The following is a 286,606-nucleotide window of genomic DNA, read 5'->3' as shown; positions in this document are numbered from 1 at the left end:
GTGGCCGGCGAGGCGACGATCCCCCTCCACACACTGCTAATCCAGAGCTTCACGAGATTACATAGAATAGTTATTGCTGCACATTTACAACGACAACACATATACTGTAAAATGTTACACTGCGCACTGAAAAGTAGTCCAACAGCTACAACATGCGTGGAAATATTACAAAAATGTGACAGAAATAATCATATAAAACACTAGACATATAGACTATATGATTCTGCATATGTATATTTGCGTTTCAATGTAAGCGAGCGCGCATTTGTGGACTATGTATAAAAGCGTGTGTGCGCGCGTGTGCATGTGAGAGAGAGAGAGAGAGAGAGAGAGAGAGAGAGAGAGAGAGAGAGAGAGAGAGAGAGAGAGAGAGAGAGAGAGAGAGAGAGAGAGAGATTTTATTGTAATGCACAGAACGACCTGCCCTCTTTTGAAAAAAGGCGAGAACGCGCAGCCATGCTTTGCAGAGGCTACCGCGTCGCTCTCATTCAGCATCAGCTTCTCGCCAAACGGAGTCTTTGCTTGTCCGCCTCCACTCCGAAAGGAACCGGGAATACAAGCGACCTCCTCCGCGACGTAAAGATCTGCAGTGAGGTATTAATGGTAAAGTGAAGTGAAAACACAGCAGAGCACGGATACATATTAGCAGAGCGCAGTGTTCTGGGATCCACCATATGGCGTGAATATCATGGTGAGTATCTGATTCTTGCGTTCGCTTTATGCTCGACCCTTTTGATCAAATATGTGTAAGATGAATGTGTAGTCTGTCTTTATTCGTAGAACATGCTTTCCAGCAGTTCAAGTGAGAATACTGATCATTTTGTGTCTGCACAGATATGTTTGTTCTGTACGCTTCCACATGCACGTTGCACTTGCCATTGTTATTCCGGGCTTTGGGGAATCAACCACTTTAGGAAGAGAGTTAACAAAAAAAAAGAAGGCATTAGAAAAACATCTCAGAAGCCAAGCAGGGTGGACAGACCGTTTTATGTCGACGGTTGCATAATCAATAAGAAGGGCAAAGCGGACGGTGGATTTCTGAGACACATCGTTTGTTCGCTGCGCGGTGTTTGAGGACAATAGGGGTCGTGTTCCTGTCGGTGCATGCAGTTACATAGAGGGACCCGAAATATGGAGATGTGCTGACGAGCCGTGATGAGGCTCCATACGATGGTCCATACGAGAGATGACGGATTTTCATGCGGATGGGGACGTTTCCGTCTAAAATGGCGTTTCCCTTTGTTTCTGCATCCCTCTCATCTCTGTTATAGCGAGTGGGTAATGCATTGCAATTACCATAACTGAGAGCCTGCACCCCTTCATTTCCACCACACTGCTTCACACGCAGGGGATTTTGCTCTTTAATGGCAAAACATGGGCTGTCAGATGTGAAACGAGTCCCCAGTATGATGAGCTCATAGGCTCCGGCAAGCTCAGATATAGGAAAGCAGGAATATGGTTCGTAATTATGGTTAGACAGCACCTTGAATTTCAGCAGTTTTGAGCCTGCAATCGTAGATATGCAAATCAATAGGTTCTCTGCCTTTATCAGTGCAGATTACACTGGATTATGATGGCATGGATCTCGTATCTGTGCCAGCCCACATACAGTAACGTAATTATTATGAAAGTATTTATCCTTTAATGAGCATCTCAAGTATAAAACGTATCACTCGTTTGCTTCACACTCGAGTTAATGTCATTTTAAAAACGTATTTCAAGCACTAAAAATCAATTGCAGCTCATCGCATCAAACAGCGGGCTCAGGATGACACAAGCATCCCTCCCTCATCCCAGTGTGTGTGTGTGAGTCTAAGAAAACGAGTGCACGTGCGCATGCCCGTGCATGAGTGCGAGTCTGCTGCGTGTTTGTGCGTACACGCGTGTTCTCTTCTCTTTTTTTAATAGTGCAATGTTGCATAACCGTTCACAACCAATGCCAGATTCAGGGCATCACAATTTGCGGGGCCATTGTTGGCATTTCCTCTGCTGGCCCGTACACTCACACACACACACACACACACACACGCGCGCGCGCGCGCGCAAACAAGTTCACAAACCAACTGCAGGACTATTAACACATTTCGGTGATAAACGTTAATACTCTGAATAGGAAGTCGTCAATTTCCCTCCTAGTTTCAAGGACACCGGGTAGTCATGAGGAGGACGATGGGTAATATAGAGTAACATCTGTTTGCCCGGTGACGTCAACACCCCCCTCTTACACCCTCCACCCCACCCAACCCCCCCCCCCCCCCCTCTTTTCCCAATCCTCTTGTGCTGAAGGCAGATGCCTCATTTGTTTGGCTGGAGCACCATTAATCCCAAAGTCAGAGGAAAAGACCGGACGGAGAGAGATCAGTCCTATTTAGGCGGTGTCAGTCCGGGCTCGCGCTGCACTGCTCGGTCTCTCCGGCAGCTTGCTGCTGGGAGAAGCGCGTGCTGGGGCGCATACACGTCGAGCACTGCTGTGTTCAGGACAACCGCAGTTACCACGGCTCTTCAGCTGCCCCGTTTGCGGCAGTTTTAACGTGTGACTCGCAAGAGGCTGCATGCGTGTGTGTGTGTGTGTGTGTGTGTGTGTGTGTGTGTGTGTGTGTGTGTGTGTGTGTGTGTGTGTGTGTGTGTGTGTGTGTGTGTGTGTTTTATGTGACTAGGAAAATCAATATTTTGGACGTGGACATTGACTTTTTTCTGATTAATGGACGCCAACTGATTTTTTTAACAGGTCAATGGGGAATATTAGATTTTTGTCATCTGCAGTTCTTTATGAAGTTCATGACGCATTTTGTGTTTTCTTTTTTTTGCAGGTGCACTGTGGGATAATGGAGGACTTTTAATCTTTCTGCAGTTTTGGACAAAGCAGTGGACGGGGGGAAAAAAGCATCAAACGGAGGAGTCCTTTTCCGCCTGCAAAAGCGGCCTGGGACTTATAATCACTTTGGCAAAAAAAATCTACCTGCAGGCTGTCTTGCGTTTCAGTTATTCCTGTTAACTATAAACTCAATTTGAATGTTGTGTTTTCGTGTGTGTACATAATACGGTAGACCTGCACAACAACCAGGAGAGGATTTGATCTCTTTGGACCCGTACTTGGGATTTTCTTTTTTTTCTTCATTTTTGACGAAGCTTGACATCTTGATACAGTTTTTAGTCCCACAACACGGGCCTCAAAGGCTGCACAATTACGTGATTTCTATTTGTTATAACAGGGTTGACAGAAAGGTGCAGAGCGAATGCAGTTGGACACACAGGACACATTCACATGCACGAGCATGCACACACACACACACATGCACGCGCACACACACACACACACACACAGTCGAGCGGGATGTGTCTCTCCGTGTTCACAGCGGACCTTGATTTAATGTCTTACAATTAAGGCACGCGGTGAATGCCAAGAGATGATTCTTCTTTCTTCGGATGTCTGCAGAGCCAAGAAACACATCACATCATTGAACTAATTACATTTTCAGTAGACAGTAGACCATCGGTGTTGCTCTCTCAGAAAAGGTTTTCTTCTGGCGTTTCAAAGTGTAACGCATTGCTCATGTACTGTCTCTCGTTCAACAATAAAGTAATTACACACAACCATTTTAAAGCTCTATTTTCTTTATGTGAGTGTGCATATGCGCGCGCGCGCGTGCGTGTGCGTGTGCGTGTGTGTGTGTGTGTGTGTGTGTGTGTGTGTGTGTGTGTGTGTGTGTGTGTGTGTGTCGGTGGGAGCTGTCCATCCTCATACAGGCTTCGCGAGAGCGCTGTCCACCTTCTGTGGTGCTGAAATCTGCGCACCACCGATCTGCCTTTTGTTTCACTCGCCTGTCAGTGCAAAGGCGGAAATGCCTCAACTAGTTTACTGTAGTGGAGGAATGCAACCCGTACCCGGCAGCATATAAACTGCGGCAGCATATAAACTACACACATAAACACAAGTCGGCGACACAAGCGAGGATATTGGAGGTTATGTCGAAGACTTCTCTTAAATCATAAAGGAATAAATATGCCAACGGTGTGGCAGTGGTGTAGCTGATGTCTACGGCGGTTTGTACAATAATACCTAAATAAAAACACCACCGAATTTACTGTCGCTTATTTCGAGGAAATTGTTGAGCAGATCTGCAGTGGAAAGAAGTGAACATCCTGTTCTAGCGACACCTTCTTCTCCCACTTGCTTTAAGAAAGAAAAAAAAAACAGATAAAATTAGTAGGTCGAGTTCCGCCAGCCTTCAATGACATATAACAGCTTTGCATGACAAGTATATTGCACTTGTATATAGATATATTTGAACTGCATACTAATTTCCATAGCAGGTGCCAGTGTGGAATGTAAATGAGGAAGTGGGCTCAGGACCTCTGCAGATACCAACTCAAATGTCTGATCAGACTCATATTAGGAGGTTTGGAAACAAACCTTTGGACAGAGCCGATGAACGCAGTAGCTGGAGAGTCTTATGGCACGTTTGCCGGTTAAAATAACGTCCTCCAATCTTATTGTGTCGCCTAGCGGCGGTCAAGGGCACTGCAGTCTGTTATATTAAACCAGGATAGAGGAAAATGGTCTTTACAGAATTTAAAATTTTACATACAACCGGAATTATGCTAAGATGGAGCTCCACTTCACAACATATAAGTTCTGTAGAAAGTTATTGCATGTGTTGACGTTATCACCCAAAACAGTCCATGTTTTAAGTGCACATTTGACAGCAGACAATAATCAGATCTTGATGAATGCACATCATCACCGAGAAAGGCAAAAGGTGTGATGGATGGAGGAAGAGCATGGTGAGGGGGGAATCAATCAATACACCAAATAAGAAATGCATGGTAAAAACAATCAACGCTCGGGCGAGAGGAGTTTTCATCTATATTCAAAAATAATTAAATGAGGAGAGATTTACAGCGAGTCCTAAAATACAACAAAGTAGAGTAAAAGAGCATCGATCTACAATGCATGTGATCAGGTGCTCCAGTCTCAAAAATGACAGTTGATATCAATGTCTCAGGCAGCTGCAACATTTACCTGATCGGGGAGTGTGTGTGGGGCTGAACAGTAAATTAAACTGCAACTTGGCCGCCTCCAGAATAAATACAGCAGCCTACATGTCATGTCGTGAATATGGTTCACTGGTGGGTCTTGATGTAGAGCATCGAATGACAAAATTGAACTTTCATATCAGGTCCCTACAGCCTGAGAGTCTGGCTTCCACTGATAACCAAAATCTTCAAAGTTGAATAAAATCCACAAGGCTGCCATAAAGCATGTTCATCAAGCTCGCCCTCAGAATCTCCAGCGTTGAACCGCTTTCCCCATTGCAGGTCATAGCCTGCCCTCTTGTGGTAAAAATGGAAAAGAAACGCTTCATTTGGATCCAATTTAAATGGGCAATCAAAAAATAGATTTAATTAATTACACTGTGATTAATTATAATCAGTCTGAACTTGACAAACCTGAAAAATGGACTGTAAAAGTCTCATGAATTAAACATTTTAAATGCATCTAGTACATTCAATACTTTAGTAATGCGCCCAATAAAAAGATCTGGATCTATATTTGTAGTTTTTCTGGGCTATCTGCACGTATGGCACACACACACACACACACACACACACACACACACACACACACACCATCGATCCTGTTGTCTGTTTGGAGGTTTCATTAATGGTTTGAACACTTCCTGTCATGCTCCTGTGTCTAAACTTCTCTTTTGTTCCAATCTAAATTGATGCTTGTTCTCTTTTCTAACAGTTTTGCCTTCAACGGCCTCTTCATTACCAAAGTGCTGACAGACTGTGGCTGTAATGGCTGTGGCACCGTCCTGGCCCATCTTGTCTCATTAGCCGGACCTGATTGGCCATGAAGGTGTTCTCTTGCTGTCTCAGGATAAAGTGGCTGTCTCTGCCACTCGTTAGATCATAACTCCTCAAGTATTCTGCCCTGATGGCCTCTGTTGGAGCCTCAGCAGAGTGACTGAACAAACGTTAATTGAAATATGCTGAAAAAGGGGTAAAGCACTGACCTTGAATGTGTTAAGCACGTATCAGCCAATTGTGTCCGAGCATCAGCTGCAAAGAATTTCTTTGACATGAACATTGTGCTCCGCCATGCTGAAAATATAACAGCAATTCAACAGGAAAACACATATTTCTTTGCTGTCTTGGTATTCAAATGAAGTAAAACCACCCATTTGGTCGCAGTTACTTGATATTTTACTTATCAGTATGTAGAATACTTAGAGAAAACATAAGATCCAACATTTATTTCAGCAAACATCATGCCACGGCTTATGTAGGTCAGCTCCATCTAACCGCTGAGATGCTTCCAAGTGCTATTTCTTAAATGATAATAATGTATCACTTTTTTTTCCTGTCAAAATATTATTACATTGAATGTGAAAAGGTTGTGCCAAGAGACAGATAATTGATAACAGACCTGTGCAACTGTAGAAATAAATGTATGTGGGCGTAGAGATTTAATTACAAACTCCTTTTAATTATGTTTCCTGATGTTTTCACTTGAATAATGTGTCTGTGCCTTGGGAGTTGACTAAAAAAAAGTGTTTCTTATTGAAGATGTTCCACTGATTCAAAAGTCAAGAACTCTTAATCAAAAGTGAAAGAACGCCTCATGAGCACGGGCTGAAATTGGAAGAAAAACAAATCTCCAAACTGAGTAAATACTGTAGCGTTTTACATAAAAAATATCTCAGAATTCTCTTCTGTTCCTTTTTTCATTATCACTGGTTATTAATAATAAAGGACGTATGGATTATTCTCCGCTTCTTTAGTGTGAGACATACTGAAGGAGGCGGAGCAGCCTTTTGTCTTCAACAATATGTAGCTGCTAAGGTACCGACTCAGAGGGAGCAAACATCCACACCATATTCACTGGTTTAAATTGGCAGGGGTCAACTGATACCCCTGCTATACCTTTCACATGGACAGCACACATTCATCCATGGCAACTTGGAAGTGGAGGAAGATCGTTGTCCTTTAATGCATTGTAGCTGGTATCTAGAAATGGCTCCTCGAGAGTAATTACTGAATAGCTTCATGTAAGAGGTGAAGAATGTGTCCTCTGTGCCAGCAGTTACACAGTCGGTCACATTGAATCTTCAGGAGCTTTGGGATCCCGTGGCTACGGGCCTGATGCCAATATGTTGTTGAAGTATTTTTCATTCCTGATATTTTTTGTGTCTTTTATGCGCCTTTGTGTAGCTGCTGTGCCAAGTAAATTCCCCCTTGGGGATGAATAAAGTCTATCTATCTATCTATCTATCTATCTATCTATCTATCTATCTATCTATCTATCTATCTATCTATCTATCTATCTATCTATCTATCTATCTATCTATCTATCTATCTATCTATCTATCTATCTATCTGTCTATCTATCTATCCATCGTCCCCCCTAAAGTCTTGAAGCCTGAACCATTAAACATTTAACAAGTGACGTCAGTGTTAGAGACTATAAGAGCCTAAAATGGTGTAAATAGTAATGACACAGCCCTTTTCTGCCACATATTACATATGTATCATAATTGTGGGTATTTATTTCATGGTTTTTACTGCCTGGTTTTACTGTCTTTCAGTTTGATTGTTCCTGTGTAAATGTTATATGCCAGACTCAACACCCATGTGCCATCTTTTTTGTTTCCCTTTTCTTTTCTTTTTTTTACGTCTCCAGCTTCCACACTTCTCGTGGTAACCCTTGAACGTACCTCAAAGTCGGTCTGTGTGGAGATTGGGATTAGGCCACGGTGAATTTAGGAGATACCTGTGGAGTTTGTGTACGACCTCTTTGGAATAGAGAGGAGCCGAGGTGTAAACTATTGATCTATCAGTGTGAAGCGCCCGCTGTGGTAGTGCAATTAACTCTGACGAGAAAGATCTAGCTGCAGAATGTTTATAATGAATTTAAAAGAAGTATCCAGACATAGTTTTTTTAATGGTCAAAGTAATCCAGCAGAGTTCAACAATTTCTATAATACAACGTTAGTGTCTTTAACTAGACCCCTCTGGTCTAAACTTCAGGCCCCCAGTTTGTAATGCAATATCTCCGTAGTAAATCTGATGTCTCAATCTGAGGTGACACGTGATGCCACAAATCTCCAGATTAGAAGACACGGTACTACTGTTTTCACAGCGTGAGTATCACCCCCTCTGCAATGAGTAAACTGATCTTTATGTTGAAATCAGTGCCGCGGCACTTTAACATGTGTTCAAGTTAGAGATGACTGTTGTTCCACCAGTGTGGTGAACCTTTATTATGCTTATATTCAGATATGTTTTCAACAATTGTTTAAGGTTGCCTCCTTACTTAAAATGGAAGATGTAGATGTTTTAGATATATAATTCACCTTAGAATGATTAGAAGTATTATTCAAAATCTTAAGAGGTTGAAAAGATTCATTTTAAAGCCATAAAATATATGTTGGTAATGATGTCTGTGGGATTAAAAGAAAGCTGAATAAAGGTTAGTTGTTGATCCTGATGACGTTTGACTTTCCATTGCGTGTGCTACACGACACAACCAGGAGATGGCAGTATGACCACAAGTAACTCCTCGTAAGAGCGCGTCTGTCCTGGGAAGATGAACCACAATAGTGACACACAGGAACCCTCGTTCATTTTGGGGGACTTGAACTACTGCTCGTGTTTTTGATAACAATACATCATCAATGCGACTCAAGTCTGCTGCAGAGCGACCTGTCAAGTTTGTTTGCAAAGTTCTGTCTCTGAACTCAAGTGTTTGAGTGCACACTAAGCAAATAGTGACAAAAGACACAACACAAAACCAAGTCTACATGATTTGGATGCAGACTGAAGTTATATTTAATAAACACACGGCTCTAAAAACAAACAAGAGACTGTTACCAATGCAAAACACTGAAGCAGGTCCTTTTATGCTCAAATGGAATATATTGAGCCATAAACACACGCACACACAAAGGGAGAGGGAGAGCGCACGCGGTATTGTTTGTCATCGTTTAAATGCCATTAATTAAAACGTTAACCTGATTGGGTGGAGAGTGAGAGGGGAGAGGGTGTCTCTATCCCAATAGGCGAATCCCATTTAATAACCCGCCTCGAGATAATGATGTAAAAAGACTCAGGCGTCTCGTGCGTAACGAGGATCATCGTGGAGATCCGGTGAAGGTGAATCAGACACACAGAACGAGAGAGAGAGAGAGAGAGAGAGAGAGAGAGAGAGAGAGAGAGAGAGAGAGAGAGAGAGAGAGAGAGAGAGAAGTAAGGAGAGAGTAGCACTTATTACACGAGTCTCCTCCTCGTCTCCACACCTCAGCTGACAAGCCGAGCGAGCCTGCAACTTCGCCACTGACACACAACTAAAGTCGTAAAGGACAACCAGAGGAAGGAACTCATAGAGGCGCGCGAAGAGTTTCCAGCAGCGACCGTTGCCTGCACCAGAATCCACCAGACTATGGACAGAAGGATGAACTTGAACGGCAGCGCAGGGGACATTTTTCACAAAACTCTCAGCGCCGTGTCCACTAAAAAAATGGACCCGTTCAGGTCGTCGGTCGGCATTGAACTACCAGCCAGAGACCGCCAGTCACCGATCAGCTGCTTTGACCAGACCGATCAAGACTCGATTCAGCCGGGAGGACTGGCAGGAGGTAGAGGGGGGCCACTTGGTCTGCCGACCGGATCTTTGTGCGTCAATTTCGGTGAGAGCGCCAACAGGACCTCGGCGGCGGAGAGCAGCGGCGGCGAGAGTCCCGATGATGACAGTGACGGCAGGTGTGACATGGTCCTTCTGACCGACGGGCGGTCAGTGTCCGTGGGGAAAGAAGGAGGAGGTAAGAAAAATAAAGAGCAGAAATCACTGAGGCTGAACATCAATGCCAGAGAAAGACGACGGATGCACGATCTGAACGACGCGCTGGACGAGCTCAGAGGGGTGATCCCTTACGCGCACAGCCCGTCGGTGCGTAAACTCTCCAAAATTGCCACTTTGCTGCTCGCCAAAAACTACATCCTCATGCAGGCGCAGGCACTGGAAGAGATGAGGAGGCTAGTGGCGTATCTCAACCAGGGCCAAGCCATCTCTGCTGCCTCGATACCGGCCAACACTGCCCTCGCAGCTCCGGGCTTGGGCGCGTACGAACAGCCGCCTGGATATCCCTTCCCCAGCGGGGTCGCTGCTTCCTCCTGCCCCGATAAATGTTCCCTATTCAGCAACGCCACCTCCAGCCTCTGCAAACATTGCACTGACAAGCCTTAACTGCGTCTGGCAAAGACTCAGAGAAGCACAGGGGATACCAGACACCACTTTTAAGAACACTTTTGGAGAGGGAAACCTGTGAGGCTACTGTTGTTGAAGTCAGTAGGATAGAGACAAAGAAGAAATGCCGATGAATACTTTTATAATATTTACTAAATGCATTCAAAACGCGCTTTTTTGTTTGAACAATACTTGATTATGTATATAAATCATCCTTAAAGTGCTGGTATGAATGACAGTGAAGACCAAACACGAGTACAGGCCTGTAAGAGTGGCTTCAAGTGTTGAGTGAGTTGTTGATCACTTGCCCTGTTGTGGAACCTTTTGGAGATTTGGGAGACCTGACAACCTGCGACTTTTTTTTATAACTTAAATAGATGGACACCTTCCTGGAGCGTTAGTCCAACTTTCTGCTGCTTCCTTATTTATTTTGCGGTTTTTCTTTCATTCACCTCAGAGACATTTGCTGTTTGCTTACTGGTTCAAGGCCTGTTTTCATGAACTTTTCTATCGAGCACGAATGTCATGAACAAGGAAAAGTTAAATGAAATAGATGATATAGAAGTTAAGTCGTTTAATCAGTCAGATATTTATGTGCCAATCCAGACACTTGTTAATAGTTGCGCACGCCTATTACAATTCATTTTTTGGGGGGGGCACTGTGATATAATAAAATTTCAGAAAAATGTAGAAAACCTGATTCAAGGTGTTTCAGGTGTTTCGGTGTGTCTTTTGTAATTTATTAATTTGGATAGTTATATTGGATAATTTGCTTGCATTGCACATTGTAGTGTTGATCTTATTTGTATATTTTGCGTTTTCTCTTCTCACACAAGATAATTGAGGTTTCAGATGAATCGCGTTGTCAGGTCAAGATGTGAATTATTGTAGATACTTTAGTTATTATATGAGCAAAGAGGGCCATTTGTATGTATTTCAGTGTTGAAAAGCTTTATTAAAAATATTTTGAACAACATACATACTTCTGATTATTCATCTGATGTGAAGTTTAGTGTCAGTGGAATCACAGCAAGCTGCCTTTACCTTTTATTGTGCATTTAATGAACACACACAGACATCGTTAACATGCATTTTACATTTTTATTATGTTTTAAATTGCCAAACTCAAGTTTTTCATCTGCTTATTATACAATTAGACCGTCGTTTCTGGGGGTGACGTAGTCCTTATTTATCCGTCTCAGACTCTCGCGAGTTGTCAAACACTGAGAACGAATTGTTCAATAATTTTCTGCTCCATCAAAACCGATAACTTTTCTTTTTTTTGAGCTGCAAAGTGACGCCACGTCTTGGGAGCGAAGGCCAGACGTGGTGGGCGAATATTGCCTGAAGGCGGAGAAAAAATAGGTTTCTGCTCTTCGAACAAAAAAACAAACAACTAACTCTAGCGACCTTTATCGTGATGATTAAAACAATTAGCATGACGCTGTGTGATAATACGTTAATTCGAAAACAAGTGTGTATGAAAACTGTCGACTGTAATACCTGGCTTCACATAATGAAACACATCGTTAAGGCAATTAGACCTCCAGAATGTGATTAAGGAATGTAATTACGACGCTGTTCATTGCCGTAATTTGGTGTCTTTAATCACAACGCAGCCATCAGCTGCACTCCCATCCACTCACCCTTTGTCCTCCTCGGTGCTCTGTCCACATCCAAACATTACGATGAGGGTCAAACAGCAAAAGTGTGACCAATATTCATGAAATATAGGAGATAATCTCAATCCCAAAACCTGTCACTCTGCGCGGATATTAATCTTCAAAAAAGTAGACAGGAAGTGAAGTTGTGACTTGAGACGCTTAATAAGCCTTCACACTTTTTTTTATTCAATTATGCTTAAAGGCAGGAGAACAACGTATAAAAGACATGATCTCAATACTATTATGAAATTTAAAACACTGCATTTTCACTGAAGTGTTACTTACTAATACTTAATACTTTGTCACACACAGTGAGGTTAGTGTGTAGGACTTCAGCACCATGGACAGAAGCAGCTGATTTTAAAAAGAAAACATACAGTCCAACTATTTTTGTCTCCCACAGATTAATTCATGTCCAGTTATTTTTTGTTATTCTGGGGGTTTTAACCATTAATTGTTTCCTGTCAAACTAACATCTTGGATAATATTGTCAGACCTGCAGAGATTCACCGCTTTATGGGAACAATCATAATTCAATGTGAAGATTTTAAAATAAACTGTGAACAAAACCCATCTAAATAGGTTTTGGAGATGCATATTGTATATTTTCAAAATCAAAAGGATTATCAGCTACTGTGATATTTGCGTAACATTTAGTTTTTGTTAAAATATGGAAACATGAGTCTGTCGCTTTATTACTCAAAAAATTAAACAAAACATATCCAAATATCATTTGATTGAATAACTCACTTTAAGATGACACAAATAGGAACAAATAAAATGAAAATAAGATCAATGTTTAATCATTTTTACAAAAAAAAAGCAAATTCTTTATCTCTCTTTCCCTTATTAGCGTGAACAATCATGACATTGTTTTCCCAGTTTACCAGACTGGGTTTGTGGTTTTTCAGTCTCCGATCTCAGCTTTGTGTCCGTATGATGAGCCACTCCGACAACAGGGTCATTACAGTGTCCCATTTAATCCCGTCACACTCCCGAATGCCTTGCATCTTCACAGAACAGCACTTAATTAATCAAGAACAGAAATAATCAGGAGACATCAAAACAGCTCTGGCATAGAAATCCTGTCAGCAGTTCCTGTTGGGCATCGTCTCTTTTCGGGACGCAGATATTTTACATTTTGACACAGAAATGCTTGTTTTCCCTGCACTTCCATTCGGTAACTGAGACTTTACAAAAAACATTAATTATGCAATATGCATTAATGCACAAATGACTGGAGCATTTAACCCATACTAATATTCACATTAGCCCAGAAGAGGACATTCCCTAGGGGTGAGACGGAGCCATATGCGTGTGGAGAACAGCACACAGCATTCACATGAAAACAGACCACAGCACAAAAAAATATCAGTTCAAAGGCAGAAATCATTTTACTACCAAGAGGACGAACAAGCGTCGCGTGATTTAAGGGAGACGTTCATCAATCGAAAGCAATCATATTCCTCTTGATGTGGGAACTGCTTGACACTCATGTGTTTCAGCCTTCCAGCTGGTGAAATGTCATGCACACGCATGGCTCTCTGAGATGTGATGTTGGTGGGTTGGACTGTGGCACTCAGACGTCTCATGGAAAGAGAAGTTTTCTTCGGTGGGCACCAACCACAGCAGGTCATAACAGGCAACATCGCTTTTATTCATGAGTCTAATAAAGCTGAATCTGTCTTAAAGGCATTTACAGCGAGATTCAGGGCTCATGAATAAAAGTGAAAGATAAAAAAACACCCCTTTTCATAAACCATAAAACGTCCAATTTACCATATCGAGGGCCAGCAGGGCGCCTATTCATAATGTGGTTGTGATATCTGCTAAGGATGATAAACATGAAAGTCAAAATATACATAAGAGCGTTGAATTGAAATGTCCCCTTCATATCAGTAACAGGCTAAACTCTGGCAATGTATTCGTCCATGCTGTGTCATACACTGTGGAGAAAGATATATGTGCTGCGCTGGCTGAGGCACCAAATCAACTGCTGGGAGGTAATTCACTTTTGTCAGGCTGCTGATAGCAACGCACAATGTTGTGTTGGTGTTGTGCACACAACAGGCAGGTTAACACAACTGCAACTAAAGGGGTCGATTCAGCTTGTGTTTAGTATATGCAGATTATTCATGTGAACTATTTAACTTCATTATGAGCAATGGTACGTAAAGCATTAAGTCGTTCGTCATAAATGGAACTTTTGAGCGGCCACATTCAATTTCTTCAACTTTGTGGATTTATTAAATATATACAGTTGATATAAGAAAGACACGTGTTTTCTTCTTCAGCCAGATAAGTCATATCTAAACTGTTAGGAGTTTACCAACTTGAGCAATGAGAAAACGTTCCAGAAGAAGAGCTTCAATTTGTACTAAACCGCCTGATGCAGTTTAAGTTTCTCACAAGTGAAATTTACTAAAATGCATCTAAAGTGCGTCCCTCTCGACACCTCCTTTGCTTGTATGTTTTGGCAATTTCTTTAATTATCCAACTTTTGGAGTTCTATTTTTAAAACTCCTGATACAACCGGATCTTCCGATCCAGATCTCAGGCAAGAATGGCAGCTTAACCGGAGCCAAACACACGGCTGTGACCTTTGTTATGCGACACTCCCTTCAACTGCACACTCCTCCTTTTGCACTTCATCCATGCATCTTCTTTTGTTTTGTTTAATTTGAAAAATATTCATTACATAATGTGATTTTATATCTGTGTGTTTAGAGCTGCGGGGCTGTGACATGCAACACAATTTTACAGCTTGACTGACTAATATAGTTCAAGATTTCTCTAAACTTCCAACAAATTATTCAAAGTATATCAAGTTCATTCAGGTCATCTTGAAATACCAACAAAGTTCAATACAAATATATTGTACATTTCTTGTATTTTTATATGTTTTCCTGCCTCCTAATTCGTTAAAGTGGGACTGTTTTCTCTCTCCGAGGCAACCTTGAGGTCAGATAAACATATGGTAGCGTGTTTAGCCCTGAAAGCTCTAACAGGGTAGAATAAATGACGTAGCAATGTGCGATTATCCTCTCATCTGGAATGCAATTGTTGAGTAACATCTCTAATATTCCAACTGCTTCCATATTAATCAGATTAAAGTCCCAATCCCCTAATCCCTGTTTACCGATGGCTCTGTTTTTGTGCCGTAATCTGATGTTCTTTTATTCCGCGGGGATTAAAGCGTGTCATGGCAGAGCGCAGTAATGTGTGGTGTTGTTTTGGGCCGAGCGGGCGGTCGTTGTACAGGTTGTTTTTTCTCCCAAAACAACAATTCACTCTGGATTTGAGAAAACAAAAACAGGTGCAATGGAGTAAAGTGCTTTCATTGTGCAAACATTTGCACCAAGTAAATCAAATTATGACTGCTGTCGAGAGACAATTCATTTGATTTGTTGACATTTTATGGTGTTATTGCTTCAAAGAAACTTTAAGCTCTGGAGTTTTTGAATTGTAAGCTCTCCTTGAATTTGAACATTGAAAAATTGCTTAAATCAAACAAAGCAAAAATAAATATATATTCTTTAAAAAAAAAAGCAGCTCTTTGTTTCTATCAAAAGAATGTACAATGTATTGTGTTGTGTACACAATGGTTGTGGGAAACTCAACGCTCTCCAGACAGCTGTGAACTTTCCATTTCTGTGACCTTAACATTCAGATAACGTGCCACTGTTTGATGAGAGGATGTAGAGCTCACAGTCGCCTCCCTCGATCATGCGAACTGGCAAAACCAGCACGATACTCAGCAGCACTAAGACACACATCCAGAGCACTGCTACACACTGAGCTTTAAGGTGATGGACAAGATCATCCGTGACTAAAGTTTACATTAAACTAACTTGGGCTCAGTGGAATCTCTGTATCTGGAAGTCTACGCGCACACGGACGTGTGTTCTTGTGCAGTTTGTGTGAGAGCGACGGGGATCACTCGTCCTGATCAAAATGCAGATCCTGACCCTCTCAGGGTTCATTAAAGCTAAGGCGAGGTGCTTTTCATCTCCAGTCTGATATTCATTAACTTACTCATGACTTCCAGATTGAAATAAAGACATGACATAACAGTTTGAATCGCTCAGTGCTCATTTCATACACACACTCTTTCTCTTTGTTTCCCTCACACACACACACACACACACACACACACACACACACATACACGAAAGGTCCGCCTGACAGAGTTGCAGTTAAAGCTAAAGAAGCCGCTGTCTAACAGCCTGAATTGTGTGTGTTGTGATACGGACAGCTACTTGTTTACGTGTTGTTCAAACAACCTCATTTCCAGATTGCTGGACAGGTTTCTGATTGGAGTGTAATGTGAAGATTAAGATGAACTGCAACCAACCTCAACTATATTGTAAACAAAGACATGGGAAAAAAAAACAGAGGATTTGAGTTCATTTACTACATTACAATCGCATCCTTTCTAGGAGTGTGGAATAATAAAGTGCATTTCAATCTAAAATGTGGAATGAGAAAAAACACGATCTGCTCCTCTCTGCTGAAAATCTGTCATGTTACTAGAGCATGAAACCGCGGCCGTTAGTGTAACACTTGCTTGGCTGATCCTCCTGATGTGCTGAGTGCTACTCGAGGCTTCAGTGTATCTGTCTGAGCAGAGGTCTTTAACAGCCATGAATGCCAAGCATGGGGGAGGCAGGCCAGGCCAAGCGTAACCATGGCGGCCCAATGTCCTTGGCTCCTCGGCGGCCTTCACCTCACACTCCCTGCACAGTGAATTTTATGGCTAATTTCCGGCAATTTATCCTGGCACTTTCCGAAGAGAGATTCCTGCGGGAATAATGTGCATAATTTGCATAAATCATCCTGATAGAATGCATATCAGCATGTAACCCCCTGTCTGATGCTGCAGCGTTTACTTTGTAATCAAAACTGACTCTTTTCCACCGGCGGATGCACAAGAGCCATGAGAAGGGGGTCTGAGTTTAGGCGAGTAATTACAAAGGAATGACACACACGCGCGTATATGCACAAAACGCTACCTCAATAGGAATAGCCACACATTTTGGAAAAACAAATTCTAATCTATATAGAATACCTCAATTCAGCGTGACAAATGTTTCAAAATATAAAACAAGTTTGCATGTTTAGATTGACTGTTTTTTAAAGTGGGATACTGATGCACAGAGACAGAAATAGTCTCTTCTCTGGTTCTTAAGTGCCACATTTTCGCATAAAACTCACATGCTGAAGCAGAAACCCTTTGAATCTTGTTATAATCTAAACACTCTTATTTCCTCACAAACTAAGTGCACCTTTTCTGCCCGACTGGGATTTATCTACTTCATCCGAGTCACTAATTTCCCCTGGACATCTTTCTTTGTCCTATGTGTTGTAGCAGTGAGCCATCAACCAGTTCGGTCCACAGGCCTGTTTTTCAAAAGCTCCCTCTGTGTAAGCGACCGATTGTCTGAGGAGAAGAGACGGGGGTCAGCGCGCAGCATTCCCCCACCCCCTCGCTGTGATCTAATTTGACGTACACTGAGAATGTGCATATTCTCTTGGACTGCCTTCGTTACTATAATCAGCCGCGGTCAAATCGACTTTGTTGGTCGAGAAGGTGTGAGATGAAAGACGGAGGACCGTAAAAGGACGAGGTTCTGGATGTTTAGTGCTTTTGGGGACATAAAGCATGCGGCCTGATGGAAATAATACACAACACGCTAGCTGCAGAAGAGGTAGTGGTTTAACTAATCCAAGCAGACAACACAGACAAAACATAGCTGCGTGAGGAAAGAGTGCTGCACTCGTTACAAGCGTTCGATTTCGTGACTGACGGGAAAGAAGTTGAAGTGTGTGTTTGCGCGTGTGCATTTTAGAGACGTAGCCGTCATCAGAGTGAGCGCTTTTGTGTCGCCATACAACCAGGTTCTTCCACTGGCCCTCGTCCCAGAGTCTCAAGATCTCAGATGGTATCACTGGTGACAACAGGACAGTCGTCCGCTGGGTGGACGTTAATCACAATAATACAGGGCAGGCTAATCACGACTCACTGATCAAGCGCTAAATGACATGCCTGCCATACCCACTGTAACCAGCGCACTGCAGAGGGATTCACACACCAAGACTAGCCCGTTTTTTGGGGGGGGGGGGAGGAGTAGGAAGAGGCGGACAGTGGTTATGAGGCTGGTGCACAGCCATCCAGACAATAATTACTCGATGACTGTGGTCACATTAGGGATCAGTCAAAGCAGATTAATTTCGACTGATAGCATTGGTCCCTCTTAAATGCAGATTTTCTTAATAAGAGTGAAATTGTGTCGCTGAGAGGGTTAGCGACTGGGAGGTTTGCTATATGGGCTACTCCAATTACTTACATAGAGCGGCAACGTCTTCTTCTGTGAATGAATCAGACTGTACTTCTGAATGTCAGCGCTAAATTAGCGCACAAATGTGTTTTTCGAGAAGCCTGTTCAGATGTGTGCGATTGTATGCGCAGACTGTATGCACAAGCACAAATGAGGCCGTGTGTGGTACGGTAGGCCTTTCACTAAATACCCAGAGACCCAGAGAATTACCCAGTGCAGAGAGGACAGCATCTGTTTGTGTGCTTGTGCCGAGCAAACAAGGCAATTTAGAGAACACCAAGGGAGCAGCTAATAAACACAACCTTATTCCCCCTTCCTCCTACACCTGGCTCTGAATAATGCAGCGCTACAGTAAGGAAGCCGGTCTTTCTGTTTGTTTGTTTGTGCGTGTAAGATGCTAAAGCCTGGTTGACCCGACCAGTAGGGTTGCCTGTCTATTTTTGCATTTGTGCATGTTTATGTATGTGTGTCATATGTGTGCATGAGCAAATGCGCGGCATGCGTGTGTAACCATTCATCATTCTACAGTGAGAGGCATGCCAGTGCTGCTGGGAAATGGCAGGTCTGTCACACCCTGGCGTCTTTGTCTGTCCTGCCAAAGCTGTGCCAAAATGTCTGCCCTGGATACCTGGCATGGAAACCGTACTTTACTGTACACAAAAGGTGTATGAATACCATGCTGGCAGAGGCTTCTCTCTTTTATGGACGCTACGACGGCCTAATAGCAGTCGTCCTTCACTTTATTACGGGCAGCTAAAATGTATCTTGGGATCTGTTTTTAAAATATTACACTTATGAGAACACTAATGTGAAATTAGACTTTTGATGGCATGACCCCTGTTGGTGTGTTTAAAACAAAACATGGTGGTCTCTCCACTCCCCCTGCAACTGTTGCAGTAAACATACTCTAATGAGACCTGCAGCTTCGCTTGCTGCCACCACTGACTCTGATATGTAGCCAAAGTGACACCCAGAGAAACCATGCATCAGACGAGACACAAAATGGCCGTCCAGTGCCAAACCCCGCCTTGGCTTTCACTTCATATCACACCACAGGGCCTGGCTGAGGACGGACGGCTTTACAGGGCATTTACAGAGAAACTCGGAGCCCCCTGTCTACATCTGTCACCGGTATATGAAGCTTTTCATGTTCTCCTACAGAACACCCATCTTATAACTGCAGACTTAAAAAAAAGAAACATTACATCTCAAACCTATGATTTGTGTTTTTAGTTTGAATTTTTTTGATCAAAGTTCACCGAGTGCAGTCAAATCCACTGATCCAGTTTGCCCTTCATCTACAAGCACTTCAAGGTCTCCTTACCCTTTATGACACATACCTGGCAGGCTCAGAAAAAGGCCACCTTCTATCAGCCTTTGAGTCTTCCAGCCAAGAACATCCTGGAACAAAAGAGTGGGAGAAAATAAGTGCAAAAGGGGAGATTATTCTCAGTTATTACATTGATTAGATTTCCAGAATGCTAATTAAAAGATGTTAGGACATGGGCCCAGCCAAGGATCAGTGGGCGCTAATGAGGACCAATAGGCCTCTGTAATCTGTGCTGTAATGAGATTGGTTTAAATGTTAAATTTGCAGGGAAAAGAATGAGAAGGTGGCCGAACCAATAGAGCTTAGTTAGAGCGACAAACCTGTAAAACCAATCCCATACCGTCATTATAACCAGTTATGGTGAGGATTCACGGCCTCAGCAAAAAGATAGAAATAAAAATAAGATGAGTGAATAGCAGAGAGAAATTCAATTATACTGAAGGGTTTCTGCACAATAAAAACAGTTTATTATTAGACAATTAACAGGATGGTTTAATGGCTGAAGGTCACATACCCCCTTGTCTTGTATTACAACAAGGCCTTTGTAAAGTTACAGGGCACTATATGTTAATGGGAAGCCAGTTATCCCACCCTGCTACTCCCATTCACACAGGATTTATTATTAAAGACTTTCTATCTTCTGTATGAAAAAAAGTGTAAAATTGAGTTCAAATAATTCCGAGTAGCATATAGAATATTTGAAGCAGGCTTCACTTTATCTTCATTATTGTTTAATCAGTCAGAAAATCTTGATTTTATTTCATAACAGATACCGATTAATTTTCTGTCAATTAACTAATACAATAGTCGACTACAGTAATAGTTTCAGCTTCATTCACAAAAGGAGGAGCGACAATACACATGGTTTGAAAGGAAGAATCAATCTGCAGCAAAGGAAAGGAAATGGCAGAATAATACAAATCAGACGGTTAAGAAGTCAACTGAAATTAGAAATGCCGTTACTTATTCAGTGGATGGTCATTATTAGTAAATGAGTCTTACTGACAGGTGCACCCCACTCATTTACAAATTTGAGTATATCACTACAATCAGCCTGCTAATTTATCACAAATAATGAGTTGTGTGGAAAACAGGCTGGGAAATAGTCAATGAGAGTATCACTCTAATGGCTCTCACCATTTATGGCTTCTGGTGCGCATGTTGGAGTGGGTTCAAGTAAATATGATCTAATTATATGCATCTTCACACCTTAGACTGTTTTACCAATTTGGATTTCTTGCCTCATGCTGCCTATGCATCTATGGTAAAAAAAAGTGAACAAATATATTAAATAATTGGTCTGAACAACTGACTGACAGAGGGACAGACACACTGACATTGCCATCACTAACATATCATTGCAATAAACATGTAATGGAACGAATCAGGTCTAACTTTTGAGTGTCGGTTCTCATGGTTAGAGCTTCAATCAGCGTGTCAACTCTATTTACAGGCGATGACACATGACATCCTGAGGTACCAGGTAGAGTTGTGTTTAACTGAGCTTAGGGCCTAACATCCAACACGCGTTATGGTGCAGAAAAAAAGGAGGCTGAAATTACAGCGGGGGTTTGACAATGCTGATAGGCTATAAAACCATGTCATTTAATGTCCCCTCTCACCCCCCTTAGCGTGGCTCTCTGGTCTACTAACCATTAAGCCCATGCATCACCTCTTCAGAGAAGGCCATGAGACAGATCCTGTCTATCAGTCAGTCTCTGTAGGAAGTGGCGACTTGTCTGGTGATCAAGGATTTCCGCCATATTAAACATGGCCGTGAGGCCATCTAAACAATGGCTTCAGAGAGCTGCTCAAAGCAAAATGGCTCTTTATTGAAATAGTGAGTTGGAAAAGCCATGGTAATAATATCACAAATTAAGATATGAAAACGTCGATGTAGCAATAATGTAAGATTTTGTCTGCCACTTGAAGCCAGTTGTTTGATATGTCACTTTTCTAACGACCTCCCGAGAATGGACCCCAGATTTGCATTTTTGGACCGTGCTCCTGTAATGGAAAAAGGTACAGCGGAGCATATTTCACTGGGCCTGTCAAACCCACTCACGCCCCTCTGCAAAGCACTCAGGAACTTCATTCCATCGTCGCCCATTCTCACGGCCGCGCTATGAAATTGACTATGACAAAATTAGCAAACCTAGACTGTTTGGACACATTCCCAATATAGTGGGTTTCACTTTTTTTCAAAATGCAATCAAGCCCTGGAACATCAAACATGAAGTCTCCTTGAAAGTTGTTCGGTCTCTTTGGCGCAATATCCAGAGCGGCTATAGATTTATGTAATCGCAAGCTTGTTAGGGAGATTTCTCAGGCCTATTGACAGTGACGTGCACTCGGGTTTGGCAGAGGTGACATCTGGGAAGCGCAATTCTGCTGCACCACCACGCAAAAGCAATTAGAGATCTATATTCCCAGACAGGTCCGGACTTTGTTCTATGGTGGAGCGATACATGCGGTTTAGTGTCTTTATTAACATGACATGCGTGTCCCTTACACAGTCTTCGAATGACAATCAAAGGGTCATAATGAAAAGGGGGGCAGCAATCAGTTAAATCATGCTCTGCACAGGAGACTGTGTTGACAAGTCCAGACATCATGATACATTTTCCAAGTGAACTGTTCTGGGGACAAAAAAAAAAAGTGTCTCAGAAGATTTAGCAAACATCACACAGGAGATTTCTAAGAAACGGAAAGTAACTGAAATAACACCAGTTGTCAGATAATGTTACGGCTACTGTAAGCACGCAGAGCAGGATTGTTAATTAGAAATGGTGTAGTTTCAGTTGGACACGCTCTGCTCAAACACCCCCAACTCTTCAGCATTAAATTAATCTCTATTGGCTAAAGTAATTAGTTCAGTCTATTAATTACTATAACCACCCATTATCATGTTGGCCTTCATTTAAACAGGTTTCATTCATGTAACGAGCATGTAGCAAAGCAGTTTCTAGGGGATATTCTCTGTTTGAGTGCTAATTATTTTGTAATTAAAAGGATAAGCTTGGCATTAGTCATTATTTTTTACCGTCAACAAATCCCACGAAAAAGACTAAAGCTAATGTGCTAGTTTGTCTCACAATACTTTCAAACTTCAATACATTTCAGAAAGAAGTATCTCTAGTACTACAACACTGCTGACAGCACGTGGACAATGTCATTTTGTCAAATGATTTATTCAGTAAAAAAAGAATATTTATTGTCTTTTGGTAAAATATTTCTCTACAAAAACAGACTAATTACAAATACCAGACATGTCTGTTCACAAAGTCCTTCACATACATGTGTAACAAAGCAAGACAGTGGGACACTATAAAAATGGAAATATTAGGAAAAGCTTTTGCAAAAAAAACAACTGCTCTAATATCTTATTTTGGAGTTTTGCAGGAGCCTTTCATGTTCGCCCTGTATGAGCTGTGAATAAGGATGGGGTCTGAGGAGATGGAGGTGAGGAGTGGTAAACAAGGCGGCCCAGCTCCCCAGCTGTGAAGGTGACACAGAGACGCTACACGCAGAACAAGCCCTTTTGATTAATCACAGGATATTTACTAGCTCAGATCTAATCAAGGACTGCAGGATCACAGGCTACATCATACACGGCCCAGGAATTTACACAGCAGAGTTAACCTGTCACCTGCCACTGTCCTCTTCCTTACATCCATAAACAGTGTGTATAGGTTATCCAGCAGTTACACACCTCAGCCGGGCGCCCAAAACAGCTCCAGAAGTGATTGTTTTATTTCCGCTGAAACAATATAACCTGCGGTCAGATACTCAACACATGTCGTTTGATATAAAACCTTATGGCAGAGGGGAGAAAGAGCCATTTATCTCAAGGTGGCCGTGGTAATGGGATACAAGAACGTGAGCAGTTTTCTCAGAAAGTAAACTACAGCATTGTGTGCAGTAGCCCGTCCTGCCAGCATGTACCAGAGGGATAGTCATTTCCTGAGGCAGTCATACGAGCCAAGGACTAAACCAAGATACAAGCAAGAAGAGACTAAGCAATCTTGATCTCCAAAGGCTTATAATATGACTCTTATATTAGATTCAGCACTTTTAATAAGAAATACAAACATTCTACAGTTTCTTTATTCAGAGTCAAAATGCATGTGTATGTCTCTTTGTGCAGATTAAAGGTACACTGGATTATCAGATCTATAGTCCAGCTCAGAACATGGATATCTATAAGGGGCAGTTACAGAAATACAGACATTTTAATACTTAGTAATTCTGCACATTTTTTTCTAAACAATCAGTATTTGTGAATGTTGGATGTGCTTATGAAACCATTTTTATGACAATGTTTTATTTTGATATTTCTCTGGACATCAAAAGAGAACATTCACCAGTGAAACTAGCAGGCGTACGATAAAATACTAAAATGATCGTGGAAAACTTGGCCCGGACGGTACCACTGACAGCCCATCTCTCCAAGCCTCCCTCCTAAACCACTTCCCCAAGAGTATAGTAAAACAAGAAACATGGCTATTGTTAGCACTCAAATCTGTTAAACTAGCAACTTGTGGAAACCCGAGGTGACGAATATTGAGTGTACGAGTCGGGCGCACGCAGGCGATCTTTACATTCGGGCCAAACCGATTAGTCCTGTTGCAGCTATAGATACCAGGTATTTTTTGTCAGAGAATTACATTTTAACAAAGTTTTTCTGAAGAACATTAGCAACCTTCAACCCACCCGTGCAAACAATACAACTATAAACTATATGTAAAAGTCCTTAAAACCCAACAGTACCTTTAGTAATGGCTAATTGGTAGGATTACTATTGTTTAATTAGTTGTAGCCAACATATACCAACTGTCATACATATTGATTTGTATTTTGCATGTGTCTGGAAGTGCATGAAATCAATAAAGACATAACCTTTAGTGTGACCTGTGCGCTGTCTTTTGGTGTTAATACGTCTCCAGGAAGAGACAGAGACAGCGGTCTAAAATGCTGCAGCCTTTCACTGTTTATGAACGAATGGGACAAAATGTGGATATTGTGTCGCCTGGCAAATGTCACTCCACAGGGGTGGTCGTCTCAGGTCAAACAGGCATAAAGAAAACCCTGACAACCACAGACACTCATCATGACATTCACAAAGAGTGTTAAAAGGACAAAATATGAGGCCGTACAAGACTGTATTGCATTATTCTTCATGCTTCCCTGATTGTACTAAATTGCTTTTGTTCCTCATCCATACAAATGTGATGAAGCCCTCAGCGACAATTTGAGATAAAATACTTTTGTTTGTGTTGAATCACAAGTGATCTGTGGTGTTTAAGCAATTGATCACTTAGCGCTATTGAGCCAGATCCCTGCCGCACGAGCACTGAACAAATAGTTATTCCATTAGATGGGAGCGCTTTTGTCAGAGTCCCCATCTCCGAGATATTTCCTCAGAGTGACGAGTCACATTAGACTCCAGGAGGAAGAGTAATCTCTGTGTCACATCCCTTTAGCCCGGCCTCGCTGACAATCGCCAAGAAGAGGGCGTTCTCACTAAAAATTAATCACATTTGCCTTTTTAATGGCGTCCCACAACCCTCTGCCAAGAATTCACAATCATCTTCCTGCTATTGTGTTACTCCAGCAGCTTGGCATCTCCGGCGGTGACAAAGTGATTTCAAGGAGTGTATCAATACTTACATCACCCCTCTGGCCCTCACTCTGTAGTGTTGACACTGCAGCACTCGGAGCCAGGCCTCACTGGCAGAAGGCCATCCACTTTAGAGATAAACAGACAGAGATATGTAGCGGTGGATTTAAGGCTCAAATACATCATGTTTTTAGAAAATTTGTTGCCAGTGGGCAAAATGTACAGCTTTATATACATCATGATATTTCAGTAATATGATACATAAGCTGTGATAAAAGACTTTATTCATAAACTTCTAGTTCAAACTACAAAATAATTGTAAAAGCATTTCCAACACACGTTTGTACATTCCATGATATTAGTGAGCGTTATTGGTAAAACACAGATACACTACTTTATTTCAGTTGAACCACACAAAAATAATTGGAATCGGGGTACAAATGACATTTGTTTCATTTGGTGGGAAAACCTTGAGTTCCCCGTGAAGCCTCATTCTCTCAGTAATGACAGAAACAGTTACTGCAGCCATCAAATATTCAGACAGATTCCTTGTCAGTGAGAAGCTGTGTAAAAATGACTTGGAAACAAAACACTTGTGGTAAAACAATGTTCTGAGGACATTCTGTCAGATTCCTCTCTTTATTACAGAATTCATCCCTGAGCTGCTGTGGCGTAAATGCTTTAAAACACTTTGACATGACATGCTGCGTCCAGAGACCCAGTGCTCCTGAATAATGAATCTACAGTATGCTCCGAACAGCTGTCTTCATCCGAGAACTTTTTAAGGGTTTTGGTCGCATCTCTCAAGTCCTTTTTGAGAAACTAGCATAGTTTGATATGAATCACCTGGTTCTCGTCACAACAACTGACCAATTAGTGGAACTTTAACTTACAACCGAGCCCTGCGATTGGCCGAGACGCAGAGACAAAGTCACCACTCTTGCTGCCCCCGCTCTTCATATTTAATTCAGAGCTTGTGTATTTCTTTAAGATTGCAACATCTGTTTGCTCCCAGTGCCAGCTTCCTCTGTCAGCCACCCTCTGTTCAATAATTCCTGTCCTGACCCCTCAGAGCCCCTGACATCACAGCACCGGCTGCTGCTCAAACTTCCCCAAGTCCTGACACAAAGGGACAGGTTCCTGCCACAAAATCATCTGGATTACAAACCTGCATCACCTAGTCAGTGTTGTTGTTGTTGTTGTTGTCGTTGTTGTTGTCGTCGTCGTTGTTGTCGCTGCTGCTGGTGGGATGAACCAAGCAAACCCTTTCTGTCTTCATTAAAAAAACTGATAGAGCTATGGATGGTGTCCATGTACAATATAATAATTAAGAATGCAGTACAACACCAATTGAACTGATTTTATTTTGTATTTCTCTTCAAATGAAAATTAAACGCATCTGGATTACAGGGATTAAAATTCTCCTAGACGACAGGTGACACCAACATGTTATTGTAAATATCTTTAATGTGCTTGTATCTCACACACACAGGTTGTGGACAACATAATACATCTCATTGAAATGGACTTTCCATAAAACAGTGAAACATAATTACAAACCCAAATACTATCAATTAGCAGAATTTTACAGCTATTTTGATATGTTAGTTTTCAATAAAACAATAGAGGCCAAGTCACGTGACCTCAAGTTGTCCGAGTATCTAAAAGTTTTGAGGAGGAAATCATGGCAACACATGCCAAAATGGTTTGCAACTAATATGGACTTTAATTTAGTTAATTATGTTTTAGAGTGTGTGCTTTCTGATTATCAATATTTGTATAATTTGAAAAAAAACAATGGCTAACTTCTCTCCCATATGCAGTGGTTTAGTATTGGCTGAGGCCGGTTTACTGACGTCAGATTAACAGCTTGTCAACACTTATGACTAATCAAAGCATTTCGTCCGGTTTTCTCAGCGTGATCCTCGTTGTCAGAGACATTGAAGGTGGTGGGGTCTATAAACAGATGCTACCCACTGACCTTAGAAAACATGGTGGAGGGGCCAGATGTTTGGATGACCTCACAACCTTGGGACCAGCTGATGTGGCAGTGATGGAAATGGGTACTGGCAGAAGAAACTGATCCGGTGGCTTCAAAGGTTTCCATTTTTCCCACTTTTTCCGTGTTGGTCTTAACCCCCGAAACTGGGCAATCCTGGAAGGCAGGGAAAGATGGAGGACAGACGAAGGGAAATATGTAAACACTGAAGAGAACGAGAGACAGAGAGATGGAGGAAAGACTGGTCAGTGGTGCTGACGGTTGTCACAGATGTTGAGTTCAGCACAAAACTCTGCCAGAAGCCATCATGTCAAAGCTAAGTTAGCTGAATGAACAAGAACAACTCCAGGCCCTGCCACTTTAAATTTCGCTCAAAATTCAACAGCTGTTTCTTGAACGAATGCAGATGCAAAATAATGATAATAATGCCTACTTACAGCTCCTGCTTAGAAGTAAACAATCCTTCTTGACCACACCCTTAACACATGGTGCCTCAATAGCTTTGCATTGTTGCTCTTATGGAGATAACATTTTGGAGGCCGCAAGAGCTTTTGGCCGACATTTTCAGACTGGAAAAAAACATTTAAGAAAAGTTTTGTCTTCTGACAATATTGTGAGGAAGCTAATTATGCAACAATTACTGCTTTTAAGCACAAAGATCGTTTGTGTTTTTCCTTTTCAAAGCTACACAACCAACCAGTTTACATAGTTGTCAGAAACGAGCAAAGCATCATTGTAATATGCATCTACATTGTTGCAGTTGCTTCAACATCATTTCTCCTCAAATCAACGCCTGCACTTGTCTATTCTGGCATCTGAAATGCTTAACATTTTGACTGGGTGCATCTTGGCTCCAAGCATCTTCACTCAGCTCAGAGAATGTCTTTGTGCCAAGGCCACAGCCTGTGGCGGTTCTCCTAGTGACAGATGAGCATGTCAACATGTTTGTGTGCGTGTGTGTGTGTGTGTGGTGAAACAATAGGTCCAGTAAGCTGTGAACTGTGCTATTATGGACAGAACTGCCAGGTTATCCAGTAACTAATACACCAAGAAATTGATCGCAACCTTCACACAACTCAGTAAATATTAACACTAAACAAAATGAAATGCACGTATGCATGTGGCAACACTGACACACAGAATAAGTGTAATGACTTTTTTTTTACAGACTTTGGGACACACTACTTGGCTTCACACAAATGACTCGTAACACTCACTTATTGTGATTACTTGCTGAAAATAAGGTATGCAAACAATGACAATTTGTACAGCCAAAGCCACATTTATGAGCGAATATACACAAATATCTTTATTTGTCCTTTTAAAGAACTATAAACAGAATCAACCCAGAAATCATTAAATGGTGAGCTGCACCATAGAGAACTGCGACATGTGGATCTAAATCTGTCCGTCCTGTCTCTAGGCCTGTTGGCAAAGGGCAGCTCAGCTGTAGCAGCCAGATTGTGTGAACAGCGGACGACGAACATCTCTCCACAGGCCATACCAAGGTGTCTAATCCAGGAAACACTGTGAACATACACCCTGTGGGCTCCCACTGTGCACTGCATAGCCTACATCCCAGTGCACACTGCAACAAATCGTCCATCTTAACAAGCCAGTCCGTTTAATGTTGAGTTGTAAAAAAAAATTTAAAAAAAAAAAATCAAATTCAACAATTACCCTGTAAGATAGGATTGTTATATTCATTTCATGATTTTTGAAGGTTGAGTCTGAGACAAAATTATTGTTAAGATTTTGGCACCAAAAATGACAGTATACCCACATATTAGCAGATAGCACCATCATATTAGTAAATAACATAATCATATCTGCAAAACCAGTGATTACGAATGATATGGTCATATCTTTTATCTTTTCTTCACATCCAGTAAAGAGGTGAATGTTTGTAATATCTGTAAGGATATTTATTTAAAAAAAGAAAAGAAAATGCAATGTGATAAATATATAGAAATGTATTTTACACATTTTGGCATTTTACCTTTAGAAATATTGCCAGCTCGCCTAGCAGCGCGTCTGCTGTCCAGCACCTGTCATATCGTCTGAGTGTCACCCACGTCACAGGGTGTCGCAAAATGACAGCTCCCAATGTCTGCAAAGATGAAGCCTCGGGAGGAGAAAAAAAAACAGGACGGATCGAAATTTCATACTACCAAGTATATCAAAGTGACTCCTGTCAGCATTGCATCAAAGCGGAGAAACAGGAACTGTTCATTTTTACAGCTGAGAGTAGGACTGTGGAGGGGGTTTTTGGGGAAACAGACTGGGAAGGTGAGCAGCGTAAATTATGGCGGATGACTTACAGGAAAAATTATGACAATGAAAAGCACCTTGTCAAACATCACCCATTTGGATTCATGACAGCGGAGTCAAAATAAGACTGAAGTTGAAGGGAGACATTTGAGAGCTAGTTTCTTTACGTCAGCCCTCATGTGAACCTCATGTGACACAGAGTCTACTGTTGGTGCTGCCTGCATGGTGCAGCACAGTGGTCATCTTAAGTCATCATACTTTTTTGAGGAAACAACAATTCATCATTTGCTTTTTGCCTTTTTTTGATGAACATAGTCAACGGCTGGTATTTAAAAAAAAAAAAAAGGCTTAATCATTACATTTGAACGTCTTCATGATAAAAATCTAATGAGAATAGACATGGCTGCAAATGTGTTCATCGCATAGTAAAGAAGAAATTATTATCATTCTTGTGGTGAAGATAACATAAAACAAGCAAACACATGATTAGAGTGTTACACAAAACAACATCGACAGTTACCATGGGGCAAGCCTTTTTACCCGAGCAGTCTGGGTAAACAAGTGCATCTTTGCTTGTACAGTCCTACAACATACAGAGATGCAACTTATGCAAAGATGACAAATATTAGAGGCTTGAGGCTAAAAGAATCAAAAGCAACCAAAATCTGTTTTTGTCCCAGGGCCAAACTCTGCACTGGACTGCGGGCAACTTCCGATTTCAGCACTCGCTGGTGTAACGCAACCAGCCATGCATTAGCATTGGCCCTCCAGTTAGAGCAGGCTCTTAGGATCCTGTCACCCGAACTTATCATACACTCTCACACACATACACACACCGCCAGACACAAACATGCAGACATGAAAAAGGCAGCTCGTTTTCTGCAGCGAGTACGCATGCACAGACCGTTATCGGATGCATTGATCTTTTATTATCTCCGTTTTCTTTACTCTCGGAGGCAAAACTAATGCTATACTCAAACACACAGGAACCATAATTCCACATTGTTCAGACCACTGAAACCTCTCCAGAATATCCACGGGTCAAACACACAACATAAAAGACTGAATTTGCCCGTTAAAGCAGCCGGCCCATCTCCCTCACCACTTAGAGGGGGGCCCGAGCTAGCATACAAAGTTCAACAACTGTGAAGAAGGAACTATTAAAGAGGACACACAAAGCAGTGACCTTGACTGACAAGTGCTCTTCATTCTGGCCATAAACAGCAGTGGGGCCTGATAAGTGTTCATCGGTGCGGGGAGTAATGACCTATCCGTCAGCAGCGGTTGGGCTGTGTGAGGTAGTATAAATGGAACATACATAATGTACAGCAATAATACCAGCACGCTCACAGCCTAATGTATTATCATTATTCTTGGGGACCAGGGTTTTCCCCCCCTCCACTAAGCCTGTGTAGTGTGCCTCAGAATGGTGGGTAAATGCCTTCTGGCCACAATAATTTAATTCTAATCTTTGTTCCATATTATAATTTTCATGGTCAGAAATACACCAGGAAGCAACGCCGCGTTTCTATCAAGGGCTAAACAGCACACAGGCCATAACCGGAGGTTTTATGTGACTGTACCAGCCCCGTTCATAGCACCCCACTCAATTTATGATAAGAATGGAGAAAGCTGTAAATATGTGTGTGATGGCTCATCTCAAACAACATCATTACGGCTGTATACTAGAGACCCAGAACATGTTTAAAGAGGATATCAGAAATTTCTATATTCATTACATTAAAATGCAATATTACCTTTGACAACTAAATTGAGCAGTGTATTGAAGATACATAGCATCTATTTAACCAAAATAACATATTCAAATTTAGGGTAGTCAAACTTGCATAGATCATGCCTGTTCTCATGTGTACTGCATAAATCACTAGCTAATTACACTTTAAAGTAATTAATAGCTGAGAAATCAGATTTCTAGTGGATTTTTACAAACAACGTACAATCGATTCCTTAAAGGAATAGTTTGACAGTCCGGAAAACGGGTGTATTTACTTTCTTGTGAGGTGATTTTGGTGGTGCGGCCACAGTCTGCATTGAAGGATCCTGACAGACGGTCCGAACCAGACTCTTTCCTTCTACACAAATCAAAAGTAATAGCAGCCTTAAACTTTAGCCCGAGTTAAAAGGTATAAACCTGTCAGTCAGGAGTCAAACACAAGGGTTGAAATCTCATAGTTCTTCCAAGATTTCATGAAATCTGTTTGGGTTATTTTGTTTCTTGGTGGCTGAATCACAAAAAACAAGACACAATATATCGGAAACTTTCCACACATCTCACTGACACACTGAAAAGGTTTAACGACAAAAAAATAGCACATCCGAAAATACTACCTAGTAAAAGCTAATTCAGTCTGGAATCTACATTGGTTGGTTGTGCTGAGAGTTATCATGTAACACCATTAATTAACAGGCATTTCTGAGGCCTCCCACACACATACTGCATCAAACTCGCAGCCAGTGTCCTTATCCAAAAACTTGTTCTTCTCTACAGAAACAAGGATATGCAGCGCTACTACACAGCCAAACATTCCTGTAACACATACTGCATAGCATAAGAAGGTTTTCTTTTCATTTAAATAATCTCAAGTAAGAATATAAAGATACTACATTGCTGCCTTTCCTGGAAAACTGTTGATTTGCGTGTCAGAAACTAACAGCAAGCATATTTTTATATTTTTCTTTGTGTAGTTTCTAATAATCAGTGATTACATTATTTAAGATAAATTAATATTCAACACCTTATCTTAATGTTGTAAATATTGCGTGCATGCAAATGTTGTTTCTCCCAGGTATCCCCACAGAGCAGAGAAAAAAAAATGAAGGATGCCTCCAAAGCTTGGAGACAGTAATCTCCCCTGTGGAGGTCAAATCTAACATGGCAGGTTAGTGTCTGTGGAGATTGACAGCCTGGAGAAATACTGCTGCCAGGCACCCACAACGCACAGTGACAGTAAACACCTCCCAGGAAAAAGGCTGGTTACCAAGCCTTATAGAGCGACTGTCAGAGGGCGCCAGTCATCAGAGCTGCTGCCGACTCCATACTGACACACTCTGTCAACCTATCTCTATCATATCGAAACCATCTCAATAATGTGGACGTCAAACTCATCCAGGAAGTATACACATTCAACCTGTACACAGGTTTTTCAACGCTTGTTTTAATAAAATATGGACTTTTTTTCCATATATGTTGTAGTGTTGTGGAGATTTTATGTGGAAGGTTAAATCAAATTCATCGTTTTGCTTAAAGATGTACTTGATTGAAGAGCAAAAATGATTAGTAGATTAATTGATTTGTCAAAGGACAGCCTATTAATCACCAAACATTTTGATAGTGGTTTATTGTCAAGAATGTGAACATTTCCAGGTTTTATTGTTTGCGCTTTCTACTGAACAGTGGCATCTTAAAATGTTTGTCTGACCATGTGATGGGATTTTCTGACATTCTTTAAATCAAAATACAAAAACAAAAAAAGTAGTTGAAGCAAAAGGAGAGATTGTTGCAACGGATGTGTCACCATTACACTGTTTTGTATGAATTCTGTGGCGAGTAATTGATGCATAATAGATTATTAAGTCAAGCAGAACAACATTACTTGTTAAAAAAAAAACTCTTGTAGTATTACATAAAAGAAATTGATGAATACATAAAGCTGAAAAACACACTTAAATCAATGTTGTTTATTGTGGTTGTACAGAAATTGTAATGCAGTGCAGCAGACCACTAATTGCATGAAATATGTTATCTTACAGGCTTGTGCTGTCTGCCTTTCATAAACAAAGGCTGACAGATCATGCCCTCAACCAGTGACCCTGCTGTGAGCATATGCACTAATGCAAGGTCACACTGGAGACTGGCCACATGAGGAGAAAACAGCCATCCAATTTGCCTTGTGAGCCCAACACAGACACAAACCACTGATGTAGTCATCATGCCCTACAATAAAATGTCAGTGTGTTAAACGGGCCCCTTTTTTCATTAGCAGCTCTAATAAATGGTGCTTCTACAAAATAGAGAATTCCTGCTATGGAGAAAACGATAAAGGGATATCACTGCCAAAAATCTGTTGTACACTCAATGTCAAGGAGGCTTCGTTGGCTCCCACAGTGCTCAGCTGTGTGCAGAAGCATAGCAGCCCCTGAATTTCACAGTGGCAGGTGGCCATCTTTAAATCAGAGATCTACATACAGTACTAGCCATAAAGCACAGTGGTTGGCACATTTACCAACAACATGCAATAACAGAAAAATGCCGTCATGCCTCAAAAACATACTATGCCCCCTTGCGGTCCAAATATTAACACATTTGAGTTAAACAGTACAGAATAAGTAGCCATGGCATATCATTTCAAGCAAGGAAGTCATATCTTTGGCTCCGATTGGTCTGATTAGGAGAGTGGGTGAGGGGGGTGTTGATGGGAGCGTGCTACGACGGGGTGATGGAGGTTGTGAGGGGGTCGTGGGTGGAGGAGGTAGAAAAGACAGGCAGACAGACAAACCTCATCCCCTGCTTGCCCTTTGTCATGCACCCTCCTCACCTCCAGAGCTGTCACTGGCTTGTCAGAACCAATCACAGGATGCCATGCTGTCTGCCAGCCATGTACCAGTTTGGACAGGATGACATCAAATTTCTGGTGCTACGTGTCAAGGACCATATGAAAACAGATGTCCTCATTACTGGGGCGCCCGTGCTTTAGAAATACTACGTACCCACCTTTTCGCAGATCAGGGGATTAAAAAATGTCACGTGGTATCATTTTTCAGTTTTGTCTCATTTTGGTGTAGATTAGATTGAATATTTAAAAAAAATAAATTAAATTAAATACGTGATTTAGGAGAAAAGAATACTGTTACTCATAAAACTATAGTAAAAACAGACAAACAAATAATGCCATGGATGTTGATAGTATGCAAAAACCTAAGAAAAACAACAAACTAAAGCCCAGTGAAAGCCTGGTCACAGTGTGATAAAACAGTGACATGTCAAAGCCTGGTGTCATGCATATATGAGGCCCTCTGAGATCCAGCATGACAAAAGTAACTTTATTGAATGGGACAGATCGCTGCTTGTCTGACTGACTTAATCTGTTTGATTGAGCAACGGGATGCCTTCGGCTTCACAAGTCCTTCAAAGGCCGCAGATTCTGCAAGTGTGAAAAAAGAGGGAGTGAAAAAGGAAAAGAGAAAAATCCCCCCACACCCTTTCTACTGCAATAGACACACACACACACACACACACACACACACACACACACACACACACACACACACACACACTGTACACTCTCACACACACACACGGAGGGTATATTTATTGGTTTTAAACGTCTTATTCATTGCCCTACCACCCAAGCTCTTTCAGGTCATCAGCCTCTAACAAAGACCGCAGGCCTGGAAAATCTGTCAACTGTCAGTGTCATTGATTAGGAGCAGATCTCTAGGCAAATGAGGAGGCTTCATTGAAGCCAACCGTTGGAGTAATAAAGGGCAGAGTTTGGCATTGACAATAACACTACTGCTGCAATTTCCCTCTAGACTCAAAAGCATGTCGCATTACAGAACCATACATTCATTTGCTCATGCTCCACGATCTTATTATGGGGATCTAACTTTCCACTCCACCCCTTTTTTTCACCATGTCATCCTAACACAAAGCAGACCTCAACTATCATTGTGCTTGATCTGAATTTTATTTAGAGCTCCATATGCTTCTCCAGCCTACTCTCAAAGCCTGGTGTTGATGCTTGGCCTCTCTTGGCCCGTTAACCATTAAAAAAGGGGCCATTCTGTCGCCACACTGCCTATTGTGGGCCTTTGAGGTTACGAGACAAAAGTGTGAGATCATGAATGAGTGCTTGGCAGTCTATTGGAGGTTTCCATCCACACAATTGAAATGAGAATCTGCACCTGATGCAATTCAAGCATCTCGTTTGAAAGAGAAACGACCACTTTGTTTACTGGAGTGGCCCAATTGAATAAAAGGGAGTATGTTTTCACTTTCAAGCAATTGAGACACTGATTTTCAACATCTCTGCAAAGGACTGAGACCCAAGGTGGTGGTTTCTCTGCTACCGTCTTACAGACAATGCAGCTAAATACCTCACCAGACCCCCTGGCAGCTATGAGCACCCAGACATGGTTAGCTACACATGAGGAGCTGGATGAAACCCCTGAGATACTCCACACCTCACAGCAAGGACCAAGCTACCGAATTACCCTCTGGGGGGCCTCCTCTGAACACACATTTTCCCCTACACTTTCTCCCCTCCAAGTAGCCTAAGCTGTGTCTCTCAGTCTCCAGGTCCCCCCTTAGTGACAATTTGTCCACATCAGAGAGCCGTCATCCCTAACGAGATCCGACTCGTGACACACAGATGGGGAGGGGCTGGGCCTGGCAGTGCTGGCGCTGGGTGCCTGGCTGCCCCGGGGCTACAGAAAAACGCCGTGCTCAGACTGCCGTGTGAGAGGACACAACTGCTTTCTGCTAAGCTTTGCTTCACCACCATAAGCTCCACCAGACCACATCGCCGGGCCATTACAAGGGAATGAGGTGCAATAAGAGCAATTAAAAGGAATATTGTTAAATATATATTTGTACACACAAACAACCAAATTAAATGGCATACAGCTTAACAGTACAGGAATTCCAATGAGGAGGGATCTTATTAATCATACCAACATACGGTTTGCCAAAAGTGTTACAATTAAACCAATAAAATACAAACATTGTTTGCCAAACAACCAAAAACTTTCTTACTATCTTACTTACCATCTGCTGGTGCTGATCGTACCGAGTTGTACAAATAATAAAAACCGCAAAGGATAATGTCTGCCACTTCATTAAACCATTCACAGCAAGACACTTTCTTAGCACACAGACACAATAAGCCTGTGACTAAACAGCAAATCATGTGAAATAAGCTTTGCATTGTAACTTAAGAACAGACTTTCAGCGTTCACCTTTCAGCTCCTCTTCTATTCAGCTGTAAAACCACACATACGAAGAGCTGGCCAGCATTTCTTTTGAGCCTTCAGGCAACTTCTGTCACTAACTCTGTCATTGATAATGTCAGGAAGTTTCACAAGTCGGATAGTATATCAGAAATTACATTTCTAAAAAATTGTCGCACATGATGCAATGATTGCGATTGCAATTTCCATTTTTACACAAAAACCTTTATGATAATGATGTTGTTGCCATATGTTTCCTTGTGTCAGGTGATATAAGACACACACACTGCACATCCTCTACCCCCCCACACACGGGTTGACCCTGTATCCTAAAAATCACAGCCTCTCTGTTCCGGTCAAGTGCATCAGCCAGGCAAATGTATGCAATTAGGTCATGCTGGCCAGTGTGATCCACACAGTGGACAACAGTCAGTATGTTAATACAAGCAGAAACCTATCAGGGCACAGGGGGTACACAATTGTCTGAGGGAATCACCTTAATAAACAAGACAACAGATAAATAAAGCAGATAGCACAGGAGTACACTTGTGCATGATAAGAATTAAATTACCCTCCAATATGCTGTGCTTACCCAGTGCTGGCCTTTAATTTGGAAATATAAAAAGGCATGCTGTAGCCAGGAAATTACATTTTAAATGGGCAATAACCTGGAGGCCGCCTCCTTTGAATGCTGGCCCACACAACAAACACTACTTTTTAAAACAGTACTTCCACCGTTTATTTTCTTATCATCGGAACTAAATCTGACTCAAAGTGCCAGAATTTCTCCAGACCACGCATGATTGCCGTAAAATCTAAATAAATCGATTTTTCTTTTTTCAACTCCTTTGTTTCACATCTCTGCTCACATTCTTTTTTTTTCATGCTTCCACTCTCGTCAGACCTGCTGGCTGCTCTCACCTTTCTCTCCTGGCCCTCTGGCCCTCATCCTTGGCTCTGGCTCCTGACAACCTCACCCACTGAGCTACAGATTGGCCAGCACACAATGCCCCAGATCCTCATTCACCAACACAATGCGCTCACCAGCCATACACCTTCCCTTCTCTTTAAATCTCACCGCATCCCTTCTGTCCATTTCCTCATTTTTCTTGCCCCCCCTCCCTTCATTCATTCTCTTCGTTCATGTAATTTCCTCAAGCTCTCTCCAAGTGCATCTCTTGCTTCTCTGACTCTGTCTATCTGGTAATTTGGTGGTGTTTGGTGGGCCGACAACAGAAACCATCTCCCGCCGTATTCCGGCACAGGGCAGCATGAGCAAAACGAGCCAGAGCTCCCAAAGCCACTGCCGAGCGAAACAAAGGTTGTGTGCTCCATCATTCAAACCGGGGCCACTCCGACAGCTGCCTCCGCCACGCTCACACTGACAAACGGCCAGAAAAACAGATGGTTTGTGCATTCATGACCAGTTTAGTGGAAGCCCAGGAGTCACCCCCATTCAAGGGGAGGGTTTTTGTCAGCTATTCCATAATAAAGCTTTTCAGTCTGGTAGAAAATTAGAAATGCATTTTAAAATTGTCGCTTAATTATTGAGGTCATCCCAGCCCCATGGAGGAGCGAGGAAAGAGCTGAGGCTCTGGCTTTGTGACACATGACTGATCTGAAAAGATGGGCTGCCTCATTTCACTTTTTAAATCCTGCCAACACATTAACATACATTTGTCAGTTGCTTCTGAAAAGCAGATGCATTGAATTTCCTCCAAGGAGAGAAAGTTTCATCTTCTCAACATCTGATCTACATCAGCATTCAACTCTGAACCTCACTGAAAATGAATCACATAGAAGATAGTGTATCAATATACTTCACTAATAAAATCAATGATAACTCACTTCTGGGATGTCTTCCAAGCACACATCCTGCAACTGAAATGCATTTGTTCATGCGCGTGCATTCGTGCATTTAGTGAACCGTGCCAGTCTGTTGTTGGGACTCGCACATCATGTCAATCAAAGTGCCACACACATCCAAGCACATCTGCACCATAATCGATAGCAGATGAGTGTGTCCAAGCCTCTGAATCTTTTATCTCTTCTCTTTCAGACCCATATGGTTAAACCATGCCCCACTGAAAGGAGACGCTTGGCTCGTCCTTCCAGGGTGTCGCTCGCACGTTCAGCTCTGTCACACAGTCCCGAAGCCCTTCTTTAAAAGATATACAATATATGCACTGAACACTGTTGCTTTTATGCATTTTAAGCCCCACAGGAGGTCTATCAAATTCAGAACAGGATATGTCAAGAAAATATTTTAATATTTGGTGTTTTTACAAATGTATTCTTTGTGAATGTAAAAATAAGCAAGAAGTAATCAAATACAACATATACAGGTGTATGAGACCAAGTCAAGCACAATAATGGTGCACGTCATATCATTGAGAAGAGCTTAGCAGTTGCTTTGAAGCAGCGAGGCGTGAACCATACTGGGCTTCTGAGCATCATCATCAAGCTCTTGGCAACACATACCAAAAAGTCATTTCCAATTGTGAGAGAAAGCATTCACTATGTTGCACTATATCATACACAATACTGTTTCCACAAATTAGCTGGAGTGCCAGCCAAAGTGACACTGACTAAACTTAGTTTGTTTGTTCCCCCATATTAAATTAGTTGCACATCTCCCAGTGCCCAGAGACAGGGCCTAACAATGCAGGGAGAACGGCTGAGCAGATATGAATTAAAGATAACGCCAAGCCACCGCACGTCTGTCTCTGCTTGGAAACCATCTGGACGTTCAATATTACATCCTTGTCTACACTTTTCACAGTGATCAGGATCAAAGTTTTTTGACAGGTCTTCATGATGCATCACACCCAGATGTGGTTACTGGCTGAACACATTTGTTGAGGTCTCACTCTCATTCTGAGCAGTCATGCAATGGCCTTAAGAGTCGTCTCTTAAGAGAAGCCACAGCTGGAGCCGAGATAAAAGCCACTTACTTTTCACTTTAAATGCGGCAGAGACAGAATGTCAAGCTCTAATTTAAGTCAGAGGTAAAGTTTGCTTCAACAGCAAAAAGAACAATACAAGATTATAATTGTAACCTTGCACAACATTTTAAAGAAACTGGAGGAACTGTCAATTTATTTAACAAAAATTCTACTCTACATATATTCTCACTAGAATATTAACATGAATTATAAAATAGAATAAGCATTTCTGATGTTGGCATGAAGTTTTTAGTGTCAGACAATTGATATAAAGACCGCAAGCATATCTTAACTATCGTGTGATCTAACATGTTGTGATCCTATTAATAATCATGTAGCACAGCGCCATTGCACTGGACTGGTAAAGTCAAATTAACATAATCACTGTCATCATTAGCATAATTTCTGTGCTACTTTGTCCGAGTTACTTACTGTAATGTATAGCACAATAGAGACACCCAACAGCATGTTACACACTGCAGATAATAGCAAACCACACACTCCTTTTGACCAGTGAGAGACCCACACGGCTCTTAGAATATAAACAAGGATACACATGACACCTTCGCATACACACACATGAAGCCGATTGTACCCTGACAGCTTCTGATTTGTTTCCACATAAGCACTGCCCTCCTCTGACTGTCCAAGGAAGTGCATACAACCAGTATGGCAACCAAGCTACACCTCATCACTGCTCCAAGTTATTAGATTCAAGAAAAGATGACTTCAAGATTGGATTTATTTCTTGTCGAGAGTGCACAGTCTGTGGATGGGAGACCCCTCCCCAGCCCCCTAGCCAGTGCCATTTGTTGTTGGACTGCACCCCTTTGGCAACGGATAGGAATCACTTCCTCAGAACATGAAGTGGGAGGTGTTCAAAGATAGACGCTGACAGAAATCTGCTGCCGTTGCCAAAAGTGCTGGCATTTCTACGACACAAGCAGTGACTCGGAGACGGATGTGATTTGATCAAATAAATGTGACAAAGTGTGAATTTGGACAAAAAATAGCAATCGGATTAATAAATATAAAGCTGGAGGTGGGTATAAACAATTTGGAGAAAACGAAATCACAGTATGTTGCTATGTTACAAACAAAATTATCTTTCAAGAGCAAAAATATATTCTTATTGCCAGCATAGCCTTTTGAATCAATTTTATCGGTGTCGCTATAATTTTAAGCTCAACCAGCTGGTAACGAGATGATACTCAAAGTTGTTTTCTATCCCAAAAAGAAAAAACAAGAAACATTTTCCATCTTTTTCAAAGACTTTACAAACTGTTCCTGTGAGACGATAAGCATTACCAGCCACAGCATCTACGCAGAGTAATTAAAACCCCAGTAGACTCTAATCAGCACTCATCAATGGCACCAGCTCTTAATATGATATACAGTGCAGGCCCTGTCAAGGTGATTTCTCAGTGCTTACCAGCTCATCAAACAACTCCCACCATGGCCATCTCGTTCTCACACAGACACAGACACACAGACACAGAGACACACACACACACAAACACACAGCTGCTGTGTGCTGGTCCCTCCCAAATTAATACCCACAAGTGAAACCGTGACCTGCAGAAGGCAGCCCCGACCTGCCGTCCCACAGCCTCTCAGTGGATCCACCCCCCTAGCGCGTGGCTCTGTCTGCCTCCCCCCTCCCGACTGAACAAGGACAAGAGCTTGCATGGGATGAATATGATAATCACTGCCACAGTATGTACAAAAAATATAAATACAAAAATGTGTTTTGTTTGCTTTAGTGAAAATAAATAGACATATTTACATTCAGGTCAACTGATATTGTTTATGACAGAAAAATAAATCACCAGCTGTGAATTTAATGCCAAGTCACTGTTAAAGCAACAGCTTCAAACTAATTATTTTACACATCATTTCATCTTTTTGTCTGGTAGCCGTGAGGGATTGGCCACAGAGCAAAGCAGGAAGTGAAGAGACTCGAGGCCAGAGAGACTAATAATGGACCTTGTCTGTACAGTCACCAAATGGCTACTGCTTGGTTAGCTGTAAGCTCCATTTTGGGACCTTTGGTTCCCATATTTAATTAAAAATCCATTATCACCTCTCAGCGTAGTGAGCAGCACTTTAGCCCATACCACCAAGACCTGCACTCTTAATTAGTCTTAAACGGCTACATTTCTTTTCATGCAATCAGTCTTCCAGTTCTCCAAAAGAAGTTAGGAATGAATTGCAAGTGTTCTAGAGCCGTGTTACAAATGACCCCAACTCATCTGAAAAGTAGTAACCAGTGTTACAAAAAATATTCTCAAACACAAGGGTGTACACACACAAATGCACATCCTTCACCAGACCTTATGGCAGACTTGCTCGAAAACGGTTGTTTAGGTGGTGCATTAATATTCAAAAGGTGATGGTGCCAAAGCACCTTGAGCAGATGCACACTAGCACACGGTGAGTGACGAGCTGCAGAGAAAACGGTACAAGAGAGCAAAGGGTTTACACGAAAAGAAAACAGAGAGCAAGTGAGAGAACATGAAGTTCAAAGATTTAGGTCAGAAAGAAAAATGAGAACGAGAGGTAAAGATTGAATAAAAGAAGAAAAAGAAGCGGATATAGCTGAGCTCTCCTTCACATCCCAGCGACGCTCTCCTTCATTGTTACCTCGACGAGTGCGGCCAGGCCCCAGCTCCCCTGGCAGAAACTAAGTGGCTTGCTGGCATATGGTGTAACCTCCATTTGAGTGCTAAAAGCTGGATATTGTTTTTGTGGAGCAGATGTTGGCGGGCATGGCAAAAGGCACAGCTGACTGGGCTGCACAGCTGGGAACGGTGTGTGTGTGACCCACATACAGGGGGAGCAGTAGTCAACTGAGAGCCACAACCTTAATGGAGAATGGAGAGACATGATATGGAGTTTGTCCCTCTATTGTCTTAACACACATTAGGTAGAAAATGAAGTCTGTTTGGCTTGTATGCTTCTTCAACTGTTGTAACGTTTCAATGACAGAAATAAATATTGTGAGTGGCTCTATGATTGTTGCTTAATCTAGTGATTAATGATACAGATTTTTATCCAACGCCTCATTCACAAAACGTGTCAGACAGAAGCAGATCAGGACACACAACCCCGAAATATTAAGTGAATAATCAGACTCACAAATTGATGAGGTTTTATTTGTATGATCACTTTAATTTGGGGAGTTTTATTTGGGTTACGCACAGTAGGATGGAAAACAACCCGAGTTTTCTGTGTGCCTCCGAACAACACAGAACCATCATGCTTAAATTGGAATCAAATGAGCTTTCATGCCTGGATTTGAGCTAATGAAAACGAAACGAGGACACTTAAGAGTGCTGACCGATTTCCCAAACCCAGAAGTGTCCCAATGCCAAAAGTGGACAAATGAAGATTATGCTGAGATTATAATAAGGATGCCAAAGCCATTATCCAGTCTACTTTGACAAATGTTGTGCCTTTCTGTGAGCAGATGGGACCGAGAGTTTGGGTGGGGAAACAGGCAGAGTATCCTTCACCCAGTTGGCTAGAAAAGACCAGGATAAACGGCAAGCAGGGACACTGTCAAGACTCCCAAATATCACGTGTAATTATTGTTTGAGTGCTTATCTCCGTCAAATACATTCATTTTGCTGTGCTTAACGGAAACCTGTCAACACAAAAAATACACCTGAAATATTATTCAGAGTTATTTATATTAGATCTAAATTCACCGTTTTCCAGGTCTGTTCGCCGTAGTTATCATTCTCATGTGTGCATTAGCATGACCTCAACTGTCCTGCTGCTTGTGTGTCAATCGGCGCCAGCCTATGGCCTCAGATTGGGCAGAACTCTTTGGCTCCGGCTACTTAATTATGAGAGTGTTAAATGCCGTATGTTGTGGGCTGGTGCAAAACAAACTGACCACAGGCTCCAATAAAGACGGTTTCCCCTGGTGAAAAGGGATTAGAATGGCCTGTCACTCAGCAGGGTCATGTAGAGCAGAGGCACTACTTAAAAAGTCATTTAGAGAATTAAGATGCCCCCAGTTGGGCCTGCGATCAGGAAAAAACAACATGCAAAATAAAAACAACAAATAAACACTGAGCACAGCCCTGAAGGGACTACTGTTGACCACTATTTTGTTCTGAAGTTCTGAATCTGCAAGGCTTTGGCATGTTGAATGCTGATCTCTCATGGAGGTCTCATTAATTAACGAGCGGTTTTCTTGACTGCGCACTGATTAAATCCGCCCCTCAGAGGAAAAGGTAAAATGTGGGCAGCGCCTTCATGTGCACTTTCCCAGTGGGAATGAACCTTCCTGTGGCAATGTTTAGTTATATGTACCAAGGGGCTGCTGCCGCTGACCTTAGAAAAACACAAATCTCCCAACAAAAACCTATCTACATTTGAAGTTTGCCCCTGAACAGCTGAAAAATCACCTGCAGCCACATGGGAAGACAGAAGATGAAAACAAGCTTCTCACAAGGTGACCAAGGGACCATGATTTAATTACCACACAATTACCTTTGTTTACTCCTGGATATTGTTTCTACTGCATATGTGATATTTTTACCAGGAGCTGTTGGGACAAAATTTGTGACAAGTACCAGTAAAAATCATTCAAATTGATTTGAGAGATATTGCTTACTGAATCATTGGTTTTGAAATAATGTTGCCCACTGTTTCCTCAAACACCATCCCAACCTCTACCATTCAGAGTAATCCATGATTCATAAATTAAAGGAATCAGATGAGAGAGGGTCCGAGGTTAGGTCTACAGCTAGTGGGGTAGTGTGACTCAGGACCTTTGAGCTTGCCCACAGCATTTTAGGACAAGCAGTGACACTCAAACATTATACCTCTGTGTCTGGTAACAAAGCTGCATAATCAGAGCAGGTTTTCAGGTTTTAGATATTATATCCACGTTACTGAGCACTGCTGCTGGGGGCCAGACTGAATGGCACCGCTTTGACAGAAGTTATGAATACCAATCGGACCTTATAACTGACAGGCCTTACTGATGGACGCCCGGGGCCTCTGGGACTGAGCAGATGATTTGACAGGAAGATATAGAGACCTGCTACTACAGAATAAGTGGACAGTGGACAGGTGAGCACCAGTAAGTGTATGTGTGTCTGTGGGTGTGTAGTTGATATGCAAGCGCCTATGTTTGTTATCATCAGCTCAACAACTTAAGAAGCTCAAGGACTGAACATTAGACTAAGTTACACAGAAAAAAAAGCTTCCACAGAAGGGGTTGACTGATCATCTGCTGTGATATTTATGTGCAGTCCACACAGCTATGTAAACAAAACACAGTTACAGCACACACCGAGGGAGAAGGTCTTCATTCAGCCTTACGGCACTTGTTGCTAAATGAATGCTTTGAATATCGTAAAGAAAACCTTTTTAAATCTTTAGAAGATGCGTTGATCATCCAAATATGTCTCAGTTTGATAGCCGTCTCCTCTGCCGTGTCACCCTGATCGCCTCAGTTCATTCCTCTTTACACATTTTTGGATTAGTCTGCGTCGTCACTGTGTTGTCACAAGATGGCCAGACTCACTGGCTTTGAGCTTCACAGGGGCCCTTTAGACAACTATGGGTGACATCACAGAGACGACACCCATATTTCAGTCATATGTAACCAATATTATATTTTGCACGAAACAGATATCTTCGTTCTTTTACATTTTTTTCATTAATTTGCCTGATATCAAAAAACTGATATACCATTTCTATGATGAAATTATTTTTACAGACGATTGTTGTTTTAGGTACTTCTGCATGGGACACATTTTTGGAAACGTTGCTCTGACTAAACTGTGACACTTTTGTCCTTTATTGTAGTCTTGATAACATTACATATTGCATTAGAATTTGATCTAGAAGTTTCTACAGAGACTCAGCATTGATCCACTGTGGCAGTTTGCTGTGCTGAGAGCGACATGCTGATTCCTAAGCTTCTGTATGAGTCAGTCCCACTTTTCCCTCTCACGAGCAGGCCTCAGCGCTCACGCCTCATATCAGCCCGACTTTGATGGACACATGCTCCCTCCATGCTTGGCAGGACGGTCTTTTCAGGAAACTCAACAAAAACGGCAACAGGGATTGGGCCGACACGCACACGCCCCCAGACCTCAACTTCCAAAAATCCCAGACATGCGCTTATATGGTCAAATACGTAAACACAAGCAAGCACGTACCTTTATTTTGCCAGGCGATGTTCTTTGCGTTGTCGAGACGAGCTCCGGAAAGATGTGTCCACTCCGAAGCCTCTTCACCTTTAAAACATGCAACGAGGCTGGGTCATTGGTAGAGATTGTCTGACAATTTTCTTGGATATTTGTGTAATTGTTGTGTAAGAAGAGGCAACAACTAGCCAACTGTTAAAAGACAGTGAGTGATAAACGAGTAACTCCACTTTTTATATAATCCTACAGTTAACTAATCATATATCCACGGATCCCAAATCCTCCAGTATCATAATTTGAATTACTTACAAAGCTATGTAATTTATGCGACAGAATTATAGGGTTATTCCTTAAGTGTTACAATTAAGTGATCAGCAGACTATAAACACTTGACTTCATAAGAATGGACATTACTTGGATCAATCATGTGCTCGCACTATAAATGCCAGCACATCACCCACAGTGCTAAAACTCTCTATACTCGTTATTCAGCATGGCGGCACACTTGACTGAAGCGAAGTCTACTCCTCTGCCCACAGACAAAGGGAGTCCTGCACAACGTCTGTGTCAGTCTGCTCATCCCATTATATCCACTCTGCTGCTCCCAGTCATCAGCTATGACGAGCCTTCACCTGAGTTGACAGGTGACTGTCCTGAGGCAGCGCAGCACCCAACAGGGGAGCCTTAACCTGCCAACTATCTGTCAGTCCCCCAAAACCAGCTCTGTCATGTCATCTCCTCCATGCCAATCACGGTGACACATCAAGTTTGTGTCAGGAAACAGTGTTGGAGATTACAATCCAATACAACATTGCCTTCAGCCAATGGGGAGAACCAGGCAATTATTATAAGACAGAGATGATAATGTAAATGTTGGCAGGCCACATGCAAATAATTACGAAGACAATATTTTTCCCCCCGAAAGCTTTAGCTTTTGGTGTAATTGCTTGTGCAATAGGAAGGAGGGGCAAGTTCTCAAGAGAAGATGACAGAGTCTCGAGCAACTTAAAAAAGGATTTGATTAAGTCTCATGTAAGGTTGTCCGATCATAACTTCAGTAAGAAAAGAGAACATTGCAATGGTTGTCAGTCTAATTTTAGGTCATTAAACTAAGGCTTGTTACGACCAACAACAAACTCTGAATACATAACATGTCAATCAAATTGACAACTAACTGCAAATCCACTGTATGGAGCGTTTTAGTGTCCTTCAGCTCCTTGTTTTGGTTCCCTCTCCTGCTCTTGTGGCGTCATTGTCAGACGCTGCAGTTTGGATATATGGATGGAAATAGATAGATAGATAGATAGATAGATAGATAGATAGATAGATAGATAGATAGATAGATAGATAGATAGATAGATAGATAGATAGATAGATAGATAGATAGATAGATAGATAGATAGAGGCTCTGAAGGAAAAATAGACAAAGTAAATTACATGATATTTTTTCGTCCCCCATGCTATGTGACGTCCGGTTAAACTGAGGCCTCTTCGAGGAAACAAGAGGCATCTTGATTTATTGTTAGTAAGTATCACACATAGGGAGTCTAAGTTGTATTTCATATCCTTCACGGTTTCTGTGAATGCAGCTTTAAGAAATGCAAGTTAATTTCTTTGTTGTCTCTCCTTTCTGATTAGACTGAGATTCATTTGTGCGATGGTAAAGGTTGCGCTGACCTAGCCCTGTAATCGCACATTTTTTGAATGTTAGGAGGGGGGAAGCAGCCTGTGCCATATGGCTAACGATCACAATAATAAATCAATTTCAGGCACACGGTCATAATTTACCCGAGAAATTATGAATTTTTCCATTCAGTTGTTTCCAGTTAGTTGTCGTGGCATTACGGGACCTCATTTGAAAAGTGGCAACGAGGCAACTAGGCAGAGTTTTCACCAACTGCTGGGATTTTACATGGGACTAATCATGAAGCATTGATTGATTGAAGCTCTGTTATCAGTGGACGCCCCCCCCACCCCCTCTTATCCCCCATCATATGTAAATGAGTAACCTTTAGGAGGGCTCCGAGTGGCAGCAGTGGCAGATGGGCAGTAACTGTAATGGGGTGGAGGTTGGCTGGAATAAATATCCCATCCTTTGAAACTTACCTAGTTTCTACAGCGAGTCCACTACACAACAAAGACTCCAGGGATCAAAGTGATGGAAAGTAGCGATGAAATGAGTCGTTAATTAATCCTTTCGTAAATTGAAAAAAAAAAAAAATTCTTCAACCATTTTAATAACAGATTACGGATTCTAAACGCGACTTGTTTTTTCTTCCTTTTCTATCACGGTCAACTGAATATCTTTGGTTTTAAGACGGAGTTTGTTGGACACAAAAAAAACCTATTGAAATTTGTAAATTTAGAGTTTGAAAGTTTAAACAAACTAATTCATAAAGAAAGAAATCAGTGGATCATTTGATGATGAGTAGCCCAAAAAAATATGTTATTATATAATGTACTGTTACTGAAAAATAAACTATACCAAAAACAAAAAACATGACTGTAAAACAACCTTAACCTTTGTCTCAAACCCAACCGTGATTATTCCAGTCAATTTCCATTGTTTATGTGTGAAAATTTCTGTAATAATTATTGAGCAAACCATTCACTTCAATTTAGGGCTCTGCAATAATTCAAATGTATAATTTATCTAGTTTTTTAATGGAATCTTATTACAATGAAATAATATACCCAGATATAATGATACACAAATTATGTTGCCTAAATTTATATAATAATCTAAGGAATTTGAGTCAGTATGTGCTCGTCTGATCATACTCACTGAATCAAACTGTTCCCATAATCGGACTATGTATTTGTGTGCACACATGTAAACGGTCAGTGAATAGCTATAAATCATTTTTTTCTAAAAAGGGAAACTGCACCATGTGATCATTTCATATGGACTTTTTACTGAATTACTATATTGAGATATCGTTATCAAGATATGAAATTACCTATATCGCGATATAATATGCTGCATGGCACAGCCAGTCTATAACTGCAGACACTTGCAAGTAAATTGCTGCAGCAGTGAAGCCCTTTAATCTATGAAGCCAAACTACAGGGAATACCCCCAGACAAAGGCATCATTGGCGTCTAATTGAAATCCTTCAGAGAGTGAAGAGGGAGAGGAGCTATGAGACGAATGAGAGATGGTAATCAACAACAGACAGAGGTGGGGCTGTTGGAATAGACACTAATGTAAGGAAAACCTGTAGAAAACAGTTGGGTCACCCTGGTATTGATCTGGGAAAGTGGCAGCACACAGAGAAAATGAAAGCGGGGCAGCCCAGACTCCGGCCCGACTGTGAGGCAGAGGTGGAAACGTCCATATTCCCCCGCAGCCTTAAATTAACATGACAGCCAGTAGCTTCTTGCTACCGCAAAAGTGAGTGATTAGTATTATCGTTTAAATTGTAATTTGGCAGTTAATTAAAGTGACCTTGGTTTCTATTGCTGCATCTGTAAACGGGCAACTAGAGTGCCGTTCTGTCTCTCAACCGTCTGTGAGGCCGCTGTCACAGGGGCCCGTTACAGGATTAAGTCACCCCGGTGACAAAACCAAATTAAGCAGCTGTCACCACCTACCTGCAGCTCAGAGCTTAAGATGATCAACTTATGACCGGTCGGGGAGCAGAGCATTTTTTTTCCCCCTCTCCCTCCTCCCATTATCATTTGTAATTTACGATTAGTTTTAATGTTGTTTTTTTTTTGTTCAGAGCGCCATTAAAAGCGAGATGTTAAGAGCGAACTGCATGAAATCATTGGTACCACGCATTAATGTTTGATGAAAAGTCTGTGACAACATCTTTAAAACCCAGTGGAGTGCATTTAACAATTAGTTGTGTAGTTCTGAGTGTGGAAAATTGTTGGCTGCATTCTCTGACACAGATTAAAGCGTGCAAAATTAATAATTTAACAGAAATGTTTGAGATTCCTGGTGGATAACATTCTCTAAACATTCTCATCCTGAGGGAGAAATCTGATGTTACGGAGGTAAACCACATCACGATGGTATGATACATATTTAATATTGTGAAGTGACATATAAAGTAAAAATGTACGTACGCAGGATACGAATTATACACGTGTGCTCATCATCCGCAGAAAAGAAAAACGGCTCACATTGTTTGAATTGCTATAATGGGAGCGCTTCATTCAAGCACATCATAGGGTAATATGGCCAAAATCTTCTATCCTGATTTCATATCTTGATAACAATATATAAAGTGTTCTCAAACCTATCCTATATACTCTGTTTTGAATTAACTTGAGTATTTTCTCATTTAATTAAGAGTTCAAGTGCAAAATTAACAGTTTCAAGTGTCTATATATCTCTAAATATGATTAATCAAAATTTGATTTGATTGAAATCAAATTCATACATTATATTGAATTACTGGCGAGCTGTAGTGCAACATCATAAAAATGCTCCCAAAGACTTTTTGAAAAGTACAGATTTTAATCTAGAAGGAGCGCTTTTAAAAAAAAGTGATAGTTATTGGAAAATTGTATTATTACACATAAGTTTTACTACTATGACAAGTAAAAATGTTAGCTCTGAAAAGGGCCACAATTCACAGTATAGATTCACCAACCTACAACGGCATGGGTCTTATCAGCTGAATAACAAAAAAACAAAACATCCATTTAAGTTTACGAGGCCTTTTTCTCATGAGGGGAGGGATTACCACAACATTGTTCTTCAGGTATTTGCTCACTCCTACTGTCCTAACAAAACACAAATCAGCTGTTCTCTGGGTGTGACACTGTGATGATGAGCGCTGTCTATAGCATGACAAGTCAGTAAAAGAACTGACCTCAGACTAACTTCACTACAGATGGATAACTCTATATCAGAAAATGAAGTACTGCTACTAACAAACTCATATCTCTTTTCAAACATATCAGCTGAGGTTGAAACAGGTGGCAGGAGATGTGAAGAGAAGGGGGGAAGCACTCGTGGAAAAACACGCCTATACAGGCTGACAGCAGGTAAATTATATGTCAGAAAGGTCTGCATTTCAATCCTTGCATATTTTCAATAGGCAGCATTGAAAAGCCTGCATCTCTGCCTGCAAACAGACTGATTCAGTGTTAACTGTTTTTGATTAAAAATGTCAGTAAGGCTGTGAGTTCCTTTCATTTTTTGGGCCCCAAGCTGTCTGTCTCCTTGCCCCCACCCCCCATGAGTGGGGTCCGGCTTGTGTCACGGAGGACCATTTATCTACTCGGAGGATCGTGTCATGTAATAAGCTCCGTCTCCAGAGAGCATTTAGCCTGATCGGAAAAGCTGATTGGGACAAAAGGCTACAGAATCTCATTCTAGCTCCCGCAGTGGCAGGTGACTGCCGAGGTAAACACATTTCTCTGGAGACGAAGAGGGAGGCGCGAGGAGAGATGGAGTAAAAGAAGCAAGCAAATGTGTGTTTCATCGTCAGCATGACAGCCTCTGCTGAAGTCGTGCTCCACTGTAAAAGAAACAAATGCCCAAGAGTGCCATTTGTTATTACCAGAGGATACACTAGTGGGAACTAAAATTCTGCCGAGGAGAGCTGATTCATTGTCTCAGTGTTCCACAAATAAAAACAAACTGATAAAAAGAAGAAACTTTCCGCAGGGGGAACATCATAAGAGGTAGATGAATGTTACCCTAGACAAAGGCTATGAAGTGGTGTCATCGAAAACTGGGCCTGTAGAGTGTAACACTTACCAAAAACAGGCACACGAGGCTGCTGTCTTGTTTGGTTTTGTTTGTTTGAGCCTTGAAAAAAAAAGAGAGGAGAAGGCAGGATGGTCAGAGCGAGCGGCAGCTGTATCCACAGATGCTCATGTAAAAACATCCTTATTCACATGTTCCCCTCCACTTGTTTGTTTCCTGGTAATTTAGCCCTTCAGCACAGGAAAAAAAGGCTGCTTTGTTTTCATACTAACAAGGCAATTAGCAATCATTACACATTTCTACTCTGGGTTGCCTTCAGGTGGATATTGGTAATGATGTAACCAACTGATCTGTGCATGTGTGTGTGTGTGTGTGTGTCTGTGCGAGTGCATGTGCATCCGTGCCCTCGTTTACCATTTAAAAGAGAGCACGGCTCACAAGATCACTATAAAAAATTTTTTTACCAACATTCACTCTGACCCATCAGCCTCTCTATAATAAATGTGCACGTCTTGAGCAGGGACATGTGGGAAGTACAGTAGAGAGGTGGAAATTGGAGCAGACAGGAGGCATTGACAACAAAAGAGTTGTAAACGGGGCTCCTGGCTCCCCGAGGACAGCGGTCTGTCACGCTGTGATCACCAGAAATGCCGCCAGGGGAGCGAGACCAGAGGCGGGGGAGAGGAAGGGAGGAGGGAAAAGAAAAAGAACGAACATGACTACACCTAAAAAACCCTCAGGGACTAAGATCCAAAGTGTGGGCATGGTGTGGACACAGCATTTAATTGCAAACAGACAAAAATAGCAGGAGGCTCAGGAAATATAGTGGGTTGTGAAGGTAGCAACAGAGGTCAACAACAGCAGAAGTAAAGTTGTTATTTTTACAGTTTCAAACGCTTCACTGTCATTAACCTCTGTCAATGCTTTAGAGCTATTATAAAAACAAATACAATCATTGATAACACCTTTTCATCTTGAGCAAACTATGCTGCAACAATGATCTAAAAATCAAATTAGCCTTTTCTAACGAGCACACAGTCGATGTATATACTCTCCTTTCCTCCAGGTTCATGGTCCCCAGCTCTCGTAGCCTCATTTCATATGCAGGTTCATCTGGCTCAGGACAGTGTGGCCATCACTGCCGAGTGGCCAAACAGAGTCCCCAGGGCCAGGCCCTCTGTTCAAGGTCCCAAGGGGCCAACCCCCTGCCCTGCTTACCTGCTTCGGTTCATACGAGCAGCTATGGCCACCATATGTGAAGCTGTTGGAAAGCAGATGCTGTTTTTCCATTTGTGAAATCAAGTTTTTGGAAAGCACTCAGCATTTTGATGGCCAGAGTCGATTAAGTCAGTGAGTGTAAAGGGCAGAGGGCAGTGAGGAGGCAGCGGGCTCAGTTGTATGCTAACACTGCAACATCTGATCATCACTGTGAGGATATGCTGATCTCGCAAAGCGGTGGCATGGCATTATCTCATGTGTTAACACTCGCGTAAGCCACTCAAGCGCATGCAGCACAAAGACACACACGCAGACTTGATGTGGACCTGTCTGTGGCTGAGCAGTTCCTTTGTCAGTCATCTGCTGATGCTGATAGACAATACGGGGGTGAGGATGCGTGTCAGAAAGAGAAAAGCCTGAATGAAATGACAGACTCTCTCGCCGTCCCTCTCCTCCATCTCTCCCTGTCCCTGCACATCTAAACCACAGCAGCCTGGGAAGCTGTGACAAGTCTGACACCTGTCAATCATAAACTCACAGACAGGACGGAGAGGACAGCAGCATACACAGCTCCACATGCTACTGCAGCACAGCACTGGACTCAATTTAACATCACACACGGCAGGTATAGTAGTGTGGCTGCATGCTCACACTGCTGATGTGACCCATGTAAACCAAATTGGTTTTAATCCACGCTTGTGTAACATAAATAGCAGTGGGAGACAATGTTAAAAATAATTAAATAAAACTAACACAATTAATAATTGATCAACAGTCTGAAAGCTATAATCCATTAAGACACCCAATGAATTATGTTTTGATGGGGAGAATAACAATATTACAATTAAAGTAGTGCTGACTTGAAGTTTGAAAGGTTAAAATTTCACACAATTGTGTTGAGGTGCTGAACGACCGCAGCCATCGACTCCCTCCTGGCGACAAATTTCATTAACAAACCTGATGTATACAGCGCACGCAGACACAGTTCAAATGGAGGACATAAATTTCAGCCTGTGGGGTACTGCGGTCACATTACAACTAATCAACCGCTCTCCTGTATACCCTTCCGGAAAAATCTTCTTCTGTTCAGATGGGTGGGGGGGAGATAAAGGAAAATATGATGCTTTACTTCTAATCAGCATAAATTACCAGCATCCATCAGGTGAGGCTCAAATTAAAACCCTCATCTGACAAAGCAATGGGAACGGTGTAAGCTTACTCGTGAATCAGTGTGATTTAATCCAATCATTTTACACCCCAAAGCCAAAATCTTCCACTCAGGATCAACTCAACTGCCCTTCTTCACATTTTCTTCATTACGGTTTTAAGGGGAACATTTGGTTTTAGAGGGTCAACCCAGTTCAAGTTTGCAACACGTTTTCTTTTCTCACAACAGTGTGACCAACCAAAGAATTATAAAGAGGCCAAAGAAACCAAACATTGCATCATGTCATTCAACCAGAACATCTTGTCTAAATCATTCTGAAGAACCAATCTTACCGGCTATAAAAAGAAAATGCTTATGCCATTAAGTAAACACTATTAGTTACTGCTTACACTTGCTCCACAGGGGTAAGGCAACTTATTATTAATAGTGCAACGTTTCAAGGACAGACTAAATGAAAAAGTTGTATTCCCGAGAAACTTTTACAGAACATACCAATTGCCTTATGTGTCTATTCTCTGAAAAGTGCGTCTGCAGTTACCAGTGTCCCAAATGGACAATACAATAGCAGCATCAGGTGATACAGCTGCAGAATGAAACTCCACTGTCTGATAAGATAGTGTAAACCTACTCAAAACAAAGAGACGAATATGTTAAGTCTGACCAAATGATATCAATTGATCCTGCAATGGCCATTTAGCAAGGTTTTGACATTGTAATGAAGAAATCGTCGGATTAATACAACAAATAATAAGTAGTTGCAGTTTAGGCTGATATAACATCTTGCAGTCTGAAATTAATAATCCTTCTACTGCAAGAGTGCTGAAATGAGTTACGTGTGGAAGTAAAACAGCTAATGCAGTTTATAGTCATTTTAGCTAGCGCACTTTTTTTAACAGTTACAACTCCACACTTTCTCAGACTAATTGTTCACAGCTGCTATAACATGTCAGTTATCTGTCATTAGTGTTACGAAACATAGCCTGTGTGCGCGTGTGCTTTTATGGCATTATAGCTACAACAAAGGAGATTAGAAAGAGAAACACTGCAGGTTGTCGGGAGCTTCACGTTACCTGAAGTTTAAGTTTAAAAAGCTTCATCGGTCGACGTGTCTGCACGCGCTCTATCATGTTGATATAGTTCGTTATAAATCAAGCTGAGCGGTTTTCAACCAAGGACAGGTCGACAATTAAGGTAGCGGCTCCAAAATTCAATCCAAACAGCCTTCTCCAAACTTCGCAACGTCTTCACTCACCTGTCAGTGAAGCAGGTAATTGACAAACCACGCCCACTACCTGGCACTCAAAATGATACCGGAAGCGGAAAGGCCCCTTTTCCTCCTGCTCTCAATGAACGTTAATGTTTGTATTAATTTACTGGAATACTATCTGGGAATTAGTCATTTAATTGTAGAACATTTATTTAAGAATTTGCACCATGAAAGCATGATTTTAGCTGAAAAAATAAATGTTTATATAATGGTACCTTTGAGGGAAGATGTGACCCACCATCATATCAATTGTTTTTTTTAATTCATTTTCTTTCTTTAAAAATCCATAGACCAGCTCATAAATGAAAACTAAATTGCCTTTGTCTTCTTAACAGAATGTCTGTCTAAGACCTAAGAATTATGTGGTTTAACCAAGCAGCTTTATACCGTGTGTGTGAATATGAAGTAGTAAATTAAAAACCTAACTAATGTTTAAAAAAGCCCTTATAAGATACAGTTCAAGAGCAGTCATCTTACAGCACATATATTTCTTGGCAAAATAAGACCAATTCAATTTGGGTGGATTTTTAAGTACTGTTATTTTAACCTTAAGTGGGATGGCCAGGGCCTTAATGTCCTTGCAGTACATTTGGTCACAGATTTAAGACTAGAGTCAAAAAGACACCACACTATAGATATGAAACCTAAAAGCCCCTTTACTGTTTCCAATTCAACTTATGATAGTAATTAGTGTAATTGATCTAATTATTAGTTAAAGTGCACATATTTAACATTTGTAAAAATGTTTAAAAGTGGATGATGAAGAGTACTCCAGGACACCCCGATAAAACATGGGAGGTAAAGAGAGAGTACAATGGAACTTGTCCAATTAATTAAATAAGTGCAGCAATTAACTAAGTGAGTGTATAAGGGCTGCAGCGGAAGAGAGGACAATTGATTTTCTCTGAAAGTACTTACAGCCCCTCATTTCATTAGAACTAAAGAGTGAAGGTGGTTAAGAGACTGAATTCAGATATACAGTGTACAATAAAAGTGCCTCTAGATTAATTATTAGCAAAGAGGAACTGTGGACATAGAATAATGTTAAATATAATGAAAGGCATTGGAATTATACAAAACTATAATTATTTTTAACTTGTGGACTCAACATCAATTTCTTTTGCAAATGACAATGTCTTGAGTCGATGTGGCAGGGGGTTCAAATACAAGAAACACATCCAATCAGGACAGCCTTGGAACTGGCTCTCCCTGCCTAGATTAGTTTTATTGAACAGATGGCGTTTCAATTTTGAACTTTTGCACTGGTGCAAAAAAAAGCTTGGAGAGTCAGGCTGTTTTTCTCACATCACTGACAGAAGCTGCGCATCAGATGAAGGGGATGTGTGAAATAGCATTCCCAAGCATTTCTATCTCCATGCTCAGGACACAAACACTCAGATACAGACACGGTGCGGAGGCTGGACCATGCTGCTCCATCAGATGTTAAAACAAAAAAATATGAAAGGGTAGGAAATCAACATGAGCTTCCTGCTGAATGTACAGCTATTTTATGGCGATGAGTTGTATTATATACTGCAGAATGATGTCGTTTTGTGAGTGTGCGAGTGTTTGTGTGTGAGTGTGTGTAATTAAATAAACAAAGAGAGCCAAATCACGGGGGTCCTGTCATGTCAAAAATAGAGTACCAGTCGGTTATTTAATGTCTCTCTGCCACCATCCGCTCCTATTGCCCCACATTAGCAGCATCATGTTCTCAATTTCCCCCCAGTAGCATTGCGAGTGCTGGCAGCCAGCTCGCCCACGCCGGCATGAGTCGAGAGGACAACTGGAGAAAGATCACAGTTCAGGCTCAGTCAGACGGAAAATATGGAAATCAGGCGGTGGACGGACGGACCGCTGTGTGTTCCCCCTGTTTCAGCAAGCTGCCACAGTTTGACTGACAAACTGACTTTTTGAGGGTTCTGTGCCCATTCCAGTCAGAGTTTATTGAAGGTGATTTTGATCTCCTCCATGAGGCCACAGCAGTGGTGCTGCCATCTGTCACCTTGATTGCATGGCGGCCTCTCTAGGGGGAGCGCCATGGCTCCTGATCGTTTACAGATTGTGCTGCTTTCGCCTCCATAAGGGCCACATGCACAGGGCCAGATGGTGAGCATACACGCTTATTATGAGTCTTTATCTCTGTGCAGGAAGGAGTGGAACCATTAGGCCTCCCTCAGGATCTCCACTCCTCTCTGCAGCCATGCTGTTCCTCCACAAATACAGTCCTCTTCTTCAGCTGTCACTGGCCTACGACAACACACACACACACACACACACACACACACACACACACACACACACACACACACACACACACACACACACACACACACACACGCAGGACCACTTGTCAAAAAAACAAACACAGATCTACTCAGGGCATGTGATGGTTGTGTTAATGCATCTGCATACACACACAGATACACACTAACACCTGTTTCTAATCCTGAATAATGGGAAAATATGGCATGTGGCAAAACGTTAGGTAAGGGTGTTGGTGAACATGCTGTTATGTTCTAGACATTGTGATTTAATGTATGACATCGAGGATTATTTACATATATCACACGTCACACCTTCACATCATATACTGACAGTGTCCTGTGGGATTATGGCAAAGGCCTTGTGACCACATGGGCCTATTGATCAACACTAATAACTGCTTTTAAACAGGCACTAGTGTGTGTCTTGTCATAATAAAATAATCAGAGAACTATGCTGTGCAACAGAGTCTATGTGCACAAATATGCATCCATGCATGAGTCTGATTCTAACAGATTCAGCCTGGTATGAAACGTTGGCGGGAGGCTTTTGTCCCGAACCCTGACATATGTACTGTATGACCAGGAGGGTTAAAAGTATGTTCAGGATTAAAAACTGACATGTGTAACGTCCCCACAAATTTGTCATGCTCCTTTAGAGTCCTAAAGTTCATTCACTTTAATGCCGCTCACTGTTTGGTAAACTGTGTGATTTTATATGGAGGCAAAATGGAAATCATAATTATTCAGGCATTTACGGTGTAATGCCTTAATGAGCATTTACTAAGCTCTTCATGAGAGGTAATATCCCACTTGATCAGAGATTAACAAAGAGCATTTCTGTGCACGCTTTAATGCAAAGGCTTAACTGCTTGAAGCATGGCTTCATTTCTCTCAATTACATCTAATCTAATGTTTGGATTCCCTCAGCAAAGATGCACTATTGAAGCGCATAGCTGACCTAATGAGTGAAGAAACACTCGCTTGCATAAATAATCTCTCATAATCTCCACTGTAGCATATCCATTGAAAAATAAATTAACATAATTCTGTTTTGTGAGTACTATAAACGCTCTAAATCGCTGCCTGTTCGTTGAAAGAGTGATTTGATAGCATGCACTCTATTGTCCTTTGCTGTCCCTGATTTGTTGTCCCGGGGCGATACGGCAATGTGCTGCACTTTTAGGACAACAGCCGGTTATCTGCGAGGGTGAGCCCCCTCGTCAGTCTCCAGCACGGTGCACAAACTGACATACTCACTAGCCTGTGGTCACATTTCAGCTCAGGGCAAACGCTTCATGACCACAGTCTGCTGCATCACTTTTGTCAAATTGAGGGAAGGCAACCTGAAAAAACTATTGTAAACACATTTTAATATCCAATCATTTAGAAAGAAAATGTCATGTTTGACCTAGAAATCTCTCACTTGTCTATTGAACCACATTAATACTCCTCAAAAAAAAAAGCACGGCTACCATTACTGCCACAAGTTCGTCACACAGACAGTGTCTCTGACTAGCAGGATGACCACGCGGCACTGTAATGTCACCACACTAGATATGAAAATGATCGCTCAGTAAAGAAGGTCAACAGGGCCTTTAGGGGGTGTGCTCTACTGAGCAGCACCTGAACTGGACCCAAGCACAGATCGGTGGGGTATCATGGAAAGTGCCACAAGCACCCAGCACTTGCAGGCCTGTCACAGACTGAAGGTGTCATCCAGACAACAGCAGTTGAATTAACCTCGATGGGATCCAACCAAACATAGCCTGCAGCGTGCCAGCACAGTCCAACCAAGCCCTTTTCATTCTATGCCCGGTCCGCTGAAGCCTTGGTGAAGCAATGCTGGGATGATATGAGGGGAGAGTGAAGTGAGCGTGATACAATATCAATCAGGAAATATCTTAATTGATCACAAGGCTTTGCTTTGGGAGGCCGGTTCTGCGGCCAAATGCATTTTAAAAAAGGGCTGTATGGGACTGATTAGCATTTGGTCTTCTGTTTTCATATTAAGCACAGTTAATGTCTCTCTATACAAGACAAACGTATTGGAGCACAAGTCAGTAGTGTATTGTATACACAGGCTGCTGCAGGTCACCGTCCAATAATGGTGCAGCCTTTCCAACCTCCATGGCCCTGATGAGGTGTACATTCTGACAAAAAGAAGATCCGATAACAGCCAAAGTCAAATGAATGAGATGTGAAAATGATCAAATTTACATTCCTCACAATGCATCAACTATCTATTTCGGATGGGATTTGGTGGCCAAACTTCCATATAATTGAAGAGGCTATGCCAGAGCCCACTGGAGACGTACCATCGGAGCACACCAGAGCTGAGTTACTTAGAGGAAGCTTCCTCTTGTTTGCCTTGGAATTAGCTCTGAGAGCACATACACACATACACACCCATTACAGCACACACATACACTCACTCAGCCTTTTTCACCCTTCTGCATCAATCTGTTCCCAAGCTGTTCCCACATTTTGGTGAATTTCCCAGGCTTATTCCTTGGCACAAGTGGATACTGGGGCTGATTACTTTAGCGTGAACCCATCAAGTCTGTCCAGTGCCTGCGAAGCGTGCACACTCAAAAACCGACTACCTTCCCCTTCTTGCAGTGAATGAATCTAAATGTTGTGTGTGCGAGGCTGCAAGATACAGCATTAACAATAGTTGAGTGAACATTTACATAAACTGCACACACACATAAGCAATAAAGGTCTCCTCCCAGATGTACAAGATACCACAGCATCCACAATTGATAAGAAACAACCAGCAGCGACAAATCCAAACCTCATTATAGAATATAAATTCTAAATCTAGTCTGGCACTCAATCCAGTGCAGATTTTCTCCTTCTTTCTGTCTCATAAATTACAGTTCTGGTGCACTGTGCAAATATTACCAAGCTGTAAGACAGCTGTGCCCCATTAAAATGTGTTATGGTTGCTGATTTCCTACAGCACATGGTCATCTTGCCAAATCTACAGCCAGTAATTAGCGGAGATGAAATGTTTAATTGTGCCTTAATTTTGATAAAAGTTATCTGTCACCCATCCTATAATCAGGCATTACGCTCACAAATCAACGTCAGCAGATTTAAGTAGGGAGACATCCACTAACCTGACAGACATGTTGAGATGCCACCGCCCTGCTCTCCCTGCTTAGAGCCCAGGAAACAGGACGATATGTTAATACTGATGAGAGCACTGAAAGGGGGAGACACAGGGTTTGATGGTACTGCACAGAATAGACATAATAGTCTGATTATCCATCTGTATGTGTGTGCAAATGTGTGACAGAATGATGATTTTCAGTTCACTACTTGTGTAGCCAACAATGTCCGTGTGTGCAGTTTGTCTCCCTGTGAACGGACAACAAGACGGGAGCATGTGGGTGATCTTGTCAGAATCACAGGACAACAGGAAGAAAGTGTTCTCCGACAGATGGATGACAGGAGCGCAGGAGTGGGAGAAGGTCAATATGGGAGAGACACAAAGCCTTCCACCCTGACTGGGAAAGAGTGTGCGATTTCTCAGGGTGCTAAACCGTGTCGTCCTGCCAAGGCACGGCCCAGGCAAGCTGAGTGGGGCTGCTTGTGGCTCTCATGGGGGATACCGAGACTTGAGATAAGGCAATGGAGAAGGCCACTTATTGGGTGTGACAGCAAGAGGACGACTGAGGCTGAGAGCACATGCACACATGCGCGCCCATTACAGCACACACATACACTCGGTAACGGTAATATTATTAATGGATTATTGGGTAAATGTTAAACTGCTCAACCAAGTAAACATTCTTATTTGCTTGAGCGTTGTTAAGTCTGTGCATTCTTGTGTGCAACGCTCTGATTTCCAGTAATGCAAAATTTGTTACACTGAGTCTCATTTGCTGTCAATTAATCGACTTCTAGGAATGACTATATCTTTTCAAATTATGTATTTTTAACTATATAGTGGGAGCAACCTTGAACCGAAACAAAGCGTGCTGTGAAATAGCATGCAGTTAGGACAGCAGCCGTTTTGCATATTTATGACTAATGTTGCCCTGAGAGAGGCCGCCCCCTCCCTAGGGGCATTATGGGTGATTATTGTCATCTCAGTGCAGCCAGTTATTCACCAACATGCACCGCATAAAACACATGATTGCAAAGGGCCGCGACAGGAAATGAGACTTAGGGCAGGGCTCCAGGAGCAGCCCTTTCTAATCACAATGGCCAACTGTCACGCTCGGCATCCGCTCGTCTGCCACAGCTTTAAGCAGTGTGGAAGGATTTCACTGCAAACTTTCAAGTGGATCTGCAGTGGTAGGACATCCTGCATAACATGTGGCACCCATGATAATTACGGCAGAATTAACACAGGCGGGTTTATGGCCCTTCTGCCGCCAGGAGACGGCTGCCAGATAGACACAGGCCTCGTGTTTGAGCAGCATACTTGGGTCCAGACGCCCACCCGTCTCTAACACTTCTCACTACAACAACTGTTCTGGAGGAGAGGACCACTTTCAGCAGAGCTGCCTGTCACAAACCCTCTCATTCTCACAGCAGAGTCTGAATAAATTGAGGACAGTCCTAGGGAACTGGCAAATTACAAACACAGAGTAGCCAAATGAGTATTGTTAGTGATAGACTTATAGTCCACATTTTAACTCGAAATTGAACCGTAAAGGCGACGAGGAAGCAATTCTGTGAAGTTCTTTGTCACAGCGCCAAAGCACATCAAGAGATATGATTTAAAAGAAACACAAAATGATCAGACTTGAAACACATCTTTGACACATTTTATGTTGGGATTAGACACAACCTGTTAGATAACCTGGAAACTGAATCTCTGCAGAATGACCAGAGGGGTTTCTGCAACAGATCCGCATGGCTATATGGTGACTGAACTTGATAACCCAGCCCATCAAAGCTTTTATGTTCTCCCATAAGGAAACTCCATCTATGAAGCGCCGCTACAAGGGAGGCGACATCAATAAAGAAAAGCCAGCCACCCTCGCGTCCTTGATTTCTTGGGTTTTTGTTCTTGGATTAAAGAACAACGTTTGTGATTTGCATTTTAAAACATCATGATCAAAAACAATTACCTCCTCCTTCTGTATTTTTCTCACAACAAATGAATCAGATTACAGGCCTTGGTGAGCACTGGCTTCTTATGGCCTTGTTGCTCTGACAATATTTGAAGTTTCCTGCGGTAACTTCATTAAGCATATTTTGTCCAGAATTAGTGGAGCGTGCTGAAAATTGCTAATGACAGATGTTTCTCCACACTGTCACACTCCTTGTATCATTTGATTTGGAAAGCAACATACGGTGTTCTGCTCCATCAGTATGTCACAGACTGTCTGCAAACAGCTGGTCATAACTCAGTTCAGTGAAAACCATTACTTTCCAATGAAGTGCTGGACACGTTCCAAATTGGGTTTTGGCATGGCCTCAGCTGCACCCATGATGCAGTGCAGCTCAGTGTTGCAGGTACACATGGAGGAGAGGAGGAGGGGTGAAAGGAGCAGGTGAAGAGGTTGCCTATGAGCCCTCTGTCTCTCGCTCTCTAGCTGGGCAGAGCTCTCTGATAGCAGGATGATTAGTGGGAGAGCAGATACAAAGCATGAACAAAGAGGAGGCTAAAGCCTAATTATAAGCTAAATGCTGTGAGGTTAGGATATCATGTGCCTTCTTCTTACGATTGCAAAACTCTTGCTGAGCTTATCAAGTTGGCTAAATGAACATATGTGTGATCCAAATTAAAACACATCCAAATGACTTGTGTCAGCTTAGCATAACGAATGGAAATAGGTTGAAGCAGCTAGCTTGGCTCTGTCAAAAGAGAAGAACTCAGCCCCAATTAACACAATCTGTACAAAAAACAAGGTTGAACAACTAATGTTGGTGGTTGTGTGCTGAACAATTTCTCCCGTTCATTATGAGCTGCATTTCAAGTCTTTGTGTTAACTGTCTCCTTCAGCTTCACATTTAACATACAAATATGAGAGGTATCTCTGAAAGAAAGCAAAAAAGCATGCTTCCCAAAACAATTCATCCATCATCTACAGAACTTTGATGCTAAACTCCCAATAATTTAGAAACGATACACAAAAAACATCCAGTCAGAACTGGTATAAAATGTACCACAGACTATATGAGCAATGAATAGTCCTGTAATTAAAAGGTAAAGATTTGGCTACAAAGCTCTGGCCAGGAAGACTGTGCTGTGTGCCAGGACATCTCACAGCTCAGCTGCTGCCTGCATGCAGCAGAAGTGTCATTGACACCTCGTTCCATCGCTAAAGATAAGGCAGTAATGATGTTCTGTATTCCCGGGCCTGTCAAGTCTGGGTGTTAGTCACTATTTGGACCAAATGGTAAAGATCTCAACAGCAAAATAGCATGCTAACAACATATGCTAAATTAATCTAAAATCATTCCATTCAGACTCATCTTCCTATCTATAATAAAAACACTATTTGAAGGTCAAAATAGACATGTTATGTCAAAAAAACACATAAATGTTGGTAACGCTTGGTGTTCCAAATCAATTCCTTCAGCGATCAATCAATTTGTGATTCATTACATTAAATGTCACTATCATCACACTATTAGTGATAAAAGGGTCAAAAGCACCAGCACCCGAGGGACCTTCTGAGAGAACAGGATGGCCGAGCACACGAAGCACCCCTACTGTATGAATGCTGTGACCTCTGGCAATATCTGGTGCTTTTATCTCTCCACTGACTGTATAACTGTGTAAGTGTTTGGTAGCGAACCTGACAAAACAGAACAGAATTGGATTAATGAAGACAAATGTGTGAACTCGGTTGTATGAATGTGGCCTTTCTAGTCCCTTTGGATGGTGTTTTGTGCTCCAAAGGCCTGTTCTCTCAATCATTGCAATAAGGCTGATTCCAGTCAGAGCGCTGACAGCTCAGAGGCGAGGCTGCCCTCGTTCACGGCGCTCAGAGGAGACAAAATGGACTGGACGAACACACACATGAACCACTCACTGGAAACAAGCACTTTTGTCTATTTAATTTAATCTCAGGTACAATGGAAAAGTATGAGATAAACATGAGCAGCAGCATCTATATTGTATTTGTGCTTGTGTTACTTAGACAATGTCTTCTGTTGGTGTATTGTGATGAGTGTGAATGTGTATTTCTGTATTGTCACTATGTATGCTGTGTGAACCCCAAGAAGAATAGCAAAAGCTAATTACATGAATCTACTGATGATTAAAATTGTTGGATTTTGAGTCTTGATATACATGTTTAAATCAGTTTTGATGATAAAAAGTTATACTAAATAAAGAAGAAAGACAATTTTACCAAGTGAAGTGAGAGAGAACAGTGTGTATTATTTGCCTCATCAGAAACACACATCTTCCATATAGTTTCACTGCTGCCCTGATGTACACAACAGTGTGATCTCATTATCTTCACTCACATTGTTATTATTAGACTCTAAGCAGTACAGTGGAAGTACGCACAGAGTATATTTAAGGAACATTGTCCTATTAAGCTGCTCGGACATCTCCCACGAGGATAAAACCTTTTATTTCTTATTAACGTCGGCTTCTGCGAAGTGCAGTAATGTGTTGTTGTTTAGCCACGAAGAAGTGAAAAATGAAACATCATTTGTGTTTTCATGGTTGCATGAGCATTGAACACACTATCCACAGAGCACGTTACATCCCTGCTTTTAATGGGATGTTGTTTATTTGAATTGTAAGGAGACATGTCTAATTGAGCTTTACCTCACATTACACTGTGTGCGGTGCAGATCTACAGTAGTTTCATTGTTTCATAGGTTCGATGTTAATGCAAAATTGACAGCACTAACATAACTAATTACCTTTAATAAACGAGATATTTTAGCGTTTTAGTGTGCCGATCCTCGTCGTCTACTCTCTGACCCAAAACTGACAATTGTGTTAATTGGGTCTGATGAGGTTAGTTGACACAAATTTATGTTTAACTACATTAAAGTGAGGAGGAAGACATCGCCCTTAGAGTCATCGACTCAATCAGCGCTAATGACTCTAATGCTTTTTTGAATTTAATACTCATCGCACACTTAATTGAGGCTCAGAGAAGGAAAGGTGAAGAAGACTGCATGGGCATGTTCTACTCAGCCGTTTTTGTGTTGTTTTACATTTGATTTTTGAGACAGCTTTAGAATAAAGTAGAGGAATAGAAATTGTGAGCACTGGAGAAATAAAATAGTGAGTTCTTTATTAGTTTTGGAGTAAAAGAGGTTGTTTTTTCACCTTTCCATTCTTTTCTCTGCCTCTTTATCTCTTGACCTTCACATTGTCTCAGCTGTTGTCTCTCTCTTTCAGTGATCAGATTTCCATGTAGAGTATCTCTCCAGTCAATCCAGCACGCTCTGAGGCTTTCCTCTCATTTCACCACAAGGATCCTCCGCAAAACAAAAGTCACATTTATCTCTGTAATTGGCCTCAGCGTTTAAGTGGATAATGTGGTTATTACTGCATTCTTTGTTTCATTTCTTCCCCTCCACTGCTCCTTCCTTTCTTCCCCCCTATTCTCTCTTTTTTTCCTCTATTTTTTTATGAAACTGTTGAGCTGGTAAGTTCAATGCAGAGGCACGTATGCACTCTGGAAAGGTAATCTAGAAGCCAGTTGAGCCATGACAAATAGGGACAGCTGGCCTAATTGAATCATTTGAGCTAAGACAGCTCAACTTGGTTATCCCCTCTGCAGCCCACACTGATATTAGTGCGGGAATCATTAGCCATGAAATCATGTCTGCTCTCTCTGACTGCATCCTTTATGACATGACAGCCAGCCCAGCCTGTCTCTTTTACTCTCACACCAAAAAGAGCCCTTCATATAAACAGGCAGAGGTGGAGGCAACCAGGACTGAGAGGGATGTCTTTTACTGGATGCTTGTTCTTCATCAAATACCATGGACACAGGACATGAAAGCGTTACTGTACTGCTGAAGCACAAACATGTCCAGTAGTTTCATCATTTTCTGCCCGATTTGTTATCCTGGTGCTCAAAATAGAGTTTTCCTGTATGTGTCTTCATTTGTTGCTATGGCTCAAGAAAGTGTTGCTTTTAAAGATGTTTTTCTGTCCTCTTTTGCTGAAAAAAAAACAACATTTTCTCAGCGTGTGCTGTCACACTTCATAGACCTTAATGAGACACAATTACATTCATTCCTGAAGATAATTTGCAAATGATGCAATCAGGTGGTCATGATGGGCTCCATCGGAGGATTAGGGGGCGTCTTGGTGGATGAAGAACAGGGTGCCACATGTTGTGAGATCCCTTCTGCCTCGCAGCCTGTTTTCTGTGGTTCCTCTCCGCAGGACACCCCGTTGTCCCAGGAGGTGCCACGGGCATCGACAGAGCCGAGAGACACTGAGACACCGAGCAAGATATTAGTTTTGTATGGGAGGAAAAGGCATCTAAGAATGTGTGCATGATTTGACCAAAACATTTGATTTGAGCAATGACTTGTGTTGTATTCCTGTGGAAAAAGACACGCCATGTATGGACTACAGACCCCGCATTCTCTTCTCTCTCTCTCTCTCTAGCGTATTGATGTTAGACATGAAGCTCAGTAACTACGAGCTAAATGGATGGTCTTTGTGCTCTGCGTAATAATGGACATCCATCCCAGAGTGAGGATGCCTAGCTTAATGGAGCTCAGACCGGGGATACTGTGCAATGTTCAGGCCCATTTCCTTTTGACTCACATTCCACTGGGGTGGCATGACCCCAATGAGACGCCTGCTTTCCCCAGGTGGCAGTGAGCGATGCTCCTCCACAGTGTCGGGGCAGGGGAGCGAGGAGACCCTTCTTTGCCCAATGGGCTGAGCTGAGAAAACAGACGCCCACACATGACTCTTACGCATCTCTTACGCACACATACACTCAGTTTCACCCTACACACCCTCAGGGTCCCCAGCCCACTCTCTAGGAAATTTTGACATGAGCAATTATTGAGGGTTAGGGAGTGACAGGTCTATTCCAGGTTTCAACAGGCGCACATCAGAGAAGCCGACTGACAATTGTCTGGAATTACAGCTCGGGTTGAGGCGGCGTGCTGGACTAAGTGAGCTGCATGTCTGTCTGCCTCTCCTTTCTCCCCTCGGGGCTTTTCAGACAAGCGCTCTGCCTCTCCCTGGATGTTTACACATCATTAAGGTTCCCCTGTCTCATCTCTGCTCAGTCCTTTCAAGAAAAGGGCTGCATTGGTCTGAGGTGGAAGAAAAGACAGTGTCTGTTCAAGCGTGAGAGGAAGAAAGCAGTGCTGCAAAGGAGGCAGCAGAATCCTACGGACAGTGAGAAAACACTTCAGCTCATGTCAAGAGGAGCTGTTTATGGACTTTTTCCGACAAACTTGATGCTCAAAACTTTCAAACAAACTTATTTTTTAGGAAATATTTTGTGCGATACTATTATGCAACCGGAACTTTAGTTTGGGCATCATTGTATCATACTGGGTATATTTCTGGAGCATAAAATGAATCATATACTTTGCATATTTGGCAAATGTGCATATTAGATCAAATTAGACAAATATTATCGGAAGGAGAATAATCAGTGATTGTTTGCATCATCAGCCGAGCTTTAAAAGGAACTTTAGAAATCTGACTTCTGAAAGAAAAAAGCAGGAGCGGGAAAGTCTGGTGTGTGGCAGACACGTTAGACAACACTGGTAATGAAGCATTGGCAGAAAGTGATAATTATTTTAATTAATGATAATGGTTTTAATGATTCAACATTTTGGCTAATTGATTATGATTGATTGCACATTACAAAACAAGGAAAGTGAATCAGGGAGGTAATCAGGGAGATGACAGCACAGGTCAACACTACAGCGTGACGGAACATACACTACACATGCTAATCAGACCCATAGAGACGGAGAGAGGGAGAGGCAGAGCGAGAGAGACGGCAGATGGAGTCAAAACTAGTGAACGTGGTCTCTGAAGAAATGCAGGAGGAGAGAATAAAGAGAGGGAATATATCGTGCAGATGAAAATGGCACAAAAAAGAGGAAGGCATTGTCAAGACAGAACTGGAAAAGCGGAGAAAGAGGGGAAGGCTTGTTTGTAAAAAAAAAAGTATAAATATGCAAATTCAAAATGACTTTCAGCAAATAGCATGCATCTTATCCAGACACTGTTTTGTTTGATGTGAATACGGGATGATTTCTTAACAAGGCAATCATACCGACTGTCGTTGCAGAGAATTTTGCATCCCAGTAACAAGTCGGGTTTTTTTTGTTGTATCTTAAAATGTTTTGTATTTTAATAATATTTTTGCATCAGTTACAGAAACCGGCAGGTTTTAAGATCTTCCTGAAGAGAAAATATCTAGTTTGTTATTTCAAGTCAACTTGTTGTATTGTTCATTGTATGTTGATTTAAGCAATACATTTTTTTTTTTAATTAAAAACATCTGTGATGATTCTAAAAAAACTTGAGTTCTGTTTTAGGAAAGAAACTTTTCTTTGGTTTTCATTTTGTTTTCTCGAGAAACAACTCTTTTTGTGTCTTGTAAATCCATGTTGGCTACATAGGCATTTTTATGTGACACAATGAATTATATAACTCGCTATAAGTCGTTTCTAATTGCCTTTGTTCACCTGGATTTTATCATATTGGTAAAAATCTACAACCTAATTGCAGAGGCAGAGAAATTATATCAAACATGCCCTATGGGGCTGCAATCCAGCCGTGTACAAGCACACGTTTCCTTATCCAAGAGGTATCAATAACACTCGTGTCTCCTCAAAGCCACTTGACGTGTGTTTCTGCATCCTCGTCACACCCTACAGTATCACCTTGTGATCCCGCCGGTGATCCACAGTTAAGTCTTGCTTTCCTCCATCATGCAGACACTTGTCAGAAGGATTCCTCCCTCCACCTCTGTCATCAGTTCCTATTGTCTGGGCCTCGAGACGTAGCCCCGCCCCACCCCGTGCCCATGACATGCAAATCCATCCCCTTGATTTCACTTTGGAGAGACGGTGAGTGGAGTGGTGAAGTGTCCTGCCCTCTGCCACCTTACCCCCCCCCCCCCTCTCTCCCTCTCTCCCTCTTCCTTCATCCTCGTCCTCCTCGCTCTCCTGCTCTTATGGGGCACTCCTCACAGTGGATGGACTGGGTTCGATTTTAATTAATGAAATGTATGATAATGTGATTTCTTTAATAGAATGACATAGTCTAATGGTGTTGTGTGATTATGATTAATATAGTACTTTGGTGGGAGAGAACACCAGCCAAAGGCTAAATGAGGACCTCCTCTCCAGTTCCAGTCCTGGACACATTTCAGCTCTGCCTTGGACCTCTGTGTCTGTCTCTTAGCTTCAATGGTTAGCATTTAATTCTCTAATGAACATGGGTTTCATTTTGCCTCAGTCATTTCTAAAGGAATAGTTTGACATTTAGAGAAATACTCTATATTTGCTACCTTGCCGAGAGTTGGATGAGAAGATCATACCACTGTATGTATTTGGTAAATATGAAGTTGCAGGTGGTTAGTGATTATCTTAGCTTAGCATAAAGTGATTAAACACGGGTAAACAGCTCCCCTTGTTATGTCCAAAGGCTACAGAATCTGCCTAGTGACTAACACGGTTTTAAGTCTTTTGGGGGACAGCAGAAATGAACATATTGTCCCTGCAAACAGCTATTTATTTAAGCATTCAGCGGTTATTTTGGAGTCATGTTTTATGGCCACTGAGCTAACGTAAGTCCAATAGTAACTCCCAGAGTTGGCTTTGGACCATTTCTTGGGGGAAATATTGTATTCTTTATATAACTACAAAATGCTCTACGGTATTCATTTCCCAGAATATCAAATTATTCCATTAAATTATGATGATGCAGCTCCTTTAACTTGATCAATCAACCTCCAAAAGGCCGCTCCTATTGTACTATCTATTTTGTGAACTCTCATGTCGACCTCATATAAACATGCAGAAGATGAATGTCTCAAACTGATCACTCATGGTTCTATATATCTTATATTTGTAGTGATACTATGGGTCAAAGGTCGCTATTTCCTCTTACAGATTTTGACTGAAGTGGCAGTCAAGCGTGAATCATATTATCCTTGAAGAGATTAATGTAGCTGACTGGATGAAGAGGGTAATGATGTGGATAAAGGCCACTTATTTTCCCTTCATAATGGGAGTAACTACTTTGATTTCTGTGAGGTGTTTTCTCCATTTTTCCAAATGTGCGGCCTAATTTTACCATATGGCAAGCAAACTTTTCATTAGGCCTTTTTCTGTGAGGAAGCATGAAACGTCAAAACCCATCAAATTTTGGATTTGAGCATCAGAAGTGAACATCTTTGGCAGCCAGTGGAAGGTCGTGCATCAAGGTGGATGCTTCTCCTTAAAAAACAAAGCCTTCCATCACATCCACCTGTCTGAAGGTTGCTTGAAGGACAGAAGTGAAACCATCGTCTGGAGAAACAGGAGGTTTGAGGGTAGTGCTTCTCCACAACCGTTTGTCACTCTGATATCTAGTAAATGTGATAATTAATACTGTAATTTAACTAAACCCACTCTGCGAGGTCTGTAATTAAAACTGATGTACCTACTTAGCACACCAAGCATCACAGGTGGGCCCAAATTAATCTGCAAATAGAGCTAAATTGCCTGTGCTTAGCGTTTTTGTCAACGTCACTCACTTTGGGGGGAAATATCTGTAATTAATTCTGATATAACAAAGTCATAAATTTGAGGTTAAATGCAGCCTTGACAACAGACGCGGTGACAGCAAGAGACCTCATCTAGTCGTCCCAGATGGGATCCAAGACTCTGCTTTCTCCCGAGAACTTGGCGGAGACTTCCTCTGACAACAGTTTGCTGCCATGAAGACAAGAGGAAATATTCGAAGATAGACTCATCTTTCATGCAGATCCTCTGAGTCTTTTTCCAACTTTGAGTGAATAGAAATGAACTGGAGTGAGGCTGACTTCCATGCTACAGAACAGAAAATGAAGTGATTAGTTCTGGATGGAAGCCAAATGAATTAATGCATTTTTGATTTTGAAGCTGGAGCCGCGCTACGAGTTACAAGCTTGTATAGTCTGAGTTTTTGCTCTTCTCTATCATTTATCTGTGACTGTAGAGACATAAAATAACAGTTTAGTATAGGTTTCATGTATTCAGCATACCCTTTTAGCAGGTCAAATGAGCAGATGCTGCTCATACAGTTTGGTAAGTATCAGCTTTTTCTTTCAGGAAATATGTCAGCAGGGATTTTATTCCCAGATGTGGAGCATTTAAATGACCAAAGTATGTTTAATTCACACCACAATTGACAGTGAACTTGCATTTTACACAATCAATGCCTGAAAGATCATTCTGTTCACAATATAACACCAGCAACTCAAGACCTCAAGGGTTTCAAATCATTAAATTAGCATATGGATAATGTAAGAGGTGTATTGCATTAAAGAATCAGAAAATTAAAAGCCCCACTATGAATGCACAATATTGTTCATTGTTCTCTCCTGGGTTTTTGTTTTGGTTGGTACACACAGCACAAGCTGGCACGTCGCTATTGTTGAGCAAAAATAGTAAATTAAACTGAACGACTTTCAAATCAAAGAAATTATCACATGTTTATGAATATTTAATATGGTCATGGCAAATAAGGCAAGTAATTAGGAGTTTCCATAAATTAGCAAATTGTTATTTTATGTTAATGAGAGATCTTCAGCTTTCGCTCATGAATAATTTATGAATCAACAAAAAAAAAGTTTAGCAGGGAAGAAATGAGTGAAGTCTGACTGCCGTGTTGATCAGACTCGTGCACGTGTGCCGAGACGCACAAACGCACAGCTTTCCTATTGTTCTGTTCAATTTGTCTCTGGGTATTTATTAGGCTGGAGATGGCAGGTTTTTTGTCAGATGAATATACAATGCAGCCGGGTGTGGAGTCGTTTTGGAAGGAGAGGTGATACTGGCATCGCAAGCAGACGCCACAAACGCCACAAACGCCACAAACGCCTGTCCACTTTATTCACAACAGACTACCGTAGCTTCTGTCCCAGAGGTACAGAACAAAGGGATCTTGTGAGGGAGGAAATGCCAAGATGTTGGGGAGTCGTAAGGGGGATATCAGCTGTCAAGCATTCACAAAATGTAGGAGTTTTAAAACCACGGGGCAGAGGAGTTGTAGGAAATATGCGAATGGTTGCACAGTGAGGACGCCGCACACTGGTGAGCAGAGCGGGGTATCTCACTAAAGGGGTTAACGTGGAGGCGGAGGAGAGGAGTGGGTGGGGCAGGAAGGGCAGCGAGTCAGAAAACAAGAGCAAAACAAATCTGTGATCTGGAACTCGGAGAGCAGCCACTCAGGAGGGATTAATGAGAAGTAGGAGGCTGTGAAATTATGTGGCCTTTGAGTGGGGAGAATGGCCCTAGCAGAGCATGGCCCTGAAATGAGGTGAGACAAACTTCACCTGATCCACAATTAACGGCATCATGCGGATGGGTGACACGGGGTCACAGCAGGGGGGGCGAGGGGGGAGTGGGAAGGGGGAGGGAAAAAAAAAATCACAATTCACTTTGTGGCAAATTATCACCCCTCCAAAAAGGGCAGCCATCAGAAAAGCAGGACTCAATGAGGGGAGGAGAGGATTTTACACACCTGTCTTTTTAAAAAAAGGCTGCGACGGGGATGAGAGGAAAGCTTGTTAGAAAGATTTATGCTTAATAGGGACAGACAGTAGCAGGGGATGGAGACAATTAACCGTACGGGAAAAACACAATAAATAAAGAGTGAACGAGTGAGAGACAGAGGAGGAAATGGGGTAGAGTTGATAGCACAGAGGGTGAGGAGCAATAACAGGAGCACAAATGATTAAGTGGTGTTAGGGACTAAGAACACTTGTTTGCAAGGACAATCTTTGTGTGCTTTTGTTGTCTGCTGGCCGCCTTTATCTTTGTGTAATTCTCCTTCTGATGAAATGTGTTTAAAGAGATGAATTGGGATCGGAGGAGCCGTCCTGACATGATTATGAGGGATTCATCTGCAGCCATCTGCCACCGTTATGAAAGGGGGGTGGGGGGGTGGCGGGGCGAGGGAGGGCTAGCAGAGAGATAGAGAGAGAAAGGGAGAGCGATGGAGGGAGGAAGGGAGGGAGGGAAGTGCAGACCTTCTGTTCAGCAGCCCTGCCACACAAACCCACCATTACACAGGCCTCTGGCCTACAGTTTAACATGAAGGCTCGCTTCGCCCCCAGTATGTGAAGGTGAGCTTTGGGTCCAACTAAAGAAGCAGAATCGGGTCATGAAAATTGTGCGCTTCTTATTGTTTTACACGTGTCGATAGCCCATTAAAAACAGTATCTTAACGACAGAAAAGATTGCTTTCACGCCATGTGAAGAGACATGAGAGCTGTTCACCTCCAGAGCATGTTCAGGTACCGTGAGATGAAACTGAATCCTCTTTTTTTGGAATTTTTTCCAGGTACTGGTATTATATTTTCCGACTTGTAAATGGGCACCTACAGACTACATCATGTTCACACACCAGTTGGAGGAGAGGGCACAGCAGATGGGTCCATTGCTCATCACAACGTCCACTTGTTCTAAAGGGGAAAGCGGGGGCCTTCGACAGCATGTCTTAAGTTGTGTAATAGGCTTTTAGTGTCACAAATGAAAGTCACACGTTCATTTTTTTTTTCTCAGGTTGTTTGTTTTTCCTGAAAGATTTGTTCACACAGCGCAACATCACTGTGGATAAAAAAAGGGAGTAAGTAGATTGTATAACATAAACCGACATGATCTGATATAGGAGAACAGGATGTAAGCAAAAACACTCAAATGCACCCTTTTGTTGATATTGATGAGTGTTATTTCACTCTCTAATCTGTCAGCTGTTGCCATGGCAGCTGGCAAACATTTTTTTCTTCCAGTTATAAAATCAAAGTCGGTGTTATTTGCCTCTATGGTTGACTTTTGCATCGACATCTGTCTTCTTTTTATGATCACTTTTTTCCTTCCCAACGTGTGAAAAATCCCCCAGCCCTCCCGTGTTTTAACAAAGCACCTATTTCCTTCTCAGCCACTATACGACTGAGCCATCACTTCATATTACAGGTCAACGTTACGGTGCTTAATTATGTGCCGGCTGCTTGGGGCTCCTAATAACCTGTCATTGAGGGGAATTTGAATGTCACACCATATTGTTGGGCCCTAATGGCAGCGGGCAGATCCACTGATGAGCCGTTTTGGGACAATTACAGCGGATATTCAAATCACAGGTCTAGGTGTATGGGGAACCGCGCCGCACACTATCTGACAGCGGTCGGACGTGCACGCACGCACGCACACACTTGTTGTATCTTGACCCCGCAGCCCAACTCTCTTGACACATAAAGAAGATGCCTCCCCCGCGCCGCTGCTGGAACAGTTTAACTGTAGCCTGATCGCTTTTATTATCCGCCTAATCCAGATATCAGCGATTTCATCAAGCCGGGAAGATATGCATATCATGAATTATTTTGACACCGGGACCTTTTAATTTTCGCCGGCAATATTTCATCCCACCAATCAGTGCCTGGAGTGGTTGTCGGACGTGGCGGTGTCAGAGGACGAGGCTCCCGCCGGCGGATCCAAATCATCCGGGGGACAATAATGAGCTATGGCCACAATTATGAGCTGCCTGTGTGTGCATGCATCTCATCAAGGCCTCCATGCTGCTGCTGCTGCTGCTGCTGCAGGAGGCACACGGATACACATACTGTATACAGACCTATACACCAACACTTTGCCATTCATAATACAAAATATACACAGTCTATAATACAGATTATCTTGTCCCAATGGCCACCAGTATAGGTTACTGTACAATTTACTGTATCTCTGCAGTACCAAGACTACGACGACTTACTATAATCAAAGCATGCCGTAACAGTTTCAATATGAATGTATTTATACAATTTGTATAATCTCTACTGTGTCTGCACAGGAGTACAGTATGACTCATCAAAATGTAAATGCAGTAATGGCAGCGGTAAGCAGTAAATTACTAAAGAAATACTTGACTGTTGGGATCATGGGAACAAGGTAATCAACTCCCAGAATGCATTGCTTTCACAGCAAAATACAGTACAAGCCTAATAGAGCCGGTCACTGTTTTTTTCACAGGAAATGTAAATCAGTGTTACAGTGTGAAGTAAACCTTCGGCTATTTGGAATTGTTAGAATGAACTTCTTGTTAAGTCAGGTGGACAACATTTAACTGTTACATGTCAATACCTTATTCATTATCATTAAGTATTACAAATCAAATTGAATGCCTTTTACGTGCAATGTGTTTTTACGTTGTCTTTTGTACATTACAACAATATTTCTTCCATCACTGCAGATTCATATTGTACGTACAGCTATAAAACAAATGATCGTCTTACGAAATGTGATCCTTTCCTGTAGACAGTACTAGCAGTAGTTAACAGTAACCTTAACCAGCTACATTGTGCTCACATGAATCAGTAACAAAGATTATAATATAGAATAGTCTGACATTATGGGCCCCACTACAATTGAGTACTTTAAGCTAAGTACATTAATGCCGTTGAACTTTATTTAAAAAATATTTACCTTCATAGAGGAATAATAGCTTGTAACCATGGCTGTATTTATTGTTCATAGATATTTTACTTCTGCTTTTTTACTTTTCTTCCTGATCAGTTGGACCATTTACCCGCTTACCACGATAACAAATGCAGACTTGATGATTGACATACTTGAGATTACTGGCCTTTAGAGGAACCATTGAGCATTTATTTCTGGCCTTTAACTGATCTACAAACACTTCTTAAGACATTAGTTACATCTCCTGTAATAAGAGTGCCTTAAAAGTGGTACACACATATATCACCATGGAGACAAATAGAGATGGTTTAGGGTCAAAATACTTTCAGACTCAGCAACGACATTACTTAACATGTCTGCTCCTTTACACACTCACCGGCTATACATGACCTCATGAAGATGCATTATATCCCTCAGCACAGGGCTCCATGTCTGCCTGTGATATGTGGACTGTGTAACTTAATACACTGTGTTTTTGCTCCCTGCAGAGCGGGTATTACGTGAGCAAATTGGATGCTCAAACAGTCAGTCCGTGACCTTCCCTCATCCCGGATGTTGACCCCCGTATAAAGAGAGACATTACATCTCGTTACACAACAACACGGCTCCGGCGCTTCGCTGCAGATAAAGAAAAATGTCTCAATTAAATCTTCACCGGGGCCCCCTCCCCCGCCGGAGAGTTATCGCCGCCCCGGTAGCGCTGATCGCTACACTCACACATCCTCAAAAGTTATTTGACATAAATTGCCGGAGTCACATCATTTCCTGCCACACTCTGAGCGAGATTTACGGCTGATCCCATTGACTGGGAGCTGAACCTCCAATAAAATTCCTCAAGAGCCCAGGGGCCGTGAGACGCACCTATCTCCCCTCCATCAGGCCCTCTCCCCCCTGTGCGCAGATTAACCATGCAAATACGCACAGGTGGGAGGATGATAGTGACAAGACATTTATGCACACATTCTATGCAACTGGGCTGATATGACCATGAGGGGGATGAGGACTGTGCACCACACAGGCTGATTGTGTTTTATCTGATGGGGGTATGACACAGGGGAGAATGGCAAGGTGGTTTCTCCAAAGAACTCAAGGAGCACAAGTGAAATTATCTGTGGCTTTAATTTAAAAATGAGAGGTGAGGGCCACTTTAATGTCCTCTGGAGAAAATCCCCTTAAAAACTTCTCAGATGAGTCATATCGCAAGGCATATGAAGCCTTGAGGAAAATCATTTAAAACTGAAAATTGCTTTCTACATTAGTGTTCAGACATTGTGGAGAAAGGTGCACACTATATGAACTACTAAAAACAACCTTATGGCTGCATTAGTCCACTGATATTACAGTCGGTGGTGAGCGAGGCATGTTAATGGTTGCAGTGTGTTAATGGTTATGATCTAGCTCAAACCGACCAGATGGAAATGCTGTTTCAGCATGGTCCCCGACAGCAGGAGAAGCCTTAGGTCATCTAATTACAAACAAGTGTTTTTATGAGATGTTTTCAGATTATACGCTGGACGCCACACTTCATCATTTATTTTCCTTGTCAGGCTTACTGTCTCTCTCTAGTGGTGATAAGTGAGAACTCTGCGCTCGGAGGCCTCACAGGCCTTTCCTACTGCAAATCTCACACACGCAGGTACATATTGGGGCACTGTTAACGGTATTTGTGCGCACTCTCTCTCTCTCTGGTACTGCACGAGTAAAAGAGATTATGAAATGGAGAAGGTAATGTGTAACACATCTCCATCTTTAACTACATGAGATGAAGTGTGAGATTTGAAACTCAATTTTTATGCCAACGTAGATTAAATCTAAGTCAGAAAATGACCTGACGAAAATCATGTTATGTATATTCTGAAACACTCAGTTATATTGTCATTAAAATGAGATGGTTAACCCGACTAGTAGTTACAGCTCCACTAAACAAATGACCGTTGTCTGTTTTACTTTGATCTGTGCATTGAATGTACACCAGATTTACAAAAGTAAGGATTCATTTGCCAAACTGTGCCAAAGCTGGACTTCCTCACGCATCAAGTCTGCACTTAAAACACGACAGCTTTGCTTGTGCTGCAACTTATATTTCATGTCTGATGTTTCCAGTAAGATGCCTTTTGTGTTTTACTTTGCAGGATGTTGATGTAGAAGAGTGTTCTCTGATAATTTACAATTTAAACAGGCTTGAGCATGTTAAGCTCTCTAGCCACCTTCCATTCAAATAATACAGCAGAGCAGTGAAGGCCTCCCCTCCAGCTTGGCACAGTGTTTCATTGGAGACTCAGCAGCAGCAGCAGCAGCAGCAGCAGCAGCAGCAGCAGCAGCATCAGCATCAGTGGCTCCAGGGCCTGCAGCTGGGGCTGGCTGCTGCCTACCAGTACCGGGCTATGGGAGGTGGTGGGCAGGCCACTGGATCGCCCTGGGGCACCTCACTTATGCCCCAGTAAAGAAAAGTGAATTTCCCATCTCTCTCTCTCGGCTAAGAATGGCTGCTGCCTTCAGCAATTTGATTTGACATAAAGTAAAGTCTGGATCGCTGGTGTGACCACTGCACATGCCATGAAGAGTGTCATGAGGGCATAACACTGGGAAATGGATATAGGTCATCTTATCAAATTCAGTACAACCAGATGAAAAGAAAAAAAGCAGCAGACACATTTTGATTTGAAGTTTATCATCATTTGCATTAACAGTCTATGGGAATCTACATGTTTACAGTATGCATTACATTATTTTACATTTGATGACAGACACATGAAGTCTGCACACATGGAGTTACATTTTTTGAGGACTTTAGTTTGTTTGTTTTTGTTGTCATCATCATCCTTAGAGATGTGGTTAATCTAGGATTTGTGGGAAATTTACACGTAAGAACAGTTCTAAGAAACAATGTTCAAATATTTCTTTGCGGTATGAGCCGACATAAAAAATAAAAAATTAAATTACACGATGCAACTTAGAGATTTCTTCTGTGCAAAATGGACAAATAAAGAAGATATTTTAATACTGATCATAATCCTAACCTTTACCAAATACCTTTCATTCCGAAACATAATTTTGAAGGCTGATGCTGATCTATAACAACTAGATTTAATGCAAAAAATGTTATTGCTTTTGCAGAGAAGAAACACCATCAATTCAGATTATTCAGGTCATTCTGTGCCATTCCACCATCCGCTTTGACCTCAACCAACTCTGACATCTACGCACCATCGGAACAATAAAAGTCGCTTGGTCAGCATTGTATATAATAATTATTAATGACACCCACACAAGTCAGAGGAGATACTAATTAATCCTGGAGGAAGTCATGGGGCTGTAAATGCTAAACAAAAGGAATAAACTCACTCAGAGTGTTAGCATTAGCTGAATAGTCCTATTTTGTAACGTAAAATGCAAATCAGTATTACAAAAAGAGAAAAAGAAAATGTCCTTCACATGTAAAGTTTGAGATTTTAGGAAACCAGGCACCATTTACAAAATGTACATAACAACGCCCTCGTCCCAGTATACCACTGCTGCTCATATTAGCGAGTCCTCTGCATGTGTGTGTGTGAGCGTGCACCAACATGATCTTTGCATTAAGGACACTGCTGGCTAAACTGAAACTGTAACTTAACAGGTGGGGCAACACTATTGTGAAAGTGTGAGTGTGAATGTTTGACAAGCAGGCTGCTAACAGGTTTGTCATCTACATGCTAAGCAAGGGATTTACTAAAACTACAGAAGACGGATGTGAGATAGAGGGCTGAAAGCAGAGGTAGCCTAAAGTCTGTGTAATCAACACGAGGAGCTGCCGTTCAACTCACCACCTGCATCCTGCATTATAGTGTCAGTCCAGAGACGGGCTCCAGAGAGTCCAGCTAGATACAGCGAGGAGTGGTATTTTAATTAGTTGTGCAGTGGGCTACAAACACAAGTATGTGAGCTGTGGTTGAATGGGCTGCGGCCTCTTGCTGGTGTCTAGTTTACCATCACTGCTGAAGAGACGTCCCTCATGAGGCTAAAAGCTGCTGCTGCTGCTGCTAAAGGGCCACCTCGGATGCACAAATATTTAATGCGTGGAAGTTATTTTGAATGACTGATGAAAAAATAGCTTAATTAATATGTTAAAAGTAAAACGTCAAAAAAGGCACACACACACAAAAAAAAAAAATCACAGATCTAGGCAATCAGGCAAGATTGGCACAAAAGACTCAGCATGCTAATAAAACTTAAGGGTAAAGAAGAAAAATAAATGTGCCCAATTCGGAAATTGAAAAAAGAAATATGAAAACAAAATATATAGGAGAGAAGACAACAATTGAGAATAGACACTGGTGGAAAGCAACAAAAGAAATCATGCACAAAAGAAAGGGAACTCCCAATTTTCAACGTATTCAAAATCAGCCTCGGAACATTTAAACACGCCTGCCACATGTCCACTCTGCCAACGCGGCGACACACATTTCCAGAACGCTATTTGGTTTCGGCTGATTTGAAGTCCTCTGGCTATGTCTTGTGAGATACATATCAGCCGCTAGTGTAGAGCTGTGCACAAACAGCCAGCAGTGGCATCGGTAGCTTAATATGTACACAAGTGTTAATGTTATTGCAGGTTCCACTTGGCAGTCCAGCGCTTGTTGCGAACGCGTGGCCGAGTTCTGTGTGCTTAGCAGAGGGAAGTCTAGACTAGAGTGTGGCCGAGAGGCAGGGCTTAGTCCGGGACAAGGCCGAGAGATGCTAAGGCTTCAGCTGGATGACAAAACAGGGAGCAGAGAGAGAAACACAGGAAGTGGTCACCAGTAAAAGGAGCGTGTCAGGAAGTTGGCGGCCGTGTTGAGCCAGCCCATTCCGTCTGTGATGGAGCCGACGCGTGTCACTGCTTTGTCCTGCTCCTCGGATGGACTCTCCTCCTCTGGCAGATAGTCTGGGATGTCTGTGTTCTCCTCTACCTGGACCTCTGAGTCCTCCTGGAATGGCAAGATCAGCTACACAAAGACAGACGTGGGTTTTAATAACAGCAAAGAAAATACATTGTGTTTAATATTACCTAAAAGTATGCAGTTTATCCAAACCCTAGTTCCAGGATTAATGTAAAACACAAACTACAGAGCCAAATGATCATCACCTGAAGTCAGATTACATGATTGAGTCAGGTCTGACCCCTGCTGGCCACTTTTATTCATGACTATTACAAATGTTGACAAATGACAAATGACAAATGTTTCTTATCAATTGAGCAATAATTATCAGCTCTCTTTAAAGATTATTAAACAAAAAAAACGTTGGAATCTTATTCGGCAGTTTCAAATACAGCTTCATTAAATGTATCCTCCAAACGAGTAACAGTGCTGTGAAAAGGTGCAACTGGGACTGGTCATGTGTTTGGCAAAAAGAAACTTGCCCACAGGCTGAGGCAGAGATGTGACTAGCTAATCACGTCAGTGTGAATAAATCTCAGCTGCAGGCAAGGGCGGCTACACTCCCTGTACAGAGATACACACAACATACAGCAGGCACGCTGATCCATCAACTGAAAACGGGTCTCGTGTGCAGAAATTTAAGGCAAACGATACAGATCAGGGAGCTTGTTCGTTTGCTTTTCTAATAGATTTGTGCCTCAGCTGTCCTTACCTCTTCTCCGCCCGCTGTCTTCACCACCTGCTGAGCGATCATTACTTTGGTGGAGTTGATTGCTGTGCCCAACGCCTGTGACGGTAAAAAAAAAAAAAAAAGAAGGAAAAAGAACACTTGTTTTCATTTGATACTTTTTTTGAGACTATTCAACTTAAACATTAATAGAATACTTTTGCTAAATCAAATGTGTGATTTGAGTACATGCTCATACATTACTAATAACTATTACTAAGTTATCAATACCATTAACACAGTTATTATCTTACCTTGATACAGTAATCAATAGGTTACACTGAAATGTGCCAGCCCTTATTTGTAGTCTTTGTGTGTTTTCTATAGTGATTAATGGAACAATGGTGTCGCAATATACTCGTGTTAACTCATCATCATATTCTGTCAATACCCCAGTGCCTCTTAAATTAAGCTTCTGACCAGTTATCGTCACAGACTCTCTTCACCTCCCTGCACCTCCATTTTGAATAATTTGAGACAAAACTCTAAACAAACAAAGTTAAAGATGAATTTGACAGAATTATTCACTATAAGGTAAAATAAGCAAATGGTAATGAGCAAAGTTACAACTGAAAATGTATTGTTAAATGGTGTAACCCAAAGTTCCTGAATGATTTTCTGCACCCGGACACACCCTTACCTCAGCTGTAAGGTCAGAGCGGATCCTGACAACACATCTCTTGACGGCCATCTGGAAGGTGAAGCTGATGACCCCTCGAAGCTTCAGCAGCGCCTCCTCACAAAGGCTCCGTCGAGCCTGACAACCGACAGGAAACGGGCGAAAGGTAGGGGTAGATGTGCGAAACAAGGCAAATGCCATGGGTTAAGGGCACGAGTACATAAAAACTCATTATAAAACATTATATTGCTACGTACAACTTGCTGTGGAGAATTACAGTTTAACTGTCTGCCACAGTGCCGTGTGTTTCTGATGGGGCGATAGCGAGGCAGCCCACCAGAGGCCGTCTGTCTGCTGTAATGTAATCTGGCTAGGTGCAAGCATCCTGCAGAGCAGCATTCAGGTTAAATCTCAACGTCCTGCTGTTCAATGGCTGACATTTACAACCCGACGCCTCCACCCCCCAAAACCTGCGCCAGATAGACACCACTAAGCCGCTCTGACAATCTCGAACACCAATAATCGCCGCAGCAGAAACGAAAGCCCAAAAAATAGATTATTGTGCATCAACAGACGTTGGGTTGTGTCTTGAGCTGGGCGTGACTGATGAGTGTCAGACCTGAAAGCATCCTGTGAACACTCACCGAGTCATCCAGTCCATCAATGTGCAGCACCACAGTTTTGGCTCTCTTGTTGTTGGAGCCAAGGAAGAACTGGGCTTTACGCTGGCAGGAGGCAGCGGCTGCCTCGGCCTGTTCGGCTTCTTCTTTACCGGCTACCTGCAAAATCTCATAGATCTCAGAGGCCAGCAGTTTGGTCTCCCCAGGTGACGTACTCCTTTGATGTATGAGAGACAGAAAGAGACAGAGAGGAAAAGGAAAGACAATCATGAAATGATGACTTCCATCATTGGATTTGTCAAATGTGGTTTATGTACATGCAGGTCAGTACTATATTTTACATTTGTAACAATACTACAGGTTCATTGCACTTGACTGTTAGTGTAATAATTGATGTCAAGAATAGATCAATTGAATCTGGTGCACTTTTAACCGGCCATATTACAGTGCCATAATATTTTTGTTTAAAAGGAAAGATAGAAACGCCGATGCAAAAGCAGACAAATCACGGTGCCTGTATGTATGCCTTTGTGGAAGAGTGTGAATCATACCTAAACTTGAAATTAATTGATTAAGCTCCCATTTAGGAAGCCCAAATCTAACACTGGAACTGTAAAAGTCAGTGACAACCGTTTTACCACCTAACTGTTCAATTAATTTAGAAATACAGTCACTCTTTAAATTAGTAAAGACAGTGTTGTTACCTAACACAACATCCAAATTGTAATCAAGCCCATTATCCCCTTAGTCGGGTTTTCGCTGCCCAATTTGCAACAAAACAACAAACACTGCAGAGAATAATATTCAAGTGGATAGAATATTTCCTTGAAGAAGCCCCATAAGGCCAGTTGCAGTTGTTGATATTTTGCGAGGGATCCTGCAATAAACCTGCGGGCTATACTGATTTATATGTTATCAAGTCCTCACTCCTTCTATAGTAACCACACATGACATCAGCTGTCTGGCGAGGCTGCCCTCTGGGAGCCCCGGTGCTGCACAACACACGCTTACTCCGGCTCAACAGAAGCCATACACCCTCCTCGATTGACGTGCTCATCTAGTCTTCACGTCTACGCATCGGGTGAGAGGAAACGTCTTCCTGAGCTTCAGATCTTCATGTGTTGAAGGAATAAAAATGGTATTCACACCTGTTTGGTGCAACTATGCTGAACGCTCCCCCTCAGCCATGTGTTCCCACTCTGTCCAGCTATGATCGACCTCTACCCAAAGTCAGATTGACTGGACTGCGAGCAGGGAAAGCTTCTGCCGTTACTGCAGGGCTCCTCTTGATGCCATGCCTGACTAGCTGAAGTGACTGGCTAACTCCAGGGCAGGCGAGAGCTTTGCCGCAGGAAGAGAAGGGGGAGGGGAAAGCATAATCATACAGGCTACAGCCGGCCACTTGAGCATAGGTCTATTCCTATCAGGGTGCTGATGAGGACCAGCAGTCACTTAGCAAAACTGCCAAAGACCCTCGAGTGAGACCAGCTATCTGGAGCACGACACCTCCTCAAACCAGACTCGCCGACGACATCAGCGTGTGTGTTTATCATGTTCTTATAGAAAGTTGTGGAATAAATTGTGTGCAGTGCTTTTAGAAAAGCCTACAAATGACACCTTCGGAACAAAGAAATATCATTAATATACCATGTGAGCAAAATGAGCCACCTCTGCAAAATAAACCGCTCACTCCATGACAAAACAAGAGCAAATATAAGCTCACATCAGTAAAAACCTGCAAGTGCACAAGGTGGCGAGATGCATTAAAATCTATAAGATGCAGAAACAGCAGTCCAACTGTTTAGCACCCTGTTCTAATTCAACTTTAATCACATTCATCCGGACATGGCACACAGAAGGGCATCTTCCTGTCTGGAAAATCTGCAGACTGGCACACATTGTCCGTGCAAAACAAAAGAAATCCTAGGTTAAGGTTTTACATAAAGAAAGTGCACAGTGAGCATGTGTGTGCATATGTGTGTGCGTGTGTGATGTGGTAGTGACAGGGACTTGCTTCTGCATGACATTCTGCAAACTCAGCATCATGCCCAGCTCGCCCTTCATCTTCTCCCTGTTGGCTCGACATTCTGCCAGGTAGCGCACGGCCTGCAAGGACAAGGGCAACGGTTATCTATCCAGCGACACTCTTCATGATATCATAAGAGAGAGAGGAGGTTTAAAATGGGTGACATGTGGAATGGTAAAATATTACATAACCAAAATAAATACACATGCACTGACCCCGTGTTTATACTTCACTGGTTACCACGAAGGAGCGATTGTTACATAAAGCCACTTAAATGTGTTCTCGCAATACAAGTCATGTGCTGTACAAAAGGGTGGTGGTGGTGGAGGGGAGAGGTTGCTAAATCAAGACTTTGTGGGTTGTCAACCCAAAACCGGCAGTAGATTTCACCATTGGACAGTGATATTAAATACGTAGCCCACCATGTACCGGCCTGTGACTGGGGCTCAATCCCAATGTACGGCCTTAAAGCCCGAACCCTCAGGGACTTACTAACCTCACTTGTTATGGTTGAGTGTGAGAGACCGTAAGGGCTTGAAATGGTGTGAATACGAATGGCACAGCTCTTTGCTGCGACATATCATGTTATGACAACGTCATATAATGTTATGAAAAATTACGGGTATTTATTTCATATTTTTTACTCCCTGATTTGAACGTCTATCAGGCTTTTATATCATGGGATGAAAGTTATTTGTCAAATAATCTATTTACGCGTTTTTGTCAAAACAGCTTTGATAACAAAATTAAGACATTTTGAATGAGCAAATTAAACCAGCTATATATATATATATATATATATATATATATATATATATATATATATATATATATATATATATATATAGGGTTCGGGCTTTTTATATATATATATATATATATATATATATATATATATATATATATATATATATATATATATATATATATATATATGTTTTTTTACCTTAATGTTTCTGTGTAAAATTAAACATCCATGTGCGATCCTATTTTTTCGCCAACTTCCACTGGAAACCCCCATGATTAACAGTCACATTGCTATGAATTGTGGTAATTCTCTTGGGCAGCGCCTGCAGACTTACGGAAAGTGTTCATAAAGGGCTCAAAATGTCTCAAGAGAGCCCTCAAACACTCTGCAATTTGACAGTGGGACAGCCCTAAACCCTCACAGACTTTGCGGGAACGTTCATCAGAGTCTGAGTGTGGAGGTTGGGATTGGGCCTTTGCCTTTCACAGTGGTGGGGGAAATGGCCTTCAGGGTCACTGAAACCTGCTCTGCCACTTCTGGACAGCAGGGGGGGACAAAATATACCACAAGCAGAAAACACCTATATTACCAAAACCAGTAGGTGAACACAACTCATTGTTCAACCAAGACTAAATGTATTAAACAGCTGCTGTGACTATTTCCACTAGCACCTTTAGATAATTCATTTCCGTCTTTGTATGACGGTACTGAATAATCTTATAGTTCTAAAAAAGTCGCTTTTTGTAAAGAGTGTCATGTGTGAACTCTTAAAGAAAATGAAAAAATATGGATCCCGCTTACCAATAGTGCAGAGTAGACGACCTGTGGATTGGGGTGGTCCAAAAAAAGGATGAGACCTGGCAGACAGCCTTGGTCTTCTACTATGGCTCTTCGGTTCAGGGGGTCTGCAGCAAGATCTCGCAGCTGGTTCACCACAGTGAGTGCATCCAGCTCCGCACTCATGGCGCCTCTTGTCTTGATGCCACGCACATCAAACCAACCCCTTCACTCTACTGGGGAAAGAGACAATGCAAATCAGGGAGCTTACATCGATAATTATTATTAGACCAGTGTTTTCTACATTAATTATTATTAGGTCTACAAAATGTCAGAAAATGTCCATCGAATTTTCCAAAGTCCATCTTTATTTTATTTTATTTAAAACAATACACTTCCAAAGATATAACATGAGCAATGACAAAATAACGAAAAGAAAACAAGCAGTACATTTTCCTATTTGAGAGATTGGAGCCTGAATCTGAATCTTGGCAAACGCTTTTATGTCAATCAACTAATCAATGAATCACCCAATTGTTGCAACACTGAACCAACTACGTGTCATGTGCATACAACAAATAATAATACACTTTGTAAAAAAGTGTCGGTGGCATCCACCAGCTATTAAACTTAACAGTCCCATTGCCTCTGGCTACGTTTCACTGATTTGTTGAGAGTTTCTGAAGCTTTATATCAGCAACAACCTCTGAAATGTGGTGCTCCACAATCTGATTGATTAGTGACGTTAGTAAATACTTTAAGTACTGCATTTAGTGATATGCACCGATAAGGCTGTCGTGGTCACGGGAAAGTAAACACAGCTTAGCATGCTTTGAAAGGCACATGTTTAAGTAGTGTGGTTTAATCACTTGCTCTACTTCCAACACAATCGTGTAATTTTGTAAGAGATTAATACTCTTGTTTTGCCAAAGACACTCTCTACGACCCCCAACCTCACCTCAAAACACGCCCTGTCGTACAGAGGCGACTCAGCAGCTAAGCTAGGCTAGCGAATGTTACTTGACAATCATAGCATACCTTTTTGACAGTTTTCAGTAAAATCATGAGACAACACCAGCTGACTTCAGTTACAAAACATTCAAAAACGACGTAACAAAAACGTCCGATGCCCCCTTAAAAACTACTGTAACAAAATAATGTCCCTAAAACTAGGCCTGCGCCTCTCCCTTCAGTACGCTTCTTTGGCTAGCAGCTGTGACCAGTGTTTGGGTTTTTGTGGCACATCAGCGGGTACAGCTGTTTTGAGAACGAGGACATCCCAGTTTTCCACATTAATCCTAGCAGATCACACCTATCACCTCCCCGCCGGGAAATGTAGGCACATATATCGAACAAACACTCACGTTCTGGAATGTGAGTGGACAAAAGGATTTGACCGATGGAAAAACAAACCAATCATCAGGTTGTTCGCTCATACAGACCAGAAACAGTTGGTGACTTGGTCTGTCAATCAACGTAATTGACCAATAGAGGCATTCCATGGCCACAACCTCCATGTTGTAATCCGTATAATCCAATTGGCTCCTCCCACATAGTAACCACCTTAGAGGTCCGTCGGTTGACAAGGTGGAAAAACGAAAGAAAAGTTGTCTTCTATCGTCAGTTTCGGTAAGTTAGTCTCAAAGTCACACACACGGTCGTGGAATATGATTGTAACGTTGACGGCTGACGGGTGAACAAAGTGTGCTTGTCTTCGACATGTCCTAATAAATGTGGTTGTGAATGTGCTATCCTCGTTAGCATTATGTGGCGTTAGTCACTCTGCCCGCAAAAGTTCATATGAACCGTTTGATTTTCTTTTCCTAAAACTTGGGTGTCACGTGCATGATATCAGTTTACATCTTAACAGAAATGCGACTGATTCACTTTTACATGTTTCTTGAGGTCTTTATGTAGGTTCTGAACTTTCACAATGTACAAACCGCGCCAAAGAGAAACTTGTAAACGTTATAAAACTAGCTGTATAACCATTGTTGAATGTATTTTTTAGTTAATCAAGCATGTATAACAAGCTTTCTTTTTTAAATACATATCAGTATTTAGCGGTACAGACGATATCAATATATCCAATATTATCATTGCTGCCAATGACATATTAAGATAATAACTTATATCTAGTCGGTTTGTACTTTGACAGTTGTATTTCACGCCCCACTTTTTCTAATTGTAATTCCTTAATCGGTTATTGGCAGCAATGATAATATTGGATATATTGATATTGTTTGTACCGCTAAATACTTATATGTATTTGTGTTGCATCTTAGCATTGCAGATCCCTAAAGCTCATCAAGAAGTCATTTTTGGCTTTGAAAGTGGCGATTTAACCTACATTTCTCCCTCTTGCTCTGTGTTTCTTTTAGATGACCGTTTGGTGATGACAGGCTTTAATTTGGGGCATGTGGTCATCTGCCCTTGTGAAAAGCAACAGAAATGAGTAAAGACAATCCACCAATTGAAATGGACCTGGTATGTGACCATTCCTGTGCATGTCCGACTCAATAAGTCTTTGCTAAAATCAACATTTCCAAGCATACAATCAGAACACTATTTCAAAGTCTAACTTAGATGCCGAAACGCCACGTTGTTGTACTTTTGTCTCATCTGAAAGCCCATTGTTGACGTCTCATGTGCAACATCTAAGAACTAGTGAATGTTTCCACTTGAGTGCAGCTTGTGTTGACTCCACGTAGTTTATCAGTAAAGTATTAGTAATTGACAGACTGTGGCATATTGTTGTTTTTTCTTCTTACATTTGTGATGTAAATGATGCGTTTCATCTTTTTGTTTTGCAGGCTCTTGGATCAGCCAAGTCCTACGGGTCCTCGAGGAGTATTGTGAGGAGAATAGCTTCTAATCTTCCTATTAATCCCTGCCCGAGGGTTCATTTTCAGGTGAGGGAAGGTTACCATGATGATAATTGTGATCCTGTTGTCAGGTAATTTAACAGACATACCAGTCTGTAGTATGTATAGCTAGTATTTTAGGAGAATGGCGTGTTTTTGTCCTATTTATTAGAACCCTGTTTCCTTTTCTGGTTTTCTGCCGGTCTCTCCTGACTGTTCACTCATTTTCGTCCAACTTTTGTTTACCTCAGGTTGTCTGTTTATGGTTCATAAAATGAAAACAGTCAGAGTGGGTGAAGTCATTAGGACAGAGATATGTGTGTCCACAATTCATTTTATTGTTTTAACAGTTAACAAGTCAACTTCTGAGGTATTTCTAATCTGTGGCAATGCAATAAAATAAAAAATATACTGAATTGCTTCTCCTTACTTTTCTGTCTCTTTCAACACTGTGCTTTCTCTTTTCTTCCTATTCTTTGTCCCCAGCTACCTTCCCTAGCTTTGAGGAATGCAGTATGTCTGCTTTAGGTCAGTGTGTTCAGCAACCTTCAGTAACTTGAGTGAATTGAATCCCTACTGAGCTACCTTCTAACATACCTGGACATTTCATTAACATCGTATAGATTCCCTCTACCCCTCCTAAGCCGGAACTACCCTTATTTCCTATTTATCCTGAATCACTCCCTCTATTAGTGGTTGAAATGCGGTGATGTTGCGTGCCGTGGCGTGTGCTATTTTTTTTGTCCAAATGTTGATCATGGCTGCTCTTTCTCTCTGACAGCTTTATCCATACAGTGAAGACGCTGGTGTCCTAATTGGCGCCAGAAGGCCGAACAGTTTGGTGGCCTCTCTGGCTGATGTCGCCTGGATCGACAGGGATGATGAAGACGACGACGGTGGCGAAGGCTCTTTTGGCAGACACAGGTGAGAGTGAGATAGTGACCTCTCGGCTTATATCTTCTCTGTGATTATTGTATTTATGTGTAATAATTTACCCTTTTCTGTGAGTAGCATCTATTAAAAGGGGTTTTATCCCTTTGACGCAGGTCAGTGATCCCACAGGGACTCGTGTTCCGAGCCCGCCAGCCTCATCCTCAGAGACGACACTTAACCCGCCAGAATTCACTACCAAGCCTGCATCAGGGGACTCCGGACCCCCAGGGGACTCCGGACCCCCAGGGGCCTACTGTCAACGATGAGGCAATTCAGAAGATCGGTGCACTGGAGACGGAACTCGCCAAACTCAGACTACAGATAGCACAAATTGTACTGGCTCAGGAAAAGAACACACAGTCAGGTATGTCTGACATCTCTTTCTGTTTGGCATAAGTGAATTGAGAGATTTGTTTTCCTTGGTTTGCTCTACTGCAGTAATATAGAATGTCCTCTAGATGGCAGCAGAGCTTCACATGTCGCACAGCTTTAAGATTTTTCTTTCCTTTGTTTCCCCTCAGCTGCTACCACAGGGCCACCTCCCCCTCCACCCTGTGGCACCCTGCCTCCCCCTCCTCCACCACCTCCTCCTCCTCCTCCTCTTCCACCACCCTTAAGTCTTCAGCGGACATTTTCTGCCTTTGACTTGATAAAGGAGCGCAGGGGGAAGAAGACAGACAGCCAAACAGTTTTGGATTCAAAGGCAGCAGAAATTCCCAGCATGCTTGATGTCCTGAAAGACATGAGTAAAATCAAATTGCGATCAGTCAAAAGGTACATAAATACAGAATCAACAAGAAAACATTAGATGCATTCGGAAATGATGATAATAAATATGTATCCCAGCAAATTATAGTTGTTTATGGTATTGTTTTATTCATTACTTTAATGAAGTGTTGTGTTACAGATTCAACCCAAGCTGAGACATCTTTGCCTCGTTTATAGCTCATATCTGAATGCATCTTCACATCAACACATGTAGACTTCTATAGTCTTGAGCAGCTGCTACAGATGGAAAGACATGTCATGTACAACACACATGGTTAAATACCAGTTATTCATAATTGTTCTTGTTAACTGTCCCATAGTCGGCCAGAGGACGGTGAAGACAAAGGGAAGTCCACCCAGCATCTAGATGCTGCAGCTCTCATCGCCGAGGCCCTGAAACGCAAGTTTGCCCATCGCTACCGACACGACAGTGGACAAGGAGACCAGGAGGAATTCAAACTTCCCGTTCCAGAAGTGAAACCTAAAACTGAAACTCCTATGGTGAGAGGTGTTTCTGTATTCATTGCTGTTAAGCCTCCACATAGTCGGCCGTTAATGAATCCTTAGTGGACCAACTGAAGATATTGTTTGGAGAAAACTATCTAATCAGTGTTCTATCTGTTTTTACAGTTTGGGCAGCACATGTTGAAATCAACTGGAAAAAAAAAGTTGCTCTAATCGGCTGATTCTGATCTCAAGGTCCAGATGTGATGCGGAGACTTTGAAGTGCCTTTACCCTCTAAACATGAGCTGTTTCTGTGGAAGAACAAGGGATTCTGCCCGAGGGGATATCAGTCATCTCATATTGTTGCATCCAAGTCATCTTTTTTTTTTTGCACTTTTCTAAATTATAATATTAGCTTTCTCTTTTAAAAACAAGATAATTTTTGTTCAACAGAATGTCTTTATGTTTTTGAGTTGAATAGTTAAAATGTCCTGAGTGACAGACGCAACACTACAGAAGTGATGAGATGAACTCTATTAGTTTTATTGCTCAAAAACTTAAACTTGTTGCACATCGCATATTTGTTCATGTGTGCGTTCCTATTTTAAGGGCTCTGAAAGCTGAAGAGTTCCTCGACCACAGACAAAAGGGAGCACTTTCTTACTTGAGGAATATTGTGCTGTATTGTTTATACATGTATGATAGACTAATTTATGATTGGAATCCTTCTATTTATGTTGTGGTTTAAGTAGATAATTAAGATTTTAACACATAATTATGTCATAGATTTGTCCGTTGTTAATTCTAGGGGGCTTGTAGACAACATTGTACTTTGTCTGGTGAGTCTGTGTCCCAGTTGCCAGTCTTGCCGGGTCGTGTGTCTTTACCCAGTTTTAGTTGAAATTACTTTTCTCTTTAGTACAATCTGTTTAAGAGCCAAAGACATTCCAGTGATGATCTGCGAGATTCTGCCTTTCACTGCCAAATATCTTTTCTTTTCTCACTCCCATTTAAGATGATTCCTTAAATATGGAGGGAAACAGATACTGTAACTGAAGCAAAGTTCATATTTCTTGTTTCTGTTATTGAAGGTACAGGCACATATGCAATGTGTTGTTGCTTTATCTTTTAAAGACACAGTTCAACATAATCAGTAAATAAATACTAGTTTCTATTTAAAAAACATTTAATTATGGGTCCTAACATACCCATTGTTATCAGTATTCAAAAAGGTATAAACTTGCTTTTGTGCCAGTAATCACATTTTCATGCCCGTTTGAAAAAGACAGACCGCTGTGGGCCTTTCTAGGGTTTTTAGTTCTTTGTTCAAAGTGACTGATTGTTCTTTATGCCAGTGTAGTTGCTGCTTCAAGTCAACTCTACTAGTTTCATATTTTTAGGCAACATGGACTTGGTTTGTCAGAAGGATTTTTGTAGAAAAACCGTTAACTTGAACGCTCAAATCTCTAAATAAAAGTTTATCGTCCGTCCTGACTTGTTCTGGTGTAAATCTATCAGTTTCACCCTGATGAAAGTCACCGTCCCTCATATTCAATGGCCTCTAAGCAGTTTAACAGTCAAGAGATCAAAGATCCATTATTGATTTATCATTTCCATATTTCTGCTAATGTTCACTACAGTATTAGACTAAATGCTTTAACTGTGTCCAAGTCAATGAAACAATGTTCAACAACAGGTTTTATTATTCAAATCGAAACTGCAACAGGCATGTATCAAAAAGGTCAATACAGCAAAGCCTTTACAAAATCTGGCTCGACACTGAAGTCTTCCCAAAAATGGCTGTCGCAACAAATTGTAAACAGTTTTATCAACAGTCTTACAGCACTTACAGCAAAAATACAAATCAGCTAAAGTAAGAAAAGCACCTGTTATCTTTCAAAATGTTTAAACACAAGAACACAATTTGTGCCACTATATTGAATCAAAGTAGACAAACCAAACACAAAGAAATGGAATGTTCAAAGTCACTCGACCATTTTGTTTTTCCATACAAAAAGAAAAAAAAGGGACAGCTGGAGTTGTTCCTCACAACAAAAGGCAAAGGGATTGGACAGTGCATTCAAAGACAAGCACACATGCACTTGATGGGAACAGGAGCTGGTTTGGTCACTTAGCATAGTTTGTGCATAGTTATAAGGCATCAATCGAGCAGTCCTTTAGGTTGCATGTGGCTGTGAGAGACATTCTGCGGAGAGGGAGAGTCTCCTTCAGTAGATCCTAGCCAGGAGAGGAAAAACAACCTGGCATCTTCCGCAGTCATCTCCTCCCCCTCTCCCTCTTCATAAGAGACTGGCAAAACCCTGAGCAAGTCAAGTTGCGTGGAGTGGAGTTCCAGGTGAGATGCATGTGCAGTGAGTTACTGATCTCCAGTCTGGGAGGGAAGCTACCCCGAGTTCAACCAGCACTGGAAGATTCGGAAACATCAGGAAAAGACTAACGTCTACAATACCTTCACGGGGTCTCGTGGCGATGTCGTGGAGACGGCGCTGCACATCCAACACCGTCGTTATTTTTGAGAGTGCAAGGACACATTGTAGCACAGGTGGAGTAACTTATGGCATCTGGTGTGTTTGAATAAGGTACTGCTCATGGCTTCAACAGTGGGATGACAGTTCAAACGAGTGGTTCTTCACATCTGTGCGTCGAAGGCAAGCCGTGGAGCCGACATGATTCACTTCAGTTCAAGGGAAAGAAACAACAAACGAGACAATGCGTAAACAGTCTTCGTAGAGGCAGCAAAAGGACTGGGCTTGTCACATTTCTTTTTTTGTTTTACATGAGGAAGAATCTTCAATACAACTGCAACATGGCATTCAGTCTTAGGAGGGTCTCATGTCTGAATACTCCAGTTGTCTCAGAGTTCAGATCAGTCTTCAAACTTTGTTTTCAAATGGCACTTCAAAATACCAGAAAAAATGTCTTCTTCAGCTCTTATACTGCTTTCCCATTAAGGTTCACCAACCAAAAACAAAAGTGGTGTGTTCAGTCAGTAATGCCAAAAAACTATAGTGGACAAATAAATAAAACAAAGCAAATAAAAGAAAATACAGCAGTGGCCAAATGAGGTATCTATGTATTGCTCTATGTCAAAAAAAGAGGAATTAAAAATTAAATAACTTAAATAAAATCAGTGGTTTATCAAGATGGGAGGCAAAAGCAACAAAACAGAAACGGGGCGTCAGGATCAGGTGGGGCAGCAGAAAGGCTGCAGGCCGCTGCGTGTCCCACCGGGCCCCCAGTGTGGCGCGGCCCCCGAGGCCGGGGTCAGGAGGTGGAGATGAAAGGGCACACGAGGAGTGTCAGGATTCTTTGCTTCCCTGAGGTATTTCTTTGGAGCTGGTTCCTTCTGCGGCTGCAGCGGTGACGCCGTCTCTTCGAGCGCCGGCGTCTTCTTTGTCGGCGCCCAGCTCCGCCTCCCTGGAGACGGAGGTTTGTTCCTGCAGGAGGCCGCCCCAGCTGGCCTTGTTTAGCCCCATGTAGCCCAGCATGGTCTGGGACAGACGTGTGTCGGAGAAACGGGTCCACTCGGCAAACAGCGGCTCGGCCACGTACGTCATGAAGCCTGAAGGAAGAGAAGAGGCGGAAGGCACATATTAGGGCAAAATATTAGGTGAGAGGGAGGTTGCTGGGGAAAGCTGAATACAACACATATACAACATAGCTACTTACCTATTTGAATTTTGCCAACAGTGTTGATCTCTCTGTCATAAAGTGGGCTGACTTCAAGTTTGTGCTTCTTCTCAATGTCTCCTAAAAGAGCATCACAAAATAGAATCAATACATGGTCTATTACAGGATGTCATGTGTGTGGCTTTCATAGACAGACTTTGTTACAGAAAATAAACAGAAAAACACAAAGGGAGGAGCTGTATTTGGACTAACTACAAAAGCTAAATGAATAGTTAAAAGGGTGAGGACAAACAATATAACTTCATGCAGTAGGACAGGTGATAACCTTGTTGGAAGAACTCCTCAGTCACTTTCTCGCTCCACTGTTTGCTCAGCTCCCAGGGTCTGCAGGGGTTACAGATGTCTGCACACTTCAGAGCCATCTGGACAGGGCGGGAATGAAAACAAAAAGGCCGTTAACATTCCACAATTCCAACAACTACTGCGTTTTAAATATCCATATAATAGCCATTGAAACAGTTCAAGAGTTGAAATATGTGTTTTATTAAAAGAAGTCAACTGAGTGAACTCTTCGCAGACAAATAGCCCTTCTATTGTGAATTAAATTAGATGTTGCAAACTGGTATGTAATTAGGAATTAAAAATAATTTGTCACTTGTTCTGATTAACTGGCTCAGCAGGTAGAAAGGCCACGTCACCGCAAATACACAGCAAATACACAGCAAATACACAGCAGGGAATCTAGAGACTGACTTTAAAACATGTTAGTTTCAAAAGTAAGCCTTGATATCGGAGTAGTAAAAAAGAATCGTCGCTCATCCCTTTAAAATCGTCAATCGACACAAGCGTTGGCCCCACAATATCAGGCGATATGACATTAATGAATTTCCTTATTTATCTGGCATATTTCTCTTAATTTCATCTGCTGGAAAAAACCACACGGGATGACGGCACAAAGCAGGAACGTCCCAGCTAAAGTCAACCCGGCGGTGGAGGAAGCGGACCTGCAGAATGAAGTGACGGTGGCTGCCGTTGCTCAAGCACAGGTTCTCTTGGTCCAGGTGCCTGCGAAACCTGGACAGGTAGTCATTCTGTCTGCTGATGTCGGTGGCCAGGATCAAGGAGCCCAACTCCCTCTCCATGTTCAGGCTGAGGGCACAAGACAAGATGACCAGATTGTTTAGCACCGCGTGTGGCGCTGATTGATGGCTTTAACTCTGAACTCAGCAGAGAAGTCTTTCGAAAAAAACTTGCAATTCTGAACTATCATTGGGTGCCATCTACTGTGTGTGGTATCTTAGCACAGTTAGCATCATTTCAGTGTCAGACTGACCCGTCTTCAGCAGGCAGATGGGAAAGCAGCCCAGTCTCTCTAAGCAGGCCCACTGCTGACTTCCAGTGGTGGTTTTCCAGAACTGAGGTATTCTGCACATTAAAAAAGGAAATATACATTCATTCAATAAGCCATTTGATGTCATCCACTGCTATTCGTCCTGAAGACAGTCCTGTCAGACTTACCCGATAGAGTGTAGCGAGATAGTGGTCAGTCTTGATGAGGAAAGGCTGGTTGACCCCAGGATGGTCCAGGTCATGTGTGGCGGCTGCCAGGATTCCCAGTAGGAGGTCACAAGAGGTCAGAGATTTGGCAAGCTGCAATGACAACAACCCAAAATGTACGAGGGTTATAATTGCTCGTTGAAAAACCTTCATTGCATACCAATGATATGCCATCATGTCTCACCAATGGTTCCCGCATGTAGCAGTACATGGCCTGTGTGACATCCGCGGCGTGGACAGCGTTGTGGTAGGGGTTGTCGCTGTGATAGTCCTCCTGGACCATAACCAGGAACCGCCAGAGTTTGACAATGTCCAGCTGGAACAGCTCCACCAGGCCGTACTGGTTCAGCAGGTGGAAGGTCAGGGTGATCAGACTGTTTCCTGAAAAAGAGGATTATCAGAGTGAACATTCTGCTTTGACCTTGCTTGTGTAATCCCTTTTCACTTGCAATATATATAAGAGGATGAATTGTTCCAGCAGACGTTGTCGCAGTGTAAAACATGAATATCCGTTACGCTCAGTGGACCGCAGGAGTTGTTTTCCGTCCTGTAATTAATTGTATTTGTGCATCCACTTTCTCTAAACCTGCCTGGATTGCCCCCTCTTCACTTCCCATAGTTACTTGTTATGTAATCTTTTCATATGTTTTCTTCTCAGAGCACTATGCACTTCAGCTTTTACACATCTTTTGCGTTACACGGTAAACATCAAGACAGATGTGGCGAGAAGAAACATACTTGTCTCTCTGCCTGTTCATGTATGGTCTGAGTCATAACCCTTATTCAGATTACAACATTTCTTGCTATTTCTACGTTGTGTCTGACCATGAGTTGCTCTGTCATAGCAGGTGTCAGACTCAAGACCAGAGGAGTGGGAGTGTAAAGTTATTTGTATTTGTGGTTCTTGAGAAAGCTGCAAGCGACAACACCACAGGCCGAGGATTTGACCTCACAGGCATGATTTGAATGGGCAATGCAGGAGTAAATCCTCTGTGTCATCCGACATCCAACAGATGGCACCATTGTTAATACACTGGCTTTAAGGCTGGTTGAATGCTGGATTATCAGTGCTCCATTACATCGGTGTCATGACTTTTAAAAACAACTTCTGAACAGTATTTTTTTTACCGTTCGTCAACTTATCGAAGAGGAAAATGTCAAAATTCCAGTTCCCGACTTTTTCCAGCATGCACTGCAAGCGAGGGAAAAGAGAAGCACAGAATTAGTGACGGGAAGTCTGAACAAAAAGAGACTCATGATGGCATCGTTAAATAAAGAGGTGGGCGTCTTACTCTGGCCTGTCCAGTGTAGTCTTCGTCCAGGATGTGGAGGGGGATCTGCTGGGGGACGCCCCGCAGCAGACGGGACGAGTGCAGGTACCTCTGGAAGCTGAGCAGTCTGTGGACCCTCCTTTCAGGAGCGGTGCTCGCTGACCCATCGTCCAGCCGTGCTGCGCATGAGGACACACACACACACAAACACACACACACACACACACACATAAATTAGCAAAAGATGTAATGTGTAAAATATGTAACAATCTTTTTGGTAAATGTTTATTTTATGAGCTCATTAGGCTCTGGCAATCATTTGGCTTGCACAAACTCGGTGGGGATCTGATACCAACACAGAGATATACAAACAGTCGCTGCTGACGCAGCCGCCCACGCGTAAGCCTTTCGTCTGGGATCACACAGAAGATATGCTTTGTCAGTGGTCTCTCACTCACTCACACACAAGCACTGTGTCTGAATAAACCGTGGCTGCGATCCGGAAACACGTCAGCAAGAAGTCGGATTACTTTTGGGTCACGCGCGCGCACACATAGTTGAAAGTGGTTATCTTATCACTCAGCCATTCACAACGCTTTGATAAAAAGCCTCTCACGTGGGTTAAGCTAAGACACACCTTGGTCTTTATCATCGTGTGAAATACTGCATGAAAGCAGCGCACAAACATCTGTCAATCTTGCTGGAGAGGAACAAACTGTGTGAGCAGTTTGATGTGGTCTCTCGTTGTTTAAGAGGCTGGCGGGTGAAGTTATTGGCCGGCTGTGATTCATACTCACTGTGAAGGGTTCGGAAGTCGATGCACAGGTACGGGTGGGAGATTCTTCGTTCCGGTTCAAATCCAACCTGACTTCTCACTCTCACATCTCCTAGAAGAAATCAACACTTATTTCCTCAAGATTCATGCCGCTTCAAAATAAATGTGCCTGTATGTGCGAGGCAAAGTAGTATTTACTAATATTTATGATTATATACACTGGAATTGATCTCGCTTAAGTGCCACAAGGATGGACTTTACCACAGATCAATGAACAGAGCACTGCAAAAAGATAATTACAAATGTACGTGAAACTACCGTCACAGCTGAAATTTTGCCCCCGTTCTGCCAAACACAGCCGGACAGTAGGATTTCATCACATTGGGCTTCTATCATCAGTACTAAAACGCTCAGACGGATTCTGGCTTTCTGGCGATATCATTAGAATTTACAACTCACTATTATTCCCCTTATTTTAATAATGAACTATATTATTGTATTAACTGTTTTTGCTTATGTTATTTCTGTATTATATATTGTATTTTGTTGCTTTTGAACTGGTGTGAGAGTTTGATATTTTGTGTTAAATGAGTCAATGGGAAAATGTTTTCTAACATTTAATGTGTTAGATGAATACATTAAACAAGTACTTTGTTATTTTGAAGACAAAATAAAATCATTTTGTTGAAATTCGTGTTGGTTTTATTTGTTCTCGCCAACATGCGAGTGGATGTGAAATCACTGGCAGAAAACCTCATCATTTACAAGCTTTTCATACGAAATGAGAAAATATTCTGTCTGTGGTAAAAACCCAGAAGTCTGAAACTCCAAGCAAACTAAAACAAGTAAAAGATGCAATTTTGTAAATACTATTTCGCCCAAGTCTGGTGTAAGATGCACAGTTACGCACAAACACACTCCCACGTCTCAGAAGAGAAAATTCAACGGAAAGAAAAGATCAACAGCTGAGCATGCAATGCCATGTCAGGACAATCTGCTCCACTATTTGTACTCAGACCCACAGAGGGATTCGTAGTATATCCACCGACAGAAAAACAGGACGGGCTCCAGACTTGGACAAAAAAGACGGCGGCCGGGCTGCTTGTAGACTGCAGTCAGCAGCAGTGAGAGTGTAGCGAGGTGACAGGACGGTGCTATGACACTGATGCAGTAAAATGCTTGCGTGTGTGTATGTGTGTGTGTGTGTATGCAGCAAGACACTATATGGCAGTCTCATCATCAAGGTGCTACACAGTGCAATGGTATGCTCCCAGCATGGCACTTCTCACTGTTTCGTATGTGCATTAGAAGTCAAATCAAAGCAGTCACACAGCTGTGTTCACCAACCAGCATGTTACTTACTTGCAAACAGCTGTTTGAATACTACACAAGCTCCTAGCAAAATATCAAAACACTAAGAATTACAATTCACGGCGTAACGATGCTCAACATTATGTTGAAAAGCTGTTTGTTAGGTTGTTCGTATGAATGCAACCCGACCGGTTGCATTTCACATGCAAAACATAAATTAGGACAATAAAAACATGACAATGCATGCGCTCCTTGGTAGTGAGGGAGTGAGTGTCCACATTTACATACATCTGTCACATTCATCTCCATGTGTCGGGGCTTGGCGTACGTGCGTGTGTGTGTGTAGTCGCAGGGTCCATGTTTCCCCTGCGGTGCATTAGTGCTGGAGCTGTGGGGTGGATGTAGGTCATGTCATTATAAAAGCGGCGAAAGCTCGGAGTCCTGCTATTGGAAAGCACATCAACTTTAACTTGGCAGACTGAACCCTGGCCCAGGCAAACACCAGTCTGCCTTAGCGCGCCGCTCCTCGTTTTTAATTTGATATGAAAGCTACAGACACAGATGCGTTATGCCGATGACATACGAGACCGCCATCATACTTGGCAAAGTAAAATGATTAAAAAGCTAAAGCTCCCTCAGTGAGCTCGATAAATTGCTGTCACTGCGAATAGACGCGCGTGGCGGCAGTCAAGACACAGGCATCATCAAGCTGGAGAGGAACAACTTAATGTAATATTACGTGAAAGCTGCAGATTTTCACAAAGACATTCAGTAAGCCCTAAACTTCCCGTACTGTTTAATACTCGCTGCTTCCTCACTAAACTTCACAGCAGCAACCAGATATCTATGAACGACACTGACAGGATAACTCAGTGAGCAAGAATACGTTCTTTCTTTCTGCTCAATACCAGCCAAAAATATATGATTGATGAATAAAAAAAGTGGCAAAAGTTGCACACAAGAGCACATCTGTATGGGCCAAGACTGATGTCAGGGGCCCAGACTCTAATCGCACAATCATCCTCAATAGCCTTATTGATTAGGAAGCCAAGACTCTTCAATGCATTTGACGGCATCTGCCTGGCAGAGCTATGAGTCTTGCATCCTCTCATCCATTTTCTAAACTGCTTATCCTGTTAAGGGTTGCTGAGGGCAGCAATAGGCAAATGCACATGCACACTGAACCCTTAAGTCTCAACACCACAAATACACAACATATATGTCTATTCTGACAGGGATTACCAAGAGGCCAGCATTAAGTGGACATGCACTCCAGTGCGTCCCCATCTCTCCATAATCACTACATCCATTCATTTTGCATCTCCTTGCTTTTTTAAGCAATTGTGTATTAAAAAATGAACACGATCCTGAAGGAGATAAACCTACTGTTGTCTGGTGTGTGTGTGTGTGTGTGTGTGTGTGTGTGTGTGTGTGTGTGTGTGTGTGTGTGTGTGTGCGTGTGTACAAACATAGAAGGGGAAACACTTACCTAGCATACGAATGTACAGTGCTGTCTGGTCGGAGCTGTCATAGGAGATGGCCCCTCGTCTCTGAAAAAAACGAAAAGACACATCATAAACAACTGTACAAGGTTCATACCAATAAAATGTTTCAACTATTTTATGACAAAAATGTAATAAGTAACAGAATTGATGTGGGTGGTATCACAATTACAGCTCTACCAAACACACACCTCCAAAACAAAACAACATAAACAGAGATTGGTAAGTGGAGGGTGGTGAAATGTTGCTACTGTTTGTTCTAATCTGTTGTGCATGTGTGTTTGTGTGTGTGTGTGCGTGCATGTATATAACATGACATGTGTGTTTGTCACATGACTGATAGCAGTGCTGTAGGTGCTGTATCAGGCCGATGATATGAAGCTGGAACATATGTATCAGTGTTGCAGTTTGTACACTTGTGTGTGTGTGTGCGTGCGTGCGTGCACTCAAACACACACACACGCATAAACAGAAATGACTAAATACATATGTCCAAACCGACCCGCTCAGTTTTCTTTAACACTCAAAATACAGTTGAAAATGCACAAACATGTTTGAAATAAAGACTTCCCTGATCTGACCTCAGCAGGTGAATGTGATTTGAATTAATTTGAATTTTATTTCTATTGACTTTTGAGGAACTAATAAGCAGGACAGATGTGTGCCGCCAATCCTTAGCAAGTCATTGGCATTCTTCAATGGCTTGAACATTTAATGAATCATTGAAACTATTTATTCTTGAAAAACCTTCCATATAGTATCTTCAGGTCTCAATTTCTAAACTCACACAGTTCAATTGTCCACCAAGTTAAGTCATCATGTGTAAACCAATTCAGAGGTTTTCTTCCTCCACAATGTGCCAAAAAAACTAAACAAAGAACTGTCCGACTGTGAGGCAAGAGCAGCGTGTCCATCATGGAGAGTGAATGGGAAAGGTTTATAGTTGTAAGTTAATCCGTGGCTCCATTACCTCAAGTCACACTGTAAACCATTTAAACCAATTCATAAATAGTGCCCTTGTGTTTGGATACCAGCAATGCCTTCCAAAACTCCCTTTTCTTATCAGGGAATGCATGAGGAGAGGCACAGAGACCTTTTATTCTACACCAGCTGGTCGTCTTCTTCACCCCAAACTGTTATCGTGCTGCTGAAATACATCATTACAGGTTGGGATCATGGTTCAAGGCACGAAAAAACAGATAAACAAAAATTTGCCAAAAATTATTGAAGTGCAACCCGTCCAAACGGTGTCCAATGTAAACGGTCGCCGAGCACTCTCCTAGCCTGTGTACTAATAGAGACCACTCTTCTCATACTTGTACGTATACGACATCCCTGTCATGGGAACTCACATCGGGTGGTTACACGTGTTGGGGTGCTTTCGGTTGACCCGAGAAGCCCAAACGTTACCAGATATGGATGAAGATCTAACACATAAGCAGACAGGTTGTGTGTTCTATCTTTAATCTGGTGCCAACGGTGTCCCGCAGCAGGAGGCCGCCGCAGCAGAGCAGTGCAGCAGTAGTTGTAGTGGGAAGGACGCTGGCAACTACATATTTGCTCTGTCGATAGACAGCTGCTCCAAGCTACACTAAAGGTGTTGGTTCACCTCTCCATGCACTCCAAAAACCCCTCACTCCCCTCCAGGCCAGCGCCCCGCTCTCCCTTCTGGGGCTGCCTTGGTCTAGGGTTACCCATTCCACAGGGAGCCTGCAGAACTGGCCATTTCATGACATGCAAACCCAGATGTACACGCTTATATAGCAATTACTTCATATCCTTAGGATTACTGTGTGTCTCTTGCACACACACACACATGCACACGCACACATGCACACACGCACACACACAATCTGTCCTCTAAGCTCATGACAGCCGCCAATCCAAAGCTAATATTTTACTGGCTAGCAAACAGCTCGACTCTGGGTGGGTGATCTGCAAAGCTGTATTTTAGTGTCAACAGGCCTCTGTGTTTACACACAGCACTAGTGGTTAGTGTGAATATTATAGATTGTGTGTATAGATGCATGGGCGGATAGTTTGTGTGTGTGTGTGTGTGTGTGTAAGGGGGTTGGTATCAGCTTTAACATGCTTGGTAACTGTGTAAAACTGGTTCTAGGGCTGGGAATGGAAGAGTGACCAGCCTGGCCAACACTTGCCCAAATAGACCTTTTGGCCAGAGCTTGCTACGCGCGCACACGCACGCGCGCACGCGCACACGCACACGCACACACACACACACACACACACACACGGCAAGCCACCAGTTGGCACATGAGTAGATTTTGCTGGCTTTTGATCGCTTGTGAGCTGGTAAGAAGGAGGCGGCAGTACAAACACTTTGTCAATGTCACATTCCCACTGTGAAGGGAGGGGAAAGTCCTGTTTTACCCTTGAAATGACCATCTTACAACACACACCCCTGCCACGCCTCCTAGTGCCAAAACGCACAAAACCCATGCACCCATGGTCAAGTCATGGTGCGAAATGAACTCCAGCCCCTTTGTAAGATCTGTGTTTTTGGCATTTATGCTTCACAGCTGAGGGTGATGGGAAATTAAGGAGAGAGAGACTGGCAGAATGGAAAAGGCTAGACTCCAACTTGATGTCATGGATGGGAAATTAATTTATTCAATTTAGGGTTGGTAGTCTTCTTCAAAGGCATTTTTTTATATTTGTGTTGAAATTCTCTTCACTATTTGACAGAAATCCATTGATCAAATGCTCTGATAAAAAATAAAAAAACAAATCTGCCATCTGTGGCTTATGATTTGCAACCTGACTCTACCTACCTGCCCTTGCTCTGATTGCGCTTCACTGGAATCTGATACATTTACAGCAGTTAGTACTAACAATTGCCATGTTGGTTATTTTCATTCAAAATGATAATTTTGGGGTCGTGGCTTTTGGAGGGAGACCTGACGGTATGCTGGCTGCTAGTGTCACACTGGACTTTTTGAGCTAGTGCTGCCAGCTACTTTCCTTATAAAGGAGTTGTCAACACTCGGCTGGGTTTTTCAGTTGGACCATTTGAAAAAAAATCTCTTGCTATTCGTTTCTCAAGATCACCTTCCCTCGCTTTAATTGGTCCGATTTGTGTCCTTCTTTGCAACGCTTATCCAGCAGTGGTTAATCTCCTTTTTGAAACGCATTCGTATGTTAAAACCGGCCAGCTCAATTTTCATCCTTCACGCAAAAAACTAGAACCTTTAACAGCCACTTCCACAGTCCAGATAGCTACTGCAGGGTTTTAACTAGGAAACAGCTGCGGGAGGTCCTGACAGTTACTGACAATAGTGACTGACTGCTCCTTTGTTTGAGAGAAACCATCACAGGTTGTGATCATTGTTGTTTCCAGCTGTGTCACAGCGAATGTATCCACCCTAATGGAAATCTGCTAGTTGCTCAAAGGCTGAGTGAAGAAAAGAAAAAAAAGAGAAAAAAACATTAGGGACAACATTAAAATGTTAACATTTGGATTTGGGTTTACCTCCAGGGCTTCAGAGTGCGACCATAAAAACTGTAAGGTGCAATTAAACATTTTCATTTGTTGCACCGGCGCTCCTGAAATGTAGCAGGTTTGTCTCGGAGTGTGTCAGTGTGAAACCGTGCCCTGAACCCTTACTAAAACAACTGTCAACATGACAACCAAAAAACAACACACCGCCATTATAAATGAAAAGAACTACTGATCAAGAAAAACAGACCAAACCCAACATCGTCGGAGGAGGTAACCGTACCGCCAGTAGGATGCCAAATCCAATGCAGAGGCACCTGATCCATTTCAGAAGTGGGGAGGGGAAAACCACGTGTGTGACACAGGAGGCTACATTTTATGAACCACAAGACAACTTCCCCCCGCTCCAATGATCACTAAACAGTCGATCTGCAATGAATGCATCTCGCTCGACCCCACTTTGCAATAATGGCTGTTTTCACAGAAAAGTTAATTTAGAAACACAACTTTAATACGAAATACTTGGCTTCGTGTGGCCATTAGAGACATTTCAGCTTTAGAGACTTTTTTTTTTGCTTTGGCTTCACTACTGAGCCATGCTGATTGGCTGTTTGCATGTGACCCACACCCTCTGGCATCAAACAAGGCAGGGACAGGATTAATGACATGATTTATGGCAATTCTTTTTCATTTCAGGCTCATGTAAAACTGGGGTGTGAATGTGACTCACTGTGCTACAAAGGAATGAAGTCATCCTCCATCCACCTCTGGTGAACCCTGGACAGTAACAACTTTTTGAGACATCCAGAAATACAAGAAGGCATTTTGAAAAAACCTCACCATATGTGCCTAGACTTTATTAGGCCTATCCTGAACCAAGCATTCATAGGCCTGCAATACTAACCAAACATAAATGCTGTGTACAACAGAACTTTTCCCCACTATCCTGCAGTCAACGAGTACGACCGGATAGACAACACAAAAACAACATGGCACTCTGCTATTGCAACTCAAGTTGTGGAGGTTTTTGCTGCACTAACACACAACACTGATGACGTTGCCACAGCCAACATTTGCCCGGCAACTCGCGGTCCTTCCGTGTGCGCCTCGGTCCCGACTCATTTTGTCCGGCTGCCCTTCATTCCCCTGTCAGCACGGTTGTCTTTGTTTGCCATGTTTGTGCAGTTAGCACTGTTAGCTTCCAGCTGCCGACTCAGCGTCGCCATGTCACCAACTGAATCATAACCATACTCTGACCTCTTAACTATTAATAGTAAAACAATACAGCATAGTAAACATACTGCAGTTAGTTATTTTGGGTGTTAGGGGTCCTTTTAGTTGGGACACCAGGCCCAAGGAGCCTACTTTGCGCGATGGTAAAGTCTGGCTCTGGTGTTTTTCCTGTGAGGCAGAGGAAAGGCCTATTTCATCTGTGTTTCTGCCCGTAAATTGCAGCAACTTGGGTGTGTGACACAACTCTGTCACGGCAAGTGTATTGCTTAGGATCCATGGAAGTGCAATCTTGAGTGTGAAGCTGTTTGTGTGACAGTTTGTGAGAAAGCTGCAAGCAGCAACGCCACGGGCCAAGCAGTCGGTCTATTCTGAACCAGCTTGTTTTGAAGTTGCACTACTTGTATAATCAAAGTAAGTCGCAGGTGTAACTCACAGATAAATGCTTACACAACGAGCTTATTCTGCCACCTGGATTTTGTAAATGTGTTTGTGTGGGTCAGCAATTAACTGTTTAACAATTTCCCAAATTGGTTACAGGCCACATTACATCTATTTACTTCCATAAAGCTTTACAAAGGCTCATCTTATTTTTGGGAAACATACTTTGGGTGCCTAAAAAGGGAACACCTGGAGTTGCAGCCAGTTGGAGTTTGCTCACCGCAGTCTGAGAGCCCAACTCTGTTTGTTGTTTGGTTTACTGCTAGCCCAACAGTCTGCTCATTGTGTGCCCTGTAATTCCACGTGAGCTCGTTTACATACGGCTCTGTTTCTTATCTCAGCTCAGTCTTGCGGCCCGGGGTCACGGCAGTCAGGTTTCTGAGGTCAGGGGGTCACATGATGCCAAAATGTCTGAATAAAGCCAGGTCTTCAATGTTTGCCCTCTTCCGACTCCTACGGTCAAACAGATGCTGATGTTTGGTCAAAGCAGACCAATTAATATATTGTGTGAGTTTTAATTAAAAAAAAGCCACTGGCTAAGTTGCAAAAACAAAAAAAATAGTTTTTTTCAAACATGCTTCCTTATCATCATTGCATTGTGATGTCAGTAAGTCAGCTGGGGACAAGCAAATGAGGAAGCCAGCAGTATTCCTATAAACGGACATATCAGAAACAAAGCTGTGCACCAAACACACACACACACACACACACAAACACATAAATATCAAAGATACAATCAGCTGGACTCAGCATGGTCCATAAACTGAACGCTTCCCTCTGAGTTATAACCTCATGCAGCACTCTGCTGTGTGGAACGGCACATTCCAGTAACTGAGTGCTGGGCCGTAAATGCAGACAAGTCTGGAGTGAGTAAGTATGCGTGTGTTTGTGTATCAGCCATTGCATACACAAAGCCCTAGATGGAGTCTACCTGTTTTGTAAGTGTTTTAGGAGATCGCCGTCCACTCTGACACACTCCAGCTGCCGTGAGTTGTTGAGAGAGGGCTGCTGGATCGAGGACAGGCCCGGGGTGAATTGGCTCGACGCCGTGGTCGGCGAACGACAGAGGGGTATTGACGTTAAAGAACAAAGCCGCGCGCTTGTCTCGTCGTAACATATCTGGAACCAATGTTGTTTTTTTTACCGGCGGGGAAAGTGTCAATGTTAAAATGATTTAAGCCTTCTTTACACAGAGAGCTTTAAGGGGTCTTGTATAAATGTGCTCTAATAGACACAAGTACAGTGAAGGGGTGGGGGAAGAGAGCAACTCGCTTCATATTCTCCCAAGCCATCTACCCCGCACAGGAATTTCATTCATCTAAAACATCATCCCCAGGCTATAATTGCTTCTCTGGGCCGGCTTAAAGCCCCCCCTCGCGAGTCTTAGCCTTCTGAGGAGAGCAAACAAAACCCAAGTTGTGCACTTTTGGACAACTATCATATGTCTATAGGACCACAGTAAATATGATTAGTATTCAGCCAGAGCAGCTGGCCCATGACATTGTGTCCGTTAGTGTGTTGACGTATGGAGCCACAATCTCACGGCCGATTGCACTCGACACTGCGACACAAAAACAGAATGGTCATGTGATAAGAGGGGCCCCTTACAGAGAGCGACAGACAGGCAGAGAAAAACATAGAGGGACTATGTATAAATGAAGACAGGATGTAAGATTTGATTCCTGTTTATTTATTAAATAGGTTCAAACACATCCTCACTTAGCAACGAGCACCATGCATTTCCAGTCATTCGCGCAAATCTCGCAGAAAAACAAACTTTGGCAGGGAGAGAGTTAAAGATTTTGAGAACTGTTGTGAAACACTTCTCAGTGTCTGAACAGCTCCTTCAGCATTCTTACCACATCCTGAAACTACGTCAATCCGATGGCAATGTTCAGAAGAAGAAAAAAGCTTATCGGTTCAGTTAAAAATCAACAAAGTAACTCCCTCAGAAAGACGCACTGTAAAGTATTATCTTATCATAGCCTGCGCAGAAACACCCATAGTGTGGATGAAACAACCAGAGATATCTCCTAGGCTTACGCACATGCTTATCATCTCCTGTCCCTAAACATCTCAAATCAGCAGGAGTCGATCTAGGGTCAGTGGCCAACACACTCTTGATGATATCTCGCACCCCGACATGATGGACTGGGCTGAAAGCAGATCAGTGGTCACAGTCCAAGTTGCGTTCCTCCCATCATCACCACAAGCCATGAGACTGATCTCATCTATACCGTGTGTCCGTTTATTGATTATTGAATCTCTGCAGGAATGTTTTTGTTTGGTTACAAATGTCGTCAACAACCATGTACATTGTAATCATGACAGCCAGCCAAATGTCAGAAAAACTTAGTTGCAGGGCTGCCATGTGGAGTGCCTCCGAAATGAGTGCAGCAAAGCCAAATTAACTTGCATGTACCAATAAATGTGCGTTTTGTAGTTCAGATGGGAACCACATGACTCTTTGACGCGTCCTACTCCTTGTCCTTTCATTCTGGACCAAACTAATCTATCTCAGTCCTGTGTTTACCCTTCACTCAGGAGCCAGAGGGGACCAGCATGCATCACATATACAAGGAAAATTCTAATCATCGTCCACCTCACTTTTAGGAATGAATCAAAAAGCAACCAACATGTTTTGTAACAAAAAACAATAAAAAAAAAGGCATTGTACGAGATAAATGAGCCCATTTAGTTAAGGCAGTTTTCAACGCCTCTTCTGCAGCATATTTACACCCAACCATAAGCATTCCACGACCACAGTGTGACATATTCTTCAGAGACTCAGTCGTGTCTTCAACCCTACTCTTTTGTCCTCTGTTTACAAGAGGAAATGTCTTCATCTGCGAGGGAAGGGGAGGGAGGATGGGGGGGGGGTGCGTAGAGGAGAAAGAGAGGGAGCTTGTGAGTGAGCGGAACAAGATAGCCGGAGAATGAAAAGAGACTGAGACTCCGGCCATCTGTGAGTCTGGCAGCCAGCCAAACCACTGCCCACAGAGCCCAGGCACATGCCTAACTGCCTCTTGGCAGTAGCAATGGTAGTCCAGAACTGCTTCCACAAACAACAGGCCTGTGGAACCACACACAAAAACACAGCAGCCACCAAGGACAAATGCACCCTTATGGTCAAAGTTAGGGCCTGAAACACAATATTTGTAGAAGTGTAATTGCTCTGTGACAAAGGCTGAGTGACACTGGATGAGTGTACGCGTCACCCAATTCTGCCACAGTCCAGGATGGGGGGAAAAAAAAAGAATAACTATGTCAGCAGGCCTTTATGTTGCAGTCATGTTCCAGCAACAACAACAAAATGTGCAAACCTTGTGCAATTTAACAATGCGTCCACAAAAAAATGACATGTAGATCATTACTGTTTCACAGAAAACTCACTTAACATGACAAAGTGCACTGCTTTTTGCAAATTACACTTTTTTTTCACAACAAAAGGAGCACAATAACAGCACACCTCACAACTGATGATTGAAAATGAACTCTGACTCAGTTGAGAAATCTACTGGTGAACCCGGCCAAGACACACAATAGCTTCACACTTGTGTTTGTATGCGGAGGATGAACAATCAAGCATTATGCTGAGCTGGGTTTTCTCGTGAGGTTCTGGTACCTCTTTCAGGATCCCTGTTTTAGGCTGTGGTCTGAGAGAAAAAGGTTTTTACAAGTCTTCCCAACTAAGAGGGCATTGTGATGGAGCAGTATGGAAGATGACTTCAAAGAGGAAGTAAATTCACAGAAGCATCAATGGATGGACAGAAAAGTCTTGTCCAGCCAACATTTCGTAACATCTGTCAAAAAGGCTAATAAACCTAACAAATAAAGGACCACTGAGGACAAGCAACATTGAGGGCCTTTGAAAGCTCTGGGTATGCATTAGTCTTTGAGGGAGCTGCCACTGACGGTGTGGTAGGTTAAAAGCGGACACACACGGCTGGTTATGTGGAGCAGCGTCTTGCACAAAGCACTAATGGAAGGCCCATTGAAGGGGATGCTCACACAGTCAAAGACAGACTTAATGCTTAGTTAATGTGTTAGGAGATGCCCTGCTACACTGTGGGAGTTTCTGTTCATGACCCACGAGCAGGAAGTACTCCAAAGAAATAAGAATACACCATGCTGCTTTTGTGTGAAGCTACTGAAGCAATAGCAAGGATGTTTTACATTTTTAAAAACTGTAACACATGAGGGGGAAAGTTCACCGACTCGGGACTTGATGTGAAACTTTTCTCTGAGCAGAGGTCGCAGGCACATGTGTGTTACAGTTCGTTAAGCAAGTGTACTGGACGATGCCTAACGTGTGGTACATCATCTTTTTGAGACACAGACCTTTGTTCTTTGTTGAACAACCAGCTAAAGATTATAATACACTTTCAGCACAATTTCAGATTTGGTCATCAACAGACCCAATGCTTGAGTCAAGCAAAACGTGACTCCACAACACAAAGACTGTTGTTGTGGCCTACCTTTTTTTTTGTTTTATTTCACTGCAGGGGAGAAACATAGAGGCATGCTTGCCAGAGGCATATTATCAAGAGTTTGTGACTGGCAAAGCAGGAAGTTCAAGTATGATGAAAAGATTTATGTTTGTTCTGTCAATGTGTCAAGGGATGTTAATATAAATAACACTGTGGGACACTCCTTCTGACAAATGTAACAAAGTCACAGGAGTAAACCAGTATACTTAAGCCACCTCACTATCAATGTTGGCTAAATAAAGTGGGAGCCAAGAGGGCCTTTATCTGTGGGCAACAGGCATGAATGCAAAGCAGTTTCAGTTTGGTGTGTATTTTAGGTGCAAGAGATAAGAAAAGCTTGTGAGCGTCTTTGCAAGTGAGTGTTCACTATGTGAGTGAGGGCCTAGATATCCAACAACCACCTGCAAGATTCCTGTAGATTATTCATATATTTGTTTCTGTGTGTTTTTTTTTAATGTGCTTGTTTAAGGCCTGTGTGATTCCCATATGCATCCCCACCGTGATCAATTGGTTAAACAAATGAAAGAGAGAGTAAGGATGTTTAATGCATTTACCTGTGACAGCTGTCTTGGATCAGGAGCCCCGAAGAGAGAAGAGCTGGAGCTGAAACTAATGGCTCCCCTACGGCTGAGGACATGCTTGGGAACCAGCCTGTCTAGAGGCAAAACCGGCAGCTGATAACATACTTCCATTGAATAGTCAGGGCTGGATCCGGATCGAAAATATATTTTTTGGAAAAGAATGAAAAAAGATAACAAATGCAATGCGAAACTAGATGGTGAATTAGAAAAATCCCTCAAAAAGCGGGAAAATATGTTAATATTGTGGAAACGATCTGCTATCGAGCTGCAAAGTATTTCTGTTCATTAATAAGAGAGACTCAAAACTTGTCCAGATCGTCTTCATTGATGCTGCTGCGTCTTAATCTACCGCCGCCGTTTTACCTCCTTTGGTGTCATTCTGTTGGGGGAAGAAAAATAAATCATGCTGCTGTTGCGTTTGCTCCTTTCCTTCTCATTTTACTCAAATCCGGGCCCACGGACGACGAGACCTTCTTGCCATTTTCTGGGTCTTTATGAAAATGCTTCCTCATTTTCAAAGCAGAAAAAAAAAAGAAAACGTCCGCTCATTTGCGTGGCGTGGCGTTCACTGATCCGCATATCACATATCCCGAAAAGGAAAACAAAAAGGCACGACCACTTCCAAACAAAAAAAATAAAAAAATACCATCAACATATCATGTTGAATGCAACGCGGCGGATGAGCTGAGGCGGCTGCAGGATGTGAGACCTCGGCCCCGGGGAGGTGTTTCTCTCATTCAGAATCACAACCGGTGGCGAAACATAATCAACATGTAGGGCTTTTCCGTCTCGTTTCAGAGGCTGCACGATGAAGGAGCAGTTGTCTTATTCACCGCTGACCGTAAAGCACAAAGTGTCTGGGCTCAAAGAGGGAAACCCCGACGTTTCATCCCGTCCGCCGAGATCCCGGCGAGTTTAAAGGAAACGTAACAGCACGTAACGCAAAACTATCAACACAAAGACGATGAAAAAACACGCTCAGTGGCGTTTATTTCCCTATAACTGCCTAGCTATCGTCCTAAACATTCGCCTACTGTATGGTTTTAAAGCACACACCACCTGCCAGAGATGGTGCTGTTGAAGCAAGCAAAAAAACGCCCTTGTCTAAAATAAGCCAATGGCGTCACAGCTGGTATTATAACCTCCTCGCTGATTGGACGACGCAACTTGAGCCGTATAAACCGACTAATGTGATTGGCCATGCGGTCAGGGCGATCCCAAGACCTATATGAGCAGTCGTTTGCAGACGGCGTGGACTTTCTCAAGGGTATTCCTCCACAACGGGGCTTGCCCTGCAGCGGTCCACATCATTGCCTGTGATTACCTTCCTCTCATGACTCATACTCTTGGGAGCTGAGACACACCGGGAGTTTGAAATATAGCCAAGGAAGTACAGCAAAATGTTGCAGCTTTGTAAGGCTGAAGCAATTTGCTCCTTATGACTAGCGTTACGTGTGGTGGTGACTCAACTCAAGACAAGCTGATTGCATTTGTAAAGCCGGCTTTGAGTTACTCATTCTACTGAGTGCGTGCATTATTTAGGTTTATCTGTTTGCACCAAATGCGCCTGTGGGTTTTTTTTTAAAATTATTTTTGCATGGTACGGTGTTGCTGACCCTATGTACTGTACTGTATCAAATAATTCCCCAAGAAAAACCCTACCGCTCTAACAGACCATAACATGAACATTTTCACTGGGGGTTTCTGTGACATGCCCATGTGCTGGGGGACAATGGATGTGCCATGGCAACAGGCAGGCCCAGTGCCAATGAAGGCGTAATCCCCTCCTCATTTCCATCGGTCTGAAAGCACAACCATACCCCCCACAAAGAGGTCCTGCATCTTTTACAGGCAACTAAGGCAACACAGCAAAACACAACATCAAATGTGTTGTCGCAATAGAATAATTAGAGGTACGCTGTGGTTTGACCTCAGTTGTATTTAAGGTGAGATACATGTTTTTAAAACGACAACTAGCTAATGAGTATTAGTGACAGTGAACAGTTGAAGTTACTCGGCTACATGTGAAGGCAAATGTCGTAATCTGCCTAAACCATTTCAAAATGTATTACCCACGGCCTACACACACCAACAACAACATATGTTTAAGAGATTCAAACCTAAATATCTGTCTTTACTCTTTATATATACAATATAGAGACATATACAATATAAAACATTGTGAAAGTTGAATTACTGAATTAGCGAGCAGTACTAAAAGGTGGAACAGCTTCTCAATAACTACTTTTAATTCATCACTCTCCATTCTGGATAGTGTAACACTTGAGAATATGCAATAAAACCCCTTAGTTTGATCTTAACTGCTACTTTTCCTCAAGTGTTAGTGTAAATGACTAACAAGTCACATCTTGATGTTTATAGGTATTTGCAGCAAACAGAGCAGAGAAGGTCAACCACACATGGGCGGGTCCGTTTTTCCATTCAGTTTAAAAACCTGTTGTTGCCACATAACTGTAGAACTGTTTGATGTGGCGTATGACGATGTCAATGACACAGTGTGTGCGCACAGGACAGCCCATATCGTACACTCACTCCTTTGAGTGTATGAGGGCAATGGGTGTTCTGGTAATTAATTTCTTCCACAGAGCTTTTTTATTGCCACATTCACACATACTCGTGAACTAAAACACACCATGCACATACATGCACACGTCGTTGTAGCGTGCAGGTGTGTTTAACTACTGTAGCATCAGCCTCAGGAGCTTTAGTAAGACGGGTGAACCGCATGCCTGCTGAATCCTCTGGAGGGTACAGGTACGGCATCTGCTTGTGAGCCAAAGCTCCACTCCGCCTGACTATTTCAGCTCAAAGCTCTCTGGAGACGGATTGCCATCCGCCATGCTGTCCCTAATTGATTTACCTGTTACCCTCTGACAACACTGTGGGTGTCACAGGAGTCATTAGCTATTGCTTAATTGCCCACGCAGCAGTTTTTTAAGCCTATAGTTCTTAAGCCTATAGCTCTCTTACATATTTGCAGGGACTGCAGATGTTTTAAAATGTCATACTTCATGTAATTGCGCATCTCCTTCTAATGAATGTCAAATTTTTCTAAACCAATTAATTCCATTTTCATCACAATTGTAATGAAAATGTAACCTAAACTCTCTTTTGTAAATATATATATGATATATATATATATATATATATATATATATATATATATATATATATATATATATATATATATATATATATATATATATATATATACGTACAAACACACACGCACACACACACACACACACACACACACACACACACACACACACACACACACACACACACACATTAGATGCCATTACAAACGCTTCCAAATATTTTGTGTGTATTTAGAGCCACCTTGTGGGGAAAAAGAGCATCTACAAGGACAGTGTGCTTGTAAGACCAAAATTGATTAAAGAAATTGAGTTTAATTAGGGTGTACCTCAACTATACTTTAAAGAAGTAGGTTTCTTGGTTTGTAATCAGAGAGTATTAATTGTATGTTCTCCAATATATATATATATATATATATATATATATATATATATATATATATATATATATATATATATATATATATATATATATATATATATATATATATATATATATACATATATATATGCAGTGGGAATAAGGATGGAGTGCCAGTGTAAAACGTTCAGAAGTGAGAAACCTAACGACTGCGTCCCAGATAACATCAATGAGTTACCTTAATTTGTTATTAATGTTTTATGAAAGTGACAAATTTCTTGTTCCATCCACAAATAAACCATAAAAACTAACAACAAGTACAATGTAAACTCCAATGGGATGTGAGCCAAGTAAACAAGAAAAATGTTTGTATTTTGTGCTCCTAGACGTTAAAATCTGGGCTGTGCTACCTTTTAACTTTTTGGGGCAGTTTCGCGCTCCATTGTGGATCCCCTTGTGACGACTGCAGCAATGTCAATATGCAGTGCAGCTACTGGACAGTCTGTCCTCTTCCTACCACTAGATAGCACTCTTTTACTGTATTAATGGCCAGTGGGCTTCACTGTCACACTCCTCAGCACAAACTACAGTGCAATGGTCCTTTTATTATCATCAACGTTCAGATTGTTTATTGATTGGCATTGTTTATTCAAATAAAATATGGGGGGCAAAATGAAATGAAATGGCAACATTATCTAAACTCTCAAAGATTGATAGACTGGGATGTTAAAGCTCACAAACTGGCACCATGGGTGTCCGGTGAGAGATCAGCTCTTTCACCCCGATCTTGCATTGGTGCTAATTAAATGGCCAAACCTATTTTTAAAAAGTTGACACTACAGTTTAGGTGTCTGGTGAAAATTAATTATTTAATTTTGTTTCTAAGATATGAATGTCTACCACTTATTGTTGAGACATCCAGATTTTAATGGTGAGTAATGTCAGATTAGTTATCATATACACGATTTACAGAACAACTTTAAGATTTCTTGCTTGATTCACACTATCTCTGTACAGAAGGAGGAAACAACAATTGATGATGACTTTGCACTACACCAGTCTGTTTATCTTCTCCTCTTAGGTTCTCAGCCACAAGCTCCATTATTAAATTGCACAAATAAGAAAGTCTCAAAAGTAACTTTAGAGATCCATGAGAGTAAATGCTCTTGGCTTCATAATAGAGCCAGCATTCTGCATGTGTCCTGTACCCTCAGTGTAACCTGTTTCATGCAGACAGGCCCTTGCTGTGTAAACACTCAGCTGCTGGATGTTGTCAAATCACTCTGGTTCACTTCACTTTCAATGTTAGGATGAGACAATGTGGACTACACTCATTGAGGTGCAGAGGGTGTGAGGTTGAAGCCAAGCTGAGGGAAGCACTTGAATGCTGAGCGCCTATTAGCCCATAAGCTGCAGTGGTGACTGTGAAAACAGGCTGACGTCTCTTTTACGTCATCGTATGGGAGAGAGGGTGTTACATAAAACTCTGTGTGGACATCGAGCAGTTTGAGTTCATCTCTCTTATTGTCAAGTGACGACATCACGGAAATGACAAAGGGCATTGATAAAACTGACCATTTCGATCATCGTGCATATCCACTAGCTGTAGCCGTACTTATACTTGCACTGGCTTACCCATACTAAACCGCATCATGACCACTGTAGATATAACTACCAGTTACTCAAGAAGAGTCTGTCCTAAACATGTTGCTGTTTGTTTGGAATAAAGTGTCAAACCTGTAAGAAGTTTCAAGATGGAGGGAGTCCAACCATGGGAACTTTATAAAGATAATACAATATATCTATGTTTTCCTTTAAATGTGTATTATTATTTAGTAATGCTTGGTTCCATTTTCAATACATTTGGGACATTTACCTGGATTATTTAGCAAGAACTGATGAAAGATTAATTGCCGACCTGTTAGATCTGGACAAGAAGCCATTGGGAAGTCTGAAAGGTGCACATGGACATGGAAGACGCTCACCGTCTAAAAATTCCACAACAAAACATTAGATACAAAAGCATCTCTATTTACCAGAGTTTACAGAGTTAACTAACTACCTTTCTTACTGTTAAAGAAGATATTAGTTATGTATTTTTCCCTTTTAAAGTTATTTAACGTGTATGCCGTATTGATTTTGCGTGCGTTGCCCAACATTTATTACAGATATTTATGTAAACTGTCTGTAGTCATTGCAAACTATTTCACCCATAAATTAGTATTTTACTTTTTAATATAATGAATCATAAATATTATGTGAAATACCAAAACATGATTAAAAAAACAGTGTTACATATAAATTACATTTAATTGAGATACTTTTTAACATTTCTTTTTATAATTACCTTCATTTATATATTTGTGAAAATCCCAGCAACATTAAATACTGATAATTTACAATGGTGAGTGGTTGTGTGTTAGTCATTTTAGACAGAGTTAAATCAACAGCAAGGTGACATTAGTTATTTATAAAATGTTGATACTTTGTTTCACCCCAAGTGATGTTTTGAGCTTACGAACGTCATTTCACTCGATCGTTTAAAGGCAAACGTAAAAAAAAAAGAAGCAAAAATAGAGCACCTTACCTGAGAATGCTTACAAAGGCCTTTTTAAATGACAGGCACCGACTGCTTACCATCTGTGTGAATACAATATGACTCCCACCTAACTGAAATATTCAACAGAGCAGATGGCACCCTTTGCTCCGTACCCGGTCCCATGTACACTTTTTTCTTGCTTATGAGGTCACATTTATGTGCCTGGTTGTGTGTGATTTGTTACCCTGGGAGTAGCTGCAGACCCTTTAACTATACCATCATAACACCGTCGACCACCACTGAGTCAAATAGAGGAGCAGGAGGGCCACTCTGAGCTCTTTAAACTGGCAGCTTCTGTCTGACTTTTACATTTCGCCAATGCAATCTTCATCCTGCTCTTAATTGGTCAATCTTCTATCTTCATTGCACTTTTTTCCACTAGACCCGGCCATATTATTAGACAGTAATGGCTCAAAAATTATGAATTCACTTCAATCACAAAGACGTAACCGAGAAGAACATCTTCTTCTTAATGGAGCCATCTAAATGGTGAGCATTTAAGCAATCCTTTGCCCCGCTGTGAATTAATATGTAATCATAGTTCAGACATTTTTAAAGACTACTAATTAAAGCTTATTTAATTACAAAGTATAAAACATTTGTATATACAGTACATATATGAACAGAAAGGAGAAAATCAGGTGAAACACACATGCCTACGCTTATCATATAGAATGGCAAAAGGAAATAAGTTTGCTATTTTACATTTTCAAAGATTCATAAAGCACTAGTCACAGACACGTTTTAGTTGACAGTTGGATATAAAAGTGATTATGTTTTGTTCAGACCTGTGGTTTGTTGTCCTTGGATTGACGCCAACTGAAACAAAGAGAGAAATTAGAGAGGGGGCTTGAGAATGACATCCATTCATTTCCAGTGATAACACATGTCTGAAATGTTTTTATGACTCACTGACATGCTTGTGTGTAAAGTTTGTGAGCATTGCCATTATAAAAGGAATAGAGGTGCAAAGAAGGCAAATGTCATATTGGATGAGTCAGAGGGAAAAAAGTGAGATGAAAATTAACATTAGGGATGCTCATTGGACACAGACTTCTATTATATCTTCAAATTTAACATAATCACCTCAGAAAAAACACTACAATAATGACATTTTATGAAAACACCAATGGGCATTAATGTGCTAGTTTAGAGGGCTTTGCATCCGTTGGAGTTTGATCCCAGACGCCTCCTGTCTACAGGCGTGTTCTCAAGCAAGACACTGAACCCTTAAAGTGCTTCTGACAAAAGTAGCAAAAATATCTAGTTATTTAATTAATGTTAATTTATTAATACGAACCATGTACAATGAAACACCTTCAGAGTTCCTTGTTTTAGTAAGGAAGTATCTTAACTCATTACTGTCACAAGCCACCATGAGGAGAAGTTTTAGCCCGAACACCATTGTAGCAAACAAATATTTAACTTCCCTACTTGGTTTCTTATTTCATTATTCTTATTAACTTATTAATAATTCACTTCATTATGTATCCTTCTGTCTTTCTTGCCTCATTCATACATCATTTTTTAGACTGTGAACTCTGTATATCTGTATAATCATCCAGCCTCTATTATTAGAGAGCACACACATAACTCATGACAGAGATTATGCTAGAAAGACTTAACATTCACAAATAAACTAACACACATGACAACAGAGGGATATAGTATTTGGTTGATAATCTGGGGAACAATGGAGAAAGGAGAAATTGAAAGCTACTATTAACTCTGCAGGTCTGGATTTAGAAGACACAGTGGCCATCCTAATAATTTAAGAAATATGTCCAAATATAACACCTTACTTGAGTATGGCTTCGCTAACTGTATATCCAAAGGTCCTCGATCCTTGACAGGAACATGTCTCTCTAAACCCAAATGCTTACCAAGTGTTGAGAATATGTCAAATATCTCTTAATAACTCATACAAATAGGGGAGTGTCTTATTGTGAATGATAAATGTGAATCAAAAATCTCTGTCGTGAATTTAATTTAGGTAGTTAGCGTACTAATTAATTAAACAAATGAACATTTTATGTTATTATCCTTGTGGATGAAATTCCAAATCCACATCAACGTTTTGGGGGGGATTTTTGGCGTTGAAGGAGGTAGTCGTGTGGCTAGGCAAGCAGAGAATCCTGCCAATTTTTAAAAGATGGAGATTTCGGAAAAGGACCACAGTGATTGACTAAAATCCTTAGCTGTGGTTTGCTGTCAGCACAAAATCCTCCTAAATCCAGGCCTATCAACAAAAAAAAAAGAAAATATATCCTCCTTCGAGCCGGATTTGAACCAGCGACCTAAGGATTCCCATGTAACCACTACAGTCCTCCGCTCTACCAACTGAGCTATCGAAGGGACATGTCTGTGAACTGGTCATTATCGTTTTTGTACGCCACCACATGCTCCTGAATTTCTATACGAGAAGCAGTATTGTATTTTTTTTTACTACGTGAGCTTCAATTGCGTGTGCATTGTTTCATTTTTGTGTACAAAACTGTTGGCCTTTCCGTAGGACACCACATAGTAAAGTTACCGTATGCTCAATCACCACTGTCTTACCTCTTCCGGTGATAGACAACTTAACAGACGTTCTTTTATTTCATTAGGTAGATTGGTTTTATGGCGTTTTGAGCCGTTTTAAATGGCACACTGATTCGTAGACATTTGGTAAGACATTTCAATATAAACACCAGCATTATGTGTTCATCACAGTACAGTCATAGCGTGTAGGTTAGTACACCACGTACTCAAAACGATATTGCGTACAGGCTTTCCGGTTTGTACAAAACCGGAGCTTTCTTGCAACTTGTTTTCAAGGGGAATTAGCTCAAATGGTAGAGCGCTCGCTTAGCATGCGAGAAGTAGCGGGATCGATGCCCGCATTCTCCAGTGGTACTTTTTTTCTTTTATACAAATCTTTTTTGTTGTTCTATTTAAAACTGTTTCTACGAATTAGAATTAGAAATAGACAGTCAAATAGTGTTGGGCCTGGTTGGTTGGCATTGACTTTCTTTCCGAGTAACTTTAATGATGGACAATGGAATAAAATAAAGATTGAATACAAAACTTCATGGGTATAATGCCAACTTTAGCTGTGCAAACCATTAGCTAACTTAGCTAACATTACTGAACAACAACTATTAATTGGAAAGAAGACACCATTATTTAATGCTGTTAAACAAAATGCAGTCCCCTTCCTGGTGGGTGTATTTACGTTATGATACCAAAGTTTTAAGTTGAGTAACCTACCCTTTGATGGACATGGACATCTTCTTTTTGGTGCACAAAGTTGCTGCTTTGACGTTCAATCAGAGTACAACCGTTATGTCCTAGCTTTATTGACCACTTAGGGTATAAAGTTACTTATATAGCCCAGATATATCTTGTTTCCATCTAACGTTATATATTGTTTGAACATAATATTGTGTTTTCAGAACTAATGAATACAATTGATAATCATCTATTGTGCACTCGAGGGCCAAACACATTTAATTATTTTGAGCATGTTGGTGATGCTGCAATTGAAGTAAACCCACATATTCATGGTCGCCTGGACGTCATTCATATCTGATTTATATATGTGATGTAAGCCTCCACCTTCTGTCACCCCCCAAACAACACACTGCACAGTCACCTCTGATAACAGTGTGTAGAGGATGCATGTTAGTGAGTTTGGTAAGCAGCTGTTCAGTACTGCCCCTGCTCAGTTTCAAATATGGGCACGGCAAAAATGGCAACCTTTGACGTGACAGCAATAGCTGCTAAAAACAGAACTGACACCAGCTAGATAGGAGCCCACACCCGCTAGGACGAGAGCTACAGGCCTCGGCTCCAGCCGGACTCGGGCCTACAGGACATAGCTCAAAGAAACGGATTGTTGTTCTCACTTAACCAGCTTGCGTGGTTTTATCTAGGTAGACTTTGCTGTTGTTTTACGTCCTGCTAGAAGCGCTCGTCTACAATGAATACCATGGATAACCTGGAGAAACAGCTGATTTGTCCCATATGCCTGGAAATGTTTACAAAGCCTGTGGTTATCCTGCCCTGCCAGCACAACCTCTGCAGAAAATGTGCCAACGATGTTTTCCAGGTAAGCAACTGAAGAAAAATGCCACTAATCAGTTTAACATTGTGGGAAAAGTATTCATAAACTGCTTTTGGTTTAAAATGAGCATATCCAACTAACAGCCGATGTCACGTGAACCATGGAGATTTCGATAAACTTCCCCTTCATTCAAGGCCAAACCCGTAACTGTTTGGGCAGCAAAGATTGCATGTTTATCTATAATATGTATACTATATTGTATTGTATTAAATTGTACTGTATGTATAGTATTTAAAGCACAAAAGATGCCTTTTTGTGTCACAACTGATCACAATTGAACAAGTAAGGCTGTGTTTACAAACAATATTTAATTATAATTTATAATTTCCAGCATCTGAAAACATTGACAGTTTGGGAAGTTTGAGGTTTAGTTGTTGTTAGGCGTTAATCCCTTCATTAGAACAGCTGTGAACCGGTTTGGGATGATAGCAGGACAGTTCAATGTTTTTATTCTTGGTTTCGAGGCTTCGCTTGTGTATTATGGACTGCTATTTCATCAGATTTACATTGTATTACCATTGGGTGAAATTATTTGACACATTGTTGCAAACTTGATGGACTTATCAGTTAAAACAGTGTCCCATATTGCTAAACATGAGGGGGGTTTTGTACTCATTTACAGGCCTCAAACCCATACCTGCCAACAAGAGGTGGCTCGCTGACGTCCGGCGGCCGCTTCCGATGCCCGTCCTGCAGACACGAGGTGGTTCTGGACAGACACGGTGTTTACGGGCTGCAGAGGAACCTGCTGGTGGAGAACATCATCGACATGTTCAAACAGGAGTCCAGCAGGTGAAACAGATCAGATACACAGATGTGCTCTGTTCAGTTTCTCTTGACAGAAGACCAGAATCTAAGTCACTCGTGATCACGCCACTACAGTTTCACCTCCAGATTTCAGAGAAAAGCTTCGTTGACCAGGCAAAGCGCAGTGAGCAGATGATAGTAGAAGAGAACGAGGATAAACTGATGGCGTGATGGCAAGAAGTGTAGAAGTTGCTGATGTGGCTTCTGAGTCAGACAGCTGGATGACAGGTTTCTGCTTTTAGTTGTCTATCTACAGAGGACTTCCCTGATCTGAGTTGGTTGTATTGCCAAAAGGCTTGTCTGACTTTAGATCCACAACACTCAACAACCTCCCACTGGATCACGAATTTGTGGCATTATTGTAAGCTAAATGTTTCACGGATAATTAACTGATATTTTGAATTGTTTTTATGGGATGAATTGACCTGACAATGTGAGTATGAGTTATGGAGGAAAGATAGACACCCATAGAAATCGAACACAAGGCTATTCAAGTGCCCCCACACCTGTTTTCTACACAGTGTAATGGTGACGTATTGATTCCAGTGCTGACAGCCAATGTGCACGGCAAGGCGGGACTGATGGATCGTCAATAAGCTATCGAGATGTGTACCTGTGACATTATCAAACCGACATTACATGTCACATCAATATGCACTGAAATGTACGGCCTTGACAGGAAGATGACCCGGTTCTCTTTAAACCTCAACAGCAGCAAGCCGGCGCCGGAGAGAAAGGAAGAAACGCCCATGTGTGATGTTCACGAAGAAGAGAAGATCAACATCTACTGTGTGACCCACGGTGTGCCCACATGCTCCATGTGCAAAGTATTTGGAGCGCACAAAGACTGTGAGGTGGCGCCCATCACCAGCATCTACCAGTCAAAGAAGGTGATGCCTGCAATGCGCACGGGGATCATGAATACTGTCCATCATGAGAGGAGCAGAAATATTTAAAGCAATTGTGTCTCACACAAACACCGTTTTTCACCATGAATAACATTCACATGTGGAATAAGTTTGTCCAAAATTTGAATCACACTTACTCTGCCATGTCCTCCTCCCCACCCCCCCTCCCACAGACGGAGCTGAGTGACGGGATCGCCATGATGGTTGGTAACAACGACAGGATGCAAGGCATCATCAGTCAGCTGGAGGAGGCCTGTCGTGCCATAGAGGTCAGCAGCGTCCAACTGGCCGCTCACTCACGCAGCAAGCCTCGCTCTGAGCGCACACTAATGCACCTGCACTCACCTGCACAGACGCACAAACAGACGCACGCACAGATGCGACGAGTCCTTGTTGCCGCCACTCTGTCTGCTTTTATCGGTCTGTAGGTGGAGAGGGGCGACGTTAATGTTTTGGTGCCTGGGTCTGTCTTACACTCTTTTTTTTCACATTCTTTCTACAACATGCACTTAGCAGTGCACTTCGCGCTGCCTCTGGCCCATTGACATTAAAAATGAGCAGTGGAAATTAACAGATGATGGGGGGGCGGGGAGACAGACAGCTTTCTTGTGGTTCATGTGCCGCAGTTGGACATATTAAGGAGGAAACTGGAGTGGCTCCAGTCCCCTATGTGTCACCCTCAGTGGTGTCACTCAGGCCGCACAAGCAGAATGAGCTTCACTGTCCTTTCCTGCATGTAGCTGATGGGCAGAAGACGGCGAACCGGAGATGTTGTGTTTTACAGCACTTTCACAACAGAAAAAGCAACAACTATCACAAACTTTTTATGAATTGTCCTAACTCTGTTTGTACTCTCTAGAGTAACATTTACATACACTTCTCACCCATAAGACTGCCAGAAATGATCGTTATGAATGTGTCTTCTTCTGTCTCGCACTCGTGGATGTAAAGGAGAATGGTCGGAAGCAGAAGACGTTGGTGTGTGAGAGGTTTGACCAGCTCTACTCCATCCTGGAGGGGAAGAAGAGAGAGATGAGTCAGAAGGTGACCGCCGAACAGGACGAGAAGGTGAACTATATCCGGGGCCTGACCCGGAAGTATGGAGACCACCTGGAGGAGAGCTGTAAGGTGGTGGAGTTGGGCATCCAGACTATGGAGGAGCCGGAAATGGCTTTATTTCTACAGGTCAGTCAATACCAAACGGGATTTAAAATGTGTGTGTACTGTCCATTGAAAATAGTAACATTTATCAATATTGATCATACGTATATGTCTCTTTCAGAACACAAAGCCTCTCCTCAAAAAGTGAGTCTCTATGCATCACAGAATACACCAACAATACGGGAAACGTAGAATATAGTTCGTAACATCATATTGACAATCCAAGATTATAATCCTGCTCTTGTGAATGATTCCCCAAATGTGCATCTGCATCTAAACCCCCCGCCAGCAAAGTCACACCTGCTCTCGAGGAGCCGTCGACCGTGATTCTGTGAAATGCTACAAATCGTTATCTTTAGCTGGGGCATCCCGAAATCATTATAGGAACGTGCTAAACATTACAGATGGATTACTGTATATATATATAACAAGTGTTACAATGACTGTCTGAGTGACGGGGCGGGGGTGGGGAGGAGTTGTTTTTTTTTCCACCATAAATAATGCAAATTGCACCTTTTGCACTCAGGCTAGCAGAAGCAGCCAGTACGGCCCACTTGGACAAAGTTGAGCGCGGCTACGAGAATATGGATCATTACACCGTGGACTTCAAGAAAGAGGGCACGGCCCTGCGCAGCCTCGACTTCCTCCAAGGTGAACAAACAGAGTGGGTGGAGGCAGCAATGTATTGCTTACAGATCTGACTTGTAGTAACTCTTTCCTTTTTTTTTCTTTTTCGCATCTACAGACGATGAAGATGAGGACGAAGAGGATGATGACGGAGAAGCAGACTTGGAGGAAGGCGAGGGGACCCAGACGGTTTCGGGAGGCAGTGCTGTTACTGCCGCCTCCGTCCAACCTTCTGCCCCGCAGCAGAGTGGCTCCTCCCCAAGCGCAGCCAAGAGCGCGACCTCGTCCTAGCTGTCAGCCGCCGGCCCCGAAAAGAAAAACAAATTCCAGGAGCGCAATAAGTTTTGCTCCTAGATGTTGATTTCAGGTCAGTTGTGATACTTTTCCCTCAGATTGGGGGAACACGAGACAGATTTAGATCTGTGCCGAAGGGAAACTCTGAGTTGCAGAGGTAGATCTAAAGGAAGCGACAGAAGTTTCAATTCCCTTCTCTCTCCCTTATATTGTGATTATGTTAGCGTACATCACTCCACCCTGACTGATCTCATATTGTTATGTCTGGTTAAACACATTTTGGTGACTTCTTGCTTTTTTGTGACGTACTGAAGGACAAGCAGGCTATGGGTGGTTATTTCCAAAATTGATACATTTTTTTTATGTCGTTGACCTTTTGGGATTCCCTCCGTAAACGACATCATTAGCGAGCATGACAAGAGGGCCTCGGGTTTCCCTTCCGGTCGTACTCTTTTTTTTTTATGGCTGGTATAACTTTATGAGTAGGGTAGCAGAGTAAAAAACTCTCACTGTGACATTTCACTATTTCATACACTCAACCGCTCATATAATGTGTTGTATGCTTTATTGTATAACCTAGCTATACTTTCTTACATGGAAAAAACATCACATTTTGACATGTGACAGTGTATTATATCTTACAATATCATTAAAACGGAATTGTGCAAACACCTAAAGTATGGTGTTTCTCAAATTTGGGATGAACTAAAATATGTGTTACTACTTCAGACCTCCCCCTGGACTGAATCACCAATGATATTTTTTTTATGTAACACCTCTGTGTGTCTGTGTGTGCGCATGTACAAAAAAATACATATTTTTCTCTTTCTCCCGTCCTTTATCTCTTCTTCAATTTCCATGTCAATTATTTTTGGTAAAGGCTATTCACCTAGAGAAGTCATTAGTGCAATTTCTCTAAAGTATGGATGTGTTACCATTCCTGCTACGACCTACTGTACACATCAGACTGCAGCGCGCCTCAAACCTTCAGTTGTCTATTTGATGCCTGGCAATAGTCTCATCTTGCAGTGACTCCACTATTGAGGTAGTCCACCCCTGAGACACATCTAATTGTTGTACAGCGTCTCTCAGTGAGTTGGATCCTTTACAAATGGGCTCAATGCAGCATTAAAACCCCCAAATAGCTAAGTGGGCCAAACAGAATGGGATGACTCACACCCACAGCTCTTGTTTAGTTACACTATGGGTCAAGGATCAGCACAGCATGCATACGCACACACACACACACACACGCACACATCCACACACACGGGTAAGCGCACACACAATGACTTTCACACTCATTAGCTATCAGCGTTGCATCTTTCAGCCGTCAGTGGTTGTCTTTTGCTGCTATATTGAGAATTGCTTCTTGAGGATTAGGGGTTAAGGAGAAAGAATGCTATGTGGATGTTCTTCACCTGCAGGCGTTCTTACAGCACCCTGAGAAACGTCTTTGGTAAATTTGTTGTTATTGCAGCTCTTTATGTGTCAGGGAGGAGGCACCCACGACTTGGCTCCAGAACAATGCCATGGTTACACCATATAGGGTTTTTATATTCAGTTAAAATCAATATTTGTGGAGGCAAGACTCGAGAGGCAGTGGCCATTTTTGCTCTCTCAACCTACGGTCAACTTATATTAAATTTCTCCTTTGTAAGATTACAACTCTATGTGTCCAGAGACGTTAATAAAGTGTATGTTAATTAAATTAGTGATTCAAGTAACTGGTCATATTAATTTACATTGGAGTTATTATTAATTTATATGTAAGGATATCCACAGAGAAGTGTAAGCATTGCTTTTAATCTTTTATTAAAAAATATAGATATAAGATGTTCTCTTGCACAACAGAAAATGACTGGTTGCACATAAGTTTATTAACAAACATAAATATCATAAATACAAGGATTCATAATTTAAAACAAAACGCCACTTTTTTTTCAATGCAGTATTTCATGTCTCAACCAAAAGTATTTCATCTCAAATATGAAGAACGCGTGATTCTACATATTTGACACCAACATTAAAATGGCAAGGTACAATCGGATCATTATAAGTCACGCCCATTTACGCTCCATAGTTTGAAGTTAAAGCTATAAATAATAGAGTAATAAAGCAGCACTATATTGTACAGAGCATGTTTTGTGCTGATGGAAAAAAAAATGCGACAAAAAAAAAGAAAAGAAAAGAAAGCGAAGGGAGATCTTTGGCGGATGGAAGGAGGTCTTCATTTCCCGAAGAGCTCCATCATTCTTCTGTTATTTTGCGCTTGCTGGGCCAGCTGCTCCGCCTTGGACATCTCCATCATCTCCCGCAGCAGGTGGAAGGTCAGGTCCAGGGATATCGGCGGGTCCTCGGACCTCCTTCCCCTCTCCATCGACTCGTCCCCGCGGTCTCCGAAGCCGCTTATGAGCGCCCTGATGTTTCCAACTTTCCCTTGTAAAAGACGCCGTGTCAGCTGGAGCTGCAATGCTCTGTTGTAGATACCGGGTGATCCGCCGGGATACATGGACGACGATGGGAAAGAGTTAGTGTCCCCGCTGCCCAGTCGGATGAAATACTCCTCTCCGAGTCGCTCCAGGATGGGGCCAGACTGCTGCTGCTGGGAGTTTTGGGTTTGGGGAGCTGGGACGCGCAGGGCACCGCCAGGGCTCTCAATAGCCCGACATTCGTAGAGCGGTAAGAAGGCAACAAGCAGAATCACGGTGGTACCAAGTAAATTGAGCTTCATGTCAGGATATCAACAGGAATCTGAGAAGAAAATCAAAAAGCTTTGATTATTTTTTAAGCCCAACTGTGGTGTAAAAGGTGCAGCGTAATGAGGAATTTACGCACATAAACCCGAAATGGCATTAGTGTGACTGTGTTGTAACTACGAATAAAAGTGTTGCTGCTTATTTATGTTTTTTAGGGATTTTGTCATAGACTTAAATCTGCAGTAGTTATACGAAATAGTCTTGGTTAATTGGTCTGGAAAGACAGATTGGTTAGTGATGGATAAACAGAGAAAGTTTCATTATTATTGCCTGCTATCTATACTTGTTTCCAGCTCTATGCATATTATCAAGTTTGAACATATACGGCAATCACGAAGGATAAAACCCATTTGATAAATTAAATTTTGCCGAAAAAATGAGAAAATTCCAAATAATGCGCGCAGAATGAAAGCTCTTCATACCTTCAATCTTTAGAGGTCCAGTACAGCCTTGTAGGTTGCCAGGTAGTTGGCGAGATGCCTCCCTCCGTCACTTCTTTGAAGAAACAAGTATACAGTTACTTAAAGAGTAGACGCTGAATGGACTTATATAGCCACCCTCACTACAAGTGTCGCGCTCCAAACTGAGATTGAGTCTGCGCGTTCGTGCATGGGTGTAACGTGAAGGGACGCCTCTGACAAAGTGCTTTAGTTTAGATGAGATGAGTCATAAGTAAGTGTGCGCGCGCGTGCACCAGCGTCTACTTCTGTGCTTTCAGAATAGGCCTATAGGTGCCACACCTGCTGGCATTTTCACTTGCGACGAGAATGTTCAAAAGTGAGGGGGGAAAAAAGTATCATTTTTCACTCAGTCACATATGTGCAGATTCTGATTTAAATGTGTTTTGCATGACAATAATATTCCTTATGAAACAAAAAAACTACAGTGAGTGCCTTTGATCGACTCTGCAACAGTGGCAGTGTCACACTACTATGATAAATAAGGACAAGACTCAACATATTGGACGTGCACCAAATAGTTTCCGGTACAACAGGTATATTTCGGGGGAATCTATAAGACTGACTTTGTTTCTGCATATTGCATCACACTAATGATTCCACAGCAGGTTCCCAGCTGACCTGTGTGTGCAAACAGCTCAGGCTGAGACAGGGGGCATTGAGTGATTCATTGCGGATGCATGTACGTCACTGCCTCTGCCACTGGGGGCCTCGGACACCTCGCTCCGGAGGAGCCCACCGCCAAGCCACCTTTTCAAGATGGAGAGCTTAATCCCATAGCAGCCATTAGAATCTTAAACAGTTTGATGATCAAAAGTAGCACTCTTTTTTTGTCTGTTTTTCACACACAGTGCAGCTATTGTGCAATACAATAGCATTACTAACACCACTGTCTGTGGAAACTCTTTAAAAGTTGGCCCTTTTCCACTAAAGCATATACTCCATATATTTGATAAGTCACCTTTTACAATGTGGGAAAAAACCTTCCCATTATTCCTTAATAATAAATCCATTTCACCCAGACGTTCAGCCAAGGGGGAAAATGAGTTTCAGACGTACAGTATGTAGGAAGGTCAAAGTAACTTGGCACATACTGTGCGCTCTCAGGAAATAACAATTTAAGAGACAGGAGAGGAGAAAATCTGATTTTGTAAATACTCATAAAGCACAAGGCAGATTTTTCTTCAGCATATGCTATCTTTAAAAATAAATCACATATTATCTTTGGACATTTTAGGTGGTCAGAGTGGGATTTGCAGCTGGCGTGAAAGTGTTTCTCATAGCCTCTCCACTTTGCCACTCTTCATGCGCCTTCAGGGGAGGTGTCAGGTCCCATCATGAGAAACACATGTTGGCTGACACAAATAGAAAACACCGCCAGATGAGAGAGTGACTGCTCGTGGTCAACTCATGTCACCTCATTTTCCAATCACTGTCCCCACACAGACCACTGTGAATGAAATCCTCTCCTGTGACTCCACGCAGGCCGGAAAAGACTGAAGCTTTCATCATTATCTTTTTGTTTCCTCAATTAGGCCGAGTCTCTCAGGGCGATTAGATCAGAAAAAAAAAACTTTAATGAGTCTGTGTCCGCAGGTAGAAACTACACGCCCAAAAAAATGATGAGATGAAAATCTGGACAAGACAGAGTAAAAGTTCATCTCCATATCTGACATTTCAAAGTGCTTCTGAGAAAAGATTTCACACAACCACTGTGAGACAAACAAACTCTCCATGGCAACTGATTCTTTTAATTGATCATTTGCCTTTCTGATTGCGATCTGCTTACGAGGACAAGCGCTCCACAAACTGTACCTAAATAATTGGACAGCTTTCCCCAGCGGATTGAGCCGTGTTTTGCTTAATACTTCGGGTGTTGTGCTCGACTTTGACAAGCTAATTTTGATAAACAAGGTCACCGTCGAACAGGTATTCTGGTCTGCAGAGCCCCGGGGCTCCACACTTGGACCCCCACCTGAGCGCTGTAGCTCAGGTGTCCTTCTGGTTTATAGTCCGCTTATATAACCTGTTATAAAAACACCTCTCTAATAGAAGTGCGGGCTTGGCCTTTTCATCTCAAGAAAAAGAAGATGGGGAAAAATGACAGAAATGTCATTTCTGGTTTTACAATTGACAACAAAACCACACAAAGCTTTCATACAACCGGCCCACTAGATATCAAAATGTATGATAATGTTCAGTCATGGCAGTTTAATTCAGGCTAAACAGACTCATTAATAATGCAGAATGAAAGCTGCTGACCAGGATCCCCTCCGGTTTACTTGATGTTCAAGTATTCTTCAGTGCAACTCAGCTGCTTTTGAAAAAAGGAGCTGTTTTGAATATGTCTTGATGCATTTATCAACCAAGACATTTGAAATGACGAATTAGAACCATCTTCTAAAGCCCTTCCATAAGATGATAACCTTTTGAAATATGAAATGTAAGACAGCTGGCTTTCCGGAGCTTCTCCAAAGGTTTGCATGCTCACCAGTGTGCACGGGGATGACGTGAGAACGTGTGAAGCAAAGCTGTCCATAATGCAGAAAAAAACCCCAGGGGCCGTTCTGGCTATATGAATCTAGCATGTGTAGCTCTGGAGGTATTAACTCAGCGGCTCCCATAATGCTTGCTCACACAATGGATGCCAATTTCCTCACACGGGTCGAGAAAGGAAAATAAATATGTGATCCTTGTCTAAATTACTTTTCTTATTTGTTCACCACTATGGGTGAATTTTCCAGGTCAAATCTATCAATTAGGAGACTTGACAACCAAATCACTTTAATTTACAAAAGCTTATCTTACTTATCAAACTAGTTTTCAATGCATAATGTACCAAATCTTCTTATTTTCAACAAATCCTGTAAAACCCCCCAAACCAACATCTTTCATCACTTTCTGACGTCTCTATTTCGTCTTCAGCTGTCAGCCCCGAGCCTATTTGTTCCTCTGACGCTGTAAATCCTGTAAAACAGGTCAAAACATATAGTTCCATCTTAATAAAAGCCTTTTAAAAAATCAGAGAACAGCTGCGTTTTTTTTTTAACAAAGGTTACTCCAACAAAGGTTGTGTGATAAATGTTGGTGTAAATGTTACATCTTTTCAGGGCCATACGACACAATTTTGGTGTGCTAGTTACCGTTTACAGCACCAGGAAACAAAAAATGCATGTCATTTATATATATATATATATATATATATATATATATATATATATATATATATATATATATATATATATATATATATATATATATATTAGTGTGGAAAAGAAGAAAAGGGACAGGAGGACTATAACATCTTGTGGTAGGCCACATCATCCTCGTCCACATCTGGATTCAAACAACTTCACAGTACAAAGACACAGAGTCTCAGGTGTTTAAAATACAAAATATTTGCTGAACTTTAACTAAAAAATGAATAATCTGCTCCCTTATTCAGCACCGGTGCAGGACGTGTATCTTCCTATTTAGTCCAAATGAAATGTTCTGGGTTGTCGACGACGTTACAACGACTTTGCTCGTTCATAGATTGCATATATAATATAATGCGTATTGAAGATATTTGGTATGCTTGCAACTGTGGAAATAAATGTTCATAAATGAGATATATATATTGAAGCGTTTTAGGAATTACATGGTCTGTGTCTGTGGATGATTTCACGTTATTACAGTAAGTGATGTTTTATTTCAGTGATACGTGACTAGTATCGTTTTATTTAAATGCATGAGGCAGCAGATGTCCACTCTTAGACTATGTAGGTTCGTCTGCTTCATAATGTCACAGAAATTGTCATTTCAAGAAGAATCTAGGGCAAAGTCATTCAGCCAAAATTGAAATCCAGTTTTCTGTGCTCTTTGATAACACACTTTGAACATAATTGTCTCTTCGGGGCCTCTTAATCCAAACAGACAATGTTGATTCTTCCCCGCGTCGTCTCAAGACTAAGGTTTGAATCATTTAAAACTGAAAAGAATCTGTCATTTCTTTATGCACCCGTAAAGTAGAATCAGCTGCGGGACAAGAGAGTAACTCCAGGCCTTAGTATAGAATGATTGACAAACATCATATGCATCAACATTGACAGTTAGCATACAGGTCCTGACAGAAGACAGCCAGAGAAACGTCGTTTTCTGTATTTTAAACTTGGTTTGCCTCTGAGCGTCAAGGGCCCAAAGAAATCTGTTTTTCTTTCAATGCAGCTACCCCTCATTCCATGTACCAATCAGGGGCATAAAGGCAGAAATGGTTGAATAAGTTCCTGTCTATGTGGATGTCTGTCTCTTTGGTCTGTCTTATCCGTTAACCCAGATATAACTCGGCAAGGACTTTTTTTTTTTATCTTGGTTTGGATCCAAAATAAGATCATCAGACCAATTGAAGTTGCCGTTAAAGAGATTGAAATGCTCCTTTTAAAGTAACCAATTTATTCTCTTATTTAATATTCTAAAGTGTATTGCAAAATTGTTCCCAGTGACATGGTTTTTTGAAGAGCAGATAGAGTTTTAGCTCTAATGAGAGGAAATGTGGTCATTTCCTTCTTTCTTCAACCAAGCATGTCTACTGTAACTTTATCTTTTTTTTTAGACAAATGGAGTTATACGGTTGTCACAATAAGTTACAGTTGAGCATGAGGATAGCCGAGACTGCGTCATTATTGAAGCGCACATCTATAGTTTCAACAGCAGTGACCAGTTTAGTCAACACATCATAAAAGCATGTTTGACATCCATCACGTCATTTCACCTTTTGTCTTTTGTCTATAAGAAACATGTTTCCAAGAAAGCCCTGCCCCGGGTCTGAGTGTGTAGAAGCTCCTAAAGCCATGTCAACAGAACCCTCAGAGTCTTCTCAGATGATCGCGCTGGGTATTTGCCCCATGGCACGCATAATGGATGTCGACCACGTTAGACAGGATGCAAGCCAGTGAAGATGCTGTGAAATCAGCTGTGTTTGCACAAGATGAGAAGCATTGTTGTTTTTCAGAGTGCATTTAAAACAGTCTAATGAGGAAAACAATAACTGGGCAGGGCTGTGTTATATATTGTGACGGAGTGGGGTCAAAGAATATCTTGATAGCCCTCGTTCAGAAAAAGGGACGAAGCTGAGCACATAAACATATAGTCTTCATCATATCAGAAGACAATTAGATGAGTGTCTGTCCAATACAAACCAAATAACTGACCTCATTCTCTGTCTATGTTTCCCCCGTGAGTCAATCATCTGACTCATCCTAAAAGTTTCTTTTCTCTGTCTTAGCGGTTAAAATCAGATGATGCTTTTCAATGAGTTCCCAAACGTTCATCTTCTCTAACTAGTTTATGTCTATTTTCTCTCTTTGGTTTCTCTCTGATCATCAGCAGGGAACTCCAGAAACAAATCAGAAATCAAACCATTACACCAGACTGCTGAATGCTCAAAAGCAACTCGTCACAAGAGAAGAAGATATCGCGGAAAGACAGAACAAATACCACGTATGATGCAATACCCCAAATACCACAGCTCAGGAAATGAATAAACTATGTGGGTTTGAGGATCACTGCTGGACTGAATTTTGTTCTCTGTGATTCATTCGATTGAGTATCTGTAATTTAAAAGCTTTCTGAGCTTGGCATTAATCAAGTGAATTAGTGGAATAAAACTAATGTTATGAATCAATCAGCAGAGAAACACACATTAATCAGGAGTGCTCTTCTGTTGGAAGCCTTTCAACACCAGGCTTAAGCCTCCAGAGAGGAGGAAGAGTGTGAATATTCAGTATGGGTGCTTATGATTAGAGATACAGAAAAGACACAGAGACGAGATGAGGAAGAAGTAAGGATGGATGGCAGATAGTCAGACTCGTCTCGTAAATTCATTAAGTTGATTGACAGGAGGACTCAAGAGAGGCATTGTTTCTTGGGATGAACTAAATAGAGAGGCAGCTGTCAGACAGAAGAGAAGCACTGCACACGTCCCCCTCCTTTTTTCATCCAGTGATGATGGGAGGTCATCCAAACATTTAGCATCAGAGGATCTGGTGTAACTGTATCCTTATGGAGGAGGAACCCTCGAGCAAAAGTTTAACTTCTGGTGGAAAAGGAAAACAGTTCTGAAGCTTGCTCTTTAAATTAGTTGTATTTTGTTTGTTAATACAAACAAAAAATGAAAAACTCCAGGCCAGCACCAGGGATGCTCTAATAGTCCGGACAAAAGGGTGAATTAGTGTCATATCAAATTTGATTATTAAAGCTTTTCTCATTTATCTCAGCATATCGGACATTTCTAACATGTGATTTCTTGTGATTCCTACTCATCTGCAGGTTAAAGGCCACAGGCAATATCAACGGACTCCATGCTCACTACACTAATACTGCACACTTTGCCCTCACAGGAGGCAACTGAAAGCTCTGACTTTTCTGCCTGAAACAATTCAGAAACTGAACCAGCAAACAAAATGCTTCCGATGTTATATGATATTAAAGATAATTGCAGGAGCTTTAGAGGACTTGACTTTCTAGCAAGGAAATCACAGCACAGCGATGATATTATACATTTCTATATGATCCTTTGAAGTTTTTATCTCAGTTTTTTACAAGGATTTCTGAAGGATGTCCCATTGTCTAGTCTCTCCGAGTTACCTTAACGTTAGATAAATAAGTCAGAACTCTTTTTCTAAAGTGTCTTCTAGGTAAAAACATTGTTTTCTGTTTGTATGCTCTCAATTGCAGCTGCCAGGCACTTGTTATGCTGCCAAGCATATTGACCTTGTGGAAGACTTTGCATCCTGATATGTTTAAGCACCGCTGTGTCTGAGCCCAGAGGAGACGCCACGTCTTCACACAGCCACGTTGAGGCTGCCCACGATGTAATTTCAAGCATCTCCATCTTCTTTCTTCATGCTGTCTCAGTTCATCCACTGTCTCTGCTTCAGCCGCTCTGGCAGACCTTAAGATGTCGCACTGATGCTTCTGCCAGTTGACTGTTTTCTTTTGTTTCACACAGTGTTGTGTGTCCAGAGCTCAAGACCTTTGCAGCCCTGTTTCCCTCCCCTGTTGTTCTAGCTCTGCATCTAACTAGGTCTGTTTTCACTACTACACGGATTACGTTTGTCCTCTCTTGGCATCAGTTTTTCTTTCTTTTCTATTTGTAACTTCAACCGTTAACACCGACCTCTGCATGTAATAGTGCTCTTCTTTGTTACAAGGTTCACATTGTACCAATGTGTACCTTTGCCATGCCGGGTCTTTTTTCCCACCTTAGAGTTCACGATAACAAATAAATGATGGTGCCTTTTAAAAACTCACTAAGTGCTGTGTAATGGCTCTGGGTTGTTAGACCTGGTTCTGCTGCGGAATACTGTAAATAGAAGAAATGAATTTCATCTCGGGTCATTACATTTAAGTACTTACATTTACATAGCTAATTTTCCCCCATTTACCTCATAATCAGTGTGCGGTGAGCAGGTATTCAATGATCACAGCCAAAAGGTTGTGATCAACAAGTTTTAGACAAACTTTTAATTTGATTACTGATCTGCTCTGTGATCGCTGTTTGCAAGCTGTGTTTTGTAATTACTTTTTGTGTGTGTGTGTGTGTTTTCTCCTCTCAATCCGTCCTGATGTGTCCAGTTCACTGGGCTGTGCATACAACTCCCACACACGACGATGGGCAACTCAGGTGGGCTTCCCCAAGCTCCTTGACCTCTCATCATGGAATCATGAATTACATCAGCCTCAGTTATGTAAACATTAATTAGATGAGGGATTTGGATAATGGCACATCCCCAATCTCTTTCTCAGTATCGAGCAGGAAGCCATCACTCTTCACTGTGCACTCTTTTTTTTTTTTATCCCAGTACTCGTGCATGTGTCCATGAGTATATGTTTCTATCATGCTTACAACAGTGAATACGTTACACTCATAAACCTCCAGCCGAAAGCAAGCTGAGCTGAGGCTGCGTATGTGCAGCCATCTGCCTGAATGAGTTGTGCGTTATAACAATGAGCAACGGGGTGGACGTAGTTTAGTTTAACTTGGGTTGGCAATGACTTTCAAACCGGGCAGAATGAATAGGAGCCTAACTAACCACAAGTAGGGTGTACATAGCCGGAGGTGATTCACACGATTACACTCAAGACGACGCTTTGTTGCACCCCTCCTCCTCGCCTATAACTGCACGAAAAGCATCACAAGATGATCCGGCATCCGTTATCTGCTCTAAATCAGCTATGACACGGAATCATCAGGTTATATTTAAGGTTGAGGCCTTGTGGCTGTCGCTCTGCATTACTTTCTCCTGACACCGTGTACAGAGGCAACGAGCTAATGAAAGTGGAGTGTAAACTGTCCATAAATCTGTGCTCCAGAGAATTCCTGAGAAAAAAATGTGTTTAAAACTTGATAGCTATAGCACACATGACTTGACTTTATTTGATATGGACATTACAGTGCATTAGAATTGTAACATACATCAATGCACAAAAACTAGATGCATTGTGTTGAGTGTTTGTAGCGGAACGCTAACGTACAACACCTGTCCACAGGAGGCTTTTTTTAATTTAAAAAATATATTTAAAAAATTCAAATAGAGAATACACACCAAATACATACATAGAGACATACACAAAGTACAAGTGTGTTTATGGGTGTTATGCGGGTGAACAATGGTGTTTCTCTTCTCGCCATGATTCAATACCTTCATTAAAAACATTAAAATTGTGTTGCCTTTTCAATTCTGTTGGTCGACAGTGCCATAGCTTTGCTCCTTGAACAGACAAGACCGAATGAGGTCCTACACAAAGCAACACGGCAGTTCCCGTTCACTGAGGCCCGTGTGTTCACTCTGTGCTGGTGTCTTTTAACACATTCATCAAGCAGAGAAGGAGCATAGGCATTTAAAAACAAACTTTAAGCTGGAAGAGTTTATAACACTTTCAAAGCTGAACATATTGTGTTTTTTCAAGATCTGACTGTGGTGCCACCTCATTGTTTTTTGTCCATAATTGTGTATGTCTGGTTCTACAGTGATATGATGGGTTGGTTGGTTGTGAGGCATGTGACCAGGTGGTGATGCAATATGATAAGTGTGGGAATATGGCACGCATGTAAAGCTGGGCTGTACTGAAGGGCAGATATACTTTCTGATGAATCTGAAGCATTTGATATTAGATGTAACTTTTTTTGCTAATATCACGCACTTGTTTATCAAACGTTGGATGTGAGTCTAAAAGTACTTCACATTGTCGACCTCACTGATGACCTTTATTTTTACATGGAGATGTTTGTTTCCACCGTGAAGTGCTTGTTGGAGTGTAAAAGTAACGTGTGTGTGTGTGTGTGTGTGTGGTAATCTCGTGACAGACCTTCAGTCATTTCAAGTGACTTCATGTATTGGAAATTCCTCAGAGAATTACAGACTTCTGCCATCTTTGTTACAGCTCATTTTTTACTGCATTCTTCACTGGAAACAGGAATACCACATTTCAAAAAGCCATCACCTCACATCTCAACTCAGAGCCTGAGCTAGTGTGGACGAAAATAACAGAAACACCAAACAATACCAAAGAGGGGAGCAGTATCACACTTTGCTTTGAAAACAGACTCAAACCTTCTTCAGATGCTGTCACGGTCTGAAAGTGTGTTTATTGAATAGAAGAAAATCCCTCTTTGAAGGATGCAGAAGGTAGAAATTTGCTTTGCACGCTGAGATCCCAAACCCTCCATAAAGGTTCATTGATGTTCAGATCTTTTCATTTCTCAGGGGTGCAAGTTTTATGCTCCTTACACAAGGTTTTGCTTCTTTGTGCACAGGCATTAGATAGTTTACAAAGCGGTTTCTGAGAGGCAGCACTTCCATACATTCAAGCTGAGATTTGCAAGTTCACAACCTACAGTTTTAGTCAGACCTTTTGACACTCATTCGGAGTGACATGCAGATGAGGCAGTTCAATTTAGTTTTTATATTGGAAGCTGTTCTTTGGAGGCACTTAACAATCATCCTTCCATTTGTGTCCAGCGCTGCTCTTTGCTGACGCACTTTGTCACATGTTGAGCGCCCACTGTCACGATTTCTGTTCAGGGCCTCATGTTGCCTTGCAAATGCACACTGACACATTCTGCTAATAGGCAATCAACACATGCATAACTCAACTTTGTGTTTGTAATTGTAATGCTGTAAGAATGCCATTTTTCATTAGATTTTCTACTTTCTGTACACCTCTTACTAATGCTCATCAGAGGCTCTTAAGTGCAAATCAGAGAGTTGGCAGTTCATAGTCAAATTAGCTTAAGCCTAAGCATTAAAAAAAATTTCATCACACATTAATCTGAACGTACAGACTAACAACTTGATGCTTTAAGTTCAAGATCTATGTTATTTAAGGAATCTTGGGTGTTTAAGTAGTTTAAACCTGATGCTTTGTGAAATTCTTCTAAATTGTTTCACTTACTCAAACTCTAGGGCACGGATGGGAGGTGGAGGGGGGGAGGGAGCAAGGATTACATTTACATATCAAAGCGAGCATACCGTTGCTTGAGGGTCCCTGCATAGATGTATGTGATCCATATTATTTATAGCTCAGGAATGTCCCCAGGGATTCTGATGCTGTTCGGCATCTGTCATGCTACAAGAGAGGTTGGGTGAATGTACCTTGCAATTAGTGAGTGTTGCATCATGTCAGGCCAAAGGGTTGTGGGGTGCGTGACCGACATACAATCACAGCACTGATCAGACAACCATTTGGAGAACAAACCAAACTGGGCTGACAGGAATCACTTTGAGGGACACAGTCATGAGAGCACGAGAAGCACTGTGTATCACCGTCACCCATCCTCTGCTCCTATGATCGTAGGGATGCTTAGCATGCCAGTGACACACCGACACTCTGTTAGCGATAAGTGACAGTGGCCCTGAAGATGATTGGAGCAAGGTGACTCCTGCCCTTTTGCTAATGAGCACCGCTCCTCTGTCTCATTCAACAGCATTGACTGATACAGGAGGAGTCGCTCCTGTTGAATGGCGCAGGAGCAAAGTCACTATTCCCTGGTGGTCGTCTTGGAATATCATCTTCTTCGGGGGGCAATGCTCTGCACGTACATGTAAATAGTCAGACGGCATCACCTGTTGCAGGTGCTGATGGAAATCAAGTGGAAGTAAGGTCAGAAATGGACTAATGGATTGTCTGGTTAGAGAGGTAGGAAGGGGGAAAAATGTGAAAGGGTCAGAGACACCAGCAGAATAAATGGTAAACGGTGAGCGTCAAAAGAAACCAAAAGAAGACTTGCTCTCTGTGTCACTGATTTGGAACAAACCTTTAAGTTTATATCTTGACTTGCATCTCCTAATCAATACTTTCCAGTTTCCAGACAAAATGTCCACACTGACTCCAAACTCCCCCATGAAACATCAGCAGGGCATGACTTGCAGCCCATGAGGGGAGCGACATGACGTCCTCTGTGTCCTCAGTGCACCCCTGAAATGGTCAATTTGACACTTGACAGAACGCATATTTTGTTGAACAATTTTTATCTGTATTGTTTTTTTTCATACTTTTCATTCTTTCATTCCCCATGGTCCATTGCCATGAAATCAGTCGGCGTCAAGTTGAGTAGCACTTAGTGGCTAAAAGCCCTCTTGTCTTTGATAAAGCATGTGAAGGATACATTATGAGAGTGACTTGTTTTCATTTTATAAGCAACATTGTTACGAAGATTGATCAGTGCTCATTAAATGACATTAAAAGACAGTGCTATTTGCAATACATATGCATCCTGCACAGCGGTTATCTGTATATATGACTTTACAAAAACAGGTTAAAGTCTGATTGACCAAATTCTACATCCTTCCTGCAGTGAACAATTCCTGAGAGGAATTAGAGGCTGTCTGCATTCATTAAGCTCAGTATCAGTCTAATTATGCGCCAATGTGCACCTACGGACTAATTAACGGGGGATCAATAGGGGCCCTAGATGCCCCTCACGTATGGGGCCCCGCACTCAGCCCCCTCATTATTGGAGCTGCACCAAAGCTTCAAAGAGGATTTCTCAGGCTCGACCTGAGATGCTGGATGACACCTGAGGCTGCACAGGTTTGGAAAAAGTTGGTGTTTCTGCTCCTCTCTCTCTTTTTCTGTGTGTATGTCTCGATCCGTTAAATACAAAGCTACCTGCAAAACCATGTGTTGTTTTAACACTTTGCTTTTGTGTGATTCAAACAAACAAGATTTAAAATGTGTGAGCGTTAGAGGTGTATAGCCGGACCAGTTGTTCCCCTTGTATTCAAGCTTTGTGCAAAGCTAAGCTAACCGATTGCTGTCTGTAGTTCCATATTTAGACAGGAGCATGGTATCTATCTCCTAACTTTTATTCATTTCACAATCAAGCAATACTTGTAAACATATTTCTCAAAATATCAAGCTTTTCCTTTGAAACTATTGATTTGGGTGTGTTATGCTAATGGGAGCTAATGCAGCTCCGAGCCGCTAGCCCCAAGGATAGGTGAGGAGCTAGAGAGGTCTGGTAAGCTCAGTCTTACTTTTTCTGTTGGTGGCTATACAGTCATATTACACTGATGGTTGAGTTGAAATAATTATAATATTGATAGAATGCAAAAACATATAGAAACAAGCGCTGGCTGTTTCTAAATGCTTTTGCGGGAGAGAGAGGAATCTTCTAATCATTTCATCATTATTCTCACAAAGTTGTGGGGCAACTCGGTGAAGGCCCCGGCTTATCAGAGTCCAGGGCGTACCCGCTGATGTCACTGCGATAAGCCCTCACAGTGCTGCTGAATACCAAATGGAGGGATGACCTCTGGAAGTTGCCATGACACCAGAAACTAACCAGTTCCGTCTGCTTCCAACATCCAGCATGGAGCCGCTGCAGCGGCATACACACTCGCACAATCATGTACATTGTATGGTGTGTACACACACACACACATGCACACACGCACACACTCACACAGGCATACACAGCCAGTGTGGCTGGAATGATATCTCAAGGACTCATCCCTCTACGCCCTGCTGGTTCTAGGAACCCAGCCAGGTTTTTGGGGCTCATCTAAACTGTTTCACCCGCGTCGCCTGGATGGCCATAGCTGTGTTTCCTGCTCACCTGCAAACAGCACACTAATGTGGCCTGGCTCCTGAGAGATGGGTCATACCTACCAAAGAAGCATGTCATCTTTTGTCACAATTTAAACAGTTTGAAATGAACACAAGTCAAAGTGAAGGCCCCTTTTTGGTGTGCCTATAGCCTGCAGAAAAACTAACAAACAGATAATGCTGTTTATCTTCTGGCGTGTCCTTCTCAAAGTGTGAGATATCACGCGGAGCAGACGGTAGTTTGAGAGCTGCAGGCGGCTGTGAGGCATTGCACAGGGCCAAATGGTGTTCTGCCCCAACCACAGCAGATCAATACAGGCTCTGACCTCAACTGTCATCCACCTAAACTCTGTTTGCCAGGGGACGCTCATTTCCCTTTCGCCATGGAAACAGGAAGTAGTGACTGTAATATACAAAAGTGCCTAAGCCTATCAGCTAACAGCTCAGTCATGTGGATTTTTTGTTTTGCATGAGCAGGTTTATGGTTAACTTGGACAGACAGTCCCTTTTATTGATTCCACTCTGAGAAATCATGTCATGTGAAGCTGTTACCCATGATAGTTACCACAGTGGCATATCTATCTAAAGCCTGCTATATGCCCTGGTGACATGTGTGAAGCTTGAACATCCTCTTCAACATGCTTAGGCACTCATTTTCCCGGAGAAAAAAAAAAGGCAGACTTCACCATGTTATTCTCTTTAGACAACGAACAGAATGCTGTTCCACAAAATCCTGGAGAAAAAAATGTTCCCAAGACAACTTCTCTGTCCTGCAGCCTCCAGTAGGTCTAAGAATTATATGTAATAATGCAGCAACTATAAATACAGCAGCAAACTGTCATCATCTTATCACGTCTGATTTATGCCAGGATGCTGCTGATGAGATTTTTTTTGCCCTCCTTTTATATCTGGCCCTCCGGCGCTCTCACCTCGTCTTTGATGCTAACAGGTCAACTTTTTCTAAAGGAGAAGGAAGTTTCAAGCCTCTGGCTAGTTTTTGCATGAATGAATGTCCTTTCTTTCCCCCTGTGATTCATGGATCGTGGTGGGCACCAGTCAGTAGGTATTTACTAAAAGTGAAGCACACAGATCTCCATGACTAAAACGTTCTCTTGAAGAGATGTCGGATAGAGAGATGCATTTTATATCATTTATATGATTGAAGTTGGGTGAAAAGCTTCAAATGAAGTGGACAAATGCAAACATTGTAACTGCACATGTGCTTGAGTCTATAAATAGACTATAATATGTGGCATCAATGGTCCTCTGAATAACGAACACCACTGATCCTGTTAGAGTTATGGGTTTGTCCCTGCTTAGTGAACCATGCACAAAATGTATTCATTCATAAAACAGTTTTCATTACATCTCAGTTATTTCTGGATCTCTTTGAAGCTGAAGATTGGATGACAATTGTTCACACTTATGTGGTAGTGACTGATAAAATAAATTGCTATTTACATACAAACACTGAGAGGGCATGTTGCAGATGCAGCTGAATTATGGAAATCGTCCAGAAATGTATTGTCCAGTCTGTCCAAAATGAAAGAGATAAAGATTGGAATTGTTGTTTTATTCTGTGTATTCGTCTTTAACATATAACATTACCTCCACCATTAGCAATTACATCATAAATAATTAGTCTTCTGCATGAATGCATCAGTAAGTATAATCCATTAGACTATTATTCAGAAATGAACCATTTTGCAGAGTGACTTCCACTTTTATAATATTAATTTTGATGTCAATACTTTTTTTTTACTGAAGTTAAACTTTGAATATGGATTACTTTTAGTTGCAACCGAGTATTTCTACACAACAGTATTGCTTCTTTTACTTCAGTAAAATCGCTATCTGTGTACACAGTATATTGCAGATTTACCCTCCTCAGTGTCCAAAATGTCAATTTTTCAGGATCTCGGAATAAAAAGAGTCTTTAAGCTCCTTTACCTTAAGGTAACCGATGATAAAAAAAATAAAAAAAACCTGTGAGGAGGGTATCCACATGAAAGCAGCGATGTGTTATGGAATAAACTATTTCTTAATCTTATCCTTTAAGCACTTTTAAGAGCTGTGGAGACACGGACACTGGGAGTGCGAATGGCTTTGCTTCATAGAGGACTTTATCCGGCATGTGCTGTATATTCTTCCATAAAAGAAACACCAGGGAAAGTAATCCCGTTTGGCTGAATTCACGCTGGATCAAAATTCAACAAAACCACTTGAACACTTGTGGAGACAGCGGGTGACACGTGCTGTGACGCCAGCAGCCAACTAGTGGACATGTTTAAATTGGGAGCTTTTAGATGATATACATTCACATCACAGAGGACCTTATAGCCTATTCTAAATCACAACAGGGACTTTGGGCCACTAATTACGCATTTCCAAACATAGCATCACTTGTGACCTTATCTCTGGGCCTGTCAGAGTGTTAGCATTCACATGGCAAGTGTGGCGATGAATGTAATTACTGGAGCCCAAAATAATAACACCATCGTCTTTGAGCCACCAGCAGCGAGTCAATTGTCCTCCCCCTCATCGTCTTCTTCAAATTAGTGGAGACAAGGACAGAAATAGAGTTATTCGAGCCCTGAATCTATGGGAAGAATACATACAGAATATAAGTGAGACAAGGAAGGATATTTATACTTCAGTGAATGTAATATTTCATGGAAACACTTACAGTAATCCGATGTTAAAATGTATTACAACTCCAGAACTTTAAAATGGTGTGCCGCCACTACAAGAGTTACCGCACAGAGAAAACTTTTGCTTATTGTTGTATCACTTATGTGGATTTTGGCTTTTATTTGCATGTCTCATTGAAGTGTCCCTGCACTGCAGGGGTTTACCATTGATGCAATCTTAGTCATTTGAACTGTTGTCAATAGTACAAGAGTGTGAACACCCAAATCTGTCTCAAAAGCTTCAGAACAGGAACCAAGCACAACATTGTGTTATTTGGTACATTTTCTACGCACAAACTCCATATTTGTTAATTTACTTTCAAAGTGAAAAGTAAAAAGTGTCCCTCTCAACTCAGATATTTTTCTTATTGTTAATTAAACAGTAAATGTTTGGGGTTCATTGGGGGACATTTTTTATATGCTCAGCTCGAATCTCAGTTCGAAGCTGCCATTTACAAGATTGCAAGCATGAGGGCAATTCCAATATTAATGCTCTGAATCTCCAATTCAGCACCTTGAAGGCGTGGAGGTACACACAAGATGATTTTGTGATAGTCTAGTTTGAAATCCAGTCATTGGTCCAGTATGCAATCAGCACAAGTGTGAAGACTTGAAACTCCAGTGCATGCACACTTGAAATAATACATATTTTGCATAATATGGATTTATCATTGATGGAGAAGGGAAGGATGTAATGTCCCTGAAACATGTCTGGAGGGGATAGAAAAGATTACTGAAAAAGATGGCCATTTACTTTTCTTTTTTTTAAATATATTTTTTGTCGTTAATTTTGATACAATAATATTTGTATTAGGATTGTTTGTGTTATGTATTTTTTGACAGCTCAGTGCTTTTTGGATTATTTCCTATATAACAGTTACACACTGAATACTTTTTTAAAGACACATTTTAAGAGCCATAGTTGATGACTTTGGCATTATATATATTTTGGATTTACACCTTATTGATATCTTGTTTTTTTTTAAATATTTGCTCTGCTCCCATGTTGCATTGCAACTACTGCACAGCATTTCCCCTCGGGATAAATACAGATAAATGTGTATCTTAGTTAGTATTTCTTATCACAGGACCAACAAAATGGAGCAACCTCCACCTCTTGTGGCTGTAAGTGGTATTGCTCCGCGCGAACTGTGACCCGGATGTGATCGCGTCTGTTTGTATCTGCCGCACGTGCAGCGGTAACGTCACCCAGCACTCTACCAACATGGCCGCGTGCAGCGTGGAAGCGCTGCTGGCTAAAGCTGAGCAAGAAGAGGCAGAGAAACTGAAGAGCATCTCCGTCCACAAAGAGCTGGACCTGGAGTTTGACATCGGTAACCTGCTGGCTTACGACAAAACCCGCATCGAGTCCCGGGACTTCCGGGAGCAGAAGAAAGAGGACTTTCTGCGCTCGCTAGCTCGCGACAACACGCAGCTGCTCGTCAACGAGATCTGGAAACGGCCCTCGGAGAGGATCGAGGAGGCGATCGTGACCAAACTACCGGACCCGACGACCCCGCTGCCCAGAGAGAAACCGCCCCCGAAGCCCAGACCGCCGACAAAATGGGAAGAGTTTGCCAAGCTGAAAGGCATCCAGAAGAAGAAGAAGACCAACTTGGTGTGGGACGAGACGGCGAAGGACTGGAGGCGGCGCTGGGGCTACCAGAGGGCTAAGGACGACACCAAGGAGTGGCTGATCGAGGTGCCGGCCACCGCAGACCCAAATGAGGACCAGTTTGCCAAACGCTCCCATGCCAAGAAGGAGAGGGTGGACAAGAACGAGTACAACCGGCTGAAGAACATAGCCAGGGCGCAGAAGATCAAACTGCCCGGCGTGGGGCTGATCCCCGTGCCCCAGCAGTCCAAGGAAGACCTGGTCCGAGCCGTGAATGTGGCCAAGACCTCCACGGCGTCCGCGGGCCGGTTCCAGGACCGCCTGCCGAAAGAGAAACCACCAAGAAACACAGGCAAGAAGAGGAAGTTTGAACCGCTCATCGGTAACTTCTCCAACGAGAAGCAGAAGCAGCTGGAGCTCCTGAAGCACATGGGCAGCAAGAAGCCCATGATCAACATGGACATGGCCGTCAACAAGCAGCTGAGGGAGGAGAACAGGGAGGAGGCCGCAGCCAGATTCAAGAAGGGGTCAAAGAAGGGACGCAAAGGCAGCATGTCAGGGAAAGGAAAAGGTGGGAAGGGAGGAAAAGGGGGTCCCGGAGGAAAGGGGGGACCAGGAGGAAAAGGAGGTAAAGGGGCTCCTGGAGGAAAAGGGGGTCCAGGAGGTAAAGCTGGAGGGAAGAGGAGAGGCAAACTTGGGAAGCATTGAGGACTTTGTATCCCGCTGTATCTGTTTGTGCCTTGGCATCGAAACATCTGGACTCAAATGATGCAATATGAAAAATGACTCTTTGATTCATGGTCTGTGTGTGAGGGGCGTGGTGTTGTGACTCTTTCGTCTGTAAATATCAGTCCCAGCATTCACAGAGGTCAGCTGATTGTTACGTGTAATATTGATGGAACATTAAAATGAGTAGATTGTTTTTTGTCCCCGTTTTTAATTTAAGAAGTCAGCTATAGCAGGATATTTGTTTTTCACTTTCATTTGACTTGTAGCAGGGAAAGCGTTACAGCAACAACCACTGAATGTGTTCACAATATTTGTAATTGTAAACAGAGCAGACAATGGTCATTTCTTCAAAGATTACACAGATAATTTAAAAGAAACAGTTGTGTAACGTCTTCATAAAAGATTTATTTTCAAGACTAAATATGACAGTTTTATTTGTAAGTTGACAAACATAAAATATACATTTAGAAAGTGCTGTAAAGTATAAGTTACAGTGTAGTAAGTAATCAGTGATTAAGGTGTGATGGTTCCTAGTTTGTAAATTGATCCAAATGCAGATAAATAATTTTTAAGTGTCCCAGTAGGTCATGACAGTGAGATGGGATGCACAATACCAGAACAAAAACTGAATTTCTGCTGTAAAAAAGATTAAATTATTAGCCTGGTTCAATTAAGCTGTGCAGCAACTGAGGACTTAAATATTGACTTGTAAGACAAAAATCAGTAGAAAAAAAGTATGTATTAAACAACATTGTGGCATTCTCTTTTTTGGCTAGTCAAGATATGAATAATTAAATCATAAAAGCTTCAATATCGTTCTAATCTAACCTGCTAAATGCTTTGCAACATTAACCACAATCTGCTGGTTAATGTTGTAAGGCACAAACAGTGAAAGCATCAAAGCCACAAATTAAATACATTATGAACAGAGACACAATGGTAGATGTAGCTAATACAATGTGTCCAGAAAATATTACTTGCATCTCTGCTTTAAAGTAAAACTGATGCACAACAGGTTTTTTGTTGTAAACGTTCATGTACATTTTAAGCACTGCCCTGGTTTTTTCTTAGGATATAAAACCTTGAAGATCTTGAGCTCAGTGCTCATGTGTCTCCTTCCTAGAAGTAAACATCAGCCCGGTCTTCTGAGCGGCTTAGCTGTAATTGTTATGTAAAGGCTTTGTTCTGGCCTTCACGTCTAGACCTGAGGCGACACACTGAATCAGGAGCAGACGTTTAATTCAACCTCTGAAGAGACTCTTCTTATGGCCATAAGGTGGTTCAGGCCAAACAAGTGTTTTACACAGCTGCTGCTGATAAAGATAACGAGGTTAATCAGTTGTCTCATCAAGTTACAGGTGTTTCCACTTTCAGACACAAACACACACTCAAGCGTATGCCTTGCCCTCCTGACAGGATTCCAGCATTGCAATGAGTCGTGAAAATAACATGCATCCATTTTCTAGGTATATATATATATATATATATATATATATATATTTCAATTAATAAAGTCTGCACAGTTAGAGTTGATGACATGTGCATAATGGCTGCAGGTTTGCAGCAAACCTCCACTACTCGGATATGATTGTCTGGCTGAGTGATCTCTCATGTTGTTGATGGATGCTTTTTAATCGCTGACACAAGCTCACAGCCAAGCTCCATCGCACCAGAGCGGGAAAGTGTGTGTGTGTCTGTGGGTGTGTGTGCGTGGGTGTTTGTCTGTGGGTGAGTGTGTGGAGGGTTCAATCACCATCTGTTGAGCAGTCCGCCACCACGTCCCAAGCCCATTCGTCTTTGTCCCTGCTCACCCATGCCACTGGAAATAGGACACAGTCAATAACCATAAATCAATCAAGCACTCTTGACGAGGTGGTATTATTAATTCTCATCCGTGTCAAGGCGAACAGCGGCAGCGGCCTCTAAACTTCCCTCGCATGTCACCAGATGGTCAAAGAACAATAGGCACTGGCATGAAGATGAGGTGGTCAAGCATGATCTCTAAGATGAAGATGGCATTTCATTCCATTTGCTGAGCAAATAAATATTGAAAATAAATCTGGTCAAAATGTAGTCTTTAAAAAATAAGAAAAGCTCAACAATTACTCTAATAATCACACCCTTTTTTTTCAATAAACTAAGATTGTATTTGTGCCTATAGTCTTGTGCTGTGCTGTGCGTGCGTGCGTGTGTGTGTGTGTGTGTGTGTGTGTGTGTGTGTGTGTGTGTGTGTGTGTTTCCCCAAGGAGGACGTGCTGTTGCTCGGGTCCAGCTCAGTCAGTGCTGCAGTGGTTTAGTCAGCTGCATTTAGTGCAGTGAGAGTGAAGGAGCTTCGGTCAGTGTGCAAGTGTCAGATCTTCAAGATGCAGCGCATCTACATGCACAGCAATGAGCACTTTGAAGTCTTCACCACTGTCCTTGCTCCTCAAGGTGAGTGGAATCATATCTGCAGAGGAGAGTGGCTTAGCATGACATCATATTTCATTGTTAGTGAGGACAAGATGTCATGTCAATGTCAGATGATTAATAACTAACGTGATGGATCGTTTGTTTTCTCTCCTGGGGGACTGTTCATTTATTGTATAGAGATACTTATGTACATGCATTCATGGAAAGAAAATCAGATTTGCATATAAAACATATTTTTTGCTGATTCATTTTCTACTCATTGGTTAACAGGGAGACATCGATACAGAGCAGAAGCTGAGACGGCAAGTTAAACATTCTTCCTTCTGATATGCATTGATAAAAATGTATTTTCTATTTTTTTTTTTCGGCTGCAGGTTATTGGTTGGGCTTTATGTGTCGGTCCTAAACAGTAGAATTATAATCCCAAAATGATTATCTATTGTTTTGTAAGTCTTAAATACAATGGGGATTGATTAATATGAGTTTGACATTGATGTTATGTAAAGTCGGTCAATTTCCTCTGGCTCCATTATGTGGTCAATTCATCTAATTCCTCTGACAAACACAGACCATATTTAGGTGGAACAGATTATGACGAGTAGACCCACGTTTAGGGTTTCTATTTCACAGCAGTTCATCGCTAAATCTTGTCACATAATCCTCTTCATTCACTGAGTACAACATAGGCAGTGACTTGAGTTTTTTTTTAATCAATGCAACAGGAAGGAACACGACAAATTGTACCTTAAAGTCATTGTAAAACCACATGTACTCAATCCAAAGTGAAAATGACTTGGCTGCAACTCTCCCTTTGACCGCTAGATGGTAGTGGTGCACAGCTACAAGCCCCACTGGCCCGACGAGCTGGAGCTGTCGCTGGGTGACGTCATCCTGGTGCTGCCCAAGCACGAGGAGGAGCGGTGGTATGGGCGGCTGCAGGGCGGCCAGCAGGGCTACTTCCCCGCCTCCTGTGTGATGGAGCTGAGCCAGGTTGGTCGGCTGCCCGGTGAATGAGCTCAGCAATGCAGCGTTACTGGACTGTGCTGCTGCTGAATGTCACAAGGCAGCCCGCACTTTCTGTTCTGGGCCCTTCAAACACTGCTTCTTCCCATGAACACATGATGTCAGAACGTTTGGTTATTTTTGCCAACTTCATGTAGTTATTAATTGAGATATATGTTATGTCTCAGCTGTGTTGTTGAGTTAGTTGATTGGTCAGTGGTTTCCCTCCACACTTCAATTTTGATTGTTGCATATTTGGTCATGAATATGTAAAATAGTTAATACAATGCCTTCTGTGGCCTTTATACATGCAATATATATATATATATATATATATATATATATATATATATATATATATATATATATATATATATATATATATGTGTATATATATACATATATGTGTATATATATACATATATATATATATATATATATATATATATATATATATATATATATATATATATATATATATATATATATAATGACAATATATCCATGATTATGTCACAGTGATGTCATCATCAAGGTTATCTTTCTTTTGGCTGAAGAAATTCTGTTAAAAAGCCAGCAACACATACTGGTGTGGTAATTAGAGAGCAGGGAGAGTCTAATGATAAGCATTATTGAGTTGCATTATGGAAAGTGTAGTATCCAATATAGGAGTTGGAGCTGTCTATGAGTCTGTAAGGTAACTTGGAAAAAAAGGTAGAAGCATAACAGAAGATACCATAGCAGGCAAAACGTTTATTTATCGGCATCTGTCGGACATTTTAAAATCATGCTCAATGGGTCATATTCACAGGTGAATCTTCTTCCAAAAGCTGTACGAAGGAGTTTACCTCTGAGAAGCTCAGCCGGCAACGATTCAGGTGTACGCAGTAGACATGGGAAGTAAGTGTAAAACTCATACAGGGTACAAAAAGCATGACAACAGGCATAACAACAAACATACACGTCCCCCTCAACAAGTACATGCATAAACATCACGCACACACCCAGCAGCTGTTCACATCCCCCACCCCCAGATCCCATCCCTACTGCTCTCCGCCCAGCGCCCCTGAGCAGGTGGCCCCTCTCGTCCCTCATTAGTTGACAAAGCACACTGATTACAACCCCCCCACAACATACACATACATGGAGGCATGCACACACACCCATGCACACACGCACCCTCTCACTGCACAGCATCTCATTAAAGAGGAGCAGGAGCGGAAAGGAAGACCCTGTAAATTTTTCTGAAATGTTGTGCAAATGTTTGATCGCGCCATCAAAATAATCCATGATGGATGATCAAAAGAAACTAAATAAAGTTGTATCAATGCTGCATTCAGTGTTGCAGCAAAAGTTATTTGATGGGGCGCTGCACCTCTCCTGCAGCTTTTTTGACAGTAGGGGGCTTTTATTTTTGACAGCCTGCTCCTGAACCATGCTCACACACCACCACACAGAGCCCCCTGTACAGCTCCGTGCCTGCCTTGTCTGCTCGCGGTGGAATTTGGGTCATGAGGAATAAACAGGGCCTTTGTGTTTGTTATTTCCTCTTTGTCCCCCAGTGGACACATTCGGCAGGCCCTCAGGAGGGGGAGCAGAGGAGTTGGAGAAGGAGGAGTGGTGCTGGATGGGGGCCAAGGTGAGAACGAGGGCCCCTTCCCAGTGCGGAGGCACCAGATCCCTGTGCCACTGCCCGTGGCCTCCCAACCTCAGACACACAAATCCCCGAGCCTGCTCCACAGGATCTTGTCCAAATGCCGGAAAAAGACTGAATGCCAGGGCTCTACCAACGGGGCCTTCGAGGGCGACTAAGAGGCCCTCCTCTTTGTCCTGGGTGGCTGAACTGTGTTCACTCTAGTGGGGCTGCGTTGGGGGAGTATGTGAGTGAACGGAGGTCTTATATATCCTCATGTGGGCTCTTACGCATTTTCATACCTGGTATTCTTGACTTGGCTGCCTTTCTAGAAGCAAGAAGTCGAATTGTGAGTGTACGAACCTATCGGTGATGTCACAGATTATGTTTTGCCCATTCTAACCGATGCATGCCTATTGTGACATCACTGATTGGGGCGTCTCCACAAGTGCAACATGTTCGAATGTGCAGAACAGCTGCTGTTCTGCCCTAATTTTCAGCATGGCAAGATCAAATGCAGGCTTTGAATATATAATACGTATATTATTACAATCATGGAAACGTTAGCGTTAGCTGCTATCAATGAAGCAACACGATGTTTAACTGATCAAATGTAGCCTTTTTCATGACTTTGATGCTGTTACCTAAGATAAGTATTATTAATATTGTCTGTGCACATCTTGTTTCATCGTGCATTTCCCTGACCACATCTGCTCATTTCTAATCTGTTGATATGTATGTATTTTCTTGCTTATATGTCATCATTTTATAAGTATAAAACCCATAAACCCTTACAGGCTCTCTCATCTTTTTATTTTAGTGAACATGACTCCGTCCGTATATTACCTCATACTTCGGCTACTGTTAATTTTCCTTTGAACACACAGGGCCTCCCTCCTATTTAACAGTGCCAGAGGAAAAAAAACAACTCTCTCAAGCGAAAGGAAGTGTGATTGAGGCCCGAAAGCTGCTGAAAGCGCCGCCGAAGGACCAGGGATTGTACCGGTTGCCCCGGCAACGCTCAAGCAGCCCTCATAAGTTGCACGTCTTCTTCATCGTTGGTGCCTCCCAGCACGTCCCCGGAGCGGGGTCTCAATGGGCTGGGCTGTAGATTACCTCCTTCCCGAGGACACAAACACCAAACCTAATCCCTAACCTTGGCCTTGACCTCGGTGGGGAAACACACTCCTCCTTCCCCCCTCTCCCCCCCCAGCATTTAATATTCACTGTTGTATAATCCTTTGTAATGAAGGCCGTAGGAGGCAGTCACTCTGGGGCCAATGTTTTGGGCGGCATGTCTTGCACAAGGAAGGGTGTAAATGTTACAAAGAGAGACCGCTCCACTGATCCTCTGAGAAAACTGATTCATGAGAATATTTGTGTGGGACGCTGCTGTTACTGTTACCCCTTATCTTGAGTTTACGACTTTCACTTTGACAGAGGGAGGGAGTTTACTTTCATAGTCTGACCTACAATGACCCCGTGAGACAGGATATGAACGATGATAACATGTACCCCCGGCACATACACATTGACTGTATGTGCAGGTTGTATAGAAGGAGAAATGTCACTCATGGGAGGATAAATGGGGGATTGGTATTGAAATGTGGTTAAAAGCAATTTATTAAAATTCACATTAAGTCGCATATTGTGCAGAAATAAATTACCTTCATATTGAAATGAATCATCCACTGTAGCTGTTGCTCCAAAACATGGCAAATGTCCGCTCACAAGGACTGACGTACCTCACACGGTGACACACACACAAGTGGAAACAGTGACCTATATAGGGCGGAAAGGCCAGGGTCCAAATTTGAACACACACACACACACACACACACACACACACACACACACACACACACACACACACACACACACACACACAGTCCCTAAGGGCTGTGGACTCTCCCGCCTAAAAGTGTCCCATCCATGCTGTGTTGTGCTTGGTTTCTTCGGGGGATGGGGGGGAGGAAGGGGAACAGGGTGCCTGCCAGATGACTGCTCTGTCAGCCCAATAATGGGCTGCCATCTGCTGTCTAGCATACACAAAGGCAAACAGTGTATGTGTGCGTAGGCTCGTGTGCGCACTCCTGGGTGTGTGCTCAGAGGAAGAAGGCACGGGAGGTTTGGTCGGACGCCTGCAGGCTCTGTTTCATGTCTTCAGAGCACAAGGAAAACACACAAATGAGCACACACCTCACATTGCCCATGACTGGTTAACCCAGAACTATAGAGGACTTCAGACCGGCACTGGATACTCACAATGGGTGGCACATACTACGCTGTGTCAAGTTTTACAGTATGTAAAGTAAAAGATGAGAAACTCACTTATAATAACTCACAATAACAGCTTTGAATATCCAACGAGGCTCGTCTGCATACAACAGGTGTGTCCAGATGTCAATAACTAAAAGTAAATATAATCTAAGAACTGGCTCCCCTGAATACATACATAAAGCATAAGGTGTGTGTGTGTGTGGGGGGGGGGCTTCTGCCAATAACCAATTAAGTAGCTAAAGGTCCCTGACATCTTTCAACTCTTAGTGCGGGTCAGATAAGAACAAAAGACCCTCTTGTACGAGTTTGAGAGCGGAGGGAGGACAGATTGATTAAGTGGACATGGCGTGCATGCGTAGCCCGTGTGTTGATGTGCACATTGTTTGTATGCATGTGCACTGCTGCTCCTTCAGCATAAGGCAAGTCGTCACGTCCCTTTGCCTCCATCCATTTCAGGGGGCAATTGAGTGAATGGGCCTGTAAAACCAACAGCCCTGAGGACAATGGAGCCCGGGGGCATTAAGTCATGGGTGAGTGGGCCCCTTTAGGGCCAGCAGCTGACCCTGTGGAGAGGCCTCTTGTTCTGGTGGAGGGGGCTCGTGTCCCTGGACCCCAGGCCAAGTTGACAGTATCTCAACATATACATACACACATCAGCTTGAACCACTCAGCTGTCAGCGCCACAAGCAAACAATCCACCTGCACGGTTGTCAACTCCACCTGCGGAAATGCTACAAAATATGAACAACGGTGGCGGTTTGGATGTTCATTTTCCTCACGAAAATGTCCTTCAAGGAATCAGTTTTTGGCCAGAGCTCAAGAGGTTGCCATGCCTGCTGGGAGCATGTCAGAAAAACTAAAGGATCATAGGAAATCTTTATTACGTGGGAAATACCATGTAACCTACACTAATTTGTACAGGGGGCACTTGGCAGAGAGAGGAAGCTCCACTCAAAAAAACAAAAAAAAATGAATGTAGAGACAGAATTGAAAATGCCATTAATGTCATGCAACATATTCATTTATTTTTTCAATTTAAGTACATGGTTACGAAGACGGTTGGCAGGATTTCTATGGTACCTCGGTTATGATTTCAAAGGAAAATTCTACAAAAATACAGAGTGTGTGTTACATCAGAGTGTGTTACATCTGTGATTCACCTCTACAGTCCAGCATCTCGTGTATTGCTCAAGCATAACTACAGTAGTATATAAGAGCTGCTACTATCCTGAATATGTACTTCATTCCCTCAAAACCTATGATGTTACATGGCCAAATGTAGTTCATGTACAAACAAATTAACTTGGACTTAACAAATGGAATGTACAAACACAAGTCAAACCAACAAACAGAACATGTAACAAAAGTATGTACAGATTAGACACATCTCAGTCACCAGATTACAAAACAGTCTTCTGTGGCTGTTAGTTTACTTTCTGTTTAAGTTGTATATACTCCTGATCTTTCACTTGATCTCCCTGACAAGATTCCCTTCTTATTCTCACTCAACTGCCTAATGCAGGATAATCCAGATTATAACTGATACTGGATCTGCTAATGCCGATAATACGAAGAAGACCATTTTGCCGTGATACTTCACCAGATTATAGACGGTTTGTTTCAGGTTGGTTAAACATGACATAAATCAGCCTGTTAACATGGAAGCACAGTGCAGCACATTTCTTCAGAAGCACACCATCATTTGTGCATATTTACATGTCAATTAATAAGCCCTTTCTTTTTTACGCAGTGTCAAATAATAAAGGAGCGGGTATTTTTACTAAGAGCCATCTGTCTAAAAGGTTTCTCGTGAGGCTTCAATGTAGTGTGTTTAAGCACAAAGTTCTGCAGCAGAACAGGAGAAAAGAACATGTTAAAATCAAGCAGCAGGATTGTAATGTCAGCAATCATTACAAAACAGGAAGACAACTGTCTAACAAAGACACACACGCAAACACACACACACAAACGCCCAACATGAAAATAAAATAAGGACAAGAGCTACATCATCAGAATGAAAAAACACTTAAAATTAAATGATGATTAAAAAGTGCAATTTGTCTATGATTAGAGGTCGGAGATGGAGTCCTGCTAGCTAATAGCGAAGAACACGTTTGAATCAAAGGAAGAAAATGTCCTAGCTATTATGTTACAAGATCACAGACACAACTACGTGACGGTTATTTGCTAGATCTCGCCTGGTGAGGAAAATAATTTGACGTATTGAACTAGAGGCAGTGCATGTTCTTCTAACTTGGAGTAGTGAAACTGAATGGTAGCCCAATCCTGATTTTGAAAGAGAGAAAAAAAAATCAATAAAATTCTTCAATAATTTCTCTGAAATGTTTTCTTTTCTTTTTAGAAATAAATAAATTAGTAGACATTAAATAAATAAAACCTACAGCCTTCACATAAAAACAGTAAATCCTTCTCAGCCAAATGCTTGTCGTGGAACACTGACGACATGAAAACTGGTTCATTTTCTGCTACAGAGAACTGTTTTAGAGAAAGTGAGGGTTTTTAGGCTGTTTTGTTAGCAAAGTTAAACTTCTTAAAAACATGGTGTCTGATTTATATTAATATCTAAGCTTTAGAGCTGTCAGATAATAAATAAAAACAAACAGAAATAAACATTAATGTACCCTTCCATTTTGAGGTTTTTACACATTGCAATGAAATACATTCAACCGATGTCTGAACAGACACTATGGCCTTGGAAAGAAAGCGTGTTGTCAGAAAAAGATACCATCACAAGTGCGATCCAGTTTGCCCTTAAAAACACTGCTCCTTTCTCAGCAGCCAAATCAACTCAGTAGTGCAATACTGACAGTTTCTTTTTTTACGTCCTCAAAAACTTCCCATCACCATGGATCGGCATTCAGCAATGTTAACGCCGCTGTCTCAAAAAAACACGTAACCGCATGTCTGTTTCTCTCATTTTAAAACAATGGTTAGCATTATATTTTGAACTGTAGGAGTTGAGTTAAAAACCCATGGTGTGATTTTAAATAGACATGTGTGTCAATAAAAAGCTACACAATATGCACGTACGTGGTTTTTATAAGACAACAGCAATGGGGCAGCAATGGGGCAGTTTAGCTCAACAAGCTGGAGGAGACACACTATGAGTAGCGTTACATTATAAAATGTCTTTCTCATTTAAACAATATATTAACAATATAAAACTCAGAAGCAGCCACTGCTAGTAATAAACACTATTTCTACAGCCTACTGTATGTGCAGGTTGTTTCAACATTACTGACTAGTGCAGGAAGAAATTCTAGCCTTTTCACATCTGTACAAAACTGCTTACGTTGTCCAGGTTTTGTGTACTCAAAGGAAAATACACACCAAAGCTAGAAACAAGAAACTACTTGGGCAGTGAAGTATAAATGTGTTGAAAACAATGCCAGCAGCCATGCATTTAGGTGGACCTCCTTGGAAGTGCATTGCTGCTCCAAAGAAAAATAAAATAATTTGTCTTCACTGGATTGTCTCTTACAGGTTTCAGTGGAGGTTTTAGTTGTTGGACGGGCGTAGTAGTGTTGCATGCTCAGCGAGGGGACGGCTTAAAGCACCAGGGCCCTTGAGGTAGAGCCAGACGACGTGTAGGGGTTCAGGTACTGACGGGCCTGTTCTGTCATGATCAGCTGGTCCTCTGTCTTCCCATAAACCACTGCTTCCCACTCACTCACCTGCAGATAAGGCTATAAATGAGTACCAATGCTTGCCCAAAGTAGCTTTGTGAAGGTCACCTCATTAATGGTTCTGTTTAAAGACTCTTTACGTACCTGTACCGCGGCGTGTTTTGGTGCTTTGTGGAACGCGAGAAGCTTCTTCTTCCGAGGGCTACTTAAGCGATGAGGATGAACAGGAACTAATGAGGGCTCCTCTCGCCCAGCGGTCAACGAATGGCCACACTCTGGGATTTGGTTGACGAGCGAAGAGCTTGTCAGTACACCTTCATCTGGCACCTGCAATGTGAGGTTCAATTAAACAGAGTAGCTCAAACAACAATACAATAAATAATGACGCTGGACCTAATTCATATATAGTAGTATTTTTAAGGGATGTCTATCATTACCAACAAGTCCAAAGGTTGGATATTTAACATTTTATTGATCCAGACGTTGTATATCCATGTATTTGCATAACCACTAAACCACTTATTTTTTTCTCATCTTGCAACTAGATATGAATCAGTGTTTTTCAACCTATCCACAAGTATCATGACTTACTTGTGCGTTGTTGAACTGCTCTTGGAAGAGTTGGATGTTGGGGCAGTCTTTCCCCCAGGGGTCCAGCACGAGAGACTTGCGCACCTTTCTAGCTGGGCCGTCGATCTGAAATCAAAGGAGCAAGAAACAATAAATGCGAGAGTTCTATCTAGAGGAGAGCGATGTAGTTTTGTCCAAGAACCACAATTGAGCTGAGTAAAATTCCAAAGTGAGTGTATCTGGAAGTATTTGTTTTCTTGAATAACAGAGAGCAGGTTCATGTCTTTAAATAATAGAAGAACGTGCTCCACCTACATTATGTTTCCATGCTCTGTAATCTGGCTGGAGGTCCGATCTGTTAAAGATGTCTGCTCCGGTCTCCTGCTTCAAAACTTCTCGAATGTCTTCTTCAAGAAATGCCAACGGCTGTGGCTGAAACACACAAGCACACACATAGAATACAACCACAAGATCACATGTTATCATAAAGAGAGGTAAAAAAAGTGTGAAAACATGCAAGTTAAAATGCACACAGCCACGGTTGACTTCTTACCTCCATCTTTAGCGGCCCATGCATTTTTTCCTGGGCAGCCAAAGCATTTTTGAAAGGAGTCGGTGTCCTCGGGGTTGGAATCATGACAGTTTTGCGAAATTTAGGGGTCCGTGACCTAAAAAGTTGACAGAGAATATAACACACTGAGTACTCTTCTACCAACAATCTGGTAAACTAAAGATTTATTGAGGAAAATTACAACAAACCAGAGCAAGCTTCTGGCTTTCATGCTAGCTCTTGTGGCATGGATACTACTTTATATATTGATTTACCCATCATTCTCTTTCTGGTGCTTAGGTGTGGTATCCTTGTGGAGCGGCGTGTTGAGGAGACATCTTTGGCCACACACAGGCGTTGAGGTGAGGGCGGGGTTATCCAGATTCAGATGCTCCGCCACTAATACGTTGCAGAACTGGGGAAACAGACAGACAAGACATATTAGCCAGATGACTAACACAACCTCAGAACATCAACTCAAGAGGTGAAAATTAAGGCGTGTGAAGAAAGAAAGATTTGATTTACTCGTGACGGGGTGAATGGCAGGGACTTTGTGGGCGTTTTCTTGGGAGAGTTTGAGATATTTTCCAAGAAGGAAGAGCATGTCCTGTCACATGAAGGAGACAGTTCCCCCCTATCTCTCCTTCTCCTTCTCCCAGTGGATGCCTGCGTGGGTTTGGATGAGTTGATGGGAGTCAAGGAGGTGTCACTGCCCAGACCAAATGCAGCACAGTTCTTATCCCGACCACAGATGGCAGGCGGAGGAGTGTTGACTGCAAAGGCCATTGAATTGTCAATCGTCCTTTCTTGCAGGAGCGTGGTGTAGCCGGCTTGGTTGTGCCTGGGCGGCGTCGCTGTCTCTGACAAGTCGAAACTGGCCACGTCGCTCCATGCAGCAGGGTCCTGCAGAGCAAAACACATCTACGGGAGATCTTTAATACATTCACGAGTTTAGTTCAACAAATTAATTGTGAAATGCATTTGGTCTCTGTTCTGTTCCTTCTGTTACTCACTGAATCAATGAGCTCCATGGTTTCTGCAAACTCCGGTATGGTCTGCAGGGTAGAGAGCACAGCGCTGGCCTCTACAGCCAGGAACTTGCTGGGGGAGACAGGAAGCTGTGGTGAAGGTCCTTGGGGGATCTCGGGGCCTCTCCAGGGCCTTCTCTCCGCCTGCTCCTCTATGCTGCTGCTGCTTGTAGTCAACGTGTCATCTGACACACTGTCGGACCAGACCGAGTACTGCTCCACACTCTGAGGGGGCGGGATGAGAGGATACTAGTCAGTTTAGAAACAATCTGTGGCGATGAAAACACTGGTGATTCTACAACACACTGCGCTAATTCACCATTCTATCATTCAGTAGGAAGTCACTGACTGTGAAGAATGGCAAATTGCATGAATGGAGTGAAATAAATGTGAAAACAGTGTCAGTCGGGGAGAGACAGAATAGGAAGAGGAGACACAGAGGAGAGTGCTTGGTTCAAACTGCTGGCTGAGCGTGGACATGGGGGTGAGTACTAGAAGGGATGAAGGAGCTGGTTCATGTTTGGAACAATGGTAATGTGGGGAGGAGGTAGGGCAGCTACCAAGCACAGCTTCAGGCCAGTCTGAATGAGTAGCGAGATGGGGAAGGTAGTCACTATAGCAACACTACAGCAAATCAGGCTACAGACACGCATACATGTGTGCTATTCTTGTTTTCACATGTATACACTGCAAAAAGTCCATTTAGTGTCAAGCCTTAAAATCTTATTTTCCTTAAAGCAAAGAAAAGTCCACTAAGGAGATGGGATTGGAGAATGGTGAATTGAGGCTAAGGTGGAGAAACAACACCTGGTTGAAGAAAATTCATAATATTCTCTCATCATCTCACTTCGATTTGATTTTAAGACTTTTATTAAGATAATTAATTTAATATTTAAAAATGACTTTTTACAGTGTATGTTAGCTACAAACACACACAGGCTATGCTGACTAAGTATGCCAACACACATTCAGAGTGTGTTCTTACACGTGGACCTCTGCACTGCACTTGTCGCTGGACTTCATTCTCTGCTGACATAAGCAGCAGCTCAAGCTCCTTAATTCTTTGCTCTCTGTCAGGATCATCCAGGCAGAACGGCTGAAATAAACAAACGTCAGGGAGGAGAGGTCGAGAGGGCAGGAGGAAAGGAAGAGGTTAAGAAGAACCAGACAACAAAAAACAGATATACACATACAATATTTACGGGAGATTATTTAGATTTTGTTGAATGTTAGGTGAAATAACAGGACATTCAAACGCTTGATTTGAAGTTCAGAGTTAGCGATCGCAAAGATAATTACAGAAAGTCCAGAAAATAAAGAGAGTTTTCCCACCGGCATGCAGAGAAAACACATAAAAACTCACCGATATGAAGCCCGAATTATCAGAAAGACTGTCCATCAAGTGTCTACTGTGAGGATCATAAGGATAGCTCCCCATCTAAAATACAGAGAATCAGACTTAATAAATAAAGACAACAAATAAGGTAAAATTACAAAATAATATGGTGTGTAGCCGAGAGGGGAAGTGGACCTGGTTGGGTCCCGGTATCGGCAGGGGACTGCGGTCACAGTGCTGGAGCTCTGTTGGTGTTGGAGGACACGGTCTGTGGTGGCGTCTCTTCAATCCGGCATGAGAGGAGCTCATTTTGCTGCCATCTTGCAGGTATCCCTCATGCTCCACCTTTCGCCTCATGGTGGAGTTCCAATGGTTCTTGATGGAGTTGTCTGTCCTGTTGAAGAGAAGATCAGTAATATTTTTAGCAAACTTAACAGTTTTCTGAGTTTGAGATCTGCAACGTGTGCAGGAGATTATATTACCGTCCAGGGAGAAGCTTGGAGATCTCAGCCCAGCGGTTGCCAAGTCGTTTGTGGGCGTCGTAGATGATTTTGTCCTCTTCCTGAGTCCATGACGACTTCTTCACCTCTGGGTTCAGGTGGTTGTGCCACCGCTCACGGCACTGCTTTCCAATCCTCCCCTGGAGGTGCTTGGCGATCACTGACCAACGCTTCGGGCCGTACTTGTGTACCAGGTCAATAACCTGCACAAATATCACCAGAGGAGATATTTAGTCATTACAGGTGAATCACATCATTCTACCTTTCTCATTTACAGCCAACGACAGTGGAGGCAGATATTAGAGAGCTTTAATCGTGACAGCAGCAGCATGTTTGAATGTTTTCATCACTCCTGAAAAATGTTGTTATGTCATCGTTGCCCGCACAGGCTGTTATAGATAAGTCTGTGATGTCAAGATTCTGGAGGACTGAAGGATTGTGAACCATTTAAGGAATGCATTGTCATCTTTGAGCTATAGAAGATATCACAGCGTCACTTTGTTATCAAGGGATGTTATTAGGGAAGACCTAGTGGAGCGTTTATTTTCCAAGCTAGGGCAAAGAAAGTTTTTGCGGGAACTATCCTTGTGCTTGCGCTCAGCCCTGTTCGTCGGAAGGTAAAAAAAAAAACATTGCATATTGTTGCATTTGTGTTCTTTCACTTGCCCTCAGCTGCTATCAAAGCTCTCCAAAGCTTACTTCTGTCTCCCCTATCATTCACCAATTTTGTCTTTTTCACTTTATATCCAGTACAGAAAACTCCCAGCTCCGCTTACCTTTTGATCCTCCTCTTTTGTCCATGGTCCTTTCACCAGCTCTGGGTTGAGCACCTTCTGCCAGCGGTGCTGACATTGGCCATCTGTCCTCCCCTGTGAGATAGCCGCACAAAGCACAACACCTCATTACACCACTACCTCACAGTTACACCTACTCCTGACAGCTGCATATAAATCTGCCTCTCCAGTCACTGCAACTGTCACTTTTAAAAACATCCTGTTGAGAAACAATGTTAATTATAAGATTACTAAATGGTTTGGATGGTTGTTACGTGTTAGAATAATTATAGACAGACCAATATCGCATAAAGCAGTAAGAAACTACACTTAATATTCAAATAGTTTGGCCTGGATGCTATTTCTCAATTAGGACACATTACAATCATACTTACAGGGAAAAAGTTAGCTATTAGTTTCCAGGAGTCAGGTCCATGCTGCTCTACAAGTTTTTTCAACTTTTCATCCTGAGGGGAGAAAAAAAGTGAACTTCTGAGGATATTCAATCATCCACAATAACACGCCAACAACTTTCATTGTATTATTGAATAAAATAACAGCAGTGATTATTAAGGTTCTGAGATTAAACATAAATCTTAGTACTAAATCCCCATTTCACTCAATGAACCTACAAAACTCCTTTAAATACAGGCGCCACTTGTGCCTCTGACAAACTTACCTCATCTCGGGACCACTTTACTTTACACAGAGTCTTTTTATCTTTGCTCTTCTCTTTACTCTCTTGGTCTGTAGAGTGTAGCTCTTCATCCTCATCATTGCTAAAAAAAAAAAAAGAAAGAAAGAAGGGAACAACAAGTTGTATTAGTTGTGCCACAATGGATCACAAACTTTTGAAGAAAAGTGAAAAAAGAAAAGTGCAGGAAATTGAACTATTACATAAACTCTTCTTGTTCAAATTTATCTGAGATAACTATGTTGGGTTGTTCCTTTCCGTATTACATGTGCAAAGTAAATGTATTAGCACCAGGAAATTATGATCAAATCAATTCCCAAGTTGTGGTTAAGCGCTACTTTTAATGTCAGAGCCAAAACAAGCAAGACGAGGAGGAAAAAAGAAACACATAAACACTGACAGTAGTTGTAAAAGGCTTTCAGTTATATTAATATTGCATTATATAAATAAACAACCTGATAAATAAATAAATGTGTGATGATGGATTAGTTTGTCCAACTGGTGAGTCTCAATATGAGAAATAAAAACAGAAAAGAGCTTTTACTTTGGAGATTAAAAGGGACACTCCTTTTTGACAAAACTCATCCGAATAAAAAGGAAATAAAGAACTTGTAAGTGTACAGGCTACATACGAGAACACATAATACCTCTTTTCTGGCACAAGAAGTTGGCAGGGAGAACTGTACTTCTGTGTTCCCATAAACTTGCTGCTGAGCAACACTTGCTTTGTGGCGACGGAAAAGAGTTTAATAAATAGAGGCGAAATGAAGGTATCTGTTCCTGACAGATGTTACTGTAAAGGAGACCTTCCCCATCACACGAGCACTTAACACACAAAAGGGTCTTGTAACAGACTGTGTATGAGAGGTCCTTCTTTAGTGTGGAAACTTGGAAAATGGCAATTGAATTTTGTCTTGGCCTGATTCCCTCCCCAGAGCTGAGAGAAGAAGGGAACTGAGTCTGGACCAGGCTGAACAGGAAGGAGCGGAGGAGAGGGCCGATCCTGATCAACAGGCTCTTTCACCTCAAGAGGTGTGTGAGTGTGTGTCATTGAGATGGAAGAGGCGGTGCACTGGGGTGTGGTCTGGGGAATGGTAAAGAGCTAACGGTCCAGTTGTTTCAAAAAATAGGCAGACTGCATAACCTCTTCGTATTTGGAGTAATAAGAGGATCACATTAAAATGTATGTTAAACAAAGGAACAATTGTAATATCAGCTGATATTATCAACATTAATTGTCATAATGGGCTGCATTAGTAATACTTTATCCGTCAAAACTGCTTATGGGATATTGTAACTAACAGCCAGCTCAACCCTGAGCTTTTTTTAATTGTGAGATAATAGAGCTGTTCATACCTCACCAGACGGGACCACAAGCAGGGGACTGGTGTGCGATATAAACAATTAGTTAATTGTTTCATCTTCAAATAGCTTATTTTGCCCATCCAACAATTTATAAGATAAAACTGTGAATTGTCAGTTAATGAGATAGAACCAGCAAATTATTGGCACATTTGTCTGATAAATGACTGAAGTGATCCTTGATTATCAGGATTGGTGGCGATTACTATTATGTTAAACTAATCAATCAATTAACGTAACTGTGTATTATATATATATATATATATATATATATATATATATATATATATATATATATATATATATATATATATATATATATAAACAGGGGCAATATTTTAACTGATGTAGCTTTTTATGTGCTTTGTCTTTTGATTAAAAGAAAACAATATCCTACCACTCATATTTATGTATCTATTATAACTAATCTGACTGAGTTGCCACGTTCAAGTAATGTCTTTCCATAGATGCTGTTGTTATATAACTGCTGTTTAACAATAGATAATGCTATGCACTCTGTACTGTATTATTCCACCAATATTCATAAAAAAAACAACCCCATGTTTTAAAAACGGCATTCACAAGCTATAACTTTCAAATGAAGAGTTGTTTATATTTTACACTATCTACAGTTATATACATATATATATATATATATATATATATATATATATATATATATGTATATATACTCATTTCTTTTGTTGTTGTTATCTGTCTTATGCAAAATGAATTGTATCTAATTTTGTAAAATTTTAAATATTTTATTGGTGGAGGCTTCAAATGAACCCAATTGTCTTTTTGCCTTTTTCTGCACAGTGATATTCATTTATCTCTGTTATGTTTGTTTATTTTATTGTTTGGATTGTGTAATACATAAATAATAGTCAGGCTACTGGGAAATATAAGATTGCGTTATGAACTATTAATTATCATGTGATTATTACTGGTAACGTTACTCTTCATTGTGTATGACTTGCATGCGCCGCATGTTATGCTGTCAGAGATGAAACATGCAGTGTGAACGCCCATCCTCATAGCAGTCAGTATGTACTATAAGGACACTGATACCAACATGTATACTATGTTATCTTCGCCAGAGGCAGTGGTGACTGTGGCAAACAGATAGCAAACTGCATCATGCAGTATCGCCAGCACTCACCTGCGTGGCTTCACGTTGTCCATGACAGTTGGTGGGATGATTGAAGCGTTTCAAAGACGAACCTGTGGCTTGGCAGCTGTCGAAAATCCCTCATTAATAGATGTTCATCCATAGAAATTGCTGTAAGTCATCGCACGTTCCTCCTGAGACGCGGCAGCTTGTAGCTGGCAGTGTTGGGCTAGCTAGTGAGCTAACGTACCGTACAGTCCATAACATTACATTCTCGGTGGGAGAGACTCACTCGCTGGCGATATCATCTTCCAAAAGAAACGCGTCCCGTTGTCTTGTTATTTGTTTCTCAACAATATCGAGACACAAACATGGGCATTAACTAGACGAGACTAACACGTTACTTTTCTTCCCCGGTGTCCCGGTTGTTTCTATCGTACTTGTCTGTACTTTTCTATTTAGCGTTATGATTTTTGTCCATCCCGCCGATTCTCGCGCCCAGCCCTCTGCGCAGGCGGCCTCGCTCCTGATTGGTCAGAACTGGGGCTGTGAAAAGGGGAGTCGGTACTCAAACCTGACTGGACGAAAACAAGGAGAGGCTCGCGTGTGATTGGTTCGGAGTATAAGGAGGGTACGTTTTATTGGTTAAAATAATTAAGGAGGCGGGTGTTAAGTGAGATGACTGTACTGTCACCTTCAACAGCAGAAAGGATCTTTTCATCAAGGCACTGGCAGTGGTGGCTCAAAGTGGGACGCGGGGACTACCAGGGGACCCTCAGGGGGTTTCAGAGGATTACAATCTCTAATTTTACCCCACTGGTCTACAAGATGTTATAATCTGGATATGTTATTTTTTAGTTAATATTCAACAACACATATTCATAGAAGCATATAGCTGTTATTATTATATTTTTACCAGATGGTGCACAACTTGGAGAGCACTGTGCATTGATTATGCCACCTGCTGTTGCTTGGTAAAGCCAATGTATTTCAGTTGACATGGCATCATTGTGAAATGATAAAAAAAAGTATGATGATAATTTACATATTTGCATCATATTTGAGAAGATCAGGGCATTGTGGTTTGAGATTCATATGTATGCCCTTTTCACAGCAGCCAATTTATTTGTAATCTCAGGGTAGGTAAACACATGTGTAATAATAACATGAATTGAGACCCTGTTTCATTTAGGTTGACCATGGTACTGGTATTGTGCATGCTGGTTTACTGGATTGACCTGCTTAATGCAATGGGACCAAAATGTGATTATGTCCTACACCTGTGTACCTTGCTATGACATGTCAAAAAGGTTGCTTTGAAAAGGGCCTATTCAGAACATTCAAACTCTGACATAAATAACACAATAATTTCCTTTTTGCTTTAACAAGCAGCTCTTGTATTATGGACAATACTCAATTAAATTGTGTTCTGCTGACACCTTGTGGACAAATCGTTGGCCTCTGTTCTGTGCTGTTTTATGCACATACAGCCTAAATGAAAATATTTACCACGGATATCACGTTTTGATCAGTTGCTACATATTGTTCATACATTGCTCTATTCTTTTCAAGTCATCACAACACACGAACTTGCAGCGGCTTTCTGCATCACCGACACTTTACAAACAGTCAGCAGAATCACTGCGGTCAAGCCAGCCTTCACTTCGGAAAACACAGTCAAGCCAGTCCGGTACGTGTTTTTTCGGTACTACGCATTGCGAGCGTTTAAGAACTGACTTCAAAATAAGAGCAAATTTCCGGTGAACGTATGAACATGTCACATTCATTAAATCAATACATCTACTGTATAAACAATATGCTTTCTGTACATTTTATTTCCCGACATAAAGGTAAATATTAAAATATATTATTATTTCTCGGCTTTTATTTAATATTTCTTTTGAAAAATGGAAATATGAATGGTCCGGGGCAGCCATGTAGTGTTTATTCCGTCTTCTACTGTTGCCGGTACAAGATAAGTAGTACCGAACTATCCTAATATTTTGGCTAACACCTTGGCTCAGTGAAGGTTAGCTGAACCTGGCACTCCAGAGACCCGAGATCGAAACCCGCGTCTGGCATATTATCAGGTCGTGCGTCAATCGTCTCGTAACCCGCGTCCACGTTGGTACCACAACATCCCTCGTGGCATCCAGCCTGCTAGATGAGCGGCGGTCAATGGGTGTGTCATTGTGTTAGGTGGGTTTACTAGCTACCCTAGTTACGGTAGGGTGCTAGGTTTCCTCCCACAGTAACTCCAAAAACACATTTTCTAAAAAAATACACATAATACAAATGAAATAAAAATTATCCGGCAAATCAGTAAGGCAGGTACGAAAAACAAGAAGATTCAACTATATTTTTGTTGATCAAAAATATGAAGTACTTAATTAAGATATATTATATCAAACTCGTCACTTGAAATTAATGAATTATTCATATTTATATATTCATAGTGTAGTATATTGTAGTTTTAATGGAGTTGTATTATCAATCCAAATATTATATTGTTCATTTTTGTTTTGGAATACTTGGCTCGTACTGTCCTTCTACCTGTAGGTGACACCGTTTACCCGTTTGACTTCTCAAAGTTGTCGTTCCAGGTAACTGTGTTAAGTTAACATAACAAGACCGGAGGTTACTTACTATGCTTCTAAACAATAAAATACAAAACTCATCGTTAGATATGAGAACTATAAAATGCCTTTTAAAAGCAGCACGCAAAGTTAGATAGGAGACATACACATATTAAGTATGGACAATAGCAGAGCGGAACATATTAAATTTAAGTAATTGCATATTACATTATATGCAGTGTATATAAAGCATATACAGTGAATACACTGACGTATTAATCAAAAATTCTATACAATTGTATGACTCAAAATATGTCTACATTAATTTCCCCGAAATGTAATTAGTGGAGCAAATGTGAATAGTTTGGAGTGACCATACTCAATTAAAGTACAAGTACCGACAAATTGTATTGTTGGATTTAAGTAACTGTATACTGTAAACAACTGAACTTTGCTGTATTGGTTAGCTTTATTTTGAACCGCAGTACCGGAAGTGCTCGGTGTATTGTTTCCGGCATGATTAGCGTTGCAGTTGAGAAGTCCCGTGACAAATTTCATTGGAACTTGTTTCTACGGCCAAGCAGGACTGATGTTTCCTGCTTCTCCCACTTTCTTCACTGACGCGAATGGACAGCGAGAACATTCACATTCACTTTGAGGGTTTGGAGTTGTTGTTTTTGACTGAATCAAAACTGGAAACATTGTTCCTTATGCTGGAAGGGTAAGTTAAATAGTGTGGAGCGAGAAAAAAAAAAGCATCGCTGGAACCTACGAAAATAGATGAACACCGCATCAAAATACTGTAAGGTACGTGATGTTCATGTCAACGTTACGTTGTTTTGCTAACGTCGGCTAGCTATGGAGTTATATCTAACATTATCTATAGTTAATCTACGAAGTTTCTAATTTATATATTTGTATATATTTATATATATAAGTAACAAAACGTCGTTTGGGGGTACCGTAGTAGTAGTAAACGGACAACTGTGAGCTATAAAACAACATTAACTTGTTGTATCTGCTCAAACACTAACACACACCAAACAGAAGTTATTAAATGCTAAAGGACACAAGCAAAGCTACCGACGTTACTTTGCTGTATTGTTTACAGTCCGTGTTACATTGTTGTCTCTTCTTGTGACGGTATTTGATCTGCGTGGGTGTTCAGCTCCTCCCTCCGGCTCATTTTGTTCTGACTGAATGCTTTTTCCTATAATACACTTGATATGCGTCGAGGTTAAGAAACAAAAAACCCTCAAAAAGTTACCCGTGTAAGTACACGCGCAGCCTCAGGTGAGAATTTACCAAACGGATCAGACAAAAAGTGGACTAGGCGAGGCCTTTTCAGAGCTGCGTTCAAGGGACTCCTCATGTAATTGTTCCCCGCCTGTAGAAAAGTTGTGTCAGACCTCATAAATTGACAACATGAATCCCCACGTTGGGTTTTGATTCAGCTGTGTGGCATGAACACTGACTCACTGGCATTTTTAAGTTGGTATTCAATATTGACCCAGTTAACATGTGTGTACTGACAAGTAGGATGCTTTTCTTGGTAATCCTTTTTTTCCTTGTTCCCCGTGGACAATATGTCAACTCTGTTTAGTGGAAACCTGTTTATGTTCTGCTTGTAATGGTTTGGAGGGTTACCAACGGGTTTCTTGATGTAACAGGTGTCAATGAAGAACTTGTTTTGTTTTCATAACGAGACAAGTTTGACATTTTTGAAAGAAGGCAAGATGTATTTTATTATTAGAGAGCCCTACATCTGTGTCAACGGTGATGTGGAAGTTTATAAGCAAAACAAAATGTTGTTCATTCTGTGCACATGACATCTATTGCTTCTGTCCATCCAAGAAGATGGATCCTCCTCTGTTGCTTTTTTCCCTTTTTGAAAGGTTTTTTTTGGGGGGGGGATCTTTTCTGATCCGATGTGAGGTCCAGGGACAGGGATGTCGTATGTGTACAGATTGTAAAGCCCTCCAAGGCCAACAAAAAAGGTTTTGTTTTGCTGAATTTACTACAGTTTATGATCCATAAACATTTATTATTGAACAAGCTTTTTCAGAGCTGTTTGTAAACAGAAGTCTTTGCTACAGTCTGCAGACTGTGAGCTGTCTGGACAGTCCGGTCAGGTCAGGAATTCATCCAGATGCTAAGGTCGATTGCACGCATAGAGGTTGACTGAGTTCATGCCCCTCACACTTCTCCAGCTGCACTTCCTCTATCGGAGGTCGGTCTCCGTTGCATTATAATGAGAAACGTCTCAACTAGAATAATGTTCACGCTATTCACTTTCAGCTCACACATTACAGCTTTTCTGTCTCCAAACTATAAAGGTCTTTGGCCAAATGTAACTTCTTTTAACTGAATCCAAACACATTGTTAATTGATGTAATTCTATTAATGAGAAGTTAAATGTAGCTAGTCATAATAAAGGTTATAATTGATAGCTCCTCTGAAATAGGTTGTCTTTGTATCTTTATCACCATCCACCATTTCGGCATGAATCGGTCTGTTTTCCTCTGTTCATCAGTGGATACATGCCCGATAGAGCTATCCTATCTGATTTAACATTGTAGGGTCTTGTTTTTCTTGCTAAAATTGCAGGTCACCCATGATACATCGCCATGCACACAGAAAAAAACATGTTCAACATCCTCATAGGATATCCACAGGCAAGGATGTGTCTTTGAGCTGAGCAGGAAGAAAGCTATTTTTGATCCTGTGTAGTAGTCCGGTGTATTTGTGCCTGTCAGCACAAGTTAATTCATGTTGTCGCAAGAGTGCAGGGCATGCTGGGCTCAAACTGCAGCCAGAGAATGTGCTTAACATTAATCTTGTTCCTTCACATACTCATTATGCTGTTCCAAACTTTGTTTTCATTTTTTATATCCAATTTGGCATTGTCTGTTCGTGGGTGTGGTGAACTGCAGCATTCCATATGAAGGAGAAGCCGTGTCAGCTGAATATGTAAGTCGTACAGTTTATAGGTCTATTCTTCCTTGAACAAAAATATCTCTGGAATGTTAAACAGCGGGTCCTATCCAGTGACGTTCAGAGTTTGTTCCCCTTGAAAACAGGCACAGATGTGTAGCAGCTCAGGGAAATAGCCAATCGTTTTTTTTTGTGTTCCAGCCACAGTCGCATAAAACACGCGCACGCTGTCTCTAATCGCCAGGTTTTAAAAACACTTTCTTTCCCCCACGGAGTGCCTCATGGAGGAGACAAACCTGGTAATAACAGTCAACATTCATCATCTGCATGTTGCTGGTGAGGATTTAGATTTAACAAGAGCTTAAACTATTACTGTCTATTGACAATTTTTTCCCCTCTTTTGTAATTTAGTTTAGTAATTTTCTCAGCATAATATCCAAAACTTTTCAACGTCTCAAATATTAAATGAATATCCTTGGGTTCGACAAACAAAAGAGATGTTTTTAGACGTCAACTTGGGCTCTCAGAAGCTGTGATGAGCTTCCTTTGTGTTTCATAGATAAACAATTTATATATTTAATGAGAAACAAGAAAATTATCACATTTCAAGACAATTGAGATAGAGGAAATTCTGATGTTATTAGTCTGGTTGTGACCGAGAATGAATGTGAAGGAAAGTTAAAAGGAACAAACGAGAAAAAAGAGGCTAGCGATGAAGAGGGCCTGAAGGTCCCTCTGATCGCACACATGCATTTTAAAGAGGGGCGCTCTTTTGCCGTACCCTCACCCCAACGTGAGCAGAATGAGATGTCTCTTCAGGATGTGTTCAAGATCAATATGCAGAAGGACAACGTTGACCCAGAGCAGGCTTTCTGTGCGTTGTGAACAAACTAGTCTGACCTCACCAACAAAACACAATAAACAAGCCAGCGCAGCAGACAAAGAGCGTTGTATTAAAAGATACGGTTACATAACTCATGGTGACGGAAAAGAGAAATGCGTCTGTGTGTAATTTATTCTGACCACACCGTTTAGCCTCCACACTCGTTTTATCATGTCCTCAGGTCAGTTCAATACAGGGGAGATATCTTTTCTAGACTCGTTTGAATAGTAAGGATCTTTACCCTCTTCTGCTCCTTCAGGAAACTGAGGTCTTGACCTTTCGTTAAGACTGTTGTAAGGGGATGGAGTCTATTACAGCTCAGCGATGAGTTTTATTTATCTCTTTCATCGTGGAAGAACAACTCCGGGGGTCTTACTCTTAACCTATTGTGTAACTCCAGCTTCAAAGACCCCATGAAGGTTATTTAAAAATACCTTTCTACTGACCACAGCAAGGGAGAATGTCACAGACCCAGCGTGTGTGTGCGTGTGTGTGCGTGTGTGTGCGTGTGCGTGTGTGTGTGTGTGTGTGTGTGTGTGTGTGTGTGTGCGACGTGTGTGTATATGTGCGAATGAATGGCTTGTACACAATCACATACTGAAGAGTGAAAGGTGTGAAAACAGTCTACAGATACATACTAGTCAATCTCATGTGAAGGGGGTTTGAAAGAAATAAGTGGAGTCATGAACCAGGATGTATGAAAGTGCTTTCTCACACTGAATAATCTAATGAGCGGGAGGAAGGAGTGAGTTAACTGGCGGTTCAGGGGGAGGGGGCCCATCTGCTGTCATGTTGCAGCTCACTGACTCTCCTGTTGTTGGCCGCAAGGCACTTTGGCTACGATCACCTCTCTCACAGGGACGTCAAGATGAAAAATTTGGGAATTGTCAATGAAACATGATTAAAAACATAAATAATAAAACTACGAACTTGTTTGGCGTGAATGGAACGTTGAAAAAACAGGGATTGGAGCAGAGAGACATGCCCACCTTCAATAACGTCAGTGAGCAGCCTGAAGCTACACAAGGGCTCACGCAACTCAGACAAAAGAAAGTTTTAAGACCAACATGTGACATTATAATTAGAAAAGTAAATTCCAAACAGTTGAAACAATTGCAGTTTTGCTGCATGCAGGATGACACTAATCCTAAAGGGGTCTCAGCCGGTGGCCTGTCAATTGATTGATTTACTATTTTTACAAAAACATAACCTGGAGCAGGGGCTTTTCCTAAAGCCAATCAAGATACTTTGCATGCAAGTAACTGGTGGTCACGTGATCTTTTGTACCACAGACAAGCTCAACTTAAAAACAGCAGCTCCTTGTTTCCTCTGGATGACGAGCAAGAAAGTAGAAGCATAGATTGATGGACGAGCAGCTCGTTTCCACGATCAACACGACTTTGTCACGGCGAAGAAGTGCCTTACGAAACATTATTGAACAATGAAACGAATAAATAAAGTTACATTCCGGTATAAACGTTCATCATATCAGGTGTGGACAACATTCACACCGCAGACTGAAACGAGGGGAGAGCAGAAGCACCAGTTTCACTTCCTAAATAACAGCGTGGCGTGTTCCTGTTTCTCCTCTGCAGAATCGAGCCGTGATGGGCCAGTTGTATACCTGAAGTCGTATCCTGAGGAGGACACATTACTCTATGACCTTGCACCCTTTGAACATCGACAGCCCCAAAGATGGAGGAGCAACCCAGCCAACCCAATGTCAGCATACCCTGCCACGACGAGCAGATGGACAAGAAGAAGCGGTACACGGTGCGTACCAAAACTTTGTTCGTTGTTTAATCTGCATGTCTTGAGTAAGGATAGTTCAACAAAGTCATTTCAGTGTCGAGTTGTTCAGTTCATTATGTGAAATTAGTATGAAATTCTAATAATTGCAAGTGTTTACGTGGACTTTCTTTTTCCTTTTTTCAGGTGTACAAAGTAATAGTTAATGTTGGACAACAGGAGTGGTTCATCTTCCGGCGTTATGCAGAGTTTGATAAACTCTACAACACAGTGAGTGGTGGATTCACGTCACATCTAACACATTATCATAATTCTGGTCATGGTCTTAGATCCCTTAGTCTGTTTTCCAGCCCTTGAATAATTTTCCCTGTTGCTCTCTTATATAATGCAGTTAAGGAAACAGTATCCAGCTATGAACTTGAAAATTCCTCCCAAGAGGATATTTGGGGACAATTTTGACCCTGGTAAGTGTTCACACAGGGCAGATGTATGACCTGTGCATCAGGACAAAATCACAATACCTTTTTTTTTTGTTGCTTGATCCATGTTGCTAGTGTTTTAATCCATGAATGCATCGACCCAATAGAGTTCATCAAGCAGAGAAGAGCAGGGCTGCATGAGTTCATCAAGCGAATCGTCTCGAATGCTCTGCTTTGCAACCAGTAAGTGTTTGTGTTCTCAGTCATTCTATTACGTTACGTTACTGAATTTATCAGGATGAATGGGTTCAATCATCTGAATATAAAAAACCTAATGAGATCCAATTTGTCTAGCCATGCTTCACACTTGGCATTAATTAGATGTAATAAGATGAATGTTTCGCTTTGTCGTGCTTTACTTGCTGGTGTTATTTCACTTCTTGGTCCCTCTTGAACTTTACAGGCCAGATGTGAGGACCTTTCTGCTGATGGACAAAATGCAAAACTTTTCCGACGCCTCTGAGGATGAAGATGACAAAGTAAGTAAATTACAACTCATTTTGATGGATCAATATCTGTTTTTTATATCTGCCGACTACATCTTTTCAGTTTATGTTGGATTGTACAGATGTAGTATTTAGGTCTTCTAACGCTGACAGTCTATCGTGACTCAAAATAAATATGGATTGCAAACAAATTTCCCCTATGTTGCTATCGTAGCACAAATAAAGGACTGAATACTCAGACAGAACCCTCCTTGGCCAGTAGTTGCATCTTGATGGCTAATATAAAAAATCTTTACTCAACAGAACAACTCTACCTCCAGAACCATTAACCTGGGACCTTCTGGAAATCCACAGTATGTTCAATTTATTTCTATTTTATTGCATTGTGTATTTTTTGTATTAGCAACTTATTGATATTTGTGTATTGTGTAAATTGTATATGCACTCATATATTTGCTGCACAACAATCTCTCGGATTGTTTTACAGTTTCTCAAATGAACTGTAACACAATCGTATGTTTCAGGCTAACTGGTTGTTTCTATAAATTGCAATTGTGTAATAATGTTTAAATGCACTGTAATTAATGTCCTGTACTTTTTATTTCAGTGCGAAGCCCACAGATTTTGACTTTTTAAAAGTCATAGGAAAGGGGAGTTTTGGGAAGGTATGTGAACAACACAATAATGGAAAGTACAGTTGCTTTCTGTTCATCTTTTACGGATACACACCCAATTCATGATCCATTTGAATTACCTATAGTCTTCTTCAATGTTGTAGTTCAAAAACAAATCCGAAACTTATGCTGACCGATATATTTTAGTTGTACTTAAATTATTACATTAGTTATGTTTATTAATGTGTTTTTTTTATTGGGGTAGCAAATGGCAACTACAACTTTTAGTTCTGCTTGTATTGGAAGAAGTGAGAATCAGATCTGGAATTACTGAGCTTACACTGTTGTTGCAATGTTCAACATGCTTTCACTTTCTTGTGATACAGGTTTTCCTTGCAAAACTAAGACATGATGAAAAGTATTATGCAGTCAAGGTTTTACAGAAAAAGGTCATTCTCAACAGAAAAGAGGTAACTTTCCCATCAAATATGACTATGATTCTTTCCATATTTCAGGCTTGTGTATGTACATGTAATTCTGTGACTTTCCAATCAGCAAAAACACATCATGGCTGAGCGCAACGTGCTGCTGAAGAATGTGAAACACCCTTTCCTGGTTGGGCTTCATTACTCCTTCCAGACCACAGACAAGTTATACTTCGTCTTGGATTTTGTCAATGGAGGAGAAGTGAGTTTCAGTTTTGTGAATAATGTGCTCACACAGAAATGAGTCATAAGTTCGAGAAAAGCTGAGACTGGCAGTATTACAGGAAGATTGTATTACATAGCTTTAAGAGCAACACTGCCGCTTGCTATCACACCTCCATGTGTGAAAATCCCATCTGAGATCGCAACATTGCTGAAGACACTGAGTGCAACTTCCTCTGTACATCACAAGTGTGATCAGCCTTTTTAAATCTGCCATGTGTGACTGACTGACTGTGTGAGAGTGACTCACTACAATCTGCATCCCAGTAAACTGGCCTCTCGCACTTCTTCATTGTGGTGTGTGGCTCTATCAATAACATGTAATTTGTTTCAGTAATCACATCTGGACATTTTTATTTCAGCTTTTTTTCCATCTTCAAAAAGAGCGGACCTTTCCAGAGCCCAGAGCAAAATTCTACATTGCTGAGATGGCAAGTGCACTGGGACACCTCCATTCTCTCAACATTGTTTACAGGTTGGTTTTTTTTTTTTAGATCACATGCACATTATTTAGTGTTTTGAGGATCAAACTGAAAAATGTCAGTTAATGAGAATGTACAATATTGTACTTGCTGTACAATACATATATTTACTGACATTATATCAGACATTGATTGTCCTGAAGTATACAATGTATACATTTGAGTATAAATTGACATATGTGGGTCTTTGTTACGAAAATATTCCCAGCAGAATGTAAAATCAAAAGCATAACATATTTCACATAAAAGCTCAACAACATGCATAAAATAAAATTACAAATGCAAATGTCATCAAACAAGGTATTAATGAGTGTTTTTTTTCAGTGATGGGCGATGTGAATATGTTCAGTGGTCAAAAAGTCCTAAATCCTGTTTTTTTGTATGTGTGTGACACATGCTGGCCTCACTCACATGATGAGTCTTCAAGGCCATAGTTGCCAATTCTTGTTTGTCTTGACAACCTGAAAACTATGTATTTATTTATTTATGTATTTCTCTGGGATAGTAGGTTGCAATGGGGTAATTTTTATCTTTGTGTTTTATTTACTAAAATTCATTCATTTGTGTTCATTTTGTTCAGAGACTTGAAGCCAGAAAACATCCTCCTCGACTACGAAGTGAGTATATATTGTTTAACCAAATTCACTGCTTTGCGATCGAAATGTAATCACTATAGCTGTAATTACTCTGAGTATACCTGGATGACACAGTACCTACATTCTTATGAAGTTTGATATTACGTTGACCATACAACACTCGTTAAAGTTTATGAAACTACTGCCTTCAGATTTAGTACAAATGTAATTCTGTTCCAGTCATATTTGCACCACCAGTGAACACCAGTGTCATTTCCAGTTCCAGCTGGACCGAATGCATGTGATTGGATTAGGTCTCACTAATGATTTTCCTGCCTGACCTTATTGAAAAAGTGAGGGAACGGTGAATGGGACTCACTGAGCTACACTGCTGCCAACATTCCTGGGCAACAATAGAATCCTCAGTCCCCGGGATAATGAGCTGCTTGTGTGGCACATGTTGTCTAAACCGTCTCTGTGTCCTCTCTTTTAAAGGGGCATATCATTTTGACGGACTTTGGCTTGTGCAAGGAAGGCATTTCCCAGGCAGACACCACCACTACATTTTGTGGAACGCCGGAGGTATTGCAGCCTTGATTAACATGTGTAATTACTAACAGTTTGGCACCAGAGCATTCCAAAGAAGTCTCACCTCCTGTGTGAAAAAGTAATAATCATAACAGTTTTTGGCATGTAGCGGGGTTAATGATTTAAGTACGAGTGTTTTCCATCTTGAAGCTATTCTGCTGTCTGTGTAGGATATGAGTCACCCTTTCCAGGGAGGAAAATACGCACCTATGAGCAGTAATAGATTATATACATTTGCTTGGTGTAGTTTAAGGCAGAAGTGAAATGTCTGTGTTATAGTATTATGTGTGCGCTTCTTCTGACCAGTACCTAGCTCCAGAAGTCCTGAGGAAGCAGCCGTACGATAATACAGTGGACTGGTGGTGTCTGGGCTCAGTTCTGTATGAAATGCTCTTTGGACTGGTGAGTTTTTACTTTGAGGACATTTCTGTTCAAATATCCTGATGCATTGCACTTAGTTTTGCAGGATACCACACAATTAAAAGTGATTATTATGTTTTATTTTTTGCTATGTAGCTACTTATGCAGACAGAGCTTTAACATGATCCACTGGGAAACTGCAGCCAAATGTATCATTTTTTTTTAGTGTTTAATGTTAGAGCCCCTCATTGTACTCCTCATGCCTCTACTTTTTTTCACATCCTAGCCGCCGTTCTACAGCAGGGACACGCATGAAATGTATGACAACATCCTCCACAAGCCGTTGGTGATGCGTCCCGGTGCGTCTAGCACAGCCTGGAGTCTCCTCCAGGGCCTGCTGGAGAAAGACGGCACACACAGACTGGGGTCTCGAGATGACTTTGTGAGTGGGCTTGTCCAGCAGAATGTTAGGGCTCCCTCTGGTGGCCAATCTGTGTCCCTCACGTCATTGCTGCTAAAACAGTACAGATTATCAACTTACTTTCTATAAATAAAATAATTATGTTTACGTTTCTTTATGTTTGTATTCTACATTTTCAGCATGAGATCAAAGCACACAGCTTCTTCTCCTCCATCAACTGGGATGACCTTGAACAGAAGAAGATCCCTCCCCCATTCACGCCAAATGTGGTAAATATTTAGTTTCTTGTCCAATAATAAGAAGCATTCATGCATTTTACAGTAACTTGACTTTTTAATGACTGCAGCCCACACCTAAACGATACGTCATAACTCGCTTTGGTTTTGAAAACTATAGATGCATAGAAAGTTAGATTCTATATTGAATTTTGAAATGTTCCTGGTTTAACAAAATTCTTGCTTGAACAACTTTCTGATACTCAACAAAAACAGAACATGACAAATCTCTTTGTGGTCATGTCCTTGCAGGATAAACACAGGTGTACTTAATAACATTAATTATGGCCCAGTTCCATGAATGTGAGTCAGGGCCCTGGTATTGTGCATGCAGGCTTACTGGAATGGCTGTGACACGTTTAACATCAATTAAAGTTCTGTTTACCACGCTATGAAATGGCTGCTGTTAAAATGAACTTTTGTGTTTGATTGCACAGGTGTTTCAAGTTAACAAATTAAGCGCAATCTTTTGAACTACCTCAAAAACATATTTTTATAGACTTTTAATACAATGTTTTGGAGTCTCTTTTAAGTCTTGTTTGTTGATTTTGAGTTGACAACCTTTTTTTTTCCTTTACTTAATTTGAATGACCATGTATTACATATGTTTGGTTCTTAATTGTGTTATTCTATTTTATGTAATTGCTTTATTAAATTATAAGATATAATGCAACAGTACAATTACAAAGGGAACTATATGGTAGCATTACAGCAAATTAAGTTATCACAGAAACAGAAATGACAGAAACCCTTTTAAAGTACTTTGTAAAATCAAATTGTTTCAACTGTTTTGTTATCAAATTAAGTCCCTTTTATGAATATGCATGTGCAATTTGATTTGTATTTATTCCATGAACCCTAATATAAGCCATGTTCTCTTCCCTCTTCCTCTTTTTACAGAGCTCTTACTTCGACATCTCAAACTTTGATCCTGAGTTCACAGATGAGATGGTCCCCAACTCCATCTGCTGGTCAAACGATCATTCCATAGTCAACGCCAGCGTAATGGAGGCCGACGATGCCTTTGTGGGCTTTTCTTATGCCCCAGCTTCTGCTGACTCTTTCCTATGAAACGTTCCTAATGAGGTCTTTGGTTGCCTTAACCATCATAACTTCTTTTGACTAAAGGGAAGAATTTATACCGTGGATTAACTTGTTCTATGAAGCCAAAGCAAGCAGCTGAGACGAAACAGCACTTAAAACATATCTTGGTTGGAACAAAGAGTGCCAGAAAAGTCTATATTTTTTACCAATTTGTATTTATATAAATATATATATATATATATATATATATATGACATATATATTTTAAGAATTAAGGACAGCCATCCTCTATTAATGTTATATCTGGTGGTTTCTAAAATGAGCCTTTATAAAGCCTTAAATTTGTCCCTTAAATGAAATCAATGAGCAGTTTTCTGAAAAACTTGAACAATTCACTGGACTTAAGATCACACCATTTGACTGTCCGATGGAAGTTTATTTGTCCATGTAATTACTGTAAAAAATATCATTATATTAACTTTAACAAAGCTGGAAATAGGGATTACTTGAGAGACCACTGAATAAAGCATTTTGGTTTATAGGTCACATTTGTTACCTCTCAGTTTGTCTTTAAATATTGAGTGCATTTTTTTTTATTGGATTGTTTGTGTTTATGTTCTTTCTATATTTTTTGCTTTAACACATTTTTTCACAATTGCAGAAAATAAAAATCCACAATGCTTTGCTTTGTCTGACAATTAAGTAGGCTTATACTCTTGCACAGTAATAAAAAATATATAAAAGAAATATTATTTCAGAGAGTGTGTATTTAATTCAAATTATAGATTGTGAAATCACGTGTTGTCTTAATTGAACATTGTCAACAGACTTGCAGCATTCTGACATAAAATAAAAATGTTAAGAGATAAACGGAAATATGAAAATAAATCAATTAAATATTAAAAAAATAGATGTATCCATGTACATATTTAATTCAATAATAAAGAGAACATTGCATATGTAATCAACAACTACACGTTAAATATTATAATTTTTTTCATAATGAATTTATGCCGAGTGGTCACCATAGAAACGCGGTTTGCGCTCACGCGCCAAACTATAGACATTAAACTTCGTCACTGGCTTAGAGAAAAAAAATACTACTTTCTCAACATTGAGGGTGAAATGGCGGACAGTTCGGCTTTAAAAGAATCAGTTCTTGTCTATTTAGACAGAAGCGGTGGCCTCCAAAAACTGGTCGAAGATTGTAAACCATTCAACGGTAGGCTTGCTTGAGCGAGGTGACAATTTTACCATTAGCTAACTTTAGCTGACTTTAGCTAATGTTAGCTTGTGTTTCTTAACCTTACAAGTTAGCTAGCTAAATTAGAAGCGATGTAAGCTAAAATCACCACTTAAACTAAAATACAGTCGTTAAGCTAGCAAGTAAACTGTGCTCCCTATCCGCCCCTCCTCTCCAGGAAGCCACCAGATTGAGGCTGTCTACAGGTTCTGTATCGCTGTGAATCCCACTGACGTGATAGAGGTGGATCCTGTGTTGGGTGACTGTGTTCTGTGTGATCCTCTTGGGGCAACAGCTTTGTTTCAGTCTGTAAGTGAAAACCGAGCTAGCTTTAAGGAAATGTCAACTTCTTCTGTAGGATGAACTACATTTGCCTCATTCTTCATTCAGGTGTGCTTCCTGGCCATAAAGACACTTTCGCTTGTGGAGAAAATACACACAGAGAGTCAGGTATGAATATATATATAGCAGGAAAAGCTCTTTCTTCCCCACTGGTTTTGAGGCCGTCCTGTAACAATGTGTCATCTGATTGTTCCCTTTGAGGTGAATGTAATTCTTAAGTTGACACATCTGCCTCCATTCCCCGAGTACACGTTGGACCTGTGTAGTTTTCCTCGTGGCCATGGGCCCATGAGGCCCGTCTCCATGGAGGGCCTGGTCATTGCCATGACAAGAGTTACCAAATACACACAGGGGGCCCGGTTCCTCTGCATTAATGATGAATGTCCCTGTTCTACAGGTACTGCAGGGAAGACAATTATTGTTTATCTCTTCACATCTACTAGTTGCAAAGATAGTTGGTTGTGTACGCACAAAATTTTTATGTTTTTCAAGCACTCAGACAACTGACATTTTTAGAATTGGACATTTGCATGTAATTTAATTTCTTGGACGCTGACTCTAGGGTTTCACCACATCCGTGTGCATGCACCGGGAGCCACAGAGTCGGCTACCGTCAGAAACAACTTCAGCTGCAGGGTCTGCAGCTCCCCACTGAAAGAGGATGTGAAGCTACGAGTGTTGGGAGGTGAGAGTGAAGCCTCTAAACGTCGCTGGATATGTCTGAATTTACACACAAGGTCAAAAGAGAACTGTGTGCACTGTTCTGATTAGTATGTTTGTAAATGTGTCTTTGTGGAGACAGACAAACAGCTTGTGGAGCTGATCCATGTCAAAGCACTGGATGTTCTAAATGCCCATCAGCAAAGCTCACTGAGGTACCAGTCTGTCACCCTGTTTCTCAGAGGTAAGTCTGCACGAGACAAGAACGTCTGAATGTCTTGGTTTTATATTGCTCTAACACAGGTCCACTCTATGGCATAGTTATGTATTTTGTAATACACAGCCAACAAATAAAATGATTGCTGTTGCCATGTAAAATATAAGAGGTAATAAAGCTAATAGCCTAATACCTTCTGAGAGAGGGTGTGCACTAGCAGCATGTGTTACAGCACATCATAATCAACAAATCAAAACCATATCAAAGGTTCAGAGTAACCTAATCTAAAAACAACAAAGAATACAGAATGATAGCATAAACAGCAGTGTGTAACAAGTTCTTATAAAGGTCATCACCGATCAGCTCTTTCAAACAGGATTTAAAGTTGTTTGTGTTTTTTGGCTTAAAATCTCTTTTTAGTCTGGAGAGCAGCTGGAGAACACCAGAATGACTGTTTTTTTTAACTTCTGACCGAAACAGCACATAATCAGTTGATCTCCCTGCGGTGGAGTAGGAATAGCCCTCCCTGCCACATTCAAGAGATGTTTTTAACTATTATAAGCATCTGGAACAAACACCTTGAATCGTCTTAGGCTTTTATTTTAAAAGGGTAAGACATGAATACCTTATTATTTGATCTGTTTGACAGTTTACTGTAAGACAGCTAAAAGATGCAGAGCAATGACATTGGTATCTGGAGATGGAAACCTGTTTGTTTGCATAGCGTAGAATAAATTATAAGGTTTTGTTTAACTTGGTTAAAAGGCTCAGTTTTCATTTGCAAGTCAAAATCTTAAAGGAGATACTGTACTGTAGATTAATGATACACTCAACATTTTAAGGCCCATTATTTGTTTGTAAAATAATTTTCTCATCCATTATAGTCACTCCCAGTGCTGAATAATGAGGTTGTAACAGCATATATTTGCACACAGTCAGATGCATTGACGTTTGTCATTAATTCTCTCCGGCTTTGTAAATGAGGCTCACTTTTGGAACACAAACTTAGTGGGGGAGAGTTCAAATAAATAGATTTGTGTGCAGCCAGCCGCACACAGTGCCTTATGGTGGGATATTAAGTGTTTCTGTCCCCTCTAATAACATTGTCAAGCTAGCACCCCTGGGAGCTGAGCAAATCTCAGCACATGGATTAACATATTCTGTTGACCCAGTCCTGTAGAGGAATTCAATACACTGGGTTCCCGTTACTAAACATATATGTTAATAAGTGCAAGGAACACTCATTAGCTTGGCTGTGCCATTCGCACACAGAGAAATCATTGTTCTGAAGGCCTCCCTCTATGTTTCTCTTGGCAGTGGTTTGTAGGTGGCATACATGTTTCTTCAATAATCACCAGACGGCACTGGACTACCTTTTTTATTGCTTTGTTTCCCCTCTACGTACAGATGAGCTGTGTAATTCAATGAGAATCGGTCGACTCTACAGGGTGTTGGGCATTCCTGCGCATGTGCAGCAGTGGACTGGCAATACCTGGAGTGTAGAGGCCAACAGCGTCGAACCGTGGGAGCCAGAGTGTAAGGCAGTAAATCTCACAATAAATCCTGCTCAAAATCCACAGAAACACCACCCAAAGGTGTATTGATAATGTGTGACTCTCAACACGTGTCTATGCAGTATATTCTGATTAATCCAAACTAATTTTTCTTTCCTTTTTTTGACGCAACACTGCGTGTCATCACCATAATGTCTCACACCTCTACAGATCCCCATGAAGTCAGTGCCAGCTTCCAGGCTCTGTTGAAGGCCACAGCCGGTTTTCGCTGGAGGTTCTCTGCCATCATGGCTCACTGCTTTGGGTTGGATGTGGCTCCTCCAGGCCTCTACAATACCTTAAAGCTCAGCTTGTTGCTCAGCTTGGTGCAGAATCAAACAGATACAAAAGACACGTTTCACAATTTGGATGTGCTCGCTGTCACCACTGACACTCTCATACTGGACAGGTAAAGTGGTCTGCAGGCCCTCGGTGAACACACTGTATTTGAAACCTGACATTGAATCGTCCACATTACCTTGCCTTTGTGTTAGACTCATGACTTACAGCCTGAACTTGGCGTCTCACGGGGTCAGGCATCAGGCCTCGGGGGAGATGTTTGCATCTCTGTCCCGAGACGAACACGGAGCAGGCACTGCTAACATCCACGCGGGCTCTGCCCTGCTAGCCACTGGTGGCATTTGCATGTTGGGAGATCTGGGCTGTTACAAAAAAGAGAGGCTGGATGCCATTCAGTCAGGTAGAACACCAAAATGATTAATAATAAAGTATGGAATTTGTTATGAGGCTCTTGTCAATAATTCATATTATGGATTATTTATTTTTTTTACACAAAAAGCCAGTGTACTACTTGTACAATGTTCTTTCCACCCTCTGAATATTCCTCAGTTCTGGAGAGCTGCACAGTGTCTGTGTTCATCCCAGGGAAGAAGTACGGGGAGGATGCTGAGCAGCAGCTTTCCTTTCCAGTCCACTGCAGCTTCTGGGCTCTCTCAGACTCTACGGATGCCTCTCGGCGATCTGGGAGGGCAGACTGCGCCATACTGGGAACAGCAGTGCGTTCAATCACAACATGGAGTTGTATTACCTTTGTATAACTCTCTTACAGGGTGGTTTGAATGTGCACTTCCAGGTCTGCATTAAGTTTTTTTCTGTAAAATTAATGGTGTGTTATGTTAGTGGATGTTAAGTTTGTGTGGTGTAATACTATGGCTTCACTGTCCCATTTCACTCAACTCAGATGTTTGTAGATAGCACAGACGAAACAGGAAACTGAGATAATTTACTTTCCTTGAGGAAAGTGCCCTGCCCAGACAATACTTATTAGAGCCCTTGAGAGTTATGGATGCTGTTTTTTGTTTGCAAGAAGGAGGTAGGATGACATTAGACTGTATAACCAGTCAAAGAAGTGATATGGTATATATAGTTTAGATTCCAAGTTACTTTCTCACATCTCAGCAGGTGAACACTATGAAAACCGCACAATAGACAACCTTCCAAGGCGCCGTCTTTTCTTTGTGAGCAGGAAATGGGTCCCGTGCCACTTCAGTTGGTAGATGCCTTTGGCCTGGTCATTCAGTGTAGGGAAGTGGTGGGTGAGCAGGCTCTGCTTGCCCAGACCATGCACATCCTTCAGCAGGCAGTGCAGCCAGGAAAACCCCTCTACCCTTCCTGCTGGGAGTTTTCTTCTGAAGAATACAAAGAGGTTAAATGTTACATTGCTATTGTATAAAGTCTTTAAGTGTTTATATTTATTTCAGTAAATTACACTCTGCCCTTAATTCTATACCTTCCAGCTGGTAGCTCATGCACAGAGCGTGCAGGTGGAGCTGAGCTCTGGAGCAGAGAAAATAATCCACGGTTACTATATGGCCAGCCGTAGAGTACGAACACAGAGTGAGGGTGTCAAGATGTCTGTGGCCTCTGTCAAACTACTGTAAGCACCCTACTGCAAAAAATGTAAATTGCAGTTAAATTCCATCTTCACCTCAGACTGTCAAGTTTGAGTAACTGCAGTGTAATATCACTATCATTCACTAGGTGGGGAACTTCTGGCCAAACATACCAGTCAACTTGTTTTGAAAAATTTCACTCATGACTTTTTAAACTGAAGACCAAGCTTTAAATCAAATCCAGTTTGTCTGTCATTGTACTTCCATTTAAAAACAATGCTACAATGTTCAAATGGTATTGTCTCATGTTTGGTTGAAGGATTTCCTTGGCAGAGGCCCACTGCAAGTTGTGTCTCAGGACACGAGTTCTGGAAGAGGACGCTGTGATTGCTGTGCTCCTCTGCGAAAACTCTGTCACTCTCAAGCATGGTAGAATATTTACCACCACAAATGCCATTAAAGTTAAACACAGCTTTACCCTTTTAATACAAGCTTTTGCTGCCCTGGTATCTCAATGAAGGGCTTCAAGTTTACTTGAAGTCTTCTTCCTACAGGGGCATCAGCACTCATGATTCCACCTGATGCAGTATTTCCTTGCGACCTGGGAGATGTGGACGGTTTTCACAAGAGAGACAAGACCCTGGATGAGCTCCACCAGAATATTCTACGCTTCATCTATGCCTACGCACCAGGAGCAGACGCATACATCACAGAGGAATAAGACCTCTTCAAAAAGTTTTTTTAAAAACACAGGTAGGCAGCACAAGATTAAACCACCCAATTAATTGAATTAGTATTTTCCATTCCTTCACAGCTGAAACCGGCATACATAACAGTTAATGTATTGCAACTTTAAAACCAAGTAGAAATAAACTATTCAAAAATAAAAATCAGTCAAAACCACCTTTCTTGGGGAGAATGTTTTATTTAAAAAATAAAATTAAAAAAAAAAAGGCAAATAACTTCAGCTTTCTTCCAACAGCTCCGGCAATTCTGAAAATGCAAAAACATGAGAATTAGACATTTTATTATGCCCAAAGTACGAAAACATTAATTGGATAATATCACTATTCTAGCTGCAGAAGTTGCCAGTACGGTTTAGAAAGTAATTTAAGACATGACAAAGAAATGTTTCACTTTTGCCACAGTAATTTTATTAAACTTAAACCAGGCTTTAGCAAAATCCGTTTTATTTACAATGTAGTCCTAGTGGAATAATGTGCAGCAGTAAAACACAAATAGTGTAGAAAGAACTCACCTGATCAGGACAGGATCAAAATCAGGCCACTGAAGACAAAAGAATATATATAAATAACACTTAAAACAATCTGCATCATGTAAAAGCATGGAACCAAAAAGTCCCAAATGATAGTACTGGTTTCAGTTAGTCAGTGTCACCATCTTATTGTCTGATGGGTAAACGGCAAAGTGTAAAGTCATCACTATTCCAGCAGCAGGACTGACCTATAACCATGAAACAATCAAAAATGTATACCTTACCTCCTAATCAACACAGGATCAAATCAGGTGCATCTCTTTCAACCACAGCAGGACTTATGAAGTTGCTGAAGACCAAAAAAAAAGAAAAAGGCCCTAAATAAACCATTATCCAATATCTAATGTACATGCAACCAAAAACAGTCCCAACTGATATTATACTGGTTTTTCAGTTAATCACAGTTTCACCATTTTATTGTCTGATGGGTAAACGGCAAAGTGTAAGGTCATCACTATTCCAGCAGCAGGACTGATCTAAACCATGAAAACAGTCAAATACTGAAGGCTTACCGTAGGTCCATCCATCAATTATCAGCCGCTTATCTGGGGTCAGGTCGCAGTGGCATCAGGCCGCCCCAGCTTCCCCTTCACCCGCAATACTTTCCAGCTCATTCTGGGGGACCCTGAGGCCTGCTGGGAGACATAATCCCTCCAGCGTGTCCTTGGTCTTCACTGGGGCCTCCCACCAGTGGTGACTTCACATCTGCAAGAATTAAAGGATTCTACTCACGTTTAGTCCTTTCAAAGCCTAGTTTATTATTGGGTGCTGAAATATTATTTAAACACTAAACAGTCCCAGCTGATATTATACTGGTTTTTCAGTTAGTCACAGTTTCACCATTTTATTGTCTGATGGGTAAACGGCAAAGTGTAAAGTCATCACTATTCCAGCAGCAGGACCAAGCTATGCACAATATGAATAAAAATGTAAAGTAAAATACTTATGCCTTACCTTCTGATCAGCACAGGTGCATCTTCAACACGGCAGGATTTAGGAAGCTGCTGAAGACACAAAAAACCTAAATGAACCATTATCCACATTAAATGTTCCTGCATGTAACCAAATACAGTCCCAGATAACATATTGGTTTTTCAGTTAGTCACAGTGTCACCATCTTATTGTCTGATGGGTAAACGGCAAAGTGTAAAGTCATCACTATTCCAGCAGCAGGACTGACCTATAACCATGAAAGAGCAATCAAACATTTATGTTACCTCCTGATCGGCGCAGGATCAAAGCAGGTGCATCTCATTCGACCACAGCAGGACTTATGAAGATGCTGAAGATAGAAAAAGAGGACCTAAATAAACCATTATGCACATTCAAATGTACATCCATGCAACCAAAAACAGTCCCAACTGATATTATACTGGTTTCAGTTAGTCACAGTTTCACCATTTTATTGTCTGATGGGTAAACGGCAAAGTGTAAAGTCATCACTATTCCAGCAGCAGGACTGATCTAAACCATGAAACAAAATATAGAATAAATCTTACCTTATCAGGTGTGGTCAAGCAAACTCTCCATATCTATGATAAACAAAAGACATACATGTCAAAAGGTTAGTGCATATATAGTCTCAGTTATAGTTGATGTTCATTACGCAAGACTTGTCGAGGCCATTTCAGTAACCAAACCTCACAGATAACTACTCTAGGGAGAGCACCATTGATTTACAGCTTGCATGAATAAGACGTACTGAAGAAATAGCCAATATGGTGAGGACAGATGACAGATCACCCGAAGGTCAAAGGGCACCCGTGTAACACAGCTTGGGAGCTTGGCAAATGTCGCACGTTTGAGGACAGGTTCAACAGCAGGCCACGACCTCTGCCATGACTTTACATCCTCAGGGGGATCAATGATGACTTTCCCCAGTGAAATGGGAAGAGAGCAATTCCCTTACCAGCAGCTCATCTGCTAACTCAAGGACACATCCAGATATTAGGGCGTGCATTTTTTTCTCCTTAGAACTGTCTAAAAGAATGATTGATAGCATGACTTCAGAGGGGGGAGCTTTCTATAGAGACATCAAAACTAGTAGGAGCGTTAATGACGGTGTGACATATCTAACGTTTTATACAAGTCAGATTAGTCTAATTGCTGCAGGAGTTGGCTGCGTATACCGTGAGGCCAAGAAACGTCGAACATGATATATACTAATGATATTAACACAGGTGTGGAATAACTGCAGCACGAGGGGCCCTGCACACGTCAACATCCAGAGCCACGTGCGTAACGTTTCAGGGCTGTGCTTCAGGACCAAATGGAGACGAATTGACTTACAATATACAAATAAAGTAACGTTAAGTAAGCTGATCGTGCGTGTTTGGTTGGTGCGATGACAGAGACTCGTATGAATCATCTGTTGAGCTGCACTCGTGTCGCCCACGTGGCCGAGACATGAGCTACCGCTAGCTGTTAAGCTAACCGGCAATGGTCGTTTAAGAGCAATTCGCGAATCTGCCCAGAAATGCGTCTACGATATGCAAAAACACACAGCAATGGTAACTCAGGAATAATCTCGGTCTACCTTCGCAGTGTAGATTAACCTGCTGCAGTCTTCTTAGACGTGGAGCGTAGCAGGGCTGCACTCTGCTCATGGTTGTGTCTAGAAGGGAAGAGGTGGAACTTCCGTATCCGGCTTCTGGTATATGCGCCCCAGGGTTGCGCACTGAAGGTCACGTGGCCCAGTGTACAGCTGAGCATTAATGGTGTTAGCGTCAGTCACTTCATATTTAGTTGTAGTTACAATTTAGGCTAGAAAAAAACATAATCTTGATTTTATTAGATAGAGGCACAGTGTTTGCGACAAATTACGGTGTGCAAATTCTTTTTTTTTCTCCAGCTGTGCAGATACAGAGGCTATAATATTCGGCCCTTTTTTCCTCTTACGGATGTTGTGATTCGTTAATGCATTTTTCAATATATTTAGAAAGCTGCAAAATATAAAATAAATGAGTCAAACAAAGTTAAGCAAACGTTCCCTAAGTGTCAAAAAGAGAACTTCATATCACGTTAAATCTTGTAATGTGAAGAGTCTAATTTCCTTAATATTTACCTATGTAAACTGTACAAATATGGGTAATTATTGTTTGCTTTCTTAAACATGGTGACACTATAAACACAGCTGAAACTAACGTATGCATATATTTATTATCGTTTAGGATTTCTAAAGTCAAACATAGTCAGCCAAAAGGCCTGTTGCATATTCTTCAGTCATTTTGTTGCAAATCATTTTGTGTTGTGACCAAATGCTTTACCTTGAATTCAAGCGAGCAGCACATCTGTATTGGAAGGATTATTGTCACATAAGCGCCTTTCCGATTACAAGAAGTTTCCAGGAAATACCGGATTAATACGGTATTATTATTATTATTAATACTATTAATATTATATTGATCATTATTATATAACAATTATTATATAATAGTACATATTATTATCATTATAAATATCAATTAACGACAACTTCTTTGGACTTCCAATAATGTTTTTGTTTTTTCCATTTCCTTAATGACACAAGATATTTTCTATGATCGGCAACACCTTAACAAACTTGTCGTCTTTCACTGAGGTCATTTATTCACAAACACATTTACAACCATGCATGTGAAAATAAGAAGGAACACGAGACGGAGAGCCTCCATTGTTGACTCTCTGACAGACCACTTCACATGACAGATGTTAAGTTATTCACGCATGCGTTTAGTGCAAATGTTTCAACTGAAAGTGCACACCTCAAGCATGACGGGCTCAAACCCCGTGGAATTTCTACAAATATCATACCTGGGACATGTGCGGAACTGCACAATGCAGGCCAAACAGGATAAGTCCAAAATAACAACAGAGAAATATAACGTGTGCTTTCTCAAAATCTATACAATAAAATTCACGTAATAAATTAATTTACAATGTCTTCCTCGTGGTAGAGCTTTAGTGGAAGTAAAATCGGAGTCATAATGCATAATTCTGCTGTCAGAGTTAACAACATGGGCTCGTGCCAATACGAAATGGTTTCATACAAATCATTTAAGCCTATTATGGGATGTGGACGATGATGGGCCTTGATTCTCTGACTCTGAAGGATTCGTGGTGTTGAGGAACTGTCCGCTCGCTCCGACGTACAGCCTGGATCGCATGGGCCATTTCTGTAAAGACAATACATTTGGTAACAGGCCGAAATCTTCAAAAACTTCTAAAAATTAAAAGTAGAGAATGGAGAGGATGATGTTGCCTCCTTTGAAAATGTGCATCAACTAAAATCTTTTGCATTGTGAGAAATTTCGTCCAGAAACAAAACAATGTAATAATAAAATACTGAATTGCAATTGACAACAATACCAGATTCACCTATATTATCATTATTATTATTATTATTATTATTATTATTATTATTATTATTATTATTATTATTATTATTATTATTATTACTGACCTTCACTGGGTGCAGGTAGCCATCACCTTTCAATGAGTGCAACGCATCTGTCTTTTTTTTGTTCTCTCCCTCCTCCGCGCCTTCTTCTTGCAGTGTTCGAGTCAAGTGGGCGATATAGGTGGTGGCCAGTATCAACACGTCGAGTTTGGACAGCTTGGTGTCCGGCGGCACGGACGGCAAAGTCCTTTGTAGCTCCAGGAACGCGGTTCTCAGGGTCTGCACGCGGCTCCTCTCCCGCGCGGCGTTCGCTGCTGCCGGGCGTCCTCTGCCGCCGAGCCCGCCGGTCTGGAGCGCCCCGGCCCGCTGGAGGTCCCGACGGGGACCGTCCGGACTGGAGCTCGGGCTGGACGCGGGGCTGTCATCCACCGCCGCCCCGTCCACTCGGAGCGCCTGTCTGCCAGCCATCAGGGTGCACTTCTAGACCTGAAGAATTACATCAGAGGGATACAGAAGCCACTGTTTGTTGTTTAACCTGCACGTTATAATTGACAATAAGTAGTGTTATTATTATTGTTGTCTGTACAGTATTCCTCTGTTCTACTGTTTGCTTGTTAAGTTATTGCCTTTGCATTTATTTATTAAACCACAACTTAAGTCTTGTCCAGTCAATTATTTGAAATGTTTGTTGTCAAGTCCTAAATCATGTCCCTTCACCTTCAAAAAACACGAGATTATTTAAACTCATTCTCTCACAAATACAACGTGAAAAAAAAGCCAAATGGCAGGACGCAGCTGCCCAAAGTTGCACAAAAGACGCATGACTTTGTGCTCATTCGGTAACTTCCAGTGGGAGTTCCATGCATGCCAGACATGTTTAAACAGTTGATATGAAGTTTTACCTTTGGTATCTTTCAAAGGCTCTGTATTAAAAACGACATGAAGGCAATCCAAAGAGGGCTTCGATGAGATAGAGAACGTGTTCTTCAATGTAGAATAGTTCACGTCCAGCTTATCCTCATGAAGTGGTGCGTCTGCGGGAAAAAAGGTGCGCAGCAGTCCTCATCCAACACTTCACCTGTGTGCGTGGACGTCTCACTCGCCGTTCATTTATTGGCTAGACAAAGCCCCACAAAGTATTTCACTCCGACGTAATTAATCACTCGCCTCATAACACTCCCTCGCAGTGAAGTCGTCTCTTTCCTTTTCCTCACTTATTTCTGTCTGAGGGCAGCAGAGGCTCGTTTTCAACGCCAGAGGCAGGACTCTCTTCCCCTTGAACCCCGATATGCGCTCCGCCATATCGCACTCTAATTGGCTGCGAACCTGACACTGTATTTTCTTTATAAGCCTATCATAAAGTGGCGACGGGAAGAAAGTCAAAATTACCTTAAAAAAAAAAAAAAAAAAGCTGCTGGTCAAGGTCAGAAATAAAGGTTACTCTTTCAAAACGCTGTTTGCAATACACCATGAAGAAAGGCTGACAAGTGTAAGCTGATATGCAAAACATTTGACTAATTGCCAGGCTGTCTAGAATTGCAAGCTCAATGGAACAGCTAATAAATAAAGTCCAGCAATGCAATCAACAGGCAGGCATCGAGGAAATTCTTGGGAGACTCAGAAATTAATCACTCTGATTTGCAACGCTCCAAACGGAGATGTCGGCAAATTAATGAGAGGAATTATTCATAATATGCACATCCTCAGACTGTTCTTAATAAACATTGTTGTTGTAAGGATGGAGCACCAGTATTGCTGCGGGCCACTAATTATAAGGAAAAGGAAAAGAAGGTTAAGTAAGCTTGTTTCCCTAATAACCTTGCATCTTTCAGGGGTTACACACGTGGTTTCCTCACTGAAACATTTAGGAACATAATTAATACATCCGTATTGTTACTGTATTTGCCATGAAAGAGAAACGACTCATTTATCACAACTATTTGAATAGAAGCATATAATGTTATCTTTAGATCATTGTAAATCCAGTGGCAGGACAGAGGGATCATTTAGATTTTGCAGCTCTGCATCTCCTGCATCACTTATTTGTCGGAATGCATGCAGAATAAAAATGACACACAGCACAGAAAATGTAGCACTGACTAATATGTGTAGAGATCATTTATATCCTCAGAACCCCAAAAGGTAATCAGAAATAAACCAGCTGTGAGACTGAGGAAAGAAATGTGCACAAACCATTATTCATTGGTTTACTCTTTAATTTCGTAATTCCCTTTTAACACTAACAGATTATTTCCAGCATAGTCACGCATATATATTTAAGAGACAGATACAATCAAAATATTTGTTGTAAAAATAAAAAAAAAGTAAAATCTATAAACCCCTATAATCCACTCTGTCAAGGAGAAGCGCCCGCAGCTATTGACCTCATAGTCATGAGTGACCGTGACTCTTCTGTGTCCTGATAAATGTACAAGTATGAAATATCTGATGACTAAGGCACTTAAACTCAGCAGTAGCAGGGTTCGTCCTGCATGTGTGGAGGAGGTGGAGATTTTAATGGACTAGAAGGTTTGTTTTAGGCATCCACATGGCTGCAGACGGGCGATGAGGCAGCCACATGAATGAGATCTCCGCTCGTAGGAAACTATCATTTTTGTGCAGTCTGATTTCTGAGAGGAAGAAAAAAAGCATTATCAGATAATGAGAAGATTTCTGTGACTACAACTTTTTTGGCCTAAATGTAGGAAATGTTTCATAGAGACCGACAAAACTATTACAACACGGCTAATAAAGAGAACATGAAGGAACTAACTGATCACCCAAAAAAATTACGCCAATCTAAAAAACATTTCTTCTTGAATGTGGGAAGAATTGTAAGCTGGATCAGGATGTGAGATGAGTTCAAACCTATTGTCGTCACTCGCAGTTTGTAGATTTCATCATGGAGCTCACAAATTCTGTATGACAGCTGGTCAACGCTGCTAATGTAATATCCACAGTTGAATAATTTAAGTAATGAAATGGAGTGAGACATGAATGTGGACTTCTTAATGCTAACTGAGATCTGTGTGAACCATGATTCTGGACCTGAGAGGCTGCTGCTGCTGCTGCTGCTGCTGCTGCTGCTTCCATCTCTGTACGCTGGCGTGGCTGTAGATGGGGCCGGGATGTGCACCCTGACAAGCGTTAAAGTCATCTGCAATACAGAATTTTAGGAGAACACGCATATGCACAAGTCACACAAATGTGGGAGAAGATGTAACAGGAAATTGAAAAGATCAGGATTTAGTGACTTACTTGTTAAGGGACAAGGGATGAACGATCCCTTCGTCAAATAGTTTTTCTTTATCTTGGCTTCTTTGGATGCTTTCCAGTTAATGAGGAACTGTCTGGTTAAATCATTAATTTCCTTGCCATCCAGAACCTCTAAAAAAGACAAGAAATAGATTAAACAAACAAACATTTACTTCAAAATTGAAAAGTGAACAGTGTATACTTCTACTTTCATCAATAAGTGGTCTCTTAATAATTATTACCCGATGCCCGGAGACAAAGACATAAAGTGCATTTTCATATTAGGATGCCATTGAGAAGGAAAATGAAGAACAACTCACTCAGGCTATGGACCGCGGTTATTACGTGGTCTCTGTACTTCTTTTTTTTACACACAGGATTTCCATCCAAATCCATTCGAAGCAACTTCGGCCAGTGACTGAACACATCCTCTAACTCCTGAAAATACACAAGAAGAAGAGAAACTTCACCCATACTGCCGGTGTGTCGTGTTTTCATTAAGAACTAATGGTTCAAATGGCACCAGTGTGTCTCAACAGCTGCTCAGTAACTAAGCATGGACAAGCTTTTTGTTTTTTAAACTAATGTGGTGCATTTTTATAGTCACTAATCGGGGGCAAACATCAGGAAAACTTTTGAACGACTCGTATCGGTGAATAGTAATGTGGAGTACAAGGGAATGGAAAGTTCATAAACAACACATCCGTCTATTTTAATAAACAGAGTCGCCGGTGTCATGTAACTACAAGTTTTCTCTTGGGACAGTGTGAGGCTGGCTCCTCCAGCGAGTTGCCTGCAGTTGTATGTTTATCTAAAGGCACATTAATCCAAGCCTGGAAATATGAATACTCTCTGGACACGCTCTGATTGTTCATTGCCTTCCTGTCTTGGCTAAAGCGCTTCCACTTTTCCAGCTCTCGCCGCAATCAGTTCAGAGGGGACCCCTGAGCGCCGCGCGCTCCCAGGCTTTGATAAATGATCGTGTCAGGGCCGTCACTCAGAAGGCCGTCACTGAAGAGCAGCCCAGCGCCAAATTGCCCCTCACGCGGGGGCGTGGAGAATTGCGAAGGCTGGATACTCACTGTGCTCGGCCGGCTCTCTCGCCTGGACTAATGACGGGCCAGTTATGAACCTGCATTTGACCAGGGCTTCGATTCCCCTGTCTCTGCCCTGCACACAGCTCACGGTCTCTGAAGATGCTCCCCATTTGTCACCCTAGCTGACTGCCTGTCATAATCTATTTTAAAAATCCATAACTTTTCCTCCGAATTCTGAGCAAATGGCGCAGAAGAAGGGATTGATCCTTCGGAGGGCTGTCTTTGCAGGATCAATAGTGGCAGACGAGTTGTATAAATTATAGGAGATATCTGCTCGAAATGACACGTGTACAGCAATTACCTGCATTAACGTTCTCAAAAGAAATTATTTCGTGATGAAAAAGTAGCCTCAGCAATGTAGTCAATTTAATCAAGTGCGATTGATGTGTCATCCTAGTGTTCATTGGCACTAAGAAAGAATAATTAATTCCTTTTAAATTAAGTCATCAACCTTTTCAGTGAAAATATCAGAAAATGAAGGTCAGTGAGGCTAAATCCTATCTCTGGCTCAGATGATTCTCCCATGAAGTAAAGGACTGCTGGGTTAAGGCATCAAATAGAGGATTCGGAGGCAGAGAGGAAAAATCAGCCTCCCAAGGAAAGAGAGAAACTCGTGCTTGTTTAAAGCTGTCAGCGAGAAAAGTCTCAGGGGGATGGCTCGCTGATTTGTTGAATAATTCTGACCCTGAAAGAGTCGTGGAGACTGGGAACCTATGGCGGGATTTGCAGGATTTGGTTCTTTAGAACCCTGTTCTCCATATCATTTCACACATCACTGCAGAAAGCTACGGAACAATGTTAATGTTGACCCGATCAACTAATAGCCGGTGTGTTGACTTTAATACACCTTAACATGCATATAGTTGCTGTGCTGTGGTCCTATTTACTTTGACTGTGAACCGCGTGCAGTTGATTTCTATCGAAGAAAAAGTCTTTCAGTTAGAAAAAAAAACAGCTATATTTACCTCTATATTGTACAATGTATTGTCAGAAGCAGAGAACTGTCGGAGTTCCTTCAGCACTGTCAAGTCCCTGATGTCATCAATGTTGTTGTTATTGATATTCAGGACATAAAGAGATTCCTGTGCAAAACATTCAGGTTCATGAAAGAAGAAGAGTTCATTTTACAGTTAATACAGAATCTGACGAATAATTTTTACACAGTAAACCCTAAACCTAAGCCAAATGTTAAACCAAATTTCAAAATAAATGTACACTTTACAGTATTTTCTTGAATTAAGCATTTAAATATGTTCTCTGTATATTCCTGCACTATTAGGATCACGTCCAAATCCGACCGTAGATAGTGCTGTTATTACATATTCATCTTGGTTTGAAGTTCTATAACTACACATTTATAGAAAAAGCTGGAACTCTTTAAATTTGCTCAGCAATTTATTTAATTATCCAAACAAACAAGCTGAGACTTTTGGTGTGTTTATCCATGGCCTGGGCAGTAAACAAAGTAAACAGACATAACGGATTTGTCAGACCAGAGAGAGCAACAGAGGTCTCTTTGACATCATCAAACTCTGCACATTACTGCTTTTACATGGATTACTGGCCTCGGAGAAATCTGAGATCTTTTAAGCTCGACGTGATAACCTACCAGGGAGATACACCACGCGTCCTGTGTGTATGAAAGAGGAAATTACGCTTTTCCCTGAACCTTTTGATTACTTAAAATACAAAATGTTCACTAAAGAGATCCCAATTATTCTGGGAGAAAAAAGGAAGATCCACACATCTTCCTTTTTCCACAGCCTATATTTGTACTGAACAGTATAAAAATAGGTCATACAGCCAGTGAGAGGAGCGTCATGGGGTCAAGGAGCAACTTTTCCCCTGGTGCCAGCCTCTGATTCTCCAGATGAAGCTCTTTGAGCTCACACAGGGTATCTAAGCCCTCCACCACAGCAATCCTGTTCCCACCCAGATACCTACAGAGCAGAAAAACCACACACAAGTTCAGACACACCTTCGACTTTACCACAGCACAGGGCAACAACCGGTTTAAGATCTCTACTCACAGTTTGGAGAGCTTCTGCAGATTGGAGAGATTATCTATATGAGTGATGTTATTGTTCTGCAAATAAAGATGGGTGAGGTTGGAGGCAAAGCCAAGGTTGGAAATATGTGTAATCTGATTATCGTACAGGTAAAGAACGTTGAGGTTTCTACACATGGAGAGATCCCCCTGAAAATAGAAGTTAAAAGTGAGGCACATAAGATGAACAGCACAGAATTAAAGCGTTAGCGTTGATACTGGCTACTCACAATGTCTTCAATGCTCTGGTTGAAAAAGTGAAGGTGGGTGAGTGTCTTGAGGTACTCCATGAAGGAGAGGCCCCTTTTCTTTCTGTAGTGGTTTCTAGATTTAGCAATCAGATCTATGGTCAGGCGCACCATGGTGGCTCGCCACAGGGCTTTAGAGAGGATCCTTTTCAGCCTCAGCCAAGCATTCAGCCCACAGCAGTGGCTAGAAGTGTCTGTTTGGGAGAACAAATGACAGAAAAGGACCTTAGCAGGCAAACAAATGCATTCTTCAGAAAAAAAACAATGTAATAATGTCAGTTTACTTCAGCAAATGACAAATTAACCCCCAAACAGAAGTTTAAATGGCCTAAAACCTAATTGTCAATTCTCAATTGGGGATAACTGATGGAAGGGGGTGGAGTGGAGGGAGGTGGGGCAGAGGCCAAAGGTTGGGTGAGCACTCAATTCATACTGTGATTAGAATCCCCCTGGCAGACTAAGCAGAGCTTCATTCAGTACCCAAGGGGCTTGTTTATCAGCTTGACCTGACATTGAGATATGACAACTTGCAATTTTACTTAGCAACTAAGTATTATTATACAGCCTCCCCTCACATGCTAATTGCACCACGTTCAGTGTGTGGAGCTAAAATAGAGAAAGGTAGGGAAAGACAGAGGTGTGACGTCACAGCAGGTATGTTTTACACTTGATCTCAAGGCGTGAGGCCGAGGTCACAGGAGACAAGAGGCACTGATCGATCCACAGCTGAACTGAAGCTAACGGCTAGCTGAGCTCATACGGCCTCTCCTCTCCGGGGCACTCGGGGACAGCACTTTATCATTGTCAAAGAGAAAAGTGCGACAGTCATACTGGCTGTCCGGGTGCAGTGCGTAGAGCAGGAGCCCTGGTGTGTGGGGAGGGACAGGGAAGAGACACGAGAGGGCATTCAGCGAACAAAGGGGATGGGGAGGGAGGCCCAGAACAAGAAGTCCGTAGGGGTCCTGATGACGTCAGCTAACTAGATAGCAATAGCTAACTCACAGCTAGCTTAGGAGCCACCATCAACCATATTCTCTCAACAAGTTTAGCGCAACACCCAATATGGTGGAATTGGGAAAGATGTCAAATGTTAACTAAACTTTCCTACCTCTCGACGTCTTCAGAAAATGTGGACATGCCAGCTCGCCAAACTGTTTTAAGTTGTAGCGTTAGCAGTTAGCTCCTAACATGAGCCGGAAGGCTGTTTTGTTTGTGACAAGTTATATGTTGCTGTGGAAACCACACCATCAGGCGGATCAGCCAAACATCCCCAACTGTTACCAAGACTCGTGTTTTCTAAACATTATTTTAATTATTAATTAAATTCGGAGAAGGACCATAGTTAAATGATCGTTTTGACAAAAGGGAGGTCCGAACTAAATCACGCTTTATTATTGGAATTAAAAAAAATAAAATTTAAAAGTGTAAGTTAGTGATTTATGGCCTCATCACACACACACACACACACACACACACACACACACACACACACACACACACACACACACACACACACACACACACACACACACACATCACATCCACTGAACTAAATGTTTCCTGAAATGTGTGCTGTTTATGTTTTCTGACTTTGCAGCTAAGATGACATTTGTCCAAGCTATCTTTCAAGACCCCACATACCAAATCAGGCAGCCTCCTTCACTCAGTGACCCCTGCAGTGTTAATCTATATCATGTCAAGGCCTGGGTTTCCTGTAAGGGAGTGACTTGCCTCCACTTATGCAGGAGCACATGGCAGAGAGGAAATGTAGCACCTCCAGCTTCTTCACACACGGCGGGGGCCATGCTTGTGGGGTTAATTCCTCTGAGAGCCAAACTAAACACAACATCTCCAGATCTTAGTGGGGTCATTAGATCTATAGGGCCTCGGTACTGTAGCAACCTAGAGCTATTAATCATGAGCCTTGTCAATCTGCTGCTTTCATATCAGTCATTGTCGTTGTTCACTCCTTCATTTTTGTGTGGACAGCAAGGGAGAAGGCATTCCTCTGCAATCTGTAAAATGTATTTGTATGTTAATAGAGAACATACTTTGGAATTAGAAAACTACTAAATGTTACAAGAGTAAGGTAAAATACTCAAGTAATGGATTTTTGGCTGCCCACAATTTGACTTGATTAGAATTTACATACATTTTCCTATTCCATCTTTAGTCATGCATACAAATGTCCATCTGGTGATAATCACAATATTTACATGTCCAACGAGTTCAATATGTTTCACTGATACTTAAATCACCATGGAAGACCAAACATTAGGTGAAACTGTTTTAGAAGTGCATACTCTAAATACTTTCTCAGCACTGTGACAGTCATCCATGTAATACATTTAAATATTTGGCAAAAATACAAGCTATTCAGTAGACTGTGTGCACCCATTCAACTATTTCACATTTCTAAATTACATTAAATATAATCTAATAAGTTTCCTTCTCTAAACCTCTACACCGAACACCCTCCAATTTAGGACATGGCACAAATAATGTTAAAAGAAAATCATTATAGAAAGGGGTGCCAAAACTCATGTGCATGAGAAAAAACAGAGACCTCCACGGCCCCACTGGGATTGTCTCCTCTGCGATACATGACATCAAAAATATACATTTAGCCATTACAATACCGTAAAAAAAAAGACATGACACAAACCCAGGCCAAGGAACCAGCCTTTAAAAAAAGGCAGACTTGGTGAGTGTCTGCTTCGACGGAGAGCAGACACGTTGGGTGAATAGACTCCAGTGTGTACGGCTTCTGTTTCTGCGCTGCATCACTGCCACACCACAACCTGAACGCGGTGGCCACTATGCCGGGGTGTGTACCACCGAGGGCCAAGCAGTGATGGGAGTGACTCCGCAGAGACATCCCACACATTGCAGCCGATTCCCTCTGAGCCTGTGCAGAAGCTTGAGTTTGTTGTTCCATTATGTAATGCTCCGACAGGCTACACTTGAATGACTGACTGGTGCTAGGTTAGACTGTGCGGAAAATGCAACCAAGGTGTGTGTGTGTGTGTGTGTGTTCAAATGTTGGGCTGCAGAAGAATTTAGCACACGCAAAAGATTTTTTAGGAACAGCCAATGAAGGGAAAAAATTTTTTTTGTAGTCAGAGTCCCATGTCTTAAGAATAGTGTACTATACTTACTGAAGGACTGAATATGTGACGACAAATGTTCACCTTATATTATACACCAGGCCAGGTGTATATGTTTCTATGTTGCATAATAGAATAAAATAAAATAAAATAATATAATTGGTTCTGTATGAATTAACCACAGACAGAAGTTGCACTTTTTATTTTTTGACTGCATAACCTTGAACTACTTCTAGGACAAAATAAGAATTACAAAAAAAAAAAGCAACACCAAGATTATACCATAGAAGTTAAACCATAAACTAGATGGTTCTAGACATACACAAAAAAAACACTTCCAGGTAAAATCAAAATCAGCTCGTATTTCCGGTTTAATTGCCAGATGTGTTGATTTGATTGAAGAGTTTGTCCTTGATGACTTGAGACATCAGTCCATGAATTGCCTCTATGGTTGTCTTGCAGCTAAAACAAAAACAAAATGAAAAATGGTCATTAGTTCATTAGATCCATAAGAAAAACAGACACGACATACGGATATGCAACACGTACACTGCTATCAGAAGACTATCATGGGCAATAACGAGTGACGGTGTTGTTTGTGGCCATTGGTAGTACTCTGTCTCTATTTGTGTAAAAGATACTGCAGTAACTTAAATCATAGATGTGTTTGATTAATCCATTATTATAAAATACAAATATATTATAGTGCTGCAGGTTGATATTTTTCTTCTGTTTAGAATCACACTACTTAGAAAGAAATTACAGATCAAGAAATTAGTTGAATTCCACATCAATTAATTGACTGCCAGAAAATTCATTTGCAGCTATTTTGATAATCGGCTAATTGTTTGAATAATTCTTTATATTTTTTATATCATTGTCATCTGAATCTCTTAGGGTTTCGAACAGTCGGTCAGACAAAATAAGACAATAAGATAATTGTTTTTTTGGAAAGCTTTTAAATCAATTCATTGAAGAAAATTATCTGCAGTTCAAAATGCAGTGCTAAAATTGATGTTGGTTATAACCCTCAATCAAAAATTTGACAAATTTTAAATTGACACAAAATATATATTATGGGGTGACAACACATTATAAAAGATTAAAGTTATTGTTAACATAATGCAAGGACAGGATGTATTATCAACAAACCAATTGAGTTGGCAAATACATCACACAGTAATTCAATATAATGAAAGTAGTTAAAAGTAATACTTTCAATTACGTTCTTTTTATGATATGTAATATACAGTAAGCAATGGTAAACTGAAATTATAGTTCCCATAATTAAGGAAGTTTACATTTAAGTCTCCAGCCCTTTTCCCACAGAAAAAGATTTACCTATCTCGTGTTGCTTTGGCCAGTTTGTCCTCAGACTTCCTGTCATGCGTGTCCAACCCGAGCATGAAGCTGCCTCTGCCCAGCTGGGCCTCCGACTGCTCCAGCTTCTCCGACAGGTCAAACACCTGGCCCGTGGTGTAGTCCGAGTTCTGACCATCCAACAAACACGCACAAACCAATTCATGCACAATTTGCTTCAAAAGGTAGATAACAGACTTTACACAAAGAAATCTGTCGAACAAGCTGAAGGAACACTTTGTGTGTTGTGGTGAATGAAAACAAGCCAGTGAAAAGTTTGCTCAAGGTGAGGCCGTGTTTTTAGTGGAAAAGGTAATTAAAACACAATGACACAGGGGCCCCTGACTAGGGCGACAGTGTAGCAACTGACAAAGCCTGTCACCCAAGGAGCAGCTCGTCCTTGACATCTAGTCAATTCATCTTCATCCAGAATGCCAAAGAGCTTACTGTTTGGATAAGCCCGATGCCTATTTAGACTGTTTAGTCAAGCTCGGAACAGAGTCACTGCATCCACAATGAGGGGATTTCAAATCTTTAGAATGAACTTGGGGGAGGGGAGGAACCACGACAGCATCTGAACCACTGAAGTTGAGTCCAAATTTAATATTTATCTCTCATGTAAAAAAGTTTAAAGTAAGCGCATTACTAAAATCAACAAACAGCGACTCTTACCTACTATGCAGCAATAAATCATGACATCACAAGCGGGTGACCGAATGTCTCAATGAGTTATAGTGTAATAATCAACCATAAATCAAAATGTCAAACAATTAGCAGTCATTTTGTTTTTTTCAGTTGTCTACATACCGTGAGGAGACTTGAGGAACTTAAGGTATTGACCCAATATTTGTTCCAAAGGAGTTCCAGAAGTTTTCTATCAAGGGAGGACTTAAAGTAAGTTACCTCCAAGGCGTAATACCTAAAAGACAACAAATCAAAGCAAAAACATGAGCCAAGTACAACACAGTCATATAGTACACTATACAAAATACTGCAATCACTTTAGAAATTTGAAAAAAATAATTTATCGTAAATATCTGTAATATGGTAATAACACTGATTTACATCAATACTTACTGTTTACAGTGAACACCAAAGTCTTCAATCTTGTTCAAGGGGATTGTTTGGTATTCTGAGGGTCCCTCATCTGGAGGTTTGTAACCCTGAAAATCCAAAAAGGAAATACTGAAAATTACCAACAAACTAAAAAGCTTTTCTGTACCATAACTGGATTTTTCTTTTTACACAAATAAGGAATCAAGAAATGCAATAGACAGATCATAAATTATAGTTTATATAGTAAAAGCAATATACAACAATGAAATACACATTTTAAAAGGACAAAGATGACCCTAAACACGTATGCAAATTAATCATTAATAGCAACTTATTTTATCACTATTACAATCTCAGGAGAAGTGCCTCTGTACACAGCCTTTGCTTTACCTTTGGGTAAGTCCTGAAGGCGCCAAGGTTGACTTTCCCTGCTGAAATGGTCCGAGTGGGGTCGATCTGTAAGAGGCAAGATACAGTAGAAACGGAAAACAAAGTCAGAGGTCACACAAACCTCCAGGGACTACTCAAATCCGGCCACCAGGAGCATTTTACTGTGGCTGTCGGTGTGCTGAAAATGCATACTTAATTACATGACGCCCATGGCATTTAAGCACCACTCAACCAAAGTAAGTTTAAATGACATACATGGGTGAAATAACACAATATTCATCAGTACTACATGGAAAACCTACAACCAATACATCAACAATCTCCCCACCGTCTCCGTTACATCTACATTAACTTGTTTTGTCATAGTTTGAAATAAATGGTTCACTTCACCTGTATACCATGCAATTAGAAATCACAGTAAACTAAGCGTTTGGCTTGAAATTAAAAGAAATTATTACTATTTCCAGAGTCTTACCACAACAGCCACAAACGGCTCCTGAAACTGCTGGTTGAGCATCTGAGTACTGACATCTATGCCAGACAGCCAGCAGCCGTAGCCTGGATGACTGTGGTACCAGCCAATCGCATTCTCCAGCCGGCCAACCTGAGGGATGAGAGACAGATTTTAACTCACTTTTTATTTAGTTTTTAACAACATAACACAGTCACATTCTTTGTCAATTTTCAGTTGTAAGTATTGGTACATATGATATTCAGGCCACAGTGCCTTTAAGAGCGTAATACAACTCGGGATAATAAATCAATAGCTATCATAGTAGTAACTTCAGAAAAAGTGCATAAAATCTGATATGTAGCGTCAAACCTCAATCCTACGATAACACATCACATTGTTTGTGTGTGTTTTATTCAATCAATCATTATAATATAATAAGTAATGCCACAATTTAATATACAAAAAACAGAAAGACTGAAAAGGTATAAGTAGAAGCATAATGCCTATTTAATCCTATACATCTGAGTATCAGCTTCTAAACTCATTAAGGTTCACATTACAAACAAAAGTAGGTTTTCTTGAACAACTTAATGAAATGTCCCCACATCTCTAAATAAAACCAAAATGGTTGCAATCAAATAGCTACGTCTACAGAACGTGATTAACTATAGATCCAAAGGACCAAACAGCGTGTATGCAGAGTTTGGTTCCTCCTCCTCTCATTTATAAAGTCTGTGAGTTTCCCTATTATGAAAGTGAGTGTCCCACCTGTTTGGCATTTTCAATGTAGGCAGCCATGTATTCATACGCTGCAGCCTGGGCGTTCACTCGAGTCTCTGTGCCCTCCACGGGCAAGGCGAAACTGTCCATGATGATCATGGTTTCACCGTCCACCTTCCCCAGCATGAGGCCCATAACCTCCAGGTTACCCCCGGACCTAGCATGCATGACCATCTTCAACAGGGCCAAGGCGGAGATCTTGCAGTACTTGAAATAGTGATGACTACGGGTCAAAGAAAGAAACACGTTCAATACCAGGTGTATGTTAGGGACACTATGCACAGTTAACGCGAGAAGCATCGCTGTTGACAAATAAGCCAATGCTAGTTCGTTAAGCTATGGAGGGGGTTTCTTCCACTGTGACACAACACACAACAGCGAACATTTAGCTTTCTTAAGCTGAATATTACATTACTGTGTTTTGTACTTACTCTTTAGTCCATGGTTTAGCGGCGAGGATTTCTTGCTGTTGCTTTTTGTCATATTTGTAGATTTCGTCTATGCTCTGAACTTCCTGCATGCTGTTGGATAGCTCCCATGTTTTCTGAGCCGTGCTGCTCCCCGCCATGACGAATTATCAAAGCAAAAAACAACAACTCAGTCGTTAAAACCCCTATTTCTGCTCAAGTAAGCGAATAAATGTTAAATTTTTATCCTGTAGTTTGATCCCGTAACAGGGCTAAATGTCCACTTGGTCAGGGTGCCATGACAGTAAATGATACCAATATATCAAGTGGGATCGCGGCGACGTTTGGCAAAATGTTACATAAATATGATGTTGATATGCTTGTGTAATACACTACATCTTATACAAGACACTAAAATTAAACTATATGTAAAACAATACATATCCAACTGAAGTAATTTAACTTATATATCACTCATAATAAAGTGCATCCACCCCTCTGCCAAAATACATGGTTTAGTCCAGGGAAGACTAAAAAATAACTGTCGAGGACTCGCTGACATCTAGCGGCGCTATTCAGAACAGCAGATTCCTCCTGAATGTTTTGGTTTCCAGGTCTTTGACGCAACTTAAAGTGAGGCCGAAGGTGTTTGACGAACCAACAAAACTGCAGCTACTGTGGTAACGAAACTATTTACTAAAATAGTAAATAGAATAGAATAGAATAGAAATAATTTACTAAAAGCCCATGAGCACAGCGCAAAGTAAGTGAAGCGTAGTTGCTGCCAGGTTGGTTCTCGTTTGATAGCGTTTGTTAGGATGTTAACGAGCAAGCAAACTGAAATTCCGCTGGAGTTTATAACGTTAATACTATTTCAGAGCTAACTTTACCTTAAAATTCAGAGCAGATGTCATTTGATGGGTTATAGACGTGAGCTTGGTGACGTCACCTCCTCGAGGAGAACCGTATGTATCCTGGTTGCCTATAGCAACAATATTATGCTTTGCGCCTGCGGTCAATACAACGGAGCGCTTGACACTTTTAGCTCTATGAATGAAAAATACTCCTTTGTGATAGTAACATGGATGACTCCTCTAGGCAGAGCGGAATTGTGTGGTTGAGCTTTGATGGCTTTTAATGCATGAAAGATGGGACGTTTTTCGAGGAGCATGAAGAGGAAACACCCACAGATATATCACTCAAATGAAACACATGCAAGTCAAGGTATGTGAAATATCAATGCTCTGATGATTACCTAATATATACAGACTGTTTTAACATCATGTTTTCAACAGTTAAGGGCTTTTAATAAAAGTAGCAAGGTGTGGATATGCCTCCAGCATCAGCAGCACACAGAATAGCCCCAATTCCAGACAGAGGTATTGTGCAATTCTCTGACACTGGACATATTAATTGTAATCTTTGAGGATAGGTGTAGGTCACACACTTTATGTGTCATATACTGTATTTGATACTTTCCAGGTTTCGATTTAAGTTCGCTGCTTGGAAATGACTATGAAAGGAAGAAGAAGAAACTTCAGCAGGAGCTCCAACTGGAATACAAACATTATGCTACTAAGGTCTGATGATGTATTTGACATATCATAAGTTTATAGTGAAAATACATGTTTCACTATGTTGCCTCAGTTGGATTTTGCTGAGTAACCATCCTGTTTTCATGTTCTTCCTCCAGATAAAGAATCTGAAAACTACTGAACCTCCAACACAACCCCTGGGTCTCTCTCTACCTATTGAGGAGAAGAAATTTCTTCAGGTGCGTGTCTGTGTGCCTGTGTACTTTAGTGAGGACATTTTTTTTATCCATGTCCAAGTGTGGCTTAGCAGGAAACAGGTAACTCCATGATCATCAGACTTTATTTCCTGTCATGATCGCTCACAACACTAACAGAGTTATATTACAGCAGAGTGCTTTGTGTCTCACAGCAACTGCTTTTGTTTACTACTGCTTGCAGACCTGTTAAAGCTTAGGCTGAGTGGCATAATGGTTAGGTATCAGCCTCTGGAGCTGGGGATTGGTTCCACCGCGGTTATGAACAATTTACAGTATTTTTAAATATTATAGGTGCAAGGTGAAGGAACAACTTTGCTCAGTGGCATTCATGCCGATCTTAGTTTAATACATAATGCAACATTCCATCTATGATACAATTAGTTCCAGTGTCACAAACTGGCTCAGGGAAGATGACAAGAATGGAGTCCAAAACCAAACCCAATTTGTTAAACTAAGGTTAAACTCAATTGAACAATGAAGTGTGTGCCCCGTGGGTAATATCCTTCTCACCTTTTTCCCCCCTGACCTGTTTTTATGCCTGATTTGGCTTTATTGTTATGTGTGGGAGTTGAGTTATGTATCAACAGAGAAATGAATGAATGAAACAAACAAAAAAGAGAGTGGGTGACACATAATATTGCTATTAATAACTCGGATTCAAACACAGCATTGAAATAATGTAGTTGGTAAATTGTCTGATTGAGATAGCTGCTTCAGACAAGTGACTAATTTTGTTTCTCTTGCAGGAAAAACTAAGAGAGGAGAGAAAAAAAGAATACAACCTCTTCCTACAAGAAAAATCTCAAATCGAAAGGTTTAAGAGGGGAACACCTCCTTTAACTTCAAAGGTAATTTGTAATGCATTGAAAGTTATTCAATTCTGCTTTCTCCTAAACAAAATACATTGTTTGTCACAGAAGATTTTTGCTATCTGCTTAAAATCTTTTAAACCATTCATTAAGATATAAAGTAAATATTTCTCAAATTCTATTTTTTATCTTATTTTAAATTTTCAGCCCGGACAGGTTGAAGCTTCAGATGCTGTGTACATTTCTTCTCCAGCTTCTCCTCTGCCTTTCCTCAACACCCATACAAACATACACCCTCCTCCCAGAGAGCACCCTGCATCCAGGAGAGATGCCGCCACTCTCACTGAGGCGGTGGATAATGGAGAAAGCACAGGGACCGGGGGTCCAGGGCATCGGAGTCGAAGGCGTTGGCAACTTCCCAAACCAAAAGAGCTCTATACCTCTGAGGAGGAGCCAATCACAGACAAAGAGGAAGAGTTGGAGTTTAGTACCAGGAGACGACAAGACGAACAGACTCTAGAGCCAGAGTACAAAGAGGAGAGGAGAACCAGAGAACGCAGAGCTCACAGGTGTAGCTTTTTTTAGCAGTATGATTCTGACCAATGTTTGTCTGTTACACAGCTATAAGAGTAGATATGATGTAATATGTCTTTACTTGTCTGTAATATCTCTTTACTTGTTTGCCTCTATGGCAGAGCTCCTCAGGGCATAACAAAGATGGAGGCCCCTGGTGTTCGTGATCAAAACAACAATGAATGGGTTTGGAAGTCAGAGTAAGCAAGATTCATTTATATGTACTGTTCTGGTGGACAGCAGCAATGAGGTTTGTAATGGTGAAACAGAATCATCGTAGACAGCAGTAGCATTCACATGCAGAGCTTGACAGCCATTAACATCCTCTTGGAAAGTTTCATACACTTTCTCAATCATTAAAATAATCATATTGAATGAGCCAACACAGGGAAGCGGCAAAACAAGATCGGTACCGTCATTTCTGCAATATTCAGTAATTGCTCTTCAGCACTTCTATTGTATGCTGTTGCCTTTGATTTTTTCCGTTTATGCCAGTAAGCTGAGCCGCACTCACTAAGCTGTTAACGTGTGGAACGGTGATGGTGGGTGAGCCTTGGCCCAGCTCCAGGCCAACAATTACTCACCGCAGTTCTACCAGAGTAGATTGATTAGAGAATGATGCTTCACCTCCTGTCTCTGAGACCAAAAGCTCTACAGGGAAATTATGACACCGTGTATGATGTGAAATGGTAGCTGGGTGTGACTCAGACCACAACTGACTGTGGTGATTTCACCTTTATACACTGTCAGTAATTGGAAGGCTCTTGTGGAGTGTCTGATTTTGTCCGTACACAAACATACACCCTCCTCCCCAGGGAGCAACCCGCAACCAGGAGAGATGCTGCCACTCTGACAGAGTCAGTGAATAATGGAGAAAGTACAGGGACCGGATGTTCAGGCCATCGGAGTCAAAGGCATAGGCAACTTCACCTACCAAAAGAGCTCTATAGCTCAGAGGAGGAGCCAATCACAGCCAAAGAGGAAGAGTTGGAGTTTAGAACCAGGAGACGACAAGACAGGCAGACTCTAGAGCCAGAGTGCAAAGAGGAGAGGAGGTATATAATATCTCTTGTTGTTGTTGTTTGTCTCTATGGCAGAGCTCCTCAGGGCATAACAAAGGTAGAAGCCCCTGGTGTTCATGGTCAGAACAACAGTGAATGTGATTTGAAGTCAGAGTAAGCAAGATTCAATTCTATTTATGGATCTGTTTGACATTTACGTAAAGAACTAGACATCCAATAACATCCTCATCCGTCACATTTTATCAATCAATAAAATAATCTGATTGAATGACTAAACACAAGACCCTTTTAGCTCATTGCGGCTATTTTCAGCACTTCTCACGCACGCTGTTTCCTTTCATTGTTTCCGGTTATGCCATCAAGTTGAGCCGCTCTCAGTTAGCTGCTAATGTGTAGAACGGTGATGGAGGGTGAGCCTTGGCCCAGCTTCAGGCGAAACAATTACTCACCCCAGCTATAGCAGAGCTGCTGGATTGATTGGAGAATGAGACCAGAAAGCTCCGCAGGCAAACTAAGAGGCAGTGTATGATGTAAAGTGGTAGCTGGGTGTGACTCATGGGAACTGGTTACCTTACATAATGTCAGTAATTGGATGACTCTTGTGGAGTGTCTGATTTTGTGTATCTGTGTTTAGTCTGCGAATGCCAGACAGCTTGAGGACGGCCGCTCGATCCAGACCTGCCAGCAAGGATATAGCCGAGTTTGCTACGGGACTAATGATTGGTAAATAACATTCTTATTGGATGGTGCTTTCGGACACATATTGGCTTGTGGGATTATTTTTGGAGTTTGTCACTTGAAATGCTTTTTCAGCATCATAGGTGACAGCACTTGTTTGTTTGTGTCTCTCTGTTGTCATGCAGGAGCAGCAGAAGAGCAGACAGCCTCACAGATGAAGAAAGAAAAGTACAAGCAAGAGCTGTTGGAACAAATTGCAGAACAGCAGAGAAACAAGATCAGGTGAGTATTGATTCACCAAATCATGCTTTTCTTGAATTGTTTCAGCTTCAGAGTCAACAAAACACAAAGGATGGGTGGACTGAATAGTTTTGTTTTCAGGGAAAAGAAACTGAGGGTGGCCTCCACTGGAGACACAAACATGGAGAAACAGGTAGATCCGAATGATAAGAACAGGCTGAAATCCTCAAAAGATTTTAGCAACATTTTCTATGACGTGAACGACTAGATCCCATCTTACTTAAACCACCACATAGCAGATGTACCAGCCCTGTGTCTGGATGGTATGAAGTGAAAGTTGATTTTGTAGAAATGTCTCAACAGCCCAATAAAAACATATCACATGACACAAACTATTTGTCACCATCATAGATGATGATTTTATTATTTTTGTAGTGACGCTTGAGCAACACCTGATCTTGCCGCCTCATTTCCTTTGATGGATCTCTTTTACATAATGCCTCTCTTCCCGACCGACTAAAGCAGTTTGGGGCTATAAATCGTCAATATGGCAGCTGGAGACGAGACGTCTCACAAGAGGACACAGAACAGAGAGGCCCCGCAGGAAAGTCTCATGTGGACTACAGTACAGCTCTCAGTCAGCTGACAGAGAAAGCAGCGCCTGGATCTGGAAGAAGAGCTGCACACGACGTCCCCCCACTCGAGTATTATGATGAGGACTACAGGGACTCCTCAAGCATGCTGGCAGGAGTGGCCAATCCAAGGTAACTCCCTGTTGCTTTGTGTTGCCATACATGAATGATATTAACAGCACTGCTTGAAATTCACTGTAGTTCATGTGTTTTTTTCCCCCAGGGTTGCTGGTGTTCCTTCTCTTGTTCCTCCCACGATAAATAATAACTACAATACTCCATATGATGCCGCTTACAACTACTATGGGACCAGGAATCCATTAGATCTTAATCTTCCTTACAGTCAGAGTACAGTATTTCAACTATCTTCATGTTATTTTCCTGTTTACTTTGCATTACTGCAAACCAGGCTGTTTTCCAGTAATTTCACATAATCATTGTCATTAAGGCAGTCACAGTTTTCACGATTTTCACTGTTATGGATAATTTACTGTATTTTAAGGTTCAACTTTCTGCAAGTTGATTTTCATATTGTATTGAAATGAATAGAAACCAATAGCTGCTTGGAGGTCAAATAAGGCGAGATGTTTTGGGAAAAAGATTGTAATGTAAAGTATGCATATTTGTACCAAACAATCGGATAGTCTAGAGTCATTTCTGTTTCTATCGTCTTCAGAGTCATAAAGTATCTGTCTGTTTCAGATTAGATGGGAGAGATTAACATCAACTTAAATGAACTCCCAGACCTCCCAGTCAAAAAACTTTTGCCATTTATTATGGAGCCACTTTATCGCCATATCAATCGAGATGACTTGGCATACCAATTCATGTATCTCATTTTCTAGCAGAACTGATTTGATTACTCAGGAGATACAGAGTTTATTGGATATGAGTTCAGCAAATCCAGATGGATCTCACTCAATCCAGCGGGTGTGTTTGGTTACATTTATTTTCTTTCCATTTGGAGTGTTCAGCCAAATTCTGGCCCAGGTCTGAGCTCACATATATTCTGAAAAATCTGTCAGATGGCAACAGATAGCTAACAAAACTGTTCATTCTGCTTGTATTCATTATCTTGTATTTTTGCATTTTCTTCATTAGATCTGCCTGGAGGGATGTATCAGTCTGGAGATTTCTACAGTCATCCTCAAAGACCATCTACTCTCAGACCCACGGGCCACACTGAGTCAGTGTCCATTCCTGCAAGAGTAGTTTATTTATCCAGATGATAAATTCAGCGTCCACAATGAAAAATAATTTCCACATTTGTGAAAACTTCTTCATCCCAAAGATGAATTTGCCGAGGTTGAGAGATTTTACATAAGTAGATGGTCATGAGACTTTTTGTTTTTCCTCCAGAAGAGGGCCCTCACTGCAAGATAACTGTGTGTCTGCCCCATCGCTGTCTGCTTATAGAGCAAATGAACAGTATAGTGCGTCTCCCCTGGATGGTGGAGAGCTTCCTGCAGACAAGTCCCAGCGGAGGAGAGAGAAGGCCCTGATCTACCAACAAGCACTCCGACAGCAGGTACGACATCATATCTACAAGATAGCATCTGATTGCCAAGGGTGGAGCAGTGAGCCCCCAATGTTTACGGCGCCTCGCTGCGTCCCTCCTGATCGCTTGAAGCAGACCCAATGCTTTCATATTTAATAACTAACTTTACAAATGAGTGATGACAGTTTGGAACAAAGAGGTACTTGGCGGAGCGGGTTTTCTGGCCTGGTTTTTGGGGTTTGACGAACTCTGTCAGAGTTCAAAGAGCAGCACACTGTCTGACTCTGACATGCTTACTGTCACACTGACCTGCTTGTGATTGCTGTAACTGACTGGTTCCTTCATGCTGACACCAGAGGAAAACCAGACATTGACTTTAGGGACAGACCAGATATTTTGACAGTTAGACCAGAGATCATTGTGCAGTTAGCATTCCTCATGGGCAAAGAGCTCTGTTGCAGCAAAACTATATTACAGAGACTTGCGTTCCACTAAAGCGGTCCCAGAAGGTTTTATTAGTTTCATAGAAACGTTTGAAACATCTTGCCTTCCTTGTGTCCAGATCAAAGAAAAAGAGGAGCGTAAAAGAAGAGAGAAAGATGAGAAGGAGCAATATGATGCTAAGTTAGAGGCTGAGATGATAGCATACAACCCCTGGGGGAGAAGTGGAGGAGGTGCTTCAATAAAAGATGAACAAGGCAACCTTGTTAGTAAGTTTGGTTTCACTTTGTCTTTGAATGAGGTCGACTAAAATTAAGATAATATTTGATGAATCGTGATAAATAGTAATACAGCTTGTTTGAGGTACATGTGTATTATGTTTCCATGCCCGCAGGTGACTTGACTCAAATGCACAAGACCAACGAGGAGTCATATCGGAATCCTGTGTCCAGGAAAAATGGACAGACGCAAAGCTTTTCCACGACTAATGGACCCAATCCTGTGACTGAAGGCAAGCCTCCTCTTTCTCATCCGCTACCAGGTACACTGAAGATTGTACTCTATTCAAACTGGGACCAAATGTTATATTTGAGGAAATTTGTTTTCAATTTGAATAAAATTTACTTTGACAAATTGACTGTGTAGTGATCGATTACTCTAAGTCACTGCGCCAATATTGTGGCAAACTGACTTGCAGTGAACCACACGATTGCACACATTGTTGTTCTTTCTAGATGGATTACTGTCATTCTTATTTGTCATTGCAGGTTTAAATGATAAGCCAACTCCGCAGCAGCTCCACACGCAGGACAGATACAAAGAAGACCTGAAACAACAGGTAGGTTCTGGGCCACAACCTTCAGTCTATGCAGAGAACTTCTTGGATGCTGCTTGGATGTCTCTCCTTTCTTTTACTGAGGTTTTTTTTTATTGTTTACAAATGCTTCAGAGGTATCGAGCACTTTAAAGACGTTATAAATAACTAAACCTGTAACTTGTCATTACCAACAGATAGAGGACAACAAGCAAAAGCAGACAGAGGAGATAGAACGAGTGAGGGTTGAGGAGGAGAAAGAAGAGAAGAGGCTGGCGGACCAAAGGGCTTGCATACAGCAAGAATACGAAAAGGAGCAAAGAAAGCAAAAGGAGATGCAGGTGATTTTCCTTTAATATAGAGCACCTCTGTCATGTCTCCTTCATAACATCAAAGGGGTCTCCTCAAACTGGGCTTGTCATTGAGAAGGAATTGTCTTTCGTCTCTGCAGAATATGAAGGAAAAAACAGGTTTGATCCAGGAATCTAAAACACAACACCAGAAGGAGGAAAAGAGGGCGAGACGGGAAGAAGAGCATGGGAAGAAGGAACCTGAGAGCGCCAGGGACAGAGAGGAGAAAAAGCCATATTGGATATATGAGGTACAGTAACCCTAAAGAAACATTGGTGCTGTCGCTTTCAGTTTTATTTAACATCTCTGTCAAGTAATGTGACTCTGCTCATGAACTAGCAGAGAGAGCCGTCTCCTCCCATCCCAACCTTGCAGAGGAGGCAGACAACTCTTGTGGCATCTAGACCTTCGTCTGTTGAGAGCCAACTCACCGCCAGCACTGTAAGTCACGCAGGAAAACGGATGCACACATCTTCACATCAAGACTCTTTTGATGTAAATATAAAAATGTAACAATGCTCACAATTTCCACAACAGGAGCGCTCTGTGTCAGCACCACATTCCCGACCAGTCCCTGGGGAAATATCGCCTCTACAAGGTAAGCGCCTATTGAAGCTACCTGCTTGTAAATCATACATTGCCACTTAATCATTTATTGTTCCCGTCCTGTCTCCCCTCACTTCCTCTGGTCGTCTCAGACGGTCAGCAGGAAGTGATCAAAGAGCTGTCAACCCTCCGTAAGTATCTGAGAAATGAGCAGAGACAACTGGAGGTTCAACTGGGACAGACAGATCTTCAGGAGAGTCACTACACTCCCCCCAACAGGTATACAGTCCGACTCCCTTGAACAGCAGGAGGTAATTTGCGTCGGTATATCGTGCCCAGAATGATGAGGATTTTATTACTTTACTTTCTATCCTGGCAAAAAAAAAATTGCCATTTAGAGAACCTATTAGACATGCTTGACCCCTTCAGGTCCAATTTGACCTAAAACCCCCTCAGTCACATCAAGGTTAGGACACAATGCTAATCCTGACTTTTTAAATGGCTTGATTAGCTATTTGTATGTGAGGAGGCTCTCTCATGTTCAGAGTTAATGAAAGGGACCCAGGTCTAATTGGCTATCTTCTAATCTCCATCCAGAGTTGTTTGAGGGACTCATTACTGCAGTAATGTAACAGTGTGATCCGAAGTGGACATTTTCTTTTCGTCTGTCTTCACCTTGCGAGATCAGCAGGGTCACTCACCTGCAGTGCAGGATTCAGTCGGGATTCAGAATGTTGCTGAATGACAATTCAGCAGGACAAGCCTCATAAAAGCATGTAGTCAATCCTTACTTTTTTAAAAACAATACTCACTCTTTTTGAATGGGACCTGACTTACGAGGACGACGTAGTGTATCAAGTGTAACTTAATGCTGTCGTCATTCTGCACAACTGAAAAAGCATTCGTAGTGGATTATTGGGACATTTTCCAAAGGGAGTGCGTGTTATTTGTTTAAAATGGGATTTTCCTCCTTTGCTCAGACCCAGAGGACGACACAGAGGGGCCTTTGAATCAATGCACCAGCAAGCTGACCAGCCAGCAACCAGGCGTCCCAGCTCTGGTGCTGCAGGTGTTAATATGCAAAATATCAGGGAGTTCAACCACCTTAAATACAGAGGTAATGACACATTGACTGATTGGACACTGGCTTTATTTACTGGCTACTAATAAGATCACCCTTAGCTCACTCAAAGAAAAAAAAAGTCAGTTTTCTTTGTCATTTTTTTGCTTTAACTGTGCCTTCTATATAACCAAGAGGTCCCAAGACATAACTGCAAGATAATGTCCTACAATACACTTATCATAGTGGTTACTAGTTTGTGAAACTGAAATATTGCTACTCCGATCATTCAGATAATAGTGATGAACTGAATATGATCCTTTGATGAGAAATCATTTTATCACATTGAGCAGTTGGGCTTACTTCCCTCCCGTAATCTGAAACAACCCATTTTTCTAACTTTAAGTAAGTGGTAGAAAACCCCTCCTCTAATTGCCTCGGTCATGATGTTGATGTAAGGACAGGAGACGAAGAACACTGCGGTCCTGAACCAGCTGGGCCAGATGGTGTAGATTTTCCAGAGCTTCATCAGTCCTCTGTCTCCCTCTAGCCACACTGAAACTTTAATCTCATGAGGTCATGGGAGGCGTCCATCAGTGACAGGCCGTTTGGCAGCATTAACAAAAAATGTAATGCAAGCAACCAAGGAAATGGCTTTGGATTGGTTCCCAGACCGAGTTAATGCAGGAGTCTGAAAGACGCTCAGAGCTCTGGCTTGTAAAACAAAAAAATAGGAAGAAATGCTAGTCAGTGACAAATTGACCAAAACCCTTCTATAGTCAAACTTCTAGATAAAATGATGGAATTATGCCCACTTACATCTGAAAGCTGCATCAGATCCATTCTGTAAAGTCCAACCTTGATAGGATGTGCGTAGTGAGGAGGCGGTAGCCTGTGGCTCTGCTGAGTCACAGCTAGGTTGTGGAGTGGAGGAAGACGGGGACTGTAATGAAGGGAGCAATCATAAATCACTCAAACAAAAAATGTTTTTGGTTTTGTTTCTCTAGTTCCTCTAGTTTACGCTTCTGAGTCGTATCTTTCTCGTTTATTTCTGTGCGAAAGCAACCCGTTATTGCTGCATCAATACTTGGTTGCTACTGTTGAACAAATGTGGAGCAATACCTCACGGGACAATATCTATTCTTTGTCAGATACAGCATCTCGTGAGGAGGTCCGTCACATGTACCCTGACCCTCCCACTGACGGACAAAGTCTGGACATCCAACAGCAGGCACTTCTACGTGACCAACAACGCAAAATCAGGCTCATGAAGAGAGAAAAAGAGCATGGTCGGTTGGCAGACACTCTCTGAAATTTCTCCTATTGTGCGGCGCTCATTGTTCTGTGTGTTTACAGGTGTTTTGGAACAGCAACTGAGCCACCATCGTTCTGTGAGTGTTCATCACATCATTAAAATGCATTTTATTGTGACATGCTGGTCGAGTACATCTTGCGTGTTCCTAATTGGTGCCTGCCTGCCTGTGTTTATTTCTTCTCTAAGAGGAACAAACCTGGACGTTACATCCACAGAGACTCCATACTGCCATCTGAGGCTGCTTTTATTGGTAAGCCTGACTAAACATAATCTGTTTGTTAAGACCTGTTCCTTTTTTCCCTCTTCTTTCAAGTATGAAGAAAGTGTTTGTGTCAGTGGGGGCCGCAATATGCGTTGGGATTTTTCCTTTTTTTTTGGAGGCTCTAGACATTTTCCATGTAGGTGACATGGCTGGGGAAGTCAGCTACATACTCGCTCACAATACCACACCACAACAGCTTCTGCGCCAGGATGATTCAGCTCTGTGTCTCGGTGCCAGGCTAATTGTGGCACATGCCAGCTCATGTCTCTGTGTTGCAGCTGGTGCCAATGCTGGGTGCAAGGGGCACATGCCAGCTGTAGGGTGGAGATAGCACAGTGCCAGCCATTGGGAACCAGGGCAGTAGAGACATTGTTTAAAAAGTCTGCTGCAGGAAGAGAGGCTTTTTGCATATTTACCCTTTTCCATCCGAACCCCTTCCAGGGAAAAGTTTTCTTGTTTGGGAAGAGGAATATAGTTTTCATGTCACAAATATTGGAACTGAATGAACTTTTAGAACTGTAATCTCTGTCCAAAATATGTTTGTTTTCAGATTTTTACAGTGGTGATGCTTGTGAAGGGCAGGTTCAGCAACGCAGGCACCGCCAGCCCTCAGCAGAGCAGCACGAGAGAACAACCTCACGGAGGAGACATGACTGTGATGTATGAGGCTGAGCAGTACATTTGATATTTCTGTTTGCTTTGGCATTACAAATTTGATCACGTTAAGTTGATGAGCATTGCAGTCACTCTCTTCCCTCGGATCTCTTTGGTCCAGGAGGAGGCTGTGTCCATGGATCAGTGGGACAGTAACAACCAGCCAGATGCTCAGTCTTTGCAGTCAGTGACGAGTTCGCACCTTGAATCCAAAGTCAGGGATCACAACCAGCACCGCATCACGAGAGAAGACCCTGGTGATCATAACGACAGATCAGGTAGAGAATACTTGATATTTATATATGACGGATGCTAATACAACAAAAGCATAACAAGTCTGGCTAATGGGTGCTTGAAGATGTTGCGGTCCACAGAAAAACTTTCCGTCTCATCTTACTTCACCGGTAAAGTAATAGATCAAATAAAGAGCATGTCATTTATATTATATGTGCTATTTTGACAGATTTCTGAAATGTGCTTTGCCTCTTCAATCAAAAAAATGTAATATTCAAAAAATCGTAGATATGAACAAAAAAAAAAATGTAGTCATCCTTTACTTTGCGATTGCCTAAAAGAAATGTTTGCTAGATAATGAACTCCCGTGTGCTCTCCAGAGCGTCCGTCTAGTGATGAAGTGGATGTCTCGTCTCTGCGTTCTGCCTTGGAGAGGCGTGTCTCCATGGAGACTGTTGCCACAGAGGCCTGGCTGCGGCCCGGCACGTCGGATACTGTAAACCGCGCCGGCTGCACGACGAGACCAAACAGCGGGATGGATGCTCCACCCAGGCTGACACACTGAGTCTCACAGCTCCCATTAGCCGGTCTCCAAAGGAGTGAGGGGATAGCGCCTTTTTTTTCTTGGCTGGCTCTCCTGAGAATGAACTTTGTTGCTGGAATCACTTCCTGCTCTTTTGTTGGACCGCTTCAAAAGCTTGTGAGAGTCCAACTGTGAAAATATTAGTTATTATTATTGTGTCAGTTAGTTTCGACAAAAAACATCTTACATGAGACACAGTTGGTTTCGCTCAGTGTGAAAAGCACACTTTTTTTTAACCTGCAGTAGATTTAGTTCATGAAAGTTTTGGATGGTGCAGATCTGTGAATTCACCATGAACATGCGTATGTGTGTGTGTGTGTGTGTGTGTGTGAGAATGTAGTTATTTTTGATAGAAATATGACAGATTTTATTTTATTATAAAATATTACCATTGTCCTGTTGTCATTGATGGAGAAACAATAAACAGCTCGTTCTGTCATTTAGAAGTCAGTGATTCAACATTTCAAATCAACCAAGTTCAAAAACTTTATTGACCTAGAACCTGATTAGAATGCCAGATGATGTATTGTACAGAAAGTTGTACATAATCTTTTTTGCAACATAGAAAACTTTACATTGCTGTATCATATACATTTTGTTTTCTACATCCGTGAGCAGGAATGCATCCCATTCATACTTAAAGCACAGCTAACATTTGTCATTTTCTCTATACATATACCTTTTCCCGCAAACCAAAGAAAAAAAACATTAAATATATTATTAACTTTTGATTTTGTACACAAGAGTGAAAACTAAACTCAAACAAGAAAACAGACTAGTGACTCAAAAGCAGCTAGCATCAGGTTGCGCTCCTATCTTCCAGTTTCAGAAGCCCAGTTATCGTCGGTCTGCGATAAAAACCTAAGAGCATATAAAATGGAATAATTTAACCCTTCACTTTCCACGTTCATGTTCAATTACAAATCGTACAATATAGGGGGATTGTACGGGAGATGGTACAGTTAAATAAATTATCACAAAAGTAAAATCTCCAGTGCATTCAAAAAAGAGATCAAGTGCAGCAAATCCAGAGGAGGAAAAGAAAAAATAAAGAAAAATAAATGAAATCTAGTGTTATAAGATTATATTACACAGCGGCAGATCTGTACAACTAGTTTCAACCAAGAAGGCTACCAATACTAACGTTAGCCATCTGCGGTGCAGACAGAACGATCATTACTATCCATCTGTGACAAATGTCACATTTCATAGTTACTAAATATGTCCTTTTGCATGTTGTTGGATCCATTCATTCTTTACTTTTCAAATATACAGGAAGAAGCACACATCTTTTGAAATATATTCCTTCTGAGCAGATCAGAGATATGGATAACTGTCAGTTGTTGATTAGTAGCTGTATCCAGTGGAGGCATCGCTACACCTTGTACAAGACATTACCGTTTTCACCGTGATAGAGAACTCTGTCGGGGCTGTTTGTGTGAATAGGCGTGTCTGTGTGGGTGTGTGGTGACAGGGTTAAGGGTGCGGGTGGGTGGTAGTAGATAGCCAATTGATCATCAGCTGTTAGAGTCAGGCGTAAACCCTGTGGAGGGCCCTGAGGTGACACGGAGCCACAGCGCAGTCGCACAGATCTGAGGTGGAGGCCCCGGTAGCGCTCTGTGTTCGAGGCTGTTCGTGGTGCAGCGTCACTGGGCCTCCTCCTCCACAACCTCTGCGTCTGCCTCCTGCTCAATGTGCGCCGGCTGAGGCTCGGGCAGCTGTGCGATGTGAAACACGAGGCCGATGCGCAGGTAGAACTTTCTTAGAACGGCCCGCAGCTCGGGGATCAGGTCGAACTGCATGATCTCACACAGAAGGTGGTAGTATCTGGACGCGTGCACCTTGAACTGTGGGATGAGAGGGAGAGAGTGAGTGCCACAAAGAATAAAAGAACACTTTAACGCCATTAAATCATATTTATAAGCTGGGTATTATGTACAAAATGGCCGTCGGTGGCACACAGCATCATTTTTTGTAGAATAAACATAGGATTCAATGTTGGGTTGAACGGTGGAACTACACTGGTACACTTCTGCAGCACATCAGTTTTATCAATCTCAATCTAAATATTGAAATAGTTGCAATGCAATATTTTGCAATGCAATCACGTTTGCTCATGCTCTGCCGCACTCTGCTCCATCTACACCTTTATTGTGATTGGCATAGAGATTCCCAATTTCTTGTTTATCTATATTTATACCGCGGCTGTCAGGCATCACTTAAAATATAACAGGACACCACAAACAGCGATGGTAAACCGCCAACGGAAATCCGTGCAGAACTGGAAAGAAGTTACAAATACAACAAGCTTTAAAAGTGGATGAGGATTTGAACATGTCTCGTATTTCGTTACACTGACGTTAAAAGTGTGATATAAACTCTAAAGCGTCAAACTGGAGGACTAACTGGCCCGTCTGTTATTTTTTGGGATGTCAGACCTCGCTGTAAATGGCCTTGCAGGCGTCATCAAGTGTTTTTTCGGCTCCTTACCCTTTCATCACTGATCTTTAGCACCCTGGTGAGGAAGAGCAGCAGCAGGTTGGTCCAGGCCTCTCTGTGGCTTTCTGAGGTCAGAGCCAAGAAGTATGTGACAGCCTCGCTGCACACGCTGCATCACGCAGACAGAGAGAGGGAGAGAAGCGTTTCAGAAATGTATAGCATCACCCAGGGAGAACATTAAACACAAGAGAATACTGGATTTCATGAAATCAAACAGACAGTTAAAGCTCAGTAACTTATTTAAGCAAGAAAACATCTGCTTCTCCGCATCACTTATCACATTAGAAATTGCCAGGACGAGGATGATGAAGATTGTTTTCGCTCAGTAATTGCTAATTAAAGCCCCGGACTGAGGCTGTTGTGAAAACAATCAGGCACTTTTCTTCACAGTTTAAGCTCGACAAAAAATAACGCAGCCTCTGACCTTTTTCCTTCCACTCTGCAGCCTTCTTCTGACAACAGAACCTCCCCCCCGCCCTCCCCTCTCTCACACACACACCTACACACTCCAATCTCTGTAACCTAATCGCCTCCCAAATCTACTTTGCACTCTGCACTAATCAAACTTGCATGTGTGCTGTACATATCCTCTGGTAAACAAGGGTCTGTGTGTGTGTGTCTGTGTGTGTGTGTGTGTGTGTGTGTGTGTGTGTGTGTGTGTGTGTGTGCGCGTGTATAATTAAATAATAATTGTCTCATAAACTGTGTTGCTTCTGGACGACAGGATGAGGTGAGTTTGAGAAAGTGGGAAGGAACATAAAATACAGTCACGATGACCCATAATAATGTCTCCACAAATTAGGATTTCTGAGCCACTCGCACATGCAGGCATCATCCTTCCTCCTCCTCCTCCTCTTCCTCTTATCTTCTCTCTAATAATGAATGCAAGTAGGAGAGACAGACCGTGATTCTGCTTTATCTTAATATCATCATCAATTCGTGGGTGAGGCTGGCAGAGGAAGGGGGTGAAGCTCGCTTGCGAGGCGTTGAATAAAGATGCGGCGATGACAGCAGCGCTGACTGAACAATGAAACATCAGTGTGTGTGTGCGAGTGTGTGTGCGTGTCTTTGGATCTTTACAGCGTGCGGCATCCGTTACAGTGAACTGCCGAGCTGTGCACACGCTGTGCCTTTTCATTGCTCCTCCCTCTGAGGAGGCTGTCGACGTCTGTGCCCAAAGAAGTGCAATTTCTTTATCTCCTACGTTGGAGCTAGTGTGCGGGAAACGTGTTTGGCTTTGTCTGATGAAATAGTCCTCAGAGAAGATATGCTTGAACTCAGACGCACAGATAGACCAGGGGTGGAGCAAACGGATGAGTCGATATTTAGATTTCACAGACCAACATCCCTGATATGGTGCCAATGTATTCTGCGGGAGTGATGGTAAAAGCAGCCTTTAGGATCTGGACCATTTTCAAGAACTACTAACTGCCCCCTCAATATTATTTAAATCCATAATCTATTCTCGGATTTAACTTTTGAAATCATAAACTTCCATATCATCCATCTCACACCAAATTGAATAATTGAACCAGTCTTTGCAGAAAGATGTCCTGTTCCAAAAAGCATTCATCATGTTTTTATTGCCAACTACCAACAACAAAACCTCCAATTAGTTGCTGAATTCTGTCAAATTGAGAGCACATGCCCACATAAAAGTATTGCTACAGCTTCCCCTGAACACATGTTTGGCAGGAGTAGTATACGATGTGCAGACGGCATCGTTAGTGGGAGGAGAAAAGCGGCACAACAGAAACCATTACAAAGAACTGGACTTTAACCTGTAAAGGTACGTGTAGTGGCCAACTCAGTCATAGTGTGTGGGCCGATTGTGGTACCATCAACGAGTTAACTGCTATGATGAATGTCAGAACAATAAGAGAAGTGTGTTGTATCCACTTAAAAATAATGTCAAATATCAATGGAGGTAACCGAGTAGGTGTAATTGTCATCCACTACAACTGATGGGTCAGCAGTGAGAGTGGTGATGCAGTGGCCAATGAGTGAGTCACATGTCCTTACTTAAGCAATCGTCTTTGGACCTCCTCCCAGGCGTCCTGGCGGCTCTCGTCTGTGTACATACGGAACAGGATGCGCAGGCCACACGCCAGGCTGCTGGTCTCCTGCTTCAACAGGTTGGGCTTCGACTTTCCTTTGAAACCTTCAACACGCACACGCACACACACGTGCATACACACACACACACACACACACACACACACACACACACACACACACACACACACACACACAGACACAGACACAGACAGATGCTCACAGTTACAGTCACAGCCATTTTAAAATAATGACTGTCCCCCGAGAAGCGGCACAGCCTGAGGTAAAGTGCTAATCGCAGCGGAGAAACAGGGATTTTGTGCCCTACCTGCTTTCCAAAGTGAGGTCCGCTGCTCGTTGTTGGAGTTGAAAGCCTTGGCGAAGCCGTGCGACTCCAGCAGACAGTCCAGCAGCTTGAAGAGCTGTTCTGAGGTCAGGTAGCTGTACATGCCCTGGTTCTGGCTCTTCACCGGGACGTCGGCTGCACACGAGGCATCCCGCTTCAAAAACATAAACATAAGACAGCTTATTATTTTCTTTAATCACATACACACTGAAATATAGAAACAGGTCCAGTCTAATGACCTCAGAGAAACACAAGCGTTCGCACCTGAGCAGCGGCTAAGTTCTCAGCATCTTCTTTCTTACTGGTGGCCGGAAAAAACACGATGTTATCAATAGTCTGGATGAGCTCAAGCTGCACGACACACTTTATCAGCAACGCCGTGAATAAGCGCTGCTCCTGGACCTCTGTGGAACATAGAGGGAGACTTCAATCAGAACGTTTACTCAGGCGAAAAAGCAAGCAGTCGGTCTTTGAGCAACGCGGCGCGCTCACTTATCGGGGTCCTGCTCCTGGAGCCGTCTTCACACATGCCTGAGGCCGAGCTGTATTGACTCTGCCGGCGGTTCTCCATGGCAACCCTATCAGCGCTGCTGATGGAATGCTGGTCGTCACAGCGGGACTGAATATCCACGGACTTCTGGGAAATGGAGTCCTGAAAGCAAAGTGGGCAGAGTGACTGGAAGGCCTGTACACACAGTACTTTAACTATACAAACACAGTGAAGGAAAGTCAAACAATGTGACAAGGCTAATACGTGTAGTACAATTCTCAAAAGGATATGCAAAACACATGCAAATAAAGTTGAACAAAAACACCCCCCCGCCCTCCCAAAAAAAGGACAAATAGTGATTCATTCACATGCAAATCTTAATACTGGTTTTCCTTACCAGCTGTTTGTCTGACATGCTTTGTGCTGTCAAGTGTTCTCCCTCTGCTCCCGCTGGTCTCCATGTTAACAGCCTGACAAACAGTTTACCCAGTAAATCATATACATTCATGGACAGAATGACAAACGACTATCAACTTTCAGTCTCGAGAATGCATCAAGCTAAACAAAGTCTTAATTTGCTTGAAGTCTTTGTTTATTGACGTGTCCATTCTCTTGTAAATATCTGTTTGGTTTACATTCCCACTTCATTCACCAACTAATGCAGGTTTATTTACATGTAAATGTCAAAGCGCGGCTTGTTTTCTGTCGTCAAAGAGATGCGGTTCTCTATGTTCAGTGGAGCTTACGCGTGTGGGATGGTGGTCTTAAAGATGTCCAGCATGCAGTTGCACGTCTTGTCCCAGGTCTCCGGGGAGAATTTCTCTCCATTCAGGATGACGACGTTCTCTAGACAGTTGGTGCCTGAACGGGCGAGCTGCTCATTATCTACAGACACACAGATGATGAAGAGGAGGAGGAGGGGTTGCGCCGGGAGAAGGGAGAGACAAGGGAAGGGTAAACAAAAAAATAAGGGAAAAATAGGTATGATGTATTGATGTATAAAGTCTACAGAGATTTCTTCCTTTTTATTTAGTTTCCAACAAACAACTCCAAAATACTAAAAACATGTATTCACTATTTACTTCACCGTTGTCTGTGTCTAAAGTTCAGAGGCAGGTTCTGTCACTGCAGCCAGGCTCAGGTCATGTCTAATGCCGGTGACTGCCCATTATTATTTTGACCGCCATAAACTGCTGTAGCTTTAAGACAAGAGGACCCTGACGCTGTCCACACAAAGACCCACACGGCAGGCAAGAGAAGGCAGTAGCTGTGTGCTCACCTTGCTGCACACACCAGTAGAGCTGAGCCAGAATGTCATCCAGCAGGACGTCATTGAGGGACTCAAAGTATTGGGTGAAGACGTCAGAGATGGCATAAAGTGCATGGTTGCAGGTGGTGGTCATCCACTCTGCTTTCTGAGGGGACAACACGACCTCAGTGAGAACTCCTTCAAACGGAGAACCAAGGCTGCAACAGCTTGGAGATTACATTTTTACATGCCAGTCAGCTGTAAAGCACAGCATTGAAACAGCTGTTGAGGATGAAAGACTCGGCATGCACCTCAGTCTGTTGCTCCGGCAGCTTCATGTTGTCAAAGATCCTGAAGACAATTCTGAAAAGGTCTTGCCACCAGTGTTTCTCAAAGGTGTGCCCATAGGTCTTCATCACTTCAAACATCACTGTGAGCCCTCTGGGAAAAGCACACACAGACACACACACATTTGTCCTTTCCTTGATGTTATATTTTTACAACATGCCTGATAGTCTTTTTTCATCTTGCTATCTTTGACTAGCAAGCGTTGGATGTGCGGCAGCATGTCTTTATTGCTCGCTCCCTTGAAATCTAAAGTAATAGGTGTTAAAATATACTAGCTTTAAATAACAGGCTAAAGGTGAACCCGCCTACCTGGTTCTGACATCCAGCTTACACCTGTTGATGATGCAGGAGAGCTCGAAGAGGATGGGGAACCACCCCCGCACCCACACACGGTCCTCAGGCGCTACATTCATGTCATCGCTGGTGTAGTCTTTGAAGGCCTGAAAGAGAATTACGAGCCGTGTTCACCATTTTTTGCCTCTGGGAGACAATTAACCTTCTTAAACAAATACAAATTTCCATACATATTGTACGAGGCCCTGATCTGCACTCTCTCTCTTTCTTTATTTCCTGATTTCATGCTCCCTCTTTGTGATGTTACGGGTGAGAATATTAATATAGTTGCATGCAAAAGCTGTACCAGTAGACCTCTGCACAAGGAGCATTTTGATACCCACAGGATAACGTCCATAGGCGTTCATTTATCCTGCTAACATGCTTTTAGTCTGTGAATAAGGTACATTTATCTAACATACATACATACTCAGAGGCATTATGTAATAAAAGCTACAGTGTCTGCATTGACGGGACTCTGCATGTGGGACCTTTACAGTGAGGACTGAACCTTTCAGTACAAAGCGAGCAATGACACTGACCTGTGGCCTCTCGGAGACGTATTTGGCGCAGTGTCGGATGAGGCGGATGGCTTCCATGCTGGTGTCCGGGAACGAGGCATTACAGGCAAACTCTGACAGACACTTAACAGCGTCCTGAAAGGAGTCGATGGTGGCCGCAAAGTGTTTTTCAAATACATTCGCTGGGAGACGGAGATTAAGACAGAGCCACAGAGGGGTGGGTAAGGATAAAAATAGATGAAGGGGAAAGAGAGAGCGAGATATTAAGTCCCAAATCTGACGACCACAAGACGAATGTAACAAAATAAGTCAGGCAGGTTGTCATTGAAGTTATGACATCCTGCTTAGGTGTCCGTGTGTGTGCTGGACTTACTGACGATATGGCCGGTGGTCTGGAAGGCCAGCTCTACAATGCTCTCGTCCTGGTCAGAAGCAGCCAGGTGGAAGACGGAGAAGATGTTCTTCCAGCCTGAGCGGATGTTTGCTGCCTGGGAGTTTACCATCTGGGCTATACAGCGCACCACCATGTCTCTGATGGTGGGAGACCTGGACGGGAAATATGGAGGCAATAGGAGTAGATCAAAAAAAAAAAAGAAAGAAAGGGGAGGAAGAGGAACGGAAAAGATTGAGGAAGAGGAGTACATTGAAGGGGTGATAAGAAAGTAGGAAACATAAAGAGTAAATCAAATTTAAAAAAAAAAAAGAAATGAATTTCTTCAATGATGTCAATTATGTTTAAAAGCTCTTCAGAGCCCATTTTCAGGTAGCAACATTAATCCAGCACTGGCGGCTGTTGCCATAGTGAAGAGCATTCCTAATTGTTCAGTTGTTATGAATGAGAAGAGCACTCCCTTTGCGCACACGCACACACTCTAATGGACACACAGGGTTTACATGGCTGCCCGCCATCTCATCTCTGTTGAAGCTCTCAGCCTGTTCAATCTGTGGAAGGATTTATATTTACACTGCTACTCCTCTTTCACATGAATGAAAGATGCGCTGCAGTAAAACAGCTTGCCTTTAGACGCGCTGCACGCTGACAATTACGACCGTGAATTCAAACTAATTTATAACCGATAGCTATTAAAAAATCCATTTAAGAATGAATTGGACCAAGCAAGGGCGGGGGAAAGGTTTTTTTTTTACATTATTTCAAAGAAAGGTTATTGCAAAGAGACTGAAATGGGTCATTCTCTTTTCTCTGAGTGAACAGTACAGTGCATGTGAACAGAGGAAGAAAGAGGCAGAATAACAGACGAGGCAGAGAGCTGCCACAGAGGTTGAGGGGAGGAGTGAGAGTCTGCAGCCATGTGAGAAACAGCCCAGAAATAGTAACAACTCAAAGGCACAGTACAGGCCGTGTGTTTGCACCGTCCGGCCCTACACATGTACTTGGAAACAGCAACATCAGCACTCGGTCACAGACAAGTGTACTACTTTACCTGTTCTTTTTCATGATGTGCTCAAAAGGCCTCAGGAAGTCTTTTTGGAATCTGAAGTTAGCCAGCTCCCCCTTCTCCAGAAATTTCATGGACAGTTGCCTGAGAGAGTCCACAGCAAAAATCGCCACGTCTTCATTGGAATTGCAGCCAACCTGCACAGAGGTAAAGCATATTTCAGCAAGATCTCCTTGTTCTTTTTTTAAATTGAATGTTTAGCACCATTTCCTTGTGTGCAGTGTTTAGTCACTGACTTTCAACGAAATGAGAAACATGTAGTTGCAGAGAAGAAACACTCGAGCCGGATATTTTTTCTTCCACTTTCTAACATGATGAATGACCATGTAGAGTGTTCAATTGTACACACTCCAATCTCATTTCACAGCTACTCAGTGAAAAGCAGAGCCTCAATGAGAGATGTGTCATTGAATAACAAACCACCAGAAAACTTTTTATGCAACAATGTGTGTTTATCAGTGACTGAAATCAGCCTTTTGTACAAAACAGAAGGTGAAAGAGAAGTAAACAGTCCTTTGCCAACTGAAGAGGTTTATCCTCTTGATTTTGGGCCATGTAGATGAGCAATGACACTATTTTTCAGTTTATTTCCCATACAGCAGAACTATACTGTATCCATTTCTTAAAAATGTGCCTCCGTATCCATGTCTTCACCCACCTTATTAAAGTGGTCTCCGATAACCTCCCAGATCCTGGACCACTGCAGCCTGATGCGGCCCATGTTGTAGTAGGAGATCTCGACTATTTTTTGCAGGCTGAACATACGTGGGTGTGTGGGCGAGGCCAGCTCATCCATGGACACAGCACACAGCCAGCGCACAAAATCAACTGATGAATAGATAGAAAATGTTGGCAATGAGCAAGCAAAGGGTGTTTTGCACGGCAAAAATGATGCACGACGATAAAAAGAAATAGCTAGAATGTACCTGTATATAACAGTATATAGATCAGACTCACCTATTGCGTTACCATCCAGTCTGGTAGAACCGGTGAATATCCTAAAGCAGAGAAATTTGTGACAATTATTATTTACAAACACATTGCATGGCAAGAAACATAAGGGGATGCATAACAAACTGCTTCCTCTTCATGTCTAACAAGTTCAACTTTGTTTTACTCTGAGTAGAGGTGGTCTCTACTGTCTTAGATTGCACTAGAAACTATGACCAACATAATACATTGTTGGGCTACTTGGTATGCTGGTTAACCAAACTGTTCAATACTTTTCCCTGTAAATATTTTAAAATGCATGCGTTTCCTTTTTGTTTGCATTGTTGTAATGGTTTATGAAGTCAGTTTGCTTGTTTTTTCCCTCCTTTTTGCACTTGAACTGATATACCATGCTGTACCAAAACAAAAACAACCAACACTGTGGCAAGGCAATAATATAATAAAGTATTTTGTATCTTATATGAAAACATCCTGATAGTGTTTCAGTACCTGTCCACAGCCACCACCACACTCTGAGAGCTGGTCTCTCCGATGGACTCCTGAATGCTGGCAATCTGCTTACGGTCCACCGTCCCTCCAACTACAGAGCAAAGCACAAAGCTTGTATTACTGTCAACAATTGAGTGTGGTTTTCACCGATTTCCTAACACATCAGCTCCATGAGTTTGTGCTGACCTAGACCCAGGTACTCGTCGTTGCTCTGCTCCTTCGTACTTGTAATGAAGCCCTCTTTGCCCCGCACCGTCCCTGAGATGTAGCGGGCCTTCACTCCCGTACCGATCAGCTGAGCCAGCTCCAGCTGACTGATGCACTTCATGATCTGAAAAATGGAAAATTGAGATGTCAGGAAAGATCCAATGACAAACTCAAACTGGTTGCTGTAAAATCCCCCAAAAGCCAACAAACAAACAGATATTACTGCATCAGTATTACATGAACAATCTATTCACTTCCAGTATCATTTGGATTCAAATCAGTCATTTTCACCATCTATTTTTATCAAATGCATTAGATGAATCAGATGCTTTTATACAGCAGTAATTTAAAAATCTGTCCTGCTTAAGCAACAAATGTGAAATACAATAAAATGTATTTCCTAAAATGTTATTTAGTTTAGTTTTTAATACAACGTAGACCTTTTTAAAGTAATAACCCACAAGCATTTTATGAGGGAATAAAGCGACTAAAAGTGAGACAAAAGGAGCAAACCTCGTGCCAAGAGTTGCCCAGGTAGTTGCCATCAGTGTGGGCCACAGTGATGAGAGTCTTGATGGTGTCAATGTTCTTCTGCTTCATTTCTGAGATGCCAGAGCTGGCCGTCAGCAGGGTGAACCTCGCCAAGGCCTGCACATAGGCATCCCTCTCCAACTGAGACGAAGAGAGGAGGCAGTGTGTCAGAATACTGCAACGTAGGAGATGCAGTCAGTAATCCTTCCGTAAAGACGGCAGTACCTGTATGCAGAAGATGCATGCTATCCTGATGGCCCAACGGATGCCCTCCAGACACAGGGAGGCCACGTCCGTGTCATCGCAGTCCTGGAGACCCACGCTGAAGGCTGCCAGGAAGGGAGTCCATGCCAGCTAAGGAACAACAGAGGCGTGAGGTTTATAATTTGTGTCTGAAACTATGTGTTAGTCTCATAGGTGTGTGTGTGTGTGTTTGTGTCTGCTACCTTGAACATGGGCCTGACATGCTCCAGATGGGTGGCGCTGGTGAAGGGTGCTTGGACGTGGCTGACGGCCTCCATCAGAGCCTTGGCCGTCTTTGCCATTTGCTCCATCTCCACGTTGTACAGCAGGCGCCTCTGCTTCTCGCTGGCCACACCTGAGCAAGGACACACAAATACACACAGTCACACACATGCACAGCTTTCCATAGCAACCCAAACACTGCAGCTTTTCCTCCAACAGGCAATGAGAGACAAAAAGACAACAATAGGCCTCTTCATGCCAATGTGAATTTAAAGCTGCAAGTCAATAGAAAAGTTCCAGCATTGCAGATACCTCTTCCATTTAATGGTTCATGTAATGAATTTGTCCTTGTGTCTCATTTAAAACCATCACGGCAACAAAGACATAGGTAAACGACTGGAGGTAATGAATGGAGTCTTAGAATTGATTACATCTTTGAGACAACCCAAAGCTGCGACACTTACTCTGCTTGTTGGATTTCATGGTGAGCTCTTTCGTCTCCTTCATGGCAATCTTTTTGCCAGCAATCTCGTCGTAAATGGCCGAGAGATATTCCTCGGGTAGATCTTTGCTGTCGTTGATGCCACGGTTCATCTTGATGTATTGCTCTTTTGTCATTTTATTCTTCACCTTTGTAGACGAGAACAAGGATATGGATCAAGAGCTGCTCATGCAATCCTGGTGATTTATGCTGCACTTAAAACTGAGGGAACGACTACAGTCAAGAGACATTCCCAAAGGCTGCCCCCTCACGGAGGTGGAGTGCTTACCTGTGGACTGTGAAGGTCTGTTGTCAACATAATGATCGAGTAGGCGAGGACGTATGCCGTGTCAGCACTTGCAAAGAGGGTTTGTCTGGAGAATTGACGGGAGGAGGGCAGGGAACAGACACATTTCATATTAATAGCAGTACCTTCTACGGGGGAATTTGAAATCAAATTCAGCTATTCCCACAGTCGGGATTTCCCGGCCGGAGATGTAAACCCACCCTTGATTGCATTCAAGATATCTTGCTGCAAATTTCTCCATGAGCCGGTCGATCTTCTGGGCCTCTCCGGGGAGCCGAAAGCCCTCCAGGAACGTCCTCAGTGCAGAAACAAAGTCTTTGCCATGGAAGTCCATTTGGTCCACGTAGGCGTACATCACCTCTTTATTGAAACGATCATTATCTCCCAGGAATTCTCCCACTTGAGTCTAGGAGAGCAAAAGTGAAGAGGTTAGTCTTATTTTTACATCCTGCAATCTAACATACAAATCAGAACAACAGAAAATGCTGTGATGAAAAGTGAAAGCCTCTGCGGTTTGGTTTGAACCGCCCGTGCGCTGGACCCTTGAACGAGAACTGCAATAAGTTGCTCTTCAACTACATTTCTCTCACAAGAGACACAGAAAATTGATTTTAACAGCGTAAAAGAGAAACATCTTCGTCTGCCTTTTCACCTCTTACACTTTCTATGTTTAAGAAGCTGCTTTAACAGCAGGACTGTCCAGTCAGTGTGGATTAGATAAATACTTCTTAGCATTCATGGTTATCCACTTGGTTTGCCACTGCTGTGGTACCACTGCATCCAAGGGCCCTTGTTTCTGACCAGATGTTATGAACGCTCTTTAATGCTGATTATCGCTGCACTGACACCCTCGAGGCTGCCCAATCAAAGCAAGTGTGCTCCTCATTAGAGTTAACATTTACGCTGTTGATAGACCGGCTCTAGGTTATTGCTAGGCTTCTGTGTGGTTTGGCTGGCTGGGCCACGAGGCAGCGAGTGCAGAGTTTGTTGAGCCTTTTGTTTATTTGTCAAGCATTTTGCTGCCACTTCAGCTGGTGGATGCTCATTTTCTTGAAGAAGCCTTCCCAAACAAACCCAACAAAGATGCTGGTTTTAAATCAGCTGAATATTGTGAACTTAGGCAAGTAAAGACTTTTGCCACCTGTACCAGACAGATTTCTTAGCTCCGAGACAAAAGTGTTCAAATCGACACAAAAGGTGGAGGCTGGAACTGACGCGAATGATGTTTCACTTGAACACTGAAATAAAATCAGTGACACAATAACAAGAATGCAGCTGAGCCTGTAATGATTGTCACGTTCAATATCCAAACCAGTTTTCCCCCCATCGGTTTTACATCAGTCTTCTCTTTGACAAATATAACACATGTTTTTTGTCCGTAAAATGAAACATCTGCATCTCAAACATCTGCACAGTGTTTTGTTGATTATTGTGATCATTTGATCATATCTTGGATTTCTCCAAGAATATGGAAGTATTGTGGTCTGCACTTGGACTCGGGGTAACTTTTTACCGAATCAAGCCTCTCTTCCTGGTGCAAGAACTGAGCAAGATCCTCTGGGGTTGTACCCAGCATGCCTTGCTCTTGAAGGTACTGGATTCCTCTCTTTGGTTTCTTGTTGAACCTGTGTAGAGAATCCAAAAACAGACAGTGTACTGTAGCCAATGCAGAACCACTGAAACAACAGCATCAAATGAAACAAATCCAGCTGAACTTACAGGTCAATGCCTTGCTCGATGATCTCCTTTTGCTGTTTGAGGACCTCAAACTGCTCGGGGTTGTCAGTACCTGACATCTGGGTGCTGTAGCTGCCGATGCCAGACGAGGCCGTGGAGTCCAGAGAGTTAATGCTCCCATAGCGGTTGATGGTCTCCGGGGCCTTGGTCTCTGTGCTCTCCTGTTCCGATGGTTTCTCTTGGCCTGAAGAGCAAAAGACACAAAATAAGATCACTTGGAAAGGATGATAGATGAGTAAACCAGGTTTTTATACTGGTACTGTAAGAGGCAACCCCTCTGAAATAAGATGAGCTGGGTTAATGTTAGCACTATGGGACGGACTTCAGGAATTGAAAAGGGGAAAGTGGAACAAAATGAGCCCGAGACCTCCTAGGTGCTCGTTGGCAGGGAGGTTATGCACACTGGTGTTACTCACGACACAGCCAAAACAACTCCAGAAAACACACCTACACACCATACACCAAAACACACCATACAAAAACTATAGTCAAGGGAAGTGAGACCTCCCCGTCTTGCATAAGGCATAGCATCACAACAAGTGCAAGACAGGGTAATATGGGAGGATTTTATAAAAAGTGGTTTATCTGAAAAGGTCCAGTCAGCCAACGAGGAAGCAGCCAGAATTTAGAGGCCAAGAGAATTGTTTCGTTTTTTTTTTTAGCCAGCCAGAAACGAGACTTTCTACTTTCTGCTGCTGGAGCGGGTCCACCCTGTAACCCAGTGTCAGGGCCAGCTATCCGATTACCGATCGGAAACTCTTTAAAAGATTCAGGACAGTGTCACAGTAACGTGAGCTGGAAGTGCGCTCCTCTTTCCTAGGCTGACAGCGTAGAGTGAGAGAGGTGGAGGAATACAGAGAGGAGGGGAAGATTAACTGAGGAAGGACTTTATAACATATTCCTCGGATTAACAAGCAACATTTTTACCCTTGAAGTTCAGAACAAGTGTTTCTACCATTCATTTATTTAATACGGACATGGTTCTGGTTTCAATCTATTTGGTGTCAGTGGGTAACAGGAAACCCAACAAACAACACAGGTTTTAGAAGGTGAGACTGGGACAAAAAATGATCTCAAGCTACAGACACAACGGGTTTAAAACGAACAATTCCTATCACAGCAACACGTTCTAGCAAAGACTCTTCTGCCATTACCTGCTCTTGCTTTGAAGACTTACAAAAGAGGGAGAAAGTGACACAACAAGGGACGTTTGAAAGAGTCGCATATCGTGCTAGAATGATGAAATTGTAATCACAAATAGTATTGCAGTTGGATTATATGAGCAAACTTTGTCTGAAATCCTGCGAGGGTGAATAAAAAACGCCCCATGAGCTCGTGCTACATTTTATCACGAAAGACAAAAGTTTTGCTGAAACACCCTGCGAGTGAACACTGGTGGTTAGCTATGACAGCTTAGCCCGTTGCTAGCCTGTGGAAAGGTCCAGGGGCTTGTGGGATATCTTTTCCAGCCCTTTCACAAAATTGCACTTACACTCTTTTTGTGGAAGACAACAGAAACCTTTCGGTGTGCAGAAGAGCCAGAGGCCAGTCTCACACTCAGGATATACACTGAGACGGGCGTTTCAGAGGGGCTTGGCTTCGGGTACCGCTCTGTTCTCCCCTAAAGCCTCTGGATTAGCCAGTCTGAGATGGCCTGTGGGCATTATCTCACGGCCTCCTCTGGCTGGAGCTGAGCTGATGAATGCTCGCTTTCGTCCACAGAGCAATAGCTTCCCTGATGAATGCCAACAGTCAATCCTACAGCTGATTGCAGGCGAACTGATGGATGTGAGCTTTATTGCTAACCCCAGTTAACCTCAAGGATGAACCGCTGCCAAAAAACGAGCTGCTCAGGGTAAAGTCCAGCTATAACCTTGGCAGTCTGATCTCCGACACACGCAATCCACAACACAAGTTCAATTCGCCACAGACCTTTGAGGAATAACAACAGTTTGGGTTTTATGGGCAAAGTCAACAAAGCGTAATATTGCAGGCACAAAAAAAACAGCATGTATCATCTGTGTTTAAGCGGTGGACATAAATTCAAACCGTTTCTGAACAATTTAATAAAATATTATGGAACAATGTGATACAAACCCTCTTCAAGAATGACTAAACTCCCGCTTGGAGTTTAATTCATCTTTCAATAATAGTGATGGATCGATAATTCAGCAGATAATACTGATGTGTGTTTAATGCTCTTATATACTGACCGTGACTATCAACATGAATTCTGCCACCAATAGTAAGAGTTTAGTAATCAGTGTGTAGAATCAGAATGAACAGAATTGGGTTTGACAGCTGCCTCCGTAAATTACATCCATGTTCAGCATCTCTTACCAAGGCTGGTCTGGGAGTTGGGGTTGACATATTGGTCTTTACTCCACTCGACCATACATTTCAGGATGGACACTAGACATTCAAGGCCTTTCTTTCTTAGGGTCAGCTCCTAGAAAGGGAAATAAAAATACATTACAGTATTATAAACAACTGTAAAATACATAATGAAGCTTTATAGAAATGATAACAAATAAAACAACATTTTTTTAAAGATGGTGAGAAAAAGAAAAGAGCACCTGTAGGGTAGTTGTGCCAAGCTCATGGCCTCCGCGACCCTGAGCTATTTTTGAGAGGTCATTGACCAACCGCTCAAATATGTTAGCAGCATTTAAGTCACAATCATAGTTCACGTAGATGTCCACCACACTCTGGGCATCTGAGAGAGACAGATGGAGTTTATCAGTGAGAATATGAAACACATATAGACTGTGAACACAACTTTTATGATAGTCTGGATTTAAGTAAGCATTTTGGGTTCTAATGGTTCAAATAAAGGGGACAAATGATGCGAAGTTTCAGGTTTAGACTCAGATGGGGGAGTGAACCCTAATGAGCATAAATGTGAAATAGGAAGAAAACCAAATCTGAATGGCTTGTTGAATCACTTGTTTTCTGATCTAAGCAGCCCACAAATTGTTTGTCTCATTTCAGTTTGATGACTTTTTTCGCGATAAGCCCCCTTTAGTGGAAAAAAAAGATGAACAGATTTATCTGGCACGTATTTTGCATATTTTGCTTAACATAAGCTTTATGTGTTCTAGAAGCGTATCTCCGAAGCCTCCATTATTATCCCATTTAAACAAATCACACAAAACAATCTGCTATAACAGAGACAAATGAAAACAGACCTGCACATATTCTTGTGAGGGTTTGTATAACCATCCACTTGTGGTCGTAGGAGCTGGTGGACGTCTCGAGAATGTACAGGAAAATCTCCTTGAAGAAGACCTGCGGACAGAGACGGGAGAGGCAAAAACTAATCAATGCACAGCCAACATAAACACACAATATTATGTGGGAGTCCACACGACCGACTCCAGCAGACAAAGCCAATAGAGCATGTGGCCATGCGTTAGAAACCTTGAACCAACTCAAACAGAACAATGCACTGTGGGCAGCAGGAAGGAGATCTCAGTGCAACTCTCAACTGCACTGAGGTGCAAGAATTTCACAGTTCCCTGTGATAAACCACATATTCCATCCATCAATGGACTCATGGTATCATAATGTTGTGTCTGTGGTGTTCTCTGAAAAGATCAAATAAAATGTTTCAAATGAACAATTTGACCGTGCTGCTTTTGTAACTGGAATCTGCGGTGTTGAATATGTTTGCACTTAAGTCATTAATTTCCCAGAAGGACTGTCAGCTGCCAGAAAAGGTGTGAAACGTTTGCATCCCATCAAGAAGTGGTGGGTAGATGTATAAATACAGCGTCTGTAATAAGCCAACTGGGTCATCAGGTTTTTCCTGCATATGTGAATAAAAATACAGCTGGGGAACACACGGAGAGCACGCTGAAGAATGACAGCAGCAGGTAACAGCTTTCAGAACACCAGAGTGATGTTTTCATAGCGTGGACGGCCTTTGTTGTATCACGTTAAAAGCTTTCAGTTGAAGATATCTGATTACTGTGACATAGCTGCAGACAGTGCAGAGTTTTAGTCTGTAGTAGGTTAGAAGAGCAAAACAGCTTCAGTGTTAAGCCTGAAAACCCTGAAGACTTTAGTGTCTTATCGTCATCGCATTAAGGTCTATTCAGGCTGTGAGCAGGGAAATTGCTTCCCATACCTCTGTCATTACCTTTACACGTTCAGGCGGAGAAACTATTAACAAAACCGGAATTTTTCTTAATGAACACCAAACACTTTTATGAATATGTTACCTCGATTTGCATCTTGAGGTGCGTCTTGAAGTGAGACAGCAGAGTGAGGAAAATGGAGAGCGAGAGTTCAAAGACCTCGGGCACGGAGGAGACGCCGTTCTTGGACAGGGCCACACACAGGTACTGCTTGATGGCGTTGATGAACATCTCGTTAGTCTTGAAGATGGGCCCGGCGTTCTGCAGGATGGACAGGAGCAGCTGGAGGGACAAGACCTTCGATCGCAGCTCATGGGACCTGAGGTGGAGGAGGGAGAGAAGGAGGTTTAAGTACCACCTCCATGGATGTAAAAACAGCTGATAAGACAACTTTGTCTGTAAACTTATTGTGACTATTTGTGTAAAATAAGGAGAATATAAATATCAGGCAGTAATGGTATTATCATGAGGTCAGTCTGAATATTTTAAGAAGGAAGGACATCAGAATATATTGATTAAATATAAACACAGTGAGACTTTAAGAATGAATGTGTGTATTTGTGTGCATAAAATGCTGGTCCATGTCCGTAACGTTAGCTCTTACGCTGCATTGTGTCCTCTAATGATCTTAACATCAAGCACTATGTTTTATTATTAAAGACTACTGGAATACTAGAGTAATCTCTGGAACAAAGAAAACTCGCAGTAATGCCTCCAGGGGTGGAGATCGTTTTGTTTTCAAACCCCGGTTTTAAACGAAAACGTAGTTTCCCTTTGGTGATGAACCTGCATAAAACCCCAAGGAAACTAACTACTTACAGGTAAATCATCTGTCCTTCAGGAAAAGTTACAAGTCAAAGGAACAGCGGCGTAATGCACACTGAGACCACATCACTTCATTTCTCTATCTCAGAGTTTGAATCTTCAACAGTCATCAAAGAAATGCAAGGGCAACTAAATCAAAGCCCCTCTGCGTGCAGAGCCTCAGCTCGTCTGGACTGTTTTTTTCTGCAGCAGCAGGACAGAAAAACCGGAGCTCAAAAAACATACTTTCAGCTACTTTATATGCCGAGATTGGCTGCCTCTGCAATGTCTTCCATCTCTGGCAAGCAGACAAAGTAGGATTTATGTAGCACAACAAAAATGTGTCTATTGCTTCTGCAAGTGCCCAAAAATATTGTTTTTCTTCTAAAAGGGGAACTTCTACCAAAGCACACAGATGCATTCTTCTGGTAAATTAAAAAGAGAAAACTGATTAGTTGTAATGTCCGGATTTTAGGAGAAACAGTTAAAAGTGAAGCATCATATGTATACAATTTACATTTCAAATGAAATAATGGTAATGCGATGCACAGATCCAAGGTGTTGAACAAACGACTACATTGCCCATAACTCATCGGAACAGGAAGTTTAATCAAACTGGACAAGCAACTTGGGCATTATAGAGGCTGACATGTGAATGGGCCCAATTACTCCAGTAAGGACTCAAAATCTCACTTCATATCATTTGAACCACAACGATGTAACTGAACAGAGTTCTGTAAGGTCTACACAGAGATCAGTTTGTCATATTTGACAAGTCTGATGTGGACATTTTCAAGAGGATTCATACATATTTAATACATATGTAACTTTGGATTTGAGAATCTAAACAAATATACAGACGAGATTGGTATATTTTGTCTATTTGTTTATATTTGTTTCCTACAAATCACCACAGGCAGATAATAAGCAATTTAGAGACCAGATGTGTGTCCTCAGACCCAACGTGAAGATACAAAGTACCTCCTGATAGCTGAGGAAATTATTAAAAATGCAAAAAATAAAAACATGTTTAGCCTGTGTGCTACAGTGTGTGTGTGTGTGTATGTGTGTGTGTCAGAGAGTGAAACATCAGGCTGTGCAGCCTTGTTAGAAGAGTAAAAGGTTTCTGTCTGGCAGGGACATGCCGCATCAGGAAATTGACGTGGCCTTCATCACTCACACACACACACACACACACACACACACACACACACACACACACACACACACACACACACACACACACACAGCTATCTTGCATTTCCGCCGCATTCATTTTCCAACGCTATTGAAGATTTGAAAAGATTAGATAAATAAAAAAAGTAAAAAGTCACTGTCAATCGAGTTATCCACAGAAACCAGATGCAGGAAGTCCTGTCTCAAAAAGCTACTGCTATCAGGACGAGCCAATCGGGTGCCTCTATTTTGGCAAACCAGAGCATGGTCAAAAGTAATACTGAACGATGGTGGATTATTTCTCTCTCTTTTTAGGTGCTTTGAAAAAGGGAAACAGTTAAAAAAGGAATTCATGAAACCAGGAAGTGATTCAGAAAATCTGAGCGATGCCTCTTTGTCTCCAACATTTACTCCAAAAACCACTGGAGCATCTTAAATCATGACTCAGGCTTTATATTTATATTTTTATACCCACCACGGAATAAGAACTAAGGGAATACAGGGTGTGGTTCACGAGGGCTCGACTAACTGTCGAACATAAAACATATATGCAAAATGTATTGCCCATTTCAAACTGAGTAGAACATGACCTTCAAACATTGGTTTATTTAGGGGCAAAAACTTGGCAAAAATATTTAGATGACAAAGAACATTCTATACCTTCTTATTATAATTATTCAATCTCTCACTTTTTGTAAACAATGATAAGTTAATTTGGCTGAAATGAAGGAGAAAAAAGAGAGCAAGAGTTCGTTGCACACGACACGTAATGAACTCTTACTTGGGATCAGGTGGTCCATCTGACAGCGGTTTCATTGACAGTTTGCAGAGTGAGCGAAAGACAAGAAAGGCATCTTTCTGGAGGATGTGGGAGAATTTTGCACCTGGCGGCTGTCCCGGCGCGGCTCCAGACTCCTTCAGAGAAACAAAAACAGTACAATCATTGTGTGCAGTGAGCAACATCTTCTTTTACCGGATCTCAGCCTACTGAACATAAGAAGTGTGTGAATAAAAGCCTCCAGGTCTCGTAGATTTTTTATTTAACGTTGATCACTGAAGACTGCCATCAATCACGATTGGAGACTTCTTATACAGGAAATACACTCGGCTTAATAAAAGAAACCGGATTCAGAGGTCGCCACAGTGCAAGTGTCTTTTTCATTATTTGGTCTTTTGACTATAAATCAAGAAGTTTACTTTCCTCTGACTCTTCGCCAGTTCAGCTATTCAGCAGGGACACGATGTAACATCACAAACAAAACCTGTTGTGCAATTTTAACTTCAACCAGTGGCTTCTACTTTGACTTTAACTCTTGATGTAGTAACTGTGGTCCGTCTCTCACCTGAGTGTCATTGGACGAGAGAGACAGTCTGTCATCAGGCAGCGAGGGCGTGAAGCTGGCAGAAATAGGCGTTCCGGGGATGCCGTTGGCGTGGACATGCTCGCTGTCGCTACCCAGGGTGCCCTCGTCCTCCAGGGAGCTCTGGGTGCCCTCCGTCACCGCTTCAGCCGGGTCCGACTCCGCCGGCTCGCTCTCGCCGCCAGACTCCTTGGTGTCAGAGCAAAGGTTTGTGGGGTCCAGGCAGTGTCCTGTGGTGACGACAGAGCAGGGAGGCGTTGGACAGGAGTGACACATTGATCTCTATTCTAAATACCTTCAAACATCCTCCAGCAGGAATAAGGACTGCATGTTTCATACCCGACAAGGCAGCGTTGAACATTCAGACCTAAATCTAAGGTTAGTCATGTTGTGGTTGAGTACAAAGAGAAAAAATGACAACAGCACATTCGTAAACCGCCTCTGAGAACTTTCCGGATACAAGAGTGCATTTCCGCTCTATGTTCCTCTCGACCATTAACCCGTTTGTCAAATTGTAGCTCAAGGTTAAAATTGTATTTGAAAAATAGAAAGCCAAAGCATTATTCTTTTGTGTGTATGAATTAAAAGGTTTTTTTTTTGGGCTTCTTTTAACTTTTGCACACAAATGCAGATTGATTTGCTTTCTTTTTGTCAGCAGCTATGGGAACTTGAGGGATCTTGACGTGACCAGAAATTATAGTGTAGCATCCCAGTATTTCTCAGCATCCGGCCTAGTCGAGAGAGTTTTGCATCTCCCTTCAGACACTTCAGACTCAGAGTTTTGCATGAAAAAAATATGCAACGCACAAAAACATTTGCACATGTGGGGGGTGCAAATTCCCATAACCTGTATTCTTCACCAAACAAAGGGTGAGCATGCTGAAAAAGACTCACAGGAGCTCCCTGAACAAAGAGCAAAGGGGGCAATTCTGGCTGTTCATTGAACTGCTGCTAATGCACCATGACAAATACTCCCACTTGACAGATACACTTCAGTGGGTTGTACGAATAATCTTTTCTTTTGCCCGTGAGTATTTCCATCAGAAATAGTTGAGGGACTTCTACAACATGAGTAACCCCAATGTGCTTATAAACAAAAACAGTTTAGGACACTTTCAGAGTAAAATTGTCATATTTAATAAATATGTTTTACTGCATAAAGAAAACATCTCACCTCCTGCAACAGTATTGACCACCTCCTGCAATATACTCTGCACGATTTCCTGGGCTTTTTCTTCATAGTTTGGCATCTTCTCTTCCTCCTCCACTGCCTCTGGATGCTCCTGGGTTGCTGCATCTAAACACACACACACACACACACACACGCACACGCACACACACAAAACACCCTCTTTGTTGAGTGAAAGGCACAGAGGGCGATCAACTCATCCGTTCCGCTATAAGCATAGTGCATTCTGGGCCAGCATCCATAAAGCTACAATGTCATTGACAGACTATTTTTTAATCCTTGCTCTTCATATTCTACACCAGTTCTCCCAGTGAATGAATGGGCCATTGTAGCTCTCTGAATGTGGTATCACATCTTGGCGAAAGTAAACACTGGTTCTGGAGGCTTTCTTTTCTTTAATAAAATTGCACAGAATGTCAACAGTGAGGCTTTCATCAGGCACATTCAGGTTCTCCAGTGTAACAAGAGGTTTTTATCACCAAACACAACCAGCCCATGATGTAGATAAAGCTCAGGAGATATGTAATGTTTAATACATGTTCTCTGGCTGTGTCAAGTGTTTGTAAGGGGCCCTAAATAATTTAAAGTATATCGCGTTTGTAGTTTTCTTTGAGATATTGACATTTCTTTACTTTAAATTACGTTAAAATCTTATATTGGGGAAGAAGATACTGTAACATGTGGAGGGTCTATTCCAAATTGCAAAACAACTGTTATTATAGTACTAATCATGATCCAGTTTATAAGATAATAAAACAGTTCTATGACTTACTCTGTTCTGCTGCGGTGGCTTGATCTGCCTCAGTCTGCTCATTTTCCACCACGCAGAAATCTGAACCATTTTCTGGATCTGGGCTCTCGTAGGCAGGCCCCTGCTCCTCCTGCTCCTCCTGCTCCTCCTGCTCCCTCTGCTCCTCCGGCTCCCCAGACACCGACCTGCCCTCTGGGACGGGTGTCGAGGGGGTGGACGGTGTGGATGGGATGGTGATGCTCGGGGTTGGAGGGGTGACGGCCCCGTTGGTCTCCTGGGCCTTCACCGGCGGGTGGATGTGAGCCTGGAGCTGGGGGGAGTCTGGCTCGGTGTGCTGGGTAACCGGGGAGTGCTGCCGGTGCCGCTCTCTCTCCAGCTGCTTTGCTTCCTGTAGCTGTGAGGGGCAGGCGAACACACAGGCACACACACACAGACAAACAAAATAATAAAAAAGACAAAACACACAGACGATACACACAAAGAACAACAGCATTCAGGAAATAGGCACATGAAGACACACACACAGAGACGCACACATGCACAGAAAAAGAAAAAGAAAGGTTAAGAATATGGAAACAATCTCAAAACAGCAGCTACAAGTTTAGATTCCTCGAGGGCTCACTGAACCCAAAGCTTCAAGATGTCACAACAGAGAGTAAAGACAACACTTCTTATATTACTTTATAACATCCACAGTGTGTAAGCATACATTGGATGTGTGTTCTTGAAAATGTATATGAAAGCGCACTCACTGAGAAGAAGTAGGACATGCTACTAAAAACAGCAATGAGACAAACTTTGTGGAATCGATTCATGCTTGCTGGTGTGAACTGGGGCTATTTTAGTCGGCTGGTGGCAGAAGGTGTTTCGGATGGAAATGGCTCATACAGCCGTGTCCTGGCCGATGCGTCATGCCTGACATGTATCACTGCTCCTGATAAGCACTGGAAAGTGTTGCTGTGCTTTAGCTGGGTAGGTCATGAGCTAAAAGTGGGTCACAAGACATTTGCACACGGTTGTGGCAAGAATATGTGACGCGAGTTATTTCAGATAATAGATTGCATCATGGCAGAGGTAAAGTTTGGCATCTCTGCTTCTGATCTGAGAAAGGAAGAAGTACTTATGTGCACAGTTAAACACCGATACAAGTTCCAAAAAAAAAAGAGAGCAGACAATTACAAGCAGTGGAAGTTTTCTCAGCCAAGCTAAATCAAAAAACAGCCCATGGTGCATTTTCAATCCAAGTGCCTTTGTAGAATTGTTGGGCATGAATGTAAAAACAAAAACAAATTATAGACTTGAGTGACTCAGAGATGAAAAGCACAGTAACTTCAGAGATATATGGGTTGCATATGGAAATATAAACAGTGTGACACATTGACAAAACAGGGGTGATGGATCGATAGATGTGATCCTTCCATTTGCAGCAGACTAGCCTTTTAATTAATAACTGTAATTAACAGTGTAAAGTATAGTGCAGAGACACTGGGGTGTCAGTACTAGCCACAAGTCACAACTATACAATCTGCCTTGTCAAGAACATTATGTTTCTCAAACAATGCATGCCGACAACTGCATTTTACAACTATTTTATACACAAACTTATTTGCATTAAAGCCCCTTGTGTCTTGTTTTCAAAACCACACTTCCGGAAGCTGTTCAATGCTAATTCAATGAGACTGCTGCTATTGTCACATCTAAAACGTAAGCAACTCAATTCAATGCCACACATTCTAAATGAAACAATTAGTATTGAAAATGAGGAACGGTAACAAGGCCAGACAACACACCTAAGCTGGAGGGGACAGGCGAGGCGGCGCAAACAAACTAAGCTCATTATTTAAATGCCACCTCAGTCGGATAGTGAAGGCTGAGTCTGTGCAAGAGTGAGCCAGACAAACACTGTGTGTGTCTGTGTGTGTGTGTGTGTATGTGTGTGTGTGTGATCATACCACGCTGAGCTGCAGTCAGGAGGATACATCTACACACATACACAGAGTGGATCTCCCTGTGCAGCAGCACAACACTACACAGGCAGTGACAACACAATAATAGGCCTCAGAGTCTGCCTTGTCTCTCCATCTCTACCCCCTGACTGCTTCTTTATATTTCTCCATCTGTGTTTGTCTCAAAACACGTCGCTCATTGTTCTAAAATAACTGTATTAGGCTTTTGGGGGAAACAAAGCTAAACAAAAAAGCTGTCAGGAATGAGACAAGCGTAGCTGACCTGCGAGAAAACGTTTACTACGCTCAGGTGTGAGTGTGAGCTCAAATGTAAATTGGTGCAGGAAAAGCGTGATGATTTGTCCACAAAAAGCCACAGCAAGCATATGGTGGAAGAAATACACAGCATACCTGCTCCTGTGCAGTGTGGGAGCAAAGGAAGAGAACGAATGAGTGCAAGAATGGATGAGGGGAAAAAGCGCAAACACAGATACACAGAGAAGAGTTTGAGAGTTCTGATCAGGCAAGTCACGGCAGTCCTGCACGCTTTACCTGGCGGTCACGCTTTCTGGAGGCCAGAGACCAAGATAGCTTGTGATTTGTAAGCTATGTGTCCAAAAGGAAGGGTGGGAGGCAGGTGAGGAGGGGAAAAGTGTCATTCAAAAAGAAAAAGATGACATTAGAGCAAGCTTTTTTTTTGACGGTAACACCTACAAACGTCCCTCTGGACACAAAGCAAACAGTAGACTTAAACGAAATCAGGAAACTGTGGTTTGAGTAAACCATCAAGCAGAAAACTTTCCCATAGAATATAATGTCTTTCATTATATTAGCCGATATCATACAGAAATTAATCCGAAATGACCCCATGCCAGTTTTACATACTTATTATTTATTGCAGCATCTTTAAACTGCAACTAGATTTATTTATTTTTTCAACCGAGAAAATGTGTTTGATCCAATATCCTCATCAGACAATGGCTCAAGAGAGAGGTTGCCCTCTCGCTCACGTTTGTGTGTCTTTCTACAGAAACAGGATTATGTGTTATAAGTGGATCTTTCCAGACGGTGGGACATACTGCTTGATTCTCCATGCGCGCGAAGATGACGTTGAGCATCTGTGTGAGCGTGGCCTTGGCCGTGGTCTGGTTGATGAGGTTCTTGCTGGCCAGGTAGATGTTGTAACACGTGCGGACGGCCTGCAGCACGGTGCCCTCGTGGATCTCTATGTGCTGTGAAGTCACCGCTGTCAGCAGAGCCTGGAGGACAGAAGGGAAGACAGAAGGTGGCTGAGTGGCAGAGACGGGTAGAGATGAAAGTCCTACAGATAATAAAGTATTGGACAAGGAATTACTAGATTTGACATTAAGTCAGTGCAGAGGCCTGTGATTGGTTAACTCAGGCCAAGTTAGAACAAAAATCAATAGCAAAAGGGACCATCTGTACAGCAGAATACATTTGAATACACAATGGATCATTTCAAAATCGTTTTCTGAGAGTTTGCAGGCAGGGTTTTCCAGGTTTTTCTGAGAGTTTAAACATGTGATCTCATCATTTGTAAAATACATCTCTAAGGCTTTTTTACGCGAGTGCTTCACTTCACATAAAAGCTTTTTAGAAATTTGACATGTCAATGTTAAGTATGCATACATATGAGGGAACTACGCATAAAATGCTATAAATACTGCTAATAGTCTTTACTTGGTGTGGAGAATGGGTACAGTGTCTACAAAATACTACATTCAGCACTTTAAACTTGAATGACCTAGTTAAGGCTCTTTTATCACACTTATAACATAATTACATTTATAACATAATTACACACCAACTAAAGCCGTCTTTTCAAAACGACTTATTAATTAAAAAGCAGCTACTTACAATGTTGTGAATGAATGTAATTAGATATCAACAAAGCTGTCATTATATCAAAGTGATACAAATATACAGGGATCTTGCTTCTCTAAATCATTATTGTGATGCTGAATCAAAGCGTCCTAAAGTGAACTGGGATGTTTGGGCAGATGAGGACAGCAGCACACCTTAATGATCTGCAGTTGCACGCCCTCATCCGTCTGCGGCCCTTGGAAACAAGCGCAGATGGTCTCAATGATCCGGTCGATGAGCTTCTTGCCCGGGGCCGTGTTGTCCGGGGCGCTGCCTGTCAGGTGGCCGTACGCGATCAGCTTCTACAAGGAGCACGCGAGCACACAACATGACTTAATGGGCTTTTATGTCCACGTTCTTTTCATGGTCTCCTAACGGGACTTGGTTTAGGCAGCCATGAGATCTGAGAGGAAACATTGAGGGATCTGCAGTCCAAGGAGTCCTGCCACTGACCTGTAAACAGTCGAGCGAGGTGATGACGATGCGGGGACATTTGGACTGACATGCCAGCTCAAATGGCAAGAAGTACTTGTCGGCTTCAATGAAGTTGGTCTTTGATTTGATTGGCGGTAAAGTGCTGGAACCCGATTTGCCGTCTCCACTGGGCGGACTAGGACTGAACAATGCAGAACAAAATGAGAGGAGAAAAACACGGCGATCACGCAGTCCAGTCTGTCAGCTGGAGTCACTAGAGAAGAAGCAGGGTTAACAAAATAAAACCAACCTGACAGAGTGCAAATATTAGCATGTTTCAACATTCTCTAATGTTCTGCATCCTGTTCCTCTGGGGAAATGCAGAATAACACAATCTTTATTACACTGAAGTCAATGTAGAGAGACTGCTTCACTTGGTCTCTCTTAGGGAGAGGTACTAATCCCAGAGGTTTATTATACAGGCTTTGCCATGTGTTCATGCTGACAAAGCATCTCCTGGTCTTACATCAAACGATACAGCGCCTTTTTTTTTTTCCTGAATTTTTTAAGACCAGAGAGACGGACATAAAATATGAACCATTGCTCTCATCGACCGTGTGTCTACGGCATCCCCAAGCACAGCCACCACACCCAGACTGCACTAGCTGGAATAAGAGAAGAACAGAGAAAGAGAGGGAGGGAGAAGGAGGGAGAAGGAGTGAGAGGGCAAAAGAGGGCGGGAGGGAGACAGATAGAGAAGGAGGGGTTGCATTGTTTATGTCTTGGCAATAAAAAAGGGTGACTTCAGCTCTTTTAGAGGGACGACCTCACCCAGTACAGCAGGGCACAGTCATGGAGAGAGACAGAAGGGGAGCGGCAGGATGAAGTGCAAAGCGGGGGGGACAAAATGAAAACAAATAGAGGAAACAGGCATCGAGTAGCACGAATTAAAGAGGAATTAGAGTGAGATCAAGAGAGAAGAGCTTACTAAAGGAAGGGAACAAAAACTATTGGAAAACAGAAGAGGAAACAGGCGTTGTGTACCGCCGAATAAAGAGGAATAACAGTACAAATATATACAATTTAAAATGTAGATCATATCTCATCGTTTTCAAAACCTTTTAGACAACAAAAAGTCTGAGCCAGTCTCCACCTCTCTTTGTTGTGTGTCTGCAGGGCGCTCTTCTTCCTGCACTCCCTGCTTAATGTCAGCTGGCCTGCTCTCTCCAGTATAATCAGCCCAACGTCATATTTAGCCTGCTTATAAAACACAATATGGCCATGAACAGGGCTTTAGTCAGACGGTAAGGTCTACATTCAAGACTCCCCGGTGCCACAGCGGGGCGCTCCATTTGAAGCTCAGCAGCACCTGCGTGTCACGGACGTGAAGGTGGATTTGTAAATCAATATAATACCAATAACGTGATGGATTAAACGTTGTCTACTATTGGGTGAGCTCAATATTTCTTGACTCTTGTTGTTCATACTCTTGGTTGAATGCACTTATTGTCAGTCACTTTGGATAAAAGCGTCAGCTAAATGAAATGTAATAATAATATTGACATGCATCTTAAAAGGTTCGTCAGTCCTTGACCTTGAAAGTGACAGACGAACGACCCCGTCTTTACTCGAGGTGCCTTTACTCTTCCTGCTCCGGAGCTTTCAACGGCGGCGTATTGCACCGTCTTCTTCTGCAGTTGAAGTTTGCTCAGTTCTTATTGAACTGTTTTGGGATGTACGCGTATTTGCTTCCTTCCCAAGAGTAAGCCAAGAAGATCAATTACCACCTGGAGTCTCCACTGGTTGCCTGGCAACCTCTCAGTGGCGGTAAGGGAAGTCGCGGCGGCCAAAACACCCAAATGTGTTCGCTGTAGGCTTTGGTGTTTGCATGGATTAAATAAACAAGATGCACTTTATATATGAGAGGTGGATTTTGTTTTCCTTTAACAGAGCAGATTCCCTTTGAAGAGTTAAGACATTGACCGCTACGCGTCGTCAATAATCTCATCCGACTCTTGGGAAGAAAAAAGATTTTCCCCAAATGTCTAACTTTGCCTAATACCGTTTTTTGTTTTCGTAAATCATTTCAAATGTTTGATAATTAAATTCCCGTTACTGTTTATTTTGAATGCATTTTCTGAAGTGATTCCAACATAATTGTAAAAGTGTTTATTATCACAGTATGTAAACTGACAATATTGCTCAGCGACATCTGGTCCTTTAAATGAATGGTTTCTAAATCGAATTTAAAAACAAATCTATGATATCAAGATGTATTGCTCTGGAGTGGTATTAAATAACAGTGATATAAATATTGCATAACTGTTGAGATGTTAAAGACGTCCTTGTTAAATCTGGCCTCGTTAGCGACTGTGCTACAGAATAAACACACAAAGGGAAACAATTTGCATCAGACTGCAAGCTCACACAAAACATATATTTGTATTGCAGAGGAGCAATGTGAGACTATTGCATCTGTAGACCAACAAAAACAGCTGGGTTGAAAGTTGAAAAGAGTCTGAGATGATTTAAAAAAAATAAAAAAAACAGCGTTTGTGTGAGTTGGGTGTGGCCGGCTGCACACGGCTTCTACATCCATCCATCATTGATCTAGCAGCCCTAACCTGAAGGGTAACATTCGGATGAAGTTGGTCACTGGTAATGCTAATTTGGAGTGAATGGAAAAGCCGGAGTGAGAGAGAGATAACGGGTGGTGAAGGAGGGGGAAACATAATTTAAAACGGCGGGAGGAAGAAGAGATGGGGAAGAGGAGCGGTGCCGATCATGCTACGCTGCTACGCTTCATTCCAAGCCCACGTTATTTGGCAGCCTACACGCGAGCCCACCGAACGTGGCCACACACACAGACCCTCAAAGACAAGCCCAGCATTAGGCAGGGGTTCATAAAGAACGCCATTAGTGAGAAGAAAGAAAGGGGCTGCTGGAAACAGGCCGGGCTGAGAGACACAAACAAAAACACACTGAAGGCCGCAAATGCACACACGCACACGCACACACACACACACACACACCTAATCCCCTTTACCAGACTAAACACAGGAGAAAGCACTGAAAGGCCTTCAGTGGAGCTATGAATTTTAAAGTGACTGAACAAGCAGAAAGAGACAAAAAAACAATTAAATTCCCCCCAATTCCGTATTATGGGATGTAATTAATCAGCTGCTTACCTTAATTTTTCTGATTCCTCTTTGATTTCCTCTGCAAGAAGAAAAAAAAGAAGAGATGTTTTTTTAGTCAACTACGAGCCTTGGGGAATGTGTGTGTGTGTGTGTGTGTGTGTGTGTGTGTGTGTGTGTGTGTGTGTGTGTGTGTGTGTGTGTGTGTGTGTGTGTGTGTGTGTGTGTGTGTGTGTGTGGCCCCCAAGTCCCCTCCCAGAGGTTTAGGCAACACGCTGTGCGGAGGCTACAGTATATATATATAACTGCAAATATCTGACATGTTTTGCACTCGCGATGCCAGAACAGAGCAAGTCCTCACACACACTTGAGTTAAAAGTATTCAAGAAGAAAAAAACCACTGCAGTTGCATTGCGTCGCTATGGTGATGGTCTTGTTGACGCTCCGGCGCCATGCAGACAGGAGCCTGGCTAGTGCATCGCCTCAGCTGCAGCTATTGTAGTCGTTATTCACCCCGCGCGAGGCCAACGTTTGTGTTTATTTCCCAGATCTACAGGCATGAAAGCGGTTGTAAGAACTTGCTGAGCGCAGGCAGAGAAAACACAGAGGGAGGCATGAGCGAGATGGAGAGACCGAAATAGAGCTGCAGCGAGAGGAATAGAGGCCAATTGGTACTAGACTTTAAAGGGGGGAGGGGGGGCCTTCAATGAGGAAGCTTTTTAAAACACAGTGGCAATCGGCAAGGTCCTCAAAGAACTGCACCAGTCTGTGATGGTTGGGAAAAACACCAGTAATGCAATGACAAGCCCAATTATTTCACTGCTGGAAGGCCAACAGTACTTTCAAAGAAATCCATTTGGCGAGAATATTTAGCATTTAACACTCGGTGGAATTAAATTAAGCCCGGTTTTGAACACGTTATACTATACCACGGGGAACAGTCACGCGTAGAAGAAGCACAGCCAAGAGTCATTTTGGATTTGGAGCCGAGAATCAATACATAGATGCAGTCCCTGTGGATCCAAACTCAACATGAAATCCAATCACATGTGATCCTGTCATCTTTTCTGCCCATTATTCTGAAGACAGATTGAGTGGGACCATTGAGCCTTGACCCGTGTGTGTGTGTGTGTGTGTGTGTGTGTGTGTGTGTGTGTGTATGTGTGTATGTGTGGGTGTGTGTGTATGTGTGTGTATGCACTGCCTGTAGTGACTTGTACACACAGAGAACTGTAATGACGAGACTCACTGATTATTCAGTCTGTTGATTCTTTTGTAAATGTCCAAGAGCCTCAGGAAAGATCCTTGAAAAAGTATTTTTTTTGTCGGACTAATTCAAGTATAAAAAAATCCCACATGCTCATGTTTTAGAAGATGCCAATATTAGTATTTTTCTTGATCGACGACATTATAATTTAATCACTTAACAATTAGCTGCAACTAACAATTTCTTCCATTATTGATTGAGGCTACATTTGAGATTATTCTCTTGAGTGATGGATGGGCAGCATCCATTCTGAAATGAATGGAAGTTTTGGCTCAAGCTTCAGATTTAACAAACGAGAGATATCCAGCAATGTCAATGTACTTGTTATAATGATGATGGCTTTTCCCATATTAGCTTTAATCTTTAGATTTTTACTGTAGGGATATTATTGAAAAACCTCTCATAATATTGTGTTTATTTAATACGCTCACCGCACATTTGATTTCTTTCCAGGTAAAAGCTGGCACTTGAAGGTGTTGACTTCAACATGAAGTGCCTGATAAATACTTTGACTGCGTCTTTTTATCCTGACTATGAACGACCTGCAGCAAACACATTAAAGACATTTGTTTAATCACCACGACTGCAAGAACTATTTCTAATATCAACTCATCTGGGACTGCTTTGTGATTATTCCTTAAAATGTTCCCAGAATCCAAAGTTAAACCTTCGAATAACTTGTTTTGTCTGGCCAACAGGCCAAAACTCAAGCAGTATTTAATTTATAATGATACAAAACAGAGAAAATCTGTACAAATTTCACATTTCAGCTTGTTTTGGCATATTTGCTTTCACCAAAAAGAATGTATTATCAGAATGGTTGTTGATTCATTTTCTGTTGATCAAATTAATTAATTGACTACTTGTTTTAGCACTAATTATCACTATCACAAATACGGCATTATGAGACTCATGAATATTCATGAATGTAATTTTCTTGCTCCGTGTGTTTCCTGCAAACTTTGAAATCCTCGACAGCCAATCAGAACATTTCTTTGGAGTGAATAAACATCCCCGTCTGACCGCTCATCTCTACCAGCAGACACCCCATCACTTTAGCTAGCGGCTTGGTTCAAAGGCCGACATCACAGAGCTGGACCAGAGAGAACGGCAACGTGCTGAACAGCGAAGGAAAACGCCGTACGTCCGTCTCTGTCCCGCTCTGCTGAGCCTGCAGCTCTGTAGTTACCAGGATGTGTGAAATTATAAATACGCACTGGACCCCAGGCTTTTCCGCTCTTAATATCAGTTTTGCGTCAAATGGGATTATTAGATTTATGCACACACGTCACACACACACACACACGTGCACGCGCACGCGCGCACACACACACACACACACACACACACACACACACACACACACACAGGAAGACAGGCAGGTGAGCACACGAGCGGCTGGTTTGGGTGGAGGGGTGGGCCTCGTCATATTGTCTGTGTAAGTAACCGTCAGATAATTAGCTCGGTGTATCAGGAGTGTTGATGAGGAATTGTCACCCAAGGACTTGAACGGTGAAACCATGGCAACCGTAGTGGGGGGGTGTTGCTGATGAGAAAGAACAGACATGTAAGTGCTGGACGCCCCGGGGACCGGGCAGACGCCAGCCACAAATTAAGGCAGTGGAATCACATCTGATCTGCCAGCTACCGGTTTCAAAACAAACACACACAGTTAGAGTGCAGACATATGCCGGCAGCCAGGCGCAGGCGGCCGAGTGGGACTGACACAAGCGTGCGCAAAACTCAATTATTTATTAAGTTATTGAATCTAATTTTTATCAACTTGAGGCGTGATATAATCAGAACGTATGCTGCAAGGAATGAACCTCAAGAAATGTGAATACAAGCATTAAAGTTTGCGTTTGCCTCGGCGCAAAGAGGGAGACGCATCCCAAAGCGGCTCATTATAGTCTGATCAGGTGCCCAAAAATAAACCAAACACTGGATACAAACTAAAAGAATACTGAAAGGATTCTTCACTGGTGAGAGAAGAGTTAAACAGAGTTGACAACTTGAATAAAACCAACTCTTCAAACACTTCTGGTGTTCTGCGGGATTCCTGTTTAGCATTTCTTCTGTACAAGCTAAGAGGCCAGCAATGGCAACCTTTTGTCACTTATTAACACAACCCCACTCTCAATCTCCCTCAGCTCTGCAGCACACACACACACACAGACACACACACAACACTGCTGACCTTGAAGACGCCATGTTCCTTGTCCTGGTTTGTCCGATGCCAGGACCCAGTATAAACAAAGTGCGACCGCAGCAGCAGTAGTTCAGTGTAGTGGGCAAAACACTGAGGTGATGCAGATGACACCACTCCTGAATCTAAAGAGTTCAAATTAAATAGACATGGAGCTTTTGTGAAACAACTCGTGAGACTTTAAAAGTGTGAAACTGAAACTTGAGAAACTGACTCCTCTAATGGGAAATATATATATTCTTAGTTGTATTTATCTTTCACAAACCTCTGTATGCAAATCATTCTCCCTCCTGTAGTTTTCCCTGTACCTGCTATCAAGTAATCAATCACTCCAGTGGACCGGCCGTCAGCAAAAGGGCAGGACAAGGACCTTTACGTTATGATTCCCACACTGATTCAATCACTCATGTTCCTTTGTAACCCCACGCCTTTGTCTTCTTTGTATAAATACCTTGTGAATTGTCACTCTTCAGTGCATCCTTAGGAAGACTCATAGCGACTCTGTAACGGTTCTGGCTCGGCAGTATTCATTATTTCAGTGTAAGAACTGCCGTCACAATCCCACAAAAGCCTAGAATTGGTGAAGTCGTTGCAAAAACACATCCATTCATTATCCTCCTATTACATAAAAATCAAGTTTTGTGGAAAATTAAAAAAGGCACAATAAGGTCAATCCCTCCACTTGTTTACAGGCTCAAATAAGCTATACTGATATACTGATTGATTTATACGGCATTGTTGTAATTCTTTAATCATGATACTGAATTACAGGTTTGATTTTTCTGTACAATCAAATCATTGCAGGGCTGATGCTCCAACAGGTGAGAATAATATGTCTCCACCATAAAACAAACACTGAGGATGTAACACTGCTCTTACCCCAGTGGGGAATTGGCATACATACACAGGGAGCCCATTTTACTGACCGAGCCACCCTGCTCTCCAGTGAGCTATAGCCTAGACCTCAACACAAAGCCTTTCACAGCTCCATAATGTATGAGAGCAGCCGGCTAGGGACTCAATCCCCTCCACCATTTCACTCATCGTCAAGGTACTTTTTCCCCTCTTACACTGACTTTGGCCCAGAAACTAACAGTAAGACGTTAAATGAGCATTAATGCCAGCACACGCCAAATTCTCCTTTTAGAGACGGTCATTTTAGGCCTACATGTTTTTCAGCAAGAAGAAATACGAGCGTAAGATGCATGTAGAAATTTCCTATTTCTCTGGTGTATTATTGCATTACTACCGCCTTCATATTTGCGTAGCAGTGTCCACAAAGGCAAGTTAAGCAGTCCAGTCCTGACCAGATACTGTGCAAATGAAAGCCTTTTGCTCGGGTTCGAGTTGGCACTGTTGAGTCTCATATACCCCGAGGTTGTCAGCTATTCAAAGGCCCTCTTGAAAGCTGCCTCTAAGCTGGGGAGAAGGTCAGTCAAAACCTGGCTAATCATTTCTCCCCTCTGCTCTGGAGTGACTGCACTGCACGCCTGGATAAGGCGAGCGGGCACAGGGAGATTTTTGAGAAATAGGAAGTGTACAAAATAGACGTGCATGAATGCGGCAGAGTATAGGCACACGTGCAAGTCAGGAACACCTCCCCACTGCCGAGTGCTATCGTAGCACCAATAGTATTAGTGACCTTTGTCCTCCTGATGGGGAAATAAAGCACTTCCTGAATTTCAGAAAACATTCAGCCCTGACTATTATCTTGATACCGTGACACACAGAGTTGCTGAGTCAAAGCTTCCAACCATTATGCCGTGATTAATTCATGAAACATATCCTGATTTATTATTGGATGCCTCCATGTCGAGCAAAGACAGCACTGCACACAAGTCGCTATAGATTAGCCTTGTGACGCGGCAGGCATATTAAAGCTCGTAGCCAAAGTCTAAAAGTCCGATATACGGCACCTACACAACAAGGCCCTCCGTGAAAAATACATGAGATGAGGACAGCGTCAAGGCAAAAAGTTTCAGTACGTCAGCCCGAAGTCAGCTTGCGCAAAACAAGTAAATGCCACCCCTGTCAGCTAGGATGTTGCACTTGGGAAACAAATAGCACAGCACACGGTGTGATCAGCACTGCGCATGAAGACCGCGGGCCATATGACAGCTTCTGAAATCCTGTGGGAAGGATAGCTGTTATTTTGAGAGACAAAAAGGCACGACAACCTCACAGCTTCAGGTGACAGTGTCGGACTGAGATGACCAAGTCCTGACCAGGACAACCTCACACTCAGCCGCTGAGTTGGACAGTGAGCAGAGACAGGCTTCTCCAGCGATACATGTTTCAAAAGGGGCTTATCAGTGATCCCTTCAATCACACTTGCACGGAGCTACAGCAGAAGCTGATCATGGCTTGGATAACAACTGCACAACGGTGTAGTCAACCTCTTAGGATGCAAATATGCAGGCGTAATAGATAAGGCTGATGAATCAGCAAGGGGAGTATTTGGCCACGCTGTGCAAAGGTTAGAAGCAGGATTGTCGCAGGGTTACCACTTTAAATCCCTCGAATATCTGGAGGAAAATCTAAGCCGAGTGAATGAAGAATGTGCTCCCCTCATGGAGCGACTACTACCAAAATCCCCGGAGCACCGCAGCTTACAACCTAATGCTCCAACCACGAGTTAATGCATGTGGAGGAAAGCAAACAGTGTTGCTCAAAGAGGTGCATGCATATTCATTAAACTTGAAACACTGAATAACCAAACACCGCAGAGGGGCTAAAACTATACGGTGACTGCTCGGGGGGTGAAGATGCACCACATGATGATGCATTTTAGAAAACACAACATCCATTAACACAAAGCAGAATGGCTGCTTTCATGAAGCATCACATCAAAGTTCGACTGCGTCTCGAGGCAGCATGACATAACAACCTGCTCCCCGTCTCTCACTGCTGACAAAAGCTGCTGGCAGGCTAAATGCTGCTGCTTCTTCTTCTTCTTCTTCTTCTTCCTGGGCGCCACCCTGCCTCAGCGGCGTGACGAAGCATTCCTTAGCCAGCAGCAGCAGCAGCAGCGGACCCTGTTGGGAGTGTCCACCACAGGGACGACCAGGACCATTAACACTGGAATCACAAGTCCTATCCTCCCCGGATGCTTGTGCGGTCATGTAATGTGTGCTTGTGCAAGAGTGCATTACTTGTGCTGCAAGTAAGGACTCGATCAGTGCTGAAGTTGCACTGTAAAATGTTTTTCACACTTTATTTTCTACTACACAGTTACTCTGTGTACACAGTTACTCTCTGACAAAAGTGAACACAACAATCACTCTTCAATTGAAGGTTCCCTGTGGCGTTATGTCATCTATAACTGCACTGCGAGTTGTGTTCCCATGTGGAGTCGTTCGTTTTGTTTATCTCATGCATACACCAAATGACGCCTATGGGCATGCACGCCTGCTGTGATACGGTCTTGCCAAAAGGTTTCACACTATTCCGCAGACCAACAGGGGCGCTGACTTGCATAGGGAAGCACCAACAAGGGCAGGGAGGAAGAAAGACTACTAGGAAGTGAGCATGCATGGAAGCAAGGCCTGATTTGAAATACTTCCACACGTTTGTTAGACCTCAAGGATGCACACAATGTTTTTCGGTGAGTAAGGCACCTTTAACGTTATAGTTTTTTTAGATATGCAAATGTGTGTGTTTGTTTACATTGTGAATCACGTTTCTTCCTCATTGGGACTCTCCGCTCGGTAGTACTGTTGAGAAAGATGGTTTGGACAAGATTTGCATTTACATTTCCTGTTTAAACAAATACAGAAGTACAAAAGCAGTTCCCCACCAGCAGCTGCAGCTCATCCCAGGTGCAGTACGTCTGCAGAATGATGTGTAAACAGACACAAAGTGACCATTACTTCAACCCAAGGGGCTCTGCTCGCTGACACGTGCTGTAAATGCGATATGTTTGTTCATGCGGCCCTGCAGTTCTATTGCAAAGATATGTGTCAGGAATACATCATTGTTTTTAAAGGGGTACAAACAGAGACGGTGCACCTAGAGAGCAAGGGATTACAATGAATAACATAATATTGCAGATCTACTTAATTATCAAGGCTTTTTAAAGTAGGCATATGGAAATGGGGAAAAGGTTTTTTTTGTACTCTGCCCTCCAACATGGAATATGTTTTTAAGCTTAAAGAACTGTTACCATTGACCGCTTATAAATCCAGAATAAAAGAAATAGAAGCATGTTCCCTAAAATGTAAATGTTTCTTAAATTGACTGTTTTAACCTGTTTTCGTCTATGTTTTCTCTGTAACTATGTGTTTTTTATGCCTCTGCCTGTCTTGGTAAGGTCTCGCGCAAAAAAGAGATTTTTTTAATCTCAATGGGACTTTCCTGATTAAATAAGGGTTTAAAAAAAAAAAAAAATCTTATAAACGAAAGGGTTTGAAAACAAGAGTAGCTATCTCTATCCCAAAGCCTATCACCGAGCTGTGTGATAAAGTACCTTGATTCACATACTGGACGCTGTGGGCTCCTATGAGAGGTCTCCTTCATCAGAGGAGACCTCACTGGGGCGTAAAGCAGGTAAAGCCATGCAACGACAGGCCTCGGAGGCAACACATACCACAAACCTGCTGACTAACGCCGTTGGATGATCGCTAATTCAAAAAGTGGACATTTTAGCTAGATGTTCACACACATAATCACAATCAAACATGCACATATACAGTATGTACACACACATTTAATTAGCATACACACAGACACACACACACACACGTATTCACACCAAAAATTCCCATGAGAGCTTCAGCATTTTATCAATTAAGACACAGCAGAGCCTGCACACGGCTGCTCCTCTGGCGGGAGGGACAGAGATAAACAGACTGCTCTCTGGAGACACTCTGCAGTACGTCACAAGATCAGCAACAAGAAAACAGCCTTGTTGCCGATTGGCGGGGAGGGGGGGTGGTAAAAGAAAGCAAGGACAAGGACGAGGCTGGCTTCCAAAACAAATCCGCTGTCTCTCGTCAGTTCCACAGTTTGTGCCCATGTGGCGTATGAGTGTGTATGTGTGCTCACATTACAAGGCTACTAAAGAAGAACAGCATCGTAAGTCTCATTGTAGCACTGTTGTGAGACATGTTTTGGTTCTTTGTGTGAGGCCTTTTGCATTCGTATCCTCTACCACGGACCAAAAAAAGAAAGAGAGAGAGAGAGAAAATTCCCAGAGAGGAAAAAATTTAAAAGCATTCTTATCACTTTCTGCCCTTTGGGTGGGTCAAAAACCATGCAACATAACCCATATATTCCTTCCTCATGGGCTCCCAACAACCTTTAAACACACACAGCCACAGAGGAGAGGTTAGAGATCACCCTCAGACTCAGTTTCCACCACCTGAGCGAGGAGCTGGAGACTAAGAAACGCCACCCTGCAGCATTTACATTTCAAAGAGCTCCCTGTCTGCATCTGGCATGGACCCATGGTTGGCTCCAACCACTCCGCATGCAGCGATCAGCTTTAATTCAATCCAGTGCCCGATTGCTTTCACCTCAGTAAAACACGGCGGTCTTGGTGGCTGCGACTATCCAGATGGGGAGCGCTGACCGTGCAGGATGTTCAAGCAGGTAAAGAAAAAGAAGGTGCGAGTGTGGCTCGACAGGATAAGAGAAATAAGTCGAGGAGACGAGAAAGAAAGTCACAGGTGTCAGATGGACATACTCTGGCTTTAGGATGGCGCAATATGTAAAAAAGTAAAGTCATATCTCTATTTTGTGTCCAACATTGACCTATTATTGAGGCCGTGAACATGATCACGTGTCTGGTGCGTTTGGAAATGAAGAAACCGCATTTTGAGGGCAGTTAGCAATGAGACAATATGTCCAGGCATAGTAATGAGCACACTACACTGCAGCTTTGGGCCACACAGATCAGATAATCTGTGGATGAATCAGCGCGTAAGTGTACATCTCCACCTCCTACCAAACATAGATTAAACACGGGGCAGCTGCGACCACCGCGCTGAGCCTGAGAAAAATCAGACCCCTGACATTTCCATTGTCCAGGCAGAAAGGAAAGGTTGCACGGCAGTAATTACATTGGGAGAGGGAAGAACGAAACACTGTCAGAGGTTGTCTGGGCTACCTAATCGTGAGTGCGCTCATGTGTGCGCACGCCTGCGTGTGTGTATGCGCATTACATCGGCGTGCGTGTGTCCAACCGAACTCCTCACTCTCACAAGCCTGCGTTTAATCACCACGGCTGAATTAGGACTCTCCTTTTTTGGCCAGACGGTGACAAAACTCGGCCTCCACAAGTCCTTGATTACTCAGCTGCTGGCTTTGTTATTCGAATTAAGTCATTTAAAATAACTCAGCTGATATATGATTTGGCACTTTTCTCCTCCAACGCTATGAATTGCACTTTCCTGTCCTTGCTGCACAAGTTGGAGATAATAGCCAGTGAATGGAAGATTAATGTGTGTATATTGTGAGCCGCATCCTCGTCAGCTCCTTCAGCCAAAGGGCCCTTTCTCATCCAACCTACCCTCTTTTAAGTCCCAGCATGCTTAGCGGCACAATATGATGGAGTACAAACTCAGGCATGGTGAGACAACCATTGCATGTCTTCAAAGAATATTCATATTCAGTCAGTTGGGTCAACTTTCTTGGTGTACTACTGTTATAAGGAAGTTATAGTCCTGTATGTGTGCTTGTGGGAAAACAAAAAAAAACACATCTCGGAGTGTGACTGAGCCCATGTTAGCTTTCATTATGTACCGTCCAGCTATTTAAACCTGCCTCTGCGGCTCGACAAAAGCCCACAGCTGTTGTATTCCACTCGGGAAGTGGAAGACGGTTCGCCATGCTTGCTAACGTGGGAGAGAGAGAGGAGTATGACATGCAACAAAGGTCCCTGGGACATTATATGGTTACATGTGGTGTAGGCACTCGGCTACCAAGGTGCTGCTGCTTGTTCACTTTTCGTCCATGAAGACCAGCCGAGTCATCAGCAGAACAGTCTTTTAGAATTTAAGTGATATTATGAATTATTTTAAGATCCTTTCCACACAGGAATTGCACTAATAAAAACAACAACACTAGCTGTAGGACAGAGGACAACTGAACACATTTAACCAAGTAAGTACAGAGGTCAAAAACAAACTCGAAAGGATATAATCACTGATTCTGTTGCAAACGACACTGTTTACGACAAATCTCCTTCAGTAATGGTGATGAATTATTTTCTTGGCAACAGCTTTCCTTGGATGAATACAGATGATAGATCAAAAAGGATAGATGCTACAGATAAATGTGAGCGGCACAAGAGGAAACAAACAGAGAAGAGAGAAATGGGAGGTTTCCTCTCATTCGTCTCATCTGTTTGCAGTATAATTAATTGATCACCTGTCCTGAAACTAAAGGAAGCACAAGTGGAGAGAAATACTGCATTATGTATGAGAGTATCAGTGTAAGAAGATAAATAAAAAACGAATTGTGAAAGAATTTTAAAAAACAGACTCTTTTCTTCTAAATTCTAAACTATCTTGTCCGTATTGATGAAAGTTTTTTTTTTATGCTTTCAGAGCGAGCACCGACTGCCATGTTGACTACTCCAGAGCTCATTATCTGAATACCGGTCAACCTTTGGGGTTACAAGCAGCTTAAGCGTCTGCACTTAGTCTGCACAGGAGAAATGAGACAGTAACCAGGCTTGAGGGCCTCACCCTTCTCACGTCTCCCTTCAGAGCGATGTCGCAACAGACTTTATCGTGGAACAATGCGTTTACCAGACTTTTATACATATTCAAAAACCAGGTCAGACCTCTTATAATCTTTGGAGTGAGAACTTGCAAAAATTTTAATACTGAATGAAATAGTCAATACGGCAAATAATCGTTAGCAGAAGCCCAACAGGCTTGAAGGGGGAAACATGTCTGCGTCTCGTCTAGCTGGTCTCTATTTGTTTGTTGCTTCACTGCGGAATGGGATCTGTATGTATTTTATATTTTTAAATAATTCAGATTTCAGGACTATAACTTGCACCCAACATGCACATTTAGCCGATTCCAGTTCAAGTCGAACAATGGAAGGTTTAGTGAAGGTGTAGTCAACAGCTGCCATTGCTTCCTTCGTTTACACTTCCTCATCCTCGGGAATACCTGCCAGTTTCATCAGCAGTTTGGGTCTCCGCTGCATGGGAATCAGAAAGAAATCTGCCTGCTTTTAAACTTCTGGCTTGATAAACTTCAGTCAGGAATATGAAGAATGCCGGTAAAAATGTTTGTCAGGTGCACAAATAGAGAAAAGCTTTTAATTTTCAGTAAGAGCGCAAACAGCCGAGGCTTGCACTGATGGCAGCCCTCAGCTCCTGCACGCCGTGTTTGTAGAAGACTGTGTGGGTCTTCAGAGTGTCGTGGTAGAAGCCTTAATTAACAGGATCATTTATAGCCTGGTGCTTATCATGGTGGAGCATGTGGCGACTATAGGGCAGCTTATCATAGAGGAGCATGTGCTGGCCATTCTTCACGATCAGAGGTACATTTGTTCCATTGGCTGTCCTGCCAAGTTCGCCAACTCCAAATAAAAAAGGTGGCGAGCAGGCAGTGGCCTTGATTTTGGTGCAAAACAGCAGCGTACAAACTCTTGTTGTTTTTGTCTGTGTTCAAGGTTTCTTTTGACTTTCATGGCAAAATTCTACGGTGATGCGACAAACGCCTCAGAGAGACATTAGTTGAAGAAAACGTCCCGTGTATGAGGAGGAAACATTTCTTAAATCATGAAAAGATTACAGTTATGTAAATTGTTATTAGGAGAGGTTTATGATTAATTAATGATTGTGATGATCTATCAGTTTGGAAACTCTAGGTTCACTCCAAAGCTGCAAAAACTATGATAACAATAACACAAAATAACACCAACTTTAAGAGGCCTTCAACATCCGGAACAAACCTAACGTCGATGTGGTCCAATGAATAAATTAAAGGAAACAAACACGACCACTACAGTGTGCCAGGAGTCAGTGTACTGTGTCAATATCGCTACTAGCTCCTGGTTTATTGTTATTTATTTACTCATACCCACCCCATGTTGCAAAACATTCAGATTGAATGAATGCTAAATCCCTCAGACAGCAGGGAACTAACCACAGACACTCAAACTGTCAATATCTGCCAGCCAGCAATTACTGACAAGCCAACTGACAGCGATATGGCTCGATCACAACACGACTTTCTGGCATAAATTGAACACACTGCTCTTGCATACACTTATAAAAGCAAAAGGAAGGTGTGTTTTTCCCAAGCAAACAATCCCAGACAAGTAAACCGTACCTGTCCCGTGTGAAACAGCTCCAGTAAGTGGAGAAGAAAATCTATTATTTAGAAAGCCATGAGGAGTCGGATGTTTTTCTCAAGAGCTGGTGGACCAAACCAGGAACAAAATATTGCTGAATAATGGACGTCAGGTGGCAATAAAGATGAATCCAAATGGGTCCATTTTGCTCTGTGTCTGCTTGATGTTATTAGGTAAACGTGATAACAAATTAGGCTGCCCCCTCTCGACTGATCGGTCGTTTACTTTAGTTGATTAGTCATTTTTTGAGATTATCTTAATTCTGAATGAGCACATCTCTGGTAAACACAAGATTTTAAAATAATGTGTTTAAGAGATTATTTGTGGAGAAACTTGATTAGTTGACAAATTTGTATCAGTGTTAATCAACTAAGAATGTATTTGGTCAAGGACAGCCCAACAAACAAATAAAGCTATCTGCACCATATTTATTTTGTCCGCACAACAACACATTAACCACTACATTTAAGCTACAACTACAGGTATTTCGTAAATAATTTTTCATTGAAAGACAAAGTAAAAAGAAGATTTTGAGTATCCGACAAAGCTTCAGATGTGGTGTATTTCTCTTTCCAGTGGCTGCCCCCAGATCCTGAACAGAATATGCATCTGCAGGTAATGGGACTTGACAGGAGGAATAAAAAAAAAGGTTTACAGGTTGCTGTGACCTATGCAGCTGACCCTCAGATCATACACCCTGAGGGGAGAGATAATGAGCAATGTGCTCAGCAGGACTCGACTCCTCGAGTGACTACTATTCTGGATACAAGCGCTCACTCCTCTTCGCATGGTAGCTTGGACAGAGTTCCCTGATTTTCCTTGTTACATTCACAGTGTGACTGTTTTGCAGCAACAGTGCTGCCCTGTGAACATCTCAAGTCAGAAAGAACAGGTTGTGTTAAAAAACAATGAAGCCATCCACTAAGCCAGCCTCACGTGAAGCTAGCAATGCGTGATGACAATCAGCCGAACGCCTCTGTTGTTGCCTCTGATGTTCGCCTCTGACAAGTGAGAGGCAGATACAGCCTGAGGGCCTTTGATAACTTGAGTCAACGATCAGGTTTATCCTCTGTCTCTTTCTCCAATCAGACAGCTCCTCTCAAAGAAACCACGATACGCTCCAAAGATAATAGGACTCTACGCCACGACAGTTTAGAGCGTGTGAGAAATTGAGATGGCTTTCTTTTTGGGAAACTGCTGAGGGACATTTTGATAATCCAGAGAAAGGTCAGTTTGGAAGAGAGGAGGAAAAAGGCAGCCTAACGAAAGCCTTTTACCTTACTCCTATGCATTACAATCCTGCAGTGATAAATAAATAAATAAATACATGAAAAGTAAATAAATATACCATCTTGTGTTATACAAGGGAATATAAATCTAACAATACTTGTACCTAGTTCGGCACAGTGAATAACAGGAGAACGTTCAGTGACAGTAAAGAGGAGACTCTGGCACAGGCACTCTCTCTGAGATGTCTCAGAGCCCCAATAGCTGGAGGGGATTATGTAAGTCACTCAGTATACTGGGTCACCGAGTCGTTTTTGATATGCACTACTACTGTGCCACTGTCACGCTCATTACAGAGATTCTCATTTTGTAAGTTTTTAGTGTACGACTGAGCCTTAGTGTGAAGTTCAAATCCACATAGACAGTAATTATGCTGAGAATTGATACCGTGTCATTTCTGCACTGTACTGCCACACAGGGTTTTACCTGAGTAGTGTTAGCCCGGCTTCTGACCCGAGGAGAGCGGAAAACAATGACTGTGTGACTAATACTGCTTTTTTAGAGTGAAAGTACACCCTGAAATATAATTAAGTGTTAACTGGTGATTGTTGATCAGTTGCATAGAGAGAGACTGTAGTGGCGATGTCATGTGGAGACAAAATATGGTGCCGATCCATAAACAGTAAATACCTGCTCGGATGCCGTAAGACAGTCAGCATTCATGGCACTTTCTTGGTTGTTTTCTGACTCATATTTGGATGGTCTACATTTCAATAAAACCCATAGGGTGGCTGATTCACTTACAGCAAAAAAAGAATGTTGCCTGATGACATCATTAATGCAGGTCTTTATTATCTGATTCACAATATTGACACTGGAGCATTTTATGGTGTATTTTCCATGCTAGAGAGAGGCTCACTCTTTCAATGAACACTAACCTCTTTTCTCCAGCCTTTATTTTCTGTTGCTCAACAAACAAAGTGGGGGAAGGAAAATATGATTTGTGTGTAGGTGGGCTGGTTTTACAAAACATCAGAGCAAGCCTTGACAAACACGATCGGTGTGTTTAGCCTTCAAGGCCATTTCAAAACCCCCCAACAGCTGAAAGAGTTGGTAAAGGCAGCAACTGTCCAGACAGGTTGGATGTCTGGCTGCTGCATAACATGGACTCTTTGTTTCTCTGGTAGTGTCATATTACTCCCTTTTGCAGGACAAAACCCAGCTTGTTCCAGCAGAGAACAGATAACGAAGTTTGGCATGTGAAAACAACATTCGTTAACGTATTATAAATGTAAAATATTAGCAGATCTGGGAATTTGTTTTAAATTGTAATTTATAAACTCTATATTTATTATTAGGCTAATAGTCACCTCAAGAACGTGTTTCGGAAGATACACCTGCTAACAAATAGTTTCAGAAAGCTACCACATGTAGCTCAATTGAAAGCGGACGTTAAGTGAGGTTGATTTCAAAATAAAAGCACAATCGACGTGACAACAACATGGCGCGGATACGTGCTGTATGAAGTTAAAGTTTGTTATTTCATATTCATTATTTTACAAACATATGTATCTTTTGAGATTGGTATTTTAATGTACTTCAATTTTAATTAGTATCGCGTTTATTTCAATTGTTGTTTTATTTTTGATATCTTACCGGAAATCATCTTTTTCACAACCGTTAGCTTGACACTGTTTTAGCATCGAGGTGCTACTGACAGCTGACGTCTTCTGTCTTCACTGTCCCGACTTCTCGTGTAGTTTTACAACATAATAACGAGGATTAGAGCCAACAGAGTTCAACAATTAAACTGTTTAATGCATAAAGGATGCACTAAAAAGGAAAACCGGCCATGAACTCAACCGGGCACGGCTACTAGCTTACGTCTCGTGTGCACCAGGAAGAGACAAACATATCACGCCTTTACGATGTGAAACGCGTCAAATAAAGCCGTTTAAATGAGTTTAGTGCACACTTGGCGAATGTATAAGCTTTGGTTATTGGTCAGTTTGATACTGAAGGAGGATGCAGCCGTTAACAACTTAGTTTTCTGCCCAGTGCTCGGCCTGTTCTCACGTCGCTACTTGTTTCGCAGCATCGGTTCAGTGTTGCAAACACCCACCCCTCCTGCACCATTTCCGTGTTTGATACGGAATCCGAGCCCGTGCCACGTCAATTAACTACGCAGGTTTGGCTGAATTATAACGCCAGACAATACGACATTAGCGGGTCGGGCGCTTAATGACCGGGTAATGACACCGCGTTGCCAAACGCTGCGACATTGCAGGATCGCCGGAGTAATAAGTGAGCGGCTGCATGACGTGTCTAAATCAATGAGTCCAAGACAAGACAGGGGGAAATGTGCAGCTGAAACAACACAACTTACCAAGTGCCACCTCGCAGGCTTTGCGCAGTTGTGAATGGTGAGCCTTTTTCACCTCCTTGTCGGCCAGAATCTTTTCCAAAGCTCGTGTGAGGAACATGTTTTTCGTCTTTTTGCCCTCAAACATGTCGCACCGGAATTTGGGGCGAGGTGTGCCTGGTCCCAAGAGGGGAGGGGGGGCTGCAGCCGCCTCGAGTAGAGATGTAGTCCCTTACAAATGTCAGCCTCGGAGCCCCTAACAGACAAACATAAATAAACACAGAAGGTGGGGTAAATCCCTCAGATTTCCATTAACGACCTGCCTCCTGCGCCATGTTGGAGAGAGGAAGCGACGTCACGTACGTTGAGAACGGTCGCAGTGAGGCAGCAGAGAGAGAGAGAGAGAGGGATAGAGCGAGAGAGGGAGGGAGAGAGAGAGAGAGAGAGAATGAAAGAGAGAGAGAGAGATGTCATGAGTGTAGTCTTACAGCTAAGCTTTCGTGCATACGCCTACACGATCTTATTCAAGTCACATGTAAATTAACTGGTATTAATTATGCATGTTACGAATTAAACCAATCATGCCAGCCTCAATGTTTGCAGGATTTCTCCTAGGTTTTTTTTTCTCGAGGAACAACATGCAACTTTTCCATGTACATACTTACAATGTATACTCATTATACATGTGTGTACGTGCATTTTGTTTTTGTATGTATTTGTGGAATGAACAGGAACATTCATTCAGTATGCAATTTGTGATATTTTTTACAGCTACATGTATATTTAAATATAACTTAAAACTTTGACATTTAGAAGAAACATAAGTATTGTTGTTATTATCAAATGATCATATTTGAAAATATAGACATATTTACCGCCAACATTTTGACGTAAACACATCGAAAACCTACATTATTTTTCTCCCGAATTAGCCGGAATGCATGAGGTAATTTTTGGAAGCCGAGGTAATTTTTTTCCATCATTATGAATAAAACTTAAGCCTAGCCTTAAAACATGAATTTTTCACATTCAATTATTGTCTATGGTTATTATGTTGCAGATATCTCTATATCTTCTTTTTTTTCAACCTGGCCATCACTTTGCTTAATGCGTCACATCATCGATGACTGGACCTATGTTTAGCTACACCGCCTTTTTCGGCCATGAGCAACATTTAGCAAAGTTCAGCAGCAAATACATCCAGGAAATCTGGCAATTTGACAAAACATATTTGGCAGTTGTGGGCGGCAGAGTTCATTTTCTCTTTGGGATGTCTTGCATGTCAGCTCCACCATTTCTGAATCCATAAATAAGACCAGAGCTGCAGAAAAGAAAAAGTGGAGGATGTTTGATTTGAAGTGTTGTGCTTAAAGCTGTGACTCATTAAACTGTGGAATGTAATTTAGTTTATCATGATAAAAGTCAGGCAACATGTAAACATGTGGAACATACAACTATGGGATACAACTGTGACATGTGGCTGATTTCAATTAGAGAGAGATGACAACATGAACTTTATAGTGTTATATAACATCATTTATTAAGTCAGATTTCATCTATTTATTAGAACCTCATATCAAGCACATGAGCTGTCAAAAAAATAAACATTTCTGACTTTGTCTCCGATCCATACCTGAGTAATGACACAGTAAGCTACCAAAGTAAAAAGTCATTCAATCCAAATTTTAGTCTAAACCAAATTTATTTAAAAAATCGAACAAAACACATTTAAATTTAAACCAAACCCAAGATTGTCAGGTAATAGCATAATGTATGTACACCGACAATGTTGCAGTAATAAAGGCATTAATACATGAATATTAAGGTACTGGCACTTGATGGGACTCATTTCAAAATAGAACACAACCAGAATAGAGATCGCGTGATTAAAAGCAGTTTATGTGAAAAATGTGAATAACATTACATATTTTTGGAAGACAATCAAATCTTAGCTGTTTTCTTTAAAAAAATAAAAGTGCTGTTGTATTGTGACAAGCGCTCACGTGTCCAACATTCAGCTTATATCATGGAAAAGTCAGCATTAATAATATTTTTGTGGCAGTAAGGATTTTGGGGAAGGAGGACAACATCAGATGCTCGACATGATTCAGGCTCGGCACACTGGATTTGCATGGTACACGTAGCGGCCCACTGATTCTGACACTGTGGGATCTTATCGTACATAAACAGGCTGGTGGCAAAAAAACAAAACAACCCTGCCACCGTCAGTTCATATCTCATCAGAAAAAGAAAATAAGGCGAACGACCTCAAACACAAGAAAAGCAAATTAAAATGCATGCTTTGCTGGTTCTTCTCAGGTCTTCACCTGATAATATCTGGGGGGGGGGGGGATATGAAATCTCAGAGGAATACGAGGTGTCGAGATAAGGTTCTGTGAAGCTGGAGCTCCGGGGACCTACAGTGCGCTCATATATATGGAAATCTGTCCTTGTCTGTTTCACACTTCTTAAGCAGACCTGATGCAATGGCCTTCACTGCCCTCAGAGTCTCGGTGCAGGTTGGGTTGATCAGCGACTCCGGCAGGAGGAAGCCGAAGTGTCCTGTATCCCTCAACTCAAATGCAAACGCGTAAGGGATCCCGTTTCTGTAGGCCCAGTCTATAGAGCTGCCTGAGCTAACATCTGTGAACAAGTTAAACACACAAAAAAGGAAACATTTTTAAAAATGCAAATGTTAAAGTACTTTCACTGAGGTAACATTTTAAAAAGCTAGACTTTTTCTTGTACGTGTGGTCGAGCTACTTAACTGAACTATTTAAAAATTCTTCCACCGTTGCTGACTACAAATTGATTACATTTTAGGTGAGTCTAAAAGCATTGCATTCTTATTGCTACATCTCTGCATTTAGCTCCTCTCACGAAGTACGTTCAATGCAAGAGTGCAAGACCACATTGATTGTGTATTTATAGAAGAAATGGGCACTTCTGGCTCCTTCATAACATGAATGAGGCTCTATTTTCCTTGTTAGCAACAGAAAACAAACAAAGATGAGATGGGAAGCAGAGCACAAAACAAGAGGTGCGAAAGGACAAATAATCCATTCTGTTTTGTTTTCTACACTTGGAAGACACAATGAAAACAAAGAGCAGTACTCACACAGGGTGGTGGAGGCAGGGCCATATCTGTACCTCACTCCATAGGCAGAGTACAGGGCTGTCACTGCATTATGAGCTGCTGACTCCTGGACAATGAGAGCAGAAGGTCAGCTCATTAGAGATCCTGTTCATACGTCTGCCCAGTAGGATTTCAATATCAAGGATGTTCCAGTCAAGTAACCCCAACATGTGATGGATAAGAATATTATTTTGAATACAGACTTCATTATTGGTTTATTCTCAAGCAATTGGATGTCTTACCACACAGTTGAAGTTGGGGATCGTGGCATACTTGTAGGAATAGGGGTAAAGCAGCATTTGGGCGTAAGCGTGGATTGATATGTATGATTTGATGCGTTTCTTGTGCTTGCGCAAGAACTTGGCGACGGCCTTAACTTCAGGTTCAGACTCGGGGTATGGACCACAGTAGGTGTCATCACAGGGATGAGAGGAGGCACCCTCCTCTGGTGAGCGAAAGCATAGAAAACATTTTTTTTTCATTCCACAGGAATACATTTTGATTTTAGACATAAAAGAAGTTGTGATGTTATATCCAGTGACCAAAAGGGAGAGTGATTGTGGGAAAAAATCATCAAAGTCACATTATTACCAGAGATAACAGCCTCAAACAAATACAGGCTGCATTGATGTTTGCATATGAAAGTCCTCTCGATACAAGTCCCATAGGAACAATGTGGTTGCAAAACATAAATAATTAGCATGGATTTCAGTCAAGCTTAAAGTTATCTCAGAAGGTTATCTCCTCAGAAGTCCATTCCTGATGTATATTCGATGGTCTTTTGAAGTGAAATCAGGTTAAATGTCCACTGTGTGAGATAAACTCTCAATCGTTCATGTACTGCAAGGCTACGTAAACATTTCACTGACGTGAGCTTTCAAATAAAGTCCCCAAAAAGCCACTTTGTGAGTTAATATGCCTTCAAGACGGCAAAACCTGGTTCCTCAGTTTCCCGGTTTCTCATCTCACGTCACATCTCTGTCTGTAAAACATCAAATTCTTAGAGCCCTCCCTCGGTGAAGACGATGATTCAGCAGATCCCCTCAGCCATCTCCCACTAGACTAAATGACATCAGACACAGATTGTTGTCAGCAAACAAATATTTTCGCCACAGCTTACACTGATAAATAGTCAGAAAAGACGACATCAGCAACAGACGACAAGGAAAGTTGCAGTGTGACTGTCCCCATGTGCCGCATGTGAGAGAGAATCAGAGGATTTCTACTGGAGCTCTGTGTTCTTGAACTCACCACACCATTTTACTTTCCAGTTTCTGTTAGCGTCCACTCCTCTGCAGTGGAACCTGTGATTCTTGGACCGTGTTTTCCTCCAGAACCGATCCTACAGGAAAAATAAAGACACTTCACTGTGTATGCTGACTGACCGGCAGACTCATTGAACAAATGAAGCCTCTCCGCCATCTCCAAAATAATCCATCTGTCACTCATTCCGCTTTAGTTGGTCTTTTACTAACAGACATGCAGACAGTTGAGAGGCATTTTTCTCTGAAGTATTCATAGATACTTATACAGACATAAGTGCTGCATACTGGGAAAAAACACATTGTTATCACTCTGCTGTTTAGTTTTTCAATTACAATATCTAAACCCCTTGGACACAATATCAGTGTACAGCCTCAAAAGTATTTGAAATCTGTGGGCAGCAGTGATGTGTTTGCGGTTATTATACTGCATGCTTGAATTATACACCTGACAAAAATAACGATATTAGAAAAAATGTCCAAAAACAAGAAAACATTCACACTCATGCTTAAAAATGAAAGTAACGAACAGCAGGATTCAGGCTGTGTTGTGTTTGTAAGGAGATCTGCAGTACCGTGGTCCAGCTGAAACGATATCCATCCACATTGAAGACGGGCATGATGTAGAAGTTGAGCTGGTGAAGAAGTCGTCTCATCACAGAGTCATGCTGGTAGGAGTTGATGGCCTTAAATGATAACATAAAAACAGTATAACGAATGAAATCATAAGCTATGTTTTCTTTTCCTCTTTTTTTTACATGCGTAATTCATCTTCACAGTACAGAAGGTGAAAATGTAAGACTATAATTGATGACAATTGGAGCGAGGAGATACTGCTTCTACCTGCTCTCTGATCAGACTCCAAGGCTAAACCAAGATGGCACCCTGACCTCCAGTGGACAACCTTGGTTACTACACGACAGTGGAGCCACAAAATTGAGCATCTTCGACTGTTTTCCAGAGCGAAATGTTTTTACCTTGTTCTTTTTTTCTTCCGATCTTAATGTTTACGCCAGCCTGTTTCTGATTTCCTGCTACTATTTGTCTTTTCCCTGCATTAATACACTCGCGTCCTACTCATACTTCATCCTTCTTTGAAGAATTCTCTAGTAAACTTGTGCATGTAATGGCCTCAGGTGAGTTTGTCAAGCTTTTTAGTTTCAGAAAGTGTCTCCAGACATTTGCCCCTTAACATCAGCTCATTGGATTATTATTTGTGAAAGCCTTTTTCAAGTACCCGTACATTAAGGTCGTTGAATTCCTTAAAAAGGCTGTGACTCAGTGCTCTGCTCTGACATTCATTGATTTTTCCTTTAATTATCTTAACGCTCTGGTACTGTGTTGCAAATCCCAATCATCTGGCATCTAAGTAGTATAAAACAAGTCATTAAAGGTTCTCGCAGTTAATGTCTGCCTCTGGTCTGGTCCCGTCCTCACTTCAGAGGGTAGTAACTAAGACTTTACGGGTGTGATGGAACTTGTGAGCGCGCCTGGGTTATGTTCAACATCTGAACAATAAAGGGTATTCTTCAGTATTTGCATAACTGCGCATGACGAAGGAACAGATGTTCACATTTTGTTGAGGTCCCTAGAAACAAAACATCGCAAGCTGCTTGCTGCAGGCTATCATTTAGATACGAGACGCTGTTAAAAGCGGCACTGAAGCAAACAATGAAGTTCAAAGAGCGTTGAGATATTTAAATGTGCAGGAAAACAAAAGTACCTCTTTGACAAACCACTGGCAGAAAGCAGGTCCGATCCACTCCCTGGCATGGACGCCACAGTCGATCCACACAGCTTTCTTCTGGTGACGACTTCTCTTTCCTATCTGACGGGAGACAAGCACTGCCAGTGTTAGTTGTGTGCACGTGCACACGACGGTGTGTATTTATGCTGTGTCATTTTCCTGCATGTGCATATTATGCTTTCTCTCCCACCTGAAGCACATAGAGGGGCCTCCCCTCATACGACTTCCCGATGGAGAACATATCAACCAGGTCGGAGTTGGTTCGGTTCATCTCAAACATCCAGCTCTGGATCTTGAGGACAGAGGAGAGTGAAGAAGAGTGAAAGCCCCTCCAGGATTTATTGTTCAAGTGTAAATGGGCCACAAAGAATGGTTTAATGATAGTTACAGTTTTCACACAATCAAAAGCTATTTCTCAGCGGTGGTGAAAACCTTCTAGGACAAACGTGCGTGTGGAGTGTGTGCATTGTCTGCACCATGTGTTTCCACACACACACATGCATGCTTATGTAAGTGTGTGTTTTACAGCGCAGGAGAGGATAATCATATCCTATAGCGCTTTAAAAAGGTACTCAAGTCACTTCACATGGTAAAAACAGAAATGCCAATGCAAAGCAGAGCGTTCAAAGCTCAGAGCGCTAAAGATGTGTGTGAGCTCTCAGGATCTGTGTGTGTAAATCATGCCGCGTCATGGGACCTGGAGGATTGGTCTGATCACCCTGAAGGGTCTGAAGTAGAGTGTGTGTCGCTGTGTGCGAGCGCACGAGGCTGTGCGCGAGAGAGACCTGTGGAATGGGGTAATTGGGCGTTTGAGAGCACCTTAGAGAGAATATTTGTTTACTCTGAGTGAGAATGAGAGTGGAGAGCAGAGGAGAGCGAGAGAGAGAGGGAGGCCGGGAGACGCTGGTCTTCACACCTCTTCCAGAGAGTGGTAAACCTCGTAGTCATACTGAGACTCTGACCTCCGCTTGCGAGAGGAGCGATATCCCGTCTGCTTTTCAATTTCCTTTTGCAGATTGGAGATAAACACCCTGCGGATGGAAGAGAGGAAGTTAGACACATGAAAGACATGAGAGCGCCGAGGCATCCTCACCGTTAGCATTAAAACACAAAACTGAATATTGTTTTTATAAAAGTATGTTCCGCTCCTGCTGGTACCATCCGCAGAGTTATAATATTATAAGTTTAATTTGTAATTACTGTTTATTATTGGTCAATTTCATAATTTGAGATCAGTAAGTCACTATTTAAAACTATTTTTGGTTGCCTGTTTGGGTTGGTGCTGTTTATCCACCGCTTGCATAACTTGATCTTTCTTTTTGAGCGAGTGAGCCAACAGGAAGCCAATGAGAAAGAGCCTGATGATAAAATAAGCCATCAGGCCTCAAGTTACTGTGTATGTTGGTGTTAGTTCAACATTGATAACAAGTCTGTAGTTTATTAATTTATTCATGACTGTTTCAATAGTCCAGGAATCGTAAAAAAAAAATAGTAAAACTGAAGAAAAAAATGCAAATTTCGTTAAAGAGCTCAAGAATGAGACAGAAAAAAACAAATTAATGCCAGAGGAGGATATAAGCTACCCGAATGGATATGCAACTACACCATCACTTGATGATTATTTTCATAATTTTCAGATCTACGTAAAATGTTTTCAATTCATCATTTACTCTATTAAATTATTTAGCAGACATTCCCATTTCATAATAATTTGCAGCCCCGGTTTGACTGCAGATAATGCATTTGAAGTGAATGAAATATGTCTGGCAGGCGTTGCGTATGCTGGCATGAAGTGGCGGATCACGGGTCCTGAATGTATCGTTGACTTGTTCTTAACACCGATAATACAACTGCCCTCACGCATCCCTCTTCTTTTCCAATATCCAGACCACTTTCCTACATCTGCACTCGCTTATATTCTAATATAACACCGCCGTCTATTAGTAAATTAAATGTGTTGTAAATGCACCAAAACCATCATTATCCCCATCGTTATAGTTTATAGACTCCACCTGCGTGTCATCAGACCCTAGTATGCGTCCTCACTTCCTACTCCAACCTAAAACAATGTGACCAGTTTTCACAGCAGCGTTGTGGGCAGCCAGACTCTCCTAAAATACACTTCCTCATGAGGTCCTTATGTGTCCAATTCTGTCCATATCTACTTCAATAACACACAAAAAACATGGCTTAAATCCCCAAGAGTAAAATTATATTTTTGACGCCTCACTCCCTAAAACCCAACCACTTTACCAAAAACTGTCCTCCGCAGTGTAAACCATTTTCTCAGTCAATCAACACAGAGTAGAAAAAAAAAACCTCATCCTCAGATCTGCTGTTCCTCCCTCCGGACAGAGATGACAATGGAATTCTTTCTGGCTGCGGCTGCTTTGATAAAACTCCATCATTTCAACGTTAATTTTGATGAGGGATGGAGTGGGGAGATGAAAAGGCTGCTTCTGGAGCAGACTGGGAGAGGGGCTCTGATGTACTGTGCATGTGTGTGTCCCAGCTTTGAGGAAGCTTTTTTTTGCATGCAAAGTATCGTCGGCTCTGCATGTGCAAATCATACATTCTGGCTGAGGAGAGCTGGGTGATTGCAACGCCCTTTGGATAACAGATGCATCCCTGGGTGTAGACACTCGGCTAACAAGATTACCCAATACATACTATTACACAAGCGAGCATGCGTGTGCACTGTGGTGTGTTTCTGTAGTAATTGCTGGTGGTCTTCCCAGTCTTACCGATAATCAAGATGTTGCTGCTTTAAGCTAGCGTGTAAAACCTGCGTGTCATTGCGCTTCACATGGACGTCCACGGTTTCATTTTGACAGATTAGAGCGACACTGTTGGGCTGCCAGAAATCCACCTAAAGGAGCAGGACAAACATATTAGATCAGGGGTTACAGACACACACACACACACACACACATCAGGATTTCATTCTGAGGAGGAGTGATAGCGATACAATCCTCTCTCACTGCCAGTTTAAATTTCCTAATCTGTTAATATTGTGATATCTAATCTTTTGAAAAACTGTTCATGGACAAAAAGTATCTGACAAGAGTTCCAGTGTCGGACTAATCTAACAAAATAAATGGCTAACATTTCATTGAAATGAAAATAATTCATGTCAAATGGGTTTCTGACAAAACTAATTTATTTAAAATGCAAAGAAAGAATCATGTGGATGAGGTAACATGGGGCTGAACATTATTCAGCCACAGCTTCAGTAACTGATTGTGACAAAAGTGAATAATGATGTTGACAATAATCTGTATTTAATGGGGATGATCTGTTACGTTTTGACTGACACCGGCTCCACTGAACAAGGCCAGTATCACACTAAAGCAAACTAAAGTCGAGGGTTAAAGAGCATGTGTATCAGAAAAGGAATTGACCCGAAGAAAGACCTCATTATCTTATCTGCCGGGTGTTTAAATTAGCTCCAAACATTTAGTGCTGATGACCTAATTGTTTTGTTCAGACCAGTTTAATATTCCTCTAGTCTCCAGGACTCCTCTACTCTCTACCTTCAAGCCATGGCCTGAATCTGTGGCATATTGATGACTCGACAGCGATAATGGGGCAAAACTCTCTCCGACGTGTCCCATTAACAACCTGACGCTCCCTCTGCTTTCCTCTCTACCGTTTGACCTAATATTAGCCACTAAAACCCTGTCTTTCAACGCCCGTTATCAGGCCCTGATACTTGGGTCTGTTAGCTTTAGCTCAAACAGCAAGCCGGCCATATAAACACAGACATCGTGTGGTAACTGATAAAATAACAGAGAGAGCTGCTCGACGGACGATACACACAGTAGTCACTGCAGAGAGAATATCGCACTTTCAGTGTTTCTGCCTCTTCAGCTGGCTTTCATTTGAACATGGGGGCAGAAACATGCCGGCTGGCACACATGCTTGTTAATGTGTCAATTGGTTTTAATGGTTTACAGAATGCATACCAGATTAATTTAACTTTGTTTAAGAGTAGAGGGGTTGAAAATCCTCAGTTGGAGTGTTTGGTGCCCTGAAGTAGAAACCGCTCTCTGCTGCTGCGATTTTACAGCATTTTAAAACAGTTAAGTACCCCAATGTTTCACTGCACTGTGAAGCAAACGAATCCAAAAACACATATGCATAAGAGGCACTTAAATATCCCTGATCAGATAACGCAACTCTTCACAAACGATTGTCTCAGTTTATTTATTAGCTGTATTTATGAGCCCTAAAGACGCATTCTTTGTCTGCTTTATAAAACTTTAGTGTCCTCATTTTTACTGTGATTCTTCTCTTTTTTTTATGTGCGTCTGTGTGTACAGGGTAGCTATAAATTAAATGTGTGTTGTTTTGGTTGATGTAATGCAGGCACGGGCAGCACAAGAAAGAAAAAGTAATAGTTCAATAAAAAAAAAAGAGCTTTTCCTGAAGGCAGATGCGGTGAAGCCGTTAGTCAAGTGAAAGAAAACAAGTCACCAAAGTACGACAGTTTGTCGGTGAGTACCTATTGTAACAAAAATACCAGCTGTTTGACAACAGTTGGGGCGTTGATGAGAATATCGGTATCACTTGTGTGTACAGGGAATATGAACTACAGCCAGCAGCTGGTTAGCTTAGCTTAGCATCACGAATGGAATCTGTACAAAGGAAACTCAATCCCCCCACATGCGTCTTTATGGCTCACTAATTCACACTTTATAGCTTCTTTGTTTAGTGTGTTTATGTGCCAGATTATTTCCTGTCCGAGTGCAAGGACTTCCTGAAGTTCGGTTGTCAACAGTGAGGTCGCCGGGCAGCAAAGAGAGCACAGGAAGTGAATCCGCCTCATTTTCAGACCGAACGCTAACCGGCTTCATATTTACTGTATTCGACTCACAGAGAGGCTGTGATGATGTCATCAATAAGTAAATAATGGAACAACTCATAGGAAGCAATGACAGCAGCCGCAGTGATTATTGATCGTACATCTGTTTCACAGATTTAATCTCTGGAACGTCTCACACGAATCTTCTATGATCCAGGAAAGTGACAATTACTCATTTTGTCACTGCTCCCCTCGATCAACACTGGAGATTTATTGTGTATTACCGTCACAGTAACAATTAGCCAATTGATCAATCAACTGAATCAGAAACTGTTTTGCTGATCAATTCATTATCTAAATCACGCCAACTGTTGTACATAATTCCAGATTCCCTAATGTGAAATTCAGCTCTTCTTCTTTGTTTGATGCAATAACAACATCTGGGTTTTGGAGTGTTTACCAGCAATCTGAAGCCATCAGCTTTAGTTTTTTTTTTTTCTAGGAAATTAGAGATTTAAATTGAAATATATATCCATATAGATCAAATAATGAATGTAATTATCCCAGTATTAACACTTAATATCTCATGTGCCATTTCAGGTCCAGTCGTGAACATGTTCTCCAGGAGCTGAAGTGGTAATTATTAACCTTTTGTGAATATTCAACATGGAGCAATATCTTATCTTTACAATGCAAAGCTTTGGTGAAGGTATTTGCTCAAGTGGATGCATTCAGGAGCTGTTGCGTTTCTTCTCTGCTCAGAGTTCACCTGCAGTCAAACAGTGGGTCCAGGCCTGTGAGTTTAGTTTGACTAAAACATGTATTATTATGAATACAGTCAACTATTTAGGAATGGCCAGGTGTTTGGGAAAAGCAAAGCTCCTTCACAGGTCTTTAAAGGTTTAGGTTAACCACAGAGTGTAGCCAAACAAGTGGCTTGATTATGAACTCAAAGAAACAGGTTATTCTATTCTTGATGGATCTGATTCTCCTGCATTCTGCGGTGCCCAGTAGTTGTGTATTATTTGACCTTATTGCTAGCCTGAGGCTAAAGAGTTTGACTCTGGCCTTGGAGGCATGGCAGCGTGGCTAAGCTACTGAAAACATGTGTCCACAGCTGTCCAAACAGTGGCTGCCACTGCCTCGGTTGGCCTCGCAGCACCGTGTCCGCTGGCCTTACGTGCATGAAACTTTGTGCGTGTCCTGACCAGCACTCTGGCTCGAGTATCCCTCGCCACAAAGCATCAACATTTACCGAATCCTCTCTTTTTTTTTGCCCTCTTCTGCTCAGAGCGGTATTGGTTCTGGACCATCGAACAAAAAGCCCGACCTGATCCCGAACAGATGCCTCTCATTACTGTTGCCGTGGCGTCTGGCTGCACAGATACAGCCCAAGTGGACCAAACCAAACTGCAGAAACGGACCACACTGCCACGGGGCCGCGGGCAGATCGAAATCTCTGCAGCTCTCCCATTGAAAGTCCCTAAAATGTTTTTATTGGATTCTTCATATTTGATTTACTCAGTTGGCCATTCAATTAAATTGTATTTAAATGGAGCAGTTATTTCAAGGGAATTGTTCTGAACATGAACTTCATTTAAACTCAAGAAAACTTGAGCTGTGGCTCTATTTTCCCTATAAAAAATACTATATTACATGTGTTTTTTTCCCCCAGGGAACTTCCTACGGCCCTTTATTGCCCACCATTGTTTTATTATATCAAGTATTCCATGACAGCTTAACACTTCACAGCTTAGTGTTGAGATGTAATGAGAAAAATCATCGCACCATTTCTGCTTTTCAAATATTTCTTGATAAATTTCAGTAAAAAACATTTCTAAATATTGATAGATCGATTTATTTATAGTCTTAGAATAAGTATGACACAAGGCTGCACAGACTCCAAAGCCTTTATGCTATTAGTGCTCGTACGTTCGATCAGTTAGTCTTTGGTTATTACTCGAAAATGATCACAAGCAATAATAAAATATGCTTTGGTTTTGCAGAAGCAAAATTCCTCTGCAGGGAGATAATAATACTGGAAGCACCGATGTTTAGTTTATTTAGCTGTTTAAGAAGTTCTTTGACTATTTGCTGCACAAGAATATCTATAATTGCATCATGCTTTTGATGCGTGACACACAATCTGTGTTGTGTGTTTGTACACATAAACAATGTGCAAAGGAAGGTCATCAGTGCTCTTGAGGCTGATGGGGTAATTACTCCCACATGAGTCTGGGAAAAGAGGCGAGGCCCTTGTGTCCTCCAGGGTTTCCCAACCCTAATTTCATTATTTTTTTAAACACATGTTCAAACATTTGGACATCGTTATGAATAAAATCTTTAGTATTTTCACTGCATTCTTCTCTTTTCACTCCATTCTTCTCTTGGGGGCTTCTCCTCTCCACTTCTTGGGGGCTTCTCTCCCCCCCACACACAATGTGAGCAGAATAATACTTTGACACTTTTAAACACGCGTAACAATACAACAACAAAAAATAGATTTCTTGAAGTGGAATTATTTCAAAAGGTGTCTGATGGGGATCACAATGTAAAAACAATAGGTCATAATAATGAGCATGTATGGATATGAAGACATATGAGCCAACCTTTATGTGTCCCAGAATGTCCCGCAGCACTTGGACCTCCTCGTCGTTACTCGGGGTGATCCTGAAGATTTGATCGCTGTAAAAACAACAGAGCTCTTTTAAGTGTCGGGTTCAAGCTTCTTTTTTTTTTGCGACACTAAAATTCACTGTAACAGGGCTTGGATCTATTTTCAGCTAAGTGCCCCTCATTTTAAAAACATCTGCGCCGTGGAGTCCCAGGTAATACTACCTGCTTTGTGCGGACTGAAGGTGACATTTAGAATAGCAGATGTTTGATGTGAAATGGGTGGTTCCTGTTTTAGAGTCCTATAGATGACAGGGTCAACCCCCAGTCAAACATGTGTGTGTGACACCATGAAAGGATTATATTTCATTGTTCCAGCTCTGCAGAACTAATCTTTAGTGGTTAGTAGCAGCGACTGCGTCACATTTTTAGACCGTAAATCAATCAGATATGTGCTGCTGCTGATTCAAGAACGTATTACATTTTGTTAATTAACAATAAAGAATAATTGCATTTGAGTCAACTGCAGAACAAAGTCGAGTCATTTGTTTATGAATACCTGGGGCTCGGCGGTAACTCAATATCAGAATTTATCATCTTTCAATGGAATCATATTGTGATGAAATTAAACAAACAAGCACTTACTCAGATTTAATTTACACAAGAGTATGCGAAACCTTGTTGACTATTACTTGAATTACCAGAAAACATGCTATATCGATGCATATATTATGTTATCGAGATATGTCATACATCAAATATTTTGACCATATCGCCCAGCTCTGAGAATACATTCACAAAACGTGTTACAATTCAATATAAAGATGATTGCACAATAATTCTTCACATGTTGGTCTTGGCAGATCATTTAAACAAACACTGGAGCAAATGGAGACGCTTGAGATCCTTTCTAACTCAATCTGCAGCCACATCTTTTATATTAAAACAAAGATGCTCTTTATATTCAGCATGAATGTGACAGAGTGCTGCTTTCAGGCTGCAGATCACAGTTCCTGCGGTTGACCTGAGAGCAAAACACGCCAATAATTTATTAGTCTCTTAATTAAAGACTCTCTGTGTCGGCCCAGTTACCTGGCAGAGATTGTATATATGTGTTTACTTTCATGTCTCGTGGTTTTTTTTTTTTAGACCTCTTTCTTCCTCTCTCATGTTTTCGCCTAATTTCAAAGAGCTTTTTAACAATGTGTCACACAGGAAGTTGGGCCCCCTAAACAAAGGTGGCGGTCGGCCACTCTAAGGTTTGAGGGACAAAAGGGGTGCGGGTGTCCCACGTGAGTGGCCGCCCCATTTCAGTGACCACAACACTGTGCCCCAAAACAGCCTGTTCCCAAGGCAACGGCGTGATAAAGGATGGACTTCAAAGCGAACATATTTTTTGGAGCTAAGAATATTGTTTGGAAAGGAAATCTAATCTTATATTCTCTCGGTCGGGAACATAAGATAGTGTGCTGAGATGTGTGCTTCCACATCTTCAATCAATCCTCGCTGATGGAAGTTTGGCAGGCTGATGTTTCTTGTTTTTTTCCACCAATGCATACAACACCACACAGTCCATGATTAAATAAAGTGGCACCCCAGAGCTCTACTGTAGTCCAACTTGAACCATTTTCTTCATCATCTTGTAGTGATTCTCCGAGATGACAGACTGTTTGTGTTACAGTGTTGGCCATGGCCATTTGCTTTGGATCTGCCAGCTGCGGGGCTCTCGGCACTAAAGCGGCCCTTAAGTTGTCAGCCTGCACAGCAGTGCTCTCTCCGGGATGGGAGCAATTTGTTTTAAACCAAGAAGTCGACTATCTGCAGTGTTTTGATTTCTCAAAATCATAATTTCTCCATCTTCAATAACTCTCTGTTACAGAATGTTAGCAAATATTTTGACAATCTTCTTTTGAGACTTGCAGGAGCTATGCAGTTTTTAGATTATATCCCATATATAAGTTGTTGCAGACAGTGGGGGTTTCCAGCAGCAATTACATCGAATGCCCTTTTGAAAAACAGACCGTGAATCCGTACATACTCCAGTCATGTCTCTGACATGTTTACCCAAATGACTACATGTGTCTAGCTCCAGGTGGTCCCATTGGAGACCCTCTAATATGCTACTAAGTACTTGTGGGGTCTCGGTGGCGAGGTGTGTGTCCCACATTCAGACTCATAAACATGCAGACAGACTGAAAGCCTTTTGACAAAGAAATTACCAATGTCTTCTGATTAAAAACAAACGTGATACACAAAGAAAATGAAGGGAACCAGCGCTTTCCTACAGAACATTTTAATGAATACTTGGAGTAGTTTGACAGGCAACTGTTGCTGCAAGCATCAGAATCAGCTTTATTGGCAGTGTGTGTCTCCACATATACTTGGAATTTGACTCCGGTTTCAGCTCTATATCATACATATATTATAATATATACAATAAACAAGATGCATATTTTTTTTTTTAAAAAGAGACATCAGGGACAACCAGCGACATCTGTGGAACAATCTGAATGCCTCTCTGCAGCACATCAAAACAAACACAACCAAATCAGACAACAGGATCACTCTAAAGAGTAAACCCAAAACACATGATAGTATGTCTCAAACTGGAGATGTGACCCAAAAGCGGGTGATCATAAAGCCTTTCTTTGTCCAGACTATATCCTAACATCAGATAAAGCCCGTATCTTGGTGTGTAGATGTCTCGGCAGTGCGCCTTCCCTGCACAGCGAAGAGCACGCCAGTCTCTCGTGAGCCCCAGAAATGAATGGGGGTCTTTACTCACCCTGCGTAGCGGTTGTTGTACAGATAGGCACCGACGGGACATAGCACGGTACTGCAGATTATCACACAGGCCAGCAAAACGGAGACGCGAAATGCGCTCCTGTGGTCCAGTGCCATCCTTTGGTCAGAGCGGATCAAAGACGGGGAGACAGACTGTACTTTGAAGGATGCACGTCAACTTCTCAGAGAAGAACAGTGAGCGAGTCGGTCCAGCGCACCATCAGCAAAGTCCCGGCTCTGTGGCGGCGCGCTCTGCAGTTGTCCCTCTGACACATGAGGTGCAGAAGGTGCTTAAGTCGATCATCTGGCACAGGGGGAACATTTACCACCTCTTTGAAGCTCTGGAGGGAATTGCAGGGGAGCAGCTCTTCTCTTCTTTTTTTTTTTTTTTTTTTTGAAATGAGGAGGACCTGAGTCACGTGGCCCGGTGTCGGCGAAGTTGGTAACTGGATCCCTGATCACTGGTGCGCACTGTGTGCTCAGAGGATAATCTATAGTGAGCCGAGAACACATGTTCATTCACGAAATGGGATTTAAAATTTTTTTTTTTTTTGTCAAATGGCAAATTACGTGTCTCTTTAGATTTTAAGTAATGCGTTTTGTGTGGAGACATGAACTGTATCAAGTAACTCATCTTTATCTCTCCAGAACAACTGGTGTATTCTTTAGTTGTGCTCAGATCTGGTCCTTTGAAGAAGACAATCAGCTCTTTTCTGGTTTTGATAAATGTTAAGATATGTCTTCTGGTCCATCTGCCCAAACACTTGATGCACTGAGTTCACGTTGGTAATGTATCTGATGAGTTTTTCTAATGAATTGACACTATAAGACCAGCAGTTGGGACGTCCCAATGAGTATGTTCTCTTCTATATTACCCAAACTTGACTAGGAACAAAGTAATGTATGTCCCGCGTGGAGAGGGAGAACAACATGAATCCAGAAAACAATAAAGGAGGATTGTCGGTCCAGACATTAGGAGCATATATTGAGCCCCTGAATCCTCAGCTTCCTGTCGCTTATGCTTCTATACCTCAAAGCCAGAGTAATAACCAGCTACCCGCTCTGTCAGTGCCTTGGCCTGGCTCCACTAGGAATCCCTCTGTTGAGCTTTAGGTGTCTCTCCCTGTTATTCTACGCTTTCCGTGCCTCCGTTTGATCCTCTACTTATCACCCAACTCAGTGATTAAATGCCTAAGTCAACTGCCAGCCTTTTTCTTTTGTGATTGCATGGCAGCAGCACATTTTTCACATGCTTCTCTCCAGTGTCAACAGTGTGCCACCTGTTGTACTCCCAATTACTGTACAACAGATCCCAAACACGGCATGCTCCTTCCAAAAGCCTCCGCTCCACACACACACACACACACACACACACACACACACACACACACACACACACACACACACACACACACAGACATCACAGTAGACAGCACGGCAATGCTGTTTGACAACACTCACTTCAATCCACAAGAGTTGTAGACAAGTGGAATTAGTGTCTTACTGTCTTAATCGTACAGTAGAGATACTAGTTTTTGTAAAACACAGGTAAATTAATAAGCAGCGATAAATAGCTTGATGACTAGAGGATGAAGTTTAAGTAGCAGTGCTTATCGTCTCTTGCATTTAGTTTTAAATTCTGAGTGTTTTATTGATGTGACAAACTTGAGACGAATTGCCGCTAAGGCTTTGAGATGAAACGTTTTTTTTTGTGATGTAAGACATAAGATACCCATAAACTACAGACTACATCAATCCACTGTGAGTCTTCTGCCACACTGACATAAGAGAGTCAATATGTTAGGGATTGGCAACCATTTGCCATTGCCCTTAAAAAAACTGATAAATATTATATTGTTGCCTTAATACTCTACAACCCTTTATATACTTTAATGAGAATTAAACATGATTTCTATTAGACTTCTATCTAAGAGTTTAAATGGAAATAAGAATGTTATAGGTTCTCCAACATTACCACATGACGATGTGGAATAACATACTGTACATTTCTTTGTCTTTTTGACAGACAAAATGAATATTTGTTCACGCATAGCCTATAAAACATCAGGTATGTCCTTATTTGGTTTGGCAACAATGCTTTAATTTCTGTATTCCATCACCTTCAATAAATGTGCAACCCAATAATGAAGAGTGTACAAAAAAAAACCTCAAACCTTGTTTAACTTTGCAATTATTAGCAATATTATATTCGTACATATATACATTAAGTCTGTTGGACTCCAAACAATGAGGAAGGAAAACTAACAAGTCGACAAACTCGAGGGTCAAAGTTGTTTTAGTTTCCTTTTTACTCTCCATATGTGAGGAGCAATTTAGAAGAACATTAAATAATACAACACCATGATAAAACACCGTAATAATCCACATCTTAATTCGAAAATGTAAGTTAAAACCTAAATTAAATGCACCACGGTTTAAAGAGGGACTTTCTGACTGAGCTGTTTTTCAAACACAACATAAACTCAGAAAGTCTTTTTGAGCACCGCGATACAGCTGCACACAGAAGCATATTCATAAAATGCTCGCTTTGCGCTCCATGTGTATCATGTTCAGGGATTTGTGGGGAGAGTGAAAAGGTTGGCTGGTCATTTAAGCGTGACTCTCTCGGCACATAGACGTAGGCTGAAGGCGACGGGAGTCGGTGGGATGGTCTCGGTGTTGTTTTTAACACACAGGAACGCAGACCTGGGTGTGTGGCACTGCTTTGGGCTGTGGTCTGCGGGAAGGTGAAGAACCAAGCATCTTTCTTAGAGTCTAATGCTGCACCATCTTAGAACGGCACAGAGGTCCAATAAATCACCATGTTCCTCGGCGAGTCTCAAACTGTGCTGAGGGGTGTGAATGAGCTCTTTGATAAAGCAGTCTGAGGGCACGACTTGGCCCGCTCGTGGTGATGAGGAGGGGTGGCTCTGGTCAAGTTGTGGGTCTAACTGCAGCTCTTTGTGATGCTTTAAGGGCTTCTGCAGGATCAGAGAGATCACAGCTGACCTGGAGCAGGGCTGTGAGTGCACATCTATGACCTTTTGACCCTGAGGCGAGAAGTAAAGAAGAGGAATAGAGGGGGGGGGGGGGGTTAAATATGGTGCACAGTCTGGACCATGAGGCAGCCAGAAACACACGTGTCACTCTCTCCATGAATGGAGAATTTATGGGAAAATAATCTTAATAACATGAATTTACGTTCGCAATCATGCGTCATTGTGAGAGAAAAGATGCAACATGAGTTACTCTATCCGCTGCACAGACATCTGCAGCCAACATACTTCCATCTGCTGGAGTTCAAAGCACAAAGACTTGCATGTAATAGAAATCAGGGAAGTTGGGACTGAGGCAAAGTGAAGAGTGGGGGGGCTCTCGCTCTCTGGCAGCAGAGCATATGTTTGGAGAAAGGGTGTCAAGGAATTACATGTGTTTCCCAACCTTTTCGGCTTCTTGGCACCTTTAAATGATAAACATTCATTATTTTTAGAGGACGAAAAAAGTAAATCTCTAGAGTAACTCAAGAAAAATACTAAAATATTAGAAAATAAATAATGTAATTCTGCGTAGTACTGAAAAATGTGGGTTATACATTTAT

General features: G+C 41.9%; 17 protein-coding genes, 2 long non-coding RNA genes and 1 other non-coding gene across 45 annotated transcripts; 9 read left to right on the top strand and 11 right to left on the bottom strand.

The window, feature by feature from the left end:
- The first annotated feature begins 509 nt into the window (after positions 1-509).
- LOC137789000 (uncharacterized) lies at positions 510-3,594 on the top strand. Its single transcript, XR_011077798.1, has 2 exons — positions 510-691; positions 2,811-3,594. It is a non-coding gene; the product is annotated as an uncharacterized lncRNA (long non-coding RNA).
- A 5,556-nt stretch (positions 3,595-9,150) lies between these two features.
- bhlhe22 (basic helix-loop-helix family, member e22) lies at positions 9,151-11,197 on the top strand. Its single transcript, XM_068581992.1, has one exon. The coding sequence runs from the start codon at positions 9,449-9,451 to the stop codon at positions 10,250-10,252; it is 804 nt and encodes a 267-aa protein (XP_068438093.1). The 5' UTR covers positions 9,151-9,448; the 3' UTR covers positions 10,253-11,197.
- A 67,226-nt stretch (positions 11,198-78,423) lies between these two features.
- Positions 78,424-87,386, bottom strand: armc1 (armadillo repeat containing 1). 2 transcript variants are annotated; one of them, XM_068582205.1, is made up of 7 exons: positions 87,206-87,386; positions 86,192-86,403; positions 84,631-84,722; positions 82,641-82,833; positions 82,018-82,134; positions 81,363-81,437; positions 78,424-80,716 (listed from the first exon to the last, which is right to left on the bottom strand). In XM_068582205.1, the coding sequence occupies exons 2-7, from the start codon at positions 86,351-86,353 to the stop codon at positions 80,525-80,527; spliced, it is 831 nt and encodes a 276-aa protein (XP_068438306.1). In that variant the 5' UTR covers positions 86,354-86,403; positions 87,206-87,386; the 3' UTR covers positions 78,424-80,524. The 2 variants fall into 2 exon arrangements, with proteins under 2 accessions (XP_068438306.1, XP_068438307.1); XM_068582206.1 differs by having other exon boundaries at positions 86,192-86,400.
- A 273-nt stretch (positions 87,387-87,659) lies between these two features.
- On the top strand, positions 87,660-92,667 carry mtfr1 (mitochondrial fission regulator 1). Its single transcript, XM_068581902.1, has 8 exons — positions 87,660-87,796; positions 88,549-88,654; positions 88,981-89,079; positions 89,813-89,955; positions 90,078-90,328; positions 90,486-90,738; positions 91,053-91,233; positions 91,363-92,667. Exons 2-8 carry the CDS (start codon positions 88,619-88,621, stop codon positions 91,408-91,410), a joined length of 1,011 nt encoding a protein of 336 aa, XP_068438003.1. The 5' UTR covers positions 87,660-87,796; positions 88,549-88,618; the 3' UTR covers positions 91,411-92,667.
- A 219-nt stretch (positions 92,668-92,886) lies between these two features.
- Positions 92,887-112,477, bottom strand: pde7a (phosphodiesterase 7A). Of its 2 annotated transcripts, none has more exons than XM_068582195.1 (12): positions 111,417-112,477; positions 101,232-101,292; positions 98,454-98,543; positions 97,678-97,835; positions 97,514-97,577; positions 96,570-96,766; positions 96,347-96,478; positions 96,162-96,253; positions 95,833-95,977; positions 95,154-95,250; positions 94,868-94,948; positions 92,887-94,760 (listed from the first exon to the last, which is right to left on the bottom strand). In XM_068582195.1, exons 1-12 carry the CDS (start codon positions 111,552-111,554, stop codon positions 94,498-94,500), a joined length of 1,518 nt encoding a protein of 505 aa, XP_068438296.1. In that variant the 5' UTR covers positions 111,555-112,477; the 3' UTR covers positions 92,887-94,497. The 2 variants fall into 2 exon arrangements, with proteins under 2 accessions (XP_068438296.1, XP_068438297.1); XM_068582196.1 differs by having other exon boundaries at positions 98,454-98,540.
- Positions 112,478-119,791: 7,314 nt separating this feature from the next.
- Positions 119,792-119,877, bottom strand: trnay-gua (transfer RNA tyrosine (anticodon GUA)). Its single transcript is given in 2 exon segments — positions 119,792-119,827; positions 119,841-119,877. It is a non-coding gene; the product is annotated as a tRNA-Tyr (tRNA).
- A 1,426-nt stretch (positions 119,878-121,303) lies between these two features.
- LOC137788684 (tripartite motif-containing protein 55-like) lies at positions 121,304-126,253 on the top strand. Of its 2 annotated transcripts, none has more exons than XM_068581692.1 (8): positions 121,304-121,612; positions 122,250-122,419; positions 123,150-123,324; positions 123,516-123,611; positions 124,294-124,527; positions 124,625-124,647; positions 125,030-125,154; positions 125,249-126,253. In XM_068581692.1, the coding sequence occupies exons 1-8, from the start codon at positions 121,484-121,486 to the stop codon at positions 125,419-125,421; spliced, it is 1,125 nt and encodes a 374-aa protein (XP_068437793.1). In that variant the 5' UTR covers positions 121,304-121,483; the 3' UTR covers positions 125,422-126,253. The 2 variants fall into 2 exon arrangements, with proteins under 2 accessions (XP_068437793.1, XP_068437792.1); XM_068581691.1 differs by having other exon boundaries at positions 123,147-123,324.
- Positions 126,254-127,294: 1,041 nt separating this feature from the next.
- crhb (corticotropin releasing hormone b) lies at positions 127,295-128,753 on the bottom strand. The gene is made up of 2 exons (XM_068581848.1): positions 128,606-128,753; positions 127,295-128,178 (listed from the first exon to the last, which is right to left on the bottom strand). The coding sequence occupies exon 2, from the start codon at positions 128,156-128,158 to the stop codon at positions 127,655-127,657; it is 504 nt and encodes a 167-aa protein (XP_068437949.1). The 5' UTR covers positions 128,159-128,178; positions 128,606-128,753; the 3' UTR covers positions 127,295-127,654.
- A 16,796-nt stretch (positions 128,754-145,549) lies between these two features.
- On the top strand, positions 145,550-146,990 carry rrs1 (ribosome biogenesis regulator 1 homolog). The gene has a single exon (XM_068581933.1). It carries the CDS (start codon positions 145,646-145,648, stop codon positions 146,741-146,743), a length of 1,098 nt encoding a protein of 365 aa, XP_068438034.1. The 5' UTR covers positions 145,550-145,645; the 3' UTR covers positions 146,744-146,990.
- A 2,065-nt stretch (positions 146,991-149,055) lies between these two features.
- si:dkey-97a13.12 (SH3 domain-containing kinase-binding protein 1) lies at positions 149,056-152,592 on the top strand. The gene is made up of 5 exons (XM_068582191.1): positions 149,056-149,194; positions 149,444-149,475; positions 149,996-150,163; positions 150,987-151,075; positions 151,738-152,592. The coding sequence occupies exons 1-5, from the start codon at positions 149,128-149,130 to the stop codon at positions 151,985-151,987; spliced, it is 606 nt and encodes a 201-aa protein (XP_068438292.1). The 5' UTR covers positions 149,056-149,127; the 3' UTR covers positions 151,988-152,592.
- A 2,501-nt stretch (positions 152,593-155,093) lies between these two features.
- On the bottom strand, positions 155,094-166,128 carry mybl1 (v-myb avian myeloblastosis viral oncogene homolog-like 1). Of its 4 annotated transcripts, XM_068582223.1 has the most exons (17): positions 165,910-166,128; positions 165,711-165,786; positions 163,172-163,271; positions 162,888-162,959; positions 162,496-162,588; positions 161,702-161,922; positions 161,415-161,613; positions 161,247-161,321; positions 160,869-160,979; positions 159,869-160,108; positions 159,381-159,776; positions 159,131-159,270; positions 158,859-158,973; positions 158,621-158,737; positions 158,327-158,431; positions 157,880-158,062; positions 155,094-157,783 (listed from the first exon to the last, which is right to left on the bottom strand). In XM_068582223.1, exons 2-17 carry the CDS (start codon positions 165,731-165,733, stop codon positions 157,658-157,660), a joined length of 2,316 nt encoding a protein of 771 aa, XP_068438324.1. In that variant the 5' UTR covers positions 165,734-165,786; positions 165,910-166,128; the 3' UTR covers positions 155,094-157,657. The 4 variants fall into 4 exon arrangements, with proteins under 4 accessions (XP_068438324.1, XP_068438322.1, XP_068438325.1 ...); XM_068582221.1 differs by having other exon boundaries at positions 165,711-166,128; XM_068582224.1 differs by having other exon boundaries at positions 159,381-159,758; positions 165,711-166,128.
- A 2,669-nt stretch (positions 166,129-168,797) lies between these two features.
- On the top strand, positions 168,798-180,028 carry sgk3 (serum/glucocorticoid regulated kinase family member 3). Of its 3 annotated transcripts, XM_068581712.1 has the most exons (18): positions 168,798-169,042; positions 171,169-171,205; positions 173,648-173,825; positions 173,988-174,071; positions 174,193-174,265; positions 174,388-174,463; positions 174,684-174,759; positions 175,030-175,079; positions 175,334-175,391; positions 175,727-175,810; positions 175,896-176,027; positions 176,410-176,522; positions 177,110-177,146; positions 177,600-177,686; positions 177,999-178,094; positions 178,339-178,494; positions 178,653-178,742; positions 179,649-180,028. In XM_068581712.1, the coding sequence occupies exons 3-18, from the start codon at positions 173,748-173,750 to the stop codon at positions 179,817-179,819; spliced, it is 1,461 nt and encodes a 486-aa protein (XP_068437813.1). In that variant the 5' UTR covers positions 168,798-169,042; positions 171,169-171,205; positions 173,648-173,747; the 3' UTR covers positions 179,820-180,028. The 3 variants fall into 3 exon arrangements, with proteins under 3 accessions (XP_068437813.1, XP_068437810.1, XP_068437812.1); XM_068581709.1 differs by lacking the exon at positions 171,169-171,205; XM_068581711.1 differs by lacking the exons at positions 168,798-169,042; positions 171,169-171,205 and having other exon boundaries at positions 171,227-173,825.
- An 814-nt stretch (positions 180,029-180,842) lies between these two features.
- On the top strand, positions 180,843-191,917 carry mcmdc2 (minichromosome maintenance domain containing 2). The gene is made up of 15 exons (XM_068582306.1): positions 180,843-181,014; positions 181,214-181,344; positions 181,426-181,485; positions 181,579-181,774; positions 181,940-182,062; positions 182,180-182,281; positions 183,662-183,790; positions 183,979-184,216; positions 184,302-184,507; positions 184,657-184,823; positions 185,294-185,473; positions 185,565-185,704; positions 185,980-186,089; positions 186,215-186,413; positions 191,471-191,917. Exons 1-14 carry the CDS (start codon positions 180,918-180,920, stop codon positions 186,379-186,381), a joined length of 2,046 nt encoding a protein of 681 aa, XP_068438407.1. The 5' UTR covers positions 180,843-180,917; the 3' UTR covers positions 186,382-186,413; positions 191,471-191,917.
- LOC137789049 (uncharacterized) lies at positions 186,578-189,557 on the bottom strand. Of its 3 annotated transcripts, none has more exons than XR_011077800.1 (8): positions 189,473-189,557; positions 188,436-188,468; positions 188,154-188,218; positions 187,891-187,940; positions 187,449-187,660; positions 187,161-187,225; positions 186,919-186,947; positions 186,578-186,653 (listed from the first exon to the last, which is right to left on the bottom strand). It is a non-coding gene; the product is annotated as an uncharacterized lncRNA (long non-coding RNA). The 3 variants fall into 3 exon arrangements; XR_011077799.1 differs by having other exon boundaries at positions 187,449-187,641; XR_011077801.1 differs by having other exon boundaries at positions 187,449-187,641; positions 187,891-187,937.
- On the bottom strand, positions 190,968-191,821 carry LOC137789048 (transcription factor 24). The gene is made up of 2 exons (XM_068582307.1): positions 191,378-191,821; positions 190,968-191,090 (listed from the first exon to the last, which is right to left on the bottom strand). Exons 1-2 carry the CDS (start codon positions 191,780-191,782, stop codon positions 190,968-190,970), a joined length of 528 nt encoding a protein of 175 aa, XP_068438408.1. The 5' UTR covers positions 191,783-191,821.
- A 1,592-nt stretch (positions 191,918-193,509) lies between the features above and the next one.
- On the bottom strand, positions 193,510-199,192 carry ppp1r42 (protein phosphatase 1, regulatory subunit 42). Of its 4 annotated transcripts, none has more exons than XM_068581929.1 (9): positions 199,070-199,192; positions 197,944-198,155; positions 197,697-197,863; positions 197,468-197,606; positions 196,632-196,748; positions 194,890-195,007; positions 194,573-194,701; positions 194,363-194,471; positions 193,510-193,944 (listed from the first exon to the last, which is right to left on the bottom strand). In XM_068581929.1, exons 2-9 carry the CDS (start codon positions 198,073-198,075, stop codon positions 193,923-193,925), a joined length of 933 nt encoding a protein of 310 aa, XP_068438030.1. In that variant the 5' UTR covers positions 198,076-198,155; positions 199,070-199,192; the 3' UTR covers positions 193,510-193,922. The 4 variants fall into 4 exon arrangements, with proteins under 4 accessions (XP_068438030.1, XP_068438031.1, XP_068438032.1 ...); XM_068581930.1 differs by having other exon boundaries at positions 193,510-193,952; positions 194,374-194,471; XM_068581931.1 differs by having other exon boundaries at positions 193,510-193,952; positions 194,377-194,471.
- A 2,063-nt stretch (positions 199,193-201,255) lies between these two features.
- Positions 201,256-206,478, bottom strand: cops5 (COP9 signalosome subunit 5). Of its 2 annotated transcripts, XM_068582078.1 has the most exons (9): positions 206,405-206,478; positions 205,539-205,661; positions 205,096-205,330; positions 204,349-204,477; positions 203,874-203,939; positions 203,505-203,590; positions 203,235-203,346; positions 202,410-202,558; positions 201,256-201,530 (listed from the first exon to the last, which is right to left on the bottom strand). In XM_068582078.1, exons 2-9 carry the CDS (start codon positions 205,625-205,627, stop codon positions 201,440-201,442), a joined length of 957 nt encoding a protein of 318 aa, XP_068438179.1. In that variant the 5' UTR covers positions 205,628-205,661; positions 206,405-206,478; the 3' UTR covers positions 201,256-201,439. The 2 variants fall into 2 exon arrangements, with proteins under 2 accessions (XP_068438179.1, XP_068438178.1); XM_068582077.1 differs by lacking the exon at positions 206,405-206,478 and having other exon boundaries at positions 205,539-205,829.
- Positions 206,070-219,457, top strand: LOC137788906 (centrosome and spindle pole-associated protein 1). Of its 11 annotated transcripts, none has more exons than XM_068582065.1 (31): positions 206,070-206,194; positions 206,617-206,738; positions 206,810-206,893; positions 206,997-207,094; positions 207,208-207,288; positions 208,053-208,154; positions 208,323-208,684; positions 208,811-208,888; positions 209,504-209,863; positions 210,345-210,433; positions 210,574-210,670; positions 210,770-210,821; positions 211,151-211,392; positions 211,484-211,608; positions 212,362-212,446; positions 212,620-212,788; positions 213,321-213,468; positions 213,594-213,740; positions 213,967-214,037; positions 214,211-214,354; positions 214,465-214,614; positions 214,704-214,805; positions 214,902-214,962; positions 215,063-215,189; positions 215,891-216,027; positions 217,122-217,259; positions 217,327-217,361; positions 217,472-217,535; positions 218,098-218,207; positions 218,323-218,479; positions 218,816-219,457. In XM_068582065.1, exons 3-31 carry the CDS (start codon positions 206,845-206,847, stop codon positions 218,998-219,000), a joined length of 3,765 nt encoding a protein of 1,254 aa, XP_068438166.1. In that variant the 5' UTR covers positions 206,070-206,194; positions 206,617-206,738; positions 206,810-206,844; the 3' UTR covers positions 219,001-219,457. The 11 variants fall into 11 exon arrangements, with proteins under 11 accessions (XP_068438166.1, XP_068438175.1, XP_068438169.1 ...); XM_068582074.1 differs by having other exon boundaries at positions 206,083-206,194; positions 206,613-206,738; positions 211,154-211,392; positions 214,707-214,805; XM_068582068.1 differs by having other exon boundaries at positions 206,083-206,194; positions 206,613-206,738; positions 211,154-211,392.
- arfgef1 (ADP-ribosylation factor guanine nucleotide-exchange factor 1 (brefeldin A-inhibited)) lies at positions 219,439-266,997 on the bottom strand. 2 transcript variants are annotated; one of them, XM_068582062.1, is made up of 40 exons: positions 266,687-266,997; positions 250,337-250,367; positions 247,188-247,350; positions 246,890-247,036; positions 245,930-246,109; positions 245,403-245,456; positions 242,926-243,298; positions 242,139-242,261; positions 240,947-241,194; positions 240,385-240,518; positions 237,708-237,942; positions 236,673-236,772; positions 236,061-236,200; positions 235,825-235,933; positions 233,467-233,668; positions 233,261-233,372; positions 231,948-232,153; positions 231,730-231,814; positions 231,424-231,589; positions 230,941-231,092; positions 230,720-230,848; positions 230,477-230,635; positions 229,943-230,087; positions 229,757-229,847; positions 229,274-229,314; positions 228,975-229,144; positions 228,302-228,453; positions 227,233-227,405; positions 226,881-227,041; positions 226,315-226,445; positions 225,969-226,098; positions 225,688-225,823; positions 225,155-225,293; positions 224,806-224,878; positions 224,411-224,570; positions 224,183-224,322; positions 223,901-224,072; positions 223,540-223,678; positions 221,509-221,626; positions 219,439-220,865 (listed from the first exon to the last, which is right to left on the bottom strand). In XM_068582062.1, the coding sequence occupies exons 1-40, from the start codon at positions 266,808-266,810 to the stop codon at positions 220,665-220,667; spliced, it is 5,844 nt and encodes a 1,947-aa protein (XP_068438163.1). In that variant the 5' UTR covers positions 266,811-266,997; the 3' UTR covers positions 219,439-220,664. The 2 variants fall into 2 exon arrangements, with proteins under 2 accessions (XP_068438163.1, XP_068438164.1); XM_068582063.1 differs by lacking the exon at positions 245,403-245,456.
- A 2,093-nt stretch (positions 266,998-269,090) lies between these two features.
- On the bottom strand, positions 269,091-283,125 carry cpa6 (carboxypeptidase A6). Its single transcript, XM_068582076.1, has 11 exons — positions 283,010-283,125; positions 280,221-280,296; positions 275,552-275,676; positions 273,724-273,838; positions 272,998-273,099; positions 272,784-272,888; positions 271,636-271,746; positions 271,050-271,140; positions 270,041-270,243; positions 269,781-269,865; positions 269,091-269,305 (listed from the first exon to the last, which is right to left on the bottom strand). Exons 1-11 carry the CDS (start codon positions 283,123-283,125, stop codon positions 269,091-269,093), a joined length of 1,344 nt encoding a protein of 447 aa, XP_068438177.1.
- Between the last annotated feature and the right edge of the window lie 3,481 nt (positions 283,126-286,606).

This window comes from Clinocottus analis, unplaced genomic scaffold (genome assembly GCF_023055335.1).
Source record: "Clinocottus analis isolate CAN_PGR_092001 unplaced genomic scaffold, fCliAna1.0.p SCAF_18, whole genome shotgun sequence".
NCBI classification, from domain to species: domain Eukaryota; kingdom Metazoa; phylum Chordata; class Actinopteri; order Perciformes; family Cottidae; genus Clinocottus; species Clinocottus analis.
This window is presented reverse-complemented; position numbering and strand designations above follow the sequence as displayed.

Coding starts and splice junctions, on each gene's coding strand:
- rrs1 (XM_068581933.1), top strand. CDS start 145,646: ATGGCCGCGTGCAGCGTGGAAGCGCTGCTGGCTAAAGCTGAGCAAGAA.
- mtfr1 (XM_068581902.1), top strand. CDS start 88,619: ATGAGTAAAGACAATCCACCAATTGAAATGGACCTG. Junction 90,329..90,485: donor GGAAAAGAACACACAGTCAG/GTATGTCTGACA, acceptor GTTTCCCCTCAG/CTGCTACCACAGGGCCACCT. Junction 90,739..91,052: donor AAATTGCGATCAGTCAAAAG/GTACATAAATAC, acceptor ACTGTCCCATAG/TCGGCCAGAGGACGGTGAAG.
- cops5 (XM_068582077.1), bottom strand. CDS start 205,675: ATGGCGGGGAGCAGCACGGCTCAGAAAACATGGGAGCTATCCAACAGC. Junction 203,347..203,504: donor TTTGGTGTTCACTGTAAACA/GTAAGTATTGAT, acceptor GTTGTCTTTTAG/GTATTACGCCTTGGAGGTAA. Junction 201,531..202,409: donor GCCAAAGCAACACGAGATAG/GTAAATCTTTTT, acceptor TTTTTGTTTTAG/CTGCAAGACAACCATAGAGG.
- LOC137789048 (XM_068582307.1), bottom strand. CDS start 191,782: ATGGCTGGCAGACAGGCGCTCCGAGTGGACGGGGCGGCGGTGGATGAC. Junction 191,091..191,377: donor GCTACCTGCACCCAGTGAAG/GTCAGTAATAAT, acceptor TTGTCTTTACAG/AAATGGCCCATGCGATCCAG.
- LOC137788906 (XM_068582065.1), top strand. CDS start 206,845: ATGCCTCCAGCATCAGCAGCACACAGAATAGCCCCAATTCCAGACAGA. Junction 206,894..206,996: donor AGCCCCAATTCCAGACAGAG/GTATTGTGCAAT, acceptor GATACTTTCCAG/GTTTCGATTTAAGTTCGCTG. Junction 207,289..208,052: donor AGGAGAAGAAATTTCTTCAG/GTGCGTGTCTGT, acceptor TTTCTCTTGCAG/GAAAAACTAAGAGAGGAGAG.
- mcmdc2 (XM_068582306.1), top strand. CDS start 180,918: ATGGCGGACAGTTCGGCTTTAAAAGAATCAGTTCTTGTCTATTTAGAC. Junction 182,282..183,661: donor TGTCACCCTGTTTCTCAGAG/GTAAGTCTGCAC, acceptor CTCTACGTACAG/ATGAGCTGTGTAATTCAATG. Junction 183,791..183,978: donor CGAACCGTGGGAGCCAGAGT/GTAAGGCAGTAA, acceptor ACACCTCTACAG/ATCCCCATGAAGTCAGTGCC.
- sgk3 (XM_068581709.1), top strand. CDS start 173,748: ATGGAGGAGCAACCCAGCCAACCCAATGTCAGCATACCCTGCCACGAC. Junction 174,464..174,683: donor AATGCTCTGCTTTGCAACCA/GTAAGTGTTTGT, acceptor TGAACTTTACAG/GCCAGATGTGAGGACCTTTC. Junction 177,687..177,998: donor CATTTTGTGGAACGCCGGAG/GTATTGCAGCCT, acceptor TCTTCTGACCAG/TACCTAGCTCCAGAAGTCCT.
- armc1 (XM_068582205.1), bottom strand. CDS start 86,353: ATGAGTGCGGAGCTGGATGCACTCACTGTGGTGAACCAGCTGCGAGAT. Junction 82,135..82,640: donor TTGATGGACTGGATGACTCG/GTGAGTGTTCAC, acceptor GTCGGTTGTCAG/GCTCGACGGAGCCTTTGTGA. Junction 81,438..82,017: donor GCTCTGACCTTACAGCTGAG/GTAAGGGTGTGT, acceptor TTACCGTCACAG/GCGTTGGGCACAGCAATCAA.
- pde7a (XM_068582195.1), bottom strand. CDS start 111,554: ATGGAAGTATGTTATCAGCTGCCGGTTTTGCCTCTAGACAGGCTGGTT. Junction 101,293..111,416: donor ATCCAAGACAGCTGTCACAG/GTAAATGCATTA, acceptor CGTTTTTTTCAG/AGACGAGGGGCCATCTCCTA. Junction 96,767..97,513: donor CTTCGATAAGTTGACGAACG/GTAAAAAAAATA, acceptor CCTCTTTTTCAG/GAAACAGTCTGATCACCCTG.
- ppp1r42 (XM_068581929.1), bottom strand. CDS start 198,075: ATGGTGCGCCTGACCATAGATCTGATTGCTAAATCTAGAAACCACTAC. Junction 197,864..197,943: donor ACCAGAGCATTGAAGACATT/GTGAGTAGCCAG, acceptor TTCTATTTTCAG/GGGGATCTCTCCATGTGTAG. Junction 194,702..194,889: donor AACCGCGGTCCATAGCCTGA/GTGAGTTGTTCT, acceptor TGTCTTTTTTAG/AGGTTCTGGATGGCAAGGAA.
- mybl1 (XM_068582221.1), bottom strand. CDS start 165,733: ATGGACAACGTGAAGCCACGCAG. Junction 163,272..165,710: donor GACAACGTGAAGCCACGCAG/GTGAGTGCTGGC, acceptor TTTTTTTTTTAG/CAATGATGAGGATGAAGAGC. Junction 162,589..162,887: donor TAATAGCTAACTTTTTCCCT/GTAAGTATGATT, acceptor GCTATCTCACAG/GGGAGGACAGATGGCCAATG.
- crhb (XM_068581848.1), bottom strand. CDS start 128,158: ATGAAGCTCAATTTACTTGGTACCACCGTGATTCTGCTTGTTGCCTTC.
- bhlhe22 (XM_068581992.1), top strand. CDS start 9,449: ATGGACAGAAGGATGAACTTGAACGGCAGCGCAGGGGACATTTTTCAC.
- cpa6 (XM_068582076.1), bottom strand. CDS start 283,125: ATGGCACTGGACCACAGGAGCGCATTTCGCGTCTCCGTTTTGCTGGCC. Junction 273,839..275,551: donor CAGCAACATCTTGATTATCG/GTAAGACTGGGA, acceptor TTCCATCCGCAG/GGTGTTTATCTCCAATCTGC. Junction 269,306..269,780: donor CCCTGCCTCCACCACCCTGT/GTGAGTACTGCT, acceptor ACTTGTTCACAG/ATGTTAGCTCAGGCAGCTCT.
- si:dkey-97a13.12 (XM_068582191.1), top strand. CDS start 149,128: ATGCAGCGCATCTACATGCACAGCAATGAGCACTTTGAAGTCTTCACC. Junction 150,164..150,986: donor GTGTGATGGAGCTGAGCCAG/GTTGGTCGGCTG, acceptor TCATATTCACAG/GTGAATCTTCTTCCAAAAGC. Junction 151,076..151,737: donor GTACGCAGTAGACATGGGAA/GTAAGTGTAAAA, acceptor TTTGTCCCCCAG/TGGACACATTCGGCAGGCCC.
- arfgef1 (XM_068582062.1), bottom strand. CDS start 266,810: ATGTTTGAGGGCAAAAAGACGAAAAACATGTTCCTCACACGAGCTTTG. Junction 233,373..233,466: donor ATCGAGCAAGGCATTGACCT/GTAAGTTCAGCT, acceptor TTCTCTACACAG/GTTCAACAAGAAACCAAAGA. Junction 229,145..229,273: donor ACTGGATGGTAACGCAATAG/GTGAGTCTGATC, acceptor TCTATTCATCAG/TTGATTTTGTGCGCTGGCTG.
- LOC137788684 (XM_068581691.1), top strand. CDS start 121,484: ATGAATACCATGGATAACCTGGAGAAACAGCTGATTTGTCCCATATGC. Junction 121,613..122,249: donor GTGCCAACGATGTTTTCCAG/GTAAGCAACTGA, acceptor ACTCATTTACAG/GCCTCAAACCCATACCTGCC. Junction 123,325..123,515: donor GCATCTACCAGTCAAAGAAG/GTGATGCCTGCA, acceptor CCCCTCCCACAG/ACGGAGCTGAGTGACGGGAT.